The 235001-nt window shown below is 42.9% G+C and overlaps 7 protein-coding genes and 2 long non-coding RNA genes across 28 annotated transcripts; 5 read left to right on the top strand and 4 right to left on the bottom strand.

Moving 5' to 3' along the window:
* Positions 1-1313: 1313 nt before the first annotated feature.
* Positions 1314-37055, top strand: cdk5rap2 (CDK5 regulatory subunit associated protein 2). 11 transcript variants are annotated; one of them, XM_035390267.1, is made up of 52 exons: positions 1314-1555; positions 4991-5061; positions 5899-5963; positions 7221-7331; positions 8368-8444; positions 8755-8878; positions 9400-9566; positions 9867-10023; positions 10165-10218; positions 12333-12467; positions 12572-12691; positions 12791-12883; positions 13276-13494; positions 14604-14774; positions 14999-15109; positions 15214-15351; positions 15441-15620; positions 15717-15911; positions 16152-16343; positions 16751-16883; positions 16981-17120; positions 17214-17330; positions 17743-17865; positions 18132-18244; positions 18605-18744; positions 20364-20516; positions 20613-20719; positions 20834-20971; positions 21234-21326; positions 21430-21671; positions 21979-22420; positions 22536-23300; positions 23340-24357; positions 25296-25409; positions 25799-26378; positions 26778-27010; positions 27422-27473; positions 28416-28580; positions 29040-29233; positions 31065-31361; positions 31798-31923; positions 32012-32128; positions 32671-32860; positions 33106-33227; positions 34019-34252; positions 34344-34442; positions 34814-35079; positions 35270-35416; positions 35565-35703; positions 35828-35874; positions 36155-36206; positions 36453-37055. In XM_035390267.1, exons 1-52 carry the CDS (start codon positions 1503-1505, stop codon positions 36584-36586), a joined length of 9465 nt encoding a protein of 3154 aa, XP_035246158.1. In that variant the 5' UTR covers positions 1314-1502; the 3' UTR covers positions 36587-37055. The 11 variants fall into 11 exon arrangements, with proteins under 11 accessions (XP_035246158.1, XP_035246157.1, XP_035246156.1 ...); XM_035390266.1 differs by having other exon boundaries at positions 22536-24357; positions 32015-32128; XM_035390265.1 differs by having other exon boundaries at positions 22536-24357.
* A 473-nt stretch (positions 37056-37528) lies between these two features.
* On the bottom strand, positions 37529-55844 carry nup188 (nucleoporin 188). The gene is made up of 44 exons (XM_035390277.1): positions 55745-55844; positions 54862-54916; positions 54463-54536; positions 54254-54338; positions 54101-54181; positions 53409-53453; positions 52765-52857; positions 52430-52549; positions 51982-52193; positions 51730-51844; positions 51005-51205; positions 50667-50756; positions 50475-50540; positions 49945-50064; positions 49740-49866; positions 49373-49528; positions 48994-49120; positions 48757-48844; positions 48589-48665; positions 48264-48378; positions 47937-48057; positions 47646-47712; positions 47409-47534; positions 47032-47165; positions 46331-46437; positions 45984-46190; positions 45637-45806; positions 45325-45394; positions 45099-45166; positions 44736-44931; positions 44468-44545; positions 44123-44208; positions 43835-43980; positions 43529-43710; positions 43023-43223; positions 42455-42547; positions 42206-42364; positions 41412-41549; positions 41074-41148; positions 40358-40579; positions 40126-40257; positions 39855-39928; positions 39644-39773; positions 37529-39247 (listed from the first exon to the last, which is right to left on the bottom strand). The coding sequence occupies exons 1-44, from the start codon at positions 55813-55815 to the stop codon at positions 39068-39070; spliced, it is 5280 nt and encodes a 1759-aa protein (XP_035246168.1). The 5' UTR covers positions 55816-55844; the 3' UTR covers positions 37529-39067.
* Positions 55845-55913: 69 nt separating this feature from the next.
* On the top strand, positions 55914-61647 carry dolk (dolichol kinase). Of its 3 annotated transcripts, none has more exons than XM_035390280.1 (2): positions 55914-56142; positions 56855-61647. In XM_035390280.1, the coding sequence occupies exon 2, from the start codon at positions 56996-56998 to the stop codon at positions 58565-58567; it is 1572 nt and encodes a 523-aa protein (XP_035246171.1). In that variant the 5' UTR covers positions 55914-56142; positions 56855-56995; the 3' UTR covers positions 58568-61647. The 3 variants fall into 3 exon arrangements, with proteins under 3 accessions (XP_035246171.1, XP_035246174.1, XP_035246173.1); XM_035390283.1 differs by lacking the exon at positions 55914-56142 and adding an exon at positions 56183-56509; XM_035390282.1 differs by lacking the exon at positions 55914-56142 and adding an exon at positions 56183-56531.
* A 1286-nt stretch (positions 61648-62933) lies between these two features.
* On the bottom strand, positions 62934-68851 carry phyhd1 (phytanoyl-CoA dioxygenase domain containing 1). Of its 2 annotated transcripts, XM_035390284.1 has the most exons (12): positions 68695-68851; positions 67822-67980; positions 67650-67655; positions 67338-67413; positions 67189-67236; positions 66996-67051; positions 66547-66609; positions 66279-66300; positions 65691-65819; positions 65171-65287; positions 64687-64813; positions 62934-63477 (listed from the first exon to the last, which is right to left on the bottom strand). In XM_035390284.1, the coding sequence occupies exons 1-12, from the start codon at positions 68734-68736 to the stop codon at positions 63432-63434; spliced, it is 891 nt and encodes a 296-aa protein (XP_035246175.1). In that variant the 5' UTR covers positions 68737-68851; the 3' UTR covers positions 62934-63431. The 2 variants fall into 2 exon arrangements, with proteins under 2 accessions (XP_035246175.1, XP_035246176.1); XM_035390285.1 differs by lacking the exon at positions 67650-67655.
* Positions 68852-69258: 407 nt separating this feature from the next.
* Positions 69259-94787, bottom strand: lrrc8aa (leucine rich repeat containing 8 VRAC subunit Aa). Of its 2 annotated transcripts, XM_035390278.1 has the most exons (4): positions 94402-94787; positions 93249-93376; positions 78383-80522; positions 69259-74991 (listed from the first exon to the last, which is right to left on the bottom strand). In XM_035390278.1, the coding sequence occupies exons 3-4, from the start codon at positions 80513-80515 to the stop codon at positions 74716-74718; spliced, it is 2409 nt and encodes an 802-aa protein (XP_035246169.1). In that variant the 5' UTR covers positions 80516-80522; positions 93249-93376; positions 94402-94787; the 3' UTR covers positions 69259-74715. The 2 variants fall into 2 exon arrangements, with proteins under 2 accessions (XP_035246169.1, XP_035246170.1); XM_035390279.1 differs by lacking the exons at positions 93249-93376; positions 94402-94787 and adding an exon at positions 87824-88116.
* LOC118212426 lies at positions 91710-93000 on the top strand. The gene is made up of 2 exons (XR_004762217.1): positions 91710-91949; positions 92188-93000. It is a non-coding gene; the product is annotated as an uncharacterized LOC118212426 (long non-coding RNA).
* A 758-nt stretch (positions 94788-95545) lies between the features above and the next one.
* LOC118212425 lies at positions 95546-98086 on the top strand. The gene is made up of 3 exons (XR_004762216.1): positions 95546-96039; positions 96379-96518; positions 97754-98086. It is a non-coding gene; the product is annotated as an uncharacterized LOC118212425 (long non-coding RNA).
* A 3259-nt stretch (positions 98087-101345) lies between these two features.
* On the top strand, positions 101346-106868 carry uck1 (uridine-cytidine kinase 1). Its single transcript, XM_035389660.1, has 7 exons — positions 101346-101543; positions 102324-102483; positions 103190-103286; positions 103590-103732; positions 103884-103978; positions 104462-104510; positions 105125-106868. The coding sequence occupies exons 1-7, from the start codon at positions 101385-101387 to the stop codon at positions 105316-105318; spliced, it is 897 nt and encodes a 298-aa protein (XP_035245551.1). The 5' UTR covers positions 101346-101384; the 3' UTR covers positions 105319-106868.
* Positions 106869-107429: 561 nt separating this feature from the next.
* rapgef1b (Rap guanine nucleotide exchange factor (GEF) 1b) lies at positions 107430-163037 on the bottom strand. Of its 6 annotated transcripts, none has more exons than XM_035389656.1 (26): positions 162762-163037; positions 135206-135351; positions 134567-134745; positions 132683-132839; positions 131990-132078; positions 131713-131865; positions 129773-129893; positions 129446-129626; positions 126076-126576; positions 123597-123799; positions 121343-121504; positions 117489-117635; positions 115482-115574; positions 114049-114137; positions 113784-113889; positions 112656-112731; positions 112053-112137; positions 111530-111622; positions 110761-110946; positions 110344-110428; positions 110163-110257; positions 109899-109977; positions 109581-109682; positions 109275-109372; positions 108874-109002; positions 107430-108750 (listed from the first exon to the last, which is right to left on the bottom strand). In XM_035389656.1, exons 1-26 carry the CDS (start codon positions 162787-162789, stop codon positions 108600-108602), a joined length of 3534 nt encoding a protein of 1177 aa, XP_035245547.1. In that variant the 5' UTR covers positions 162790-163037; the 3' UTR covers positions 107430-108599. The 6 variants fall into 6 exon arrangements, with proteins under 6 accessions (XP_035245547.1, XP_035245548.1, XP_035245546.1 ...); XM_035389657.1 differs by lacking the exon at positions 162762-163037 and adding an exon at positions 161340-161729; XM_035389655.1 differs by lacking the exon at positions 162762-163037 and adding an exon at positions 153943-154272.
* Between the last annotated feature and the right edge of the window lie 71964 nt (positions 163038-235001).

Genomic DNA, 235001 nt, shown 5'->3' with positions numbered 1-235001 from the left:
TTGTCCCAGTCATAGCCTTTGCACAGTTTCACCTAAATATATGAAACAAATGTCTTAGTCCTCCTCACTCACAAAAAAAGTATCTTAATGACCCATAAAGTCCACCATACTGGATTTGGTGCAATGGAGTCTTCCATCTTGAACTTGCCACTTCTTTAAAATAAATGTTACTACAATGTTTCTTTATAAACTGATTGACATCAGAGCAGAATTTGGTGTGTATAATCCTTTTGTGAATCTACATAACTTGGGTGTCATAAGCTTAACATGCAGTATTGCTCTGCTTAAACAATCGTAATACTTTCACCTACAGAAATTTGATAAGCATGTATATCTACGCTTATAGAAAAAAACATGTACAAAGTTCCATCAATTAGTCTATGGGATACTATAAAAGGTATGTTTTCATAATAACTTTAAAAACAATAGATACTATTCCCCCAAACTTTCTTGGCTGTTCAAAGAGGATGTCCAACATAAACACAACCAATTTGGTAATTTGTATTCACTGGCCTCATGCTTGGCTGACTGGCCCTGCTGACAGCTATATTTTCCAACTAGTTTTTTCCTAATTAGATTTTTCTCATGAATACTCACTTTCTGATAATCTACTATTTTCAAACAATGTTAATCACACAATGCTGTCAACTATATATGTTTTTAATTAATACTATAATATGGGAGATATTATTAAGAAGATCACTGTCAGAAGATACATTAACAAAGTTGCCAAGTTTGTCCTGAGGTGCAAGAGACAAGTTTGGCATTTGAATCATCTTTGGCTTAAAGAGGACACGTTCTTGTAATAATAAACATCTGAGGTGCCAATCTTAGTAACATCTGGGGATGGTGCTATTAAAATAATTATGTTTAGGCACCTCTTTAAATGATTGTGAACACTGAGCCATTACAAATGAAAGGACTACGAATGTTCTACTTTGAGGAGATAGGATCTTCCCCTTTCCTCAGGTTGTGTACGCTACCACAACATAATGCAGTATGATGAAAAATTGAAAGTAATAAAATGAAGCGATACCTCTCAATATCCAAGTTACTCGGTCTTTCAGAAAGCACAGTCACTAGGCTCTAGAACAACGATAACACATAATGAGGTTATGCATATACTTACAAAATATTTTGCAATCAAAACGTGAGTAGCAACAATAAGAAAAAAATCGTAATGCAACCAGCTGTCATCGACGCAACTTCGTTTCAACTTCACGCACCAATCGCGAGAAAGACGAGTGGTTTGTTTTGTCCAATCATGGAACTGTGTGTTGAAATCTTCGCGCTTGTCAGCTGGGCAGCACCCCAGGCTTCCAACGTTGCACCGACAATGACGTCACTGGTACTAAAATGGCGGTAGTAACGTTAGCTTTGAAATTTCAAATTTCTAGTTTCTTTTTGTATGGCTTCTGAAAGTAACCTTGCCGAAATGGGGTGTTGAATCCCCTCACATATATATTTAAAATTTACATAGCTGTAATTCCCACATATCAATAATGGACTCGGTCGTGGGGGAAGACCAGACTCTACCTCTAGACTTTAATGGGAGGTAAGCAACATAGAATAGCTAGCTAGGCAGGGCACTGTTAGCACCTCTATTGCACAATTTTAAAAGTTGGCATGCTTTCTGAATAGAATATGGTTGATAACAACGGTCCTCCCCGCCCGTGAGAGGTGCAGGTGTAGTCTAACCGCAGAAACTGTGTGTTGGCAAGCTTTATACTCGGCTACAGTTAAGTTAGCTACTTGTGTGTGTTGTCCGCTTATGTTTAGCTATAATGATCGATGTGGATAACGTTAAGTCGATGGAGAGCTAATGTTAGCTAGGTAGTATTAACAGAATTGTTGATTAATGACTGTTTACATGTTGTTTAGGACAGAGCCCCCTGCTTGTTTAACTAACATCGCCATAGCTAGCTGCAGTTGGCTAACGTCTACCATTATTTTTATGCATTAACTATCAATAACATTAAGGTTACTAACGTTGGGTTACAATAGCTGTCCTAATTGCTAGCTTTTAGTAATGCTAGTAATCTAGCTAAATTAAATATTGATCTCTGATTTGGTAGTTAGACTACAGTTGAAAATGATAATGTGAAATGATAAACAGGCGATCTTTGAAATGTCATCTCTAAATATAGCAGGCTAACATTAGTACTTGCTGAACACTCGCGTTACCTTCATTTCAGCACTGATGTGAAGCTGAGAATAGCAAGCTAATGCTAGCTAATGTTAACTACTGAACAGTTTGACAGCCAGTTAGCTAACCTAACCTTAACTATTTAGCGAGCTTACCATACTCGCTAGCTATGAGGTTATCCAGCTCTTGTCTTGAATCCCACATTAACTTTCACTAGACTTATTCACATTCGTTCAAATATGCTAGTCTACATAGACTAGATGTGCCTACCTATTAAATCACAATTCAGCATGCGATGGGATGGGAAGTTCTGTCAGTATTTGCGCTAACATAGTCTAACTGAGTCGAAAGCGGAAATGGCAAAGTCTCTTTGCTGGGCTCGGTAACCTAACATAGTCGTCCGTTATTTGTTATTCGCTAGTCTAGATGAGTAACGTTAGCGAAGTTAAGTTAATTAAGTAGCTGCCTTGAGCAATTGTTATTTTATAGGTAGACTAAATTGATGCCTCACTCTGGATTAATGTATGTTGGTATGTAGTGCAACGTTGTAACATTACTTGTATTTGTTTATCTTGTTTAACGTTACAATTATTAATGTATCTTTACCTTGAGCTATTTGAGCTAGCTAACCTTATGTCAAGTCATTTTGGTAATAATGCGTTCGTGCATGTGTTGATTATGTCAGCCAGCTGGCTGGCTTGCAATTCCCGTAATTCAAGACGCAAATGACTGTAGCAAGAGGTGTGCGTTACTTTGTTCTGAAACCTGACTCGCTTTTCTTGTCAATTAAATTGTAGCTGCGATGGATGCTCTGGAGGTCTTATGAACAGATTATCGGGCAGTTAAATACGCTCACTGTACAAATTGGTTAAGATGAGTTGAATTTTTCTAATTTTTGTATTTATGTCGATGAAGCTTCTGAAGAGGAAGTTACTAGTCCGTATTGTCGTATGTGATGGCTGCTCGGGCAGAGTTAGGCACTTCAACATTCTTGTAACTACCATCGGATGTTGTGATCGCTGGTTATTTTTCTAAATACATTCCGAAAATGTTATTGGCCCATATTCTAAATGGCACTATGTTTTAGAATGTAGATATTTTGTGATATAGGCTACACTGTATGAACACAGGTATCTGGACACCCCTTGGTCTGTGGCAGTTTTTCATGGTTTGGGCTAGGCCCCTTAGTTAAAGTGCAAAGGCAAATCTACAGCATACAATCACATTCTAGAAGAAGCTGCGCTTCCCCAACAGTTTTGGGAAGGCCCTTTCCTGTTTGAGCATGACAATGCCCCCAGGCACACAGCAAGATCCATATAAAAATGGTTTTGTCGAGAACAGTGTGGAAGAACTTGACTGGCTTGCACAGAGTCCTGACCTCAACCCCATTCAACACATTTGGGATCAATTTGAAAGCCAACTGCAGGTCAGGCTTAATCGCCCAATCTGTGCCCAACCTCACTATTGGTCCTCTGGCTGAACGGGAACAAATCCCTGCAGCAGTGCTCAAATATCTAGTATAAAGCTTTCCCAGAAGAATGGAGGGTGTCATAGCAGCAAAGGGTGGGCCAACTCTATATTAATGCCCATAATTTTGGATGAGATGTTGGATGTCAGGTGTACTTTTGACCATGTTGTGCATATACCACTAAATCATTTGTTGTATGAGATAAACAACAGTTAATCTACATTTGGTGTGCTGTGCATGGAAGACGATCACATTGATATTGTATTTGGACATATGACTGGCATTTCTGTCAGACTTATTGTCTTCATTCACATGTTGAGTCTGTTATTCTCTTTGAGCTGTTTTGTTTAACTTTGTGTAATTGTAATAGTTTTTAGACGGGTAGCATTGTGAGGAGACGGCTGGCTGTGGCGCCTCCCGCGCGTGCGTCTGCGTTAGGTTTGGCTACTCAGCCTGAAACTGTCAGACGTGCGTGTTTGTTTGTTTGTGTGAGAGTGACAGACGGATGCATCCATGCCATCTCTAGACCTTTCACTGTACAGGGTTCTGCTGCAGCTCTTGCAGGTGCCCGTTTATCTGCAGCAGGGTAGGCCAGGGGAAGAAGCCAGACTGAAACTGAGGCGTAACGGTGCTGGATCATTCTGCTTAGAGAGGAAGGAAGTAGTTGAGTGCTATCATGTTATTGGAGCCAAAAGCCACAGCAGTAAGGGAAAAGATGAATATACAGTGCTATTTGTCTGTTCTGCATTGTGTCCCTTTGTGTGGAAAGGGCTACTCATGTCCAGTATTCTTTTGCATAATTTTTTTTTTTTTTTGATGTTGTTTAATTCAGTCTGAAGCTTTTGATCCCATGGCTTTATTTTGCTGGTATCATTGTGTTGTGTGTGCTGTCACATGGTTGCATAACTTCACTTGGCCGTGTGAACTGTCCTTGGCTGACTAAGGCTGGGGACATCAGGGCCACAGTTTGTTGTTTGTTGAATAGTAAGGCTCTTCTTTCCTTGCAAGAGCTCTCCAGCCAGTGACTGGTACATAGTGAACTGGGCCTTTGTGGAGGGCGGATAGTAGGCAAAAAATTAGCCCGTTATGCAGTGACATTCAGGTCTTTTCTGAGTATAGTAAACGGAGAGGGACTCATTGGCTTAATTTTAAACATGTCTATCAAAGGGGAGATCCTATTTACAGGTAGGCTACAACTTTTAAATTAGATTTTGTTGTATTTCACATTGGAAAACTGGCATGACAGTCTTGACTGTGATTTATGCCAATGGCAGTTTGTTGTAATCCTGTATGATAAACTAGTAATTTGTTTGCATTGTAAAAATCGGATGGCCTCCCTCTGTGTGTATTATTCTGAGTAAATTTTATGATTTCAGCACCAACATGTCAAGGCTTCCTGACTCAGAGACGGCTGGTGGCAGAGGTTTTGCGATGGAAACTGTGACAGGTACAGATGTTTTGCTTTTGTAAGAGATGCTGTCATTGTTATTATCATTATTAATAACAATTATATATATATATATATATATATATATATATATATATATACATAGTTCTTATTTTTTTTACAATTGTTTAAAGTTATATAAGGTGTTATGGCATTCATTGTAAGTTATAGATCTAGTTAGCTGTATCTAATTGTTACAAATTAATGCAGTTTTTATATGCTTGTCTTCTGTTCAATATGACTGTTGCTGGAATAATCCCTAGTTGTTTTAGCTTCTTCCAATTCTGTTGGTTCAAACGCAGTTACAGTGGCTCAGACATATGTACACACAGCACTGCCCACCTCAGTAAGCAGCGGTGCAGCAGTTGTTGAGGAAAGATTTGCCTTTTGTTGTGCTAAAGTGTAATTGACTTGAACTGTTTAAAAAGAGCTTGTTTTTAAGTGACTTACAGGCCATTCAAAGTGCACATGTAAGCCTAAAGGTAAATATACGGGCGAATAACAAAATAAACACTTGCACTGTACAGCTCTGTTACTGTAACTGTAAAATGCCATGTTCATATATTTAAAGTGTTATGGAAGGCATGGAGACACCGGTGTCTGTTTATTTTGGGTTCTTCCTGAGAGAAGCTATTTGAGGCAGAACCATTTATAGATGTATGGTCATTGCAATGGCTGTGTAAATCACCGCTTGGATATATATCATAATTTTGCAGCGGTAGAAGACTATGGAATTATCAGAACTAAAATAAAAATGGGTTTTTAAAAATGGTTTATTGACACAAGAGTTTTCCTTTCACTGATCTGAAGTCCTGTGGCTCCTCTTTTCATTTCTAGCATCCATGTATCCTGGACGGAAAATGTCACCAGTCAAACCTCTCACCATGAAAGACTATGAAAACGTAAGTGGCGAATGACATTACGACCTTTAACCTCTCAACAGTGCTTTCATTGAAAAACAGCGATCTTAAGTTCATATGACGTGTTTATGTATTGAAGTAGACTTGCACAGAGATTGCTCTTACACCCTGAAAGGGGAGAACTCATTTTAGGAATGAGTCCAAGTTAGCCTCAAATTGAGCTCATGTTTGCCAAAGAAAAGTGCTGCTTCTGTGACAAGCATGTCTAGATTCTGCTGGTTTCCCCCTCTGTTTTTCTCATTTCAATTATATTGGACCATATGGCCTGAGCCTGCAATTAAATGAGAGCTGCATATTTCCATGGGTTCATTAGGGACTGCAGTCCCTGGCACTCTAATCCAGTCTGAAAGCATTGTTGAGTGTGTGTGACAGAATGGAATGTGTTAAGGTGTGACTTTTGTTCAAGATCCCTGATTGACATTAATCTAAGCTTAAAGTACCTCATTTTCTCCTGAAACCAGATCAGCAGTGTAGTCTGATACTTAATTGGACAGAATATGGCATCCTTTTTTAGGGCTCATTTGCATTATTAATAGTTAAGCTTTCCTGGAAAATCTGTAATGGAAAATATAACATGGCGGAGAATGGCACGGATGACGAATTGCAGTCATTCAGAACTGAGGGAGCAGTTTCCATAGTGTTAGATGGCATTGGGCCATACACTGATCTTATATATATATGTATATATAGGGCTAATAACCCTTTTCAATTTAAATGAACAATGGCTGTTATATGTTCAGATTTTCCCTGCCCCCCCCCAAGCACACGCACGCACACTCTTCCTCTTGATGGATGATGTTAGACTGACTAACTGTCAGTGCAGAGTGGTGCAGACTCACATCCCCCCAGATGTGGAGAGTTAAACGCCCCGGAGCACAATGATGCACAGTGCTGAGTCCCCCCTCCCCCCCTCCCCCTCCTCACCGCATCCTCTGGGGCCTTTGGCACACGGGTGCTTTCAGGGATACACGCACAGATCCATGTCACATTACTGAGGTTTATCCTTAGGATGCAATGTTCCATGAAGCACATGCAGAATTTACTTGTTTAAACTTGTCTTATGTGACTCATCTTTATGTATGAATGCACTCATGAATCAAGGACCCATTTGTGATGCTTAAAAAATGCAAGGCAAAGAACCGCTTACCTCAAAAGGATAATTAATCTCCCCCAACAGTACTGTCTCGTTCTCCCGTAAAGTCGTCTGTAATAGTTTTCTTTTTGTTGTTTTTTCTCCAGCAAATCACGGGACTGAAGAAAGAAAATTTCAACCTCAAGCTGCGCATTTACTTCATGGAAGAGCGCATGCAGCAGAAATTTGACGATTCCACAGAGGATATATTCAAGACGGTGACTGGAATGAGATTGTTTTTACAGAAATATTCTCTGGACATTCATCCATTTCATGTTCCACACGTCTCCCAGCTCGGTGCTGAAGGGGCCATTACAGCTAAAAGTAGAACAAGTGCTCAAGTATAGCACCTCATTGATGGAAATATTCTGATTTCCTAGCTCAGCAAATAGTTTTATTTTAACTAATTAAATAAACTTTCTCACCTCAAAACAGGCATTTTATGAGGATTAACTTCACAAGAGGAAGCACATTATAACTGCCCAATTCTTTTACAAGTTCTCTGTTGCGATCAAATTTTGGTTCATCTGGCCTGCAACCAGAAACACCTTTATTTTTGGAATCATTTGAGTGGCTTCATTGTGCGGTGTGACCAAATTTTAATATTAAATCCACAGAAACTCTAGCAAAATGCTATATTACTACTCAGGTGTACCGCAAGTACAACAGCTTGATGTGACACCAAATATTATTTGAATGTAGGCAGAAGCATGTGAGGCTTTCATTCCTTTGGGCATGGCCATGTCTGATATCATTGCAATCCATGACCACTCACCTTGATTATTAACTCCTTATGCACATTGAAATATTTGTGAAGATATGCTTCCACTGTGTTTAAAGATTCTGAGATGTCATACAATTTGTCCTCATTCCATCAAAATTACTTTGGTAGAGTGACTATCTCTTGGATGTTTGTGTGCAGAAGGGCTTTTCTCAGAGGTTAGTTGATATTTTTTGTACCCTTCTCATAGGACTAAAACATGGTCCACAAATTGCATTCAGCTATGTTGATTTGGTTTTAATTTAGCTAAGAACATCAACTCATTTTAATAACCTCTGTTGTGCTGCATTCATTTTAAAATGCCTTTGGGTACATTTTGTTTCTGGGTATAGTTTTAACTTTGCCTTTACATTTATTCGGTGTCATTATATGAACCGTTATATGGCTTTTCTTTGAAATGTAGGATACTGTCGGATACTTTTGCCTTTTTTGTTTTTAAATATCTTCATTAAGCTCTCGTTTCATTTCCTCAGAATATTGAGCTGAAAGTAGAGGTGGAGTCCATGAAGAGAGATCTGGCGGAGAAGCAGGAGCTGCTGGTCGCTGCCTCGTAAGTGCACACTGGTCACGAAAATCATGGCATCTTTTCAGCTAAAGGTTTGGGGTCTGCAGGCCCCCTTTCACCTATTTCCAGTGAAAGAGAGCAAAATGAATAGCTGTGAATGTGTCAGAACTGCAATATCCCTTCTTTTTTATTTTTAAATGGTCACATGTGTAAATGATCCATACGCGAGTACATAAATTCTGTATTTTGAAAGCTCTTAAGTCAAAATGTGACGTCTGCATGTTTTTCTCCAGCGTAGGATTCCTGCAAAGTGTGAACAAATGGTCTGTGGTTTGTGTGATTGTGTTTTTCTTAGGGAAGCTCTGGAGAGCTTGGCTGGAAAAGAATCAGCAGAGGCCTCTCGTGCGAAGCAGCAGGCCCAGAGGGAGATAGACCAGCTCAAAGACTTCTTCAACAACAGAATCCAGCAATTAGAGGAGGTAGCCACTTATCATTAGCTTTAGGCTGGATACCCAGGAAAATGAATAGGGAAGCAGTACTTTAGTAGACTTGTTCTTTGAGGATCTCAGCAGTTGGTAAAGAAAATGAAGTACAGCTGAGCGGTAGGGCTGCTAAAGAATCAGGATATTGCATTTTTCCTTTGACTAAGTTGCTAGGTCTGATTGGATTTTCGGTTAAGGTAAAACAGCGTTACCAATAAACTATAGTAAATGTTTTTGTTTGACCGGTTGTCCAAACAGTGAATAGGAGTATAGTGTTTCAAAACACTCAGCTGGGGTTGTTCATCCTGAAAGTCAAAGGTTGAATGTGAAGGTTTCAGGGGCTTGTGATACATTTCTATAATAAAGGTGTGCAATATATTCTGTGGCATATTTCACATGAAGGCTGATCCCTGATAATCTTACAGTCCTGAGCTTCTTGGATGCCCACCCCCCAGCGTTGTTCTGTACCGTTTGACTGGCTTTTCCTGGTTAACCGCCCGCCCCGTTTCACTTTCCAGAATCTGAAGACAGCTGAAGATGAGGTTGAGAAGATGGCGTCCATCGCGGAGCAGGAGAAGGTGCGCAGCATTGACATGGAGAAGCAGCTGCTGGCGATCGGCCTCTCCGGCACCTTCAAACCCTCTCCCACTCAGGACCTACACCATGCCCTGCAGGAGAAGAACAGGTCTGCACCAGCTCATGCTTTTACCTTTTACCATCCAAGCTGGATTCAGTGACATCACACCCAAATGAAGTCACCTCAGTCACACATGGCAGCAATTATGCCAGCTTGACACTCTGTCCTCAGGCACAGATTTGGTTAAGGCTCTACTGTGGCTTCCTGATGTCCTGTCCTTCTGCTCCACATTATTAGAATTAGTGTGGTAGGACCTCAGAACCTGGTCATAGTAAATGCGAATGTAATTAGTTTTTGAATTTGGAGATGGCTGCTAAATTGAGCACTCTCTTTTTTATTTTGCAATAGCATCATTGAGCAGCTGAAACTTTCATTGAAGAACCAGGAGTCGGTGATTGAGCAATTGAGGAAGACCTCTAATGACCCGGGTACTGGGGATACACAGGCTTCTGAGCACATCTCACAGCTTTCTGCTCTCATTAGCCAGAAGGATGGGGAGCTTCAGGTAGGGGTGTTTCTCTGCTCTCATTGGTGTTATTCTCTGGGAGGTTAATGTTGAAATCTTGAGGTGTCGTCTTATAGCAACCATAATATGCTAGAATGAAAGATGTCTTACTATCATAAATGCTGTACGTTTTCTTCACAGGCTCTGAGAGAGGGACTTGAGCATGAGAAGGCCCGGAATGAAAGAGAAATGCAGGTTGGGTTTTGTTTTTTCTTGTTTAATGGAAAATACTAAAAATGATGTGTGCTTGGAGCAAAGGGAGTGTGTGTTACCTCAACATTGGGCCTTTAAAGGGAACACTAATCTTGAACAGGGGACAGGATCCATTTTGTTTCTTTACTGCGTGTCTGTAGTGATGTGGCAGGAACAAGCCCTAAGGTCAGGACTCTGTTCATTTTCTTGCAATACTGTGTTTTGTCACATAACCTTCTGTGCTCCCTGACTCATTTTATCCTTGCCAGAGAATGGATATGTCCTGTGATCCTGAAAGGCTTGTGTGTGGCAGCATCTATGAAGGAAATGCATTTTGTCATGTATTGATTTTTGCCACATTTTTTGAAGGAGTGCCAGAGGCACACTCTTTTGTGTAATGTAGGACAACACTAGGTTTCCATCCTGCATGGCTGCCACTGGGAAGGAAAGAAAGCAGGTTGTGTCTAGAGCGGGAGTTAAGACTCAGACAAAATAAAATACCACCAAACATGACATCAGTGCAGAAAAGGAGCTGTGGTATTCAAATGGGTATCACGTGAAATGGTGGGTTGCACTGAATCTGCATTTCATAATTGTGCACTCCCGTGTCCCTTTGAATCCAAATGGACCATGACACGATGTGAGAAATGTGTAGTGTAACCCCTCTGGGAGGATAATTTAATTCCTGCCGGATATTGTATCCAGGAAGTGTAAAGGTCGTGTTGTGGAGCAGGTCATATTGTTGAATTATGGAGTGTTCTGCCTCAGTTAGAATTGTGATTGCCGCTGTGGTGACCCAGACGCTTTCCTATGTGAGCCTGTTAGTGTTGGAGAGGCTGGCTGTAACCTGAGGCAGTTGTGGCCATAACGTCATTTGTTCAGGCGCAGATGATTTGGTGCTGGCCTCTTTCAGAAGACCGCTGATGGCATTTGCACATTGTTGACCTCAGTGAACACTGCTCGACAGGGTGCAGTACACGGGCACGCAGTCTGTATAAGAGTGCTGTGTTCTGAGAAGCAGCTTTTCCATCGGAGAGTTCAGGCCCAGTGTCCTCTCTGCCTGGGTCCTCACTCAGTATGGACAGCTGGTGACAGTGAAGGCAGGCAAGACCGTGTCTCTAATCTTGCAATTTTTTTTTTTGCAGTGGTACACAAAAATTTCGGTTTGGGATGTACCTCTGTTTTAATTTTGTGGTACTGGAGGGGAAAAAATGAAATGCCAAATGTCAAATTGCTTTTGATTTATTATGAAAATGTGGGTACACGGTGGCAAACCTGATATATATTCTTGCTGGACAAAAGGCACATTAACATTTTTTTTTTTCTTCTTAAATATTCATGTAACACAGTAATACAAAAACAGTATGTTAATATTGTTCCAGTTGTAGTTTGCTTAAAGCATTGGCAGGCTTGTATAATGCTTAAACCCCCATTCTATCCAACTGAGTATGATCGCAGATCCACTGTGATAAAAACCCCACTGGCGGTGGTTATTGCTGTAGCCAGGTCTGTGCAGCGAGAGGCTGCTTGAATGAAGGGCCTGAACTCCAGCCTGCTGTTTTATCGCTGCAGTAATGGGCATATTCAGGTGTTGCCATCGCAAATGAATTGGCAAGTTTGACATGTAGCCAGCGACATACCCGATTTCAGAAACATGCTGGTGTCAATGATACGGCAGGGTCCTCAAGCCCTGACTTCTCATTCTAGTTTGCTGTAATGATGAAGCTGGACTGAGCTAACATCTGGCCCCTTTTTCAGATATTAAGTCATCGGTGGGAACCCAGAGTTTTGAATTTATTTCAAGTCGAGCCATGGAAAGATCGGCATGTGTGTTAAAACAAGACTGTGTGGTTCACTGTGTGTAGCGAAAGGTTCGGTACAAGTACCTAGTGGCCAATGAGACTTGAACCAGGCTGAGAATGAGCCATGGGCTTTACGCCACAGTTATATAGCATTCCCACGTGCCTCACGAGTGGTGAAAACGGAAGACTTGGCTGCGATTAGCATGTACATGTGTGACGAGTTGTGTTTCTTTCTTTCAGGCGCTAAGAAAATAGTTATAGAGAGAAGTGCTTATAAACGATTACTCATCATTGAAAACCTGAATGTCGTTTCAGAGCTTTGCTGATCGGCAGAATGAGGTGCCCCGGCTGGAAGCTGCCTCGAGACAGCTGGACGAGGAGCTGCGGGGCGCCAGGGGTGCAGTCCAAAATCTAACCAAGACCCTGGAGGACACAGCAGGCCAGAACAAGGTTACCACCTGAACTTTTACTGCTACTGCAGCAAGTAAAAATATGAGACTCTCACCGAACAGCATCCCATTGCACGAGTGTCTGATCTCTGGATTTCTCTTCAGGTCCTGAGCGGTAAACTGGAGGAAATGGAGCGGGAGATGGCCTCAGAGAAAAAGAACGCTCTGAAGCGAGACAAAACCATCCAAGGCCTGACGCTGGTACTGAAAGAGAAGGAAAAGGAGGTAAGGTTACTCTTCCTCACCAAAGCCACAAGAGTGAGCAGGCTTTGGACTGTTTCATGTGTATTAACACCCCCCCCCCCCCCTTGTCTGTTTAAAAAGATAGAGGAGCTCTGCCACGAGATTGAGGACAGAGACGAGGCTTTAGCCAAGGCCAGGGAGGCTGCCCACAAGGCACAGATCCAGAAGTACCAGGCAAGTCTCTCTTTTTAGGTTTGGGTGAAACTGGCACCGAGCTGTGCAAAACAAAAACGTTTATAGGTGTTAATATAATTAATTAATAAATGGCTATTTCATCATGTTAACGCATGTATCATGTAATTGCTTAGCTGACACCCTTGTCCTTGGAGGCCTAGTTTACCTGTGCATTTATGCGACTGCTAATGTGCTGAAACCATTCAGGTACACTATAAAGGTACCTTCCTCAAGGGGCAGAACCCAACTGCTGTAGCAAACCTGCACCCTTGCGTTACTAGAATAAATCCATGAACCACTGCACCCCAGTGTTTATTTCCCTTGCAGGTGAGAGCCGTGCAGGAGAAGGCAGTCCCCCTCCCTTTCTCAGTGTGCTGTCATGTGATCCCCAGGGAGCGGAGGAGCACCAGAGCCTCCTGATGGAGAAGCAGGCGGAGCTGGCCAGCCTGCAGCTGGAGCACCACACCAAGGCTCTGGAGGCCCAGAAGCTGCAGCGCTCACTGGGGCGCCGCGAGCAGGAGCTGGGGGACCTGCAGCAGGCCAAGGAGCAGCTGGAGCTGGAGCTGGAGGACCTGCAGCAGCTGAAGAAGAAGGGAGACAAAACTATCAATGTGAGTGTGTGAGGCTCCCTCTCTACAGAACTAACAGGGACAAAACTATCAATGTGAGTGTGTGGGGCTCCCTCTCTACAGAACTAACAGGGACAAAACTATCAATGTGAGTGTGTGGCACTCCCTCTCTACAGAACTAACAGGGACAAAACTGTCAATGTGAGTGTGTGAGGCTCCCTCTCTACAGAACTAACAGGGACAAAACTATAATGTGAGTGTGTGAGGCTCCCTCTCTACAGAACTAACAGGGAGGGACAAAACTATCAATGTGAGTGTGTGGGGCCCTCTCTCTACAGAACTAACAGGGACAAAACTATAATGTGAGTGTGTGAGGCTCCCTCTCTACAGAACTAACAGGGAGGGACAAAACTATCAATGTGAGTGTGTGGGGCTCCCTCTCTACAGAACTAACAGGGTCAAAACTATCAATGTGAGTGTGTGGGGCCCTCTCTCTACAGAACTAACAGGGACAAAACTATAATGTGAGTGTGTGAGGCTCCCTCTCTACAGAACTAACAGGGAGGGACAAAACTATCAATGTGAGTGTGTGGGGCCCTCTCTCTACAGAACTAACAGGGACAAAACTATAATGTGAGTGTGTGAGGCTCCCTCTCTACAGAACTAACAGGGAGGGACAAAACTATCAATGTGAGTGTGTGGGGCCCTCTCTCTACAGAACTAACAGGGACAAAACTATAATGTGAGTGTGTGAGGCTCCCTCTCTACAGAACTAACAGGGAGGGACAAAACTATCAATGCGAGTGTGTGGGGCTCCCTCTCTCTACAGATCTAACAGGGAGGGATGAAACTATCAATATGAGAACAAAAAGAAACCAGAATATTAGTGTGTGTGTGTCACAGTCTCTTCTGAACAAGTAGAGGGACAGTGGAGGGTATCACACTTTCATTGAGTTTAGGAATTTACCCAGGCAACCCAGGAATTTCCCATCTCAGACCGGCAGTCTCATACACATACTTTCATTTGCATTCGCTGACGTTGAGGACAGCGCCTCTGCTGGTCCAGTGAGATTCATTCCTGTATGGCGAGATGACTGTGAATGTAAAGCTGTAAAAATGAAGGGTTTCCCCCATGCACACCCCCCCTACAGGACCTGAACAACCAGCTGAAGAAACTGAATGGAGAGATCGGGGAGAGAGAGAAAGCCCTGGAGCAGCAGTACCAGGCCCTCCTGGACGAAAGCAAACGGAAGCTCCAGGGTCACGAGGTCACCATCCAGCGCCTCACCTGCACCCTCAGCGAGAAGGAGCTCCAGCTGCAGGTACGCAGCCCCGACGGCCTGTCAATCAAAGGGGCACGGGTTCATCTGTCTGTGTCCCACTGATTTTTTTTAAAGTTTTTTTTTTAATATTACTTTTTTTGTTTCCACTTAGTTCTTGTTGCCTCTTTATATATGTCCTGTATATATCTACAAATTAACTGAATACTGTTCAAACAAGATGCCTGTTTGAACTGCCTGTGTTGGACCCTCTGGCTCCTCTCCAGGAATACATGAAGATGCTGAATGAGCAGCAGCACAGCAGCAGCCCTGGAGGCGGGGAGAGCGTGCTGGCTAAACTGCGCCAGCGGCTGAAAGACAAGGAGAAGGCGCTGGAGGTGGGGTCCCTAACCCCCGCCCAGTTTGGTATCCTTATCCTGCAAAAATGAGTGTTCGGTATTCACGCATCTAACACTGCTCACGTTGTTTCACCCTGCTGCAGCAAGCCATGGATGAGAAGTTCGCCGCCATCGAGGAGAAGGACGACGAAATCCGCCAACTCCGTCTGTCGCTAAGGGAAAAGGACCGAGAACTGGAAAGGCTGAACAGCCTTCTCTCTCACAACACAGAGACGATAAACGTGCGTGTGGCTGTCGGGTCCGGGGCTGTGGTACGTGGCTGGCTCTTTACCGCGTGCTCTCTGTGAAAAGCCGCTGTGTTGTGCCGCAGGGTTTGGACGCACTGGTTAAGGAGAAGGACGCGGCGCTCCAGCACCAGGCCAGCGTGTTCGGTAACCTGCAGAGGGCCAAACAGGAGCTGGAGGAGAACCTGGCCCGCTCACTGCGAGAGAAAGACTCCATCATCGCTCAGCTGCAGCAGTCCCTCCACGCCAAGACCCAGGACCTGGAGGTAAGTCCCGTCCTGCGTCCTGCCCTACGGAGGCCCGCGGCTCTGGGGTACGGCGGGAGACCGAGCCCCTGTGTTTGACGGTCACTCCCGCTCCAGGACATGTCCAGCGCCATGCTCAGCCGGATGCAGAGCGGCACCAGGGACCTGGCGGAGCAGCTGAGCCAGCGGCTGAAGGTGGCAGAGGCCATGCTGGCCGAGGCCCTGCGGGACAAGGAGAGGCTGGTGGCCGACAACGAGAGCGCCGTGGACGGGCTCCTGGCAACCATCGGCAGCAAAGACCAGCTCTACAAGGTAGTAATAATAGTAAGCTCATTTAAGCGTGTGCTGTACTAACACAGCGCAACGGCAAATGCAGCTGACAAACTGTTAAGGAGAGAGTAAAATTACACTCCTCCCCTGTTCGAGGTTTTGTTCGCATTGGCAGCCATGTTTCACCTAGAATAGCTTCCCAAAAGTACGATGCCTGAAATAGCATTAATGTGCGGGTGAGTGTGATTCATGCGTTATCTGTTGGGGCCGTTTGCGCTGCAGGAGTCTGCTGAGCGCTATAACCGCGCGCTGAGCGAGCGCTCGCAGGAGATTCAGGACCTGAGGAGGCAGCTCTCTGAGAGGCAGCAGCAGCTGGCCAGCGCTGAGAAGCAGAGCTCAGTGGCCACACAGGAGAAGCTCCTGGAAACAGCACAGCTCAAGGTCCAACTGAGTGAAAAGGACGCACTGATAAACGTGGGTACTATGTTGGATAACTGCACTCTTTACACTTGCACCTGACTTATTTGATGCTTTGCAGATATTTTAGTTTTGATGAACTGCAGAGATAAGCTGGAATATATATATATTTATATATGGATTTCAGTCAGTTTGAGGTGACAACAAGACTTTACAGCTTGTCTTTAATATTTGAACAGCACTCATTGATACAACCCTGTTGTGTGCTTAGGTGAGGTTTCATTCTAAGAACAGTGTTCTCTTCTCATATGGCAAGTCTTTCAGTTGTGAGGATTGAGCTTTTGGAGGCAGAGGTCCTCTTTTGTGTGGGTCTCCTTCCCTGCAGTTCCACCCTTCCTGCATGTGTAGCACTGGAGCGTTACCTCTGTGACTCCTGCCATTTTGGTTTCCTTTCCGTGCTTCAGAAACTGGTGGAGAGAGGACAGGAGAGGGACCAGTTCCTGGCAGAGCTACGGCTGGCGGGGGCTCCAGCGCCCCAGGTGGTGGAGCTCAGACAGACCATTCAGGTGCTGCAGGAGCGTCTGGAGGAGAAGGAGGGTGAGCGTTAAACAAATAAAATAAAAAAGTAGCTCCTTTCAGGTGACCCTTCACGGCCGTCTGGGCTAACACCGCTCCCTTTCGTCTTGTTGGGCAGCCGAGCTCTCAAAGAAGAGCGACGAAGGGAACGTCAGCAAAATGGCGGTTACCAAGAAGACGGGTTTGATGCTGAAGAAGGAGCTAGAGCAGAAGACTGAAGCGTTTAACAAAGCGCTGAAGAAGGAGAATGAACTGAGGGTGAGTTTAGCACAGTGCAGTTGTAATAAACAGCGCTGCAGCCTTTCAGGATGACTTGGGGTATGTGACGGCACGCTGAATTTCCCCCTCCAGATTGACCTGGCGGATCTGCGGTCCTTGCTGACAGACCTGGAGAACCGCAACGAGGCCCAGGCCGCGAACATCGAGTCCCTGACCACCACCCTGGAGACCAAGGATGACATCATTTGGGTAAATGAATGCAGAGACTTTGGTACTCAGCACTTTAGAGAAGAGTTAACAGGGAATAAAAATTGTCAAGTTGGATGTTCATTCCCTTCCTGGTGTGACTAAACTCCTGTGCACCAGCCTGAATTAAGCCCGGTGTTAACTATGTCAAGAGTATTCAATGTGCATTTCCGTAAATATATGATAAAATTAACAAAGGATTTAAAGTGCTGGTATTTTACATTGTGATTTCAGTATGCCAGTTAGTTGCACATGTGAATTTTAACCCTGTGTAGTGCTCTATATGGATCTACTGCACTAAAATGACCAGCTGATTTAGTTGGGGTTTACACTGTTTAAGTCTGCAGTGAGAACATTGGTTCAGGGTGGGTTCCATGCCTGATATTTACCCATGGACATGTGTGTTCTCTGACAGGAACTCCAGGAACGCCTTGGCAGGCGGGATAACAGTGCTCAGTGTGGCTCCATAGAGGAGAGACCCCGCCCTGGCCTCCCACAGAGAGAGAGAACCATCATCGGAGGCAACAGCCAGCAGGAGGTACAAAAACACGCTCATTCACGCTGAGCTGACACGACTGGATCAGCCTCCACCTTATAAAAAAATAATGGCTTTGCCACATACTGTGTCAGTGCTGCAGGAAATAACAGTCCTTATCTGAAAAGTCCATAAAATAACAGGTTTGTAAAGGGTGAAGTGTGGTGTAGAGCAGATTTGTGTGGAGTGAACTGTGGTATGAAGCAGGTTTGTAAAGAGTAAAGTGTGGTTGGTATAAAGCAGGTTTGTAAACGCAGGCCTCTCCACAGACCCAGCCCTCGCTGGCAGCCCTGGCCGCAGAGCACGAGGGCCTGAACCGCGCCCTGAAGGCAGAGCAGCAGCTCTACTCCAGCCTGGTCAGGGCTGTCAAAGAGCAGGACAGGTAAGGAGCTCCTGACACCACACTGTCTGACTGAGCTGCAGGTGAAAGTCTGCAGTATAGCAGTAGGCAATTTAATGGATTTCTCAATACCATTGTATGGAATAACTAAGGTTTTATTTAGTGGAAAAAATAAATCTGAAATGAACATCTACCATGCAGCCCAAATCTATAAAGCCCACATTTTAAAATGAATGCGAATGAAAGACATTCTGTTTATATGAAGGCTATATGAAGGACAGTTTAATTCGAGGCTCGTACTACGGGTGGCTAGCCAGGGTTACGTTGGTAAACCCAGCCTCGTGCGGCTTCTGCATGGTATCCGCACGGTTGGGTTAATGGCCTGTGTTGTCATGGCTGCAGTGCCCAGCGCCTGCACGCCCTGCAGATGGAGCTGGCAGCCGTGCAGCTCCTCCGTCAGAGGCTGGAGGAGGGCGTCCGTACCAACGAGGACCTGCGGCAGGACCTGGAGCGGGAGATCCAGCGCGCCAAGCAGAGAGAAGGTGCAGTACACCTCAGGCCCCTGATGGAGCCCCTGATTGGATAGACTAGACAGCCAGTCAGCATGTCAGTCCTGTCTGCAGCCCAAATCTAGCACACCGTATAATGCAGAATGATTCCAGTATTTATGGGGGCGCGGCAAGATGCATCTTTTAACCTACATTCATTCATAGCATCAGCCTGTCCGCCTGTATGCTTGCTTGGTATGCTTTTTCCCTATTTCTCCTCTTCATTTCCATTTGTAATTTTGATATGGGTCCAAGACTTAACATATATTTATTGAAGAAATGAACTGCTCATCTTGTCATTTATTTGATATTTCCTATTGCCATCACATTTTCTTGGCCTTCTTTCTCCTGTGAATTGAACTTTCCTGAAGATAAAACCCTGCTGAATGAAACATGCTGTGTATGTGTGTGGCTGTTCTGCAGCTGAGCTACCCTGTGCTTCGCTCATCCTCTGAAACCTTTGTCTGTCACATCACTTCCCTTGTGGAAGGACAGTCTGCATGTACTGAATACAACATCTCTCAGTCTGACTGCTGACAGCCACAGAGGCTGCCCAGTCTACTGGAAGACATTATCTCTTCAGTGTAATAATAAGCATGCCAAGCAGGTCATTGCTTTCATTTATGCAAAGAATTAAGCAGATGTTGCTTTGTTAACTTGACCTATTTTCGTAAAATACGTATATAACATAATTTTTTATGTAAATACAGAGGTATAAAAACCCTGTGAGATATGCATATTCAGCATAAGAAACCTCGTGATTTGTTGGATTCCATTGCATCATGATTTCATTAGAAAATGGTAAGATTAATTATTCTGTGTTTATGACAAACTCCCAGTGGCAGTGCTCAACGAGGTCAGCCTGTGCATCAGTTAATCCTGAGCCCATCTGCTGAGTCACAGCCTATTTACTGTTGAGTTTGTTTGGGAATTTCCAAGAACAAGGGCTGTTTCCACTTGAGTTTCTCTGCATCCTCCCCCGATAACTCTGCATTCTGTTCCTCATCAGCCATCCCTCACTGTGATGCATCCATTACATTGCGTTGCATTCAGATGCTCTACTCAGTCGTTATTACCGCCTGATAAGTACAGTGCGGCTGGCCAGAGTAAACGGATACTAAAAATTTTATCTGGACTTACAACATGGAAAACTGCACTGTTATTAATAAAAACAGTTTACTGTTGTATTCCGATTCTAAAAGTGGGATAAGAGTTTTGAGTCTGTACAGTAGGTGAAACAAAATATTCTCTGGAATCATTGGCTAAAAGCCATTTTGGCTCTCATTAGGTGGTTAACATCATAAAATATGTACATACTTCCGAAATCTCCCCCATACTGTATTTGGTTCTAAAGGAATTTAACTGTGGATGTTTTTGTTTTCTGTATTCAGCCAAACATAAAATGTGATGTGTATTGTCACATTCACCATAATTATTTTTAGGTGTAACTGCAAATGTACGTAACAGACAATATATTATATAGCAGAAATATAATTGTCCTCTGAAATGGAAGTATAGGACAAAATTAGTTTTTCCTACGGCTTGCATGAGTAAGTTGGATTGGTACTGTTGCATTCTCCTGCGTGTTTTTAACTTCCTGTGTGCTCTCCTAGGGGGCGAGGCTCAGACGGAAGCGGTTGACGGAAAGGAGCTGGAGAGCATGCGGCACCAGCTGGAGGACGCGCAGCGGTGGAACGCGTCCCTGCAGGCCCGCCTCGGGGCCATCCAGAGTCGAGGAGGCGGAGTAGGGGGAACCAACGACACGGGTGAGGACCAGCGCCGCACGTCTGGGTCGCTGCTCAGTTATCTCCCTGAGTTATTCATGCTAATTTATTCTCTGTCTCTCTTCTTTCACACTGAAGCGGACACATTCAGCTTCATTGCCGATCAGACCTCTTACATGAGTATCTGCGTGGGAGACGGGCTGGATGAACTGAGCCTCTTATCTGCAGTGGAGCTCAGACAGAAGGTGTGTTGCCAGAGGAAAGCTAATTCTGGACCAGCAGAATGCTAACGGGATGCTAACGACAGTACTGTTTGCGTTCTCAGATATCTTTTAAAATATGATTTATATTTCCATCAGGTGGTAGAACTCCAGGACTACATTAACAAACTCCAGGCGCTGAATGCCGAGCTCCAGAAAAGTGCCTCGTTGTCGGAGAGCTCTGCCAAAGATCCTGTGGAGGAGGAAAAAGATGTGAGGAAGCTTGCATCTGAGAAGGTGCGATTACGAAACATCTTGTTAAACACTGGCCATCAATCTCTCCTTCTGTCTTGTCTTTAACAAGTGACTGACATCTTTACCCCGTGTGACACGTGTGAACTAATCCTTCTTCTCTTATCTTCTCTGTCCCATTGAACAGTTTTATTATCCATATTACATTATGGACATGTCATTCTGTGCAGCATATTTGGATTGCACTCCATCTTTGCATTTTCTTTTACGAAGTCATGTGTGTCACCCCTCCATTACATTACTGTAGCATTGTGAGAGGAAGCTGGGGGAAGCTGTACCTGCTAACAGGACCCACCACTCACTGAATGATAGGGAGAGCCAATCCGCTGCTCCAGAGCAGGTAGGAGACAGGGATGTCAGTCATGCACAGGAGAGATGTAGTTATGTGTACTGTGCACTGAAAGGACAGGGGTGTGGGTGAAATAGCTCCTTTCCCTGTGCAGGTGAAGTGTCGGCGGGTGGATGGGAGCAGCCCGCTGTCTGACAGTGAAAGGAGTGAGGGAGCTCTGCTGGATGTGAGCTCCAGTAGCGCCACGTCCGCCTCCCATTCCCCTCGAGGTGGAGGCCGAATCGGACGCAGCAGAAAGGTCGAGCGTGAATGGAGTCCGGAGGAGCAGGGCAGGGAGCTGGCGCTGCTCCGGTCACTCCTGCTGGACAGCGGGGTGTCCTCAGTCTCTCAGCTGAGGTGAGCGATAGAAGCGTAATGGCTGATTGAAGATTTTATCCTCTCTTAATCCGCTTCTGTTCCATACCAAAGTTTGTCTTTCTGTTTGGTGAAATAAATTCAGTTAAATGAACTATTAAATGAAATATTGAAAGGCGGCTGCCAGTTTTCATCATTGTTTATATTGCTATCAATCCAAGTTCTACATTGAGAAACAGAATTCACTTATTTGAGTTTTAGGATGCTCATTGATTTTGACACGCATATGGTAAGCCTTCTTGTTTGTAGTCTTTGGTGTGTGTAATGGAGTGAATATTGTTTATTTCAGAGAGGAGGTGCAGAGATTGCACTCTGAGAACATTGACTTGAAGGGTCTCCTGAAGGAGGAGAAATCCACAGAGTCCAAGGAGAGCGCAGACAGCTCCGGAGACAGCGACGGGAACAAAGACCTCCAGAAAGTGGTGGAGAAGCTGAGGTCTGAGGCCAAAGGCTACCGCAAGGTCATCAAGCTCCTCAAGGAGCAGCTGGAGCTCAACTCCTCCTCCGGGGGCGAGGCTGGCTTCAACCCGGAGCTGATCGTGAGCATGGCGAGGGAGATCGAGCGGCTGAAGGCCGAGCAGGAGGCCTGCAGGAGGAGGGCTGAGAGCCTGGAGCGCAGGCTGCAGGAGGCGGAGGCCCAGCCGCCGCTAACCGAGCAGCCTCACGGGAGCAGCTGCGGGACGGACGCCTCGCCCAGAAAGAACCAACATCCAGACCTTATTAAACATTCGGCAAGTAGCACCGCTTCCCTGCTGCCTGTAATATTAACAGGTCTTAAAGGAGATGTTTGAATCGGTCCAGATTGTGAATGTATCAGTAATGGTTTTTCCTTTTTTTGTTTTATAGATGAGTTCGAGATCCCGCCTCCCGATTCCCGTAAGGCCCAGTAAGTTGGTTGGAAGCAGCACAAAGGCTGGCGGTCAGGCCTATGAGAGAGAGTCACAGTCACTGAGAGAGGAGAGTCATCTGATGGAGAAAGACCAGCTTCAGAGGCACGGTCTGCCAAGTCTGCTAGACTTGGATCAGCAGGGCCAGGTGGGTCTGATCCAGCAGAGTTCACTGTGGCCAGACACGGAACAGCCCACCGATGAGCACACAGGCAGCGCTGTGATTGGCCAGAGCACAGACGTGGAGCTCCGCAGTCAACTGGAGCTGCTGCACAGCGAGTGTCAGGATAAAGAGCAGGTGATCGCCCGGCTGCAGGACAGGGTCGCAGAGGCCGAGGAGCTGCGGGAGCAGCTGCACGAGAAGGAGAGGCTCAGCCGAGAGCTGGTGGAGGCCTTACAGGCGGCCGAGTCCACCATCGCGTATCTCACCGCCTGTAACCTGGGCAGCCAAGGCGGGGGCCACCAGGCCCACGACACTGAGCTCCAGGCCCAGTTCAGCAAGCTTCAGAAAGCGCTCCAGGAAAAGGAGGAGCTGAACCAGCAGCTGGCGGAGTGTCTGCGTGTGGCCGAGTCCGCGCTGGCCTCCCTCGGGGCCTTCGCTCCCAGTGACGCTGCTGAGGACGGGGCCCTGGTCTGCACCGACCCACAGGAGCTAGCGCACAAGCTTGAGCGCGCTCTGCAGCAGGCCAGCAGGCCGTCTGCGCAGTCACCCAGCAGAGAGCAGGGCAGCGGGCCGTCTGCGCAGTCACCCAGCAGAGAGCAGGGCAGCGGGCCGTCTGCGCAGTCACCCAGCAGAGAGCAGGGCAGCGGGCCGTCTGCGCAGTCACCCAGCAGAGAGCAGGGCAGCGGGCCGTCTGCGCAGTCACCCAGCAGAGAGCAGGGCAGCGGGCCGTCTGCGCAGTCACCCAGCAGAGAGCAGGCCGAGGCAGGAGACGCGCAGGTCGGAGACCTGGATGTGCACCGGCAGATCGACCAGCTGCAGGAGGCCCTGTGGGAGCAGAGCAGGCTGAATGCCGAGCTGCAGGAGAGGCTTCATGCTGCAGAGCAGAGCACCCGCAGGGACAGCACTCAGAATCAGAACGCCAGCCTCTGCAGACAAGGGGAAGAGCCCCGGAAAGGCCCGGAAGTACAGAACAAGGAGGCGAAGGATCGATATGAAACGGCTGGAAATAAGAGAAAAAGCACGAAGAGCACAAAACTGCAACAGCAGCCTGGAGAGCCACACAGGGACCCACACACGCACGACCAGTTAATCCAATGGCTTGTAGCGTATCTCCAGGCAGCGGAGCGCTGCGTAGCCTCCCTCAGCGCGCTCTGTGCCGAGGGTAGCGCCCGGGACGGGCAGAGGGGACTGGCGGATCTTCAGCAGCAGCTGGAAAAGCTTCAGAAGGCCGGCCAAGAGAAGGATCGGCTGCACGGGCACTACTCAGCCGAGCCGCCCCAGCCCAGCACCAAGCCTGCCGGCCGTCAGGACACAACCAAGGCCCTGCAGGACAACATAGGCCACATTCAGAAAGCCTTCACAGAAAGCAGGCTGGTAATCTCTGAACTGCAGGAAGCCCTCGAGGAGCAGAAGCAGCTTGTCAGGAGCTATGAGGACCGGCTGAGGGCCGCTAGTTCAGCGCGGGGGGCTAATGTCCAGGAGCAGCTGGACTCCCTGCAGAAGGCTCTGAAGGAGAAGAAGCGCACATGCAAAGTGCTGGAGGAGAAGCTGGCTGCAGCTCAGGCCATCATCGCTCTCCAGAGCTCTCCACAGAAGACCCGCAGTGCATCCCAGCAAAGTAAGCACATGACAGCTGTTAAACCTTTAAGGGCCCGGGGTCTTCCATGTAACAGAATTAAGGTCAACAGAAATTTAAAGTTAATATCCAGCAGCAGACTTAATATGGAAATGAATTTCAAATTTCATTCCTCTCTTGTGTTTTTTGGCAAGAATCATGAAACAGGATATTAGTGAATGAGCACAAAAGCGTAGTGGAAAATTATATTGTAGGCTTTATTACTGCATATGGTATCCAGTTTCAGAATGTGTGAAGACTTCTGGAGCCAGCGGCAGTAAAAATATCTCTTGAAGTTCATAACCAAGTCTCAGACATGAACTCCCCATTTTATTTTTCAAAGTGTGCCGTGACTCTGTTTCATACATGTGCTCGTGTTCAGCAGCAGTTAGGGCTTATTTAAAATTCCACCTCCAGCCAAATTTCAGGTAGGTCCTAAATTTGACTTTGGAGATAAATAGTAGTTTGTCTTCATCCCACGCCTTCTTCAAGGAGCATTTTTGGAAGGAGCAGCAACATCTATGACATGCTGCTGGTGTCAGCACAGTCATGTGACAAAATGGCCCCAGTGTGCCAGCATTTCCTGTAAAGCTACTGCATGTGTAGTTCATGTGTGCTGAGCATGATGGCCAGATGAATTGAGAAGCAGCTTAATGAAGGTGATCTGGATAATGTGCTTTCCAGACAAGCTGCCTCAGCTTTTTAAATCCTTTTTAAAATATTACTCCCAACTGGCCCCTGCTGAACATTACATGAATTGGAATGCCACTGAATGGTGCTTCACACCGCTAACAAATGGGCTTGTAGTGCCGTCGCTGAGATTGAGCGTGAAGCAGAATGAGTCTGAAGCATGTCACCACCGCCGGTAGTGTGAGATCCAGGGCTGTGAGATGTGTCCTGCGGTCAGAAGGGCTCCATTAACCTCACCGTGTCGCCCGTAGCGACCTCTCTGCAACAGGATGACAAAGAGGTGCAGGTGGATTTGCAGGACCTGGGTTACGAAACGAGTGGAAAGAGTGAAAACGAAGTGGATAGGGAGGAGAACAGTAGCACAGGTAGCCAGCATGCCTGATGGGTGTTTGACTAATCGTGGTTTGAACCCCTGCATGAGGATCTGCATTGCTGATGATTAACTCTGGTGTGCGGTTCTGATTTTCAACCCCCCCACCCCCCCCCCAGCCTGAGCTTTTGAATCATGTCTTTAACTTGTGGAACTGTCACAATGATGCAGCGAGTGTTGTCATTGTCCAGTTCTCCTGCCCTGCATGTTTGCATCCCGTTCTCTGGAATGGCTTCCCCCGTCTCCTTTGTCCTATAAATCATAACTTTCAGGTCATAAAGGTCATGTCCGTTACAATCCGTCATTTTCTATAACATCATTATATGTTATCATTATTAATATAATAATATGTTTATATTCTGTTCTCTTGTTGCTGTACCACAGACAACGATCTGGGCTTGCAGCTGCACGCCAGCGAGTCGAACATCTCTTCCCTGCTGAAGCAGGTCCGCGGCGCCTTCTCCTCCGTGGAGAACCTGGACTCCAATTCCAGCGTCTCGTACCCGAGCTCGCCCACCCTCAGCTCCCCGAAGGCCAGCCTGAAGGGCCTGCAGGCGTTCGAAGACTACGGGCAGACCGACAGCGTGGACCAGCTCAAGCAGCAGGTGTGCGAGCTGAAGGGGCAGTTGGAGGCCCACCAGAGGGCTGTCCGCCACCTGCAGAGCCTCCTGCGCCGGAACTCCCTGTCCAGCGACCTGCTGACCGTGGCCTCGGACCCGGGGCACTCCGCCGCGGGGAAGCACGACTCGGGGCTCGGGGAGGGGCAGGAGCACGCCTCCGGGGCTCTGGGCAAAGGGCTGAGCCACAGCCTGTCTCTGGGCCCGGAGGAGGAGGAGCTGCAGGTCCTGAAGGACCAGCTCACCGCCCTCAGCATGGAGCTGGAGAAAGAGAGGAGCTCCAACAGGAACCTGACGGAACAGCTGCAGCAGATTCAGCTGCGCAGCCGATCTGCGTCGCCAGCCAGGTGACTGGAGACTGTTTGTGGCAGGCATTAGCAGCTTTAGCTTGATCTTGACTCTGTGTAGCTTTGTTCTGGATTGCTTAGCCGTATGACAATGTAATTAAATGCATTACCAGAGTTCCAAGCCCAGTTCATTTCCCAGTTGGAATGAGACCATAAGAACAATTGCATTATATCATTATGTCAGTTTATAACTGCCAAAACCTATTTGAGGTGATTGATTTCTCCTGATCTATGAAATATTATTTTCTTGCTGTATTTAATATTGTGGATTGAACGTTTGATTGGTTTTATACTGAACATAAGTCAGTGAGAAGCAGACGTGGTGTGGAGTTTTCCTGCTGGTCTGTGCTGTCCTGTGATGGCTTGGCTGTAGTTGTCAGCGCTGCGTGTGCTCCGCAGGATCGACTCTCTGGTGCAGTCTCAGGCGCGGGAGCTGTCCCAGCTCCGGCAGCAGATCAAAGAGAGCCGGGGCCTGGGCACCCTGCAGCGCCAGCAGCTGGAGGACCTCCACAAGGCCTTCGAGGAGCTGCTGCAGGCCAGCGACGTCGACTACTACATGGGAGAGGTGTTCCGCGAACAGCTGGACAAGAGCCTGACTCTGCTGGAGAGACTGGAGGACCGGCTCGAGAACGGTACAGCATCACACACGACTCGCACGCACATTCACACATATATATATATATATACACACACACACACTCACACATACACACACACACGCATACACACTCACACACATGCCTAGACACAGAACCAGACTTTCATCACTTGAGTTTTACTTGTTTTACTAGTTATATTGTAAATATGCCCAGACATCTATAATGGTTGTCAGACATGGTACAAATGGCAGACAGATCTAATGCCCATTTGTTCCATGGAAACAGTGCTTTGGCTCAATCAACTGTGTGTAACCACGATTAACAATACATTCTAATGATTGCCACACTATTTACACTATATAGGTCAAGAGGCTGATTGGCCTGTGACTGATTCAGAGACAGAGAACCTTTATCCCAAATTTTCTTTTGTCAAATGTCTTGCAGGTGATGCGCATTCAGATAATGAGGATAGCGCTATGCTGGAGCTGGCTCAAAGGTAGGTCTGACAGCTGGAAAACAGCTGCGATCCAAAGACTTTCTCGTAAGTTGCTTCATAAACACGCAGTATTAAATTCGAACAGGTTCCGACGGTAATGATTTTGTGTGTTTAATTTGGGCCAAAAGCAAATGGGTTTACTGCGGGTTTATGTCATCAGGACAGATGTCCATGATATAATGTAGATTTCTCAAAGCAAGATGTGGAAGAGCATGTGCGTGTCAGAACAGCATGTATCAGGAGGTATGGCCTGCAGTGCAGTGAAATAATGGAACTGCTCAGCATGCATAGATGTGCGCAACAGTGCAGAGCTGCCAGACTGACTGAGCCTGTGTCCAAATCAACACCTGGGAGGGACATCATGTTCAAGGCACGAGCCACTTTACTGTGTAATCTGGACGTCATACAGTTTTATTTCTTTGTTTCATTTTGACTTGTTTAATTTAATAAGAAACACAAATCTGGGACAGGTTATGTTTTTAATGTGAAAGTAAAACAGTAAATGGTAATTAGTGTCTCCAGGTGAGTGTAAGGTTACATCATTGCTTATCAAAAATCCTGCTTCTTAGGATTCAGATTTTCCATTGGCTAACACTTTCTAAATTTAAAGGCATGTTAAAAAGTATAGAATGTAAATAACGGAAAATAATAAATATTGCTGAAGATACCCACTGTAGCTGGTTAATATAAATTCTTGCTGATTTGTGAGCTATTAGTGATGTCTACTGTAGCCAAAGAAGAGCATCAGTGACTAAAGTAGAAATGCCAGCTGCATTCTGGGTCATTTTCTTCACCCCAGAACTCAAGTTTCACTAATCAGGGTAAAAGATTTCTGGGTAATTTGGGGAATGAGGAATACAATAATTTGTCTGCTTGTGTTGTGTTCTTATTGAGTGTTGCTGTATTGTGCTGTACTATCGGAAGCATTCTCTCAACCTGCAGAGAATCTCTCTGCCTGTCACTGGATAGTCCAAGTAGCCACCATCCCCCGATAGGCTACCTGCATTCACAGCTAAAGGGCGAGAGAGAGCAGCTGCAGCAGCAGCTGAGATATCTTGTACAGCAGAACCAGAACTTAGCAGAAGCTACTAAGGAACAGCTAGACCTGTGAGTGACTTGGGAGTGACACAAGTGTTTGCTGTGTGGTGCCTCTACTTCAACTACCTACTTTTTACCATAAGGTTTGCTTTCCATTGATTAGTGCACATGGATCCGTGTTTCCTCATGGAAATATATGGTAATGTTGAGTGTGACAAAACAAAAAAAATAAGAAAAATTGATGATGGTTATGCCTGCCTAATATTGGGAGGTATATAGTGATTACCACATCTGCTGTTTTCCTTTATCAAACACTATAGTTTTCTATAAGTGCTTTGATCAATCATCAATGGAGAAGACAGTTTATATGCATGTGTGTGTTAGGGTGCAACAGTGTTTTCACATATAGAGTTTTCAAAGGACTGGTGTAAGTTCATTTAATAGTGACCCCTAGATTTTAAGAAGTATTCACATTGCAGGACTCTGTGTTGTTTAATTATATTTCTCAAACTCTGTTCTGCGTTGCAGGCTCTCCAAGGAGCTGCAGGACAAGAACCGTCTGGTCCAGAGTCTGCAGAAGCAGCTCCGTGGTCAGTCTGCCAGCAACCTCTCCAGCTCTGACTCTGAGATGTCCGACAGGACGCCGCACAGTGGCCAGGTCTCCACCTACACCACGAGCCCCACCTCCGGTCATATGCTCAGCTACAACCACATCTTTCAAGGTGATGAGTTCTGAGTGGTACTGTACCCCCAGATCCTTAACTTCCTAGTTCTGTGTCTGGACTGAAAGATCACATTCAATGACAATATGCCAGATAACATTTACTATACTATGACAGTCTGAATGGGGCTCAGAGTCTCTTTATTGTACAAGTGCTCTTGTTAAATATGAATAATTTCCCCTTCGTTCCGATTGTGTCAATCAATGTAGCTGCTCTTTGTAATGGCATTAGTAATGGTACTTCTTTTCCACTAATGGTCATTGTTCTGAAGTCAAGCGTTACGAAGCACAAAGGAGCAGGAGGAAGGACAGGGCAGGTGTACGGTTTCCTGCAGCACTTAAAGATGCATTATTCATAGGCGGTGTCCTGTTTAGTCTCCAAAATTGTGCTCAAGCAGAGACAAAGGCTGCTGTGATGCGAATGGGTTGTACACATCACGTGAGAGGATACTGTGAGCTTTCTGGCCCAAAGCTCATTTGCTGATTGCTAGAGTGCGGAGGGGCTACCCGTCACAGTATGGAAGCCATAGAAGGGGAAACGGTGCAAAATATTGATTCTCGTGGACTGTGGAAGAAAGTTCTGAGAGCTGTGAAAGCTGGTGGCGAAGGTATTTGGAATAGTACTGAAGGAATATATGCTTACGTTGTGATCCAGTGTCTGTTATTTTGGTTTTTATGTGTGTTCTTATGGTGTATAAAAAGTTGTAATAGCTTTTATTCTTTCAGATTATTTGGTTATGAGATGTTTGTCTGTATTTAGGCATATTTAAATGCAGATAATTCATTCAAATCCTAAATTAAGAAGTACTGTCAGAAAAAATTTGAAACGTACCTTTTAGAGTCATTTTGAATATATTTAAAGTGATGTAAAAACTGTAAGAATCCATTGCTCAGTAAGTTACATTATGATATTAATGTTGTAGTTACAGTTGACATTGAAGTAGTAATTTAATTCAGTATAAAACCTGCTCAGTGATGCCTTCTCTGGGGTATCAGTACATATTGTATTACAGTAGAATAGGCTTCCATAAAAGCTCTGCTGATGTATTTCAGCACCTGTTGATAGGCTCAGTTCATTAGCATCTCATTATAGACCTTTTACTATTAGCACATGGGTTGTATGTCAGGGAGCTAATTTCTCTCTTGGTTTATAAACCACTGATCATTTAGGTCGGGGAGGGGGGTGGGTATGTGTAGAATTCCAGACCCCACCTGAAATGGCCCAGCTGCCCCACAAGTTGTGCCTGTCTGCAGCGTTCTGGCCCCAAGGGCCTCTCTCTGAAAATGTTCTCTGACATTTTTGTGTTTATTATTGGGGGGCTTTGTGAGTATGGACAAGTGGGAAAACTCTTGGTGTGTGGGCAAACCCCTGCTTCCCTGCTTTCTGGTCCTTTGATGCAGGGGTCAGAGGGATTAATGGTTTAGCTGTAGACCCTGCCACAGGTGCTGCTCCAGGTACAGAACAGCCAGGCTTATGCAGAAGCTAGTGGTTCTAAATGAATGAGATGCACTTGTAGTGAATAATAGCAATGGTGCTCAACTGCAGTGCATAAGTGCTATATTCCAGGAGCTCTAGGTCTATCCTATCAAGAGCGCACATGGGTACTTAATTCAGTTTTTGTCAGCTCAATGGGGATGGAAGCCCCCCATTTACAGTTACAGTACTTGTTTTAGCTGTACTCTACCTGCAGAGTGTTGTAATAGGAATTTGAGAGCTTTTCAGCATCTCTCTGTTAAAGACTTTGTGGCAGCTCACACAGGAATGGTGATGTTCTTTAACGTGACTGTGCTGAAGTGACATGCTCAGTCAGCTGTGTGGTCATGTGCCTCAGGGAGCGGAAGAGAGGGCGGAGTTCCGTGCCAGGCGGGGGATGCTGGGACAGAGCAGCGGCTGCAGGGCTTGCAGAAGGAGAACAGCCGGCTCCTGGAGCAGCTGAAGAGCAGCGAGCAGCTGAACGAGACGCTGCGCAGCGAGCTGGACCTGCACTGCTCCATCCTGAGCCCGAGGGAGCAGGAAGCGGCGGGGTCTCCGCCTCCGCGCCGGGATCCTGAGGCGGGGCGAGACGTGCCAGACTGCGCCGGCCCCCGACAGAGCGCCCGAGTGGCCCCCGCCGGGGCACTGAACCCAGGTACGGCCCCCGGCTGACAGGCTTCACTAGGGCTGTGACTGTAAGAAATACTGACCAATCCATGAATCAGGACAAAAATATCAATACATATCAATATTTTTATTATGGTTTTAATTGAAAATAGTTTAGTCAACAGTTATATGATTGTTACTGACTCAAGGAGGGACCAGCTTCATTTCTGCTGGAAGTGTTTCATGGCTATCATAGAAACAACTGAAATTACATTCTGTCTAAGCAGTGGTTCGGATAAGTGATCAGGGTTTTTGGAACGTTTATTTATGCACACAAAAAGAAAAAAATCAAGTTGTTTTACTTATTGATTACACAGCATTATACTGTATATAAATCGTAAGTGGCCCCAGCCCGAGTCTCCATACTGTGTGTGTGCATGCGCATCTGCGGGGCTGTGAATGTGACCTGTGCTGCCCACCCACAGAGCTGCTGGCTGAGCACCTGCAGGAGATCCGCAGCCTGCGGCAGCGCCTGGAGGAGACCATCCGCACCAACGAGCGGCTGCGGGAGCAGCTGGAGCGCAGGCTGGCCGAGGTGGAGAAGGACCCAGGTCAGACCCGCCGCCCCGTGAAACGAGTTCCCATCCGCCCCTGCACTCTGCTGGGCCGCTCGTTTAACGCTCCTGTTAATGTGCTCAGCAGCCACAAATATCTTCATCCACGGGACCGAGGAGCAGGGCCAGCTGGCCAACGAGCTGCGCTTCCTGTGGGGCCAGAACCAGGCCCTGAAGGAGCAGCTGAGCCTGGGGTCGCGAGGTTAGCATTTCAGCTATGTCAGTGACAGTGGCCCCCGAGGGCCACAGGGCTTACCCTCAGCACCTTGCTGTTCATCTATAACCCTCAGACATTTCAGCTTATTGCCTTCATCACAGGAGTGATGTTAAGTGCTAATGACATTCTTATAGCTAACTCTGAAGCATCTGTGTACAAGCTAATTAGAGAACTATTAATCAGAACATCTGTTTTCATGTAAGCTATTAAGGAGTACTTAAGTCCAAAAATTAATACACATTTAATTAAAATGGCTTGTGCTCTTATTTACATTCATTTATATTAATTACTGTGGTGCATAGATCAAAGGAAATTCCCAGTTACCAAGGCAACAGGCAGGTTTGTACGCAGTGAAGTAACAACAGCATTCTGTTTCAAGGTGTCTTGTCTTTGTCATAGAGCACCATGTGCTCTCACATTCAGGTGGTTTTTTTTGTTGATTAATTCTATTGTACAAAACGCTAGGAAAAGTGGTATATTAAAATAATTTGACAAAAGGGGACACACTGACTTTGTTGTGAAAGCAGATAAGCAGAAAGAGAATGAGAAGCTGAGGGAATCGCTGGCCAGGAGGACGGCCAAGCTGGAATACCTGAGGAATGAGTTTGAGGCGCTGAAGAAGGAGAACGGCCGATTGCAGAGCCGCCTGACCGCCACGGTGGAGGACAACAAGCACCTGCAGGACTCCCTGCACTACAGCCGGGATGAGATCCACAGGTAGGCCGTGTGTGAGAACAGCCCTGCCCTGATGAGATCCACAGGTAGGCCGTGTGAGAGAACAGCCCTGCCCTGATGAGATCCACAGGTAGGCCGTGTGAGAGAACAGCCATGCCCTGATGAGATCCACAGGTAGGCCGCGTGCCAGAGTGTCCTAGCCCTGATGATACCGTAGCGCCCATCACCTGTGTCAGTGTTGTGAAACATGCAGCAGCCTCCTGATGCAGGTGTGATGCTCATTTCAGGCTGCAGTGCGAGATAAACGTCCAGAGGCAGCAGCTCATGGACAACCACCAGCTCCTGCAGTCTCTGAGAGTGGAGCTGCAGGTGTACGAGCAGATTAAGGTCGATGTGGACAAGCAGCCTGGTATGTGTGCTGCTTTTCACCTCTGTTTGTTTTATTCTATTCTATATTGTATTATATTATATTATATATTGGCCAGTCCTTATGTTCTGACATTCATTAAAAGCTACTAAAATAAATCCATAATGATTGGGAAACCGTTACTACAACTTGGAACCGATTAGACTTTGTGACTGCGTGGCCCAGTTCGGTGTTCCTGGAGCTCTCCTGAGGGCTTACAGCCTTAATTATTCGTTGTGAGGTCATCAGTGATGGTTCAGTGAGCAGTTTTGAGTCAGTGCTACAGTCTCAGTGTGCATGAATGAACACTGTCAGAACCTACTGCAAACGCGGTGGTCTGGAACACACTGAGCAAACAGACAGCACAGCTATAAATAATAGCACGGTTTTATAGAGGAAAAATATAAATTTAAATGAAAAGTAATATAAATGTGTCTCCCAAAAAATACACATCTTGGTTTTGGCTCACGACAAGCCTTAAATAAAATGTTTCCACTCAGATTTCTCTGCAATGGCCTCTGCAGTATATTGCCATGTATCACATCTTTCTTGTGGAGCTCCCACTCACTCCTTCAAAGTTACATTTTGTCAGATTTACTGTATACGCCTATACAGGATAGTATGTATTATTAACCAACAAACACTTAATGCTGTGGAAGGTTCACTTTGATCCGAAGTAAAATTACAACCCAGCCATGCCAAGGTATATAAGTGAAGACCTCGTGCAGTGAAAGCAGAGCTGGAGAAGTGGCTTTGTAGGCCGAGCCGGTGATGATGTTTGCTCTGCTGTGCAGTCCCAGCTCCGGCCCAGAGCTCGCCAGACCCGGTTTCCGGGCCCATGGACCTGAGCGAGCTCCTGTCGGAGATCCGCCACCTGAGGCTGCAGCTGGAGAGGAGCATCCACACCAACAACGCGCTGCGGCAGAAGCTGGAGGAGCAGCTCCAGAGGGGCCCCAGCAAGCGCGAGGGCTCCCCCTCCATCCTCATCAACTACCTGCTGTCCGGAGAGGCCAGGGCCCCTGCCGCAGGTACCGGGAAGCCCCCGCCACGCCCGTCTCACTGCGGGGCTGGTTCAGAGCTGTCTCCGGCAGAGCTGAACATCCTGTCTGTGTGTTTCAGACGACGGCACTAGACCTCCCATGCGTGAGGGCTGTGATCCATACCATCCCACCCCCCAGGGCTCCCCGGGCCACAGGGACACCTCCGCTGCCCTGCATGGTGGGTCTCAGGCCTCAGCCCTGCACAGGGGTGTAACTATGTGTGCTTTTCTGCTCTTCAGCTTCATTGTGCTCAGTTCTCCAAAATCATGGTCTCAAGAAGGGGTGTAATATATTTTATAACTGATAAGTAATCGACATGAAAAGGAAAATTTGTTATTGAAGTGGCTTTCAATATGGACCATATTGAATGATGAAACTAGTTTTTAATGGCTTACCCATCGGAATGTGTCCCACTGCCCAGTAAGCACATTTCAGCCAAAAGCACATCCATAAGCTGTATTTCTGGGTGAAATATGGTGGCTTTGCAGTGTTGCTGATGTGTGGTGATTACTCCATGGGGTGTGAGGGTAATGTAGAATGTCCCTGCAGAGGTGAAGAGGCAGGCGAGCGTGGATCTGGACCGCTTGTCCCAGTGCAGCGGGAGCTCAGCGGACAGCGCCACCCCAGCCCCCTCGCGACTGGTCCCCGGCCACCGCCTGTGGGCCAACAAGAACGGGCGCCACATCCTGGGGCTCATCGAGGACTACAACGCCCTCCGCAAGCAGATCTCCGAAGGGAGGAAGCTGACGTACGGGATGGACAAACATCTGCAGGAGTGCTTCCGCACCCTGTCCCAGCAGGACGCTGAGTCCCAGGTGAACGGAGTTGTGCTTCTTCGCCGGCTAGGATCACATAACACCACTGTGAACACACGATTATTCGGGTGTGAGAAGTCAGCTGCTTCTGTTGTGGAGTCCTCTTTCCGCAGTTCCTTGTGTAGCATGTTCTGCTTTAGCCAGGTGGTGGTGCGCTAGATTCATGGAGGCTCTTGTTGTTTTTCCTCAGGTGTTGGACCAGCAGCTTCTCAAAGGCTTCTCTACAAACATCAACACGATGCAGCAGGTGCTGGAGGAGGCCGGCCGCTTGCTGAAGCTTGTGTGGAGGGTCTCCCTCCCCTCCAGCTTCTCTATGGAAGGCTCACAGAGCCATCAGGTATGCACTGCTCCCGTACAGACCACTGCTGCTTCTCTCTCAGGCATTATGAAGGAAACAGCATTTTAATGTAGACAGCCATCACCTTGCCAACGGACGTTTCCCTCTGACATTATTTAACCGCTGTCCATTCATGCCCTGAACTCAGGATGAGCTGCTAAAGAATGAGATCATCAGATTGAAGAGCAGGTTGTCCCAGCAAGAGAAGATGCTAATGGGGGCAGTGAACCGCCTGCGCTCCACCAATCAGCTGAAGGAAGGCATGGAGAAGGTCATCATTGATCAGTGTAAGAGCTGCTACTGTGTTCAGTGCCTTGATACGATTGTTTCCTGTGCTGGAATTACCTATTGAGTTGGACTGAGTGCCCATGTTCATGAATCACATCAAAATGAATGCATTTTTCTCTACAGTATCATTAACCCATGGTGTGCTCAGGAAAGCCAGGGGAAACTTAGAGGTGAGTAATGGATATCTGGACTTATTGACATGATCTGTTTTGATAAAACAGTATGATGTACCAAATGAGGTTATGTTAATTGTATTTGAATTTTATTCACCTGTAAACATATGGATCTGTGTGGTGTTGACTACAAATCTGGAGTCCCATCAGTGGTAGCTACAGTTCTCTGGCTTACTCTCTGGACACAGACAAGCTCTTCCACTGTAATAATTTTCTCTTTTGTGCTCTCTTCCTCCTGTTTCTTCACATCCTTTCACCTTTATCTGAGTAATTGCAGACAAATTATTTTTCACGGTTTGGCCTTAAAGGCTTACCAGGAACAACTGAAGGTCAGTTTGTTTGCCTGGAGGTTCTTTTCATGCATGAAATCGTAAACAAAGTCTTGTTATTAAATTAGAATGGTGGATTCTTGCATTTTCAGTTGACATTTTCGTCTCCTGACTAAATGCATGCAGATCATACTGGAGCATTAGTCAAGTGTGCAAATTTTTACCATTTCAGGTGTGGAGTTTTGTAGCGCCTATAAAGATTTTGAAAAATTTAAATAACTTTGTGCTGATATTTTGTACCTAAAGATCCCAGCCAATGGGCAGTGACCCCTGTAGAAGAGGGAACCATCATCAGGCGTACGTCCACCAGGAGTTCAGCGACACACTCGCAGTCTTCAGAGGGACAGCACAGCGACACCTTCGTCCCCCTCACCTTGTAACTACTAAACCCTCCCCGGTGCCTTCATGTCTCCCCGTTTTTATTACTGTTCAAGGTACGCACTCTGCAAATTTAACTTTGGGAAGGGAACTAGACTTGCACATTTACCTATATATTTTAGCCTATTTTAATAATGGAGTTGTAAAACATTTCATCAGCAATAATGTAAAGGTTTTACTTGTGTAAATATTGAGTCCATTTTTAAGATTTGTACTTAAGTTTTATTTTTTACATACCAGACCTGTTATTTTCACTACCTTGTTTACCTTGAAATACATGTGTTTGACACATTGTTTAAACCTTTCTTTACCATGAAAAGCCTTCCCTCTTGATTGTTAATGTTCATTGACCCAAGGATTTTTACTGGGGGAAAAAAAACTGTTGAAATTGTAAGGAAAGTGTGTATAAACATTAAATGACAGCTTTGCTTGAAACATCATTTACCAGCTAGTCTGTATTTGGCATATTGATTTAAAAAAAATTAACTATGGAAAATGTACCATTGAAAAACATTTCAAAAATAAATAGGGGTTGAAAGTGATAATTCAATATTGAATTAACCTTAAACTTATGTAAAACTGCATTCTTCAGGTCATGACTTGCCACCCAAAATGTTTGTGCAGACTGAGCAAATCTGCAGATTTATCTGTAAGAAATATCTGGATAACAACTGTGCATAAGAGTTCAATAAATCCACTTTCCTGCCAGCCAGTGCTTCTACTTCACTGTGGAAATACTGCAGCCATGATACAGTACATTGAGCTGTTACTCAACTGGCACACGCATTTGGTTTAAATTTATTAGGCAGTCACTCAAATCTTTAACTGACTTCAGCCGTATGCACAAGGGTTTTGCTAGGCAAATAAACATGGCGAGATGATTAAATTCATGCAGTCAAATTCTGAAATACTTATCCTGTGTAAAACCTGAGAACTCTTCTAAAGTGGGTTCCTTAGGTCAAATTTAAGTGACACGTTAAAACAAGCATCTACAAAACAGTTCTTCTACAAAAAAAATGTTTTATTGTATAAACAAGACAAAAATAGGTTTAACGTACAAATCTTGGCTTTTCTTTTTAAGTTCCATATTGTATTTTTCTGACAGGACATTTACAAGAGCATATAGGCAGACAAGCAAGGCCTGGCATATCAGAGTAGATAAGACTCACTGCACAAAGCTTAAAGTATGGTTAAAAATGAAATGAGCAGAGCAGAAACAACCCTTGGGGCCAAAGCACTACAAATGTCATATTTTATAGAAGGGCAAAAGAAAGTATAATATAGAAAATAGAAGTACTCTCTAAGCAAACTTAAGTGTGATGAACATGCACTTTTACATCCAACTACTTGTCTTCGTAACCTATCTATGGATATATCATAAATACCTTGTCAGACAGGTCTTCTCATTGGCACCATTGTGTTATGAAGTCATGGCATTGCCAGAGCACAACTAAGACTGTGTGTTTGACATGCATTGAGGACTGACAAAGTGAGGGTGAAAGCACTAAGTTAGGCACATATTTCTAATATACCGTTGTTCCCTTCTTAAACATTTCCTTCAAGAATAATCAAATACAAAACCTATAGTGTCAGAAACCCTGAGATTGAAAGTCTTTAATGATATTCAGATCCACTCTTCCCAATATACTTAGTCTAAAATAGCTTTTTCATATTTTTTAAAAATATATACTTCTGCCAGTAAACCTGGGGGAGCTGAGTTTGCCCAGGTTGTAAATCTGAAGCAGAAATACTTTTTTCAATGTGTATTTTGAGAAAAGTATAGTGCTTTAAATGCCAGCACTTTTGCACCCCAAGTCTGCAACCGATACCAGACACCATAGATGCATTTGGTTTGAACATTAGTCCCCATCTTAAATGTCAGTCAACAAAAAACCCCAATATAAAGAAAACATTTTCATTTAAACTAAAGGTTCCACATCCTTACAGGCCACCAAGTTACTTCAAGTAAGGTAGGTATAATAAACCAAGCGCGATCTCATTCTTAGTTAAAGGAAGGATGGGATGAGTAACTAATCCTGCATACCATTGCACATTCAGTTGGGTTTCTATTTGTTTGGCTGCTGAGGGCAAAATCAGTACCAGATTTGAAATAAAATAATACCAGTGGCACTAGAAGAGAATGTTCAAGTCAAATTGGGTGCCACCCAAAAACCGTATCTAGCCACATTCAAACAGTATGGTTATTGTCTGTAGCAGGTCTTTTGACTGTGCCATTAAAGGTCTGGATTCTCGGTCTTGCCTGTGTTGCTGCGGTGATGAGGTTTGGAATCCTGGCGCCTGCTCGTGCTGGCAGGAATTTCTCCATGGTGTCATCATCCCAGGCCGCTGAAAGTGCGTCACAGGGCCTTCTGACAGTACAGTTTGTAGGTTTCCCTGTGAGACCGCCCAGAATGCCTTGGTTCCTGAGCAGAAAGGAAGGAGGAGCGCACTGCAGGAGGTGCAGTGCCCAGCCGAGGGAGCTCCTATCTCTGGACGTGCCGGACGAAGGCCTGCACCAGCTGGATGAAGGGCTCCTGGCCCTCGGGACCCCCTTTAGAGCCTGGGGTAGACGGCTTGCTCTGGGGGGAGGGGAGCAGCCCACTGGCTGGAGATGAGGGAGACCCACGGCGGAAGTAACGGGACAGACTGGACAGGAGCGTGCTCTGAGGTGTGAAGAGAGATTCATCACTCAAGGAATTCCAAAGCAACTATCCAACCATGGTCTACTTCAGGGCTGCCCAACCCTGTTCCAGGAGATCTGCCACCCTGTATGATTTCACTCTCGAGCTACACTGCATACCTCATTCTACAGCTAGAAATCTTGTCAAGTTGCTAATTACAGTCGGGTGTGCCACATTAGGGATGAAATGAAAACCTACAGGGCGGTACATCTGCTGGAACAGGGTTGGGCAGCCCTGGTCTACAGGTTATACATGCTTCAAGACTCAACAGTAATCTCAAATATTCAAACACCCATCAGAAGTCTTGTAAGACACTTAAAACAGGCTTTAAAACAGACAAATGGAGACAGAGAAACGGGTATACAGGTGATGACGCACCAGCTCTGAGCTGAGTTCCTGCTTCATCCTCTGTTTGTCTCTCAGGTGCACTGTGGGGTCCTTCAGGTATCGCACCGCCTGAGAGATCAACACGTAGAAGCAGTTCTCCATGGTAAAAACCAGCAGTGATCTGTGGGGAGTGAGATGCCAGTTAACTGACTGAGAACCACCACTGCATCCAGAAAAATGTAGCCTTTTGCCATCATCTTACTTCAGAGCTTGAGTTTCTTCAGATGAGGCCAAAGACCCAACACTTAGGGACGCTGGCTCTTTCTTCTTCTCAATCTGCAAGAAAAAGCAGGAAGACGTACACAAGCAACTCAGTTAAGCATGTACCCAAGCAGGCTTTGCCATTATTCACCAACAATACAAAGCAAAGCTCACATCACAGAAGTACACAGGGCAGTACTGCGTATCACCTATTAAGATCAAACAGGAAGATCATTAAAATAATAAGTGAATAACAATTCATGGCGTCTCACCTCTCCCAGCATGCTCAGGGCCACATTGATGGTGGCCAGGAGAGTTCCAAACGAAGGGGCAACGTCTGATTCAAAGGCCGGCGTGGTGAAGCTCAGCACAAACAGGGTGCGGTATTCCGCCAGGTCCAGAGACTGCACAGGAGACACGAGGCGAGAGCACTGTATCCAGAAGTATCCAGCGACGCCTGTTACTAAAACGCGAGCTTCTCATACTCAGCGCCCAGCGCGTTACCTGGTCCAGCAGGATCTGGCAGCAGTCGGGGGTGAAGTGCTGCAGGGTGGCCAGCGTCTTGCTGAGGATCTTCAGGAGGCTGCACTGCACGGCCAACAGGGCCTTCTGCTCCGCCTCGTCGCGCTCCCCAACCCCCGCCCCCGCCGGCTGCTTGGAGGGGGTCTGGGACCCCCGCTGGGCCCGGGACAGGGGTCCGGGGGGTAATGAGTCACCGTTCTTCGTCTAGACGAAAGGAAGGGCTTTCTGTGGTTTTTCTATTTATTTTACAATTGAATAAATATTGCCTCAACTAATGTATTAAAATGTAATCTTTAGGAAGAATACAGCAGGTCATTAAGATTTTCAGATCCGTACAGACTTGTTTTAAACATTATCATCACAGACAGAATTAAGATTTTTAGACTATAGCTGTGTTTAGACTGTACAGATGGGGAAACTTTTCAAAGTAAAAAAGGAGCACAAAGCGTGTCAATTTAATGATGACCGATGCCTACTCATAATGAGTTTCTCATGGTAATGAATGAAAACCTTGATGGTGAGGTCATTTTGGAACATTACAAAATATTGATTCGGATCAGATTGGGATTCCAATTGAATTCTCAAGATTTGGGTATATATTTTACATGCCAGAATTTATTAACTTTGTACTACTCACTGATCGCTTATCCATCATGAGATTACTACTTGCTTACACACAAAAAGCCGTCACCCCTTACCTGGAGATAGTGATGCAGCATCTTCTTGCTGTGCAGAAGGTATGTACAGGTCTGGCACAGGTAACACAGATTCACCTGCCACAAACGGCAAACACATTTTTACTCCTATTACCAACCCAAGATGACGGAGAATGTGCTAGGGTGTGGTGCTGATGCAGCTGGTGATATGCAGTCAGTGATGACCAGGGGAGTCACGATTAGACCCGGTGGGTATGGGCATTTAGCCAGATATCAGGGAAATAAATGTATACACACTTAACTAAAGTACAGTAGTGCTAACTGTAAATGAACTATAAACATTATTCAAGAGAAAAAGTGGTCTAGCAGCAGTGCCTCACCTGAACATCTTGCAGGAGCTGCGGTAAGTGGAACTGCCACTCCTTACAGAAGCTGGACAGCTGCAGCAGGAAGCCCACGGTGTGGTCCGCTTCATCCAGACAGGCCAGGCTCTGCACGGTCCGCACCGCATTCAAACACTGAGGCAGAGGAGCCAGAGAGTCACGCCCAGCCACACCCATCTGACTGCCCGCCGTACCGTCCTGACTGTGCCCACTGTACTGTCCTGACTGTGCCCACTGTACTGTCCTGACTGTGCCCACCATGCCGTCCTGACTATGCCCACTGTACCGTCCTGACTGTGCCCACCATGCCGTCCTGACTATGCCCACTGTACCGTCCTGACTGTGCCCACTGTACTGTCCTGACTGTGCCCACCATGCCGTCCTGACTATGCCCACTGTACCGTCCTGACTGTGCCCACTGTACTGTCCTGACTGTGCCCACCATGCCGTCCTGACTATGCCCACTGTACCGTCCTGACTGTGCCCACTGTACTGTCCTGACTGTGCCCACCATGCCGTCCTGACTATGCCCACTGTACCGTCCTGACTGTGCCCACTGTACTGTCCTGACTGTGCCCACCATGCCGTCCTGACTATGCCCACTGTACCGTCCTGACTGTGCCCACTGTACTGTCCTGACTGTGCCCACCATGCCGTCCTGACTATGCCCACTGTACTGTCCTGACTGTTCAGACACTTAGTGAATCAGGGTCACGCTCATGCGCTCACCCTCCTGAGAGTGCCCTCACACACTGACACACACACACACTGAAAGAGTGCACACAGCGGACCTGCAGGATGCGCTCCTGATGGACGCCCACAAAGTCCAGCGCCTCGTTCACAAAGTTGTAGCGCAGCGTCTTGAGCAGGCTCTCCATCAGGGACATGCAGAGCCGGTACACCCCGGGCCAGGAGGGCGTGTCCTGGGACTTCCGGGAGAAGCCGGAGCTCTGCAGGAGGAGGAGGAGGAGGCGTGAGATAAGGAGGCACAGGGCCCGACGGGGGGTGAAGGCCCAGGACAGCGTACCCACAGCGCTTACCTGCGAGGCTCCGTTGCCGGTGATCTCGTACACGCTCAGCAGGGGCAGGCAGATGCTCTGAATCACACCAGCACCCGCCACCGCCACTGCGCCCTGAGGAAGAACACACAGGCTGTAGTGCACTAAACACACAGGCTGTAGTGCACTAAACACACAGGCTGTAGTGCAGGAAACACACAGGCTGTAGTGCAGTAAACACACAGGCTGTAGTGCACTAAACACACAGGCTGCAGTGCAGTAAACACACAGGCTGTAGTGCAGGAAACACACAGGCTGTAGTGCAGTAAACACAGGCTGTAGTGCAGTAAACACACAGGCTGTAGTGTAGGAAACACACAGGCTGTAGTGCAGTAAACACAGGCTGTAGTGCACTAAACACAGGCTGTAGTGCAGTAAACACACAGGCTGTAGTTCAGGAAGCACAGGTCAAACTCCATTGGTATGCTAAAGCTGTCTAAATACAGGGCGCTGCTAAACACAACAGAAACACTTAGAGGATTCCATGCACTGACTGTGTTAATGTCCTGTATCACTGTGAGCATGTCTGAGTGTGCGGTGTGGTGCTCACCTGTGCGGTACGTGCGAGCGTGAGCAGCAGGTGCAGCGCAGCCTCAGTGAAGTACAGGTTCTGTTTGAGCCGCAGGCTCAGCTCCAGGGCGCTCAGCACCGAGGGCAGGACCGGCAGCTTGCGCAGCACCAGCGGCCAGTGCTCCCCGTCCTCATCCACCCTGCACAGCTCCTTCGCCAGGTGCAGCGCCAGCACACACACCTGCAGGAGAAACACACGGTCACTAAGCATGCACACACACCTTCAGGAGACACGCACCATCAGTACACACGCGCACACACACCTTCATGCATTTATTTCTCTTAAAGAAATAAGCAAGTCTCGTAACAAACACCTATAAACCTACACCTGGGAGAGAAAGTATCGAAACCCAAACCCAGACCTGGGGGAGTGATCACATGTCCCAGAGCAGCGTTCCTAGAGCCTTTAAGCCCAGACAGATCCAATAAAACCACTCAGAATTACACTCCAACAGCCCACTACACAGTGAGTGAAAGGCCTCTCACCCCGTCTCTCTGGTCCTGATGCAGGCTCCGCGGAGCCACGTCCGTCTCCATGCTGTCTTTGTCCTCAGGGACGTCCCCCGCCAGAGCCACGTGACGCGTGCTGTCCATCAAGGCCAGGGCCTCGTCCTGCACCGTCTCGCACACGCACAGCAGGAGCTGGGGCAGCTGGGAAATCTCGCCACCTGATCCATCATCAACAGCACGGGTTAAGAACACGCGGCACAGGCTCAGATCATGCAGCACAGGCTCAGAACACAGGCCACGCTGGGCACCAGGCCGTCTACGTCAGAGCAGAAACACACTGACCGCTGAGGCCCTGGATCTGCAGGACGGAGATGAGAGCGGAGAACACTTTGGCCTTGGTCCTCTCCATCTGCTGCTGGTCCTCCTGCACAATGCTCTCCAGGATCAGAGAGAGCGGCAGCAGCACATCAGGGGCCGACGCCACCACGCTGAGGGGAGGGGGGGAGGGTGTGTAAAGAGAAAAACCCACAGTGGGTTAATTTTGCATTCAGCAAGTCATGAGTATTGCAATGGCAACAATGCCACTCTAGATGGCGCTTCAGCATTTTTTGTGTGTGTGAAAATTCCAACCTCTTCCAGTGTTTGAGCAGGATAAGCAGCAGTGTGGCCATCATGGAGCCCAGGCGCAGGCAGTGCACTGACATGGGCACCAGCAGCTGTGGACAGCAGAAGACTAGGGGTGAGGAAGCGTAAAGCACTAGCGCATTTCACTCTGTACTGGTGAGAACCAGGGGTGTTACAGTCACTGGAACTGTATTCTTATTAGACCATACAATTTCTTGCACAAGCTACGCATAACAGCCATATTTGAGGGACAAAGGTTGTAAGGCAGTCCAAATGTGGGAAACACCCCCATTTCGTATAAAACGTAATCATTTATAATCCACTGATGTTTAAATGTTTCAAAACGCTCACAGCAGATTTGGTGCCGTCCAACACGTCCATGAAGAGCTTTAGCCGGGTGGAGTCGTCTGTCAGCAGCATCACATCCGACTGGGCAGAAAACACAAGCACAGCAACCAATCAGAACGAAGCTCCGCATGGTTACCAAGTCCTCTCAGCCAATAATACCAGGGATACCATTCCAAAGGTAAGGCTGCAGGAGCTACCAGGAGGCAGTGACCATACAGCAGTCAGGGTGCAAACAGGAAGTTACATCACGACGGCTCAGGAAGTCACTCACGTGGCTGGTGGAGAGGATGAGCAGCATTCTCCAAGCGGAAATGAGCATCTGGCACTCGGAGAAGGAGCGGACCTCATCCTCCTCGGTCTCCGCCATGTGGCACACCAGGCATTTGACGTACTGGGACCAGTACTCATAACGCTTCCCCACAGAGAACCTCTTCAGCGTGTCCTTCAGAGACTGCTCCAGGGAGCCACTGAGAAACACACAGGCCACAATGCAGAGGGATGTGTACGCTGTGTAAAAACCTTTACCACATAACTCAATTATAAGGACATTTCATTTAAAAAGAAGCTGAATGCGTACACACCCTCTTATGCAAGTTTAATTGTGGACTGCATTTCCTCAGTAAAATTAACTTACCTGACCACGTAGTAGATTTCCAGGCCAATGATTTTCATGACAAAGGCACATGTTTCAAGAATGCAAGGCTGGAAAAGCAGATAAATTATCAGCGTAAGAATGTAGTAGGCATTTTTCTTACACATCATACCAACACTCTTTCAATGTCATATTCATCATTCATAGACAACTAAAATAATAACGCATTAATTTATTAAAGAAGCAGAACTGTTCAGAAAAGTCATACCTCTGTTGTGTCTGAAGGGGGAGGAAGAGTTCCAAAAAGAGTCGTCGTCAGATTTTCCCAAAACTTCTCTCTGGCAGGAAATAGTCATGTGTTCATTTTAAAATGTCAGTCAGCAGCCAATTTAAAGTAAACTTCTGAGTATATGGAACCTTGAGCCAATCAATGACTTAAATACTTAATTGCAGGAACATGCAGAATACAAGTAGACATAATGGCCCTCCCAGATTTGAGTGGGAGACCCCTGATGTACAGGAAGTCTTAGTGCTAATAAGTGTGAGTGTGGGTGAGGGTGGGAGAGGGCGTGGCGCTCACTTGGTCCGCAGCACTGAGATGGCGCTCTCTCGCCGGTCCTGCCACAGGGCGTGGAGGAAGGCCACTGCAGCCCGGTGCAGCAGCGGGGGGCACCAGTACTTCCCCTGCTGCCTGGAGTCGATCAGGTCCAGCACCACCTGCAGACAGCTCCACTCCCCCAGCAGGAACTCCTGAACACAAGCGGTTAGACTGTCACTATACAGCACAAACACCGCACAGTCACACCAGCACACTCATGAGCATCTCATTATTCCGTTCGCAAACATCCAACAGCAATGATGTGAAAACACACTCCACTTCTTAATATAGACTTCACCTACGGAACCACAAGTCATTGAGACTCTCACCTTTGACCCCTCAGGCCCGTCTTTTACTTCCAGGTTGAGGAAAAGCTCAATTAGGCCAGGCTGCGTTTCCACAGCAACAGTCAAAAACTCCAGGGTCATGACCTTGATGCGCACATCCTCGGTCTTGCTCTGCAGCCTGATCAGGAAAGCGTCTCGGATCGCTGCCGCGTCACTGCCCAGGCACGCGTACACTGACATGGGGGCCACCTGCCAATCAAATCAAACCAAAGCCTCAGCCTAACTGGACAATCCCAACCTGAAGCACAAAGCATTTTACACCTTAAACTGGATGTTCTATATAACACTGCTGAGATGAGGCCTGCAGATGGGCAGGTGAGGTAGGTTACCGTGGCGAGTCTCTTCAGCAGCTGTATGGCGAGCCGCGGCAGAGCTGGGTCGTGTTTATGGTAGATGTACTTCGCCAGGACTGCAATCAGGTTGTTGCCATGGCCACCTGAAATTCAGAATTTGATCAGGTGTAGGTCAACATAATATTGAAGAGATACAAAGGTGACATGGCATTAAATATTTTAGATTAACGTATAAGATCCATGAGCACACACATTAAACAAAAATTCTTATTTAACTTAGGTTCACTCAGGTAGCCTCCCTTTACAGTTTGCCCTTTCAGGGAGACAAACTAAATTTGCTGTACCTTACTTTACATTACATTACATTCATTTGGCAGACGCTTTTATCCAAAGCGACGTACAAAAAAGTGCATTTTCATGATTGTAGACAACTGCTGAACATGGGTTCAGTAAGGTACAATTACTTATTTTGTACAGCTATTTCTAGCCGAGAACAATGAACACTATTCTGGTCTAACATCTGCAAAGCCAACTAGGCTTACTTGCAGTAATGCTAAAACTATCCGGACCTACCACATGCTAAAAATAAATGCTTGTGAATGCATCATAAACCAGAGGCTCTATTTAAGAAAACAATGATATGATGAATACGCCAGGGTAAAGAATTTCCTCCGGAAATGTGCCAAGTATTTTGAGAAAAGCCAAAGGGCTCGGCCACCAGGGGGCAGTGGTCGCACCGTGCTGTGTCAGAGCCTGCTCCAGCGGCGACACCACGTCAGACGGAGGCTTCAGCCGGATCACGTTGTTGGTGACGGAGAAGGCCAGTTTCACCGTCTGGATGAGGATCTGGCCTGGACCCTCAGACCCACCGCTGCAAACAGGGAGGGAGTGACAGGAAGTACTCAAACACAGTGAACACCACACCACACCACACTACACTGCAATACAGACCCCACTCCACACACACACCACCCACACCCACACCCACACAAAAATACACTACACCACACTACACCCCACAGACCCCACTCCACACACGCCACACAACAATATACCACACACACACACCCCACAGACTCCACACCCCATACCCCACACAGCCTGAGGAGTTCACCTGCTGGGCTGGGCTGCCAGCACCACATCGATGGTGTCCACCCCGATTCCCATGATGTTCACCACTGCCTGGCCTGCGTCAGTGTTGGCCAGGCTGTAGATACAGAGGGACTGCAGACTGGGGGTGCTGCAGGAACAGGAACAGGGATCAGCAGTTAGACTTACATAACTTACACAACCTAACGGTGACAGCACGGGAGAATGCAAAAACGCAGCGAGTAGACCCGCCCTTCCGTACCTTCCCTGCGACTCTCCTTCAGGACTCAGGTTAAGAATGGCATGGATGAGCTCCAGGATCAGGTAGCCTGGGGACAGGGAGCAAAGTGACGGGTGAATAGCATGGCCGAGGGGGGTTAGAACACAGAAACAAGGCTTCCCTTCCCCAGGGCTCCACAGGCACCACACAACAAGCTAAACCTCATTTACAAACATAAAAAGAATAAAATCACTAAATAAGACCTAGTGTAAGAAGTTCCGCTGCGAACTCCAGGACGAATCACCCATAAATAAATGCCTTGCCTCCTCATACCTATCCTCTCTCTCACTCCATAGGTGTTGTAGCGCCACTTGTGGTAGGTGGGCAGCATCTCCTTCAGCACCAGCAGCACACAGGGGACCAGGCCTTTGTTCTGGGTGCTTCCCAGCTGGCCCTGAAGGGGAAAAAAATGCACGCAAATTCATTTACAGCCATTTTCATTATCGTGTCATTTAAAGCTTTGTGAACAGAGAGGGCCGGTCTTCTGAAGATAAGCATTACAGTTTAATTAAGTGATGAATCAGTGTCTGTCCATCACGCAAGGGGCTCAGCCAGCAGAGGCCCAGACCTCTGAATGAGGAGGAGGAGCCATTTCATTACCTTGACGAGGGTGGTGACGAGGCGCAGGAAAGCAATGGTCACCGCGTACTCGCCCCGAGGCTGCTCGATCAGCACCAGCAGGTTGCCATAGTTACCGGCCTTCATGCCCTCAGCACTGAAAGCGGACACCACAGGGGAAAGACGGAGGGATGCATCACATGTTCATATAGAATGCCACACGAACGTGTATCATTTCTCATTCCCAAATGCTTATTGTTATTCCGATTCCCAGTAGAACTTGAGAAGGCTCACTTTCCACCCCCTTGTTGAATGAAATGTGCGAGGTCCACTGGAGGGGGGGGGGGGGGGGGGGGGGGGGACTCACCTGATGGACTGCGCCATGTTGGTGAGGGGGGTGGAGGCGAATGGAAGGAAGCCAGTGTGGTGTAAGCTGGACCAAACCTAAGCAGAAGACAAGGGATTTTAGTAGGAAGTGTTGGCGTCTCTCAGGGAGTCAAAGACACAAACCCAGAACCCGTTCTGCTCCTCATACCTTCCCAGGCATCCGTGCAGCCAGCACAATCAGGCAGCTCACACAGGAGGCTATCACATCCACAGGGGGGTTTATCACCGAGGTCAGTCTGAACAAGAAATGCACACAGTCAATAGAGATCATTCTCCTAAGCCCCAGGCCTGACTGCACAAGTGCATAACTCAATGGCACAGGAAAGGGAGGCAGCGCTCTGGTTGTGATCTGAACCCAGGACCGCCTGCACACAGGAGCGCTCACCTCTGCAGCAGCATGTAGATGCGGGAGGTGATGGGCAGGAGGCAGTCAGACACGGTCCAGTCGGTGCTGATCACCTTGTGCACCAGGTCCAGGATGGGCTTCACCCTCTCGCAGTGCATGATCACGTCTGGGGGGGAAGCAGAGGGGCGGGGCGAGGTCATGGCGCTGTCGTTGGCAGGGGGCAGGGCGGGCAGAGGGGGCGGGGCGGCGCATGGGGGGACGGGGCAGACGGCAGGGTGGGCAGAGGGGGGGTCGTGGTGGCTGGCAGGGCAGGTGGAGGGGGGGTGGGGCAGCATGCACGACGGGTAGAGGGAGGGGCGGGCAGAGGGAGCGGCGGGGCCACGTGCGGGGCAGGCAGAGGGGAGGCGGACAGGCTCACCCGCAGTGGAGACCACGTGCAGCAGCATTTCGATCTCGCAGGTGAACAGCGTCCAGGAGCTGTAGGAGTAATCCCAGCGCACCATGTAGCCCTGCTCCCCAGGGACCACCTGACCCAGGGAGCCCTGAGGCATGCGCAGATTGGTCTGGCCCAGACCTACGGGAGGACCACCATTTTAATAACTCACACAGTTCCCTACAGCGACACAATTTAACATACAAATCTATGCACAACCAGGAAGCCAATTTAAAAACAAAACTGTCCTACAAAAGAGGCAAGCGAGTGCACATTCACATCATGAATGGCTGATTAAACGTGTCCACATTAAAAACTCGGCCCTGCCGGTCTGTGCAGTAACGCCTCGTACCGAGCGGGTAGAGGAGCTTGGGGGTCTGCCTGCGCCACAGGGTCTCGTCCTCCCGGGACATGATGTCACTGGGCTTGTGTTTGTACACCTCCGTGTAGAAGATCATCTTGTCCAGAAAGCTGTAGACCTGTAAGACACACAGTAACCGTTAGCAGCATGGCCCTGCCTGTGAAGAGCAGAGCCTGCTCCCGGGGCTGTGCTGTACCTTCTTGGCGGTGGGCTTGTCAGACAGCAGTGCGGTCAGCAGCTGCAGAAGCGGGCCGATCTTGTGAGGGAACATCCCCACAGCGCTGTCCAGGATCATCCCCAGTCCCGCCGTCGGCTTCTGCACAAACAAAATCAGCATCAGAATTCACCCCAAGAAACCAAAGCCCAGCCCAGGCCTGGCTTCAACAAACCTGAAGCACGAAGCATTCTCAGCAAAACTGCATGTGAAATTTCAGCGTGTTTGAATTACAAATGCTGACAAATTTATAAACAGACCGGTGATTTATTACTGAAAACATCCTACCACCTTTTTTTCTTTTAAACAGCACAATCTGTTTTTCAAGAATATCATCTGTCCCAGAATTTTCTCTTATATGAGGTCTATTCATAGAAGTGGAGTGCACAAAGATGAATGGGGGAAGCATTATCTAAATAAAATAATAATGTTCACTTATACTCTGAAACAACCCAGTAACCCAGAGATCAATAACTGTGCCATTTCAAAATCCTTTAATCCCCTCAACTCACAGTCTCCCAGAAGAGCTCAGCCAGGTTAGGAGCAGCGAGGACTTCACACGCCACGTTTATCAGGTGCTGGAAAAAAAGACCGTGTTACAGCCTGGTGGGAGCCAAATATTTCCAACCATCCACAGCGAGCCAAAGAGCTCCTGTCTGCTCTTCACCTTGTATCCTCCTTCACTGTTCAAGTCACACTCTTACCTGCTGGCTTCCAAGGGTTTCCTCTTCAAAGGAGGTGATGACGAAGGAGATGAGTCCGTAAACACACATGCGCGCCGTACTGGCCGTGCACTGAAAGACAAGCGAAGAGTGAGCAGCGGGCACAAGGGATATCTGGGTTCACTTTCTGCATTAATACTGATGGACAGACAAGACGGGCCTCATAAAACCTACGACCAGAAATACAAGTGTGGGCAGATACATGCAGACAAAAGTCAAATAAAACAAAGATATTGAGGCAGTAAGTCAGAAAAAAATGTATGTACGCTGCTGTACTGAGCATGTGTAGGGATGACCGAAGTCGCCAGTTTATCACTTACATTGGTGGCACTGCTACCCAGCGCCTGGAGCATGGTGGTCAGGTACTGGAACACAGCGAGCTGCAGGGAAGTGTTGCCGATCCGACGCACAACAGCACTGGATTCATCTGGGCTGAGGGTGTGCCGCAGCAGAACCCAAGCCAACAGAACCGGGGCGTGGTGCGGGATGTCTCCGAAAGTCAGCAGAATCTGGTCCATCTCCTGAAGAGGTTCAGAAGTGAAGAACAGGGTGGTGTTACAAATCTTTACAATAAGACCACCTAACATGCTCCGAGCTAGAGAGCAGAACTTCAGAGTTAAAAACTGACCAGTCAACAGAACTGGAAATAAAACCTGAAGCAGCCCACAAAATGAAGCACTTTATTATCACCTATGCAACTGACAAAACTGATCATTTCCACTGATAAAATAAACTAAAAGAATTGATTACATCCCCAAAATAATATAGCAGGAGGGGGACTACCTGAAAGACATGCTTTTTATGTTTGTTTTCTTTTGCATATATACATATAAACCTGTATCACATGCACCAGGCTCCATCTTCAGCCTTCAGGTTTCTAGCTGAAGTATTTAGGTTTAACTTCTATACAGAAGCCAGTCAGGTAGGAGGCAGGCCAGGTACTCTCAAAAGACTGGCTCAAGTAACTCATCCTTGCTCATCTTCCAACACAAAACATTAATGGCCAGTATACAATGTACAGCACAGACTAGTAATGTGATCTTACTTTGCAGATGTCAGGACAATTTGAAAACTGGTGCTGCTCTGTGCGATCCTCAAGAGCACACTTGTGCAGGAAATCAATGTCCATCCCCTCCACCAGGATCAGAGAACTTAGGTACCTGCAAAACAGTGCAGGGGAAAAGCAAATAAAAATGTTAAACATTCAGCAAGAATCACCACCACACAAACAAGGCATAAGAACATCAAGAATGGCAAGACAAATATAAATCAGAAGCAGGGATCTGCTGATTCTCACCCAATCCGATCAACCAGCACATCCATACTCTTGTCTACCAGATGTCTGTTTGTCTGCCTTTGTCCAAAACCTTGTTCCTTGAAGATCTTGGTAAGGGAGAGCAGGTCTGCTGGTGCCATCTCGAAGTAGGCATAGTACACAAAGAGGATTTCCAAAAGGAGGGACTGCTCCCGAAGACACTGCAGGAACCAGCGAGACGCCTGCCTCTCCGTCTCCACAGAGCAAAGAGACACAGTGCTAAATGTCCATTACACGGCCACAGCAGCACAGACACCAGGCACCACAGTGCTAAAGACCAGAGTACACTAAGCCACATCACATTCACATAAACAGGATTGAAATAATGTAAGAATAGACTGGCTTTGTGTACATGCAGTGCAATTCTGGGAAATTAACTGAACAACCAAGACATTAAAAATAAATACATAATAATATTTTTTAAATGTACCATGAGGTTTCCATGGGTCTCCCATGTTGGTGCCTCAGCTTTGAACAGGGTCTCAAACTGCTGTTGGTACTTGATCACAAGGTCCTTCTCCAACTTGCTCACACAGTTGGAGTACTCCGTCTGAGTGATGAATTAACAGCGTCACCACTGGAGACAAGCAAGGGCTGGAATGCTCAACTCTTATTGTGAAATTTCATATTCTACACGTTAGGCCTCTGCCTTGCTCAGTCACATATTACAGTTCAATTCCGCCCAGTCAAACAGGGTTCTCTAAGACACTCAGCCTCTGCAGGCAGCTACACTACATTTCCCCCACACTGATATGAGCACCACACCCTGAATGGATGCCTCTCATCCTGGAAGAAGGTCAGGAGGAGCAGCACACAGCGCAACAGACAGATCCGCTCCTCATAGTAATAGTCAGCAATCTACACAGAGAGACAGGAAGCAGTCAGGGACAGTGGCAATGCTACACATAAACACACAAGTCAACATGTTCATAGAGATGACAAGTGAGGATGAATACAGGTGCATTTATGCAGCACGTGAATGCAATAACAAAGAGCTTCTACACTAAATTATACCTGGATTAAATCATTTAAAATGATGAAAAATACCCAATGTTACACTCGCGTTCTAAATGTCACATATGTCCTAAAATGTCCTATTACTCGGTGGAATCCATGACACCATTGATACAAACATGAGCCCTGGGACCACTGGCAGCAAAGCAGCACAAAATCGTGTATGATCCTCCATCACATATGACATGAGATATGAGGTGCTTTTCCTTGTATGCAGCATTTTTGTTGACAGTGTTCAACTCCAATGAACAAAGAGAATGGAAGAATTTATAAGATGGTCTTCAATTTTAAATCTTCAGGATTTATAACAGGGTTTGCCCATTCATTACATAATTATCCCAAATACTACATGAAGATAAGGTAACACAAATAGTGGCTGATTTAGCAATACACACCTTCAACAGCAGGGTTTGACTCTGCCTTTCATCCTGTAGGACAGACTGACAACATAAAAGGTACAATTATTACAATGTCTTAAACCCCCTGATAAGAGATTCTCTGAAGGGTTTATACAAGATATACACAAGCCGTCAACAGCACAGTATTTGTATTGATTTACACTCACATCAGTCATCACAGTGGTTCACAAAATATTAAACGTCATCTGTATCATACGGTAAGTTACATTACCCTAACATACCAAATCAGAATCTAGAGAATTTTTCACTTGCTCCTTCACTGTCCTCCCTACCACATTATCTATTTATATTCATTTAACACACCACTGAAGTCAACTTCCTTTGCCTAGTGCACAAAAAAATCTTCCAAGACAATTATACAAATTAAACAGTTATGCACATGTAGAATTGCACATATTCAAAGGGTTTATACCTTTCTTGAAATTATGTTGACTTATTTCTGTATTCAGTCAGTCAAAATGTGAATATATACACTCTCTGGTCATGCTAGTGTCACAGACACAAGTGCTTAATGACATTATATTTCTATCAATGATGACCTTGCACAGTCTATGACATATGATGATGATTTTGAAAGTGTTAGGCTGGACATATGTAGGATCCTTCTCAGAAAGTGTTACCCATTTATCCTCCAACTACTGTGTCTTTGCATTGTAGGGACTCTGTACCTTCATGGTATTGCGAGTCCCTCTGTAATCCTCCTGCAAGTAACATTCCAATATCTGTACACTCTGCTGTTCATCCAGACCCTGAAAGAAATTGAAATATATCAGGCTTACTTCTAAAATTCAAAGCCAACCCCCATACCCACAGATACTTACCAGGAGTTTACTGATTCTCAAGCCAAAGTCTTTCATTGGTTGGGTAACATTCTTATCAGCCTTCAACTTGTCAGCTGACAATGTACTATAAGAGGGAATACAAATTTCAGAACAAACACTTTATCATAATTTATTATATTTTGGCATGAATAACCAAGCCAAGGTAATAGGACACATACCTCAGCAGAACATGCTAAACCATAACATACCTGGGTGTTTTGTAGTAACACAATCCCAAGTGCAAGCGCTCCCAATTTCGGTCCAGTTCTGCTTCGATTTGGGCCTTGGTGCATAAAGAAAAAAAATAGACTGACAATACTGGACTGTATCACATTCTCCCTCAGTCAACTAAAGACGGTATACTAAGTTTGTGAAACTTAGTGAAGTATAGACTATGTGTTACATGAACTATGGCTAGAACAACACTGTAATACCAAAATATCACTTTTTCCACATACGTCTAAGTCTAGAATCAAATATTCACAAGTTTCAAATTATATTCGAAACATAGCAACTAATTCTCCACTTAGCAGGATGCAAAAAGTAGCATCTACATTGTACTAGCTATGTTCATCAGCAGCACATAAACGCATACTGTTAAATCGTACCGGTTCTCTCAATGCTGATCTTCCCAGCAGGATGGTCCATAGCTCTCGACTGCTCCTGCAAAAACAGACGCTCGTTACAAAATCAGGTTTCATACCTGCCTGCCATTCCACTCAGTCCACTCTTTTTACACGATCGTATCAAACGGCAAGTATTAGCCAAACCTGCTTTTTCATCTAGCTAACGTTAGCTGTCAATTTGGCTAAGACAAAGGCGACAAATGAATTAAGTAATGTAGTGTGATTAGCGTGGACTGCCAGTCATATGGAATTTTACGTAATACGTAGGTAACCTAAATAAAAGCTTGCTCGTCCAAATAACTCGTCCGTGAGTTACATATTTAAAATGAATAACTAGCTAGCCAACGTTCCTTGGCAAATTATTTATGATAGGAGACACTATTAATTAGTTACAAACTTAGCGTGATAACAAGTTAGGTATATTAGCAATGTGTCGGTTTGGCTTTCAATACATTTAGCTTTCGTTTCACAGCCAAAGTTGTCAGCCAGACTTGCTAGGTAAAGATAGCTAGCACTAGAAGTACTTTTCATGTATAAAACAACGACTGTCAAGAACGAAACGTGCTGAATTTCAACATCTCTCTTAAAACATACGTTTGCGGGGCGTGCTTTTAAAACTAACGTGCGCTAAATGTTCCAAGTGCACACGCGTTCCCTCTCGAATAAAACTGGCTCTAGCTTGTTAGCCTGCTAGCTGGTGACATACAGGAAGATTTAATCAGCTAATTACGCGCTCACAAATTTTTCGACGTTGCTACATTTATTTTACAGCAATAGTCTCCAGTGTAAAGGTCATTCGACAAAATACGACGTATGCAAAATAATTTATTTAAAAAAATAACCCTTTATTTTTTTCTTTCAATACCTTCCACACATCTTCGAGGCCGCCATCTTCCCCCCCTCCACGTGACCCGTCAATGCGCGCACCTTCGTCATCTGACCAATCAGTGTTTAGGGAGTTTGACCTCCGAGGAAGTACGTAATCGTGAATAATAAATAAAATTAAAATAATGTTATTTCACTGAATTTGAGAGCAGTCCGTCCACACATTATCTAGCTGTCTGGAGATGTTTTGCAATTAAGATTAGCGATGGATCGTCAGAATTGCAATTTTGTGACATGTGCCTAATAGAGCACGTGATTTTGTGTCAATATGGCTACCGGGGTCCTCTTTCCAGCTGTGACTGAGAAAAAAAATCAATCGAACATCACAGAGAGATAGCCGGTTTAACATTTTTTTAAATTCACACTTACATCTGAAGCGTAAGTCAATACACATCTCTATTCAATTGTATCTAACTAACAAACTGTGCCATGTCGTGATCTGTCCCATGCCTTAGTCGTTATCTTAAGGCACTGCTAAATGTCATTCATTGCTTGATTACTAGTTAGTTAGCTAATAATCAGCTTTTTATACTAGTTAGCTAGATAGCATTACCCTTTTGTGCGAGCGTAATATTATCGGTAACGTTATAAGACAACAGGGGAACTTTGTCTGTAATGAACCATTCATTCCATGGAAGAAGGTGGAATCGGTTGACTTTCCTTTTCCTGAAGTAGCACGGGGCCCTATCAAGTAACGGAAAATCGAAGTAACATTGCTTACATGTGTGTCGGAACCAAACGTAACGTTAGTATTTCGCAGTACATTGGTCAGTACTCGTGGCAGATACCTTTCTCTTGTCTTTTTCTCGAGAGCGATATATCATAGAAGCCTGTCTGGGAACTAACTGATCACAGTGTATAAAGAATTAACCACCTAGTGAAATATCCCATGTTGTTTTTGCATATGGGAACGACCTGTTTTGTGTACGTTTCATAATTGAATTTGATTTTTAAAAATCTTCCGAAGAGCATATTACTTAATGTTAGAATATAATACATATAAATATTTTCTGAGGAGGGAATGTTAGTGGTTTACTATGTTTGTGCTACTCATTTGGATGTCTTATCTGTTTATTGTTCTGTGTTTTAGGTGACATGAATTGGCCCAGGGAATGTACAGACGATGTTAAAGTATGAAAAAGAAATAAACTGACTGCTCTGGAGGGCTGATTTTTGTTTTGGAGGATATCTGTCTGTAAGTGCAGCATCTGGAGTCTGGAACCCTGCAGTCATGCTGAGTAATCCGGTGATTGTGGAGTCACTTGTGGTGTTTTCCATTGTTCTTTGTGTCCACTTTGTGGTGTGGAACCAGCTGTCTTGGTGCTCCATTGCCTTAGCCATTCAGGCCTTCTATGTGCAGCACAAATGGGACCGTTTGCTGAAGTCTGGTGGAGCAGTATTTCAGTTTCGGCCATCGGCAAACAGCGGTATAGTGCCTGCATCCATGGTGATGCCCCTCTTGGGCCTAGCCTTGCGGGAACGCTGCGAGGCCTCTGGGAATGTGTACTTTGAGCGCTTCTCTATGGTGATCACAGTCACTGGCATGATGCTGGCACTGTTCCTCTCCCTGATTGCCTTGGGTATTACTCGACCTGTGCCCACTAACACCTGCGTGGTTGCTGGCCTCGCCAGTAGTGCTGTCATGTACACCACCAAGCAAACCCTGACCGTGTCAGAGGTCATTGAAGTCCTTGAAGTGCTCCTCATCTTTGTCTACCTCAGCCTAATTGTGCTGTACCTACTGCCTCGTTGCTTCACCCCAGGCGAGGCCCTCCTCATAGTGGGCGGAATCAGCTTCATTATCAACCAGCTCATTAAACGCTCACTCAACCTAACAGAGGTTAAAGGGGACCCCGTGAACTACTTCCTGCCTGTGGTGGTGGTAGGGTCCCTGCTATTGGGCATCTTCTTCACTCTGCTGTTCTGCTTCATGGAGTCTGAGACCTGGGTGTCCTCGCTCTTCTTCCACATGATGACTGCTGTGCTGGCCTTGGGGATCATCATGCCCTGGCTTTCATTGCTCATCCGCAGGCACCCCCTCACGTGGCTGCTGGACTTTGTCACGCTAAACCAGAAGCGGCTCTACCTGCTGGCCTACTGGGTCCTACTGGCTGCCCTGGCATCCATGGTGGTCCTGCACCAGAACTACAGGAGGGCCTCCGGTTCCAAGAAGCACCAGGCCTCCACAGTGGTTCGGAAGTACTTCCACTTCATAGTGGTGGCCACCTACGTGCCAGGACTGGTGTTTGACCGGCAGCTGCTCCATGTGGCCTCGGTAGCCTGCCTCGCTGCGTTCCTCCTCCTGGAGTACGTGCGCTACTTCAGGATCCGTCCCCTTGGGCAGCTCTTGCGGCAGCTGCTCACGCTCTTTCTGGACGAGCGGGACTCTGGGCCCCTCATCCTCACCCACATCTATCTGCTGCTGGGCATGTCCCTGCCCATCTGGCTGTTCCCAGGCCCCTGCGCCCCCAAGGGCAGCTTGCCCGGGGCAGGGGGCCTCGTGCCCTACGCTGGGGTGTTGTCTGTGGGGGTTGGGGATACCATGGCTTCAGTTTTTGGCAGCAGCATGGGGGAGATCCGGTGGCCTGGAACGAAGAAGACCATGGAGGGCACAGCAACATCCATCTTCGCTCAGATTATTGCTGTAGCGATATTCCTCATCTTCGATGGGGCCATCAACCTGAACACCAGCTACACATGGATCGTGGGATCCATTGCCCTGGTGTCACTGTTGGAGGCCTACACCGTTCAGATAGACAACCTTCTCCTCCCCCTCTACCTCTTCATCCTCTTCATGCTCTGAACTTTGCCTCAGACCCTACAGCACTGCAGTGGATTGTGAAGGTCACTTCATGATTGTATGAGTCGATCTGAAGGCTTGGCTGTAGGTGGTAGACATTTGCTGGCTTTATTTCTTAGAGTTCGAGAAAAGCCCAAAGTCATTACAGGGTAAACCATAGAAGGGATTCATGTGCTGTGGCAAAGAAGGCTAACCCAGCTGGAAAGGCCATGCAAAGAAGCCTGGCTAACCCAGCAGTGACAGCCATGCAGATGTTAACCCAGCAGTAACAACCACACAAGGAAGGATAACCCAATAAGACCTGTTTTTGTATTACACTGAGAATTGTGTGCACAGGGAAAATATCAAATGTATGTGAGATTAGTGTTTCATGGGGTAAAATTTTTGTACAAGAAATATACTACTACAAACTGGCAAATGAATTGGCATTTAGTGAATACAGCAATTAATAATAATGTATTTAAAATTATCTTTTGGCCCTTTGGGTGAGAAAAATCTTGTTGCTTTTGTAGCATTACAGAGGACAGCATGTGCCCAATTATTTTACATGGTACTGTCTTTAAAATAGCTGTCACACTAAGAATGCAGTGGTTATTGAGCTGTAACAGTTTCATTTGATCACTATACATGGAATGCATTACACTTTGTACACAAATTTGAGTATAGTCTTATGCAATTGCTAACCAGACACTTTTACTTTCACCAGTCATTCGCAGTGCTTATGGGCATCCATTTATACAGCTGGATTTTTACTGGAGCAGTTAAGCTGCAGTGCACTACTCTAGGGTACACCAGTTTTAAACCCCATGTTGAATAGCACAGTCTGTTGCTGTGGCTGACCACCAATATTCTGTACTGCCCTATGCTTCTGTAGGGCACCTTTGTGTCATTACTATGGATCTGCCCTTTTTACTTTCTTTGGGAAGATGTACACACCTTAAAGCGCACAGAACCTGTGAATTGTTAAATGGGAGGTTGAAATTCCCTGTTGGGGATTTCAGTTTCACAAGAGCCACAGAAACATTTACACACAGCTTCAGGATTTGAAGCTGATATAGAAATTGGAGTAAACTACCTTTTTTCATTGATGGTCAATATATTGTCAATTTTGTTGCAGAATTCAATGCATTTCATTATGTGTCGGCCTTCAGGAACAATCCAGATATTTACCAACATTTTAAGTATCTGTTGTAAATTTTAAATTATTTCTTTAAATTAATTTTCAGGTTTATTAGTCTTCAACATCAAGGACTGATTGGTAGCCATATTTGTCTGTTTTGGCTGTTTCTCTTTGAGTGGAAGCTGGTAGTGTAATTTTGAAGACCCAAACTTTTGGAGATGCCTGCTTTATGAAAAACTGGTACATGAGCAAATCCATAAGTTATTAAATCCAGTTATATAGGCTATATACAGTGTAGTGTCTGTACTTATTAGTAGACACAGCTTGCAGTGTGGGTACATTTGAAAGGTTCCTTACTGCAATTTGTTGGAGTACATATTCTTTACAATGTACACATTCCTGATCACTGAGGTCAGTGGGCAGGGCACAGTTGACTGCATTGGTATTTATGAGTACCACAGTGATCCTGATCGTGTATCTGTCTTTCCACATCACCCCTTGCTTCGCAACCCCCCAAACAATGACTGAAAGCTTCACAATGCCAAAAACCTCCATCACTATTGGGCTGCCCCCCCCCCCCTCCCCCGTAATGGGATACCATATCACATTATGGAGCTTAACACTGGAATCACTAGAGTTTGTTCATTTGTTGTGTTGTGTATTCACATCCATACTGCTGATTTAATGACCAATTGTCAAGTGTAATGCTGTGAATGCAGTTTTCTTTTAATGATGGACAGTAAGCTGAGTTGGATATTGGCCTGTTTATTCATATAATTGATTTGCATTTCTATTTTAGTTGCTTTGAAATTAATATATTCTTTTTTTTTTGCCGAAACATGGTGCACACATTATTTGGCTGCTGTAGAGTGTGATGGCTCTTGAGTATGTTTATGTTGTACAGGAGCATAGTTGGTTTAGAATATGCATGTTAACATTTCTTAGGTGGTTTGAATCTAGAATAATAATGCTGTTAATCTATTCCAGAAGGTATAAACAAATTAAGTATAGTGCAGGACTTTCAGTGTCCCTGGGAAACCAACACATTTCTCCATCCCCTTGTGTACCATATACTGGACTCATTGTATGTGACATTAATAACCATATTTTAATTAAAAGCATGAAGTGTCTTAATATCATTTAAAAGCTAGTAATCTCAAAACTAAGGAAAGAGATACAAGCTACCAGGCTACATGAGTCCATGGTATTTCTTGCACTGCGATGGTCCTATTCTAATGATGCAATTAAATGATGACTAATCTTAGTGTCACTAAGGAGCATGTACTGGCCACACAGTGTAGTAGGCTATATATCTGTGTAATAGCCTTGGTAAATGAGTAACATTTGTTAACGGTTGGGATCTGTATGGCACTTTTAAACATGGAACTCTTAAAATGTTGTCACAATGCGGAGGAGTATGTGTTAATGAAAAAGTTCCGAAACTTTAACACAATGCCTCCTTTTTTCATACAACAGGTGACACGAGTAGCTGTGGTCATTGCTCAAAACTGTGATTGATTTAGGGAATGGTCATTCAGGTGATGTTTTGGTAATTGTATTCTTCTGATTGCAGTTTTATGTCTTATTCATTTCTGGAAAAGTGTGACTCTACATAGGCTATTTGAGGATAGTAATTACCATGCATAATTCTACCACTGATTCCCATCATGCATTGCATTTTATCTATATATGAAACTGCTCTGCATCGACAAGGAAAAAGACAAATTACAAATTAAATTACTTAATACCCAGTAGAATGTTTGCATGATCAGCTCAGTCTGTCATTTGTTTACTATGTTATATGTCCAATGTTTATTAAGAAATTGGTTAAAACCACACTACCTGTACCTGTGGAATGGGATTGTGAGAGTTTACCATGAATTAAAGGTCCTCTTAATTTTAATGAATTGGTTTTTTTGCAAGAGATGATGTAAATGACCATGAAATATTTCAGGTTGTGCATTGTGCCTTGGCTTCTTGGTCGTTGCTTTGCATCAGTAGGGCAGCAGAGGTCAAACACTTGTACAGTGCTGTATGGCAGATTGTTTCATGTTGAGGAACCCGCAGTATTCAGATCCACAACGTTAAATTAAGATTAAAGAACAATCATCCAGAGGAATTAAAACCCATAAACCCGTCACTCAAATCACAGCCCTCAAGGGCAAAGAACTGCTGATCTCCCACCCTCCCTGTGCCTGGGAGGCAGGTGTGATGACAATCTGGCCAATCAGTGGCACTAATCATTCAGATAATTTCCTGGGGGACAAGAAAACCAGGGCTGGATTTGCATCTGAGGTCCAGATTTGAGTATCCATACTATAGAGCAGTGCAGTAATCTAAGTCCAATCAGACAAATACAGAATAAGGTATTACAATTCAATAAATAGATAGTTTCCATAACTCTTTTGGGGAAGACCAGAAGGATAGTCAAATACAAACAGCAGAACAGGATAACTTCTGTTTGTAACAGATTGACCAGTAGCAGAATGAGATGGGGTGTACATAGGCAGTGGGCCACCAGGCTTCACATATATCTTAAGCAGCTGTGTGGATCAGTCATTCACATTCATGGTGTGCATTATAATATCCTCTTAACATTACCAATGGATCCTGAGCCTGAAACGGTAGAATGCTTAATGTAGGTTCATCTTGGCCTTATCCATTCCAATTAAAATCATCCAGCTGTATGAATGAGATATAAAGTGCAAACATTCTAATTGACCTGTGTGCGAGGTTTTCTGGCAGGGATTAGATGCATATCATACATTGTGGGAGAGCAAAAAAAAAAACGATGAAAAAGGGGGAATAAAGATGTCACCAAAGAACATGTCAGCTGTATGTCTTCACCCTATTACTGTAATTGCACTATGAAGACAAAAGCCATAATTTACCCCTTTAAAGTTGCTACATGACCATTCAGTTTAATGTACCTGTGCATGCATTTTAGTATCAAAGCCAGCTTCGAGCATGATCCAATCTGCCATAATCAGAAAATATATTCAGATGTTGTAGTATCAAGTAATGAAACCGTTAGCCTCTGATACTGTTTATTCAGTGTTCTGTTTACTTGACTGAACATAAGAGTGATTTTAGCAGTGTTTCTGTATATTTATAGTATAGAATTTGCTTTATAAATAGCATGTACTCCTTTTGTATACTAGTAACATCTATCTCTGATCGGACAATGTTGGGTTTAAAGGGAATGGATGACAGAACAGGACATCAATAAATTTGGATTTATACAACCAGGTTGCTGTGGGCAGATTTCCATGCTTTTATTAACTACACAGTACTTCTCTTTTCCTGTGCCACATATTTATTCTAACAGGATCGTCTGGTGGGCCTCAAGGTATACTTAAATATTGGGCTCAGTTTAAAAAAAAATAGGTCATCAATTAATGAAATAACAGACTCAACATAAACAGTGGTTCCTATTGTGTCAGCTCTTACTGTTTTTATTAATATTGTTTCATGATTTTGCGATTATGTTAATAAACATGCACAAGAAAATTAATGTTTAGATTTTTTAATGGCATCATTCTGTTATTTTCATTTCAGTTGGCTGTTCTTTGCAGGTTGTTATCTGGCCTCAGTGCAGCAATTCTATTAGCTTAAAATTCAAGTGTAATTAGTAAGTAGTGCTGTCAGTACTTCACAGGAAAGTCTCAGTGTAGCTCCCACGAGAACACAGTGCGAGAAAGCTGCCATTTGCATTCTCGCTGATGTGGTGGAACATGGCTGCTGGTTTTAGGTGTAGAGAGGAGGGAAGGGCAGATCCTGGCTGGGTTGCAACCTGAAAACAGCAGAGGTCCTGTACACATCACACATTTTCCAAAGACAGATCTGCAGCATTCTGCATCTAAACATATCTACCATATATGATAGCTCTAGTCAGCACACCAGTGAGGGATCAAAGGCTAAGCATTACTCTAAACCAGGAGTGGCTAATCCAAGTTCTGGAGAGCTGCAGGGTCTGCTGGTTGTTGTTACTTGGCACTTCATTGATCAATTAAAGCAGTCCATTACATAGTTGATTCAGTTTTGCCTGACTTCTTGTTTCTAAAGTGGTTGTTGGATCAAAGGTGGAAACAAATATCAGCAGGCCCGATTGTTTTCCAGGACCTGGGTTGGACACCTCTGCTATAAACCTACATTTCTTTCCTATGAAGCACTAGTACTAAGGGGTGAGTCAATGCACAATCTTCATGCATAGTTTTACAATGCCACCTATGGGAAATCCATTGTGACATTGTGCTTTGGACGCATTCCTCCTATAAGCACGTCAAAGGTATCATATCCCCAGATATCATGATGCTCAGTGCTCATTGTTTTCCCCATGCTTCTGAAGAGTGGAAAATATCTTTATTATGACTACAAGTATGTACTTCATTAAATTCTCAGGCATCCACGGGTGCCTCTGGCTCCAGGCACCAAACTTCCAAAGGAGCACGAGAAGTTAGGAAATATTGTGTGTACCTATGTCTCTTTCTTATACTTTCTAGGAGTCCAGATGGATGAACTTGGCCCTCCCTTAATGCTACCCCTTGCCATACCAGGGAGGAACCGTGTATGACAGCAGGTTCCCTTGGACTCTCAGAACATACGTTAGATAAAGACTAAAAGCTGGCTCCTGATTTAGAGCATCTTTATGTAGAACTAGGGAATGTGGTTGAGGTTAGAGGTTGTGTGCTTATTTATTATTCATAATATATGTTAGACATAGCCAATCCTTTACATTGATAAGTTTCACTATATGCTTATGTATTAACCATTTGTCAATCAGATTTAGAATTATGCATGTTATTAGTAAAACCAATCATGTACTTGTACATTTCAATTATAAGAAGCAGTGACTGCCCCTGCTTTTCAGTTCTGGCTTACCCACTTTTTCTGTGTGTAAGTTCCGGACTCTTTCTGCAGAAATAATATACCTTGATTTGCCTGGTTGTGATTAGGAGAGAACTCTTTCTGCCCATCATGTCCCACAATGCTGTATACTCACCAGTTCTCAGGGCTCCATTTTGTGTCCTTAGACTCCATGATGTGGAAGGTGTAAACATGACGCGAGTGGTTGGAGACGTTTTGAGCACTACGGTGTACCACCTCCCCATGGATCAGAACCAGTCCTCCTGCACAAAAACAGCATGTCAAAGCCCATTCCAGAGATTTCCTAAATTCATCTCAGGCCTGCCCTCTGCACACACTGACCCCAGGTAAGCTGCGCATTCACCTAACCTCACCCCGACATGCTCTGTACACAATGAGCCCAGATCAATCTCTCTGGAGATACTGACCCCGCTTGCATACAACATGTTCAACTTTATGACTAATCAGCACTCAAAGTGCACTGGACATGATTACGCAACCATGACGTGGCTCATTTCATTACCTTTTGAAGCATTTCCACTGCTTTTTCATTATACAATAGAACTGAGAATTTTTTTGAGAATTTCTTTTCTCCTTCCCCAAGACAAGGGTGTCCCTACCTTTCTTGACTGGTGCAGGGACAAAAAGCTTGTCGTCATAGTTCTGCTCTGTTCCAACAAAGTCTGTCAAAGGGAAGGAACCTTTTGGGGTTCTGACCATTCGCCTTGTGATCCCATCTGAGGTTGAGAATGAAAACAAACTTAGCGAGCTTCATATTTCAAGATATATAAAGTTTGATTTTACTCCCCAATTTGGACTGTCCAAACAATTTATAACAGCTCAGACAAGCATGTGTCCCCCTCTGAAGCATTTTGTGACAGCTGCTGCTTGTATCACACCAGAGTTCATAAGTCCGGCTCCCATAGACAGAGGAAGACATTTCATATGCAGCCGAACACAACTAACATGCAGCCTACATTTATTGCTATCTAAGCAGCAAGCAAAGGCTTTAAAAAGTGTCTGTACAACATTTAAGGAGATTGTATAGGATTCAGTTTGGTGTTTTTAAAAGGCACTCTGACTGGATAAAGCCTGAGATGAAGCATGACAGGTCTGGGGGATTCCGAGAGTATTTCTTACTCTTGTGTGACCCAGGAATGAACCACAGACAGCCATTTTGCAAGGTGGCATCCTCTAGTGCAATCCAAAGCCCCATCACTCTGCCCAGTGGCTCTGTGTACAGGAAGGTGGCATCCTGATGTGGAGTCACTACAGGACAGACACAAGAGTTCAGTCTTCAGTTTTCTTTATTATTATGAAAATGTCCCAGGAATAAATGTGTTAATTTTCTCAGTTTCACAACTATTATGTTTAACTGAAAATTGTTTATAGTGGAAATTGTATTTTCTATAACCACATTCAAATGCAGTCATTATCTGGTGCTTTAAGAAAGCAGAACTGACGAGACAAATTCCAGTATTGACCATTGACGACATTATGTCAAGTGAAAGGTGGATTTAATTTAATTATTAAATGCTACCTGTCTGTTTTACTTGACAAGAAATCAAGAATGTTTGCCTTGAGGCCTCACTTAATGAAGATGTTTCAGGCTGAAGTTAAAGTGAAATGAGCCAGACAATTAGTTTGAGTAGGTCCATATATCTCTGTTTTGCAGTGGTACCATGATACCACTTCAAAAGGATGTGCATGTATGAAAATGTTCCTTACCTTCTCCTCCAATCCCAGGTTGCTAAAAAACAAAGTATGATGTGAGAATGGACAATACTAGGGTTTGCACATGGCAGACAATTCTAATGTACTTTAATTCCTGTTATTATAAATGGAAATGTTCAAAGTGAAATCCCTGGTCATTCAGGAGATATAGGACTGTCTGCAGAAGCAATGATGGTGATCTTCATTTTCTTCTGGTGTAGGTGCAGCATGCATTTACCCTGACTCAAAAACCCAATAGGACAAAGACAGGGCATTACTGTACCTTGAATATGTACATACTCTGCAAAATCACAGGACAACTTAAACCCAGCTTCTTAACCACATTCTGGGGGAACAACAAAAAGCAAATTATTTTTCATTTCAGCCATACTCAAAACTAAAGGTGCAGTATATTAAGTTTTTTATTCATAACATTTTTGTTTATATATGGTCAAATTTCCTTCGCATTCTGCCAGATATCAATAAATTATCTCTAAGAACAAAATATGGTCTCCCTGACTGCTCCAGGCTCTGAAATCAGCCACTCTAAATTTCACCATGCCTGAATCTTACCAACCAATCAGGTAGAGGCCAATCAGGACAGACTTTTCAGCAATGGCTAGAGCTCAGGAACTTGAAGGGCTTTAAAAGCGATGCTGAGATTTCAGTATTTCTGCAGGACAGGTAATTATCTTGAAAACCTAAGGCTACCTTTACATAGCCATGTCTTACCTGAACCTTTTGGGAATGGGTTACATTTTTATACAGAGGTTCATAAGCATGTAAGGCTGTAGAATGAGAAAACATAAGTATGTCAGCAGAAACCAGTAAAGATTCCACAAATACATACATAGTATCTGAAATCTGGCAATATTCCATTTTTAATAGTTAAAATAAAAGTCAGACAGAAAATGCCACCACTCACCATGTCCAATTTTGTTCAGAGAGCATTCTCTGGCCACACTGAAGTCTCCTAAATAATCAGAAAGGTAATTGATGCCATATTTTCAAATCCATCTCAAGTATTTAATTTGACTTTAAAGGCAAATTCCAACTGTAATGTGTATCATTTACCTTTCTCATCAAAAACACCTTTTTCAAAGAAGAACCGAATCTTATCCCCACTGGTGATAAAATAATCAGCGTTTCCCTGGAGGAGCAAATATCAGGTCATCTGCTCCTGTTTTATTTTTTAATACAAGTGACTTCTCAATGTAAAGGTTCAATGATTTTCAAACAGAAATTTGATTTCTTAATTAGATGGTCTTGTCACAGCTTCCAAAGTCAAGGAAAATGTGTTCTAAAAATATCTGCATTCTATTTCTATCACGAATTGTTTATTCTAGAGGGAAACAGTGATATGGCCTCAGCATCAGATAAACTTACCTGCATCTTTAAGATACAGTAAATGGCCAGATGCATGTAAAACAAAGTACAGAGCACGTTCATACATGAATTAAATACAATCCTGATGTGATTTTTTGTATAATTCAGAGTATTCAGGTTTAAGTCTTCTTAATGGTTAATCTTTTATTTATTTATTTAAAATCAGGGGTACCTGGGTCTTCAGTTGCTCATCGTGAACAGTTGAGAACTGGATCCTGCAATGTTGTGGGACATCCATCCTCTCCACAATCTCACTCATTCTCTCCCTTAGCACATCGCACTCCTCTGGGTCCAGAAACCCCTCCAAGACGAGGTACCCATCCTCCTGGTACTAACATACAAACCAATGCATCCTCGATTCCCAGCTATAACCATAGATCACCATTGTCACAATTTATAACATACTCATTAGGGCTGGCTGGTCATCTTTCTCACTTCACTGTAATCCCACTATTGTCTAACAATCAACTTTAAAATAATCTACGACTATTTATGGATCACCATGCAGTCGGCTACTTATCTGTGATTTACATTTTGCTAATAAATACGTGCGTCAAAGTATCGGAGAGTTAATTCTCCATATACATTTCAAATGTATTTTGCGCATTGTATTCAAATGGCAATATTGTAAGTAGGCAATTCGTGTTATTGTTCAATTAACGATGTATATGCAATTCGTGTTATTGTTCAATTAATGACGTATATCCGATTGAACATGCGACGAAATACCAAAAAAAGCCCTTATTTAAAACCTGCCAAGTGAAGTTACGTAACGAGCCAGTGGGACACTTAGGCTAGCGGTTGCACTATGTAGCTACTAGCCTGTAGGTTATGGATCATTTTTTGAAAGATTCATCAGCGAATTTTAAAGCATGTAATCATGTAATTCACCACAAAACTGGAACAGATACGCAGATATTAAGCTACTATTTGCTCTCTTACAAGAGGCGACGCTGTTAGTAACAACAGTTAATTTGAAAGTAATGTTAGCAATTCGTTATATGAAAGAATGTATCCGTTTGATAAAACATGCACGCACACCAACCTTTCCAACGTCCTCCGCTGTTATCACGCCCATGCTCTCCATTTTTAAAAAATTCTATTTTCCCGTATTTCCCTGGTCTAAACTCTCCCGAAGCGGCCACGTGATTTGGAGTCACGTCAAACAAGCTTAAACTGTAACTTTCATAAGCATATAGGCCTAATCGGCTTTCAGACTTTAACCCATTGCTGAATCCGAGGTCAACGGTTTGTCTGCCATTCATTTACCATTCACAGTCTACTTCCTAACATCCTATGCACCTTAGTAAACATTTCAAATGAAAAACTGTTGATTAGAACAGATAAAGTTAAGTGTCACCTGTAATTTAAATGAATAAATTGAGTGTGCCACCCCGTGACAGAAAACCATACACACCTCTCTCAGCAGCTCTATAGGACAAGGTGTCCAGTCCAAAAAAAACCAAAAAAAACATGATTAACTGTCTATTAATCCATTCCACAAATCATCAAATAATAATCATCACAGATTATCAAACTTTTCAATATCATCCCAGACCCTGTGTAAGGGAACAGTGATTAGAGAGGTGGGAAATGAAACACTCTAGCCTTTATACATATTTAGTTTATTGTACTTTAATGTCAGAGTTGTGTAGAAAAGTAACAGAAATGAACAATAAAGCTTTGAAGACTTCATCCAAAGTGATGATATTGAAGATTGTTATAAGGGTACTTATAGTTCACACAACAAAGCCTTTCCAGTTACTATCAATACTATCAGTTTAACAATTTTGGCAACTTAGAAGAAAATGAGTTGTGATTTAATATTTGAAGAGAGAAATTCACATGGGAAGTATACACCTCCTTTATGAATTGTCAGTTCAAATTTTTTAAGTCACCACTGGCCAAGTCTGAAATGTACAAGCACAGTATATAAATAATATTTGCATTTTCAAGCAAATAATATACACAAATATAATGCAAGTCTAAGAAGTTACAGTAGAAGTTAGAACTTGATGACAACTATATACTAACAAATAAAATAGAAATATGAATATGCATGGAGGAACAGTCTAGAATATTGTTTCTCAGCTCTGGTCATTAAGGATAACTCATTCACACCGCATAAACAGGTTTTATTAGCCAAAACACATCCTAATGTCACAAAGAATGTAATCCTGATAACAGTCCAACAAATGGCAAATCCAAATCAATAAACTCAATGAAAATGCATTTAACTGAAGTCAGATTTAATGATATCCTGCATTCATATGACATCAATAACCAGGGTTCAGAAACTAGAATCAATAGCAGTGCTCCAAGCACAAACCACAGAAGCCAGTAAATATACCCTCTGTGTCACCATCTGTATTAGATGCAGGCTCATTGTATAGTTTGCCATTACCAGCTGAACTGTTTTGGAAATATCTATGATCACACTTGCGTATCACACACTTGTATCACAATGTGTGGTGCAGCCACTACAAAACTGGACATGTGTGCTTTGCATCGTTTTATCTGCTCCCAAATTCTTTCGCCCATAATCGAGTGAATTCATTTAGTGGAATAACTCTGCCTTTAAGGCCTGTGCTGAACAAAGAAGTTTAAATTTAATCTTTAGGATGTTGCAAGTGAATACTGTTAAGTGAAAAGCATAACAGAAAAAAGATGCTGACCAACTGATTATCAGTAATCTACCTGACTAACAGACAGATAATAAGAGATTAGTTGCTATAAAAAATTGGTCCAGTTTGCCATCTTTATGGATTAAAACAAAGGAAGCACAAATGACAGGTGAGTGTGCAGTTAATACTGACATGACGGTTCACTCTCACCTGTGAAGCTCATTTATACACACACTGCACACAGCACCAGGGTAGGAGTTTTTATATCCTTATAAAAGATAAGAAAACTCCTCTGAAAAGAGAACTCATTTTGTCACTTATCGGTATAATGTATCTACAGTGCATTCTCCTGATGTAAATCTCTTTCTTTAGCAGATGATGAGCTTCAGTGGCATGCACAAACTTATCTAGCATATCACAGAACCATCGATTAAGTTACTGTAGCCCAGTGGATTGCAGATGTACATTTCCTCCTCCACACTAATCACACAGACATAGGAAAAGCTTCTTTTAAACTGACAAACCAATGTGGACTGAATGCAGGATGAATGATGGTGAACATAACATGGTAGAAATATATGACTGGCACTATCCTTTCACCTTCACTCCAGCAACCGCAAATCAAGAGTCAACAAAGCAGAGTGATGCCATAAAATACATGCAGAGAAAAATCAGATGCTGGAAATTATGAAAAGAAGTGCAAATAAACCCTTGGCAGTGACAGAAAACACTGCCAGGATTACAGCTGGAATTCCGTTTCCTGAGAAAGGCTTTGTGCACTGTTGGCTGTCAATGGCTAAATAAAAGGCAACTCTGATCACATTTTAAAAAGGAAGATTTTCCCTCATCCTTTTAAAAATCCACCTTCAGCAATCTAGAGTTCAGGACAGAAGTAAAACTATTAAAAACCTGTGCACTATGGCAATAACAATAGCCAAATGCTTTTATTTTAAAATAGGCAAATAAAACAGCTAAAAATGCCTAAAAATAAAAAAGACAATCTGACAATAGCTACTAATGATTGAAAAATAATTTGATTATTCAATCACAAACATAATGAAATATTTTGCAGATACTACACTCCCCACATCAAACACTGCATAACTGGAACATTGTCAGCAGCAAACTTTCAAACTAGTAAATTTCCACACAAGGGGGCACTATACACACACAAGGGAAAATGCTTAAATTTTACACACAACTGGAGTGCATTGCTGTACAGTTCCATATAAACTAAAATAGTATCCGGAAATAAAATGTGCAAATGTAATATCCCTTTTTTGTTGTCTTGCTTGGCAACTTAAGTCCCTCTAACCAAATAGTTTTCTGAAAATGCATTTAATAAACATCAATAAATGATTAGGGGAAGACTTGCTCATTTACTTGTAGTGTTCAGGAGCCAACGGGCCATGCAAAGCTAGAAACTGGCATAACATTGCAATTTCTGTCTAAATGCAATTGTGTGTAGCTCAGTGTACGCCCAGAATAGCACAGCACAGCCAAGTTGGTGACATGGGTATTACACTGAGAATGCAGTTAACAATGTCACAGGGGTATTATTAGTAGAGGAATGGGTCAGCTTTTAACAAGAGAGAATGTGTTATGAATGCATTACTGATTCAGTATCATACACAGTATGTGCATACTGTTACTTCTCTCTTTCTTATTTTACAATGCAGTAATGAACATGTTATTTGTCTTCATTGCCTCTCTCCGTTTTGTTTTCCCATGTCACTGAAACATGTGACATGGATCAATTCAGAACTTTTCAGAAAGCAGTCCTCTCTTTGGTGTCCTGTGATGCAAGAGAGAGCCTGTCATATAGGCGTTAACATAAGCACAAAGATCAATACGATCAGGCCATCATTTTTGAAAAATAAACAAAAATAAAAACACAAACCCACTCTCAAACAATGCGTGTATACACACAAACACACACTCGCACTCACTCACACACGAGAGGAAGTGGGGATGTGGTAGTGAACAACAGAAAATCAATGAAGTTTTTAATGATTATAATATAGGATAACTATGAGCTAAATATTTCCAACAAAAAGCGACACGATGCCCCTGTTTTCACACAAACTGAAATTCCCAACAGCTGCTGTGTACTTCTGGACCGTATCAGAAATGAGCAGGTATTTAAAATTGCTTGAGACCAAGCAGTTCCAGTGAAGAGAGTGATGAGAAGAGAAGAGCCACAGACTGCAGGTCCATCAGTCCGTAGTCTGTAATCTGCTGCCCTGTACATTGAAAGAATTGGACACCCTGAAATTACAGCTCTCCCAGCTCGGGGAGGTAACGGAAACAAGGTTAAACAAAGGGAGAACTTGCAGACAGGCATTTAAGAGTCAGAGTTCTTTGAGACCAAGGCTGTTTGTGACACAACGGTCTGATCTGAATATGGCCTCAGGCAAGCCCTTGGGCCCCAGCACAAGTCAAAGTTGATCATGAGGCATCATGTTCCCCGCCTGACTGCTACCCACGCCTGGACCAGTTTGGGGGCTATTGTTCCTCGGCTCTGTGATCGTGGCCCACGCCTAACCCAGAAGGGGGAGCCTTGTTCAGCGCATGCTGGTTGAAATGTCTCAGACTCCGTACTGGCCTCGATCCCTTCCCACTGAAGATGTGGGCCTGAATGAAGTCTTTTGAGCATTTCCTTTTTCTGAAAATTGAAATGCCCATGAAGTAGGGGGTTTTTCCAGCCCTCCAGCAGAAGGGCCCCTCTGGTGCTCGAACAGTGAGGTAAATAAACAAAACTGTAAATACAATTAAATGTTGTAAAATGAATAGCTAATAAAATCTGTTATTACACAAATAAAGACATTAAACACAGGTACTAGCTATGTGTTTGCCAGAGGGAATAACCAATGTGTATGGGTGGGGCTGACCTCATATCAACCTTGCACAGAAAGGCATTTGACACAACTTTTGTTCTAAGGCTGAAACAATTAGTATTTTAGATGCAGGGAAATTGCTGTGAGTACTGACTTTAAATATGTGCATTTAGAATATAATGATTTTTAAATCAACATATACCTTACCAAACCAAACCATAACATAAAGCAAATGCAAGTTAAGGCCAATTTTAGTATCAAAGACTGTTAGCCAGTCTTCAAAATCACCTGTACAAATTGCCTTTCATACTCAAGGTAAAGTTACTCAACCACAGTCACTCCTAGTAGAGCTCTTTCATCAATTAAGTGAATATCATGTAAAAACATTCAAGCATTTGTAGAAAACATTTCTGTGAGTTAGCTTTGCTATTTTAGTTACAGAATCCTGCCAGGTTGATGAGCACTAGAAGTAACATTTTTAACATACATAAATAACAACAGGCTCTTTAGTTATCCTATGGTGGGTATGCACTGTCTTTGCCTCCCAAACATCAACAAAGTCATGTTTTCCTCTAATCTGGAACAATATTTGCACAACATGCTGGTAACAAGATATTTCCCACATGTAGTGCTGGGAACCAATTCGATACACATATTGCTTCTTGTTGTACATGTCTCTCCCTACAGATCTCAGGTTGTAAATCCAGTCCTTTCGTGGGATTTCAAAGACAAGGTCTGATATACTACAGGTATTGGTAGATGGCATTACTTGGCAAAAGGTGAAGAACTGGCACAAAGTCTGATACTGAATGCTGCAATGCAGTCTCTCCTGTGACACTGCAAGGCCTGCTGATAGACCCTGTTCTCCACTGTCAGCCTAGCAACAGCTACAGAGCCACTGCTCTGTGACATGATTATAAACAGGATCATCCTGTACCCACCCTTCCACCGCAACAGTGCCAACAATACAGAACGGGATATCTGAGGCCCCGGTCCAGTAAGTTCTGCTTCGTGTCTCCTTTGCTTTTCCACTCAAAGCTAGCTGTAGAACTGTGGCGCAGAAGTTCAACCCCACGCCTGAGTGGAGCAGGCGTGGCCACCTCACCACACCTCTCAGCATTTCCGTTTCACCCGTTTCAGTCTCGCTTTTCTTAAGGATTTCAAAAAAACTACAAAGTGCTTTTTCGATGTCAATTCTCTATTTTTCTTCAGTTCATCTCCAGTGCACTTAATTTATTTTATTTTAATGTTTATTTGATAGGGACAGATACATTTAAACATAGATTATTGTAAAACAATATCCAATGCAATGTATCACAGCATTTATAGTATATGCTTATTCCCGATGCTTGTCCCTAGATGGGCTTTCCAAACAGTTAATTCTGTTGAGGATGACCTTACCTTGGCTTCCATTTTGAAAGACATAAATTATTAACAGAGAGAAGCAAAACTCTCTGGTAAGTTTTGTTCCAAATGGCTGACCACTGACCCCTTCCCTTAATCAAAACGGAAGTCTCCCTGCGGGCTCACCCCTCTCTACAGGGCTCGTTCCACGTGTGCGTACTGTTGCGGGCCCAGCACATCCTGGGCATGGGGCCGGCCGCTTCACGCCTGCTCTTTGTCGGCCCTCCACAGCTGCTCCTTGATCTCGGAGGGCAGGGTGTTGAAGAGGTCCTCCTCCACGATGACCCCGCTCCTCTTCAGGAGCCGGCACTCGCCCAGCTCCACGGGGAGGCACTCCAGCCTGTTCCCCCTCAGCTCCAGCTGCGTCAGGCCCGTCAGCTCCCCGAAGCGAGACGGCAGCGACTGCAGGCAGTTGTTCCCCAGGTTGAGCGTGCGCAGTTTCTTACACTGGAACAGCTCTGGAGGAAGGGTCTCAATCTGGGCAAGAGACAGCAAAAAGAGAAAAAAAGAATAACAGAATTTTTTTTTTTTAAATGTCACGTTTTACAGTTTTTCTAGCAAAAAAAAACTGACTGGCTGTACAGATTAATCCAAGGAGAGAAAACACTTCAAATGTCTTTAAACATGCTTTCATAAATACAGGAGGAAGAGAAAAATGGGAATGTCATCGCATTAAGATTTGTTTTTACTGGAACCAAGGGGCCTAGCCCAAACTATGAAAACCAGCCCTAGACCAAGAGGTGTCCAGATACTTTCGGGTCACATTGGGTGTATATATATAGATCACTGTATACATTATTATGTAAACAAAGTATATGTGGTTAAAGTGCAGATTCTCTGCTTTATATATATATATATACACATACATACATACTTGACATTTGTACTAATTAAGGAAAACAGGAAGGAGAGGAAAAAATGTGAGAAGACAGAAATGACACAAGTGGGATGATGAATGGACAAAATGAAAGCCAGAGGGAAAGTGAGTTCACTCATTTTCTTCTATTTTTGCAGAGATTACCTCATATCCAGTCATCACTGAGTCATAGTGATGAGTTCATTAGTCAGCTAGGCCACAGGACAGTTAAGAAGCTCCCTCAGTGAAGACATGAGGGACAAACCATTTAAATAAAAAAACAGACATCTAATTAACTGAATCAGACCATCCTCAAATTAAACTGGCAGTGAAGGACTGTCTTTTAATTACCATTCTGGCTATTGTATAATTCTGCTGTGCTTCAGAAGACACACGTCTAAATGAGGATATACAGCGAACGGCCTTCAGGACATTCCTCAGAACAGAGCCTGAACTGGCAGTGAGTCAGGCAGAAGCTGGCCTCTCTGGATATCCTCCAGGAAACACATTTATAATAGAACCACAAATGCCTCACTCACTGCACAAATGCATACACTCCAAACGATTACCCCCAGCCTAGCTGTAAACATCTAAAACCATGACCGATGGTAGATCGTACTATCACAATATCCTTCCCCCACTCTGTCTCTCTCTCGCTCTGTCTCTCTCTCTCTCTCCGTTATAATAAACATTGTTAATGAGCACCAGAATTTTAAATCATGTGTGATCAACATTCAATGATTCCCTACAGTAGGTGAAAAATGCAAAAATGCAAGCTTTCATATAATTACAGTCATTGATGAAAATACTAATTCCCTGAGGAGTGCAGTGAATTTTGTACCAAGCATACACAGATGAATAGCTAATTTTGCTCTGTTAAACAACTAGTCTCAACCTTGGGCAGGGCTCTTATTGTACTGGCAAGCCGCCAGGTTTTGAAAATGCTGTAGAAAAGCAGCATGTTGTTCCTATGAAATATGGGACAGCTAACCACATTTCTGACATATCCTCCCTTGAATAACTAGATACTGGTGTTAAGGAAACATTAGTAGTGATTACAAAAGGCGAATATGCATGGAATTCACATTGTGGCTGACAACGAGACTGTAAAATTTAATTTCAAATATTGATTACTAATTTCCTTCTACTGTAAAAATAGACAATTACAGTGAAATGGTACAAGCTGTTACTCATTTAGGAAGTCCGAGAATGATCCCTTCGACCCTGCTCCTAGAATCTTCAGCGTTGTGAGAACTAGTTTCCAGGGCTGCAGTTGATCATATCTTCAGTGGCTCGAGTAAGGCAGCCCCAAGACCAGCACCCAACTCTTGAAGGGTTGATACACAATTATATATTAATTAAAACAAACCACGATATGGCGACAAGAACACAATCAGCTCCCTGGACTGCAATGTTCAAGTCTCATGGCATAAGTATTTCATCAGCAAGCCTCACAAATGTATTACTTATGGAAGTAATTTCCATAAGTTTCTATTTCAGAAAACTTTAAAAACTACCTCATAACCACACTGCAGAGGACAAAAATATCTGCAGCGTTCTGCAGATTGTGTGAGCCCAGAGCACTTCACCCTCCTCACCGCCTCCTGTGGGGCGGGGCAAAGGATCTAGCCCCACAAATGGGGGAGGGGCAGGTGAAAAATGTGGCCACAAGGTGATACAGGCCTGAGCGCTAGCATGAAGACATAAAATGCCTGCAGGCAGCTGCCTAGAACACTTTGCACCGAACAAAGAACACACCCGAAAGGAGAACAAAGGTAGAGATAGACAAAGTTGCAACTCCCAATGTCATGGTAACGGGCTCCCTACCACCAGAGTCTGCCTCGAGCGCCATCAAGAAATGTCGTGCCTCAATAGTGCCCTGCCAGTTACCTAAATGTCAGGGTCCATTTTACCTGACAGCAGTGTTTCTTACAACAAAAGGCACTCTGCTGAAGGAACTCTGCATAACAAATCTTCTTTTGTGAGAACTCTGACTGGGTAGAAAGTAACATGAAGGAAACGGAGTAAGCAGCCCATTAATACCACATGACTCTTATGCAGATCATTAGACCAATGCCGAGTCGAGTCCTCTGAGAAAATGTGGCTGGATCCAGGAAAAAGGACCATAAATTATTGCCAGCTTTAATGGCACTACTAAGCATATCTATGGTCTTCAAGGATTTCTGGGTTTACCTACAACTTCAACACTAAAAATAAATTGGCTCTCTCAACAAATAGTCACTCAGAAAACTAGGAAATCCTTAGAAAACTAGGTCATTCTATCTTTTACAGCACAATTAAGCAGGTCTCACATTGCTGGCTTTTTGTTACATGCGGCTCTGAACATTTGTCTGATTAGGTCTCATGCAAGTTAAGGGATTTGGCAGGTTTATGGCTGTTAGAGTCCAACTCCACTGTGCACCCATGCTGAATAATAAATAATATATTAACCGCTCATTATGACCCTGGCATGTGGTTCTGGAACAGTGAAAAGAGATGTGGATCACAGAACAAGCCTATTAATCATTTTCAAGATGTGGGTCTTTTAAGAAGACATTCCAAAATGTACCATCATGTTTTAAACTTTAGGTGGGTCAAAGAGGAATTACTCTGCTGTCAAGATAAAGCACACAGTAAAATGTTCAGAGTTAAATCAACTCTCACAGAGTACAGCTGGACTCATATGTACTGTGTTAGAGTTGAATTAACACTAGGCCTTTTGCTGTGTAGCATAATCCCTTTATAAGAGGACATTTGCAAATGAAATCATAAGATATACATTTTTTCCATAGCAAGTTCATACAAGTATTCAATATAATGCTAGAAATAATTTGCGTGCTTGTACAAACCAACACAATTGGTATTTTGGTATAAGGCCAGCTAAGCCTAAACAGATGCCCTTCTGGGTATTTTCCAGTGCGATCTTTATCACATGCTCCATTAGAAAACTTCAAGAGAGAAAAAATTTGGCCATTCCAGGATGAAAGGTATGAAATAAACACGAGAGCTCACCCTATTGGCAGTGACAGCAAAGTACTGCAGGTTCTGGAGGAAGCCGATATCAGCCGGTATGTAGGTGAGATTGTTGTGACTCAGATCCAGAAAACGTAGTTTGCGACAGAAGAAGAGCTGGCTTGGGATTTTCTCAATCTTGTTACGGTTCAGATAGAGCCTCTCCAGGTTGGTGAGTGTTCCAATCTGGATGGGAATGTAGGCGATTTGGTTGTACCAGAGCTTGAGGCAGACAAGCCGGTGCAGATGCTGGAAGCTGATTATTTCTTCGATAGTCTTCAGGTTGTTGTCCTTCAGGTCAATCTCCTGCAGGTTATGCAGGCTGAAGATGGAGTGTGGGATGCGTTCCAGGTCGCAGCGAATGAGTTCCAGCTCTGTAAGGTTCACCATCTTCTTCAGGCTGTTGAGCACCATCAGTTTGGTGCCCTCGTTGTTGATAGACAGTTTCTGCAGGTGTACGCCCACGTCAGTGACCACCTGGGGCAGCTTTGTCAGATTGCTTTTGAGCCGCAGCACTTTGAGGCGCTTGAGCTCCCGCAGCCCATCGATCACAATGTAGCGATTGTTCTCCGCACTCAGGTTCCCTGTCAGATGCAGCTCGCTCAGGTTCTTCAGGCTGTAGATCCAAAGAGGGATTTCCTTGATGTCTGTGAACTTGATGTGAAGGGACTTCAGGTTCTCCCGTAGGAAGGCCAAAGCTGGGGCCTCGATTTTGGCAGGTGTGTGGTAAAGCCACATTTCCTTTAGGCTAGAGAGCTGAGCGATGATTGGGGGGATGGTGACATCTGGGATGAGCTCCAGCTTCAGGACTTCCAGCTCCAGCAGGTCAAACACAGTGTCTGGGATGCCACTCAGCATGAATAGGTGCAGCTCCAGTTTCTCCTGGGAGTTCTTTGTGATCCGTTGCCTCAGCTTCTCCAGTGTCCACTCGTTGTTCAGATTGAGCTGACGGAGTTTGTTCTCGCTCACCTCTGACAGGAAGACGGCAAAACGTTTGGAGTAGAGAGGGTCGTACTGGTCAATCATGTGCAACATGAAGGCAAAGTCATTCTTCACGTCAGGGATGTCACTGTAGCTGCTTTCCTCTCGGATTGACTCAAAGGAGTACTTCTTCAGGGAGCGGCTCAGCATCCAGCAGAGGGTGTACATGCAGATCAAGCCGTAGACCACCACCAGACTGATATAGAAGCACGCCAGGATCTTAAATAGAGTGGCTAGTGGATGGGCACAACGGTACATGCGGTAGCCTGTGAGATTCTCAATATCAACTGTACAGTCTACTCTGAACTTAATATTGCCCACGTAGTATCCTGTGTAGCAGATGATCAGAATGAACTTTATGACTTTGATGATGGTCTGTCGAATGTAGAGCCGGTAGACGATATCACCCTCTTCCACATGTATGCGGAATTTCTTCACCTTCTCAAACAGTGCCTTTGCCTGCTCACCTTCCTTCTTGTCCAGGACACCAGTCTCTGAGCGGTCAACAATACCCTGCTCGATGCGGGATTTGGTTCTCTGGAGCATAGGTATGCTAGCCTCCACATCCTCGCTAACAGAGGATGCCTTCTTGTCCATGGACCCATTCATTTTACCTGGAGGCTTTGGGTCGCTCTCCTCCACCACTGTCTCTGATAGGGCCCGTGTTGTCCAGGGGGAGTCAAAGCACTTTAGCAGGATCGACACAAAGTGTTCCAGTTTGGAGCTGGTGCGGGGAAACTTGAACCAGAAGTTGCTGCAGGCTAAGAAGATAAGTGTGTGGAGAAGCACTAAGTATGGGAAGTACTTGGCAAACCAGTGGAGCTTGTTTTCGTAGCACACAGCATCCACATAGTTGTACTGGTGTCGGTCGAGGTCATACTGAATTCCCCTGGGCTCAAAGACAAGTGGTGGCGAGGAGAGGGTTTCATTTATGTATTTCTTAGCTGAGTAGGTGTCACAGGTCTTGTTGACTACCCACTTGCAGGGCAGACATATCATCTTGTCTTGGGTGACCTGTAGGGTTCCCCCAAACACTGCGATCATCAGCATGATGATGGATATGTAGTCCGTGAACACATCCCACCATGGCTTCAGGATGCGGTACGCTGGTTGGGTGTCAGCAAAGTAGCGTAGCTCAGTGATGGGAATCATGGTTTATCTGAGAGAGAGAAACAAAACTGTCAGCACACTCAATTCAAATGAGACATTTCATGTACATCTCCTCACCAGTACATGAGTCAGTTACTATTTTTGTGGCTGACATCTGTGACCAGACTTACTTTCTACGTTAAAAATTCAAATACTTCTTTTGAAATGTTAAAGCTGAATAACAGAATGCTCAGAAACTACAATATATCACCAAAAGTATCACCCTTTAGTCTGGCGCTTCTTTTCATGGTTTGGACTAGGCCCCTTAGTTCCAGTGAAGCCAGTCATAGCCAGATCTCTTGTTACAGCATATAATCACATTCTAGACGATTCTAGACGGGCACAAAGCGAAGTCAATATAGAAATGGTTTTGTTGAAAACAGTGAGGAAGTACTTGACTGGCCTGCAAAGAGTCCTGACCTCAACCCCATCCAACACCTTTGGGATAAATTGGAAAGCCAACTGCGAGCCAGGCCTAATCGCCTGATCAGTGGCCAACTTCACTGATGCTCCTCTGAATGGAAGAAAATCCCTGCCGCAATGCTCCAACATTCAGTATAAAGCCTTCGCAGAAGAGTGGAGTTTTTTATAGCAGCAAAAGGCAGACTAACTCCATATTATTGCCCATAATTTTGAATGAGATGTTGGATGTCAGGTGTCCACATACTTTTGGCCATGTAGTGTATACTTTGATTGTATAATAAAATATACACTTTATTCTCTATGAAGTTCAACCGAACATATTTTACTTTACATAATAAACATTGATAAACATAAAATGAGCCTGAAAATGTGATACAATTGCATACTAACAGAACAAAAAGTTTAAACAGAACTTGATGGTATCACAAGGCATTTTTAATATAGGTATATTTGGGCAACTCAGGATGAAGGATCCCTTCAATACTAAAAGAAGAATAAACCCCAAGGGAAACCATTGGTGGGGATAAACCCTATCCTCTGGGCCTGCAGCTTATCCAGGTTTTTTTCAGCTCTCCACTGCGATTAGCTGAACATTGCCTTGTGGTGGGTCCATACTGACCCGTATTATCCCTCTTGATTGGTGTTTAAAGTCCCCTTGTGTGGAACTGTGGTAAACCACGACTGTCCTGACTGGTGTTAAGAGATGCCTTGTATGTTTCTGCAGTAAGTTGCCTGTGCAAGTTGGTGAATAGTTTAACATGGGATCCCACTGGCATCCGAGAGGTATTGGGAAGGACAACAGAGAGCGGGGCTCATGCAGCAACTGTTTGATAATACGGGCACATGACACTATTTCTAGGCTCTGTATTTCAGTCCCACACAAGTGGGAATCTCAACAGCATAATAGCAGCAATGCAGTGGTTAAATACAGTGCACAACAAGTTGGATAGGGGTTATTCGACATAAGGAAGGGAACGCATTTTAGTCTGGATTCTATACTGAAACCACTTCTGATTCACATACATTGTATGCAAATCGTTTAACAATTCCAAAACCATTCCACCATCATTTTATGAATATTAGGGAGTATATAGTAGCCAGCTGTCTCAGATTATTAAGGTCTAATAGGATTAGACAGTACAAAGAGCTTACTTGGGTATTCACATATGATGGAGAAAGCTAAATTCAGTGCAGCACAGCTCAGCACAGAAATGAACATGAGACAACTGTACAAGGTGTCATAAACCAAGTATATGACTGAGTCTCTATAAGCTGGAGACCTAAGACTTTAGGTCATGAAGTAAACCATTCCTTCAGAGCATGAGAATTTTTCAACTTATCAATTCTAGACCAACCACTGGCTGAATGTAGGCTAAATGAAATTACACACTGGACATACTTATGCATTAAATATGATCACAGGTTGCTTGGCAGGATTTAAGTCAATCTTTTTCATCAGAGAACTCTGACTCAAAATTAAACCTCAAATCTTAACAATTTGACACAAATGGTTTTGAAAAGGTGCTCAGGCTGGCCAGCTACCACACTACACTACACCACACTAGTCTCTAGGTTTTAATACAGGACAGAATTAAAAGTTAGAGGCCACAGAATGATAATAAATACACTGTCACAGAAGAAAATGAGGTGACTTCACCAAATGATTCCTTTAAAGTAGCCACTAACATAAAAATACACCCAAATGTTTTCCCGTTGATATAAAATGTAGATATAAAATACACATTAAAATTGAATTACATAATTTTCATTGGCCCTGCTGACATTCTGTTCTGTTAGAATCTTATCAGGTATCTTGATATTTATCTGAAAAAATCATTATGACAGGGTTCAGAAACTGCTGGGGATGTGATTAAACCAGATACATATTGATACATATAAATCAACCCTCACTAACAAATATTTAATGAAAAATGTTAATGAACAGTATTTTTTAAATGGTAGAAACTGTTCTGAGGACAAATTCACTCTAAGCACGTGCAGCCTCTTGCTTCATCCATCTGAAATGTAAGCAAATTTCTAAAGACTCGCCACACATGCTGAAATTACTAGTTTAGTCCTGCTTTCCCCTTTCACTTCCTGAAGCTGAAGTGCATGTGCAAACTATTTCTCTGTTCTGCATGCCTGAGGGGAACATGAGGGACAGTAAGAGAAGATTACCTCCGTCTACTCCCCAGCATTCTCTGCTTGAGGTTTCTGTGGTCCAATTACAATGTCTGGCCAGGGGCTTGTACTAAAGTGAACCTCTCCTCATTTCACAGTGGACATGTCATACTGGCCTGGCCATCCAATTAATGCTTTACGGCTCAAGAAAAAAATAATCAGGCAGGAATAAACATAATCAGCTATCTAAACAATTTCTGCCTGTCATTTCACTTAGGATAACGGACACGACTAATAAGAAACTGTGGTTTTGAAAAGGAATTAAAGGAAGTGCGGATAGGGTAGAGATCAATACTGACTCGTTGTTCTGAGAAATGTTCAAATGGATTCTTATTAGTTCGTCCTGAGGTTATGTCAAACAGTTCAAAGATTGAGTGTTGAAATTCATTCTAATTTTCATAACCAAAAAAAATAATTATGCAAAACTGAGCTGCCACCTTTACAAAGACAAATGTTCAAGTCCATCGGATGTCTAATTATATCAAATCAAGACAATGACTGGCACAACTCCACCTTAACCATCCCGGACATTTTTAGATCACTTGCACTCCCGATAACCTAACTGCATTCCTTTTGAAGCGGTTAGCTTTGCTCTTCACGACTACATATAAACAATACATCAGTAAATCTTTACTAGCCATTGTCCTTCACAGATTAAAATATCTGACAGCTTACTCCACCTCTGAATTTTTTTCACATGTGCCTTGAGCTTTTGAAGGGTGAACTGGCCACAATATCAAATATTTTTCAACTAAAAGCATTTGGAGAGAGAAATTATTTTACAGCCATTAAGCAAGAGCACTAAAGCCCAACTCAGAGGACAGAATCAGGCGATTGAGAATCACTCATCTGGAACCTCTGGCCTCCTGACCTGGTTGGCTGTAGGGAAGGGGGACCAGACAGTTATAAGAGGGAATGTCTCTCAATGGCTCATTTCCAAGCACAGGGGACCATGTGTCAGAACTGAACAATCTGCTACCTTGATTCGTGCGTTTTCTTCAAAGTGTGTGTCACTGGCAAAGTCTGGGTCTGTGCCTTGATGCAATATCAACTGTTTAGATGGAAATTATAAGCAATCCTGTTGTGAATATACTGTAAAGGTCTGTTTGTTCAATATTGTCTTCATATTTACTAACTATCAGCCCTGATAGTTTCCCTCAATACAAACCTTGTTATTATTAAATGGCCATTTATGTACTTAATTTATTGTCCAGTGGCAGGCAAAGATGCAGTGCTATTCTTACATTGACATTTGTAATTTTAAGACACATTGCTTAGAGAGAAGTGCCCAATAAACACAATAAATGAGCTAGGACTGTAATAGTAGTCTCTAACCTCTGTAGCGTAATATCCTGTAATATGAATCATACATAAACAGTCTTGCCCGGCAGTTTAATATATTCAATTAATTCCTCTTTTTCCATTTAGTTCTGACTACTGACTGCACTTAATGCATCTCAGTGTATAGTCACATATTCTTATTAGGATCATGTAATACATCAATCTATATCATTAATAAGGTATAACTCACTTATGGTATTAAGCGTACCTAAGTTCAATTATGTGTAGTCATTTATGGCTAAACAAAGGTATATTAATTATATACTGATTCCTTGTCAATAATTGAGATGCTATTTATGCAAGTGGTGTATAATTAGACATAGAACAATATTTATGTTTGATCTCTTTTTTTTTTTTTTTACATTCATAGGAATTCCATTCCGATTCCAGATATACCACCACTCTATGCTGCAACATTTTTTAAGAATCCTTCATTTTCTGCTAAAAACCAGACACACTCCGTTACATACACACTCATGCCTATAGGCGTTCACACTGATGAGACAGACCTGTTGCCACTACTGCATGTTGGTAATAAACCTGTGAATATGTGCCCTGGCACACACCCTACTGCGATGACAGCTTTTCCAGAGCTGTGCCAGATAGATTCAGATTGTGCCAGAGGTTGAGGTGTTACCACAATCATCCATTCCTAGTGTTATCAGCCAAACTACAACCTATCACTTTCAACACTCACTTATAGATAATATGCACTTCATCACAGGAAACAATATTTCTCTCTCTCTACAGGCTTTGATGCCACGTTTATCTTAAAGGAAGAGATAATTATACTTACAAAACAAAGAAATAGTGTAACTAACAATCACAATATTCACCTTTGAGACGCACTTTTCAATTATGATCAGCCACTCTCATTCCGCAATAAAGATAATTGTGGAACAAGAGAGCAGCATTGACACTATCGTTATTCACTAAATGAAAGGGCTCAGCTCATCATGTTATGTATAACTCAAGTGTACAACTAACCCTTCAACAAAAATTTCTAATGAGATAACTGTAGGTACAAAAGGGTAATACGCATCTATGGGAATGGTAGTCTAAAATACAAAGAACTGTTATATATGAGTGATTGCCTTAACAAAACTTATCCACAGAAAACCTGATCTGTGATACCACTAGTGTGAAACATTTACAGTTCACTTCAGTTATATTTAGCAGGCTTGTTGTGACAGCTATCTGCAGTGCAGAGGAAGTATGTTTGCTAGAAGAATGGAATGTGTTTGTGCCTGTGCCATCAACCAATCTTAAAAAAAAAAATAAGAAAATTTTCCACCAATGTTTTTCTCCAGTTTTTTTAAATCCCAGTATGGAAAGCCCAATCATGCTCATATCAGTGCCAGCACTGCAGTGTCAATGCCATCAACACAAATACTCCCTGATATTCATAAAATGATGTTGTTATGTAAAGACAAGCATTCACTCCCCTCTGAAGTACACAGCCCCAACCACAACAGCTGGTCACTTTGCCGCCTAACCAGCTGAGCAACAGCTTCTACATCAGAAGATGACACTTCATGTACAGTTTGTGCCGGTAACCTGCATGTGCCTAATCAACCTGAGGGCTCACTAGTGTGCCATGCAATGAACACAATGCTGTAAAAATTCCTTGGAACATGGGTGAACCATCCCCCAGGGCTGCCAGCAGCAGCCAGCACTAACATGGTCTGGGTTCAGTTCCAGTGTGGAAAGCATGACAACAGAATGCACAAAAGGTATCAATAAATCAATACGTTTTCATATCATAAAGTATTTTGTATTAGATCCCTATAAATAAATAAGTACGAAAATAGAATGTGAATACGTTGCCATATTATGCAAAGTAAAGTAAAAGTACAGAAGCTCTACAAATACAAAACAGAAAATGGTGAAATGTCTCCAGAATAAGTGATTAATCAGCAGGCAATGGAGATGCGACCAGCTCTAGCACGCAGTCACAGAGCTAAAGTGTGAGGGAAGAGTCCCGTCTCCTTTTCTCCCCAAACACTGAAAAAGGACATTATTATTGCCCCTTCATCTCCCTCCTCTCTTTTCCCCACCACCTTGCCACCCTTGCTCTTCACTCAGAGCTGCTTCCAATAATAGCATTTCCTGTGGCCAGGCAGAGTGACTCCCTGACCTTCAGTATTAGATCCTGTTTATCGTCGGGAGGACGGACCCTGTTTGCTTAGTCAGGCCGGCAGACGCTTTTCCTGTGGAGGCGGCGTGGCAGGCGGCTCCCGATGCCGTGTGACAGTGTCACGCTCCCAGTACGGCCGTGTAACGTTCCATGTGGAACAGAAACTGCACATCCAAAGGCTCAGCACTTTGTCTTTCAGAAGTGTGGAACACACAGCCTTCAGAATCCTCAAAGTCAATGTCTCGCAACAAGTAAGTAATAGTTTCAGTGAGAAAAGAATCTCACTGTCCTAGTTTATGAGAACAATATACATGACATACCATTAAGACAAGCACAGCCACGCGTGTTTATGCAGTGCCCTTACTGGGCTATACCGCCCAGGGCAGGTCTACAGGCTCTGTGAAGAGTGACAGTTGGGCTGGCTGGGGTCTGCTGCCTTCTATGTGTAACCGTAAATTATCCTGACAGCTTCACCATTAACTATTATTACATGTTACTTTGGCATGAACACCAGTGGCTAAATGTCAGCTACAGTCATCGCATTAACGAGGGCAATATAAGTGGTATGGCAATCAAAGGCATGGTTATTCCAAAGGTGGAATAACATACAAAACACCAGTGGACAATTATTGGCAGCTACCATTCTCTCATAACTGCCCTATATGCCCCATATAAAGACCTTGTTTCTATATGGGATGAATAGCAATGTTCAAATAAATTACACCTTCAACACCAAGCAAAGGAAAATACCAAGCAAAAGAAAAAATTCCCAAGAAGAAAATTATTTTGGTCGGTTTCATGGTATAATAAAAACACCATGCTCCATTTCTGAAATATATTTCCATTATTAAGAGACACGGCTAATCCTGGCTCTCTGAGACTACTTCATCCTTCCTCCCCACAATACAAAAGTCAAGATGAATGCCATGTCACATGCTGGTCCCCACTACATGGAACATTCACAAGAATATACACAACATATCCACAGCTGCTTAACACACAACAGAGAGTAAGCAGTATGGTTACTGCTATGGAGGACGTATAAAACTCCATCCCCGCTGACCCACCTTTCCCAGACACTCCCACATGAAACCACAGTTTACATTCGCCAGAGGAAAAAGGATCACTGTTAACATTTCTGAAAGAACATGGTTCTTCTCCTCCCTCTCATGCTAGCTAAAATCGGAAAAGGCGTCTGGCTGGCGGTCTGTCACTAAGGAGCTGCCTACCTCGAGGAAAATGACTTCTTTGTGGGTGAAAATGGTTAAGGATCTCCCAGAGCTTGTAAAAATGTTTTGTTTTTTTCTCTTTTCCTCTTCTCTATCTCAGTACAGCCAGGCCCCCTCCCCCTAACAACAGGAAGAGGAAAAGGGACTCACTTACAGAACAAATCCGGTCCAAACCAGTACTTTAGGCTCATTGTCTGCCCATCTCTGTTCCTCCCTCTGGATCAGCGGCCTCCCAAAAACACTCGCAGCAGAATCTGATACGAGTCAGTGTGTCGGTGTGAGCAGAACACTTTCTGCACCACTGCTCTCTGTAACACGTCTCTCCCACCCCTCAGACTGCCAGCTCCAAACACAGCCATTAAGGAACTACGGGCGTAATTCTCTTCCCACATTTTGTGTCAGATTTTGAGAGTACTTCAGCACTGAGGATGCTCTTAAACTAAACAACAATGACCGAGAATGCAGTCTTTCATTTATTATTATTTTTTATTTAAATTCCGTGGCATCATTTTCAAAGGTAACATTCTTCATGACACATTTTTATTTCACATGCTAGTTTTTGAATTACACAATGCAAATTGTGTAAGAAGCTTGGTTTGGTTAATTGATGTCTAAGACAGAACAGTATTGAAACATGTATGATAAGAGTCTTTGGGCTATATTTTAACGATATAAGCGTACGGTCTAAAGCGCATGGCACAAGTGCATTTAGGGCAGGTCCAAATCCACTTTTGCTAGTTTAACGGCGGATAATCTGAGCGCAAAGTAAGGCGCATGGTTCAAAGGGGTTGTACTTAGTCTCTTAATTAATCATAGGTTTGTTTTGGGCGTAACATGAAATAAACCAATCAGAGTGTCATCTCCCATTCCCTTTAAAAGCCAGGTGCGCTTGCACCTTGGCGGATTGCTAGTATAATGGTGGATTTGCCTAGTAGTAGGAAAGAACGTTTCTCTGCAGAGGAAATGGACCAATATGCCATGTATTTTTAAAAAAATATTGCGCGTTGTGCACCCGCCTATGTAGGCACATATTATTAAAATACTGCACCATTGATTTAAGACCAGGTTTTTGTTGGTCAATCGCGCAATCGCTTTCCACTGCCTCAAGATAGCAATGCCCCTGACCACACCTCATTTTAAGACAAACACGCCCATGGGCGCTCAGATGGGCGCAAGTGTATTTGCTATTTAAACAACGTGGGCACTGGACAGGAAAATGACAACTGCGTCGGTCTAAAACTAGCAAAAACACTTGCGTTGCGCTTGACGTCGCTTTGCGCCGGGTGTAAGACAGAGCCCTTTATGTTTATTACAAACAGACATTAACCATATTATAATATTAGCATATTATGTCTGTAATTATCAGCACAATCTTTCTAATGTTTTTTTCACCTCTTATCTGTCCATTTGTCAGCTTTTGTCTTCTTATCATGTTTTGAACATGCTGGTGAAGCATATTCAAGTCATACAAAGTGAACTCTGTAGCATGGTTTAGTTATTCGCAATACTCTGCTGCGTCAGCCTAGTCCTGATGTGTCAAGTTTACGGAATCAGATTACATCATCTGCTTATTTTTCTAAAAAGCCAAAACATTTTCCTGAAGTGAGATCACCTATAGTTTGTTCCCCTCACTCACAATAATTTCCAAGATGAAAAAAGGAATTAAATGTGGAATTTGGTCTCCTCACAGATGCATGCAGACCCAGCAATGACTCTTTAACAGCTCACCTTCTGCAACTCCTAATCCACAGCCCATCCAACAGGCCTAGAAGACCAATGATTCTACAAAGAGATTAGGGCCCTGTTGTACATCTAATGAGCAATGAGAGTAAGAGTAGCCAACTAGCCCAATTCACCCAGGTAAATCACCATGTTCTCTGATAACCACAAAGAATCCATTGTACCAATGAGCTTTTGTCAGCAGTCCCAACTCACAGGCTGTTGATAAGTGCCCACCCCTGAAAGCCTCCCTGTCTATTCTACATTCCCAGGGCCAAGGGCAAGTCAGCCCCAGCAAGGGCAGTCTTTCTTTACCTGGAACATGGGGGAGACCAGTCAGAACCCTTTCTGAGTTACACTGAATAATCACATACAGTAATTATATACAGAAATGACATACAGACTACATGGAAGAAAATAAGTCAAAATGATTGTGATTGCCATCACAACAACTGAAAAAACATTCTTGATAAAGCACAATCATCAATTTTGCAGATAATACTTCAGATTTTTAATTTTTCACTAAAAAATAATCAGGTAGCAAAAGTCATACATTCCAAAATTCCTGCCATTTTCAAGACATCACAGGTCTAAATGTGACAAGCAGATCCTTACTAGTACTAAAGTACATTCCAAAGGTAGTTAATTTAAAGTAGAGATTTAATTATGCATCAGCATGTATGATGTACTGTATGTCTGTAAAAGCAACACAAGACATGCCAGCTGAGAAATGAATCACCCATACATGAACATTTTAGGTGCCCTTAACAGCTGTTTCATGATAGGGTGGTCTCACAGACCCAGATAAATAGCACTGGAGATGCAGAGTAAGTAGAAGGGCGAGCCTGGGTCTAAATGTACAATGTGTTTAACTGAAATTGCTTGAAGTGCACTTGCATGTAATGCAAACCAATAACTTAAATACTGAAGATGAGTAAAGCATCCTGTCCAATTCCAAAAGTAAGTACCTTACGTTCAAAAAGAACTGGCCCATATTGAGTACCACTACTGAAGATTATTATTTTAAAAAATAGTTTCCATAACATTGCGTGAAATGCAATCTGGAGTGCTAACCACCCTCCCATGGATGTCCTTCCATAGCAAATCATTCAAATACAATGCATGTACAAAACATCTTCATACCACCAGTGAACAAAAGCAAAAAAACGCTAGCAGAAAACACATAAGCCAAACCAAAACTTGTAACATCAATAAGAGATTCTAGTGAGAAATAAGGGGCTTAACACAGATGGTCCTGATCATAAGAAGCAGTGCTCCCAATGCATTCTGATTTAGATCAAGTCTTGTTTATCCTATATGCTTCTCTACCATTGTCCAAAGAACAGTTCTTATCTAGGCTTATCTAGCATCAGCGCAACACTTGTAAAATGTCACTTTTCCTTGCTCTTTTAACAACAGAACATAGTCTGCAGCTGATAGGCTTTGTCGCACATTTAAAAAACGTCATCGCCTGGTAATTCTAATCAGGTCTATTTGTCTAGTACCAAAAGTTGACAGGGGGCAAAATCAGGAGAGGCCAGCACAGCACAAATATTTATCTGTGACACACAGAGTAATGCAATGACAAATAAACTGAATATGTTCCTTTTCTTTTTTGACCCTAGTGATTCACCCTAGTGATTACCATAGGAATGCAGTAACTTCAACAACAGTCACTGGCCAAACATACAGGTACAACAAGTATGACAGCAGATTCTGTACCATTCTCTTCAGAAGTTGAAAATCACAATTTGGAGCACCTGAAGAATTTTCTGGAGCTATTCAGTAGTTATTGGGTGGCATTTTTGTTCCGTTTTCACAAAATGTAAACAGGATGCAGATCATCAGTTTTTCTAGAGACCTCTGACAAGATACAAGTGCAAGCTGACTGTCATGCTAACCTTGGGCCAACATGCAAGCATTTACTTGGAACTGGATATTTCATTTTACTTCCTCCAAAAGCAATGAAAGTGAGAACATGGCATGTTTACATTTGGGAGTAGGATACAATGTGATACTCTTGACAATAAAACTGCCTTTCATAATACAAATTCATTCTGCTGAACACATTGTAAGTCAATAATATGCAAGCAAAAAACTACTAAGAATTTTAAAAATCCACTCATGCGACAGAAAGGGATAGTCTTTGTTTCAGAAGAATTTGAAGCATTCTTTTCCAGATGGTTAAATCAGGTTGTTCAGGCTACTTGGAGGGCTTAGTTACAGCATACTCTGCCATTTTGACTACCCTTGTTTCTGATGATCAGTCAGTTAGTCTTCCACTACTGTACGTTATACCTCTGAAACTCCAACAGACCTCTAAACATGTGCATGCATCATTTGTAAAATGCTCAGATATCACCATCCGCTATCCACACATGGATTTCTCCAGTAAACCTGCCAACAAGTAAGTGACTGATTTCCACACGACAGCCCACACAGAACACTACAGGCAATCTAGTGGCAATAGTGCTATCTCAAACTATCAAGTCTAGAAAGTCAGTCAGCCTGTAGACCAAGTATTTTCATGACATTTACCATGGACTTTCCTGTTAAATATAAGCAAAAGCATGCCTATGTTTCAGCAGCTCTATCCAAACAATATCACTTTCAGGCTAATCTGTATTTCTGCTGTGTCATTTCAGGTTCATGGTGAACCACAGCAGAGCTTGGCAACCGTCACACCCATTATTCTGGTAGAGCACTGCACTGTGAATCCATGGATCGCTTGCTGCTTAGTACCAGTGGTGGTTTTTTCCAACTATATGAACTGACATCAGGAGGATTCCCAGAGGTCTGGTTCCACTTACTTACACAGCCCTGTCTTTAGGGTGGAATTTGAACCAAACAATGTGGAACTGTGCCATTTCAGTAGCACTATGAGGCTGGCTCATTAATATGAACCAGGAGCCATGGGAGGAGGTCATACCAGTTGCCATGCAAAGCCAGTCATGTGAGAGGAAGCATTATAATTTTTTTCCCAATGCTGGCAGGCATTTTACTCGTAAGTCAGTCAAGCAAATAGTGGTTTTGGGAGATAACCATTTTTAGCCTATTATAAGAAAAAGTTGACTGTTGATTGCCTATAACACCACCAGTCACTTCTTGGGAAAGAAGAGACTAAATGCAAGCATTAAATACTAATCTCCCTAAGATGAATACCAAATATTATCTAAATAACTACATTTATTTTTCTAAATTTTGTGTTGATAGCTATTGACCTTGTTAATGAATTTTGATGCCTCTACATCATCCATGATTGGTTGTGTCTGATACTGGGTGGGAGCACATGGAAGGCCCTTTATAAAAGGAATGGATAATAATCATGGAAACTGAAATCATGTCAGTGTGTTGGTTCATAGTTTGTTTTCCTAATTCCTAACACTAGAAAATCTGCATTTTTATTCATGGAAATGTATTATTTCAATTTTATTGATGACTTGTATAAAATTGAACTACAGAAATCCATCTTGAATGTATGCCCCTAACTTTCTGGGTATATACCTAAGACTCTCAGGGGCTGTCCTGAAGAGGCACCATCACGGACAAATCCACTGGTGCAGATACACTTCCCGCAATTCATCCCCAGAACAGGATGACAATTAAATGCACCAAATGGGAAATAAGCAATTAGTTATCATTCTGTAAATGGAATGCTGTTGTTCTCACATGCAGATGTTGGAGAATGAAAGAAGAAAGAGCTTACCCCAGTGGTGATGTTATCTGTACTCCAAGGCCCGCTGTTGCGTATGGGTAACATCCCAATGTGTGTAAACTAAGATATCGCCAGGCACCCAGGTCTCCCTTAGCGCCATGGGGACTCGTATACCTGCTCTGGACGCAAACATGACGTATTAGTTTACTTTCTTTTCCAAAAGTAGAGGCCACAGTGCTGAAAAACAGTCTAGCCTACCTATGTTCCAAAACCGAGTGCATTGTGATTCGCAAATGAAATGCGAAAATGTTTGTCTTATTGAAACAACATGGGCCAAAACGAATAAAAATTCGTGGATATCATGTAGCAATGAATTCGCGCAGCAATTTGATTAGGACAATTTTTATCGTAGCCCAAGTGATTGTACTAACCTACTGTCCGTAACCTACTTATACGCTAGTTACATCAAGCGTGTTATCGCCGAATTTCAATAACATTCTGAAAATTGAAGAAAACTCAGAGGAACCCAAGGAAGCTAATTCAGTCCAATCCCTTATCGATAGCTCTCTATGGTATGAGCAAATGCGATACGATATACAGCATTAGTCACAATATAGATCGCTTACTTCTGAATTTTAGATGTAGCCTACTATTTACGGCAGCCGATTCTCTGTGAATCCAGCACCGCCTATTACCATCTTACCAAATGTGCAAGATGTTGCACTATGACACCTTCAAATCGTGGCGGACCAGAAAACTGGTAGCCTAGGGTATTAACATTTGAACAGACTTGTGAAATCAGTATTCTTTCAAATACATGTTTGACTCTTGAAGTTAATAAGCCTGACATCCAATTGTTAAGAGCATTTTAAACAAGAACGTTGCAATCAGGTAACCATACAATAAACGATATCATAAGCCAACAACACATACTAATCCATGTTAGAATTCAACAGATTGGCCTAATTTGATCATTTGGAAAATAACCATATACATGCCATTAGAATGAAGACAAAAATAGCATCAGCTAACACTGCAATTTGCAGTGGCTAGTTGTTATTGCGGGAATCCAGCACCACCCTTTAGACTTTAATGACTGAATAAATTGCCATGCGATAAAAAAAAAAGGTAGCCTAGTTACACTAATTTTCAACGTTATATCCTAGTTACATCACGAAAATAAACATAACTAATTTTAACTTACCCGGTCTGTTGCGACTCCCGTAGCTATTCCTTGGACAGCTAGCAGGTTAGATACATTTCTTTTTGTTACACTCTTGCAACGGAGTGTTCAGCCGTCAGTGTTGCTCTTTTCTCCACCCCGGAAGTGAGTCACATGAACGTTTGAGAAAATAGCCCAATGCCTTGACTCGGTGTTTCTTCGTGCAGCGCTATTTTGATTCGTGAAGCAACTAAGGGAACATATCACTTAATTACATAAAAATGGAAATACAAGGGAAAGAGGCTCGACAGTAATATCTTTTTTAAATTATTTAAATAAGGACCCGTGTCTGGGCCACAACATGATTGTGGGCGCAGACATATTGCTTAAGGGATTTATGATGAACGCTTCGGACGTACGTGTCCTCTATCACCATCTTTCTTTGTGGCACGTAGTTGACGCTCAGTCCTTAACGTTAACTGATCTATCAGGAAAATAAACACTAAACACAAAGCCTAAGTGTTGACAGCAGTGTAATTATGTATTTATTTTTGTAGCAAAAGTCACATATCTGTAGAATGGACTCATACATCTGTAAATGGGTCTCAAAATATGTAGAATGGATTAAAAAAATCTGTAAACGGCTTCCCAAATCTGCGGAATGGATAAATATGTAAATTAACGTGATAATAGCCTACACGCAATAACAGTTTCAAACTTGTACAGTTATTAGGCTACAACCTCTCAAATCAACTAGAGCAAAGACAACTCGGTAATTGCAACCTCTCATATCAACTAGTGCAAAGACAACTCAGTAGCCTAATTACAACCTCTAAAATCAACTTCTTTCACCTATTTTACAATTTATGTATTTTGGTGTGATATATGATGCACTACTTATGCAACTGTCAAAGTCACTGTACGGTTATCCTGATCATAATGTACCCTACCATCATTCTCTCTCTCTCTCTCTCTCTATATATATATATATATATATATATATATATATATAAAACCACGTATCTCCTCAATATTTCAGGTACAACAACGAATTGCCCGTGTCAAACGAATTGACACGGGCTAGCGGGGGCTCAGACATCGCGCTTCCAATGAACCAATCATTTCCTTTGGTCCTCACAGGTTGCAACCGCGGAAGTGATGGAAAGCAGAAGCTGATTTGCTGGCTGTGACCATGCTCTAAGCATGTGACCAAGGCTGTGGCACGGAAGAAGTTCATGCATTGCCTGTTTAAATTGTGGTTCACTGTATCGATATATTTTCACAGTAAAAAAGTAATTATAACTAGTGAGTTCCTAAAAACAATAACGTGTATGTGAAACGGAGAAAATGTGTTCCGCACTGTGTTATTCCAGGACCTTACAAAACCCGATTCTGTTCACTATATTAGCTCAGCTCCGGTTGCATAGAAGGCAACAGTGTTATCTTTCATTTGGACACTTGTCTATAAATGTCAACAGTAAACACAAAGGGAGAAGCCTTGCTTCTTGTCTTCATTCAACTCAACAGTCCGTCTGTGGTGGCACAGCGGTGTCATGGTTGACCAAACTGAAACGAATCAAAGTTGGATTGTGTATGGAGTTTTCAACCTCAGGCCATAGCAGAAGCGAAGCAATCGGAAATATACAGTCGAGCCATTATCATTTGGTGTACACCTGCAAGGTAATCGGTGAGATTCTATAATGACTGAAATTGCGAACTGTGCAGATGACTTTCAAATTACGTTAGCGTTGGTGGGTGGGTAATTCTAGTGCAAAACGTGGAAAAGGAGTTTAAACAAGCATTACATTTATTCTGGGCTGAGTATTTTATTTTTAAAACGGAACTGTTGTGAGGACATTTTCTCAAACATACGAACAAAAGAATCATGTTTTATTTCTGAATGTGAGTTGGTGACGAAGACAGTGTACATTTTCTGCCATGTAAAATATAAGTCATCAAATGTTTTTGTATATGGCTTACTTTGACATTACTGGTGTAGTGACTTGTCTCTACTTACAGGTCTGCTCCACCAGATCAATGAAAAAGATATCCAAAACAGCCTATCATAAGGGTGTTGTCATAGTAACTTGTCCAGGCTGCAAAAATCACCACATCATTGCTGACAACCTAGGATGGTTTTCAGACCTGGAAGGAAAGCGGTATGTTCCCGTGTATTGTTCACACTTCTGTGCTTGCATCCTTACAGATGAAACAGATTCCATGTTCGCAAGACCTCGCCTGGACTGTTGATTAGCTGGAATTGTGTTCAGCATGCCCCATCAATGGCTAAAGTAATGCAGAATGTGAAATTCACAGCATATGCATAGATGCAGATGCAGTCATTTACAGCTCTCTGCCCAAAAATTGCATTACGTTACAGGCATTTAGCAGATGCTCTAATCCAGAGTGACTTACACAACAACTTTTTACGTAGCATTTACATTGCATCCATTTATACAGCTGGATATATACTGAAACAATGCAGGTTAAGTACCTTGCCCAAGGGTACAACGGCCTACCTGGGAATTGAACCTGTGACCTTTAGGTTACAAGACAAGTTCCTTACCCATTATACTACACTGTCACAAAAATGTGAGAGAGACATTATTTTCTATAGAGCTGCTAATTATCTGTTTGCTGTCATTATTTATAAGCATTTCTATTTTAATTTTCTAATTTAATCATATTAAAATGTACCTTAGGAGTACTGTCATACTGGACTCTATAAAGTATTGTGGATGTAAATTGTCTTAATTTCCACATTGTGGAATTGACATAAATATATGTAGACTTACTGTATCAAAACTATCAGAGAAGTACTGTGCCAGAGAGCTTTGAGCAGTATGGAAACTATCTGCTTGGTGCATCTTTTGCAAGCACTGGGACAAAATTGTTATACCTGGATGTTTGGTCATAGTGACAAACCATGGGGAACACAGTTGAATATTTTAGTCTTGAATACACTTTGTAGTTCAATGGAGAATTCACAACATTCAACTCCAAAGAGGATAATGACTGAAAAAGATCAGACAATAAGAATATAGATGAAAGGGGGGGGGGGGGGGGGCACTGTAAATACTGTAAGTGTAATTGACATGCTCAGAAACAGGAGACATACTGAAGTCAATATAACACCAAATTAGTATTACCAAATTGGCAGGCTTGTGCAGTTTAATTTCATTTCCATTAATCTTTTTTTAAGATTTGGGGTGTTTTACAATAGATGTTAGAGGATATACCTTTGATTTTCAGCCTGGGAGGCTGGATATTTTATGAAGCTGTGAGGTATATTAATTTATATTTATATTCAGTTAAACAATATGTTTGGATGCAGATTGTAATGTAACAAACATGGAACTGAATTTAGAGTCTCCTTGGCTGTCATCCTCTGCAGGAACATAGAGGAGATTTTGGCATCAAAGGGGGAGAAAGTGAAAAGGATTAAGGGTGATGAAGCCATACAGATTGTCACGGAAGAATCCATGACAGAGGACTCGCAAAACTCTCCAAATGGACAAAAGAAGTTGCCAAAGGGTGGAAGCTCAGAGGAAACATGAATAATGAGGTTTACTGTCACTGAGCAAAAATCGATTTAATATATTTTTTTATTTTATTGAATAAAAGCACAGCTTCTTAATGGCATGCTTTCGATGTTCATTGTACCAATATAATATATCAGTGTAATAAAATGTTTATGCTTATGTTCCTGTTTGCCTGAATATGAAAATCAGTTTCCTTGTGGTTTTGTCATGACACTTGCACAATAATAATATAATAATAATAATAATAATAATAATATACTTTATATATCACATTTTAACTCAAAAAAGTACCATTCAATGTGCTTTACAGAAACAATGACAGAAGTAAAAATAGACAGTAAAAAGGACAACAATAAAGCAGTGGAACATATATTAAATAATATTAAATTAAATTACTTAATACTGAGGACAATAAAGTGGAAGGAAATATTAAAGAATTAAAATTAAAAAGATAAAATATGTAAAATAGTTTAAGGAAAAGCACATTTATAGTGGTAGTTCTAGATTTATGAGAGATATCTTAAAAATATCCACAGATTCCACAGATTCAGATGCCTCCAAAGGAAGCTTGTTCCACAATCTGGGGGCATATGAACTAAAAGCTACCAGCCCATAAGTTTTAGTCTTAGACTGTGAGATGGACAATACGAGGGAATCCAAGGATCTGAGAGCTCTGACAGGAACATGTTTTCCTATGAGTCACAGTTTATTAATTGCTTTGCGTGGAAGGCCAGTGATAAAGCATTACAATAATCCAGACAACTTTTTTCAAATGCATACATCAGTTTTTCAGAATCTCCTTTGGAAAGTTATAGTTACATTATTGATATCTGCACTGAAATCAAGGTTACTGTGAAATAAAATGTTTTACCTGAGAAGAGATATATAAAGCTCTAGTATTAAGGTGAGAAAATTATTTCCATCATGATCTAATCACCAATTAACATGACGACCACTTTATCTTGGTTCAGTTTTTGAAAGTTTTGAGCCATCCACGTATTTATGTCTATGATACAATTTAAAAGAGTGTCAATAGGACAAAGATCATAACATGACTGATATATTTAACTCATCTGCATAACAGTGGAAATTTATGTTGTGTTTGTGGATAAGCATTTCTAAACAGGATAGGTCTTAGGATTGAGCCCTGGGGCACACCACATGTAATGCTGACCCTCTTTGGGGAAAAATCATCACAAGAGACATGACCCAGCAGATAGCTTCTGAACCAAGTTAAAAATTGCACCTGAAAGTCCCACCTATTTTTCTAGCCTGGAAATAAGAATTTCATGGTCCACTGTCTCAAAGGCAGCGCTAAGGTCTATAAATACCAAGACAGAAATATTTCTGTTACCTAAATGTACTCTATTGTCATTCACAACTTTAATCAGAGCACTCGCAGTGCTGCACTGCAAAAACCAGATTTGAATTTTTCGTAATCTGTAATCTGACAACTGCAGGAAGACCAGTTTTTCAAGGATTTTACTCAATAAAGATAAATACTTTGGCTCCCTCTTATGTTCGAATAACATATATGTATAGTACCAGTCAACGCTGCCTTGTGTAATTATCTTTAGAAAAGATTTGAACTTGAACTATTCTCAGAGGTTTTGGAAAGGCACCCAGTGATTTCCCCACAGATATATTAATAAAAACTCAATTTCTGTTTGTAGCAAACAACCAGCCAGACTTTTAAAAAGCACCAGGGTAACTTGTAAATTAGTAAAAAATATATACAATAAAATTATTTGTGAATGTAATTGTGGGTTTGTTTGCATTACTCTGCACCTCTCATGGTACAAAAGCCAGGGAAATCATGTACTGTGAAAAAATTCTACAAATTCCTGAAGGTAGAAAAAAAATGAGGGCACTTGGAAAGTGAGGCCAGGAATGTTAATGTCCAGGGTTAGCAGACACTTCAGTGTGTAATGCATAGTAATACTGTGCTTGCAGTTTTACCTCTACTTCTAACATACTAAAATGAGTGTATTTGATTCAGACATTTCTGGGATCCAAACATATCTCAACATAACTGTGGCTGGTTCAACTGACCAGTTGACCTGTGTTCAGCACATTTCATTGGGTACTAGCAGTAAATTGAAGGCGCATGAGATACAGATCGTCTTATGTATGTCCTCATTTCATAATTAGATTTAATGTTTCCATTTTGGAAAAAAGAGTTTGGAATTAATTACAGTTTTGTCTCAATCTATTATCATTTTATTCAATTCCATAATCAAATTATTATTATTATTATTATTATTATTATTATTATTATTATTATTATTATTATTGTTGTTGTTGTTGTTACTTTCACAATGATAGGACAATTTATTTCAGAGAATAGAGTGAATTAACAAGAGAGAATTACTAAGTACTACTGAAGACTGCTGCTGTCAGGATAACTGTTATGGCAAATCATTCATTAAGATAATTTTAAATAATGACTACAATGACAAATTAAAAATTGTCTTTCAATGCATGTCAATTGTTCTTTGTACATATGGTACCTGGCTAAATTCCCAACCTGGCTGTCTCAACCCACTACCTAATCATCCCCCTATTTAATTGGCTAGAAATCATTCTCTTCCACTTCTTCACAGCTGATGTGGGGAGAGCATCTGGCGCAAAATGGCTGCCATGCATTATCCAGGGGGGTGCTACACATTGGCGGTGGTTGAGGCGGGTTTTCCCATCATCACTTTAAAGTGCTTTGAGTCACTGGCCTGTGAGAAAGGCACAGTATAAATGAAAGCAATTATTTTTTTATTAATACCTTGCTAAGGGATTTACTCCAACTCAAAGCAAAATGAAGGCAGTATAACCCCTTTCACTGGCACATTACATCCTCTCTTGGAGTAATCTTTGCTTATTCACTATTGGGAAAGGAAAAGGAAAGAGCTCAAATAAATTATTTATTTGCTGAGCATTGGTACATTAGTGAATCAGATGAGATATCAACCACAAGTGTACCAAATGGAATTTTATATCCAAAACCTTTCGCATATGACAGTGTGTACTGTCATATGCAAAATTGCAGGGTCTACAGTTCTAGGCTTATGTACCTGCTAGTTCACTAAAGACCTAGATGCTAGATATCTAGATACTATTTATACAAACTTGCTGATGCTGCAAAGCTTCTTCTATCTCTTAAAATCCTAATTTTATGTCCCTTAATGCTCTAATGACATTACAAATAAATACTTGGCATTTTAATTTGGAAAGCAGCGGAATGGCAAATACAAGATTATTACTAACAAATGATGAAGTGTATCAGGCTCACGTTAGTTTTAATGGTACCGCACAGCATCACGTCTGGGTGGCTCTCGTTATTCTCAAGGCATATATATTTCACTTCAAAGACCAAGATTCATTTCGACAGCTTGCCAAGTAATGTAATTGGATGAGGATGTCAAAGATTTCTGGGAATTGTGGTCCATTTGTTCATGTCGCAAAGGCAAGACAGTGGAAACATTCTACGTTATGTCGCTAAGGCCTTTCTTTCCGGGAAGTTGTAAGGTTTCATTTCACATTAAATGTGACAGCACAACAATGGCTTCTGCTGGGCAGCTTTCAGAAAACGAGCGGCCGCGACACCGGCCTTTCTTAATAGGAGTGAGCGGGGGAACCGCAAGTGGAAAGGTGAGACACGGATAAGAAAATCATAAACAATTAACCAGTTTTCTAGTTATGTCATCCCAAATGTGTCGAGATACTTCCAAGAGAGATCGTTATCTGTTTTGCACTTGCATATTGGGAACAGTACGATCATCGTACCTTTGACAGGAGTTGTCACAATGTCTGTATATTGCTTGTCGTTGGATGATCTGTTAGATGATGTTACACATTGTTGGTTTATGCGTAGCAGCCGTTTCCAGTCACCGAACTTTGGCTTAGCTAACAATGATAGCTAACGTTAGCTAAATGACATGTGTCAAAATCAAGTTCAGCGCTATATCACATGATCCAAAGTCTACATAGCTAGCTAGCTAGTTAAGGTTGTCTTACAGTTGTTCGTTGCACTATGACTATTCTGATCATACGTCACATAAAAATAATAAAAATAACCCTAAAAATACTGTTGAAATCAACTTCAAATTAATACTATAAGCACTGCTGATTGGATTATGAAGCTTATCATCACGTGAGATTTCCGCCATTCATATTGGCTCCATTTGAATTTCTTTTCATTTAGCAATGAACATTTTGTATAGCTAGTTAGACCATCAGTAGTCCCCTGTACTAAGCTGAAAAATAGTATTTCTGCCAAGGTAGGAGGTGACCAAGGTCTGGTCTGGTATATCACAAATATCTATGATGTTCAGCTACATGTTATGACAGTCAGACATTACCTTACCTAGCTCTATACATTCAGGTTTTGTTGTAATGGGTTTGTTCTGTGATTTTCTCTGTCCTTACCAGTCCACTGTGTGTGCAAAAATTATGGAGCTGCTGGGGCAGAACAAAGTGGACCATCGACAGAGGAAAGTCGTCATTGTTAGTCAGGACAGCTTCTACAGGGTCCTGACTTCTGACCAGAAGGCCAAGGCACTCAAGGGCCAGTACAACTTTGACCATCCAGGTATCAGGAATCTCACTTACAACCAATGTTTACTAGACATGAAAGCAGTGAGGTGTCATAGCATTTAAAAAAACACACAAAAAAGACATATGGTATGTAAATTTCAATGAGCTGTATCTCAGTCTCAATCTCTAATCCATGGTCTGTTTTTCCAAGCGCATTCAAAATGTCCATGACACAGAGTATGAAATATTTATTAGAATTTCAGATTCTATAGAATATGTGCTGACTGTGGTAGGACAGAAGCACATTTTTCTCATCAATGTGAATACGCCACTAAAGTAATGCACTTAATTAGCTCAATCAATAAGTTAATTGGTTGAATCAATTGATTTTGGAGTACTGGTCTTCCTTTTGGATCTGCTGTTCTCTTAATACATTCAGTGGCCACTTTATTAAGCACACCTGCAAGGTTAACGCTGATAACCTTCTCCTCCAAATAGAGAATAATGTGGCTGCTATTCAATTTATAAAGCATGCAGACATGGTGAAAGAGATTTAGTTTTTGTTCAACCAAACATTATAATGGGCAAGACGCGTGATCTAAGTGACTTTGCGGTAATTATTGACAGACGTACCAAGCAAAAAAAAACAAAAAAAACATCCTTTTTGTTTGTCAGCACGCTATTATGTGTATTCGACTTAAATGTGGGCACTGCATTGTGCCATGTTACTAATTCTCACATTCCTCGTAAATGCTTTTCAGATGCTTTTGACAATGAGTTGATGTACCAAACTCTGAAGGACATTGTGGAAGGGAAGGTGGTAGAGGTTCCCACCTATGATTTTGTCACTCATTCCAGGTGAGGCAACTGGCAGAAAAAACAGGCAGGAAAAAAACACAGGAGAAAAAAGGGAGAGGGAGTACACCTGAAGTATTGAGGTCATTCCTTGACAGTATATCATTTTGGCCTAAAACATTTGAACTAAATACAAACCTTGCACAATGAATATTCTTTTATAAATTGCTCTTGGTAGTGGGGTTTTTAGTAAGTGAATAAATATTCACATTTAATCTGTCCATTTGTTTATATTGAATCTGGTATTCACAGGCCTGTCCCTATATTGAGTGACTAACTGTGTTGTGTGTGCGCGTCTATGGTCAGACTGCAGGAGCGGATCACAGTATACCCTGCTGATGTGGTGCTTTTTGAGGGCATCCTGGTCTTCTACACCCAGAATGTCAGAGACATGTTCCACATGAAATTGTTCGTAGACACCGACTCTGATGTGAGGCTCTCACGTAGAGGTAATAGCTTCATTTTCACCAATGATAACACGTGAAAGTTGATTGCTTTCATAAAGGCTGTGTGTACTGTTTATTACTTTCCAAATGTCTGTCTCAGTCTGTCTGTGTGTTCCAGGCCTGACTCTGCTCTTTCTGATATTGTCATTTGCAGTTCTGCGGGACATGAAGAGAGGCCGAGACCTGGAACAGATCCTCTCTCAGTACACCACGTTTGTCAAGCCTGCTTTTGAGGAATTCTGTTTGCCGGTAATTAGAACTAAACTTCCTCTGGATACAGTACCTGCTTATTGTGTATTTTTTAGCCCTTTGATGGACGTCAAGCCTTATGGTAGTCAAACCAAGTACATTTAAATTAAATGGGCCAAAATGTCATGCAATTATTGTTATCAGTTACTTTTCCACATATGTTGGGTAGATATTAGTATCCAAATGGTCCACTATTGCCATTTACTTAGCATATTAGCGTATGTGCACATTTTGGTTTACATACACAACTTACATAATTACTCAAATAATTCAGGCATATATATATATGTATATACACACACACACTTATGTCACTGAACGGTACCACCCAGGACCTTCAGCTTTCTTACAAGTCATGAGCCCTGTACACTACTGTAGAATGCAACTGAAGTTAAATAATCAGGGCTATCCCTCGCATGACAGTAAATAGCAGAAGACACAAGTGTTGTCAAAATCAGTAAAGCATGTTTCTTTCATTTGAAGACCAAGAAATATGCAGATGTTATTATACCTCGAGGGGTTGACAACATGGGTAAGTAATTCTAGAATGAAAGTACAATTACAATGAAAGAAAGAAAATACCATAAAAACTTGAACAACTGTTTTCTTGGATAGTGAGGCATTTCCAAAATGTGCTTTTTTAAGTCAAGTCTGAATTCCTAAATGGTGATGACACGGGTGGACTTTTTTGTCCACCAAAAAGTGTAACTTGCTAGAGAAGTCCTGACTTGTAGTTTTTGTAACATTTAGTGTTCAATGAATATTCAGATATTCATGAGAACAGTAATACTGTACATACGTTCAGTGTCTGACATATTCCATTATATCTGATAGGGAGGGCAGCATACACATTAACTGTCTGTGAAACCACATAAACTGAAAACAACAGGAACTTCCCTAAATTTGATCATGAGATTGGTTTCTATTTTCTGTGTCTGTTGGAGCCATGGGTCTCCAATACACAAGTCAGATATTAAATTTATATTTGAAGATTGAAATATTGTAATCATAAATAAAGTGTAACTAGTACTGATAAAATTTTAATAAAAAGTAAGTGATTCAATGAATACAAACACTGTTGCTGTTATTAGAGCGTTAAGACTCTGTCTCTTGCCTCCTGTGTATTCCTCCTCCTCATGCATTCAGTGGCCATCAACCTGATAGTGCAGCACATCCAGGACATCCTGAATGGGGACATCTGCAAATGGCAGCGTGCCTCGGTCACTGGGCACGGCCGCGGGGTGAAGAGGGCCATCTCCGAGCAAGGCGATATCCCCAACGGGGCCACCAACCCCGCAGGGAAGCGGGTCCTTATGGAGCCCAGCAGCCGGCCCCACTGAAGCGCCTCGCTGGGGGACTCCTCGACCCTGACCCCTCCCACTGATCGAGTCCTGGGCTGTATCAAATGCAGGGAAGGGGCACTGTGCTGGGAGAAATGGGGGTGTGGAGAAAGCTGAAAGTATAGCATTCAAATTGGTGAAAACAGTAGTTCCAAATCTTCCAATCTTATAGCCTCTTCAGAAGGAATCTCTGCATGGCCTTGACACCAGCCAACAGCAAGTGTGTGACAGAAAAAAAACATTAATTGAACAATCTGATTTGAAGAGCCACCATATTTATAGCTGCAGTTACTGTACGGGAAAAAAAGACTACAGCGGGGGATGTCAACAGATAATCAGACACCATGATGGAAATGGAAAAACACGTAGTAAACAATTGACATGCACTATATCACCCTGAGACCCTCACCTCTGTCTCACTTCCATCCTGTTCTTCCTGTCCTGTGCAGAGGTGACTGTAACTATGGGTGTTCTGTGTTTGATAATGCATCTTCATGGATGCGTGAGACTGCAAATTGGAAGACTTGGCTTTAACAAAGACATAGAAGGAATGTTCAGTGTTAATTGCAGTGAGCTGAGTATCACAGATAGTACTACACTTGACAAATATGCAGCTCACTGCAAACATGCGTAACAGTGAAAATTCCACTTCAGTTACTATTGAAGCTAAACCTGACCATCAGCTCTGCCAAGAGTTGAAACGCACCAGGCTGTATATCTATCCGTTTAGTAAATAAAGCATTGAGACTTTGTTTTCCACCTGCCTCTTCAGAAGATGGTGGTGAACACCTTCACATTGAATGTTCTGCTGTACAGCAGTTTTAACTGTTTTCAAAAAAGTTTAACGCGATAGTGTTTTTTAAAAACTAGTAAAATTAATCTTATGAATACATTCAAATGTTAAGGCATGTTATATTGGTCTTTGCAAACATTTTCCTGGCATGGCTGTTAAGGAAAACATTGAAAAGACCTCTAGAGCTGTTTTTTTTTTCCACCAGTTGAATAACATGGTCCTGAACAGAACTAGGTGTAATCCAAACCAGACAAGTTATAAAGTCATATAGCAGTACTGTGGCCACGGCCTGAGGTTCAGAAAAACTGTTCATGAAACATGATTTTGTGCAGAGCAGAACAGGCGACACATGCTCTGCGCCTGGTGAGAAATTCACTGCCTGTCTCAAGTTTTTGAGAACCTCAGATTTCCCAAAAATACACGAAGCCTCATACGTAACACGAGTTATAAATCCATTTCACATTGCGCCCATCCGAAGCCAAGAATTAGATTTTCTGTTCTATTTCCAATATTCTGCCTCAACTGAAAATGTGCTGAATCAGTCTTGCTTTCCTATGTAACATCTCTAAAATGTATATTTGAATTTTCCATGTGTATTAAGCTTGCTCACAGTAAGGTATATATATATGAATGTTTGTAACTGCATTTAACTTTTGTGATTTTTCTCGTTTGGGTATGTAATTAAATGAATTTGTCTCATGGGCTGAATTCATCACCTTGACTATTGTATTAATTTTCATTAAACTCTTATAATGGTCCCATGACTTATGTATCTCTATATGTACAGTATGAACACAAATCTACACAAATAATTGACCAAATCATACAGACTGTAATAAAGGAAGACATTTAGATTAATTTCAAGTGCAATGAACATTAACAGATACTTTACATAACAGAAACATGTTAATGGGGACAAAAATGTATTTAGTACTGGAAAAGGATTTAAATTAACATGGCACTAACAAAATTCTTCTATCCCAGATATATCTTCAAGCTGCCTGAACCAGAGTGCCCAGTTTATGTTTTATGTTCATTTTTCTCCTTTTGCCTTTTCCACAAGAGCCTTCATTTATGTAAATGCCCAACACAAAATTCCACAAGTGCATTGCTGACAGATTTCTGTTGGTTTTGTGAGATCTTCCTGGGGTTCTGAAAGGTTTTGCCCATTATTATAGGTGCCAAATAAGCTTTTTGTTTAAGCCTCCAATGACAAATACAAATACAGGTCCAATACCAGTTTCAAAGCTGCAGGTGGAAGAGGACACTGTGGCTCCCAGGTCAGGAATGAAATCAGTTCACACGCGCGACTCAAAGATGTAGAAATATTGCAGAGCATTTTATTGGATTGCACAGGGTGATGTGTGTACTGGTAGAGCTCAATTCCAGAGGAGTAACAGGAAATGGATGCAAGTTACTGTATGCTACTCAAAATGGCTCTCTGTTTTGGAATCTTTGAGCCCTGTGAATGCCTGGCCCCACGTTCATGAGGCATGGCAGAGTAAGAGAAGAAAAATACAGTCACTCCCCTCTCACTCAGGGCCAAGGTGTACAGGCCTGGAACATGCTTCCAACTACCTTACCATACACTACTGTCAACAGCTCTCCCAAACCAGACTCTTGAAGTGAAGTCAGGTTTGACATTGATCACAGCATTTATTAATTTTTTTTAATTTCTATCTTTTTTGCTTTGCTTTTTAAGTGCGCCTTTGTATCACACTTAAGACAAGATAAGATCTTCTGTTAACACCCTTTTAAAGAACAAAAGGAAAAACTGTACTATACATTAACCGTACATAATCGATACATAAAATGCTCCAAAACAAAACCTTTTTTTTTCTTCCAAAAATCATCTCACATGATTATTCTAGGATATTGTCCCCACTCCCCACTCATTTCACTCAATTCCACACTTCTGTTCGTTTCACTCTGTGGCAGTGCCACCAATGGAAGTCGTCCTCTGACCGGCGTCATGACGTCACAGTCTGCGGCAGCTCAGTCTGTTTCTGAACACTGAAATGAGTGGAGGGGGGGGGTGGGGGCAGGGATTCTCCCAGGATGGCACATACAGAGGGTTAAGGTTCATCATGGGAAAGAAAGCACCTTGTGTCATGAGCAAGTCCACAAAGTCCAAGTACTCCTTGAAATGCACAGACCAGACGCACACTGAAATGGACAGGATGGGATGGCAACACAAATCTGCGAGGGTCTCTTCTGAAAGCTTTTTTTTGTGCTCTGCACCGCACCTCCTCCTCCTCCTCCTCCTCCACCTCCTGTCCGTGATCCGAACCCAGGCCGGGACCTGGAGCGATCCCAAACGAATAAGGTTTAAAAAAATAATAATAAAATAAGAGTTCCTGTAAACTGTAACAGACAAAGGTTCCTCAGTCTCTTAGCTGCCGTCACAGTTTTTAGATTCCTTTGATTGTGTCTGTCTCTTGAAATGAAAGTCCAGTCCTTGTCTTTGAGGATGGCAGAAGCTCTGCTCTTAGGTCTTCTCCTCCCGCTCTGTTTTGCGCCGTGTGATGTTCCGCGGTTTGATTTTCAGGGACAGTTCCCACAGTGCTTCCTCTGCGAGGTGGTCACTGAAGTCGTTGAAGAAGGAGACGATGTCGTCGTTGCGTTTCAGCTCGTAATGCCTGGACGAAAGGAAACAGAAGGACACAAGCATCACCACGAGCACAGGCTCAATCTCACGCAAGGCAAACTTCATGCGTACTGCAAGAGCACCCTCATCTCACGGGCCCTGTCTGCACACGTACACTTGCTGGAAGCGCCTCATGCTGTCCAGGATGTTGAACTGCTGCCACCGTTTGGAGAAGTTGACCTTTCCATCGATGAGGTCAGGATTTCCAAGATGGACAAATGTCAAGTCCTGCAGGATGAGACCTCTGTAGACAGAGAGAAGCAGGAATAGAGAGATTCATGACCATCTGAAACTTCTCAAAACAATATATCTGAACCACATTTGAACCCTTCCCATTTGTCTCAACGTAATGAAAACCACACAAAGTCTTGGTAACTATAAGCAAATTCTTGGTATTTATGAACTTGGCCTGATCATCACTGATCCAGCAGTGCCTGTTGTAAGCTCTTCATCTACATCGGACAGAGAAGGTGTTACAGTGGACACAGGAGCTGGTGAAAGAGCATGCTCACTCACAGATAAGGTATACATGGAGGCTCAACATCTGCCAGTGCTGCCCGGTATGCCCGGAAAGAGGAGGAACTGTCAATCAATGTACAGTACTCCTCCAATCCCTGGAACAAAAGCGCAAGAAACAAAATAGAGCATCGGTCAAAACGTATCAAAAATGAAACACCGTGTAATAGTACAGATCCCTTATTGTTACACCACAGTGTTATCATTCAGCAAGCCTAATGTCTGTGGAAGACTCAGGGACCGAGTCAAGCTTTCCAATGGCAATGCAGTGTTCATATCAGTCACTGTGTAAGCAGTCCAGCTTACCTCTGAGGTTTGTTTTTGCCATTCCAGTCTTCGAATTGGGGCAGAATCCAACGCGGACAATATTGCCAAGTAGGAGTTAAAATTATTCAGCTTTCTTAAGTGCTGGAAACACAGGGAGGGAACAGTAGGTAAAAATATTCAGAAAAAGTCCTACTACCTGAATCAATGTGGGTGTAGCCCATGCAAAATGAACAGTTCATCTAAAGGATTTCATTTCCATACTGCAGTTTCAGATCCATCGTAAAGCACAAGAACAAGCGCGTAGCAGTGCTGGTACAGATTCACACTCATTTTAACATCTACCATGAGGCAAATTACCTTCATAATCTTAATGAATTTGAGGAGCAGCTTCTCCCGATCCTGGGCTTTCTCCTGCTGGATTATTATTGAGCGCACCCTGAAGACAACAAGAAAAGAAAGGATTCTGTGTACAGTAGTGCGTACAGTAGAGCATAGGCCTGCTGGGTAGTGTGTACAGTAGTGCACAATCATGCTGGGTAGTGTGTACAGCAGTGCATAAGCATGCTGGGTAGTGTGCACAGTAGTGACTATGTGCAGCGGAGGATGGAGTGTGCTGCTCACCAGTAGGACATGTTGTTAAAGTGCTCTGTGAACTGCGTCAGATTTGGGCTCTTCTCCTCATTCTGCTCCTTTGCCCAGAGCAAGACCTCAGGGATCTGCAAAGACAGAGGTTTCAGAACCCCATTCCCTCACAGGAAGAGCAAAGGAAAGCAGAACAGGCAGGGAGGATTCGGTCCCTTACCTCAATTTTGTAGAAAAGTTCTGCATCCAGGAGCGTGAGCTGATCAGCGACCTCATGGCTGCGGAAGTCGTGCAGCGTGCCGGGCCTGGAGACACACGCAATCAGCACAAGCGCAATTCAGGCTGCAGGGGCAGTACTCCACACAGCTAAGAGCTTACAAACACATTTAGTGTTATTGTGTATAATATGTCCCACAGTGCGTTGTTGCTTGATTTTGACAAACACCCAAACCACTGCCCTTGATCTCAAAGTGGTTTCAAAACTGTTCCAACTAGACCCCACCCAGCTTCCAACCAGACCCCGCGCAGACTCGACCAATTTTCCAACTAGACCACACCCAGGCTAAAGTCACACCTCAGCCAGACCCCGCCTAGGCTCCACCCCCCTGATCCAGGCCCAAGCGGACCCCGGGCTCACCTGGCAGCCACCCCGCGAGCGGCCAGAGGTTTGAGGGAGTTGGTGTAGCGCAGCAGCTTCTTCTGCTCCACCTTGTCCAGGATGTTCTTGCGCAGCACCCGGGCCAGGCTCAGCTCGCCGTTACACACCAGCCGGAACACCAGGTCCATCAGCTGCTTCAGGATGTCATCCGTCAGCTCCACCAAGCTGCGGGGCAGGAGGAGGAGGAGGAGGAGGACAGGGTTACGGCTCCTAATGCTCCAACAGGGCCCGCATCAGCAGGGTCACCGGTCTGCTCAGATGACTGCAGTAACTCTTACTCAGGAACACCTGTCAAGCGCTCACACCTGACCTGCAAGCCTTTTTTTATTCCTCTGGATTTTACAGAGGTTCAGTTAAGGTGCCCTCTGCTCCGGTTTCAGAGCCCTAAACCCTGTCTGTTTATAGACAGCAGAGACATGTTCTACCCTCCATCTACAGCAGCATTTGCAGGAAGTGCAGTTTAAATATTCGGTTTCTGTATGTGAAAATGTGACTGAACACAAATGGACAACTGACAATAATAAATAACACACTCCACTGCTGAAGGTGCTGTACAATAATACTTCAGTGGGATGAGGCATGACGTTGTTTCTCTGGACAGACTTTGTCATTTGGAGTAATTCCAAACCAGGAATGGGACCAAGACTTGCCACACCCCCCACAATACAAGAACAATAAAACACATAAGACTTTGAGATGCTATCGAGAGCCACCTCTCTGAAACAGCAGGGGGGAGAAGTGCACTCACCACAGCTCGTCCACCACGCGCACCAGCACAAAGAAGGTGTTTTTACTGACTCGCTTCTTGAACACGTCTGGACTGTGGCAAAACCTGGTGTATGTGCGCTGGTGTTAAGGGGCAAAAACATCAAGCCTCCCACATCTCGCAAATTATCCTCCGTTACAAAGACTATGCCTGGGAGGGCACCAGAGATCAGACATGCATATTTACTGCAACGGAACACAACCGCTTTGACATCTGTAAAAATGCAAGGCTGTTAAAAAAAGGTGGAGATGACTTTGCAAATTAGATTAGAGCCCTCCAGAGATTCAGTCAAACAGCTTTTCACAATGTTCACATCACAGCATTGAAAACGTGCTTTGAGTCAGACTAGAGCCCGGAGGCTGTCCAGGGCCTGTTTAACTTATTTAAATTCTTACGTGTGCAGCTGCTCACCCAACTTTATTACCTGTGACAAAGATTAATCAAGTACAAACAAGCAAGCAGTGAAAGTGCACTGCAGGATGTGGTTCTGCTTTGTTAAGGATATCTATAGTGAAGCTTTTTTATGAGATCTTCAGGGGTTATAAACGTCCTGTAGGTTGTCAGGAAGGCCTCGCAGTATAAGACAAGATCTGTAAGACAACAAAAACAAACAAATAACCTATTAGAACCAAAATATATACTGACTGATTTGTGGCATGCTACATCATTTGAAACAGCAAAATCCATATTTAAAGGTATTACCGGCAATACCTTCAGTCAGGTAAAATAAATGTACATGCTTTGTATAAAGTATAAAGTTACTTCATTGCTCTAAAAATAACATGAGGAAAGAAATCTTAGTTGACAGCACAGGTTCCAGACAGAATTGATCTGCAATAGTACAATGGCAGAAATTACCCAGCTTTTTTATTTCTGTGCATCTGACATCCACCCAGACAGAGAAGAAAAAGTACCATGCGGAAGCAGAACCACATTCTGTTATAATGGCACATTTAGAAATGCAACCCTGCCCCTCCTGCTGTGACTGGAGACAAAATTAAACCCACAGACACACATTAGTGAGAGTACAGGTCCACACACACACACACACACACTTTACTGTGGAAGGAGAACAGAGACCATAAATAAATGAATGCAATATAAATACCTTTGCGGTCTGTCTCTGTGGCGTGGACTAATAAAATATCTCCTGAACCAGCTCGGACATCTGGACCATCGTCATTCTGAGAAAGGAAAGGACAGAGAGAGGGGGCAGAGAAAGGGGGGAGGAGGAGAATAAGAAAGAAGAAGGGGGAAAGAGAAAGAATGCCAGAGGATGGCAGAGAAAGAGGGGGAGGGAAAGAAAAGGCAGTGAGTTCAGATCAACAGCACTCTGTCCGCATTAGCCCTCAGCTAAAGCACCTCAGACGGGGTCCCCCAGCCTTCCCCAGCCCCTCTCTCACGCTCCTCCCCCTGCACCACCTGCATACATTACTGGAGCCCCACACAGCCGGACTGGCATCTGCCACTGCAGGGAGTGTGCTGCTCAGGCAGGCAGAAACCCCAGCCCTTTCACACAGAGACCCTCCGTCCCTTAACTGCCTTTGTTCCTGCACGTGTGCGCGTTCCTCACTGCGCACATAAACGCTCGGCACCGCCTCAGCCGAGCACGCCACTCAAGCTGCTTTTGACCTTGATACGCGTGGGCCAGCGCTACACACATAATCACTCAAGCCCGTCTGTCAGACTGCACCAAACAGGAGAGAGAGAGAGAAAAAAATTATGAAAATATGAGGAGGATGCAGTTACAGAGGACTGCAGACAGAGGGCAGCAGAAGATCTGCAGTGGAGGTGAGCAGGGGCGAGGAAGCTTGGGTGTAGCCTCCCGAAGCAGCACCCTCCATTGTTTCAGGCGGTTACCACAGAGGCTCCCTCTAGGGAGTCTGACATGCCGTGTGCTCAAGTGCACCTCTCAGCAAGGAACAACTGTTTATTTGCTGTTAGCTGTCAATTAAATGCAAATGTTTGGCAGACTCAAAGCAAAGGACTTGAGATTGCAATAAAACAGGTGACGACACACTTATTGCCAAAGCTGTTTACATTGTTTTAATCATCTTTCAACAACTATGGTAAATGCAGGCAACGCGACAGAGTGACAAACTGGGCCCCTCCCACGCCTGGGCACAGTGCCATGGAAACCAACTCTTCAGCGTTCATCCCCAGGTGCTCAGACAGGCACAGCCGCACCAGACCTCATCCCCAGGTGCTCAGACAGGCAGAGCTGTACCAGACCTACCTCCTGCTTTAGTGTTAGGCGGGACATGATCTCCTTGTGGTCGATGAGGGAGAGCTCGTCCACCTCCTCGTCACTCTGGCCCGAATCGGTAGACTTCTGCCTCCTGCTGCAAGTTTACAGGACAGAACAGAGTTCAGCACATTCATTGGTACAATGCTTGTCGCTGCTGTTTCTGTTGAATGTAGGCTCTGCATTTTGCTTACATGATGTGATATGTAATTTACAGCATGAAGGACGTGGGTACATTGTTATTGAGGTCTCTTACGTTTCCACGTCTGACGTCTCTTTGCTATTGGACGAGGCATTCTGAGGGCCTGGGTCCTGGATGACGTCGTCGTTGGCAGTCGTGAGGTCCTGATGGTAAAGAGTGGCATGCTAAGGACGGAGTGCGACGCTAACACAGAGCCCACACCTACAGGTCACCAGGTCAACGGTTCAGAACTCAGAAAGCACGTGGGTTTAGGTCAGACAGCAGGGGGATAGCAGAACAAAGACACAGGTTCACAAGAGCGGACAGCAAGAAGTCATTCACCCAGTCAGGCAGCCAGTGACAGAACAGGCAGTGCTAGCTCACGTAGCATACTCAACGAGTATGTACGCAGGGAGACTGTGAGGAACCAAACACAAGACGCTCACCGTTGGGGTTACGCGAGAGAATGTGAATGAAAGACACCACACAACCCCATTCACATCCGAAAGGGCACCAACAGGACACCGTACCTGAAACCAGCTCTGGGCTTTATCGCTACGCGTCGGAAATTAACTTCCCCGACGCAGAGCGGTCTGCTGAATAACCTTTGTACACCTCTTCCTATTACAAGAGTGTAAAGCCTAAAATCCCCAGAATTCCAATGGTATTAGGACTTCTTAAGAGGATCAAGATTAAAATATGATTATTAAACCTGGGGATTTCACTTGGTAGTGATCATAAAAACTGATATGAGATGTTCAATAAAATCATGATATAAAGCCACACACAGCTTTTGTGCTACCCAATTTAAAAAGACGAATGAGTTTGGTGCTGTGGAGACACAACCCTTCAGCCTACTCAGGTCTCAGTACTGGATGCCCTCCATTTCTCACTGCAGCCTGCTGAGATCTAAGTACCCTGTTATTTACCATTTATTCTATTCCTCAGAAACCTTCAGTGACCTGTTCCTGAATGAATATTCCATTCTTCAATTTACACAGCAGAATTGTGCCATTTAACCTTCTTTGCGCCACGTTTCTAGTCCATGACCAAATCAGATAAGTTTAGAGTACCCTGGCTCTGAGTATCGTGTTCCCCCCAGCACCCTGCCACCAGCTACTTCCTGTACCCCACAGCGAAGTACAGAGTATACTGATCCTCATCGAATCAGCAAAAATTATTGTCATGTAATGTCATATTGTTGCAGACATGTGGGTGCTCTGTTGGCAGTGGTAATTACACATCATTATTTGTTATAATCCTCTGAGTGGAGGACCTTTGCCTTCTCAACATGCAGCTCTTGATGTGTATCGAGTGTGTCGCTTTGGAGAGGAAGGAAATCCACAGGTGAACCAAAACATCAACGGCACAAGCACAAGGTAGCATGCCAAGTAGCGCAAGAAGCACACGGAAGCCCCGATAAGCCGCCGCACGCCGTCGCCGTGGGCGAGGCGGCACCGCATGCTCCCAGCAGCCTCTGCTCCTGCGTGGCATGCCCTCTTACTTACTCCGTGGGAGCGCAGCAGCTCCCCGTTGGCCTGGCTGGAGGAATAGAGATTGACGTATTCCCCCTCCCCGCCCTCCTCGTTAGCGCTCTCGCTCTACGGGAAGAGAAGGGGGACAGCAGAGGACATGACGGGCGTTCGTGGAAGCGGCGGCGGCGGTGGCGGCGGCGTCACACGTGCATGCGCTCCGCAGCTGTGCGCCGCTGAGGGCTTCTCAGTGAGAGGCTGAGCAATTAAAAGGCCGTTTCGCAGACAGCGGCACAGCTGGCTGGCTTACTCTAGCAGAAGCCTCGAAGGAAAGAGCATTACAGCTTTAACAGCCCCAATAACGGTCACCTGTTCGCATTGGCCTGCATGTGTACACGCTGGTGACCAGTTTACATGAAACACTCATAAATGCCAAATGCTGGACAAGCAGTAAACGACCCCAATCTTTCAGGGCCTCAGTCCACAGACTTTTGCATGTTAATTCACACTTTCTCCAACCACAGGTGCAGAGGACTAGCGGAAATTACATAACGAATAACTGAAATGTAACGAAGACCACACAGCCTTATAGCACAGCCACTCTAGATGCTCACAAGCCAGCCCTGGTGCCCACAGGTTTCTGTTCCACCCCCAATCCCAGTAACCCAGTTTAGCAAACCATCCAGAATGAACAGCACCTCCCAGGCCAGGCTGATATGACTGTGACTTCAGTAGGTTACAATTTCAGTAGTGAATTTGTCATGACACAATTCTATCCCTGTAGATATGAAGTCCAATCAACCTCTAATATCTAAAGGTGATGGAATAATAGACTTTATTCCTCAGACATATGAATCCCGACCAGAAATAAACCATAATTCTAAGAAATGGAATTATTAAGGACTTGAAATGACAGGCACCCACAGATTAAACTATTCAAGATAAATGCTTCCCTAATGAATGGAGAATGCTTTGTTAGCTTTGAGTCATCTATTGTTCATGAGGAAATTACATTGAATCATTACTGCTTTGTGAAGCTGTGATTTGCCCATTTTTGATTTAAAAAAAGACTAAGGATCTCCGACAACAAAAGTCCTGCCAATATTGTGACACATGTATCTTGCCATTTCATTATTTCTTCAGACCGTCTGTCCATGAAACATTTTATAACCAAGTCAAGGTTCCCCCCCCCCCCCCCCCCCCCAAATCATGAGCACATTTTATATTATCTGGATTCCATGAGAAGTAGAGTACAGTACAACACACTGAAGGAAAAAGACTTCCACTGTACACACAATTATACTATTTGTATAAACTACATTTATACTAAAAATGCCCTTAGCAGTCTATATGTTTGTTTTCAGTCAATTCTTCATATTATGCTCTCACACTGTATATTGGTCCGATACTGTATTAATAGTCTTTTATTACCTCAAACAGAAAGCCACTGCAGAATGCACACTTCACCAGACAGATCCCTCTACCATACCCTAGGTCACATACACCCACCCCCCCCCCCCCCTTTGGCCATATACACACACCCCTTTAAAGATTAGCCTCTATCTTTGGCTGTATACACACTTCCCTTTAAAGAGCAGCCTCTACCTTTGGCCACATACACACATCCCTTTAAAGATGGGTCTCTACCTTTTGCCATACACACACTCCACCTTAAAGATGAGTCTCTACCTTTTGCTGTATACACACTCACCTTTAAAGAGGATCCTCTACCTTTGGCCACATACAGGCCCCCCTCTAAAGAAGAGTGCATACCTTTGGCCACATACACACTCATCTCTATGAAGAACCATATACCTTTGGCCACATACACACACTGCTCTAAAGAGAATCCTCTACCTTTGCCCCAGGCGACATACACTCTTTAACTTAAGCAGCGCCTCCTTGTCCTCATTACTTGTGTAACACAAAATTTGCCAGGGAAAAGAACATCGACCGAATGACCTAAAATAATTTATATTCTATAACACTCCAAGGCCCTTCAACATCGCCCCCTATCTGTCACTGCACACAATTGGAGCTCACCACAGAGGGTTGAAGAGAGTCAGTGAGAGAAGATTCAGAAGGAAGGCAGACAGCAAAAGAGCCACCAGAGCTTTCCAGGGAACCGTTGGCCACGCCCCCAGGATCTGCTAATTGGCTTGCGTTGGCTGGCACCACTAGGTCCGAGCTCTGCGATTGGTGGACAGTGGGAAAGTGGGAAGAGACACATGAGAGGAAATGAGGAATGGGACCCTGGCTGTGAGACGGAAAGTCCTGGGAATAGGACCTGCAAATTGTCTTGTACTGGAAGAGTAAGGGCAGGGGGGAGAGGAGAGAGATAACAAGAGAGAAACAAAGAGAAAGAGGAAGTGAAAAAGGTCTGCAAAGGAAAAGCAGCATTAGATTGAGGACAAGATCCACCTCATCACTGGGACAGACAGCTCCCAATGAGCCTTTACAATCCTCAGACAAATGTTTTCTGTCCATCTATATTTCAGATGTGCCACCGACACAACATCACTGCAGGGATCCACAAAAATTCAGTGGTTTTCACCATTAATTCATCACTTACTCAAAGCACAGGTATTGTAAGAGGTCCCACATAGCAGTGGGGTAAAACACAGTAGCCTTTAAGATGAATGAGTATAAGGTTGCAGAGGGCTGCCCTATTCCCTAGCTGCACACAGAACGTCAGTTCAGCCTGGCCTCTCAGCAATCATGCAGACCCTTCCCCTGGACCCTGAATCCCCAGCCAAAATAGCAGCCTAACCCTCAGACTCCTGCCTCAGGCTCCCCATAAAACCCAAAGACGCTCTCTAAGCTCTGTGCATTGCTCTACCGGCAACCTCTCTCAGATCTCTGCAAGACACAACATGTAGAACAAAGGAGAGCCCACCATGATGCAGGAACAAGATTACCTCAAAGTATCTGCAAGCATACAGTAAATACACACACAAATACACACACATGCGCATGCACAGACACGCGCACACACACACACACACACACTGAATCAAACAGCATAAGGATCAATACACAAGCACTATTTCTTTTTCACAGTGATGTTAGTGTGGAAGCAGGCCAGGGCAGTGAAAGCCGGAACCCGTGGGTGCGTGATGGGGCATGATGGAGGGCTGGGACTGGAGGTGATGAGGTCAGCCCCCTCACCCGATGCGCTCATTCCTGGCGGCGGAGCGTGAGGCGCAGGTGACCTGCTTCTGCAAGCCCCGACACTCCCGCTTTCTCTGTAACAGGCCAGCGACGGCAGGAAAACAGCACCGAGCTCGCTCCCCTAAAACACAGCCACCGCCGTGTGCAAACACAAGCATAAACGAACAACACCAGCCACCGATTACGATGTTAAATCAGACGCATTTCTTTGAAAATTAGCAACGTCTTCCTGAACATCCCCCTCCCCCCTTCACAGCACCTTCGAAATATCATGCCCCGAGGGCTTAAAGAATGTGAAAATTCCTCTGGCATTCCAGGGGGTGAGAGTCAAGCATGAAATGCACTGAAAAAAGAGAAGTGAAGAAATCTGTTCTGCATTATGTCCATATGGCCTGCATTCCATACGATCCGTGGAGGAGCACGGATTAAGGCCCTCGACTGAGAACAGCGGGGCGGTTACCTCTGTCCCCTACAACCCTATCCAATGAAGGACGAGACTATGAGCACTCTGCGCTTTCACTAATCCTAATGGTGCCTATTTCCTCTCTTCATACTGCACTGAACTTCAGGATATCACATTTCAATAGACCGGAAAAATAAGCCATTTGGTCATAAAGCTCCCTGCAGCTGGTGAGCCCAAACTTGCTGCCGTATGTGACATCTGCAACACACAACATCTGAGACTTGCAGCTCCGATTGTGCAAGTATTCAGAGATGGGGTGTTACAGCAATTGAGAATGTGAACTGTTTAGGCCTGCATACCAGAAGATAGCACGGTCACTTTGTATGGATATGTGGCATTGTTGCATTTTCCCACATAGGTTTCGGTCAAAAGGATGTCTGGGTAGAACATCGTGTTCCAGGTCTCTAAATATCTGTACTGCATAGGGCTTTAGTTCCACTGGAGGTCTTTAACTGCTGGCTGTAACTGCAGTGAGGCATTGGCTCCGTGCTGTACCGCTGGGTCTCGTTTTGACACAGACAGAGGGGTTCGTCTCGGACTCCATTCTCCACAGAGCTGTTTCTCTGTGGCATTTGTGTTGACCAAAAAAAAAAGGTGTCCTCTTCTCAGGCCGGGAACACAGTCAACTGGCCCTGTCCCTTTGGCAGCCAGCGACCCGATGCTGGCTGTTGGGCTGCAGTAGCTTGAGGCCGCTAGGCTAGACAGTCAAAAAGCCCCTGGGGACAATGAACAGCTTTGACTGTATTCCTCAGACAGAATTACTGGCACCTCTGGACCAAGTGGATAAACCTCCATGCATACAGCCCTCCCCCTTTCTTTCGGTACTCAATATACCATGTTGTCTAAACTAGGACTTGGTCAAAGGCTAGCAGCAGTCAATGCTATGCAAGCAAATGGTAACAGAACTAGAAGCAACAACTGTACTCTCCACGGTCAGCCTCAGTAATCAATCTTAAAGCATAACATCTTTCCTGTAGCAACACAACCAAGTAAACCCTTCCGTAAACAAGAAGCAAACGAAGCCATGAGTACGATAGCTGACAGGTACACGATCTGACAGCTCAGGGGTCACAAGTGCCCACTTAAGCCGCATTTATGATTGGGCAACTCCTGCGCTCAAAAACAACTGCAGGCGTTTTTATATTTCATGGAGCTTTCAGCAGAAAGATGCAGAAGCACGCGGCAACGGAAATCGCCTTAAATGCGTGACCCAGAAAGAACGAGCGGAACATCTCCGGCTGACCTGCGTCAGGCACAAGCATTTCCCCGTTTATAGCTCTAAGGTATGAAAAACACTCCACACCTTTATGGCTACGGGCGGGAGAAGCACACCCAGAGACCTGCCTGCCAGAAAGTGAGGAGTGGCAGATGAGGGGGGAGGAGCCCTAAGGAATCTAAAGCAGGATATGCTATAAAAACCTGGCTGGCTTTGAAGGGAATGGGTCAGCCACCCATTGGCTGAGGAGGGTGAAGCCAAATAAAGGCATGCTGAACCCTTGGGTTGCCATGTCAAAGGAGAGAAGGGGTAGAGGGAAGAGAAGGGAGACTGATTTGGGGGGGGGGGGGGGGGGGGGGCATTGAAACTAGATACAAAATGACAGACACATCATGTTCCCTAAAAAGACATAAATAAAATTGTATTTAATCTCTTCAATGAAAAGTATTTCCAAAAAAGTACAATACATTTAGAGACCTGACAATGAAACAACAGCACTGTCAGACAACTATTTCTGAGGCTAGCTGGTACTGTAGGATAGAAAACAGAGTGTAGTGAGTTCATTTTGTGAGTCATAAACGTTAGACAGCACTAAGACAAGCATGAACTTGTAGACTTCTGACTGCACATCACATCAACACCAGAACACAACAAAAACAGTCACTAGTCTGAGTCAGCCCAGAGACTCACCTACCTTGCTTTGACATATACTTCTAAGGTTCTCTGGAGTCTATTACAGTTAACTATGCCTCACAACACACTCACACACATATTTGAGACTAAATTCAGAGCAGGCAACATGAGGCACACAATGGCACACATGCCCAACCCTGGCTGACAGCGCAGTGCTCTTTATTTCATTAGCCACACAAAACTGGGTTGGCTGTGTGTTTTAAGACCTGGACTGGGGGAAGAAGAGGAGCACAGAGGACCACACGTGTACCGGCAGACAGGACCGCAACCAGAACGCAGGCGGGACCGTGACTGGGGGCAGGCGGGATCAGGCAAACCGGGCCGACCCCACGGGCCGGAGAGGCCGAGACTCACCGTGGGCGTGGCCAAGGAGGCGTGGCCGCTGAGGAAGGAATTAGAGACGGACAGGCTGAGGCTGAGCGCGGCGCTGGCCTCCTCAGCCCCCACCGCAGAGTGCTGGAGGTGGCAGGAGAGGGAGGAGGACGAGGAGGAGGAGGGGGAAGCAGAGTGCGAGGCCTGCAAGGGGAGCAGAAGAGAGAAAGGAAGAGGACAGGAGAAAGGGGGACAGAGAGAAAGAGCGAGATAGGGAGAAACACCAGGAGGGGTGAGAGAGAAAGAGAGAGAAAGAAGAGAGCAAGGAAGAGTTTAACTAAGCAGGAGGCCCAAGCAGAGTCATGGGAGATGTAAGTAGTAGAATCCAAAGAGGAAAACAGTGAGGAAGTGTTAACTAGGCAGTTTTAGTCAGATCGCAGACGCAGGTCCAGTGATTTATAACGTTACTGTATTAACCCTCATACAGCCCACTTTATGACAGGCAAGTGCTTTTGCCACCTCTCTACAATTCCCTGTAGACTAAGTTAGCAATGAGGGTTTAGCAAACCCAAAAATGACAGTAAACCGATACTTGCCCTTTTGTGGCAGAAAGAAAGTGGAGCTCAAACCAATATTAGCAGTATATAGCCTATTTACTGAAAACAGAATTCAGCTTTGCTATCAGTTTCACTGCAATTGTCACGAGTGGTGAAATTGAAAACTAAAAACTCCCAAATTATAAATCTGTCAAAATAATCAGAGGTCATGAAGTGGCACCAAGTGTCATACAGCAATTCTATACATTGCTACTCATTGAGATGCAATATACACGGTGCAGGTTTAGAACTCCACTACATTCAGCAATGCATCTGTTCACAACACATTCCTTAAAGTCTGTCATTTTCTACAATTGAATACACTGAGTCCTTTAACTTATGGCCAATTCAGAAGTCCATCTCGTTTTGAGCTTGAGGTTCTGGCTATAAAATTTCATAAGATGTGAGACCTAAAAACATCAGATATGGACCATTCTTGCTATATATTTTTTCATGAGCCTGGCAGATTAAATTACTTCCCTAAAGCATGTAAGGCTGTAAATCTCCTAAATCCTATTACAGGCTTATGGCTTGTGTTTCTGAGGGGCAATGCAGACACCATCCTCTTCAAAAACACCTGGATTAAACCTCATCAAATGAAGAACTTAAACATCTGGACAAAGATGTAGCCTAGATATTAATCCTGAAGTGGTGCACATGGGTGGAGCATGTCAGTTAAATGATATTAACTGAATTCAGTTCTCTGCAACTCTGTTAACCCACCCAATAGCAGTTTTAAAGTCATTCATATCTAAAGTTGCTTTTAAAGACCAAAAGCAAAACATCAATTCAGTTCTAATTCATGCATTCATTTTTTAAACTGTCGTTAAAAAAAAAATCCTCATTCACACACACATGGATTACACTCAAGTTTGGCCAGAGCTATGTGGACGACGAGTAATTTCATAATTAACAAAGCACCCTTGGTGGTCCACATAAACGTTTTTAAACCAGGCAACCACCGTGGCCTACATAATGTGTAGAAAAATGACGCTCTAAAAAACCTGTTCAGCGTGAAGTTTTAGTTAAGACTTTGCTGAACATGCTGAGATTTAACCCATATGAACACTTTTGAGGCAAATATAGTCAATTCTATAAATGTTCTCACATGCTGGGAGTGAGCATCCAAATTATGCACATAGTTTAAGTGATATGCAGAGTTTAAAGGTGTTATTCAGACACCCACACTCGGCTCAACTGAACAGCGCAAACAACGGAGCTTTGAACCTGAGAGGCTAGTGAAGGTGAAACACAGCTAGCTAACGCACTACTCTGAAGACAAGGGAACAAAGCAGCCAAGCTTGCTATGCCTTCTCTCTCTCTTTGCACTGGGCCGATGCTATTTAAAGGAGCACCCCGATTCTGACTCAAACATCCACAACGCATCAAAGAACCGCTATATTCATAAACATTGGGCAAAGTTTACAGCTGGGGACTTTTTCTAAAGTTTGTCGCAATGCCTCTGCACCGCCGAGCGCTGGTTTCGTTCTGGCTGCATCTGCTCGTCATCAATGGAAACTCTTTGAGCTCTGCGAGTCACGGAAAAAGTTAAGGCGTGAACTAAAAACATCAGAGCGCACCGAGGAGTCGGGATGGCGGTGTAGGTGGGGAATGTGACCCTGCTGCTGATGTGGATCCACCGCGGGCCGTGGTGGACGGTTGCGCGCAGCGGCCCCCGGGGGGCGCTGTGGCTCACTCACCAGCTGTCTCTGCTTGGGCGGCAGGGCGGGGGGCGGCAGCGGCTCGTGCACAGAGTCGGTGCTGCTGAAAGAGTCGTTGAAGCCGTACACTTCCTGGAAGCGCTTGTTGCGCTGCTCGTAGATGCTCTCGCTCTGAGGCGTCTGGTAGAAGACCGAGGGCTGGGGCTCCGAGTAGTCCTCCACAAACTGCATGTACTGCAGGACTGAGGGAGACACGGCACAGTCAGGACGCGCTCCCACAGACACAGCACAGCCAGCACAGGATCCAGCACTACACAGTGAGGAGGACATCAGCACAGGATCCAGCACTACACAGTGAGAAGGACACAGGATCCCACTGTGGGCCAGAGACACAGGTCAACACCGTGAAAAACACAACGCAGCCGAAACTCACAGGCATAACACAGCAGCGGCGCTTCACAGGGTCCATTTGTGCGAAACCTGCTCGTACACGTGCTTCCAAACCCCGATTAGCACAGACCCTCGCTCACAGACATCAGGGAGGCTTATGTTGGGATTTCAGAATTTGCAAGATGGCTTTCCGCCACATTATTTGGTGAAATGACAACTGAATTGCAACACCAAGCGTGTAATTATTAGATTTAAAAGGCGTCTATCTGTTGTCTCCCTATTGTTTCCTGTCACCTCGGCAGCCTAAACAGAAAGCGTGACTCGCTTCTCATACACAAAGTTTTGTAAGACCGTTTTACCCCATCAGACAGCAGAGCCAGCTTTGACCCAGTTGACAATAATCTGGCTAATGTTCAGACCACATCGTGACTGTAATGCTGAATTAAGGAGATTATGATTCAAAATAAATGCTGGGCAAAGTAATAGTAAAAAAACATTCATGCATTCGGGGCCGTAAAAAGATGAATGTGAAGTGGAGAGTTTCTATCCATGTCAGTGGCTTAGTGCACCCCAGTGCATGCAGAGCATGTGGAGCACTGGGCCCACCAACTTTGCTGAGAAAAGCAACACTGATCTTATCAAATAAACGGCTAACCTTCTGCCGCATAACAGGGGTACTAACAGAAAGACTTGAGCATGAATACTTCAAATGCAATTCATTCACCCAGCAACTAAAGAATCATTTCTTAGAACTGAATGATGGAAACCAGCCTTGTGTAATCAGTTTGTGCTTACTGCTGTTCACCAAGTAGAAAGAAAGCAGTTTTGTGCTGAACTAAATTGCAAAGTACAATGCTAAATGAAACTGTAAAACATAGCCTAGAAACCTGTCCAACGCAAAGTTTATATGATTCTTATTTTATCAACATTTTTTCAGAGTTTCAACAAAGCCAGCTGCTACTCTTTGCGTCATAAGTGCCTTGATGAACAGCTGTAAGGTTGTTTAGACTAGCTGGCTAGTGATAACATGTTGTTACGACGAGTACAAAGCTCAGCTAGAACTCTCCACATCTTCATGCATCAGTCCCGTCTGACTTTTAGCAAGATAGCAATCTCGCGATTGAGCAAGTCTGTGAGCACCTGTGAGTGACTGTACCAAAATGACATTCCATTCTATAAGCATCTTCACTACACACATGCATATCAACTTTAGATGTTAAAGGTATCGTGTAAGTAAAATTTAAATCACCAGGGGCAATGCATATAGTATTGTGGGCAAAAATGAGTGGAGTGGTTTTGAGTGACTCAGTCTGATTTATGTGATGTAGGGTGGAAAACCTGAGGCAGGCAGGTCTGCAGAGCCAGAATGGCGAGCAGCGCCAAACAAGCCTGAGCATTTATCCCTCCCTGCTGAATTTCTCTGAAGGCAGTAAGTTTGACAACACATGACATCATCAGTGCCCCTCCCCTCAGCTGCATCGCCCTGCACTCTGCGAACTTCATTTCCTGTGGGCTGAGAGAGCCTACTGCTCTCCTCACCCAGAGATCTCCCATACTGCACACGCTAAAGCACAATTCCACATGACTTAATCCCGCCCCCCCCTCCCCCCCTGCTGTTACAGCAGAAGAGCCAGCTGTGGATCTGGATCAGGATACTCTCTGTTCCCTTCCACACCCCACTGCCAAAGCCTAACTCAGTCCATAACTTCAGTCCCCACCAGTTTGGACACCAATGCCTCCACCCACCTCAACTCAAACTCACAGAATCTCCCAGGGCCTTTATACCAAGCGCCTCCCCGTCTCTCCCTCACTCAAAGCCACTTCCCCTTCCAATCCCCATCACTCAAAGCCACTTCCCCTTCCCTATCTCCCCAGCTCAAAGCCACTCTTCCATCCCCATAACACAAAGCCACGCCCCCTTCCCTATTTACCTTGCTCGAAGCCACGCCCCCTTCTCCATCCCCATCACTCAAAGCCACTCCCCCTTTCCTGTCTCCCTTGCTCAAAGCCACTCCCCCTTCCCATCCCCATCACACAAAGCCACGCCCCCCTCCCTATCTCCCCAGCTCAAAGCCACTTCCTTTCCCTAGCGCGGGCCCCAAAGCTGGGCAGCTGGTGCTCCACTCACTGTGGCGGCTCTTCTTCTCCGGGAGGGGCGGGGGGCTCTCTGGTAAGTCGGCGCTGTCGCTGGCGAGGAACTCGGCGGCGAAGGCCCCGCCGTTGCTCTGGGGCAGGGGGGTGAAGAGGGGGAAGGGGGGCTCGGCCTGCAGGTCCTCCTCGCTGATGTTGTCGTAGTGGGAGGGCAGGCGCTCGTAGAAGACGGGGAAGAGGGCGGGCTGCGAGGCCGTGCTGCGGCGCTTCTTCTGCGGCAGCGCCGGGGGCGCGCTGATGCGCGACGGCTTCGAGGGCAGCGCGAGGCCCGCCGCCGTCCAGTACTCGGGGGGCTGCTGGGGGCAGGGCGCGCTGAAGCGGGGGTGCGGGACCTGCTGCCCGGGGCAGGGGGACGACGACTCGCTGTGGGACTCCGGCAGGGGGCTCAGGCACCCCCCCTGCACGGGGGGCATGTGCTCCATGCTGGACAGGTCCTGGTGCAGGAAGTCGTAGTCGGGATCGTAGCTCTCTGTGTTGTCTGCAAAGGGAGGGAGAGGTGCGATCATTAGCTCAAACCTGAAGCTGCCCTGCAGCATGCTGTACACAAACACATGAGAATCAGCATTGCCTGCTTCAAACGGCACACTTAAAACAATCACAGGCACTGTGCCTGACAAAGAACACTCTGATCCTCCATAACAGGGATTAATAAGAGAAGCTCCAACGCAAACCCCAAACATCCTGCTCCATCGAAGACAGAACGAAGGTGAAGCAGTGTGTGCATATAATGACAAAGCCCAGCACCGTCCGGGAAACGCTCCAGAGAGGAACAGACTTCAGACCCCAGCTCAACTGGAATTATACAAAAATCTACCCGGGGCTTTTAAACAGCATGACACCAACTCTACCAGCAAGACCCAACAGAGAACAAATACTGCCCTTAATAATTATGCCTCTGCAGCTCACATGGTTTATTTCTTTTAACCAACAATCAAGTAACTCCAGTAATGAAATTGTAGCTTTCACAGACCCTGAGAAACCATTTTAAAAGAGGCAGACTCATGTACGCAGTTTTTCCCTGCTTCTCGATCGCACACAGAAACTCATTCAGCCCCCCTGAGAGGGAAGACACAGCGTTCCATCCTCCTTTCAGGCTCACTGAATGATTTCTGCACAGGCTCAGTTTCCGTGACAACCGCTCACTCCCACTTTAACCCCCCCCCCCCCCCCCCCCAAACTGCGGCCTCTGGCCGATGTATGAACTGTCCCCCCATTTCAGAGCCTTTCCCCCGACCCAGGACTGAAGGAAGCAGCCATTATTTTTCTCTTTCAGGGCTTGTTGGCTAGAAAGCTACCAATGGAAGCCTGTAGCTGGAGGAGCAGGAAGCCCATCTACACTCTGTATCTACTCACTCAGCAGTGCTGGGGAACAGGCACGCCTTTGTGAGACTTGCAGAGGTCTGAAAAAGCCCAGAGGGCCTACAAAGACCGAGCTCTTCACCTGCTGCTCCACAAGGGACATGACTGCACGGCTGGACAGATGAAGGCCACCAGAGCAGTGTATGCAGTGTGTGTGTGTGTGTGCTCGTGAGATAATACAACCGCTACAGGTATACTTTAACAAACCAACGCTCGTCAGTCCTGTAGCTGTCTGGTAAGAAGACGGACTTTGACCTTGTTAAAGTTTTTCCTCATTGTTCTCAACTACAGCTGCTAGGTGCTCCAAGTACATGGGAAGATAACAACTCACCTGAAGTAAGAATTTAAAAAAAGCAGCTCTTCAGGTGGCTTCATTTGGGGTGTAAAACAAAAGCCAAAGCCAAAAATACTAATTGAAAAACTAGTGATACAAATAAGTTTAATAATAAAAGATTTTGTTCATTGAGAGACCTGTTTGGCGAACACCTGTCATCAGTACCTCACCAGGTATGCTGGGCACTCCTCCCACTTTCACTGTGGCAGGAGATATCTTTCCCATGGTGCATCAGGGATACAGAGACCCTCACGCTTACTCGTATCAAACAAGTGCTTTCATTAAAGACTGTGCTGTTCAGAGACAATGGAAATCCTAATAATATCAGACTAATGGAGGTACCCAATGCCATGCATGTTTTTTATACTGCATACATGCTGTATACAAAAGACTACTAATAAAACAACAGTACAAAAAATATATATCAGACAAATGGAAGCATGTTTTAAAGAAACCTGATTGGGTTTTTGTAAGTAATTAAAAACTGCATTGGACAGGAGGATGATTGGCCAACTACCCTTCAAGGCAGGGCTGATATTCATTATGCAGCATGGCTGAATGTAATGTCCATAAATCATTTTCATTTCATTGCACCGTCCACTAAAATAAACATCGAAGACATAAAAAAAATTGTAAGCAGCCGACCGTAATAAAAAAAAATGTGACGTTTAATGTGCCGTTAAGCCTCCTCAACTCCATGACCTGCCATTCTAAGTGGGCTGCCCTGTGTCAATTACTGGAGCGATGAGAATGAAAAAGGCCATTCGCTTCAAAACAACTTAGTGTTAAAAATAAATACAATTCTGCTTGAATGCTAGCGAAGAGGAGAAATGGAATTCCCTTGGCTTATTAACCAAATACCTACCTAAATTGTGGACGGATACATGCAATTGTCTATTAAGGTTTTGTATTTAAAATGGTTGTGCCACAGTCATCGGAGCCCATGAGGATATACATCATGAATATTGGCATGGGTAGGGGTGTTCTTCAGCCCTAACACCCCCCTAGCCGTGCCAATTTTAACGACAAAATGAGTTCCTGTTCCAGATCGCTTTATCAAATTCTGCCGTTATTAAAGAAAAGCCCTTTAAGTAAAATCTGTCACAGTGGGTCCCTGTAATCGGACCAGGCTGTCTGGCATGCGTGCCCAGCGCTGGGGAGTGAAGGGCCAGGGAAGAGGCCAGAGCGGCAGGCTCCTCCTGCAGAGCAGCGGACGGGGTGAGTATCCGCTCTCTCACACACAAAGGCCCATTGTGACTGCGGCTGGGTCTGATTTCAGCCTGCTGCAGTGCGGACGCCCGTCTCCCCCACACGCCGGCCGCGCGGCTCTGCAGAGCTGCAGCAAGGACAAGCAGGGCCCCGGGGAACACGAGCACGCAAACCCCAGACCAGAGGCGTGCGGGCGGGCGGGGGAAGGCGGACGCTGCGGAACGAGGGCTCTGTGCGCATGTGCTGCAGCAGGTGAGTCTGACTAAGAGGAAACGGGAAGTAAACCCACACGCACTAGCGCAGACACTGTGGACATGCATGATAGGTGCGAGACCGAGCGAGAGCACGTATGAGGAAGAGAGCGAGACTGTCTGCGTAAGGACACAGCTGAGCGCTGGTGCAGGTGTGAGGGGCGTGAGGGGAGGGAGGGAGGCCGCCTTCTCACCCAGGGTCTCGCAGCTGGTGTTGCGGGAGCACTGCCCGCTGTCCTGCTCCAGAGAGGAGAGCTGCTCGTCAGACTTGCTCAGCTTGCCCATGCTGTTGCAGGGGGACAGGCGGGGGGACTCCCCTCCGTACGAGTGGCTCCCACCAGAGAAGCGCCGCTGCGGGAACTCCGTCTCGCAGTCCTGGGGTCACGTCGCCAAGGAAACGAGGGCAATGAGTGACATATCGGTCAGGGCAGATGTGGCCAGATTAATCAGAAACACAATAAGCATTCATCCAGACAGCTGGCTCACTACTTCAGGCCAATCCCAGCCCTGAGAGCTCCTACCTGCTTGTTAATGCCGATGGGGAGACTCATTCCGCTGGTGGTCCGGCTCATCGGGGCGACCACCGCCACCCGGGTCGGGGAAGGGGCCGACTGGCGCTTTTTCGGGGGCAGGGCGGGCGGGCTGGAGACAGACAGAAGAGAGCAGAGCTCGGTCAGAACAGCCCCAAGTCCTGACGCTCAGCCCTGACGTCATCCCCAGGCACACACACACACACGAGGGCAGAAGTAAACAGGCAGGACTCATTCCTCCTCATATAAGGGCAGGGAGCCGCGCGGCGTCAGCGCTCCTGCGGCCCGGAGCCTGGAGCAGCATGCAGCAATCCTAGCATTCCTGGGCCAGGAGCGCAGCGCTGCGTCGCCGACGCTTCCCCCGCTCCTGACCGCGCGGCCCGCCAGCAGGTACTCCTGAGCCTGCGTCCTCACACGCCGCACCGCAGCACAAACAGGCGCCAGGAGGAGGGAGGGGGCGTGGGCAGGGAGTGGTCACAGGGGTCAGAGGTCAAACATGCACGCCTTTCAGCGCCGGCTGTGTTCCGCAGGGCGTCACCCGCAGACGGGCCACTCAGGGAAGCACATGCACGCGCGCCATTGCTCTCCTCCAATCAGGGAGCTCAAGTAGCAGAGGGGAGGGGTTGAGTGATGTCACGATGCACACCGATGACCCGCAGGGGCGACAGCAGCGGGCATCGTGGGAAACGTACTTCTCCCGCTGCGGCGCCTCCCTCTGCGGCTGCAGTCTGCTGGCGAGCCCCGGGGCAATCCCACAATCCCACACAGCATGGAAGGAAAGAGAGCAGGACAGCAGCTTTAAGACCGGGCCCAGGTGACAGGGCCCAGGCACTGCGCTGCAGCGCTCTCCTCCCGCCCCCCCACCCCTGACGGACAGCTCCCTCTGCGAGGCTCGTTTCTAACAAACGCCCACGGGCCAGGGCAGGAAGAGGAAGTCAGGCTCATTTCGTGACGCCGTGCTCAAAACTGCGCCTTCAAAGGCTCACTCGCTGAAGAACCGCGCTATTAATATCGCTGGACATTTTTGGTGCTCTGTTGAAGAGCTCTCGCAAAACGGTGATGTCAGACACCTTGAGCAACGCTAAACTCACTCGAGTGGCTTAGGTCATATTATTTATTTCGCAACAAAGCCCTGAAGAAAGACAGAACTGCACACTCAATGAACTCACTAGGAACAAGAAGAAGTGGACATTTTGTACGGGTGTCAAAGCATTATATACTGGTCTCTTGTGGCTGAATACTTGGAATATGCGTCAGATGACAGAGATGAATATGAAGTACGAAGCGTCACCTTGATGGTAATGGCAGGCACAATAAACTAAGTTACTGAGTTCTCTCTCCCATGATGGTCAGCAGTGTCTCAATACACATCCTTAAGTCTGCCGTTTTGTTTAGTTTCCTTTCCCGATCCTCTTGGGGGGGAGAAAAAAAAAAGACGGAACCACATATTGTCGTACTCTGTCAGCAACTTCTCACGGAACTTTCTGAGAAGAGAGCTTCGGAAGCCAAAGCACACCTGACCAGTGAATTGCACTTCTGCATTTTGTCAAGAACTGAAGTGTGACAGAGCATGGCTGCATTAAATCAGGAGGCGCCACTACGCTACTGAAGGAAAAGAAATCATAGGCAGCCCACTGCAATCTGGTCATTTATAGCCAGTAACAGCAACATTTACAAGTACATCTCAGGTACTGGAAGATAAATATCCATACAATCTTCTATAAGCAGGAATAAATGGCGATTAATGGTTTTAACAGTTGAATTTTTTCCATGTTTAGCCTTTACATGAAAGCAGTCTTTTCACTGTTCCCAAGGCCACAGGAAGGAGTGCTTCTCCCGCAGGAAGCCCACAGCTGTGACATCACTCGTGTGTGGTAGCGGGGGACGGCTGAAAGGGAGGGAGAACATGGCGCTTCATCCTCCGCCCTCACCTGAACTCTGGTATCTTCACCCCGGGCAGCGGGGGCTTGGGCGGGGCCACGTCCTCGTCCGCCGCGTCCGGGTGGGCCTCCGCGGACTGGGCCTTGGGCGTGGTCTTGCTGAGGATCTCCTTCTCCCTCTCGCTGAGCGGCAGGTCTGCAGTGCTGAGGAGGGGAAAGACAGAAGCGCGCCTGGCTCAAACGGCCTGTCTGAGCTACAACTCGCTCCTCTCCAGTCCGCTGACTGAGACCTTTCCATTTTAAAACTGCCCCGGTCCCAGCGGCTCACCTCTCCGGCTTGGCCACTGGAGGCACAGGCTTCGCAGGGGACGTGGGCGAGGGATGGTCCTGTTTCTCTATGGTGAGCTTCACCAGCTCCTGCAAGCGCAAGACGAGCACATCTCAAACAGCGCTTTACACCCGTTTCAAGAGCAGAGCGAAAGGATTCGAAGCAGCGAATGTGTGCCATTCCTAAGTCTGCTCCACAAAGACCAGCCAACACAAGATATAAATAAATAACAGTACATCAACAATATAGAGGCAAAGTGGTACGAAAATTATTTTTTCCAAATGTTATTTTAAGTAAAGCACTAACTTCATTTGTTTAAAAAAAAACAGAGGGTAAGCATGATTATTCCAGTGGAGGATGGGCTCCCCTCTAGCCGGGTTCCTCCAGAGATTTTGTCCCCGTGGGGAGTTCCTCACCACTGTTTGGGTGTTTTTCTCCCCAATGGGGAGTTTTTACCTCACTTGTCTGCTTTTGGGAGTTCAGGACTGGCTTCTGCCTAACTCTCCTCCTGCTCTCTGTAAAGCATGTTTGTGACAGTTCTCTGTAGAAAGCGCAATATAAAAATAAACTGATTTGATTCCAGCCCAGTAGGTATTCTAAGCCCAGGGCAGTGGCTAATGTGTTGCTTTTTGAACAAAGTAACAGAGACCAATGTGACAAACAGACGAAAGGTGAGGAAGTGTTTGTCACTACCTTTACGCCGTCCAGCACTGCTTTTATGACCGTTGTGACCATTGAGATGGTCTCCTTGTCCTCCAGGTTGACGCCCTCCAGCATCACCTGGTCAGACCAGCGGATGAGGTTGGCCAGGCTCTGATACACACGGTTGTGGCAGGAGGACACTGCAGAGCTGGAAGACAGAGGAAGAGGGTTCTCAGAGTCAGCCTCAGTGGGACAGAGATCACTGTCATGAGCCTTCAGTCCACAAGGGAGCAGATTTAAAAGCCAGACGTGCACCGAGCTTCAGAGAAGCACTGTAGAACAACAGGTAGTACCAATAAAGTGTCTGTGTGTGTGTGTGTGTGTGTGTGTGTGTGTGTGTGTTTGTGTGTGTTTTTAGGCATTTTTTTTCCCGTGAGTATGTTAGAGATATTCACAGAAGATTGATTTCAGCCCTTTTAAAACAAAAACACACATACACATGTTCCAGTGAAATGGTATATAAATTACAAGTTGAATGCATAAGTATGGTTATACAAAGATGTTTCTTTTAGTGGGGACACAAATGTAGCCACCTAGTAATTATGTAAAACATCACTAGGTTAAGCACTAGGTTAGGTTATAATTAGTACAGGATTCACATAAAATATTTACAATGATTTATGAACAAAATCCGCTAAATGCAGGGTAATTAGCTGTTGTTTTTACTGAACTTACTCCAGAATGATAACACGACAAAAACTGACTTGGTCGATATCCCAACCAGTTAGAGGAAACAGGTTATTCTATTTACATATTCTCAAAACAGTAAAATAGAAGACTTGCTGTTCAGGCATTTTAATAGAAGAACCAGCTTGCCATTTAGGCAAATTTGGGGGAACACTGTGTTTAAACTGGGTAGTGGTGGCTACAAAGAGAAAACAGCCATCTTCCATTGCCTCTCACCCATCAAACAATCATCACTCCTTTTTTAGGAGAAAGGAAAGAAGCATTCAGCCCGCATAAGAGGGCAGAAAGAATGTGTGCCTCTATGCACGGAGCCCGCAGCTTTCCGGCAGCGGACGGCCCGTGCGCAGGGATTCGGGAAACCACCGCGAGACGCAGGCGGGGTCCCGGCCTGTACGGGCACGCAGCAGCTGATTCAGGGCCCTGGAATATCCGCGCGGGCTTCCAGCTTTGTTCCGCACCGGGGCAAACCCCCACTGAAGAGCAGCATCCTGCTCATTCCCAAAACAGGACCCCACCAACCATTTACATCAGGGAGGGCTGCTCTGGCTAAATGTCAGAAGGGAACATGTAGCGCCTGTCGTTTTCAGTCGACTCCTGTGCTACAGGTGTGAGAGCCACGTTGTGTGACGGCAGGAGATGAATACTGACAGGTTAAGCACGTTCAGTTTTCTGCCCTGTGAATGCCCCCATCGCCTCTGCATGCATAAAACCCAACAAATCAAGTTAATCTTCCAACAGACCAAAGCCCTGCTTAACTTTATACAAAGGACTTCATTGTATGCATGGCATTGTTGTGGGTTACCACACACAAAGAAAACTTAAGGTTTGTTGGGGGGTCCTCAAATTTTTGAGTAGCCAGGCAGGTGAGAATAGTATCCAGCTAGGGGATTGTTTGGTTGAATTAAGTTTTGAATTAAATGGAGGTCTGTAGTCCTCCATTTAGCTGGTGCTTGGGTAACTCCTTGATTTGTGTGTATATCCATTCAGAACCACGTAATTGATACATTTACATGGTTCAGAATGGATATACAATATGTCTGATACATATTGTAATGGTAAACTTACACTTAATTAATTGATTGATTAAGTATGAATATGAAACAATATCGCAGAAGCTGACAGCCGAGTCACACAATCGGATACAACCTTTGCCTCCCCCCCTTCTCCACCGGGCCATACTGCACCTACCTGTGCTGTATCCGTGGCTCCACCTGTACCAGTGGCAGGATGGCCTCCAGCACCTTGCTGGCGGAGCCTGGCAGCATCTCCAGAACCTTTTTGTCCACCACCATTTTGTCCACGATGGTTTTGAAGTAACGTAAGGCGCTGACAACTTCCTTCTCATGTTCCTCCAGCCGGCTCACCTTCTGCACTCAAGCACCAGTTAGGGGTTAGAACATTCTGGAACCTCACATTGAACACTGTAGAACTCCTCCAAAGATAAGCATCTACTACACTAGTGTCTATGACTCAGTCAAGTGTCTATAACAATTCCCATTTCATTCAGCTTTCTTCAATTAAGTTCTAACGCACTTCTAAGGCATAATTCCTCAAAAGCCATGGTCTGAGTTAAACTCAGGAAACTAGGGTACTCCCAGTAGAGTTCTCCCATTCATGGCCTGATTATTCCTTGGTGGGAGCTCTGTCAGTGCACCTGTACTGCAGCCAGCACAGTGAGTAGAGGGATCATGGGAAACACACTTTCAGACAATGGTCAAAAAAAAAACAAAGCAGGGAAGGAAAAAAATGAACAAAAACAAAAATAAGCAAACAGGGCAGCGGGACAGCCTGGGCGATAGGAAACTCAGTTTCCCACGATGCACACACCTTATTGACAGGTTTCTCTGTGGTTTTGACCGCCGGCTCTGGCTGCAGCTGCTTCCCTTTCTTGGAGGGCGTCCGCTTGATTTTGGGGGAGTGGAACTTGTCCATTAGCTTCATGGTGAAGGAGGAAAGGTGGGAGCGCTGGGAGTCTGTGAGTGTGAGAGAGAGAGAGAGAGAGAGGCGTAAGAAATACATCATACTAAGAGCAGATGAAATTAAATTATTTAACAATAAATTTAAAAAATCATCCTTATAACAGCACACAGCTGGAAATCCCAGTGTAGTTTCTAGGAGTGTAAACCTCTAGCTTCACTCTGATAGAACACGATTTTGATTCGTGGCAACAGTTCGATATCACAAATTTTGCTACAATTCAAAACAATCTGATATAATAAGAAACAATTAATACATAAGAACCAGGCTAGACAATCAATGTTACAACGTACATATACAACCAAAATGAGCTTGAGAGAGTAAAACCTTGACTGAAGAAAAATGGCACTAGCAGAGTGATGCGGTCGAGTTGGAAACATAAAAAAAGATGTTGGCAGTGTTGCTAAAGGGCAAACTGGCGTAAGATTATGGACAATTAAATAGTTGTTTTGCTATGATTCATAGCGACACGGATCGATTTTTGCGTATTGTATCGAGCGGATCGGATCTTTCCCCTTTGAACTGATACACTGTTCCAGATTGATGTATCGTTACACCGCAAGTAGTTTCACAGCAGATTAATTTATCTCCTCTTTGCTGCCATCTCAGAATGGGCTGTAGAGATTTAGAGATGCACGAGAGCAGCTCTGCCAGTCCGCCCCCTGGAGAATCTCACCCCACAATCACCGGACAGGAACAAGACAGAACAATGTGAGGATAAACAGAAAACAACACCTGAGTCAGGAATGACAATTTTACAGTGGAATTTTATCCATCTGTAGGGCAAGCTCTCATCCATGTAAGCCACTGGATAAGGTATTCTCTACAAAAAAGAGAAACAAAACACATTCTCTTTCTGACTCTCTCCCTCTGTGTGCCTCTCTCTCTCTTTGAGCTGTAGCTGGGAGAGGCATTAAAATCAAGCTTAGCTGGCACATGCCTGGCATCCACTGACCCCATCCCCTGAGTAAAGCTTGTTAACTGTCAGAAAATCAATGAGTGAGCAGAGTCGAATCGTGTTTACCGAGAACAGTCCCAGTATTACAGCCCCTGTAGTCTGCAAGCAGCAGTCACATTCGTTTACCGATGACTCGGTTCATACAGAAACGTGTGCGTTCTAATTAGTGAGGGCCACTGCTCACAAGAGCCAGAGCGAGCATTCACACACGTCTATCTGGATAACTGCAGGTAACATACACACCCATTTCGTAAACATAGTATGATACTGTGCATCTTTATGTGTATAAATAGCAAGATGTGTGCCTGTTCAAGACTGTGTAAGTCGTGCATGGTGGATCTCTCCATAATGTGTGTGTCAATGTATTTGAGCCTGAACATGCTTATGTTCATGTGTGTCTGAGCCAGAGTGTATCTCTACATGTGCATCTGTTTCAGACTCTGCAAGTATGTGTGTTTGAGGTGCATGAATCTGTGTCTCTGGCCAAACAGAGTGCTCCTGCATGCTCTAAACCGCATCTCCAGCCCAGGCCAAACAAGGTCCAGAGGCAGCAGTGTCCAAGCCAGGCCTCACTCCACAAAGAGCAGTGTTCTTTCACTACCCAGTCTACAGAAAATACCTGAGACACTTTCAGAAGATCAATGAAGTGGGCTTTCTGAATGTTTGGGGGAGGTTACGAATCATCACATTTCTCTAGCTGCATGTTCCCCAGACCAGATGTCATTTCCACTCCAGCTTTGCCACTCTGTCATTTGTAATGCGACTCAGAAAGCCCCTTGTGGAAACCACAGAGCAGGAGGTGAGAAACGGGGTTATTTTCTATGTAAAAGAAATTCTCAGCAATGTCTTAATCATGTCTTCCTGCCCACAGCTACTCTTAAAGCATCATCACACATTTATTCTTATCTATTAGGCTATCTGCAGCCAGTAACATTGCAGATTTGACTATTGTTGTTCCTCTGTCGGCACAACTTCCTGTGTAACATCTGAATCATACCTTAATACCACGTACAACTGTTCTCATGGCAACTGAGAGACTGCCTTTCCCAATGTGGCCGTATAGCAGACAGAGACGTATTTACAACACAAGGGCCGGGACACAAAGAGGTGCAGTTCCTGTAAATGTGTGGGCGTGTGCTGGCTTGCAGTGGGGCAGCTCCCTGGGAGAGGGTGTGTGAGCAATGATGCAATGCCAAGCGAAGGCCTTGTGTTCGCTCCAGGCTGTCTCCTGTGGGAGGGCTGCTGAACCCCGCCCTCCACCACCACTCCCCTCAACCCCCCCTCCACCCCACTAACGAGCTGCCTCAAAGCCCAGTGTCCCATAGCAACCACAGCCATTTACTCTACCAGATGCCTCTACGCTACTGTAGCGCTCTGCTCTCAAACTTGAGTCCCTTTCAGAGACAGATCAACCGCGTGTATCTTTTTAAGTATTCACCAGCTCTGCCCAAACTGCATAAATAAGCTCCAGAGCCGAGGCTTTCCTTTTATTGCACAAGCTTGTCATCACATCACTTGGGGATACGGGAACAGCACAGCGGAGGTGCTGGTTCAGACATTCAGAAACTGTCTGCCTCAAGTCAAACATGCCCTCCTTTGCAGCTCACAGGATCACAGAGACTGCCTCCAGGCTAGACTTGCAGTAGGACCAACCCCTCTGCTAAGAGTGAAGTCATTTCTGACTACAGGCTAAATTAGTCACAGTGGGGCTTAGCACACATGCATCAGTGGAACGAATTGAGCTCACACGACTGCCTAAAACAGGTTCAAAAGAAACAGAAAAAGAACTGTACCTTCGTGTGGAAGAGCGAGACGGGTGCTGAGTATGTATTGTCAGTAGACATCCGTTTAATTTAGTGGAAAACATAATGGTGCTGTCGCTCACTTAAAGTGACACTATTAAACTACATATATACCAGCAATAAAGAGTTTCTACGATAGATATTACCCTGTTTCTGAGAACAGGCCAATCTGACAAGCTACAGAACACTGACAAAGATGAAAAAAAAGCAGAGAAAGAAGTAAGCGCATGGGATTTCTATAAGGAGCAGAAAATGAAACGACTTGAAAAGGCCAAAAATACTCAACACAGCAGTCCACACATGGAAAGCTTAAGCCAGTACACCAGTATCTGCCATACAGAGAAAGCTACTAGATTTGGAGACATACTTTCAGAATACTTCCAAAATATGAAGACCTAGGCCTATTTATTTTCAAAATGGGTAAGATTACAATGGTTTAATTTGCGGTGGTTGGACAGAGCAAAGGAAGCAGGGAAACAAGCCTGACTGTCCTTCCTGTTTCCATTGGAATCAATGACCTTTGTGTCAAAGGCCTCTCCACTCACATAACTGATAGGAGGAACAGCGCAAAGACAAATGTGCATGTGTGGCAATGAATGCAGTCTAAAAATATCCACTGAGGCGTATAAAAAAAACCCCAACAAAGTGGGTGTGCTCAAGCAGGTTTGGCTGAGCAGTACGCCGTTTCACTGTTTTGCTTAGTTTTTAAACCAGTCTCAAATCTCCAGGGCAAGACTTCTAGATTCAACAATGATGATCTCATACTCCAAATTTGCCGCAATCGCAATATTTCAGTGTCACGTCTTACGCAAATTATTGAGACACTTTGTTTTATTAATGAGCCATGGTGCGGTAGACCGCTCTGTGAGAACGCCAGGAGTGCCATTTTGTTTGTTTTGTTCATTTTAAAAGGAGGCACAGACGTGAACCACTAATTCTAGCTTCTAGGAGGTGAAACACCCAACAACCACATAGACAAGCACACAAACGCATGCTGAAATTATCCCTACGGTGTACTGACTGATAAAGCTCCATCCACAGCTGGGATTTGGAGAAAACAGCCAGGGGTTTGGAGGGGGACTGTTAGACTTCACATCTTTGGGTGAAATGTCAGGGCCAAAGGGGTCCAGTCAGAGCTGATTTGGCAGGACTGTGGTTTGCCAGATTTCTTCCTTACGGCACCCAAGAGAGAGAAGTCGCATCGGCGGCGCCACAGTAAACTACACAGTTTGCTGAGAAAACCCACGCGTTGCTTCACTGGGCTGGGGCAGACTTCCAGCAAGACAGGCCCAGACTTAATGTCAGAGGCTCATTATCCAATTAGGAGCATAGTTTCTATAGGGAAATTATTGCTCAATTAGCAGTAAGTGGGTGGGGGCTGGGGGGGTGGGGGGGGTAGTATTTTATTTATTTTTTAGTGTGAAAAAAAGTGTGAAAATGCTGAGCACGGTTCTGAGAAGAGCCCACGGCCCTGAGGTCTGTGGTGTGAAACACACTCGGCATTCGCAGAACACAGCCTCCTCCGCACTAGCCTTACGCCGTGTCACGGTTTGATGCTCGCAGAGCTGTATTCTGAAACCACAAGACTGTTTCTCCTCAGCAAGGACTCACAGGTCTGCAACAGAGCCCCAGACTCACCCTTCAAACAAGGGCTTCTAGGGCAAAACAACAACCTCACAGCCTGCAGGAGACACAACCTGGCACGTTTTCAGAGCTTCACAAATGTGGATGCCCATAGTTCTCCATTTCAATCACACAAAAACAGACATTATTCCCATACGCTTTTCCATCTCCAGGTCTGTGGAGTTGCTGCTTCCTGTCCAGAGTGTCAGGAGGACGTGGAGGCCTGAGTAAAGCCAGGGGCTCAAGTTGTCTGTCATGCGCTGTTCACCCCCCAGGAACAGCCTGTTTATGTGGTGCCTGAGTGAGCACTCTGATGCTGAACAGGTCTGAAGATGATGGGTGGCACCGTCTTCTCTGCCAAATCCAACAGGGAGGCCCCTCGAGGGCTGTACCTGGAAAAACGGGCCTGATTAAATGCGCTGTCTCTCGTTTGTTACGACCTTAAATGAGCGTGCTCTAAATGAGCGTGTGCTTATTCCCTCTGGTTCACATTCACTGTGAGCCCATGTGCGGCATGCCTGCCGTTCACAGCTCATAAGCCAGCCTGTGCTATACAGCAGAGGAAATATGATAATGAGATGTGGCCAGCCTGGACACGGAAGTCATGATGACTCAGCCTCAAGAGAGCCAGGACACCCTTACACACACTTACACACGCGCGCACACACACACACAGCACATACATATATTAACACAGAAACACAGCACCAGACATAAACGGACACACCCAAACAGTACAGCACAAAGCATGTTTTCTTTGAACAGTTCAATTTGAACGGCTTTTTACGAACATTCCAAATTGTTTGCATTAAACATAAACAGACATTGCGACGAGAGTGTTTGTACTCACAGCCGCTTCTGTGATCATCGATGATAAAAAACAATAGCTAGCTAGCGAACAATAATAACATTGGCTAGCGTTAGCAATAACATTATTGAAAAAACTGATCACACTTAACGGCATCTTCAATTGAAATACCCATCTGGGAACATTTCCCTCAGTCCAGCGTCCATTTTTGTTTGCCGCAAACTAACTTTTCAGACCATTCGCTTATGTTTGCAAACGTTCGCGGCGAACACAAAGCTAACAGAAAAAAGTTTGAAATAGTCTGCAAACGTTCGCCTTGTTCGCTGAACTTGAACGCACCTCTGCAATGGTATTACCAGTAACACACACAGATCTGAAGTCTTTGAGCTAAGATGATACCTATAACTGAATTGTTGACAGACTAGATGTGAAACTCATATGACTCCAAGGCCGACGCGTGGATTCTAAAATGCAATGTGATGTAAGATGTGACAGGAGTCAACTGAGGTCAGTCCTTCAGCAGAACTGGGACCTACTTCTCCTTAAGCCTGACCAGGCTAATGCAACAGTAGTGATGGTTTGCCTCAGTGGTGCAGCAAGAGTGATTACACAGCACTGCCAAGAGCTTACAGCAGCCAGTTCCATGCAATGGCCATTTAAGCAGTCTTTCTGAAGGAAAGATGACGCTGAATGTAGAATATAGTCAGTGTGTGAAAGTACTGCAGAGTGCCTCGCAATCTTTAGCCCACATTTATTTCATTTAGTAATACACTGCATAAGACCCCATTATCAGTCTCCCTGCCTTCCTCTCCACCTCTCTCTCCCTCCTGATTAACTCCACTCTCAGCGGGCTGTTGTCGCCCGCTGTCATGGAGACGCAGTGATGTCAGCACCGCTGCTTCAGGTCGGAGGGTGCGGGCGAACGGGGAGAAGCTGTGTAAAGTCTGACAGTGGGCACAGCAGCCTAGCAGCGGCCTCCAGTGCTGTGTGCTCTTATGGAAGTTACTGTGCAAAGCTACTCAGCTGCTGGTCAGCTGAGCCTCGAGTGGATCCGCTTTGGAAAATGGGCTAACCCAAAATGCGCAAGGCCCGCATCCCCTGCTCTGCAAATGCGCTGCATTTCATTATTTAGGGAGCTTTGGGTCAATAGGACAGGCTGTATTGACCCTGCTGCTTAATACTGTGATTGCTGAACTCAAGACGAGGTAGACAGCCATCTGAGGTGTCCTTCAAATATTACACTACAAAGTTAATATCCTTCAGAATGCATTATTAACAATAAGGCTGAGTAAACTTGGCCTTCTGCTTACACCAGAATGCAGACTACATAAAGGGCCACTGGGGTTGATAATAGCAAGTTTAGCAACTCAGGAAGAAACTGAATCTGTAGATTGGTTTGAAAAGAGACAGAAGTAACTAGAAGCAGGTAAAGTATGCAACAGGTTTCACTGTTATTTTTAACATTATAATATTCTTTTTTTACACCAAAATACACTTTTCAATTCAATTCAACAGAAATTACAGAGACCAATTCAAGTCTTTCAAAAAATATGCTGCAAATTAAGCACCAGAGTTTTGACTTCTGGGCAGCCACTTTATTTGATTTATAAGATATAACACTCAAGTGGGTTTTTAAATGGAAACACTGTCTGACTAAGTTTCCCTCAGTGGATTGAAATGGCAGGCTGTGCATAGAACTGTATAAAAGACCTGATCTCACATAAAGCACAAGGGAAAGACTAGCACATTTTAAACCAGAAAAAAGCTCATTCCTCACAACCATTTTTGAATGAGTGAGATTTTATTAAAGTTATACTGCAGACGCTGTTGTTCAGTGGCACTCATTTTCCATAAAACTGGCAAGAGCGTCTGAAATGGGCACTTGTGCAGGCACAAGGTTTAAAAGAGTGTACGTGAAAACCTGAGGTAGGTGAGCTTCATGCCAAGGGAACAGGCGACTGCAGCTCACTCTGCACACTCCTGGGGCACTCTCCTCGGGGCCCCCTCTTCACCACTGTTGCCATGCACAAGGGCAAAACCATGACAACAGAAGTTTCACTGCTGCTAATGTCATCTGCTGAGTAACTAAAGGCTGTGGTCTGAAATGAGATGAGGTGTCAAAACTCCAAAGCACTTACAGCACCGTGAGAACGTGCCGATGCTTGCAGCTAAAATGGCAAAGGCTAAGCTTATCCTCCATTTCTCCTGATGGGTTAGGCTGGGGCCTTCCTAGGGACGGTGACAAACTGAACGTGGTGGCACAGACACTGAAAAAGGACAGGAAAAAGACGAAGCAGCTCAAAACTGCTCTCTAAACAGAGGCTCTAATCGCACAGGCACCACCAAAGCCGGACAAAGCAGCAGGAAGTAAGGCGGCTGTTGTCATCACACCTCCTGATATACCATACGCAGAATGCAAGCAAAGAGTGGCTATAAATACTTGCTGTGCACCAGAGTGTCAAAGGGGAAAGATTCAGTTACACAACTGCTACGTCTCAATCTGAGCTTATGCAAAAGCACACATACCTGCAGACGTATTCTCAGGGAAACAGCTGCTAACCTGCCGAGCTGACCTGTATGCAGGTCCACATCAATGTCAACAAAAAATTATTTTCCATTAGAACAAATTACAAAAACCTACAAGCAAATTTAGATGTTGTGCATTTCGACACAGTCACAGACTGCTTGAATATCGAGCTCACAGGCAGCACAGAAATAGTGGGAAAATGCTCTCCCATCTCGGCCTCTGTAGCAATCTGGAAAGACGCAAACAGATCAGAGGACAAATGGACTGTTCTGCCTCTTTAGATGACCTCTGACCTTGGAGAAGACGGAATGCAGGCAAGGGACATGGATTAAGGGTTGTGCAATAAAACAACAGGAAATTGTTTTACCTCGTGCAAATTATCTGCACTACTGTTGTAATTTTTCCCAAATTAACAAAAATAATAGCGAAACCCTTCCACACAGTTCCCCCTTTTCAGCGTTGAAAGTGCGAGAAAGCAATAAGCTACAGTGGGACACAGAGGTGTAGAGGAAGTGATATTGTGTTGGTGGATACAAATCGAGCGGCACGCCCTGCACCGCCCCCACGACATCCTGAGTGAGTCTTCCTCTGCTGAGGCTTTGTACTGTCCCGCCCACACTGCCCCCAAACACATCACCCCGCCCCACACGTGCGTACACAAGCCACCTCCCAGTTCACAAATAAGAAAAGAATGTGTTGGCATAAACGTGGGGTTCTGTGCATCCGTTCCAGTAGGCAGCGAAGGAAATGTCAATTAGATGATGGTGTTACTCAAGCGAACAGAATCTAGTGACTCACTGGAGGTGACCAAATGGTAAAAATAACCGCAGATAAATCAATTATCCACATCACACAGATTGCACTTAGTGCCCGGAGTAGCAGTGCCATCTGAAAAGCAGTGCATGTCTATTTCTAGGTCTGGCGGTAGGGACTGGCGTGGAATTTTTAGTATGAAATTACTACATTCCCAATCAGTCAAAGCTTTCATCTCTGAACTGTGTGTGGGCTGAGGCAGCATTTTAAAATGGCTAGATTAATAAAAAGGCACAGGCTTACACACAATACTAAAACATGGGGAATGCAACACCTGCCATTTGATACAGGTCCATCAAATAACAAAAATAGGGTAAAGGTGTTTTGTAGAACTGGGGAACTCCAACAGGAGATGATAACAAGCTGATAACCAAGGTAAGAAAGTCCAGAGAACAAATCCAGTAAATCATGCAATTTGATAAAAAAAATGTTTGTTGAAAAAAAAAACTCCAAACCATTAAACAAGCAAACCAGCTCTCAATTAAGGAAACCGATTAATGTGGCCCTCCATCTTAAACTAAGATTGCACCTTGCCCTAGGGAAGTGAAGTAGATTCAAGATGAATAACACCAAGGACATAGCATCAAATAAATTTAACAAAAAAATGGAAAACGTCCCTGAGTTGAGATGATAAATGAATTAATAATAACTTGAACAGTGAAGAGTTGAGATGCATTTGACAAACATTCCTCTAGGCTGAGCAGGAAGGATGATATGCCCATTTACTCCAACTTCACCTATCGCCTTGTGGATTAAAATAAAACATTCACAAGGTTCGGTCTGCGTTACTATAAAAGGTCCTGGAGTGGTCAGAGACCATTCCAGAACAAAAGAGTCATTCCAAATCGTATTGGCCGCAGACATTTTGAAAAGGAAACATTCGACATTCTTGTCCCGAGCAAATACGTGTAAACTCTACAGTATATACAGCCAATGGACGTTCTACTTCATCCAGAATTACATGAAATGATCAAACAAGAAGCAAATTCAGAAGCTTGCATTTCCTTCTGGGAACCCGCTATCATTCACCAAAGCTAACAAATCTGACACAGGGCAAAGTTAAAAGGATTAGGTGGGATCATGCTGGAGAGAGATGCTGCAAGGGAATCATATTTGAGGTATTTTGGAAAGAAGTGACAGCACAAGAGCAGAATGCAGACATAAAAGGTAGGCCCACTGAAGGACAACAACGTAAAAGAAAAGAGACGAGGGGGAGAAGGTTCAACAGACCCAACATCTGAGACAGCATCGGTTCTAGGTGACCATGCTCACAATCACACTGAATAATACATGTAAGTATGAAAACTGAGAGAAAAACAGACATTTAAACCCAAAGTCAGCCTGCACCTTTGTGGGAATCACTGAAGGCACACACTGTGCCATCACAAAAAGATCCAGAGCGCGCTAAATCAATATGTGTTCTGCAGTGGAAAGTACAAACTAACAGGCCACCAACTGCCAGAGGCAGTGATGCTTCCCTCTAATGGCGTGTTGATTATCTGGGAGAGGGGAAAAGCAAAGCAGCACACTGAGCGCCTGGAGTCATGGTGCCACGTGCAAAGCAGCGTATGTCTACTGCATTTAAGGGCGTGGCGCACGTAAGCCATGGCATACCGTACTGAGGGCCAAAGGGAAAAACAACTGAAAAGGCATGCCAAATCTATTCAAACAGAAAAGAGCTCCCGTGCAACATCAAAGTGGACAGGTAGCCCCCCATTAAAGCGGTGCTCTTCACACTACTTGTTTTCATACACCTCTGTGTCAAATTATGATGACATCCAACAGGTTAAACGTATATTCAAATTGATTCTTTTCCACATGCTCTCCTTGTTTTTTTTCGGCTCCATGTTTCAGTGAAAATGGCACCAGGTCCCTTTACTCGTCTTTCATTTGAATGAGGAAAGCAAAACAGGACTGGCGGGCAGGCATCCTTTTAAAAATCTACTGCCATTTTATAACCATTGCCTAGCATATCTGAGTTGACAATGCAAGAATGAATGCATTTGTATAGCACTTTCCCAGACGCAATGCAGATGTGGATCTGCCGTGGCTTTCATCCCCCAATAGCAGTTCCCTGTAACAGAAGAGCAATGGCAACAGACGGCAACACGCTGCGCTGCTTAATCCAAGACCTTAATTAAGACAGACCAAATTTTGTATGTCAGTCACACAACTTTTGAGGCAATCACACATTTATCGAGCAATCCGAGAGGATTTTCTGCAAGAAATCATTCTGCGCTGTCCAAACCACCAAGCGAGAAATTCTTCTTGTTGCGAAAGGGCACCGGAAACGGTGTTCCCCCGGGGTCCAGAGAAATACGGCTGGTGTTATGGGAACACAGCTCAAAAACTGCTGTTACTTCTCCTCCGGCAGAATCAAGAGTGACTTCCTTCTTGCACCTCAATCACCACAAGTGCTTGGGTGTAGTTTTTCCAAGACTTGTCATTCACCCTCTCTGCACTCCTGCATGCTGGCATCAACCCCTGGATTGCCCTACAGCCTTTTCCCATTCTAAACCCTGAATGCAAAACTAGTCTAGTCCCCTGAATGCAAAACTCTATTGGGCCAGAGGGGAGAGAGGTGTGACACGAACAAACATAAAAGTGCAAACTTATGATGTGCTGAGTACAGACACAGTGAGAGCAGTGAGATGAGGCCTTCAGAGTATACATGTGAGGAACGTCAGTTTGCATTTTCAGGAATGACTTCGGTACTTAAAACGCTTTATGACTTATACACGGGGTTGAAGCACTTAAAATGCACATTCTATGATGTAAAGCCTTGTCAGACAGTGGGTGGTTTGTGTAAAGCAGTTGCCTCAGGGAAAGGCCACAGATTCATCTCTGGGTGTATTATGGCCATGCCCAAAGCATGCCGAATTTCACCCACCTTCTAGGGTCCCAGGGCACTTATCTGCACTGACACACATTTATTCACACACTCACAATCAGCCGAAATACAATGGTCTCCCTCGTTCGGCCCGGGCCGCCAAACAAACATCTCAAGCCCTCCGCACTGCCAAAGGGGTTATTAAAAGACATTACGATAACAGCCTGAACAAAAAGGGCTTCAACTCAATTTCATGGCACATGCACCCATTCAAGGGATTGATGTTGTGACCCAAATCGCAAGATGCACACATCTTGTGGTTGCACACTGCCAGGCCTTCAGATGCTTTATGCTGCTTCACCTGCTGAACCACTGGGGTCAAAGCCAAGCTGTGATTTAACAGGAATACAACTAGTCTTAGATGATCGGGACTGTGCCATCTAAACACAGAGAACAAACCAGGGAGCAAGAACATGCAATTTGAAGATCTGAGGCAATAGCTGGTTTAGACAGTTTTAAGGGTGGTGAGACCCTTTATGCAGATTCAACCACTGTACTATATTTGCATATTTAAAGAAATGTGATGCTTATCTAATATGGCTTTCAATAGCAAAGCTTCAAAGTTAAACCCTGCACAGAAACTTTCTTATAACAAATCAGTAGTTTCAATTTGTAGCCATGACATATAAGCACACTCATACAGTGGGGCAGGAGTAATTAATGTGGAACCAGCCTTGTTCTGCTGAAACTCTGGGGGTTCAGAGCAAACAGGGAACAGCAGCGAGGGGCCATCCTCCCTGCTGAGATGTGATGATGCGCCAGGAGAAGCCAGCGCTACAGGGGCTGATGCCTCAACCGCTGCCATGGCAGGGCAGCAACAGTCATTATCAGGCTGGGTGAGCTCTGTCTAATGCCTCTTGTTGTTACTGTAGTTATTTTCACAGGGCAGAGTTCCCCCAGTGTAGATCAAATGTAAAAGCCTGGGAGGCGTTCACCGACTCCCCAGCAGGGAACTCCAAGATCCGCTCTGCAGTGGACCCCATTCTGGAGCGGGCTGCCTAGCATGTGCTGGCCCAGATGAGTGCAGTCCCCGCCATCTCCACACTGGGTGACAGCAGAGAGAGCAGGGCAGCTGTGAAGCCGGCAGGATGGGTCTAACAGAATGGAAGAGGAGTTCAATTTAAAACCCAGAGCCAAAATGGGGACCTGGGGCAGCGGGCTGCAATTCAACTCTCTGAATCAGCCTCAATTATGAGAGTGGGCAGCAGAGGAATGTGCTGATTTAACTGTCATTTAACACCCCAGAGATTCACAGACTGTTCTTAATATGACGTCGTACACATCTTTGGCAGCCTCTGTAATGCCTAGCGTGTTGAATACAGATGGTGAGGCAGTAGGATGGACTAAAAACCGAAGCTTCATCAAACTGCAGAGTAAGCTCAGTGACATCCTCTTTCCATACCAATACATTACTGCCAGTCAAAGCGAAACTAAAACTCATCAGCGGTCATCCACCACAGATACTCATATGAAAAGATAAGATCCCCATGGCAATAGGGCTTCCATACCAATGGCTAATTTTCACTGGATTTAACACTTCATAACAGACAGTAAGTGCCAGTTTCCACATCATTCCCAGCCAGCTCACAGTGGAGGCTTCTGATTTAATTTCCATCACATTACCTCACAACATATGACCTACCACCAATTCACAGATCTATGTGCTCAATATCTTTTGCTGCTACATTCAAAGTGAAGACAGGATCGTAAACATAGCTTTATTGGAGGTGCTTGGTATGGGAGCTGCTTTAAGACATTTGCTATTTTGCGCCTGCTGGACTTCTGCCAGAGTTCCCTTTCACACAGCCCTCTCTCCTGCCATGGCTGAGAACAGTGGCAGCCAGTACTGCAGTGCCACGGTCTGCTCTCAACAAAGCTGGGCCCAAACTACAGTTAGAGCCAGAGCGCCACACACTTCCTGCTAACTCACTCTCCTCCAGTCACTTCTACCACCTTTTGGCACACCAAGGTGTGGTCTGTTCATGCCCCACGCACACGAATCCCCCTGGTAAGCTCTGCTAATGTTTCTTCAGTGATGGCCATGTCTCTCCATAAAGGCCCCTCTCAAAGGCCCTGTGGTACACACTGGCAGAGGAGACACAGAAAGAGCAGTTCACCACGTGAAAAGCTGGTCAGGGGAGCTTCTCTCACAGTCGCATTGTAACTAGTCCACCACTTTCTCCTCCCAGAACACCATGGCTGATCTAGAGATCTCAAGTAATGTCTCAATATCCTTCTTCCATGCGCAGCATGCAGTGCCCTTGTGTCCATCAGGATGCTCATAAGCCGTGTGTTACTGCTGCGATTATCAGTCATGTGATCATTCAAGACGAGAACACTGGATAATAATGAGCTCTGCTACAATGCAAAATTAGATGCACGCTATGGACAGATAGGGAGGGTGCATGGCTGTACACAAGTTCTAATCTTAATAACTGATCTGACAGAGCCTGCAGACCCCACAGTCTGCCTTTAATTAACTACAGATGAATTTAAACTGGGTTTTGAGTAGGCTACTCCCTCCAGTAGTTAGTTATATATGTAGTCACATAGTTACATTAGTTACACATGACTTCTATAAATATATACCAGGCAAAATATTACAGGACATGTTATTATTGTAATTAATATAACCTTTTTTAAAATTACAATACTCTGCTGCTATATCATGGTGCTACCATGCTTATTTTTTCAGTTCAATGACAGCCGTTTTAAAATTATGGAGGAGAAATCAAAACACACGGCTGTGGTGCAGCTCCCAGTATGCCTATATAACACTGGCCTAGCTATGGAAGTCTGACATCATTGCAGCCTCCATGGGCTTGGTCACTCTCACAGGTCCCAGGAAAGATTAATCAGCACCGAAGAATGACTGGAAGTGGGAAGCTAAATTATTTACTCTGCGAGGGCTTGGAGCCAGACTGCACTGCTGGAGTGAGATTATGTGGGTGGGACTGGGAGGGCTCACTGGGAGGGACAGCGGTATGTTCAAAATTCTCCCACCAACTGTGCAGCTTGCTGGAACCCCAAAACAATGACCTCAAGGTCTGAGAGTCAGCAGGAAAGGCAGAAATTTATATGCCTTGCATCTTTATGGGTGAATTCAAAGGCTCCATCCATTCTTCTGTAACTAAGGAATGTTCTCTCCATCATGAATATCCTATGTACTGTATGCTGTTATCCTGCAACCTCTACACAATGCAGTTTGTCTGCTGCTGCATTTTTAGCCTGAACTTCCGCAGAAAAGGGATTTAACATCTTAAATCATTAATACATATTAAATAACTGCAAAGTAGCAGTTGGTAGACTGTTGCGATACACAGCAATGGAACTGGTGGCATTTTATGAGTGAACACAGGTACATGACAGCCATGAGAATACAGATTAGCGTATTTTTATTTAAACCAAACTGAACTGAAAGTGAGTACGGAGACCATTAGCGCATGGTTTGACATGGGGGTCGAGTGGGGGAGGGTCACTATGCCTTGAGCAGGTGATAATTACACCCTTTACTGAGTGATACAAACACACACGCAGTCATCACCTGTGCGCGGTCCTTTGGAGCTGTCCAGTTGTTCAATAAAACAGGGCTGCTATCCCAGGCATTGGGTCAGCAGCACATTCAGTCAGTGTGTCCTAGGGGAATTGCAAAGTTCTACTTCCTTATTCTATTTGAAGACTGCTTATTCCAGGGTCGGTGGTTCGGGTTTCGCGTCTAATGAACTCTGAGGACTGCTGGCGCATCAGTAAACTGTTCAGGGCACTGGAGCGCTTTCATACCCTCCAGACACACTAGCGTTTACTGCAGGAGCCCCTTTGAGTAAGGAGAGTTACAGGGACCTCCATTCCCCAGGGATCCCAGCCACCACGCTGACGTCCTTTCCTTGAAGCTGCCCCTTCAGCTGTTGCCATGTCGTATTTCCAGGCTCTCCCGCCTGACTGGGGTGGCGGTGTGGAGCCGTGACCCCTCCGCCCTTCCTTCGGTGGGCCCCCTCCGCCTGCGCGCCGCGCCCCTCCCGTTCCTTCCCCCTAACAGCGAGAGGTCAGTGCCACTGCTTCCTGTTCCCTCCTGTCCCTCCCATCCTCTACCCAGACCTGAGGCAGGCAGAGAGGGGGGAAGGGGGCCCGGCTGGGCCTCCCCAGCTCCGCCAGGTGGGACTCTGGCTTTTTCTGCTCCTGGCTTGATGACAAGCAAAGCTGGGCAGTGGGTTGAAGGGGGGATGGGGGAGTAAAACAACATCTCACCTTTAACTGACCTCTGGCGGCATGCACCAGTTACAACTGGAAATAAGATTAAACATAAATCTTCAAAGCATAATTGGGTAACATACACACATACAACCTCTGGAGGCTAAACTGCGCAAGCTGCTTTGGAGTAAGGCCTACTTTCAGTGCATTTTCTTGCTTCAGACCACAAACCCCCTGATGCCCAAATAACAGCCACGGTAAATCAAGCAGGTCATCAGAGATTTCTGTAAATACCCAAAATACTCTTTGTGTACTCACAAACCACCTAAACCATCCATAACATACACAAAAACTGAAATTGAGCAGTTGCAATCCAAAGATGTGAATTCACTGTGGGGCAAGAAGGATTCCAAACAGGTTGACTCTACTAGGGAGGAGGACTTCAAAATGCAAAAGTCACTCTTCAGTTACTCTTATGGAAGCTATCTGACATTTCATGTTCATGTAACAAAGAAGGTCATGTCAAATATTGACAAACATCCTGAACGCAAAAATTGCATTTGCCTTTTCTCTACCTGTCATAGACATGGATGGGCATGCTTAGAACATGGCAGTCTGTGTGGAAGCAGAGCTCACCAAACTGCATTCTGAGACCGGCTTTGTGAAAAGACCTATAATGCATCACTGTGCATAATGTTACTATCCACCCCAAATGGAGCCCTCTCTCCATAGAAAACCCCCCTGAGCCAGCTGGGGGCATTCAGCAAGCGGGCTACAGTGAACCCCTGTGCTGCGATGGAGGGGAATGGACAAAGGGGTGGCCATGGGGAGCAATCCCTTCACATGGCAGGTAGACAGGCAGCAGAATCTTCAAACGAGGGCCCCGTCATTATTTTCCAGCTCCCAATGGAGAAATCAGCCTTGCGGTGCTTGTGCAGTCAAGAGTGCAGCCCCAGAAGTAGGTCACACGAGATGATGCATCGAGACTCTGGCCCTTCCTGCTCCCCGACCGAGAGGCATCTGACTGCTGAGGCTGAAAGCGGAAGAAGGGGGGCGTGACAGCCGTGGCGAAATCTGTCGCGCTCACCACCAGGACAGAACGACGCCCAAGTGATTTCACGCACTGACGGAAGGCACGGCCGCCATGACAAAGGGAAAAAAAGAACCATGCTTAAGATACACTGAAGGCACACCTGATTTAAGCAGATCGGGTTGCGTTTGCCTTTGTAAACTTCCTGCTCCTTGACACGATGCATGCAACCGCTACATGTAGGCTAATCTGTCTGCATCACTGTGCAGACACAAAACACTGAGGGATGCATTTCCAATGCCTTAAAAAAGCAGCGTGCTCAGGAAGTCTACGGTTCCAAATTGTGCTGTTTTGACAGTTCTGTACTTCTAGCCAGTCTATTTGTGAACTTCTTCTTTCGGTGGACGGTCTGCACACTGTGCATAGCATGGTTCAGATGGACAGATGGAAAAACTACAGCAGAACTAGTGCTGTGGTAAGGCGGTCAGAGTGCCTGTGGGCATGCATTTCCAAACAAACCATATTCTCAGTTTCCTAGTCTGAGGCACAGCTGTACATGCAGTTAACATATAAAATTAAACTAGTTAGGAGTCACCCAGCATTAGCCTGTGCTGAGTGAATAATGGATTTCCTGAATAATACAATCGCACAGGCGGTCTAAATCACTGCTAAACCTCACACCCTGGTATGTGCTATACTGACGCGAAATGTTAGAAATTCTGACAAAGAACTTTGTTCCTAAATGGTCTTTAACCAGAGAGGTTATGCACTCAGAAATTCATTGGCTCCCTTTGGGTTCTTGTTTTGAAAAAAGAAAAAAAGAATTACCACACCATAATTAGCAATTACGCAATTACAGAGTCAGCACTGTAATTAAGGAGCTACACTCTGTAACTGTTACAAACACAACACAACTAAAGCTGATGAAAAACCCTCCCTGGGCTAAGTGGAGATTCAAAAAATGGGGGGGGGGGAAATCGCTTTTTTTGTATTGCCTCTATTGTTCATATTGTTCTATACTATGTTTTCCTGTCGAACTATTGAACAAAATAGCTCCCATTCAATTAAACTGTGAGACAATAATACACTGGAGGAATTGACCAATGTATGAGGCAAGAGTTGTGATGCTGTGAAGTGCTGGGAACAAAATATTGAATTTCTAAACGAGTTTCACCATTCCAAAAAAAGTCTGCACACTGATTTGTTCCCGTCAGGGGTAGCCTATTTTTTATTTTTTTTGGAAGGGCGGCCGGCTCTTTTCTCCAAAGTGACATAAACTCAAAACCCCAAAAACATCTCAGAATAAGCCTCCCAGTTGACAGAAGATTCTTCTTGAGGCAAACGTGTGCTTGACAGACTGTATATCATCCAAGCACTAGCACCAGATGGGGATTCTGAAGGACAACAAAGTAAACAAAGTGTGCAATCCCTGCCACAATGCGCAGATCTACAGAATCCAACTCCAATCTCACGGATAACAGCATGGTCGACAGACTTCATAAGAAAATCTATGGACCTCTCTGAAAGAAAGCTTTAGTTGCCTCATAAAGTTCAACACAGCGGCTTTCTGTGAAGGATACTGGCCAACTGCCACTTCACTTCCTCCACTAGCTGGTTCCACCCTGGGCTACAACATGAAAAAATGAGCACTTTCATAAAAGCCACATTACAAAGTCTTATTTTGTCATTTTGGTTTTCTTTAACTTGAAATAAAATGAGAACTTCTTTGAGGAGTGTTTCTCTTCGAACAGAGAAAGAACTTTTGTTTCTCACCATGTGCAGCAATGTAACTCAATGCTCTGAATATGAGTTTTTTGTGGTTTAACACCATAAACCAACACTGCAGTGGTAAAAAGTGTAAGAGAGTACTCTAGCAGAGCAAACCGCAGATGGATAGATCTCTCTACGATCTACATGTACGCCTATTCCTGGCCTTGGGTGACCTTACCTGCATCCTCCTCTGGCTCTCCCTGTAATGAGAGGTCTGTTTCCCCACATGCCTGCTGGCTCCTCCAGGTTATATTTCCCATTCAGACCTTGTCCAACAAAAGTTATACCCAGTCAAAACTCTGCTTCTCCCCTCCTAGTGTCATGGTCATCTGTCACAAGCGCAGGGTCAGGGCTACTGAACGGCAGCTTCAGTCCGGTTACTCACCCAGTGCCCCATGATCCCCTGTCATTCAGTCTGACTCACAACAATACTAAAGGGAAGATACTAAAAAAGGAATGTATGAAATAGTCCAGGAAAAGAGAAGATTTACAGCTCTTGAGATTGGCAGTTTTCTCAGGAGTTCTGGCAAGCTCTGCGCATTGTGCAAAAGCCACTGAGAATTCCCAACCAGCCACAACAATTACTCAGTTATCTTGTCAATAGTAGGCCTTTCGAATGACGTCCAGAGAAATATCGATCAGGCAGCAGTGTCTAGGCAAACGGCAGGTCCAATAAGAAGCAGGGCTCTCCGTATCCAAAGCATTCTCAAGAGCACATTGTTGCTGGCATTCGCCATGTCCTCAGACAGACAAAGAAATGAAGAACCCTACAAAAAACAGGAGGATCAGGCAGGCAGCTGTAATTAGTGGTAGTCTTCCCTGTAGAGTGAGTCAGAGGCGTGGCTGGCCATGCCTGCTGCTACCTGGAAAAGCCACCCGCTCGCCACAGTCTCCCTCTCAGCTCCATCTGCAAGGCTCTGGGAGTCAGACGGTCGGAGCTCAAACTGTCCCTTCGGTTGGTTTTCTTGTATGGGCAAAACCTTCCCAGAACTCTCCAGCTTCTTGCGTGTCCCCGCCTACATCCAGCGTTTAAGAAAATTTTAATTACAGCACCTTTCAAAATGTCTTAGCGAGCAAAACATGTTTCGCATTCCAGCGAAAGCTACTTGCTCATTTCCACTAAACCTCAAATTACAGCGCAGCGGAGCATCCAGGCTTTCATTGGGAGCGTGACGGCCAGCGATGGATTGGCACTGGCGGTTCTCTGCTAGTGCGCACACACCCACCAATCACCGAAGACCAGCAGATGCTGAGCGCATAAAAACTGCGGCGGCGTCATCATTTAGGGTGTGGGGGAGAGAGACTCAAAGCCTAGCGATGGTGCAGATACCTACTTTTCCACATGTAGCGGTGCGCTTTTCCATCCTCCGCCCTGCGCCGCTTGCCAATGCATAACCAAAAGTCATCGGCTACGCTACATTAGCTTCAAAATTTGATCATTTCTGCACTGCGTGTGCCTTTAATGCCTAACACAGAGAACAGCTGTGTTTCATTCTGTCAGCTGCTGCTAGCTTTTTTTTCCCTTTAAAATTATTTGGATACAGAAGACCTGTCCTCTGGTTCCAGATGCACCTCTCAACCTATTCAGATTTTCACTGTACGTGTAGCCCAATGTTCCCAGGTCATAATTAAGATTGTCCTGACAGCTTTTTTTTATTATTTTAGTTTTACTTTATTTCAAAACTTTTCCTTTGTTACCTGGAAAGACATAAAAAGGACCAGTCAGATCTCCTTCCCCCACCCCCCTCCCAATTTTGATGCATAAAAATATAACTACTCATTATCTCCTCTTACAAACTAGGCCCTATGAAAGTGAACTATGATTGATGGATGTAGACATTCCCTATTATCCTGAAAGCAGTCTTTAAAATTTTTAAAAAAAAACTTGTGACCCTGTCTGCCCTTGAGTCTTACTGTCAGGTATCTGAGCATATTTTAATGCAGAATGGCACTGTAGCTGAGAAACCCAATCCCCCAGCCCCAGTACGACTGTCTGGTCTGTGCTTAATGAAGGATTAAGAAACACAAAAAAAGATTCATTATTTTTTTCTACTTGTTGCAGCATCCCTGACTGCTGGCGTTATGCTGGGGGAACGGCCTCCAGCCAGTGGCGTCTTCCGACTGCTGCGCTTCATTTCAAAACGCAGCCCGCTAGCAGCACGGCTTTAAACGGAAAGGAAAAGGAGAGAATGAAAAAATGGCTGGAGTGCGCTCTGGATACTTTAAGTGTGAGGTAATGCTCCACTGGAAGAGAGCTCCCAGGTCACCATGGAACACAATGAGTATTCTACACATTATTTCCCGTCTGCACAGAACTTCACAAAGCGTGGCCCCGTCTTGCATCACACATTAAAAAACCAAAAAAAAAAAAATGAAGAGCTGTAAGAAAGGAAATGTGTAGACTGGATAAAAGGTCAGACGTGGGATGAAGACTCTGCGTCACGTCGAGTGTGTTTGTATGGCACACACCTCTGCTTTTCTCATACCCAGAGTGCACAGGGCAAACTTCCCCCTGCACAGCTGAGAACCGGGCGCTAAAATAAGCAACAGATGGCATCGCTTCACTCAGGCCGCTGCACGGAATGACTCCAGACAGAGGGGGGGAAACGGGCACTAAATATAGCTCCTTTGCACCAGCACTGGGATCCTACGATGGATTTAGCATTGTGAAGCAATGGGGAAATGGATTTACATGTTCATTAGGACTGCTTGAGCAACCTTTCAAATCTATTTACACAACAGAAAATGCGGCTTACGTAGACGTGCATGCGCAGGATTGTTGTAGGCATGGCAGGTATCCCAGCAACAAAACAAAGCCCTGATTCTTCGGAGGTTATTTTCCACTATTCCTAATTTTCAGCAGATTAGGCTACATCATCTGAAATTAAAGAGATGTGATGACTCTACATGTGAGGTAGTAACAGCAATGCTACATTTACACCAGTTTACCTTGAGTATCTGTACTTTTTTGTGTTTGGAGAATGTAAAAAAAAAAACCCTAGGGTCTGACACCAGAAACTTTTCCATTTCCATTCTTTTACAACTACAGAAAGTGAAAAACAGAAAGCAATGCAGATATAGCACTGACAACTTCCCCTGGTCTATGCATCACTACTACAAGAGGGAACTAATGACACTGGTGGCTGGAACACATTTATAATTAAAGTTAATATCCAAACAGGCCTCACCTGTTTACCAACCAACCAGCTCCTGCCCAGTGCACAGATCACAGATCTTCTGGCAGAGATTTACACACTACGTGTCATATCCAAGTATTTACCATATGTAGGCTTCATCTAGACTTCACAATCAAAAGAGTATACAAGGAAAAAGAGAACAAAAATAAAATAACACAAAAAAAGAACAGGAAAGGAAAGGACAAAAGGACTGGAGGTCTGATAAATCATATAGCCTACCTCCTGAGACACTTGGAGAAGGGCTACCGTATTCCTTCAGTTTGATTCCTGCATATTTATTGAGCGGCTCCAGTTCTGCAGTACGGTCTTTTCAGAGAGACAAGGTCAGGCATTAAATTCAACTGCTGTGGTACAGAACTCACCTCCTCTACAGTTACACAGCCACAATAATGATCCTCATTTTTCCTCCTTTTGTTTCAAACAGCATCAAAGGTGTTGATTCAAATAAACGTTTCTGGAACACCAAAGTGAGCAATGAATAAGTATTGCCCTTTCTTGGCATACCATCTTGCGCTTTGCATACGCTGATATGGTATTTGTATTGTACTCTATTCCAGCTATTAGTCACTGGAAAAGCAGAAATGTCACAAGATGACTCACCCACTGATTTCAGAAACCTTATAACATGATGCTTCAGTGTCATTTATTTAACTGGCTTTGGCCCATATTTTCAATTATTACTATCTTTAAATCTCAATGGAAAATTAGGTAATAATGAACACTTTTTCAATGTCAAATGTGCTTAAAGTAGAAGCATCGGCTTTTCAATGTGTACATAAGTCAACTCAGTTCACTCCACAGCTTCTTTCTGTGCCTCTCCCATCACATCCTCCTCTCTGCACAGCCTCAGAGCAGATTCACGGACTTACTGTCTCCCATTTCCGCCCCCCACATCTGCATTAGGTCTCTCAGCATCTCAGCTTCTGACTCGTCTCTCCCGTCTCTCTCTACTGACTCTGAGCAGACAGCTTTTACATACACTGCGCTCAGGTACCCGCTGGCTTCCTTGTGAATCCAGCCCTTTTTTCTGGGTCCTCCAGTGATGGGCCTGGCAGGCCTTTTCCACTTCTACAGTCAATATTCCCACTGTACAGGGGAAGCCTTGGGAAGTTGGCTTCACTTCCTGGTTTTGTTCCTTTTCGGGTGACACCAAAAGACTTGCGTGTATTCCTGCTGAACCACTCCCAATGCATCCCATGTGGGCCACTTTAGCAGAAAGAGACTTAGGTGGTGGGGGGGGGGTGGGGGGTGGGTCCACACTGGCACATTCCCCACCGGAAAGAGGGAACAACTCGTTCAAATTTCAGACAGGTGACAAAGCTTCCTCTGCGGTACATGCTGATGACAAGTTTCCCTGTCTAAGCCCGCAGTGACAACAGAACACAGTGCCTACCCCGATAAGAGACTTGTTAACCAGTGAGTGACGTCAATGTAAACATGAGCGGTGGTGCACTTAGACACAAGGGCTCGCTCCACTGCACGCTCAGTCCGGACCCCAGGATTAGCGCTGTCCACCACGCAGCAAACTGAGCGCCAGGTCAGAGGGAAGGGCCAGCATCTGCAGCCCGCCTCTGTCAATCAAACCTAAATCTGACATTTTTAAACGTCCCCTGTGCATACTCCAGCAGGCACTAATGTTATCAACTGAGACTCCATTATTTTTTCCAAGCACTGAATGATAAGAAACATTTTTCATTTCAAACCCAGTGAAATAAGGGTCATCCAGTTAATCTCAAACAACAAACATTGAGTTTGCTACTTCAGACCTATTTCACATCATCTTGCCTTGGTGAATTTAGCAACGGTTCTTCTTTAGTAGCTGCATAACTGAAAATACATGCCTCTGCAAACTCACAAGGTGAATGCACATAGGAATGAGCCCCTCATGCAAGTAATAACCCTCCCCCAAAAACATATCTAAATTCATCAATATATTCAACAATACTGACAATTCAACAGTATAATACTGTTCATGATTTTAGGGTATGGAGAAGCAGAACCACTGAGTCACACCGATACAAGTCAACACAGTACAGGCCATTGAAGGTTAACCAACTATCAAGATATTCAGCAACAGCCTTGCTCTTTCACATTTTAGCAATGTGACACATATTGAAACAAACTGTTCATATATTTGCTTAGCTCTGAAAGGCAAATTAAATCATCCCTTTTTGCAACTACATTCACTGAATGAATGAATATCATTAAACTGCTTGTCAGGCATTAACACGAACATCTTCCTCTCTCTCGCTGTGCAGTGAGATTCCTCACTGAAGCTGAACAAGTTCTCCTAAACAGCCCCTCATGTCTGGACACATCTAGTCTGGGGGGGGGGGGGGGGGGTGTTCTCAAGGAATGCTCAACAGTGACATTTCTCAAGGGGCCACCTGCCACGCATTTGTGACCGGCCTTCCAAGTGAAAAAAGTGCCGATGACTTCAGCGCTGAAGACGCTCTCGTGGAGGGCTGCTTCAGGAAGAGGTCAGGCACGAGGTGTTCCCGCGCCGCCGCGCTGACACTCATCTGTTCTGCCTTGTTACTGAGGCCGCACATAAAAACCAGGGCTGCTCAGCCGGCCTCTTGTTCCAGCTCATTTTGCACAGTTCAGACTGACAATAGAAAACACGCCCGGAGGCGTCTGTTCCAGGATCAATGCGTGCATGTGGCAGCAGGCAGTGACAACAAGCTGACAGGTGACCCGGCACGCGCACGAGCCTCGGTAACTGGCCCCGCTCAATGCTAAGCACAGCGCAATTTACGACTGTCTTCGGGGGTCCTCACCAACAGGGTCACAGCGATCCAGTCTTATTGAAAACAACAGTTTTATATTCATTCAATATAACTGTAGCAGAGACAGTAGGAAGTGCCAGGAATGAATTTCCGCATTGCTGGACGCCGATGAGGTCTAAAAACTTCTGCTTTTGGGAACAGCAGAGCCGCATAAAGCTGCTGGACGTGACCTGGACAATGGCGACTAATCCCACATTGCCCACTCCCAGACAATGCGGGCTCTGTCAAAGTGACACACGCTGCACTTTACCATTCAGCCCATCAACAGCCCTGTGTCCAGACTGTCACTTATGCTGAGGGGAAAAAGAACTGCGGTGGGAGCAATGACCCTGGAGTCAACCCTCCTAAACTGGTAAATAAAGCAAACACTTGCAGGGAGTAGGCGATACGTCCAAATAAATCACGAGCAGGCCTGGGCTCTGGAACTTCATTAACCCAAAATATTTGACAAAATGGGCAATTAGGCAGATTGAAAAGAATGATAATTTCTGCAGAAAGACATAAACGGTACTGATCTACAGAGCTTGGTACAGCACATTCAACTAAAGCAAATGTCGATTTATCACATAATAAAGACCTAGACTTCAACTAACAGATTGGTCTCATTGAACCTCAGAGACCATCAGAAAAAAAGACAAAGTGAACATGTCCAACAGAATTGCTATTTCCACAGTGAGTAAATTCTCTGTGCCATCAGATGCTTTAAAATTGGAATCAGATGCTTTAAACAGGGATAAGGTTGATGTGAAGAGAAGCATTCATGTGCATGTTCTCCAATTCTGTGTCAATCCCAAAAGACCATTAAGCTGTGAGGCAAAAAAGGAAACAAGAAGCAGGAAGGCCAAAACCAAACACAACCACCACTGGGATCAGAGATGGTAAAAAGGACAAGGAGCACCGCAGGCATGATTCCTGCTTAATGCACTGGTGCGGTCTGAGACTCTCAGTGCAAGGAGAATGGAGAGACAGCTGGGACGTGAAGTGCTGGAGCAACTCAGGTTTCCTTAAGACAGCAAAGGGCCACATTCAGTTTTTTTCCTGAGAAGTCTTAGTCAGTTCACAGGGGCCATACATTTCATTTGCACACTTAAATGCAAGATGTCCATCTCCTTCTCCAGAAAAGGTTTATGATTTGCAGAAGACTGTAGAGAGAAGCATTGTTTCTACTGGCCTGTTCCATTCTTAAAAGAATAACAACTTAGTGTGCAAAGCAAAAACCAACAAAAATGAAAAAATGAAAAAATAAAATGTACAGACAAATATGAAACCAACACTGACAACATTCTGCTAGGAAAAATGACCTGTTCTAAAACACATCATTGTTGTAGCACATGCAGTGTCCATTATTTTATGAATAAAAACTAAAGAAGCCTCAAAGGTACGGAGCACACAAAATTTTATCGAACCCACCAAACGAAGACAGTGAGGAAATGCCATTTCACTCAGAATTCTCTCTTGTCACTCATATAGCCAGCTGTGTATTTTCTTTAAAAAAATACTTAAGGTAATGTTATCCTTCATTTAAATTTTAAAAAAAAACCACACACACACATTTAAAATCGTGCTGATGTGCTCGGCTATAGGCTTACCACATACTACTGAAACTCGCCACATTCCGTTTCATTGGCACCCCTCTGACCTAATGTTAGACCATCTGCAATTCTGCAGGAATATTCCATAATTGCAGCATTTTTTTCTCTTTTCAGCGGATTTTACGTAACGTCATTAATGTACTCAAAACTCAACCAAAAATGAGTGAGTCCTGTAAAGCCATTTCACTTAACCAGCACGGTAACGTTGTGTGCACACACAACTAGGAATCTGTTCGTTCACCAAGTCCGCGTGCTAGCGACTACCTAACTAACTGTAGATGTAAACGTCTACGCATCTCAAATTATTCAGTGAGTGTAAATATTATTCTATCCACAGCCAGGGCTAAGTAACGTCTCGGGCCAGCTAGTCTAGTGTATTTCGGTAAATATCTGCAGACGATATTCAACAACGTTAGATAACTAACAGTTAGCTACGCTAGTCAAGTAACTTAACGTAAACTTGTCTCACGGATGTACAGTTCGCCGTTAACTTCTAGTCAAGAATATGAACCATAACAACTAGAATACCATTAAACTAACAGGGCAAACAGATGAGTGTTTCAAAATAACCTTAGGTGGTCAGCATTATAATTAGAAATGCAGACAGCGAATTGCAGAGGGATATTTCGAGAATGGTTAGTTCATGTTTACTGGCCAAAATAACGCAAGCAATTTTATCAAGCTAGACTAATGTTAACCACCTTGATTCTGTCTTAAGAAAATCTTACTCGGTAGACTTACAGTATAGTAACCAATCAACCTCTCAGTTAGCTGAAAACGCGTAGTAGCCATCGTTAAACTAGGTAGCGATTCAATTTCTGGTTAGCTAGACACAATACACTAGTACCAATAACGGCAGTTGCCTAACATTAGAAAAAAGAATACTGCCCAACTACCTATCTAACGGTAAACATGAATTAGCTAACTAACTAAACATCAAGAAACAAGGACCAGTGCAATAACCAACTTCAACAACCTAGACCAGAGAAAACGGTTGTCTTAGTCTAACTGGCTAGCTAGCTACCAAGCATTCATTAACCTGGCAACATAGCTAGACTACCTTCCGTGAGATGAATAGCAAGCATTCTTGCAAAATACAAGTATCAACTCGTTAGCAAATAGACTAACGTTATTCTAGATATCCAGCTAGCTAGACTATTTGACTAACGTGAGAGAGAACACTCCACGGGCCCGTGTTATATATTAGTAAAATTCCTAGCCAACTACATTTCGATCTTGTGACTTCAAGAGGGCAATTTAAATAGGTAACGTTAGCTAATATCGATCGATAGCAAAACGGCACTGCTACAGCAACTGAACTAGACCGCTAGCTACACACAAAACGGGGCCTACGAAATCCCCAGACTGGCCTGTCAACGCCACCGACACATTATGCCTGTAGTTGCCGGCTGTACTTACCTTGCTTGCTTTCAATTTTCCCCGACATTTCGTTCACAGAGACGGACTGGTAAAACAAGAAAACCCCCAATATACGCTGTTTTTCCGATACTGATACTTCTTCTTTTACTCCCGCATTATCATGCAACACAGGTGGAAAGCAGTAAATTCGACAAATATATAAAATCCGTTTATTCTCTCATACACATTGGCTAGCTACAGTTAGCTAGCTAGCTATCGGTAATTCAGCTTCCAAGTCCCAGTGTTCAATGAGGCCACAACAGCACTCCTGACCTGTGTGTGAACGTTAACGCAGAATACCACCCCCTTGTGTTTGGAATGAAACCTGTCAAGGGAAGGGTTCGGCAAGGTTTTTTTTTTTTTTTTTTTTTTTTAACTTTCTTTTAAAATGCCTTCCGGCGACATATTTCATCAAAGGCGATTTCCAGGGCCCTGAACAGTCTCTCAAATATAAGTCAAATTCTATTTAAAAAAATGAAATCAAGACATACTAAATTACAACTTTAACGCTGAAGTTAGTTTAAGTTGGTATTTAATTATTTGTGATGGGGAACAAAGTACAAAGCCAAATGAAACAAAATTCAAATGATGATGATGTTCCGTAGGGGGCCAAACAGCGGGTACATAGGTACCCGATTGTTGTTATTACAGTTCCAAGCACACTGTGCTTGAACCCTATTGTTTTTTTCCCGGAATTCTTTCTTTCCTTCTTTTTTGCTCATGAAAGAAACCCTAAATCCTAGAACAACCATATTCAGCAGGTGGGCTGCTATGGTCCCCTACTTCTCAGTGAATGTATCACACATATATTGGCCAGACAGTGGTGTTACAACACAAAAATTAATGTATTGGTCCATAACTTTCATAGCACAAGTCAAACTGATACCAAATTTAATAAACACATTTGAGTGTTTGAGATCTACAACTTTGCCTTTGGGACTATCCATGTCTGTCATCATGATTTACCACCATTTTGTTTTATATGCAAAACAGTTTTTTAGCTAAGGATTTTTTATTATTGGTCAAATTTGCATCAAAGTTTGTATACAGCTACAGGAGACTGAGATACAACAACATGCTATAAACCAACTGAATCACACAAACCATTAGGTTACGATTAATAAATTCTTTTTTTCTTTTCTTTTTTTATTATGGCAAACTACATAATTGTCAGAATTATTCCTTGGCGGTTATTTTGATTATCATGAAAAGTGGTAGATATGTTAATATGCATGGTTTAACTTACATGTCATAATTTCATTTAAAAGAGTAAAGAATAATAATCTCATAAGACCATGATTGGTCAAAAGTTGATGCTATAATCAAATCACCTTCCAAAATCAAAATATAAAAGGATAAAATGCGTAACAATCTTCAGGACGTTGGCTTACGTGAGACAAATATTTCATACGCTGGCACCTACCACTGATTCTGAAGCTCACCCACTCTGGATATAGCAAAACTGTTTGTGATCCCACTGTCCTCCTAAACCATAGGTCACAGATAAAAACCAACCTGATTTTTGAAATTCTCACATGTTCATTAGCACACAAGCAAAAAAGTTTAGTGATATATTGAAACCTGGGCATACATTAAGCCAAAGTGTCCAGCTGCAGTTAATCAGCCGAATTGACAATGAGAAACTTTCAATACACTTTAATCAATTTTCTTCAAACTAAATACCTTATGTCTGGACTCTGAAGATGATGCACGACAAGCCATTGTTAAATTGATTGATAGAAGGGACTAATATATGTAATATTCTTTCTGAAGCTTTCAACATAACTTGGACTGTCATGACACTCCTCCCCATACAACCCCCTCCACCTTCCTTCACATACAACTGGGGAGAGGCCTAGTGGATAATAATTTGCCCTTTGAAACACAAGGCTGTTCACTATCCCCAAGCTGCAATCTCCAAGAAATGAGCAGTTAGCTAACAAAAGGCTGCCAGTACAATCAGGATGGTTTTTATGATCCCACACATGGAAATCCAGTCACACTATGATCCTACCGCTTAACTTGCCAACTGCCTGTCCAATCCTCATAAAACCTTTGCCTATTTGTCTGTCTGCCTTGTCTGTGTTCCATAATGTTCTCTCTGTTTTGCAATTTGCACTTGGAACCCTATAATTGCTCCTTGCACCTATTATTATTATTATTATTATTATTATTATTATTATTATTATTATTATTATTATTATTATCCACCTGTAGCAGCTAGGTAGTATATTGAAAACTCATGAAACTCTGGATCAGATTTTAAATGAAACAACATGGGCTACAAAATCATCTTCATAATTTCTTTCAGATTAAAATCAATTTTGTGGTATTGTTTGAATTTGAGTTATATTAAATTATATTCATATAAAATGACATGCTTTATTGCGATGGTGTAATTATTTGAGTTATGGTTGGCTTGCAGCCATTGCCGGAGGACATTATGTGTCAAAAAAAATGACTTCATCACTCGGCAAACACTGTAGACTCCACCACAGCTTCTGGGTGTTGGTGACACAGAGACAGAGGCTGACATGCAAAGTTAAACATGTGATTCCCCAGTGCAAACAACCACAGTTATTTCAAAGGAGTACAGCACGACATATGCATCTGGTGCAAACAGACAGCAGTGGCCTGCCTGAGGAGTCACTACCGCGCAATCAAGGAGTATTTTGTTGACTATACCCTCTCTTCCAGGGTGACATTGTGGCCAACATTATGATTATGATTCCATATAAGAATCCAGACCACTGTCAGAACTGGCATGGTTAGGATATGGGGGAAATGCAAGCACAACTTTTAATGTCATTTAGTACAAACGAGCCAAAGTTTTCACAGCAAGTATAGATCCATCTTAAGAGTAACTTTTTGTAGCTTGGTCTGCCATCTGGGTGTCACTAGTTATCATTTTTTATGATAAATTGTAGTTACAAGCAGTAGCAATGGCTTCTAGTACCAATACAGTTTAAGATTCAATTTAAAATTCTACTGGGAATTAACGCGTTGCATGGCCAGACACCAAGTCATACTCTGGACCAATTAAATCCCTTATAGTAGTCCAATACAGTGAGGGGTACTACTTTGACAACTTATGCACCATAGCTAGTGAATGATTTTCATAATAATATCAGAGACAGTTACAGGGACTGTTGCAGGTTTTAAAAGTAATAAGACACATGCTTCCTGTATGGCATTATTCTTGTAAAAATCATAATTTATTACAGTTTGTAGCTTGCTTGTATGTTTGTGCTCTGCATAAATTGATATTTTTGATGTTGTCTTATGTGCATGTATAGTGCTTGGCACAAAGATGTACTATTCACAATGATGTACAATTCATAAAAATAAAGCAACTAATTAGCATAAAGATGATAATTATAACTTATAATAATAATAATATTTACTAGATTATGAAGACTGTTACGCCCATATGTGCATCCCTCCATCCTGCTACCTTTTACATTACATTACAGGCATTTAGCAGACACCCTTGTCCGGAGCAACTTACACAACTTTTTACATAGCATTTACATGTATCCAATTAAACAGCTGGATATATACTGAAGCAATGCAGATTAAGGTCATCTGGTCGTTCTCGAAAATAAGAATTTTTTCTTAAGTGACCTGCCTGGTTAAATAAAAAGAAAAGAAAAGCCTACACTCATTTTATAACATTTCAAGACAGTTTTGGTTGATCTGTTGTGACCATTTAAGAATACCATCTTCCAATATGTTATTTGGAGCTAATGTTCATTCTGGCTTATTTTTCATGGAATAAAATTACTGTCATACATAATAAATATCAGTCCCATATTCACAAAGAGCGCAAAACATCAAAATAAGAAATAGCAATTATGATAAAAATCTAATAAGACCAGTATTAACTGCAGTAATACTGAGCATCATTTAAATCATTCTACAGATCGCGACTCTATGTCCACTGTAAATCTACTATGATATTGTTCTGAAGGATGGTCAGGCACTTTATTGTTATCTGTGTGTTTAGTTTGAACCTGTTTTAACATTTTTAAAACCTGTTCACTGTAAATCTGGCCCACTGGCTTGTTATTAATGTCCTTGTTGTGGTTGAAATGCTGTTTTAATGTATCATGCCATTTTACTCTGTTAACCATTCTGGAACAGTGCAGAAATATTCACAAAATAAATAAAATATAATATTTGTTTATTATTTATAAGCACAATGTGTTACAACACAAGGTGAAAAAACCTGTCACTAACTGCTCAGTGCCTGGGAGGCAGGGACTCCACCCATACAACCACACACCCTAAAATGTCAGAACTGTAAGAGCTGCTTCGTAAAAAAAAAAACTGGTTTAGCGCCTCCGACTTCGGAATGTGTCTTGGGGCTATGGATAAATTACAGAGAGCTACATCCCAAGAAACAATGAGATCTGCGGCAGTGTGCATGTTGCAGCAGGAAAAAACATCATCAATACGTGCAGTTGAGGTAATTTCCGGTGCACACTTTACATGCATTACAACAAATCATCTACTGTCTGAGGAACCTCAATAAAGATTTCTAGTTTGATAATTCAGGTTCATCATAATTATGTACTGAATTCTTGCATACATTTCAGAACAGGTGTGAATAAATGTTACTTATCTTCAAAATGGATATATAGAGATTGGTATGTTTAATAGTAAGGAGGTGCTGTTATAGTGAGAATTGCACTTGGTTTCTGGTAAAGGAAATTTTTCACATTTAGGATCTCTCATGGGTATGTTGGTTAAAAGGGCTGGATTTGTGTCACAGAGGATTTAGCAGTACTTAAAGATGCATGCTTTCCTATTGGATTTGATCCTATTTTCTGAACCTCTCCTTTTCCCTATTGGTATAAATAACATTGGTATGACATAGCAGTGTGTTTTGAATTTAATGAGATCAGCATTCTGTTCGCTAAAGCATTCATGAATATTGGCAATAGTGATCATTTTTAATAAAAAATGTTTTTTTTTTAAACTCACAGATAACGTAAGCGAGTTATAATGTCATACACTTGCAAAAGTTGTACTGTAAGAATCCTGGAGAATCGTTGACATGGCTTCAAATGTAACAAATGTTAGACATGTGCATCTAAGGCAGTATGTCATTAGTGCCATCCAGTGGTTTGCACTCGGAAAGACAGGGACATTAATTGTAGAACGCTAGGACATGAATAGTTTACAGCAGAGCAAACTGAATTAAAATGCATTTCAAATGAAACTTAAAACTAGAGAAGAATGGTCTTCCAGCTCTATCTTCTTAACACTGCCACAAGGAGTGTTTGTCTGAACAGCATTACTGTATATTTTAGGTAATATTTTACTGTGGACCAGAGAGTATAACCAAATTCACAACCATCCAGGCACACAAACATGCACACACACACACACACACACACACACACACACACACTGTATATAGACAGTGTATATAGTTAAATTTGTTCGAATAGTGTACTTTAAAAGCTAAAAGATACGAGACAAAATATTATACAGCATATGTTAAACAAAGTCATTAAAGGCATTTAATGGCATTCTGAATTCTGCCTCATAACCATATGAAATACAAATGCGAGTAGAGGAAAAACAACCAATACCTTTGCTTTCAACTGTGTATATATACTCATAATTAATTATTACTTCTAATTAATTATATAATTTCTTCTGAAGCATATATTTTCAAATGAATAATAAAATGTTTAACATCTTTAATTTCCTCAGCATTTCTCAATCATGCATGTATTTTTATTGCTACATGTGGAATATGACAATGTTTTTGATGCATAGAAATGTTTTTCTATATTTTAATGTGTTCTTGAATGTCTAACAGATGGTGCAAAATGCCCCAGGAAACATGCATTAATGATGATGCCACAAAAATGTCATGACTGCCACAAGAGGTCATTAGGATGCTCAGGATAGGACCAGTGTAGCCAAACACATTGCTGTGCACCGGCTGACAAAATCATGGTGTTGGCAAAACATTACTATGGAGTCAACTCATGTCAGACAACAGCCTAGCCGTCACGCATCGCTACCTACAATGAATTGCACATGCAATACTAATGGCTTAACAAAAAAGCCGCCATTTCCATTAAAAAGCAGAGAAAAGCCAACTGGGATTCTGAGGCCCAACGCTTCTGTTTCAAAGAAACCAAGAGCACTACATTACATTACATTTATTTAGCAGACGCTTTTATCTGAAATATATTAGATATTAGATGCACTAGATGGGGTGCTGAAAAGTATGTGGAAAATATTTTTCTAAAATTTGAGGTGTTTAGGTGCAACTTCCACCACTGGAGGGATTGAGCAGCAAATAAAACTGAAGCCTTGATTTTACATCCCAAACAAACTAAGGGGGAGGAGGAGTAATCATCTGACCTTACTTTAAGTATTGATGGTTGTATATTTGGCTGTAAAAGACCTTGGTGTTACTCTTTACCCTGATTTTACTTTTGATGTATAAAGTGAAAGCGTGGCCTTCTTTCACTTATGGAACATCAGGCACTTCCTATCATTAGGGATGCAGAGAAATTGATCCATGCTTTTTTCACATCAAGGCCAGACAACTGCAATACCCTTTTATCTGGCTGCTCCATACCCCAAAGAACCTCTCGTTTGCTCAGAATGCAGCTCATCTATCTGGATTAAAACAAAGATGTATGAGCATTTTTAGCAAGTGCTAGCTTCACTTCACTGGTTGCCCGTTAAGTATAGGGTTGATTAAAAGATTTTGCTCCTGACATTGTAAACTGTGCTTGAACTTGCAGTAATGCATTTGACAAACTTGTTTCTCTCTTACGAGCCTAAAACATTGCTTCATTCTCAAGACACAGGCCTTCTCGTAGTTCAGAGAATAACCAAGAACTTAACAGGTAGTAGACCCTTCTCCTACTGAACTTCACTTCTGTAGAGCGACCTATTGAAATATTCAAGGGAAACAACAACAAAAAAAAGCTCTTTATAGTCAGGCTTATAATGACTGATAGTATAGACATAGGGCAGTAGAAGATTGTCGTAATAAAGTAATGTGGGGCAGTACCCTCTAATCGATGTCACCTCTCAACAGCTGTTACCCTGCTTTTTGCAGGCAGGCTCTTGATATGTGGATTTGCTTCTTGCCCTTCTCATGACTGTGTACATTATATATCTCTGTCCTAGTTGTTGCGCTGCCACAGAAACTCTTGGCAGTGTTACCTGTTCCCTAATCTCTCCATGCAGCTCCACACTGTGCTTCCCTAATTGCCTGTTCTGGGTTTTGTCTCCCTCTCTTGCTGGGGAAAGAGCATGCTGCTCCCCCTGACGATGCTGTGCTCCCCACTGATCAGTTTAATGGAAACATTTCTGCCTCCTCCATTTTCAGCTCACTTGCCAATTCTATTATTTATCATTACAAATTAATGTTTGGAGGTCAGATGAAAGAGTGTGGTTAAGGTAGCAATATCCAAGAGGCAATGTCTTGAAATGACATGCAGACTTTGACTGCCCATTGCAAGGTAGAGAGGACAGAGTCCTATGGAAGGGCAGGGAAAGAAAAACACAAGAAGCAGTTCTCTGAGTAAATTGGAGGGGCATGGAAGGCCTTTTAGTGAAATCTCTATGGAGATTAAATTAAAAAAAAAAAAAAATCTATTCCGGGGTCTTTCCAAGTCCCTTACCAGCTGGTGGGGTGTAGCTCCATGACCCTTGAAAACTCATAGCCAGTTCAGCGCACACAGGCTGTCTCTAAATATTGTGGTCTATCCCAGTATTCAAGCAAAAAGGATTCAAAGAAATAAAACATTAAATGGAATTCCCGTAAAATAAATAATTACATTGCTGTCCATAGTGTCTTTGCCCCTTTCCTCTTTTTCATCAGGTGTTCCCATATTGTAGAAAATTGGTACACAGTCGTTTTGAATCCATAGCAGTTGGCATTTTAAGTTTTGTGTTTTGTAAACCATGTATTTCTCTGCCTCAATTAAATGGCATCTGAGTTAGCCAAAACCTGGGATAATTATGCCATTCATCGCAGCAGGCTTGTTTGTTTCCTCTCCAGTCTGGAAGTAATGGGGACATCAGATGCAAACTGCCGTTTCATGTGCAGGTTTGAAGACTTGTGGTGACTTCAAACAAGCCTCGCCGTGCCTTGTGCAGGCAGACTTTGAAAAACACACCGTAATGAGCTGGATCAATCGCCGCAGAGCCCTGTGATCGGCTGGAATCCGAGGCTGTCTCTCAGCCAGCTGTTCATTCTCTAAACTTAGCTAATCATCCCCACTGAGCTTTTAGCAGCTTTGTTCAACTGTCACACCCCTCATTTGTTGCAATGTAATGGGCTTGGATGACTGCAGAATCATCGTGTCTAAGGGGTCTGTCTATGTCTATGTTGAAGATATATTTTGTCCACTGTGAATTAGCTGGAATGAAATCTCTGGTCTAGGTCCACAAGTCACCACCTTCACTGAAACTTTTAAAAATGAATTCTGTTCTCCTACTGTTTTATTTCCATACATAATTTGGCAGGATTTAAAAAAAATGATTAATTGGGCATGCAAATAAACAAATTAAAATTGGTGGTCTCTCATAAAACACAATTTCAAAAATTGACCGTGAATACAAGTATAAAATCAAAATATACATAGTACCAAGCCTCCGATAGTCTGTGAAAAACAACATTTGCATTTTAGGTGATTCCATCACACTTGCAGACAGTGACTTTCAATGCATGTCCACTAGATGGAGATCAAGAGCTTTCCGCTTAGGTGCTCTATGGCATTAAACAAGTTTTAAAAAAACCGTGCCCATTGATGACCCATATCATATGAGCAAACACAGAACTTACTCAAAAAATGGTCATTACATATGCAATCAATCACTAACTGACCTCATTCAATTAGAGTTTTGCATCAACATTCATAATACTTGTTCATGAGAGAAAAATTACCACTGCAATTCTAGAACTGATTGATGAAAAACGTTATGAAAAACTATCAACTTTCATACTTACAGCTGCTGCTGATAAATATGATGCCTACTACATGAACCATTTTCTGGTACCTGGCCAACAACGGGCTCAAGTTTTTATATTCTAAATATGTCACAGCAATATGCCAAAGTGGCTTTTGGGTACAGGAGTACAGATTCAGATCCACGTGGAACACATCTATTGCAATGGGGGCCCATCAGTAAAATTTAAAATGTAATTCTATAATTCAATAATGGAGAGGCTTTATATTTCACCCAGGAGGTTGGCAAAAAGTAAAGCAAAGCATGCCTTATAACAACAATGGCAAAAGTAACACCACCAACAACAACAATAATAATAATAATAATAATAATAACAACAACAACAACAACAACAATAATAATAATAATAATAATAATAATAATAATAATAATACTTATTATTATTATTATTATTAATAATACATTAATATTAATATTTTTGAGCATAAGGATATGACCTTTCAATTGTATTTACAGTTGTACTGGTTCTATCAGGTAATTTTGCTTCCAGGAAGATGTTTTGAAGCCCTTTTCTTATCAAAATTCAAGCTATTCCATTGAATATCTCAGGAAAATGTCCTCAAACAATTGTTAGCACTAACCAATAATAATCTCAAAATCAAAATGATTTAATTTCAATGACTGTGCTTGTTAATGCCTTGCCATGAAATATATTATCCAATTTAGACCTATTTGCAAAATTATATGTAATCATTGTAAATGCCTTGGTAATTTGTGGCCTTTTTTGAATACAGCAATTAGCTTAATAAATTATTTTAATAAACAATAATTAGGGGTTTCAATGCGTTTACACATACAGGAACATATATTATGTGTCAGCAGGAAACCCTGCCGGAAGCCCTGATTTTCAAGTTGAAGTTATAAAAATAAGCAAGAAAACAGTCGAATGTGTGCCCAAGTGAGTACCAAATTTATAACAAATTTCCCTAATGCTCATCTGAATTTTGTTCACAAATAGACACAAATTAATTGGCCTGTAATGTGATCAAGGTTTTTCTCTGCAAACTATTGCTTGTTTTTCAAATTGTTTTGTGCACATTGGACCAGAAAATTATTTTGTAAAATATCATAAATGTATCCATCATCATATTAAAATTCAGAAAACCTAAAGATTTCTCTTTTTTTTAAATTTCATTTTAGCTCAGTCAGATTTCAGAAAACCATAACCGTGGGCTGCTTATGAACACACAAAACTGTAGTCTTATTAGGATGATAAATTTTACATCAGATTTCATCATCAATCACAACAGCACTTTTCCAAAGGCATGGTGTGTGGTACCAGACTAAAGGAGATCATAATTTTCCCAGCCATTTAAAGTGTTGTGCTGTTGCATTAGTGTGGATGTGGTCTGACATGTGAATGTGAAATGGACATACTACCTTATAATCTGGTCCAGAAATTGCTGTGATACTTTACATCAGCATAGAGGAATTAAGAAGCTGGTCACAACGCACCATTTGAAGAGGCAAGACACACTTTTTCCTCAGATTTTAATCCTACTTTAATCCTAATTTCAATTTTAATCCTCTGATTATTGCAAATGGCAACTTCTGAATTCTGCACAGGATGATATACAAATAAAACAAAACAGACTTTACAAAATGATGTACAGCAGTAGAACTGAAAGTCTTATACAGTTAAAGGTCTAATATAAGACAGCAAATTACTCAAAACACTGGTGACAAATAGAATATAAAACTAAAGACAATTCTGTAAATTTCTCACAAATATATGTGCTAGTTTTGAAGGACTTACATTTAAATTTTAACAAATAAAAGTTGTGACTATGAATTCAGCTATGAACTCACCTAATTTTCTCTCACTAAAAGACGGCAACAAAAATGTATTTTTTTTTTAGTGCTTGTGCTACAGTCGGAATGTAGAACACACAGAGACAATAGTGCTTTCACGAAAAGCTAATGAAGTCATGCCTGATTCCAGGCTGATTTTATCCCACTAGTCATGACTGTGGCAAAGCGAGAACTGCCTTTGTCCAAATCTTAATCAGAGGTTTTTGCATATTTCAATGAAATTTCCCTATAGCCGATATTTTGAAGGTGCCATTGAACAGATGGATTTTAGATAGTGAGAATAGTCAGAAGTTAGTTAGATTAAATATATTTGTGGTAACACTTTCAGAGTAGGACATGGCACATGTACATGTTTAAACCCCTAAATGCAGTTGACACTTGATGCGATTATGTTTGTTGATTTTCAGTTTGTAGTGCATTAACAACAACACTCCGCCCAGAGCACCCTTCCAGCCACCACACCCACCCACCGAACACCCCATCTAAACAGCTCCTCACAACAGCCCAAACCTCGCCAGCCCAACCCCATAGCATCCTCCACTCTCCTGACAGACAAAGAATGGCAAGACTTGTTTTGAGAATTTCACTCAAGGATAAGAAACCTTAAGAGAAAGATTCAAAAACTGAATAATTCCCTTGAACTGCTGAGGTCTTGTCGTTTGTGAAATAAGAAATTATAATTCTATTGCTTTCAGGTTAACTGAGTTAAAAATTATGGAAACTAAATTAGAGCTCCCCAACTGACTGCTACTGTGGTGATATGACAATAATAAGTATGAGATGCATCCTTGCATACTGAGAAGAACCCTTGATTATTAATCTCTGCATAAAATTTCATGTAAATATTTTTTTAAATAATTATTTTTTTCCAATTATTCTTAAATTTGGACTGCATAATTGCAATGGCGGACCCCTGCAGCATCCTGTCAATTCAGCAGGAAAAGTACATACACCCTCAAAAATGCAATGTCAGCTGACCACTGCTTTTGCACTCTGCAATCCACCAGCTAAGCCATTAAAGCAACTGTGCTGGAGGACTGCACAACTGACACAGGCAGATTGCAGGTGCCTGATTGACTAGAATAGTCACTAATGTATAATGAGTTTGGGGTTATTGTGCTGACTAATACCCCAGGGGAGTCCTAGCCTCTGCAGAAGCAGACACCGTCTGGGTTCCATCCGGGGAATAAGACATTACGACACTGCGCACAAGTGCTTTAATCAGTTGAGCCACTCTGGAAAACTATATAATTAGCCTTAAAAACCTACAATAACAGGAAGTACCTTTGGAGATGATTAGGTTTTACTCTTTATGGGGTGGGGGGTGGGGTGGGGGGGTCATCTGCAGGACACTCTTGAGGAAGAACATCACTGTGAAGTTGATGACAACCATGGAGATGTCTGTGTGATTGTTAACTAACAAAAATATGAAAACAATGTTAAGCCACCACACTGCAGTGCAAAGATGTGCCTCACAGTCTCAGATTGAACCCGATCTGTGCCAGTTCTAACTGTGGCTGGTAGCACCACAGGGCAACGAAAAATTGCAGATTCCTGATTGCCGACAGCTCAGTCAGTAAGGGGTCTGTGTTTCATTGCTCTCTAACAAGCCCCACTGGCCACTCACATGCCAATGGACTGTTTGGCAAAGCCGCATATGGAAGGTCTTCATCTCCGTTCTATGCGAGCTAATCTGTAGTCTACAGGGTGACAAGAAGCAAACTGGCGACACCATGTGTTTTGGAGCAGAACCATGGATATCTACACTCTCCCAAATCAGCAGAAGGGTTTGTGTATAAGCCTGGCTGCAGCTGCAGATAGTTGGCCATTCAGAATTAGAATGTATTCCCATATGTAGTCATTCATACCAACATAATTTAGCAGTCTTACTAAACTTACTGGTGAAAATTTTATAATCAGTTTGAACATGTATTGCTTTGTCCAATATTTTTCTACGTAAAATGATAATACTCATGCAAAGGAAAAAAAAACTATTTTTACTTTATTTCAAATGACTATGGTCACAGTGTCAGTACCACGTATGGTCAAGAAGATATTTTTCCTAGGGAAGAACTGGCAGAATTGTAACAATTCTCAGAATTATGTATAAAAAATGCAGTCATAAGCTGTGAAATTTCACTACAGAGAGTGTATACTTGTCTGCTACAATAAGTCATATTAAGTTTGTGGTAATCACAAATGGTTCATGTACAATTTACACATACGTTAACGTAGTCCGATGTTACAGCTGTGAAGTATGTGTGAGACAGTTGTGACAGAGGTGTGATACAACTGTAACAACAACAAAAAAAACTGGATAAATAGTTAATACCTGCAATATTTACAGGACAAAAAATGCTGTTCGTTCAAAAGAACATACTGTGCATGGATGTTTAAATCAGCAACCAATTAAGAAGGTCATGTTTTTTTATTTATTGCCAAACACAGGACGTGTGCAGGATTGGATGAGTTGTGGTTTTGTCATATTTTAAATACACTTATTTTGTCTATGTAGTCATGTCAATAGGGAAGAGTAAAGAAACCTTTTCCAGCCAATCCTGATTTTCTGTAGGCTTTACGTAATTTGTTGGCCACTAATCATGTGTGAGGTGGAAACCAGATTTTACCTTTTAATCTATACCCTTCTATATGTATGTTCTTTTTACATTGTATATGTGGATGTTACAACCATGCTGCATGGGGATAGATTTGCTGTCTCGTTTCAGTGCTTAGCAATGTCTATGAATAAGCAATACAAGTTGAAGCTATACTGATTTGGAACCAGGACATAAATGACCAAATAATAGTATTTACAACATGATGAAACCACAATTCATCCAGCCCCCCTCAGTTCAGTAAAGCCATGCCATTTTTGTCAATTAATGATGGACTTTTGTGTAATAATTTTTCTTTCTTCCGTTTCAAGAACACTGAGTCATTTGCTATGCTATGATCTACTATGAACGAAATCACTGGCATTGTATGATCTTCCCTGGTTTTGTTTGTTACATAAAACTTTAAGATATTGTTGTCATTATTTGTTACTTATAGCATAGCACGTTTAAATTATTTAGCTACAGGACTAATGGGAAATTAAAACTGGTCCAAAATAAACTTTTAGGAAATGTTTTATTTTAATTCTGATAGAAGAAAATTCTAACAAATTTGAAGAATTGTTCATATTTATGAGATTCATTTAAACTCAATTTTTGAAAAAAAAAAAGTGACAGCCCAACTCTGCACCCACTGGAAAAGAACATCTTGTGAGAAACATCTTATTAATATATCATTATCCTCCCATTCCATTGCAGCAGTAGACTATTGAAATTGGCAGTACGCAATGTGCATGGCTCTTAAAGAGAATTAAAAGAGGTAATTTGAATGGCTATTAATGAATCCAGCTGGACCACACCCACTGATAATGTATTCTATATAATCCAGCCCATTTTCCAGGTGCACCACATGCTTTTATCTGTGGGTATGGTCATGAAAAAGCCAACATTCACTAGCCACACCCACTGCGCCCGCATGTTGTGTTATTGACTGTGCCGTGGCGTGCAACATTGATTCCACAAAATAGAGCCCCAAATGTTAATTCAATGTCATCAGACTAAAGAAGGTTTCAATCTTAAAATTTGTTTATAGAGGGAACTTAACTGGCAAGCTAAGTAAAATGCATATATTCAAATATTTACATACAATAATGCAACTAATGTTTTTTTAATGGTATTTTGGTGATCACGATGATTGAAGGCAAATCGCATAACATTTCAATCAAACCTGTGTTTCACTGAGCCTTATATTTCCATAATGCAAATCAGCTAGTTAACTGTAGGTTAAGTATAAGCACTCTCCTAAAGATCATTCTAACCACCCAACTTATGAAAGTTCCTTATTCTAAAACAATATTGTTCATATTAATAAGGTTTGGAAAGATTGGCGACAAACCCACAGATTATTATACTGTTATCTGCTTAGGTACTGCTGCACTCTGGATAAATTGGACAGTCCATTCATATTTCCCAAAAAAACATGCCTTTCTGTGTCTCTTGAGTGTTGCTTCACACTCAATCTACTTTTATCTACAGACCTTCAGGTGCACATGGTGAGTGCTACCTTGTTTTTATTTTGTAGGAGCTACAAGGCTTGTGTAATGGACATAGGAGACATGCACACAGGAAAAGTAAAGACTATGACAGCACACAGGTGGCAACAGTCTTACACCTTGACCTTTATGAGGAGTCCTTTGAATGAATGGAAGCATGCGAAGGGAATATATGAGAGATTTTTGGGGGGTTATGATTTCTGCTAGAGTGTTAGAGTAAAGAAATTTAAATAGAAAGGAGGTATGGAAGTGAGCAGATTTGTACAGGAAGGAGGTGAGGAAGTGAGCAGGTTTGTACAGGAAGGAGGTGTGGAAGTGAGCAGGTTTGTACAGGAAGGAGGTGTGGAAGTGAGTAGGTTCATACAACAGGGAGGAGTGAAAGTAAGCAGGTTAGTACAGGAGGGAGGTGTGGAAGTTAGCAGATTTTCAGGAGACAGATCAAACAGAGCACAGGGAATCCTTTGATCTCCTTGAGTGTAGGAGTGCAGCAGAAAGCTCAAACACAGTTTAAGATGGCAATAACCTTGGAATGGATTCAGGACTCTTTGTCCATTGCTGATCTGAGAAAGAAGAGAGGGATGGATCACAGGAGCTTAAACGATTGAATAAATGCAAAAAAAATGACATTGGGAGGGGAGCCTTCTGTCTTACGCCCTCTGCGATGGCATGCATTGACTGAGTTTCAACTGCATTTTTTAACTGTGGAATTAAGACAGACGGCACAGAGATTACCCAAGAGGTTCAACCTAAGTCAGAGCATTCTGAGGACAAAACAAGGGGGCAGGGAGGACAAGGGGTTACAGTGGACCCTTGTCAATATTGTATGAAAATGTAAAAGCACAATGCAACCTATCAATGCATGCAATGTGGATGTGGTCAAAAGGAAAAGAAATTGATGAAGAGTACATACACTTACATACAAACATCAAAACTCACAAATACTCTCTCTCTCTCTCTCTCTCTGTCTCTCTCTCTCTCACACACACGCACACACACACACACACACACACACACTTTATTATTTTTATTTAATTTTATTTTTGCTGTATTGTGCCTAACCTGAAAGGTAGGGATTGTTGTGCTGGATTAAGGGGCTCTACAGGAAGTCTGCCCTGACTTTTGGGGACCTGCTTTTGAGGAGGCCTACCCCTGCAGCCTTCACAATGGGACTCGCTTTCTCCTCTTAGCTTTCAAAAGCAAGGGATAATTTCACCTTTCCAGGGGCAGCAAAGCCAAGTTTAAATTAAGATCCGTATGACATTTTCCTGGAGGTTTGCCACACAGTGCATACTGGAGGGGCCAGCGCATGAATTGAAGGTGAATACAGGTGGGCAGGATTTCCAGTCAGGCACTCTGTCTCACTCTTTCCCCCCTCACTGTGCTATTGAAGCCACAGGCCCTCCATACTGTCAATAGGTGAATAGATCAGCCGGGAGGTGGAGCAGGGCTCACTCTCTTTTCTTTTACAATGAAAATGTCACCCATTCATTCCAGCTCTTTATTCAGTGCCTGCCTCTGAAAGCCAGCTGAAAGCTCCTCAGGACATTCCTGGAGTGGCACACACATGCCGTTCTTACCAGAGCCTTCCACTTTGTTAATCATTGTATTCCTTCGTTCATTTATAGCCTATTGATTGCCATTTTCAAACCACAATATGTGTGTGTGTGTGTGTGTGTGTGTGTGTTTGAGTGTGCATACAGCAATCTGTGTTCTGCGAATACCTCAGTGAGCTGTTGAATAAAGAGGGTCAGATATTCCAGTCAGGCCTGCCTGTGTTTTTGGTTTCCGAGCTTGAGGCTAATTAAAATCTCACTTGCTCATTAGTAGATCAGCTTAAGCCCATGGCAATGGTTTGCGGAGGTCTACTCATGTCATGGAACCAGGATAAATATTCTATAATCACAGAGACCATCTGTTTTAATTATAAGCAGCACTACAAAAAACCGCCTTCTAGTGACCCTTTATTATATGTAACAATTGATTTTGAAAACCTCATAAGCTCTCCTGCAGTGATTATATGAATCCTTCAAAGAACAGCTTTTAAAATTATAAAACCAAGTAACAAACATTATTAAAAATATCAGGTTACTGTGGGCTTCAAATGGAACTATATAGCATTGCTTGGACTGCAGCAATATAATTGGATACCTGAAATCAGGTAATTTGGATAACTATTTGTCATTGTTCTACTTTTCACACATACGTTTTATCAGAATGCTGCTTAGTCAATTGATGTTTGCATTAAAATTGTTATTCCAGCAAGATATTTGGAATTTCACTGATAAATAAACATATCCTCATAGATTCTTTGACTCAGTACGACAGATTTGGAGTAAGGTAGAACAGCGGATAGTAGTCAACAGTTTTAACCTGTGTTTTCAGCCTGGGAGAAAATAAGAGATCATATTTGAATGTAAGTGGGTTATTTGATCACATGAGTGACATCCCTGTGAGATACTAAAAATGCAGGGCATGAATTTCACTGACGTCTGGCTGAAAACTACTTTTCAGTAAATACTGAAACTCACAAATTTAAATGATGAAAGTGACAGTCGAAAGAAATCCATGTAACAACCATAGAGATTATATTTATTTTCTTTCTGGGAGAAGTCAAATAAGTGCCAGAGTTTAAAAACCAATAGGCATAGTGTACAAAAGGGGCATACACACACACACACACACACACACAAACATGCACAGACACACGGTACAATTTAAAGGCACCAGTTAACCAAGTGCGTATACAGTACCCAGAGAAAACCTGGTCACAAGAAGCAAATCACTGTGCAGCACAGCATCCCTTTGGGAAAATCCTGCACTGAAAATGTGAAAGTGACGAAGTGTTGACCTTAGCAGGAGGTGCTATACTTGGTAAAATGGCAGAACAAACAAGCAAACAAAGCATGAAAAACCTCTAACCAACAGGAAAGTTATTTATTCTTCTTCCTTGTTCCGTTTTGATTGACTCATTAACTATCTCTAGGCTTAGCTAATGGGGATACTTGCCCTAGAGACAATAAGTCTATTTTTCTGTTCTGTATTTGAGAAGTTAAAATTTATGCATACATACACCCTATGTTAACATTATTTAATGAACCTAAGCTAGAGGTATTATTCCTTCAGCAAGAAAGACAGAAATAGCAAGGAGAGAGAGAGAGAGAGAGAGAGAAAGAGAGAGCTTTGCCTTTATGAATTCATGAAGAATCTCAGAGATATAAGTGCAAGCACTGCTTTTTTCTTTAGTTCATTTCATGTGTAGGGCAAACTGTCACATGCAGAGCAAGCTGGGCCTAATCACTGTGACTGCTGGTAGAAAATGCAGGCTGACAGGCCATTACCAGTGCAAACCTGGCCTACCTGTAAAATGTGCTGCGTTCCTTCGCCTGCTCTAACAGGACTTAGGGGAAACCTGCACACCCAGAGTGCAAAACCAAGTCATCTTTATTGTCTCTCCTGCAGTGGAGTAGTGACAAAAATATAAAAACACAACAGGCGGAAACACGCTAATGCTGCCCAAAAGACCTGACTTGACAAAGTTACCATTTCTGACTTAAAGAACAGTTTTTGTAGTTAAAAACTACTAATGGCAAGAGCCAGTCTAAGTGCCCTTTATTGTGCTCTTTTAATACAGTTTCCCTTCCAGTTATATAAATGGACCAAACATTGCTTAAGATTTCTGTGATAAGAGCTCATTGTGAATTCAAACCTATGACCTTCTGGTAATGAGTTCAGATCTTTTGGTATTCTGGGTTTTTTTTGTTCTTGGTATTGATTTTATTGAAAAGACAAGTAACACAGAAAGATGCCCTGAATTTAAGGCTAGAGGAGACAAAATAAATCCTGTGTGTGAACTTGTTGACTAAAGTGAAAACATTCTTTGAAAATGAAGAGGACTGGTCACATGGTTACCGATCATCAGTGACTTCATTCCCCCCTCCATCATTGTGCCATTGAAAAGGAGACTGCCTAAAACTGCTTTAAATCATCATTAAGCTCTGGGATCCCCACTGCACACCCCAGAGGTCACCTCCCCACACCACAGTGGGACTGTGTCTGTCACAGCTGTCCCAAACTGCTCATCCATCAACAGCCGCCACGTCCACTTTGCCACCCCGATAACAGGGGAATTAGAAACAAGCCCAGAGATCAATACATTATTTAAGAGCCAGCGTGCGGATTGGTGATGAAAATTAATGAGCGACGTTCCGTGTCCATGTGCGCCGCTATTGCTGACAAATTCTCTGGAAAATGCAAAAACAGCCCGCAGGCGTGTGCCTGCCGGAGAGATGCTCTCCCATCTATTATTGATGTGGGCCTTGACAAGCGCACCGCAAAAAAAGCGGAGCGTTAAAAAAAAAAATGTGCCGATGAAAAAGGAGCATCTCATTTCACGGCCCCCGTTCTGCGGGGTTGCACTGTTTCCTTCCAGGTGACAAGGCCTGTGATGAAATAAATACTTCTAAACTGGGGGCTGTCCCCGTGCACGCTCCCTCCAGCGGCACTCAGCGCGTGTCTCCCTGCTTTAAAGCACAGGCCAGTTCACCAGGCTGGCTTTCACCCTCCCCTGCCTGCGGCGCACTCCTTAACCCCCCACTCAGTCTACACCACCAGTTGGTAAGCATTATGAGCAGAGCCCCAACCTACATCTCAGGTAAACATGAATGTACCAAGGGGGAAATATAAACAAGATAAATAATATAGATAATCAAACATAGTACATTATGTAAGACAAACTAAAAAATGGATTTGGGGGCTAGAAGTGTGCTGAAGTCTATTGCTAACCCACTCAGCTTTCCCCTGTCTGCCTAAACTAAAACAAACACATAAGGACACAGAAGGAAAGCAGACTGTCTGCTCTCCTTTTAATGACAAAAAATGAATAGGGAATTAGAATTACTGGAGGAAGTGTCACTGTGCAGCACCAACATAGTTGCACACTGCCCCCACTGCATCATGGAATTGATTTTAACAAGGACACACAGAAAAATATTTCTCAGCCATTAACAAGTGAAGTGCTGTTCTATGATGGATAGACACCGTCATATAATTCTGTGTGAAATTTTAACAGGGCTGATTTGTAATGTACTTAAAGAGCTCCAAGTGACACAAATCACCTGTGCAGTGATGGTGACACTATGCTTAAGGGGAAACTGCCATTGAAACATTGAGATGGTTGTGGAGGTCTGGCTCAATTGTAAATTCAAAATTAAGAGCAGTGCTAATTATCTTTCTCTCTCAATTTGGCTATACAGTGATTCCACAACATCTGAAAACCATTCCCCAGAACTGGAAACTGGTGGAACATGCAAACTGTGTCCTGTCTCAAATCTCAAACACATATATAAAACAATGGTAGGCATCCTAATGTAGGTAGGCTAAATGTTTCAAGTCTTCTCTAGGACTAGGAACCGTTGGAACCAGAACCGGAGGAACCCATTCTAAAATTGCAAGAACCGACCGGATTGAAACATGCTTCCCTTATTGATTCCCCATTTTTGCATCGCTATTTTAGAATTAAGTTAATCCAAAAAATCATTATCTCACTTTTGTATTCTTCCTGTGTTTGCATCTGTTGTGGGTGCATGTAATCGTGTGGTAGGGAGAGGATGCGTGTATGCACAACGGAGAACAACTATGTCAAGCAGACCAAAGCAATCAAAAGGGTGGATACAGTTTGATAATGGTGTAAGTGGAGAACATGCCCGATGCTTGGAAATTTCAGCAAAATAACTTGTAAAGATGGCAACATGTTAAATACAGTTGAGCATTTGCTGATACATGGCATTAATTTGGGGTAGTGTACCATCTTTGATGTGTGAAAAATCATTTTCTGAATCAGGAGCAAGAAACATAGCAAGATGAAGGCACAGGGTCATCGAGTCAGGCAGTTTATAAAGAAAAGGAAAGCCAAAACCCAGCTTAGTAAATGGCAAATGGACTGCATTTATTTAGCGCTTTTATCCAAAGTGCTTTACAATTGATGCCTCTCATTCACCCATTCACACACACACACTCACGGTGAAAGGCTGCCATGCAAGGTACCAATCAGCTCCTTGGGAGCAATTAGGGATCTTGCTCAGGGACACTTCGACACGCCCAGGGCGGGGGATCAAACCGGCAACCCTCCGACTGCCAAACAACCACTCTTACCTCTTGAGCTATGTCGCCCCTAGTAATACAACTATTTAACTAACATACAAATGCAGTACAACGTGCTGGTCAATAACCAACACTGCTGATTTGTATTAATTAAAACAAGCTAAATAATGTTCTCAGTTAACATAGAGAATGTTTTGAGCAACGTTAACATTCAAACTGTATTATTGTATGGCATTGTTAAATGATCGATTCTGATTGGTCACTCAGGCATTCTATGGTCAAATATTTCTGAACAATGACCACTGCTATGCGTAAGAGATCGCTTAACTTAGAAAGCTTTTCATATCACTCTGCATATCACTCTGAGTGGTTAATTTTCAAATTAAAAGAAGTTACTCCACTGTTAACACTGTTAGCTTTGTATCTTGCACCAATACTCTCATTACCCAACACTCCTGTGTAGGCCTATATTATATGAGATGACAATGAAATACTTGTTTAATAATAATTTCAATTTATTTGGACTAATGAAATTACTTTTAATATTATATTATATATGTTTATCCTTTCTATGCTCTTTTACTACAAGAACTAAGAGTAATCTTGCACTAATAAATATATAAGTTAAAGGCATGATATTTTGCCATGCTACTGGCCATTGATCCAGAAATAGATGGTAGTGGGTGAAATATGCAGGCCTACGTTTGCTCACACATAACACAACATGAGCTACATAAAGCATATATTTACTGGCGCATACAGAAGCCGAATAAACATAATGAGACTAATCGCAATTATAAAATAGTGTACTTTGTGACTGAAAACATAAATACAAATGAAATTATATAACATAGTAACACAACTAAAAGTAACATGTAAACTACTAATATAAACAATCATGATCTTCGTATGCTGCTGCTTCTACTGAGTCGAAGCTCTCCAAAGTGACGGTCGTTATCACTGTCGCTACTGTCACTCTCTAATTCCTTCAGTAAGTCTCTCTTACGCTTGCTTGCCATGATTTGGTTTTTGCAAGCATACGCCAATGAACAAATCCCTTATAAACAATAGATGGTGCACATGCAAAACCATCCTCCTGCAAGTTCCTGGTTGCACAATAAAATATCTCAGTGATTATTTTAGCTAGAAGGAAGCTGTAAATTAATTTTAAAGCTGTGAAAATGAGAATATCAGGTGACTGCAACATATAACAGGGTTTCCAGCAAAGAATCGAGTCAGGATCGGTAGATCATAGAGAGAGTCAATTTTCCCAGGTAGTAGCTTACTTTCAGGGGATTTACTCAGAACTGGAATGTCTGATTGAGATTTTTATTCACTTTTTTAAGGTAAGACGTTGCTTATTTAGAAAGACATCACTTTTTGCATTTGAAATTGTATTTACGTATATTGAAATGCACGTTTTCAAGTGCTCCTGAAAAGGCATTCAGCTCAATGGGAAATAATGCATTGACTTTTTCTAGCCTATGTATTGCACAATGAGTGGATTTATTTGTTTTTGCTCCTGGGTTAAGTTGTTTATATAAATCCCAGGACAACAGGATTAGCAGCAGTTTGTCTTGTTGCAGACATTTTTTTTAGATTATTATATATCATAATCATCAACCTGGGATATCTATTTTAGCCCACCATTTAGACGGGGGGACTGCCTTGTTATTTATTTTGTTATCTATAATCGTTTTACTGCTCAAGACTGGGTTTTTTGCATAAAAGTACAAAGCATTTAAGCTTTACAACAGTATACAGGTTATAGTGCTTTGAATCAATGACCTATAAAAGCAATAATTAAAGCAGACACCAGTTGTTAGACAGCAGTGCCTAATTTAATGCCCATTGGGTTTTAAGGGTTTAACAGCAACAAAAACCAGCAAGGGTTTGACAGGAACAGTGAAAGAGAAAATTTGTGGGGTGCCTTCATTCAAAGAAGCCTGCAAAGGAAACACAGAGGCATGGTGTTCACAGGTGCCTCTTCCACTATCTGGCTCTTGATAAATTGAGGGTAATGAAGACCATGGAGAGGGATGCACATGGATTCATTAGTCTTCACCCATGTTGAAAAGGGAAGGTATCTGCTTGTTGTTACACTTTTCACTTAGCAATAGCAATAGCAATAGGGAGTATGCAGTTAGCATAAAGCATCTCTGCTTTGCTACCCCAGGATATGCCTGGCCATGGGACCAGGAATAATGAATTACAGGAGTCGGCTGAAGGAGGGGTTTGCTCTGGATAGGAATTTTGCTAGGATCACTGAGGAGATTAGATTGAAAGATAAGAAGGAAAAGCATGTTTCATATTTCTTTTTTTGGCATCCAATATGGGGCTGCACATATCCAATTCCAACCCTAATTTGGAATGACAAATTTTCTGCAACTGTAGCTGCGTTCATGCGTGAGTTCCACTGTCAATTTGGGAGTGTAAACATTTTGGTTCTCCTTTGAAACACGTGGTGTCTCCTTCTGCTTTACACATTGCAGACTACAGCTAAGCATGTATAGAGTGGAGTCAGAGGAAGACCTTTCATATGCGACTTTAACATGCAGCCACGGGCATCCAATCAACCATTGGAGGCCATGCCCTGGGCAATGCAATTGGCAATTGTGCATTGCCCTATGAAGCTACCAGGCACAGATGGGACTGGCACAGTCCGGATTCCATTTAGCAGCCCCATGTATCATGTTTCTAATGTAAGGAATATTCTTTATTAAGAGTGGGAAAAGGTAGTAGAAACAAGAAACTCAGAGGTCATATAGCCCCAAAGACTTAGCATATAGTCAGCATATATATTTCCCCCATATATTTTACAGTTAGAAAATTTGGTGGAAATCAAGAGTATAACATAATTTATATAGTTTCACATGATAACATTACAACACACACAACATGTTTAAAATGAACAATTTAAATACAATGTTAAAGCTTCCCATAAGTGGCACTGAGATTTATTACATCTATATTATATATTATGGTTTGGGCATATATGGCTGCCACAGGTACTGAATCACTTGTCTTCACTGATGATGCAACTGCTGATAGCAGCAGCAGAATTAATTCCGAAGTGTACAGAAGAATCTTATCTGCTTCAAGTTCAACAAAATGCCTCCAAACTCATTGGACAGTGCTTCATCCAACAGAAAGACAATGATTGGTGATTTCTATGGGACACAGACCTTAGCGCAAGCAAAGAATTGCAAGAAATGACTAAACATGTCTACTTTCCTTTATAGAACATTAATATGTCCCAAACATTATGGTGCTTTGAAATGTGAAGCTCTAATAACTACTGTAATTTCAACATGTTGAACCCTATGTGTATAAAAATACCCTTAAATAAAAGCTGAGAAAGTGCATTTTAACTACATGAAAAATTGTGGAGTATAGAGCCAAATAAAGAAAAAAATATTATTGCCCCAAGCATTATGCAACTCACTGTAAGTACTGTATTACAGTTTTATCCATCAGGATGAAGAATAAAATAGTGCATTTGAGAGCAAAGTTTTACTGTTAAAACACAAATTATTTCACTTATGTTTTCCAAACCTTAGATACATTTCCTGCTGAAACCCTATTACAGACTAGCTGGTGCATGCTGCCCAACAACAAATTCCTTTACCCAAAGTACTTTCAGTTGAACACAGAAAAGCAAAGCAAAGCAAAGACAGAAAACAAAACAGTGCATGTTCCCTAGCAGGAAACCCAACAAAAGACCCAATAGATGCATTAATTAACAAAGCAAACTAGTTAAAATAAGCCACTGTACTGTGTGTGTGTGTGTGTGTGCGCGCGCGTGAGAGTGTGTATGTGTGCGAAAGAGAGAGAGATTAGATATGTGTCACCCAAATTATTTGGTCCAATGATACTCTGCGACATGATGTAGTATTGAATGGTATTATTGGAAAACTGGTGTTGCTGTCAGTAGCCAACCAAGCATGAATGAGAGATCTGGATGCAAATCGCCCACAGTGTCCAGTTCAGTTGTGCTTTCATCTCTAGCTCTAATGAGCTTACAAGCAGTGTAAAAGATGAAAAGGTTGGGGTTCAAACACCTTTTTGATTTTTTACAGCATTATTTTGGAAAGACCTGGGGGGTCATATGACACAAGAAATGTAAAGATCCAGTGCTCTAAGACAAAGAGGGCAAGCCCATCTGCAAGGTTAGATTAATCATTATATTAAAATAATTACTGTGGAGAACAGTCTAAAATGCTTTAAAATATTTTCCTCCTCTCAAAAAAATGTGTTCCTCATCACTGAATATTACTTCCACCTCCCAATCAATTAGTCTGCATGGAATGCCTTACAGTATTGAAACAGAGTACCTGTAGGGCGAGTTCTTGTTAGATAAATATTCACAAAATCAAGTATGTGTGTAGATTGCTTTAAATAAAGAATATATCTCATAACATATTCAGCTAGATTTTCTATCAAAAGGAATTTTTAATGTACATCTTCATTTGAATGCATCATGTAACACACTAGAATTCCTTTTCACTTATATATTTACTATTGACAGGGAGGGCTATGTTACTCCAGTAATGAGGAATCAGGAAATGAACGCATGAATATTTAAACAAGTAACTATGATGCAGCATTTTTACCAAGATGAATCTGTTCCTGTTTATGCTTTTAGCCAAATAAGGAGGCATTGCTAAACTGGTGTGGTCACGTTAATAACAGTAAAACCATTTATCTCGGCAGCTGATGGGACATTTAAACAAACTTTGTCTTGATGGTGATGAAAATTGGTGAGAATTTGTCCTCATCTCTGCAGTGATTCTCATTGAAAGTGCCTAATGATATACAAAACCCCTTGAAGACTATTGAAGCTTTGGGACTTCAAAGCTCATCTGACAGACAGACTCTGCATTGCAAGATAAACCGACTCCTCTTTGCATGAGAAAAAAAATCTAACCATTCCCCAAACTGGTATGTGCTCCATGGTCTGTTGCAAATATTCAACTTCAGGGTGTGTATTTTCTCCCTCCATGTACGGAGGCTTCAAACAGCACAGACACAGCTAATCACATTTAAGCATCATTAGGGAGCAGCCCCTGGTGTGAGGGGCTTGTGAAGAGATGTCCTTCATTAATGAAGGTTAGAGTTTCATTCATATGAAAGTCAAGTTCATTCGAAAGGCTTAAGTTCAGATCTTACCAAGGATGTGCCCTTATCAGACATAAAGATAAGCTCAAAATTCAACATAGCACTGCTACGTGAGACATTGATATTACATCCATACAAAATTTCCACTGACGTTTCATATCACACAAGCAGAATGTGTGTACCGTACATATGATTTCACCAAGGGGTTTGGCCTTGCAGTGATGAGTGTGACCTGGAAATAATCTCAAGCATGTGACCGTCTGGGCTGTCAAGCTAAATTTCAGCAGTTATCCTCCAGGTGTGCCTGGGAGCTCTCCGAGTTTAGCAGTTGTTTTGAAAGAGGCACAGACAAATGACTAATTATACAATTAGGTGTTCATTACGAGGTGGTCAGAACAAGAAAAGGAAGCTGTTATAGGTTATTGTGGATGAAGGGAAACATGGATGCACAAAGAAGGTAAAGATATATTTGAGTTAATGTAAAGGTAAACCAGTATTCTACGGATACATAGTACTGCAAAAACACATAATTCTTATATTGAGACTGCACATCAGAAATTACAATAGACTGCCACTTAAAGACACAAAAACACACAAAAGTGCAACTTGAGACAGACATGGGTGAGGGGGAGACAGCTGTCGAAAAGGAGGAAGAGAGCAGAGCTCTTTTTTTCTCATAAAGTGCCCATAGGTAGTGGGAAAAAAAGGTGGAAACACTTGGATAAATGAGGGACACAAAGCATATTGAAAGCAGGTGATTTCACACAGGTGTGGTTCCTGAGTTAATTAAGCAATTAACATTCTAGCATGCTCAGGTCCATGTGGAAAAAAAAACGTGGATTGACTTGGATGCCTATAATAATGGCTAGCATGGTTTGAAGATGCACTTGCTTGCTTTCTCAGCAATGATCCGTAGAGAACTCTCAGCTGGTTGTAATAGTTGACAAGCTACTCATTATACCTAGTATTGCTGTACATGCCAGGGCCTCCTCAGTCACTATGATCTGAACCTTATGGGGCATTTATGGGAGATTCTTGAACCATGTCTGACACAGTGTTTTCCACCTCCATTCAAGAAGGGATGTCTGACTTTCTTTTGGAAGAATGACATCGCATTCCTCTTTTGGATTATTTTTGCATAATAAGTTTATAGGTTATATTCTGATATATTCCAATATGATCAATGCAGCAGTATACTTGCTATATTAAAAATATATATATATATTTTAATGCATCATTCAATATATTTCTCAGTAAAATTGCAAAATGTATTACATTTCAAATAATAGTTTCTTATTTCACAAATAAGTCAGTGTAATGTCCTGATATTATTTTATGTTATTGTTTAAAGTAATAATCTCGAAGATTTTCATTAAAATAAATGTCTGTTAAGTCACTATCTATCGCTGAATTAGGTAACACAATGGTGACTGAGCCTATTATTATATTCATTTATATTATTATTATTATAAAAATTTATGATTAAAGAACTGGGTGTCTGTGGCGACATTCCCGGGAAAAATTCACAAGCGGCGCATAGTTAGTGACGCGTTTTCCATCACCCATCAGTGGTTGTTCCGCCAGAGAGGGTAGGCGGAACAGGCTCGCTCTTCAACTCACTTGTGTGGGAGCGGCGTACTGTTTTTTATGGTGTCTGCTAGCGTTACAATAACAGAGAAGGGGCGGGGGGGGGGGGGGGGGTTTATGGAGCCCTAAAAAGTTTTTGTGTAACATGAGAGGTCATATTATTTGTTGATGTAGATTTCGTATTACATTTGATGACAATGTAACGTTACTAAATTACATAGCTATTTGCACAGCTAACGCTAGCTACCGGACCATGTCAAGAAAGGCAACATTAGTTTAGACAACGTTGTGCTCAGTATCCATCTCTCATATCAGGTACTGTTGCGTTAGCTAGCTAGCTAATGTAATTAACACAATCTAATGTCAGCTAACAATTAGAAAAAACGCTAGCTAACGCTACCGACCGGTACCAACCTCGCAAACCGTCTCTTGAATGCAATGCTACCTTGTTGCAACGTTGCAATGTAGCTAACTAAAGGCCAGTTCAGATCAATGATTCGCAACGAGACTGGATGCAACTTGCAAAATTCCAAGACGTCTGATTGTAAACGTTCTAAAACTGCACTTGGCGATTTGACAAGGTGGGTCTTTTGAGACCCCAGGCAACGGCTTCAGACGCTCTGCAACTAACTAGTTCACACCGCTGCAATTTTCTCTGCAACACTCTAAAACCATTTTGTCTCGTTGCGAATCATTGATCTGAACTGGTCTTAACGTTACCGTTATTTACATTGCCATCAAGTTCATCAAGATATTGATCGGAGTAAAGCCGGGGTATAGGTGGAGCACAGCCAGGTCTGATTTCTGTGTAAAGATGTCAAGTCGGAGAAAACTAAATAAAAGAATATGGCAGTATGGATTAGCGTTGTTATTATTTTATTACGCTTCCTCATATGTTCCTTCAGCCTTGATGCCCTTTTTTGATGAAATTTCCTTTGTTTTTGTTTTATTCTTCTTGTTCTGATTGCTAATTTAACACCCAGCTCAGCTTTATTCTCGAACAGTTTAGCTAGCAAAACCAGAAACACCAGGGGTAACATTTTGCAAGGCAGTTGTTTCAAAAATAACACACAACAATCATTCACGAAAAACACTGTTTATCGTGCACGAGATGCTAATTGCACGAGCCACAGCGAATCCTGCGAATTCTTCTCTGCAGTGTAAAGATGTTCATACCGGGCAAAAGGTGGACGAAGAACGTTTGTGGAAATTGATCATCTCTAATTTTACCCCAGGTCTGCTATAGCATTTTAACCCGGCTCGGCAGTGTAAAGACAGCTTAAGTTAGCCTAATGTTAGACAATGAATGAGTATGTACATGACGTTACTTTTATAACAACCATTTTTTATTCAGTAAGTGTTACAGTTGGCATGGCCCAGGTGCCAACTGACTGACGTCACACAGGCGACACTGGTTGGATCCGGTTGGATCTATGGGAAGTGAGGTCCAAAAACACACCTGCAATTACCGCTACTCGCCATTGGCACCGCCAAAGAGAACGAAGCGGAAATCTTTGAGATTGTAACTTTAACTAGTTTATGTATTATTAAAACTGAAAAAGACCAATATATTAGATCCTATATGGAGAAATGTATTTTTGTTGTAATAGGTTTAGTCTGTTCTTGAACACGTTGTCAGTCACTATATAGCAGCAGCCATACCTCCATGCACTCTGCTCCTGCCGAATGGCTGAAGCTAAGCAGGTGTGGCCTTGGTTAGTACTTGGATGGGAGACCACCAGGGAATTGGTGTTGGTGGGTCAAATAAACTCCAATGCCCCAGTGCAGTGACGGGGACACTGTGCTGTAGGAGATGCCATCTTTCGGATAAGACGTTAAGCCGAGGTCCTGACTGTCCTGACTCACTGTGGTCATTAAAGATCCCATGACACTTATCGCTAAGAGCAGGGGGTTCCCCGGTGTCCTGGCTAAATCCCAGATCTGGCTCTCGCAAACTTGCCACCAAAACCATCCCCAGATTGAATTGGTTAAATAAATGTTTTCTCCCTCTCCACCTTCGCTAATGTGTGGTGAGCTTTCTGGCGCAAAATGGCTGCCGTGCATCACCCAGGTGGGTGCTACACATCGGTGGTGGGTGAAGTGAGTTCCCCTTCACTCTAAAGCACTTTGAGCATTCGGAAAAGTGCTATATAAATGTAAGGATATTCTATTCTATATATAACAACACTGGGTATTTATGATTATTTTAAAATCAAAAACTTGTTGCTTGTTACCTATACTTCTCTCTGCTGATCACAACTGTCTTTACATTTACTTTACATTCAATTTACTTTTTACATTGACATTACATTACTATATCACTTATCAGACTTATCCAGACCAATGAGACTTACAAAAGTAGAGAACATCAGTGTTCGTCTCAGGAATACAAAATTGCAACTTCACCATGAAGAAGACCCATTTATAATCAATATGTGAAAGTTGACTGGACAAACAAACAATTAACATCCATCCATCCATTATCTATACCTGCTTATCCTGAGCAGGGTCACAGGGGATGCTGGAGCCTATTTCAGCGTGCTCTAGCGAGCAGCAGGAGTACACCCTGGACAGACCGCCAATCTATTGTAGACAATTAGCAAGCAAAGGTAAATACCACTCTACAGTCAATCTTTACAGAGATAGATAAACCTGTAGATGTATCCCAAAATTAAATCCAAAAAGAAAAAAGAGGATAGCTAAAGAGGATGTTTTGTCATATTCAGCTATCATATCCAGCAACCACTTGGTCCAGAAGGACAGTAGCCCAAACGTTACCTCACCATGCTGCTCACCCACTGATCGTATGACCCTTGCGGGGCGATATCTTTGACTCGACCCCGATGCTGCAGACAGCTGCCAGCTGTGGGTTCTCTGTGCTGCTGCTCGCTCCAGTACAGCTCCTCCCTCTCAGCCTAACTGTCAGCCTTTATATTGTGTCTGAACACGCTCCATTGGAACGCTCCGGAGGAAAGTCTCCACACGCAAGGCCACCACACCTCTTGATTCATCTCCAGCATGGCTTGATCCTCTCGAGCTGATTGTGAATGAAAGGCAGCAGATTGCCCTTTGCTTTGCAGGAAGAGAGACATGCACGACAGTAGACACACAAATTCTGCAATTGCTGTGTTCATTTCAGTGTAAGCAGCAGCAGATTGTGTTTGTATGTGTGCGCATGGACGTGTTTACATGCGTGATGCATGCAAATACATGTCTCATAACCTGATGTGTTTGGAATCGCTCATAACACGAGTGTACTATGCTCTTACCCATTTGGTGAGAAATTGATCTACAAAATAGTTCAGAAAAATCATTACAACATAGCAGTATATCTTTCATTTTGAGCAAAGTGTACGACATTGAAATATTTATTTAAAAACTTTGAGAAACATGATTATAAACACAATGTGTAAGAGCTTAAAAAGTGCAAAAAAAAGTAGGCTAGTTCTGGCAGAAGCGCTGGGAATAAAGATGAGCCCATCTTTCCTCTCACAAGAACACAAAAGAAACTAAATTAAAGTAGATCACACAGATGGGGGAATGAACACCTTGACTGGGGACTGCGTGTTTACCTTTTATAAGCAGGATGTTAACACATGATTTTATTCATTTCTTTTGCTATGAATCCGAATCAGCAAATATTTACAGCGGCTCATAAATACAGCCTCCCGTGGCTCTGACAGACACAGACGGTTTCAGCGAGACAGATTAGTCAGTAATATGAACTGAGCGCCGCTCTCTCCCACTCTGACTGAGCTGTGATTGAACCCAGCAGCCCTGCGCAGTTTCATTTTGAAATAGAGGTGCGCCCAGTACAGTCACCCAGCAGCAAGCTGCCGTCCCTCCATCGTTTTTATTCCGGATTTTTCTCTAAGATTAATTCTTTGCTTCCCTTCTCCTGCCTGTCAATTCAGGGATTGGAGTCATTTTTTAAAAAAGCGCTCCTGGGGAACGGTGGCTGGGTGGAAAACAGATTGAGTTCCGCCATTTTTCTGAGAGGTTAAAGAACAGGATTAATGTATAACCCCGAAACTATCAACGCGTGCCTGTGAGTACTGAGTGGAGAAAATTGGTACACTCCAAATCCCTATGGGGCAAACAGCAAAATAATAAAAGTTAATGAACAAAAACCAATTATATTGGGTCAGTAGTCAGAAAGCTTTGCAAACATCTACAGTAGAAAGATCTCTGTGGACAGGGACACATGTTTCCACGAAATCCCAGAATCTCTGATTGAGTATGTCCAAATAGTTGAAAGTCTCACTCAAAGCTTAATGAATTTCCAGTCACGCAATGTACCGCACAGACAATGTTGACCTGATGGCTACCCACAGAATGCGAATGCTAATATTCTCTTAAAGTATAGGTATCCCCTTAAAGTAAAACAGGGAATATAATTAGGTTGAAAAATCAAGAAAAATCGAGAATGACTCCAATGACAAGCATGATACTGCCCTTGTAAGAAAAGTAGAACACTGCAACATGGTGGCAGCACATGAAAGGATATGCAGGACCCAGGTCAGGAGCCGTAGAGGGGGTCACTGCCTCTTTTCACAGGGTGCTGCTGGCATTGTCCGTTAGCTGTTAAATAAAAGAGCATATTCCCAAAGGAGAAGAAAAAATAAACAAGAGCAAATAAAATGGGAAGAAACAAAGAGGCTGGGAGTGTGAACCGTAGGCCAAGTCTGCAGTTTCTCACGGCACTGTTACCTCTCCAGGCCCCGGCCGCTTGCCAGCTGCAGTGCACATTGAATGGCTGATTAAGCACAAATTGATTAGCGGGCGCTCATTAGCATCCCGTTAGCGATGACCTATACCTCCTGAGCCCCACCGTGCTCCGACTCAAATGGATTAACAAGCACGATATTTCTGCCAGGGACAGAAAATCAGTGAACACTTGTCAGAAAGCCCGAAATCGATGGAATTCACATCATTGACCCCCCACGGACCCACGGCAGCACTTTCTTGTCGAAGGACCAATACCCACAACAGATTTCATATTTGCATTTTATTTACATTTACAATCAGCCCTTTCCTTGCTTTGACTTGCTCAGATGTCCTTGTCCCACACTGCCTCCAAGTCCTCAAGGTGCATTCTTGGCCAGTGAGGAAAGCCACAGCCCCCCCCCCCCCTCCCCACCTCTCCCAGCTTTTAATCTACCACCCAGAGTATCGATAGCAGCTTTTCCTCCAAGGGCCTCTCCTTCCCAGATGAGAGAGGAAAACACAGCCCTCATCAATGCCAGCATTCTTCTGGGTGGTTGAAATGCCACAGAGCTCTGGGGTTAAATTAATACATTACACTCTGCAACCACTCGACAATGAGCTAAATACACCTTTCAGTCTTAGGCAGAACTCACAATACATGTGTTTGTATACAAGATATTCTTGCTATACATGTTGAAAAAAAGATGTTTTTATGTCTCTGTTGCCATTGTTCTTACTTGCATCTGTGTGGTTTTATGTGTTATACAGGAAATATTCCCTTCTTCACAATTTTCAGAGAAAAGAGAAAAGAATCTCTTTTGTTTAGAATTTTAATATTACCCTGAAAATACTATAAATGGATGAATTTATCTTATAATCCTTAGAAAAAGCTTTTGCCAGAAGGCAAAAGCTAAATAAATAAATAAATAAGTATAATGTGTCGCTCATGTTTCTCTGAGCCATCTGTTGCATATCAGAAAATTGTACCAATGCCTAAACTGCAGATGAAAAAATAAATAATGGATGGGAAACGAACACTAAGAAAATTTTGAGTTGGTGTCTGTGTCTGCATGTGTGTGTCTGTACATGTCTGTGCGTGTTAAACAAATCATCATCAAATCACATAAACTTCACTTAAAAGCCAAGCTTTCCACTCTCTAAATAAGAAATGACCTAATCATTCTACATAAATTTCCACATTTGTGCTTCTGATGTAGCATTATCATTGGAATAACTCAGTCATCCGTGTTAATAGGAAATGCTGCCATTAAACTGGACTAACGTAATACAGAGAATCAGCATGCAGAAACAGGTACTCTGGAATATAATTTTAGATGATTTGCATAGATTTAATGAAAGTAAAGCAGTGAAGAAGCAGTGCATTGTGGATGACATTTGCTTCATGTCATAAATATTTTAATAATGTATGGTCCAGAAGGTCATCATCTTTTATTGTTTATTTTATTGCAAAGAGTTAATCCTTAATAATGAAAATATTGTCATGAAAGGAAGTCACTGACTGCTCAAGCAGATTAACAATGCGCTTTGATTACCTGTTTATGGCGATTAAATACAATTTACTATATATAAAATTTATATAATATTTTAGTAAAACCACAAATCTGTGCAAATGTATTAGATCTGAAAGTGTACAATAAAATATAGCAGATCTATTTACACATTTAAGTACTTTAATTGAAATACAAACTACCTGAGACAGAGGTTAAAAGTTTTAATATCAATATGAATTTGAACTAAACTCAAACTCATAGGATTTATGAATCTATCTGGCCAAGCCTAGGACATCTAGACGTTCCCCTCTCCACCCTATCACTGATGGGGCGTCAATAAAATGGGACATTATTTCATTAGAAAGAAAGGTCTGCTGGTGTTCCTGTAGAAGGGCAAGAACTGTGGAAGGCCCATCATTTCCATCTGTGACATCACCGTTGACATGGCAACAAAAAACCTCCCCCCACATATTGGGATGTAGAGAGTTAACACAACACAGAGCCTTGCAAGTTTCTGGAGTGTGAAAAAATTCCACCAGGACCTGTAAAGTACAGCTCAGTGAGCATTCCAACAATGCCATATTAAACCATTAATATTTAAACTTTAATGTTTCTTTAACTCGCATTTAGACAGCCGGGAAAAGACCGTTTTAAAAACATGTTAGAGTCAAAGATTGGAACTTGCAAAATTGTAACTGACAAGAAGCCTGGGGATAAAACTGGCCACAAAGGTGAAAGTATAGCCCTTAATATGGCAGAACATGTAATACATGTACATAATTACAGTGTATCAGGTTAAGTTCTGCCTAGCAAATCATTACTGCACAGGTAGTGCTGAAAGAAATGTAGAGCTTTTGTATAACATCATTCATAAAATGAGACTTTTTGGTATTCTCTACACAAGATGTTTATTTTGTCACTTTCTGTTTTCTTGTGAAAAGTTTCACCATCTGTGATGGAGATGGGTTTGTGCTCTATTTCTGTCCAAAAGCCTGCTGAGTATGTGAATCAGAATATTGTTGAGACAGCCACGTCACCAGTCCTGGTGAATGTCCATTTACTCGAACTAAGGGTCATCTGAGTCATCTCTAGAGAGAATTGCAAGGTCACCACCCTATCGTGAAATTCACTGTATGCAGGTTGTATAAAGTGTGGTAATGGCAACAAATAAATGGTCAACACATAAATAATAAATAGCATAATTAGCTGGGGTCATGGGGTAGAGCTACCATAATTATAGAGACAAGATTTTAGTTTAAGACCTTAGTCTTAGGGTAAAACCTGTAGGAAATTTACACCGCAAAAATTAAGACTGAAGTCAATGCAATATTCTCAAAGAACAGGAAAGCTAGTTTTTAATGACACAGAGGGAGGCTTGCGGAAACCAGTTTTAAATGCACAGGGCTCTCTGCTCCCCTCTCCCTACCCCATCTAGAGACGCGCACAGTCTGGGTTTGAAAAGAAGGCTAAGCTGGCTCCGGGTGATGTCTGGGCGGCAGAGCTCAGAAATCCACTACTGAGACTGAGGACAAGTCTTGTTAGGGATTTGGTAGAGGAGCTGTGAACAGATGGGACGTGGATATAGTCTCCTCTACTGAAGACGGTACCGATGTAAGCACCTCCCACATACGCCCTGGGCCGTGTTGGATGGAGCCGGTCCAGACTGTTCCTGGCATGACATGGAACTCATCACCATCTGTCTCCCAGGACAGCAACCTCCCTACACAGCCAATCCTGCGCCCCCTCCTATTCCTGCAGGAAAGGATGAAGGCTTATATACTTCTGATTAAACAAACACCTGCTTTTACATAGGAACACAGAAACCATTGAAATCCAGCCTTTTCAACTGTAACACTGCACTGTACATTTTCATCTTCTGCTGAATGCAATATTAGAATCTTCATGTCAGTCAAGAAAATCTACGATATTTTAGAAACATTAATTGCATTATTTATGAGAAAAATTATGTATTGTGATGACCTGTATGTTCTGGTTTTTGATGAGAAATAGGGGAAGTGATTAAGGCACCTTCCTGACATGACACGTAGAATTAAGAATTACTCTCCTGTGACACTTCCAATAACATTCTTCTTTGACACTTCCAGGAAAATTCTGACTCAGGGTTCATTAAAAGATATTTCAGAGACTCTGAAACAATTTTTTTAAAACCAGAATATTCAGTTGGCACTGAAGAAGCACCTTGAAATGTGTATGAAATTACACCTCCTGCCCACAAAGGTGAGCTACAAACACTTGGAGAGTACATTGTATATATATATATATATATATTTGAGTGTGTGTGTGTGTGTGTGTATACAGTAATCTTTTTGAATGCCCATTCTTGACAATTGGTGAATGTGTTTAGTGTGCTATTAAGTCAAACACATTTTTAGCATATTTCATTAGCAAAAATAGACTCATAACTCACACAGAAAAATACTAAGAAAATGACAAAAGTATGACTCCACAAAGTGAAAAACTGAATAGTTTTTTGCTGGTTATAAACGGCAATGCTTAAATATGTTCGATAACTAAGCAGAAAAAAATAGTTTTCCATGAGGCATCTCTCTGGCAGCTATTGTACTAATTTAAGTTCTTAATTACTCATCTCAAATTATACACATGCTGTACATATTTGGCATGTTTTCAATTTTAAACTCATTCAATGAACGGAATTTTTTACCTCATTAAAATAATTGAGGGGCTGAGAACTGACGTATTTTCCCCATGCAGAGAAAATTATGCGGTTCCCATGCACACAAAGCATTTGGTTACCAAACAAAACTGAGGGTGTAGTAGGACCCAGTCCATAGGCAGTAGAATAGGTGTGCAGTAAAATGCAGCAGGTGGTTACATTAGTAACTTGCAATCTATGTGGCTAAGTTGTGACTTAATTAAAATGTACCCCTAAATAGGTTCTTCTTGTCACAACAGACGGTAGAGAATGTGCTACTAGAATCCATTGCCATACATTTGTTTTTACATAAAAGTACCTGTCACAATGCTTCAAGAGATTACACAAACATCTTACCCCAGAGAAATATCCAGAATCCAACTGTTTTTTGAGTGCCAGTGTGCACCCCTTTACAAGACTAAGTATGACTCAGATGATGGAACCCTTAGTCTTCCAGCTGGGCTCAATTGACAAAAAATGTGTCACAGCTGACAATGCCATGTGCTAACATCTGCCATTCAGACAAACCGGAATGGTATATTAAATTTTTTTTACAAAACAGTACTACTATTTTTTCATTATTATTATTATTATTATTATCATTATTATCATTATTATTATTGCTACAGTTGTTGTTGCATTTTAGGGATTGATTGCCTTGAATGAATGCTTTGATTCTCATGTAGTTTACTGCTCCGTGGAACAGCACAGCACACAGTGGCCCTTATTCCACGCCGCAGACTGGCCTCTATACCCATACGATTCCCTCATACACCTCCAAGCTCAAGTTTTCGTGTCAGCGATCTCGCATCAATACCGCGACAGGCAGCCCGAGGACCGGGGGTTTATCACCTGATGTGTTTATTTCCGAGCCTGTCACCCAGTGGTCTGTCCGCTGGAACAAAGGGAGCGCTTCCCAGGTCCCCAATATCCACCATTAGCGGTGGTCGGGAGCAATAATGAGGCATTCAGATGAGAACGTGTATGAGTTGGGGTGGGCAAGGGTGATGGGGGAGGGCGTGGGGCTGGTGGATAATGAGGCCCAAATGCTGAGAGGGGTGAAAGGGGCACAGCGGGGAGGTTCACACACAGAGAGATGAGAGCAGGGGAAGAGGAAGACAGCGCAACAGAACAAAGGGAAACAACAAAAATAAGAGAACTCAAAGCAACCTGAGTATGGAGAAAAAGCAGAAGTGGAAAAAAAATCAATAAGCTGTGATACAGAGTTGAGGGATAATGAGACAATTAAAAGCAGGGCAGTCAATATTAATGCATTAACATGAGTGCTAAATTAAAAAGATAAGTAACATTCATTTTTTGGTTGTAATCAATCATAGATGACTTCCCTGTTTAAAATGCAGGTTAAATGCAATATGGTTAATTTCTGCTGGGATGAATTGATTTTGTTAGGTAAGTTTTGCAATTGATAGTGAAATGCTTATGAATGTTCATATCCAGCATGTTCTCATGGGATGTCTGCTACAGCAGTGCCTTTGAATATCTTCTCACTCTCTGTGAACCGGACATTATATAGAAAAGGTTAGCAACACTGTACGCTGAAAGTGCCTCATTGTTTCTGTGCAATGCCTAAGAAACAGAAAAACAAGGTTCAGTTGGTGTCAGAATCATATATATTTGTCAAACTGTGTGTGTGTGCATGCATGCATGCATGCATGTGCCTGTGATTCAACATGAAAGAAGAATTTGGTGAAGGGACAAAATTTCCCTTCAGCTGGCTTTGCACACAGGTTAATTAAGTCCAGGGACAGTTTGCATTTAAATTCTACATATTTTATTATTCGTGCCTCATCTTCTCTTAATTCTAAGCAAATTTTCAGGACCCCTTGAAAATGAAACTATACATCTCAAGGGGGTGTATCCTGAAAAAAAAGTTCTAGTGATAATTAGCTGTTCTAATAAGAAAATGTGACTCTCTGTTTTTATCTATGTGTATTAGGAGTAAAATAACTATTAAATAACTATTACATAAGCATTATCAAATATTAAAAGAACAGATGCTTATTAAGGAGTATTTGATGTCTTACACACCTTCATTCTGAGCTTGTGGTTTTCTAGTCACATATTTGGCAACCTGAACAACAGTTATGTGATATCTTTTTTTTCTTTTTTTCCAATTGTTAGGTATTGCAATTTCTATTTTCAGGTACATATCAATGCTGCAACACCCTCAGATGACCTGTAAGTTCATTCTCCTTCAAGGATTATGCTACCAGCCACTGCTTCTTTTCTCTCTGCAGTCACTATTTTGGCTGTCAGAAGGTAAAATATTAATTGCTTTAATATGGCGTCCCATTGCTGAGAGTATCTATTTTATTTGAGCCAATTTAAAAATTTTGTATGGCCAATTCAGGTTGTTATCTGACTAAAAGAATACATTTTGAACAATTTACAATCATCACTGAAGATACTTTTTTTACCTTATTCATCAAAAAGTACCATTTAAGAAAATGCCATCCATAATGTTTGTATCCCCCCTTATGTCTATTTGATGATTCCACCACTGAATATTGATTCATACAATTGTAAAATCATATATTTTTATTACAGCATTTTACATTTTTTTTATCTCTTAAAACATGAGAAAATAATACACAGAAGCCATATATTGCATTAAATGTATTTAGGTTTTGTGAATTAAAATGGTGACACCTTTAATTATATAGAAAACATCTCTAAATTCAATGATTTACTATTAATGGAACCGTTAAATGATAAATGGTACTGTGAACTGTCAACATTTGCAAGAATGCAACAGTTTCAAAATCAAATGGAACAGAATTTTTAAAATGTACATCTTCCTTACACACTCAAATTATACAAATTTTTCTTTCTTTTTAAAAAATAAAATCAATTTGGCACCCAACAAGGGGCCTAGCATATTCAATTCCCACCCCAATTTAGCATGGTTAATTATCTGACTCATAGAGCAGCAGCATAGGAAGACCTTGAGCACCTTTGACTGCAATCTACAGGTGCTCTATAAACCAACGGGGTCTGTTCTATTGTGGAACTATTTGTTTGAACCTTCCCATTCCCTGGGCAATACACTAAAATTAGTTAATATGTCACATTACTTTGCACTCAATGTACTGTATTTCATTTTCACTAGCTCTATAATTATTTTTAAAAAGAAAGTTAGGTGCATTCTGAATGTGTTGGAGAGCCCCTCACTTTGTTAGTGTCACAAAATCTGATCTAATACCTAATATCAAATCTAATATCATTGGGCTCTCCAGTGGCTCATTTGGTAACGGGACTCATCCCAATTCCAGTAGGGCCCTATATTTGCAGGTCTGAGCCTTGAGCAGGGCCATATTATCAGCTGGGTATGAGTAAGAGTCCACGGCTGTGGGATATAACTGGCTATGCTATGGCCTGTCAAGGATAGGATAGAATGAATTTTTTGACCAGTATTTACTGGCTTGCCACTACATTGGTTCTTCCCGGTGACGCACTAGGCATATACAGGCCGTATCAGGAGTCATCAGTTAGAAATATGTCTCTTGGGTGCTAGTTCTCTCCTGAAGTACTGCCTGTCCTTTTGAGAGCAAAACAGTCACAGGCTCGCAAGAGGGTGAACTAGAGAAGAGCATGTGCTTCAGTTTGCAGTGCTTCTGGTGTGTGGGTACAGGTGGTATAGCAGCAGTTTGAGTCACAGTTGGCAGTACAAAATTTGGGAGAAAAACAAGAAAAAATGTGTTTAAGTAAATGATTATGGATGCGTGTGTTCTTGTATACATAGATACAAGCAGGTGACAAATAAAAGAAAAAACCAACATGAAGTGTCTTAGTGTTGGGCCACCACGATTTGCCAGAACAGCTTCAATGCTCCTTGGCATAGATTTTGCAAGTCTCTGGACCTCTACTGGAGGGATGGAACATCATTCTTCCAAAAGATATTCCCTCATTGGGTGTTTTGATGATGGTGAGGGAGAGCATTTAATAACACGTTGGTCCAAAATCTGCCATAAGTGTTCAACTGGTTTGAGATCGTTTTCATACTCATCAAACCATTCAGTGACCCCTCATGGCCTGTGGATGGGGACCTTGTCATCCTGGTAGAGATGAGTCCCATGAGGATAGAAATGTTTCATCATAGGATAAAAGTGATCACTCGGAATAACTTTGTATTAATTTGCAGTGACCCTTTCCTCTAAGGGGACAAGTGGACCCAAACCATGCTAAGAAAATTTGCCTCACAGCATGAAAGAGCCACCGGACCCCCTCACTGCTGAGGTTGAGCATTCAACCCTCTTTAAAGTCACTTACTGTAGACCTTTTCCTCATGCTCTCCAGATTTTCAGTGGGTGGGGTTAGCTGGGTACAATGTAGATCACTAAAACACTAAGACCAGTGAAATCCTTTCTACTTGTAATATGTGAATGATGCTCTAACTACTTTTGTGCGGGCAAGCTAAGTAAGCATTGCCTAAGCATTGCACCTTCTCTGGATGCAGCAAAACACTTTCTTTTCCAAAAAATGAAGTGACTCGCAAGAAATGGGTTTCATTACTGGAGGCCCATGGGCACTGCAATATTACAATAAACCCAACAGTTAATATTTGTAGTGCCCATTTTCGTGAGGAGGACTTCACCAACGATCTACAAAAACAATGTGGCTTTGATAAAACGTTAGTGCTGGTGCATGGTGCAGTGCCTTCATTCCCTTCACCTCCCTCCCAACTGCTGCTGCTAGCACTCTCAGTTGTCGCAGAACAGCTGCGTGATGGATCGGTAAGCAGGCTAACCGTTAGCTAGTGATAAGATAATTAAATAGCTTTAAAGCTTAGATATATAGAATCAAAGCCTTTTTTTCTTCTGGTGCAATGTCAGTTTGAGACTGCTGTTGAGTCTAATGTTAGTTTACAGTAGCTTAGTGTTACAACATTGAATGAACTGCAGGTTTAACCATATGATGGTAAAGCCTAGCTTATGTTGCTTTCTTGAAAGAATGGAATCGTCACTTTGTGGGAATATAGCCACAATTTGAATCAAGTCATTCAAAAATGTAATCTAATTCATCAGAATTCTAGAATGTACGTCCAAATTGAATATGCTCATAATTTCACAGACACGCTTAAGGCCGTTTTATGGTTATGCAAAAACAACATGGAGGAGGGCTGCACAGGGTTGCGTCACTGTTTCAGAGGAGATTTCACAAGGTACTGAAACCTCTCTGGATTTATGACTGCGTAACTGGCCACGAAGGTGTCATGCCAGCAATGATTGGTTGATTAGTGAACAGAGGTGGGACTTCCTGTAAAATGACTACTGTCAACGCAGCATCACCGCCTTGTGGAAAGAAGTGAAATGACATTTACGTGCAATCAGTGCAGAAGCATAATTTTCCAAGCGAGTTTGACAGTGTTGCACAGTGTTGCACCCACAGGAGCCACATTGTTTTCACATAACCATAAAACAGCCTTCAGGCTGTGTGAATGTCGCACAAACACACAAAAGCCACACTTTTTTAGTGATTGAGATGGTAACCCTTGTATCAGTACTGGTTCAATCCCAACCCTTTGTGTCTTACAGCCCACTCCGGCTCCTGTTCTGTCACTGTTGTTCTTAAACTATAGTGAAAATAAACTTCTCACTTTTATGACTCTAAAAAGAATGCAACTCTTGCATGCAGGTTCTAGCCTACTTTATCTAAAATCTGCCTTTCCAAATACATAAAGATTGAAAACATTCACATATTGCATTTTCACATATTAAAAAGAAGCACCTCTTGGGCTCTTAAAATCTTCAAAATACAACATAGCCATTATTATTCAATAAATAAGTTTAACAGAATATAAACAAACCTAACCTCTCAGTTGTATGTATATATCTGTGAATAATCTCCCATGGGGGACATGGGGCTGTTTATGTGACTGCCTGCTTCTTCCATCTCTCTATGCCTGGCTTTTGGAGAAACGTGAATTAAAAAACAGCCCGTCTGCTCTTGGGGTAAATAAGAGAAGTTCAGCCTGAAACTCTGCGCTGGAATGTGGGAGCAGGACGGGAGGAAGTCCCTTTGGGTCCATGCGTTACAGCAGGATGCGGATAAACCCTTGAAGTCGAGGCAAGTCTGTTTGTTTTACATGGATCACCCGCAGCAGACTCTTGTGGAGCGCAGGCTACACAAGCTACTGCAAGGAAGACAGCAAGTGCCTTATTTTCTAACTCTACAATAATCTCCATATATCAAAGAATGGATTCTCAAACATTTCACATAGAGAATGTTAAAAAGAAATTCAGGATCACCACCAGGACATTTCCTGACACAGTCCTGAAAAAAACAGAAAACAGTTAGATTGTTAGGGTGGCAACTCAATGTTTGTCTATGTGCGTCCTGCAAACAAGACTTATTGCTTGTTATAGCAGATCTTTTTGGATCACAAAGAGGATACTTAAATGAGGGAACACTGATGCGAATTGTGTCTTGGGAGGGCAATGGGGGTTGGAGGTCCAGCCCACTGCTGCCTACGTTCAACATGCCTGACTATTTTTCCTTTGCTCAATGCCCACCCCCATCCCCACCTGAGCACATTTGTTCCATGTCTGCCACCATTATTTTGACCCCTGTGGAATCCAAGTCATTTTGCAGGGTTCTAGTTCAAAGGGAACGCAACTCGGTATGGACTAGAAATAAATAAAAAAAACAAGCAAACATTGAAAAAACCCCTGGTGGTCTTACAATGTAACATGAGGGAAAGGAACCGAAGACCAGATGGTTCCTGAGGAAAGAAAACTTTTCACATGAAGGAAATATTGTCCACCAATACTCGCTGCTGAAAAAGGACGGAACTGCATAAATATTTTACCATGCCTTCAAATCAGTTTTTCAGCATGAATTCATCTGAGAGATCAGAGGCTAACAGAACAAGATGCTGAATGTCATCTAGTCAAGCAAAATGTTTTGAAAAATGAAAACGCATGGGAAAAATGTTTTATATATAAAGATATCTGAATAGCTTTTGTATATATATATATATATATATATATATATATACTAAAGTATGTGGACACCCCTTGGTTTGGGGCTGTTTTTCATGGTTTGGGCTAGGCCCCTTAGTTCCAATGAAGGACAATCTTAATGCTAAAGCATACAATTACATTCTATACACATGTGCTTCCTCAACAGTTTGGGGAAGGCCCTTGCCTGTTTCAGCATGACAATGCCCCTGGGCGCACAGTGACATCCAGGTAGAAATGGTTTTGTCAAGAACAGTGAGGAAGAACTTGACTGGACTACTCAGAGCCCTGACCTCAACCCCATCCGACACCTTTGGGATGAATTGGAAAGCCAACTGCAAGCCTGGCTTACTAGCTCAATCAGTGCCCGACCTCACTGATGCCCTTCTGGTTGAATGGAGGCAAATTTCAGCAGCAGCAATGCAACGTCTAGTTTTAAGCCTTCCTAGAAAAGTGGCCTGAATACTTGACCCCAACAGTGAGGTGGTTCTGTTATGCTGTGGGGGGCATTTTCTTGGCATGGTTTGGATCCACTTGTTTAGGAGGGATGGATCATTGCAAATCAATACAAAGTTAAAAGAGTGATCACCTTTATTTTAAGATGAAACATGTCCATCCTGATGGGAAAGGTCACTTCCAGGATGACAATTCCCTCATCCACAGGGCATGAATGGTTTGATCATTGGCCTGGTGTATCAGCCAGCATTACGGCCAGTATGCTGCTGCATGCCTTGGCTTTATCCTATCCAAATTCCTGCATGTCCTGCCACTTAACACCCTAAGCAGCTGCCTGCATCCAATTCAAATCTCTTATACTGGCATACTAAGCTGTGAGAGGGACTGCTGCCTCCTACCTTTGGACACAGATCGCACCATAAACTCCAACAAGATCTTTCCACTCAGCCTTCTAGGGCCAGCTGGCTTTGGGCACCCAGCAGCCACTTCTTGTGGCTCCAGCTCTTCTGTACCCTTGTTCCCTGGAGGTGGTACAACCTTCCCACTCAGTCAGGAAGGCAGAATCACTGGCTATTTTCCACAACAGACTGAAAGCCCACCTTAACAGAAAACTGTGCAATTAATGTTTTGTTAAAAAGATCAAAACCTAACCTTTCTTCATTATATGCTATCCTAATATCTGAGCCAACAGGATAAGAGATTGCAGAGGGAAAAACATCTCAGTTTCTCCCCCTACCCCAACTGACATTTTGTACCCTGCTTGGTGCGGGGGGAATGAAGCTTTGCAGACATTACCATGAGCGGTTTTGAATGCCGCAGTGCATCTGTGCTTACTGTACCTCCTAGATCCGGTAGGGTGTTCCAAGGTTCTCTGGCGCCACCTGTGTTTGGATTGACCTGATGAGAGCAACCCAGCTGGGGAGAGCCCCAATAAGTTAGCCTTAAACTGGAAACACATACTCCAGGACAGGAAGGGCACAGCCACCTGTCTCTTGCACTTCTGTTCCCTCAACAAGGTCATTGCACAACCTGCTCCTTGTTTCATAGCCTGTCTTCTTAAGAAGTCTTTGTGGCAGTTGAGTGATGAAACCTTCAGGACAATGTTTTTGGGCTCTGTTTGTAAAAGTAACAAAGCTCAAAGTGAGGTACAGGACAGAATAGATAGAAACATACCCTGTTTCACACAGTAAACAGTAAAGCCACACTAATCCCCCAGACCCTCAAGGGAATGTATTGATCTGCCATCAATCGGGTTTGTCAGGGGTGATTATCCAAGGCCCAATGCAATTCAGGCATAATGAAAGAAGTTTGTTCACCATAAAAAAACACTGGAGAAGAAACAAGGAATATGAAAGGCTGAAAAAATAGCCTGGGCTATTATTAATACATTAAAATCTCAATTACATGCCTGTACTATAATTAAAACAGCATGGCCAAAGTTCAATAATAATTGCCACAACCTTCATATTTGTAGTTGTTTAAATGGATTAGATTAATAATCAGCACCAGAACTGGTTCAGAAATGTTAATGGGGAGATAAAGCTGTGGGGCCTCACAATCACACCTGCATATCTTTACAAAAAAAGCATATTACATTGTGGCAACTGTAATTATGTGTGGCACAGTTCATTGGAGAAATCAAGCATTTCTCTAGCAGCCTTCATCCTTTTTACCATTAATCATCCCTAAATGCAGAGTCTTGTCTTGGCCTTTCTTTGCTGGAGCTCAGGTGAAGGTAATTAACGATGAGACAAAGACGTCTGCGGGTGCCCTGATTCACACCCCTGTGGGATGCCTGCTCTTACTCAAGGTTAACTGAATGTGTCCGAGTTCAGCCAACACAGGCCTAAAGCCCACAGCAATGTGCAGGCTTCTGCAGCTCAGGCTCCACTTCTCCATCACAGTCACATGACTGCATGTGACGTAAACAAAATGAAATGGCCAGAGGTGGGGAAAGGAAGTGTGTTGCATTGGCAAGGATGTGGAGAGAAGGGTGTTTCTGTTGTGATCGAGTGCTGTTATCCAGGTGGGAGCCCAGGTTAGCGTTCTGCTAATATTCAGGAATACCACAATTTGAGATAAAGCCCCACATGCTGATCCCTGTCTGTTTGAGGAGCGGGGGCCAACTTCGTCCCTGCCCATCCACCCTCTATCCACCCTATCTGTTGCCCCCTTCTTCTCTGCTTGGAAGCTGAGGTGTGAAAGGACAGTGGTGGGGTCTGGAAACCCTCCTCAGGCTGGCCCTGTATTACAGCCCAGGCCATTCTCACCTCTAGTGCCTCTGAGCCGTTAATAGAGCCACTTATTCATGCGCTGGTGACCCGTACCGAGTGTGTCGTGACACCGCAGAAATCAGCTAGCATTCTCTGCTGAAAGTGGCAAGGTCGGATGACTTTGAAAAACTGTGCAAATTTGATAATGGTCATTTGATCTCCAAGCACAGGCACCGGCCTTTAAAAACATTTTAGTGTCAATAAATGTTAAAATATGAACTGCAAAATGTAAGGAATACTTTCAAGCTGAAGCTTAGCAAGCTACATATTATAAATATACACCAATCACTGCAATTTAGGCTACATTACTAAAGCATATGATTAAAAATTACACTTCCAAATTATGCGTTTTTAAGTTGCAATAATATATTTTCCAATTGCTAGAATATTTATCAAGTGTCATAAGAGCTTTATATATCACATATTTCTATTTCAATAAAGGATCATCTGCTCTCAACATAAGTAAGTCATTTGGTGACACTGCAGTTAAACCAATATTTGCTCAGTAGAATGAATAGTATGAAGGGAAATGCAACTGGGAAAGCAGTGACTCTTGTTAACTGATTTGAACACTGGTGCACTGGTGTGCGTGACAGCGACAACAGCAGCAGGTAATGAGGCTGTCACTGGCTCTGGCTCCTTTGGCTGTATGGCTAGGTAACCATGGCAGGGCAGGGAGACTGCTGTAGAAGGGGATGGGGGTGATCCAAATATCCTGTGGTATAAAATTACCAAAACAAAACATCCAAAGTTAAGGGATAACAATCATTTAATTACACCTGATTAACCATGATGATTTTCAATGTTTCAAATTATTCCTGTATGTGCTCATTTAAATTGTTATGTGGCACAGTCATCCCATTAGCACTATTTGCCATATTGATGCCATAAAGAAATTCAGTTACCCCTCTTAATGTCGGCTATTTTAAGAAACTACAATAAAGATTCCAACTTTCAATTGTTCTAAGCACAGTTAAGCGTAGGGCATTTCCCCAAAATCCCAAAAGGAGTGGGATCCCCTCAGTGTAGTTCACTATTTATGCCAAACCCTAGCTGACATCTTTACATGAATAAAAATTCGGAAAAAGACATATCTGGGGATGTCCCAGTTCGGGCTTTCAGACAGCAGTGAAACTCTCCTCCCCCACCCCACTGACCTCTACAGCCTGGAGCCCAACCTCAACCACAATGTAAGGAGAAAAAAAACATTACAGTCCGTGGTTTTCGCTATGAAACATTCATACATGACCCTGATAAAAGCAAAAGAGTGAAACTTTAAAACAATAAGAGTGAAATGTTAATGTGAAAAAAAAGAAAACGTTTTAAAATATTAAACTCTTTATGGCAGTTTGATGGCTTAATCACGCAATCAATAGCATTGTGCGGCCGGGGGTAGTGGGAGACCAGAGCGGCTGATGAAAAATACATGAGGGCTGAGCTGCACTGGGGTCCAGAAAATTAAAACCTGCTCGGCTGCATTTGTTCAGTAGCCACAGGAAAAGCAAGCAAGTCTCTTTTTCTTCTCTCTGTGGAGGGCAGCAATGGAAAAAAAAAGTCTTTGAAGGGCAAACCGAAGGGGGAGCGAAGAAAATACATAACAGGACCTTAAATACAGTATTCCCAGTCCTCTATGTTCAAATAAGTGGGAGGAGAGGTAATAATGCGTAAAACATTTAAAGCAAACAACAGGAGCAGCAAAGAATTATAATAGAAAAAATATGAGAGATATCAGGTGAGAGTCACATTGTTAATTTTGGATGAAGGAAGCATGCAAATTTAAGGGAAAGGCAAGATCAGCAAGGGTAAACTGCGGCTGAAAGTGCACACTCCATGACTGTGATGTCCATGCATTGGTTTGCGATGCAAGGCAAAAAAAAAGACAAGCAACGCTGATGCTACAAATATCAACTTAGGTCATGAGCTGGCAGTTTCATTAAAAACATTCCATGTAGTTCTTCACAGAGAGAAACACTATGGTTGATGTTTCCTTTATTTTGGCAGTTGCTGGTACATATACCAGTTTAGTTCGTATAATATGTATTGCATATCATATGCATGATGTGTCTTTAGGACACAGTCATAGCACCACAGAAACAACATGTATGTGTGTGTGTGTGTGTGTGTGCATGTGTGTCTGTGGTTTTTGATGACAAGTTGTACTGCCTGTGTCTTGTGGATGGCTGTCTTTATTGCATATAGCTGAACAATGTTGTTAAAGATCACAGATTTTCCCCTTTCCACATGATAGTGGTTGTTTATTGATCTCCAGAGGTGTTCAGCACATAGTGCTGAGGCCAGGGGGAAATGTAGGTCTAGAATCAGACCTAAAACATTGCACCAAAATTGCATTTAATGATTGTCCATTAAGTGTTATGTGTTTTATAGTCTAGACTGAGGTAATTCAATGTTCATGTTAAACATTCAGCAGGTATCAAACAAGCCATTAGGGGAGATGGTTATGGAGGACATTCCTAGTCTCAACATAATAATAAATGTTTTACGGCTTTATATGCTGCTGAACTGCTCTCAGCCCTCATCTAATTTGCAGTTTATCAAAACAATTAATCTAAACAGACCCTATGTTAAACAACAATTAAACATAGCAAAAAAAAAAAAAAAAAATTAAAATCCATATATATCTTTACTACACATGTTGTATCTTTATCACTAAATAACTGTCACTTAAAGGATAGCCATGACATGCACATGGTATGCATATATAACAAGTCAAAATATGTTTTTGGTAGTTAAGCAAAGTAAAAAGAGTCAGTTTTCTTGTAGTACAGTTTTTTGCATGCTGTTAGGAGGACAGCGGACAAATGTGCATCACATTAAATTACATTACAACCACTGAACGGACGTTCTTATCCAGAGCAACTTACAAAAGTGGAAAGCTCCAGTGTTAGTCTCAGGAATACAATACTACAATATCACCATGAAGGCACTGAAGGCCCATTTACACTCAGTAAGTGTAAAGTTACCTGAACATGCACAAGAATAAATGTAAAAGACAACTGGAGGGTGCAAACCTGCCCCTTAATAAGACAAAAAGAGGAGGCACAGTCTTCTGTGGATATAATTATCACCACATTGTAGAAGCAAGATGGAAAAAGCCTTGTCAGAGAGTAAGGGTTTAAACAGAGCTCTCTTTCCCTTCAGCGAGAGAAAATGCTCTAGAGCTCTGACATGTTGAACTGAGCCAGTCAGAGCCCCTAGGATTAGTACAATAAGGCGTTCTCTATGGGGCTGCAATGAGTGCTTTCTGTTCACATCATGTATTAGGTGTCAAGCCAGGACATAACAAATAAAGAGTGCAGAAAAGCAAATTATCAAAATTTCATCCAGGTTCTCACCTAAGGCTATTAAAAAGTGTGAATTCAATTTAAACTTTAAGTACAGTACGGATCGTATGTGCCCCAGCAGAGAGACCCTGAACTTAAAAGCATTGAGTTCCTTGGGGGTCTTTGTGTAGCCTTTGACTGCATTTTGGTTTCTTGTGGAGAGGCTAATGCAATTGCGTGTGTGTGTGTGTGTGTGTGTGTGTGTGTGTGTGTGTGTGTGTGCATGTTCGTGTGACCTTTGATAAGAACTTGTACTGCCTATATTTTTAAAAATTATGTGTGTGAAACTGCAATATGACATGGCAGGTACCAACAGGGTAGTTAGAAATAGAGAATGAGAGATACTTGTATATCCTACAACTGGTGCAATTGCTCTCCTGTATTACTGTGTGGCCTGTAGAGAGTAAAATACCTGATAGAAGAACAGAATTTGATTTTTTTTAAACTACCCAACCTCGGCATCTAGCTACATAAGGTAACTAGCTAAAAGTAATGTTACTTACAGGTCCAACAGAAAACAGGCCAAACTCCACATCACTTTTCATCCCCTTGATGAATTTCAGCTGACGCCACCAGAGAAAAGTAATTCCAAGGTTGACTATAGTTTTTGAAGGAGCCTGCCAGCTTGTCTTTTTGCTTTGCTGTATCTAGGCTTCTTAGGGTCTGCCATCGCAGCAGACTAGCAACAAACACTTAATTGGAATCTGATCCCAAACCACAGGCTCTGTAGCCACACCTCCACCCCCCACCCCCCCACCCCACCCCCCACACCACCACACAGAAAAGAGCACCACGCCCAGAAAAATCCCAAACACATTTTACAGTAATAAATACAGGTAAAAGGTGCACGAATTCAGAAAAACAAAGTAAAGACATATATTGTCAGTGCATCATAGATCTGCCTTAGCATGGTCATTTCATAATATTTTCAAGTAAAAAATCCTGCCTTTAAAATTATTTTTGACATTACAGACAGATTTTGCAATTTACATATTTTTGGTTTGTTTACAGGACACAGGGGTTCAAGTAAGCCCCAGACTGGTGAGAACACAGTATTAACGACCTGGTGAGGTGATTTTGCCAGTGATGGAGCTGTGTGAGAAAAACAGCGGACTTCATTGAGGCGGCATTTCGTGTGAGATGAATCACTCTTCTCCTTAGCCTCTGGTTATTGCACCATTCGTCTCCACACCTCATTACTCCCTGTCCATCAGTCACACGTCCCGCGTACGGATTAGTGCAGGGGACCGCTGCAATGGCCTGCAAGCGGAGCGGAAAGGCTAGGAACAAGGCGCCCATGTGCACCTTCACCTAAATTATGGGACACTCACACCTGACACGGTTTTTCTTCACGGAGTCATCCATTGTGCAGGATATTGCATGTGAGGGGTATGTCAGCTCAGCTGATGCATGGTGTGTTTTGTCTTTTGTTCTGCCCCAGTGGACAGACCCCTCACCTAAAATGATCCATTTCAAATCCAATCAGGCTGAACACATTGCAATACAACCTAACGGACCCTTTTCATTTTAAAAGAGTTTCATTTGAAAGAACTCTCATCAAGTCAGGCAAAAGGTTGTCCCATTAACCTAAAAAAAACCATCTCAGTTTTTTTTTTTTTTTTGGAAATGTGGAAAAAGAAAAATCAATACCATTTTTTAATGTTGCCATATGTAGTGGTAACAGTAATTCTGGATTTATTTATTGAGATCTGGGATTACTCCACAGCTGATCTGATGAGCATCGTATTTTGGCAATGATTCATTTAACACAATCACCATAATGGTTCAGATTACAGTAGAGCCAAAGAGAGGGAGAGAGTCCCAACTCCAGCATGAACAGTCTAAGAACCTTAATATCTTTGGTCTATTTATACATTTTCTCTTAATTCTTCACTTGCAAAAAAGAAAAAAATTCTTGGGTCATGAAAAATTGAAAACTCTTTCCAGCACAGAGGAACTAAACAAATCACAGTATGCTTAAAATATGTTTGGTACATAAATCTGTAGGTTGCACATTGCTGGTGCATTAAGTGGAAAGTACTTTGTATTCGGAAAGTATGTTAATGAATATGAGGAAGCAATCTGTATTAAAGGTATCTCCTTCTGTACTACCTGGTTCTCTGCATTGTATATGCCCACTTGATACCACACCTTAACTAAGACTAATAATTTGATAAGGCTTCAGGCACCCTTAATTTTCCCCAATATAAAAACAGGTTTTTCCACAAATTGGAGATGTATTGAGAGTCAGGACCCAGTACCCGGTCGAAATGCACCTTCCATTCCATGTAGGATTTGTGGTGTAGTGATTCCCCTAGATTTGGTTGGAATGGTGTCTTATGGTCATGCATAAAACACTTCCAGATTGGTTGAAATAGAACCTCAACCAAATTTGGAAACTGTTGAACGTTTAACACTCTATCCCAAATGGATATGTGGATAGTGGGACTAAGGAAAGACCAACCAAGTATCTGTTTATAAACCTCACAGTTCACTTTGCATATGCATAATGTCCATGGTTATCATATTTTCACGACAGGGAAATGCTACTGCTATTATGTCATGATGTTGGCATTATAGATGAGTGGGGACATGATTCATAATGTTATATTGCTTGAACCTATAGCAGTTTTTACCTATAGTGTCCACAGCGTCTGTAAGCAGTCCACCTCCCATGGAAATAGCACAAGGCATGGGTATCACCCTGGCTGTGTGAGCTTAAATATCACTGGCGAGAGAGTCATCATATCGACACATCAGGTCAGCACCCAGTGTGGAGCTGGCAGGTATGCACAGTTGTTCAGCAGACATTGATTGGACACACGGGCAGATTTGAGGCGTGTTTCTCCTCTCTGTAATCACATGATGCTACCTGCTGCCGTGCCACACTGGGAGGCTATAATCACGCCTGTCTGAACGCATTTTCTGGCTGATGGGTTCATTATCCACCTACAGGCATTAACCTCATTTTACACTTCATCAGTTTGCTTGGCACAATGTGCAAATACCTAGCTTGTGACCTACTGTAATTGCGTAACGGAGAAATGCCACTAAATAACAACAAAAGTTTTTTTTTATTTTTACGATTGCTTAATATTCTTTCATCCTGCTATGTTCAATCAGTCCCAAGGCAGACATTTTGGGTGCCAAAGGATAGTCCATAATGATGACATTGAGTAATATGCAGATTCATATGTACAACAAAAGAAAGCAGTGTATGATGCACATGTACAGTTTCATATTACATCACCCTTTGTTATCAGCCCTTTCTATAGTACATTTATAACACCATTAGAAAGTGAAACAGCCCTCGTGATTTACGTGCACCTTTTGTGGTGATATAGCCAGTTTAACCTGAGAGAATAAATACACACAGAAAAGGCAGATCTGACAGAGACACTCTGGAGCAAGCTGGCCTTGAAGCAGAGCGGTTCATCTGCCAGGTTTAAATCGGGCTGTGCCCTCGCATTCAGGCATGATCAAAATAGCTTCCCATTGATCTTAAATGCAATGTTAATCAATCTCTCTCTCCTCAGCACCGGGAACAGAGTCCGGCTGAAGAATGAGGCTATTTAAAGACAAAGCTGGTGGAACCCTGGCCATGACATGAGATATAAATACATAACCCCACACAATACTTCAGAGGGAGGTGCAGAAGAGATTTGTACACATTCACAATGCTGATGCCTACTATTAACTTTTAATATATATTCATTTAACCTGAAGCTTTTAACTGCAATAAGACATACTTCAACTTTAGACAAAATGCCATCTAACAAATTTCCCAAAGACTGCTTCCAAGAGGACTGGGGTGATATATTCACTCAAAGCACCAACTATTTATGCAGTGATTTGCCCACAGATCTTAAATGTGTCAGTGTAGTAGTGTTGTATAGCCTTAGGCCTGTAGGTATTACCCAGGGAGGGAGGTTTTCAATTGGCAGTATACTGTTCATCTCAATGCACCCTGGAGTGGGCCACTGGATTTGACCCTTCTATTCAAAAATTAGTTTTTATATGGTAAAACTCTGAGCTTAGTGGCCAAGTTGTCTATACTCAGTAATATGCTAGCACATCTGAGGAATATAACCACACAGCTTGACTTTGATGGGACAGCTAGTTTAAATGTGTCCCAGTTAACACTCAACCAAACTCTCTGAAAATCTCTTGGATCCCTAAAATAGTCAACATAGAGCAATAACAAAACCAAGTTAGGGCAATTACTTAGGATACAATACCCTATTAAGTCACTTTACATTTTTTATTCTTCACATGTCATACACTGGAAAACTGCATATTCAAAAACAAATTTAACACGCGTGCAATTTTCAAATCTCTACACCTTAACCTCTGTATTTTCAACAGGAGTCCACCCTGAATGGTCTATTGCATCCTATGAGGCTCTTCCCCAATATACAATTTAGTTTTAGACCGCTAACCAAAATGATCAGGTGCTGTGGAGTTTTCACATGACCTGCTGGCCACTAGTGCAAAGGACTGGGATGCCACATAACCAAAAAGGATCACTAAAAATATCAAATCAGGGGTGATCAGGCATCATGGGACTTGCATGAAAGTTCATCCATTTAGGTCTTCCAGGTGTGAATATGCTTCTGGTGCATTTTTAGTCTGCAGAGTTGCAGCTGCTCAAGAATCAGCTTACTGGCATACTAGACTCTTACTATTGAATTTTTACACTTAGTGACTACTGCTTTCATTTCTTAATGTGGTTTGAAAAATATCCAGCTGCATAAATTAATAACAAAGTCACAGAGTACAACGACAGTGTCAGGGAGGGGAAGTGTGAAGACCAGACGCGACCAAACAGGGGATCTACAAGTTACCGAAGGGCACTCCAGTAACCACCAAGTCTCGTGAGACGAAATAAGGGGGTGCTATACTCCCAAGGGACGTATCCCAAATAAAGAATAATAAACCCCTAAACGGGTAACTGAGGAAGAAGGAGTATATAAAAAAATAAAGGAACAGGGAAACGAGAAATAAAGAACAATAAACGACTTCAAACCGAAGCTAAGAAAGAAAATGTCCTTTCACAAACAAACATATGTTCTGAGGCCAATTAAAACCAGGGGGAAAGCTGGTTAGTAAGGGGCGGAAAGATTTGTGCCCCGAAGGTAACCCCTAAAAACCGCCAACCTCAGAATCTGGACAAATACCGTCCTAATACCTTTTTCCCAAAAAACAAACTGAAGTCAGAATTCGTTGGAGTTCCTTGGTTCCTGAAATACTTACACCTTGCTCAAAAAAGCGACAGCGAACTGGCTAGAGCGAAACACGTTACACTCAAGCACCATTCCACTGCCAACTGAGGCTTTAAATACCCAGCCACAGGTGTGGCTGGTAATCAACGGAAGCTGTGAGCAACCAACAGGTGAAACAAATCAGTGGTAATCCTGCTGGAATGCAAGGAATGTTAGAGCGGGAACAATCATCCCACAGGAACCAAAAATAACGATTAGCCGAGTGGCTAATCTGCAAGCTCGAAACTAATCGTCCCCAAACAATCTGAATCTGAATGCTAACCACTGAGCCGGTGCAGGCACGGAAAAATGATCTACCCTGCACAGAAACCGTGACAGACAGTGTACATCCTAGAAAGTGAACCTGCAACCTCTAAGTTGCACTGCCACCCTCCCCACTCATAAGTTCCACTGATGGCATCCCTCTATCACCCAATTCATATGCAGGTTGTTGTACAGCCATTCTTTCCAGAGGGGTCTGGCGCTATAATGGAATCAGTGGGCATACATCCAAGGCTTACATATCCTTCACTACCTTCAGCACTCTGTGTCTCAGCATTCTGATTAACATCACTGAGTTAATGCTTAACCCCAAACTGATTAAACAACTGAGCCACCCACTGCTGCCCAGTGGTACCTAACCGGGTAGTTTCTAAATAAATTAATTGAAGAGTTGTCCATATTCATCAGGAAGGCTGTGCCCAACAAGGAAAACATATCATTTGCAGCCTATAATTTACATTTAAAATCTGAGTTTAAATTACTATAATTATGAAAATTACACTCCTGTGCCTGTAAGTGTAGGCTATGACTAGTATTGCTGATCACCTCCCCTTTCACCTCCAAGCCCTCCATGGTGGTTTAAATGCATAGGCCACTCTTAGTGCTCGCAGTAAGACCTGACTTGGAGTTACAGAATACCCAATACATCCATTAATCCATGTTTCTGGAACGTAGCATTACAGAGACAGTAGCACTACAGGGCCTGAATGACGTTTGTTATAAGCTTAAACATATAAAAGCTAAAGGCTGTTAAAAGCAGTCTTTGATCAGTGCCTGGAATTGACAGCAACTTCCAGACATGCAGCTGTTAGATCTAAGGTCAAGTACTAGGCAGCTTACTTGAGTCGAACAATAGACATAAATCCTGGCGAGGAGTAGGGGTCTTAAAACTGTGGTGGTTGCTGCAGAACTGCAATATTGTTTTTTTTTTTTTTTGGAACGTGAGCCTGGCACTCTTCAGTAATGCAGATGTCCAATATCTCCCACAGAAGGACCTGCTGCTCTGGGAAAGGTGGAGTGGAAGCTGAGAAAAATGTATTTTGTGAATATTTACAGCACAAGATCAGTCCCCTCAAGTGCTACACATTGGGCCTCATTCACAAAACATTTCTTTAAATATTCTTACTTTTATTCTTAAAAATGTTCCCACGAAAAAAAAGAGATTCATGACACACGTGCAGACCTTTGTTTTTGTGCATATCCCAAGTGTATCAGATGATGAATGATAGCTGTTTGTAAATTTTATGAGCAATCATGTTCATGTGATTTACACAAGGATACAGCCATGTACAAATACAGATAAGAAAAAAAAATGATGAGTGGCGAAATGTTCTTGGAAAAGTTCTTACATGCAGTTTACATTCAAATGTGATCATACACGTGTTTCGTGAATGAGGCCCATTGCATCCTGTTACTAAGGTCATAGAGTCCTGCTGCAGTACATTGGCTGTCTGTGCCCCAGTGGTAAGAACCTGAGAGAGTGAGGTTCATGCAGGACCACCCTGCATCTCCACTGGACCTATAGAGGATTGATACAAAAAGCAGCTGAGGGAGTCTGGGAGCTTGACCAAGTATCGGTTGAGGTTAAGGCAAGTTAGTGTCAAATACCCCCTTCATCCTGAGCAATTCCTGAACTCACTGCCAAGAGGTGTTTCTCCCAAGACCCTCTACTAATTCAGTATAATCTCCCCTGTTCCCCCACCCCGCTGCCCACCCACATACTTTAGCCCACAAGAGGATTATCCTAGGAAAGATAAAAGTCTGGGACAGATTGTGACAGTGAGCATGTAGTGATCATAGCTGGTTCTGGTCCTCTAACACAGCCCTTGCACATCATGAATGAAACTATAATGTGCCTGATCACAACAGGCAAGATTTAACCCACAATCCAGGCATTAAGACAACTAAAGAGAACAGAATCTGAGAAAATATGATTAATGTGGAAATCCAGCTAGTGACTCACTTTAAGAATGTACTGTTGGTGAATATGGGTAAAACACATCAGGTACTACAGCATCAAACATGGGGCAGTGGACAGTGCACACAGTTTCACAGACACACCTCTCACAAAGGTATCAAACAAGCTTTTTCATTATGGTCACTTTTAATGAAAGTGAAGTAATATATCTTTGCTGCATTGTCAAACTTGTCAAACCCCCCCTCTTTGATTGCTAATTAACTGTTAAGTATAATCAGTATGTCTAAGAATTATGGAAGTTTATAAACTATTAACATGTACCACTATCCACTTCGAGTTCACTTGAAAGACAGAGACAAACTATTCAGTCAAAATTTTGGTTACAACTGTTTTTAGATCAATTAAAGTAATTGAAGGCATGTGTTAAGGTTCTGCAGGTTTGGCTAGTTTGCCAGGTTTTGCTTTGTCTTTGAACTTTTCATTTTGCACAACTGGTTTGATTTCAGTGAACAGGTGTCCACGCTTTCAGAAATCAGAAACCCAACTGATTTCACCTGCTAGCCCTTAATTGAATGTGGCAAAAATTTATGTTAAAATAAATGTATTTTTACCTCACATTTTTATGTCCATGAAGAAAAAAATAACTGCAGATGAGCAGGGGAAAAAAAGTGGAGGAACAAAACAAGGAAAAATGAGGAAACTATGTCAGGAGTAAAAAGGTCAATCTGCAGTGTGTGAGACATAAACATGAACAGCAACGCAAGGGGCAAGGGAGTGACTGGGGTGGCTGAGAGGGGACCCAATGTAAGTCTAGTGTCCTTCTACGAGTGTTGGAAGGTGTGAAATAAAGAATAAACACATTGTCCTTTGATCTTCTGAGGTAGATGCGAAAAGACACTTGAAAAGCAATCTTTTCCTTTTTAAAAACACAGCAGGAATGGTAGGTTGAAGCACCCCTGAGCTCCTACTGTTGTATTGCAATTCTAATGAGATTTGGGAAGGTGGTAGTGATGAAAAGGCCACAGCACATTTTGGAGCTAAAGAAAGGTAGACATAGTGATAACAAATTAGCAGTATTAAAGTTGTGTGGGATGGGAAGATTAATTTTAGAAACTATTCTGCCATTTGGGAAATAACAGCTTGAGAGATGTGTTTCATTGTCCTATATAACGGACCTTGGCAAAGACAATATTTGACTCAAGAGTAGTGACTCTACATGTAGGTGCTCAAGCATACTAAATTTCTTGCAAAGGAATTGCAGGAAATTGTGATTCAGTTGGATTTAATCATGGTCCTGAATCTACAATCAGCTGACAGTTAATAGTTAAAACAGATGTCAAATTGCAGAACAAGACTGGGTATTTCTTCAGTTTTTAGAGATGCATGCTAAAAAGTATTTTACATTTTCAATTTATGCACTCAACCATTTTCATTTAATTTCTTGATGGTTGTGATCTCACTCTCAATTGAAGTTAATGTCATTACTGAATGCAATGGACCTTCCTGCAAACCATGAATTGCTATTATAATTCAGTAACCCAAACACAACATACAATTTAACAGGTTAATTGGTAATTGCTGAACTCATCAAACTGTACGGATGATTCCTCATTGCTATGAGAGGAAAAACACAATAGAATTAAAAGCAAGCAATGATTGCTTTTATATCTAATTCAGTTAAGGGCAAACAAAGAAGGAGGTTTGACTTATCCAGATATAAACCAGTATTTCTTCATTCCCTGATGCTTGCCCTGGTAAACAGCACATAATATACAAGAATTATTTTAACAGCTGTCTCGCAATATCCGTTAATATGTGATCAATTTTGCTATGAAGGAATGCATAGGAAAACATTCCTCAACAATGCTGTCTGTTCAAAATGTTACAGTTGTGATATTTATAGTTTTGTGATATTTAAAAAATGGGATGGACTTAATTTAAACAAATGTTGGTCACATTTATACTATTAGAACAGACTGTGAATGCATTGACGCTGAAAGTCTGAATTTTGTGTGACTGAGTTTGTAAACAAGTTTCACGTATTTTTCAAATGCAAGTTTAGATTTGTTTTCCAAATTAATTTCAGGTCTTAAAATTTATATTTACTGGCAAAAGTTCTATACCACCAGCTTTTCTAGATATTTACTACAGTCATATTATGTATAAACGAATGGTTGCAAATACATTACTCTTAGTAAGTCCTACCAATTTCATGAATTGCTTTAGTGGTTTTGACATGCTTATTAACATGAAAAATCATAGACCTTTTAGTGGAGGGAGCAATCAAAGATAAGGTCTTTCAGGAATTTGGCGTAGGAAAAGCGACCATAATTTCCATAAAATTCTTGGCAGACAAGATAGGAAATTTGGTCCTGAGTGCAGAACACTAAAAGGTAGGCTAAGCTGTAGACTCCTGAAATACTGTACTGCTGTCATGAGTGAAAGTAAAATGTAGACAGTTAATTATGAAACTGCATTTTCTGTGTATTTTCATTGTATTCCAACAGGCCCAGATGTACCAGATTTTACTCTGTGTGTGATTTCATTCGCCATTAGTACTAAGGAACATTAATTTCATATTTGAGCAGGCCACAGTAGCCATTTAAATTACAGGAATGTCAGTAATATTAAAGCTTGTGACCATAATGTGGTTCAGATTAATACAATAAGCAGTGGGAAAAGCAGGAGAAGCACTAACAGGCTAAACAATGTAGAGCGACTCAATCTGCACTGACCTTGGACCACCTCAGGTACATGTGGCTGAATGAAGAGTCAGACATGATTCCCTTCCCTACACAGGGATCTCACTCTGCTGGTCAATGCTTTTCCAGGCTGGCCTTGCTTCAGTTGCCATGGGGTGTGTCTGCTTCCACCTCATAGAAACAGCAGGGGAGGTTTATTTATTTATTTATTTATTTTTAATGACATTTACAAAAGCACACACCAACATTCACAGTACCTCTGGCTCAGTACATGAAGTAATGCAAGTCTTTGAGGAGAACTGGAGGGGCTATTTGCTTGTGATCAGTTTCCAGTGCATTCTTTCTTTAAAAAAATTGAAAATATATAAAGAGAAGCAGCTGATGTGTGCATGGTGTAACCAGGACAGTGAACTTTCAGTTATAATGATGGAAAAAATATGTAATGTCATAGGGGTAAGAAATGCTGAAAATAAAGATTAGGCAATGTCCTTCTTCAAATTAAACTGACATGTCTTACTATGCTTTTTATGTTTTGTTTTTTGTTTATTTCTGAGCTCCAGCTTCTTATACTGGTTCTTTTCTCCTTGCTCCTTGCGTTCCCGCATTGGGGAGAGGTAATCAGGCAGCTGCATGAAGGACGTCCGAACAGTTTCAAAGGCGATAACAAATCAAAATGTTCCCTGAATCTAATATCAAACAGGCCTGGTGTCAGCATTTATTAGAGAAATCAGATTCAACCCCCCTCTGCCCCCCCCCCCCCCCCCCCCCCCACACTCTGACACACAGCGGCCCTTTGAAGTCTGAAGAATGCAGGATCGCAAATTACCCAAGAGACGCTTCTGATAGTCTTTGAAGCCTTCCTTTGATAGTGCTGTTTTCTCTTCCCTCTCTCTCCCTCTCTCTCTCTCTCCATACGCTTGGAGGCTCTGTTTCTTGCACTTGCGCACACTGCCCATAGTAATCAGTTGAGAAATTGCATAAACATGAGCTTGGAGTCCAGTACTCCCGTGAGGTAGAACTCCTGAATCGGTCTGTGACATGGTGTTAAATTCATACTAGGCCAGGCTTCAGGGGATTCTGATCTTGGTCCACTACATGGGGTTCAGAGAAAGAGGGAGATGTGTTCACTCCACATCGGACAGCTTGCCATAAGCTACACATCTTGTATTGAAATAACGTTCTCTTCTACCTTCTCCGTCTCCCCCGTTCCGTTCTTATTTTTTTCTCTAAGCTATCCTTGCTCCCTCCTCATCAGCTCATGTTTTTTATTCATCATATCAATTCAACCCCCCCCCCCCCCCCCCACCACCCTCCCCACCCCACTCCAGCTCCATCTACATTTACATCTTGCACTTGACTGGTCTTTCTGTTTCTTGCTCTGTGATTTAGTAGGCATTGCCTGATACGTTTTTTTTTTTACATTTTCACCAAAGGATCCTGGGAGATTCCTGGAAACGCAAGTCATCTTCTCTTTCAAACCCTGCCAGGCTGTTAAAAGAGAGTCATTTAATGAAGTTGAGCAGAAAGGATGCGTTGAGTAGGAAACTTGCTAGCCAAGCAGTACCTGCTCTGGTAACATGCAATTGTACTCTCTTTTTATGGAAGAAAGAAAAGTTGAGGGCTTTGTGAGTCTGCCACAAATATGTTTATCAAAGATCTACAATATAACCCTCACACATTAAAATAATACTTTTAAATGATTGTGCTGAAGCTAATCTTTAATTCACTGGAACGGGCCTCCAACTACTTGTAAAGATCACAAATGCATACAGTATGTAATCATGTGAGCAACTGACATCTCATCTTCTACAGCTTCCCATCCTGATATTTCACCATGTGCTCAAGTCCTCCCTGACAAAAATATGAATTTTCATGGTTGGTAATTTTCATGTCTGTCATGCATGTGCTCATTTATATGAACATGCTCTTAGATGTAAAAATGTCCTTTCTTTACATTGCAGCTGGGTGATAACGTATAACTCCAAGAAATGTGATGACTAAATAAACAATGGAACAGAGTAAGAAGTGGCAATCACCCTTGGCAGGTTTTGTTTACTAAAGGCAAGGCACATTTCTGTATCTCCCTGAGGCTGTAGTTTCAGGCCCTGGACTGGATGGTTGTAGGTTCAAATCACATGGGTTTCCTTGTATCTTCCTCTTTAAGAAATCATAATGTCTGCATTTCTTTGATGAAAACAATTCCAGAAGTAAAATAGACCATTGGGTCAAAGCCTGGATAAAAGTAACTATTTGCACAGTAAACAATACAAAAATAAAATAATTCATTTAAATCATCATGCCAAAACAATGGCAACTGATATTCAGAAGGGCACAGGCATACAAAGGTCATACAATTCCACATCATTCCAGCACAATTGTTATTTCACACATAAACTCATGGTTGTGAACATCAGTGGCATTGTTCTGGCAGGAGGTTTAGAGGTTTCTCAACCATTGACATAATTAACAATGATCAGCGGTCCCACTGGCTTTGACGACTTCCACATATTAATGTCTGTTCAAAGCATTCAGCCCCATTGGGCTAATTGTATAGGAAAGTCATGCATGGATTGATATTCATATTGAATGAGGAAAAAACTGCAAATATGACATGGTGAAAATTGTGGGGGAAAGATCAAGCGTGCCTCCAATCCCTTGAACATTTGTCTGATGATGAGAGAGGATGCAAACCCTTTATTTCAGCCTAATACCTCTCTCATTCTTCAGCACATATATCATCAGATGTTGGCCCAGACACAGAATAACCACAATGGGTTTGGCCTTAACTTTGGGTAACAAATTTAAGAAAGCGTTATTTGCTTCTACTTTTTTACTCCATGGCATGGGTCTGACAGACCCAAAAGTGACTGCAAAAATATTGCATAGGAGATTAACAGCGTTCAGAATCACTTCAGCCTTTGCTCAGTCCACAGTACACAACTCCTTGCAGCTATATTGAATCTGGGGTGATTATCAGACAAATGCTTTTAAGCAAGCGGTGAAATGCAGGCAGAGAACTGCTCTGAACTCCAAGATTGGACTCCTGGTTTGAATTGCTCCTGGTCATGCCTATCTTTATGAAGAGATAATGTGTAACAATTTAAAGGGAGCATCCACTGAAAAAAAAAACATGAATGCAAAATGCAGAGAAGGGTGAATAAAGAACACCTCTCATTTGGCTCCCGGTCCATAATTGCTGACGTTTTTGTTTTTTGTAAAGCAGAGGCTCTGGCATGGGAGACCGCAGTGGGATCACTTCCTTTAAAGTCTCCCTTTTTGAAGGGACATTGATTGCTTTCTGTATGTAGGGCAGTGGTGTTAACTATAGCTCTTATACGTTATTGCTTACATAAATCCAGTGAATGTCCCTACGTTCTTCTAAAATGTACGTTGCCCTGGTTAAGAGCTTCTGCAAAATGAATGTAATCTAATGTAATGTTGATGGATGCTGATTTGTATTAATGCATTCACATTCATTACATTCACATTGTGAATCAAGCAACGGGGGTTTAAAGGTAATATCCTGTCTGCACAATGTAGTAGATCTAAAGGGGGGAAAAGAAGAGTAGCTCTTGAATGCCTAGAATAGAATCAATGGGGCTTATTCACAAAAGATGTGTACAGTCAGATCTGATTGTTAACTGTGCTTATGAACATTTCCTCAAACATTTTGTCATTTTTTCTTACATGAAACTACTTATGTTTAGAAACATGCATATGCATTAGAAATAGGCATATATGCAGATGTTCCTATTTAGAAAAATATTAAGCTTTCAATTTTAATTTCTGTTTACTTTTAGCTCATTTCAAGAGTGGGTTTGCCAGTTTTAGTTTAGTTTTCATTTTTTAAACTTTATACTTTCACTTAAGTTCATAATAATGTGTTTTCCCACCTAGTTTTCATCTGAATTTTAGTTTCCAATAATAACTGTGTTGGGAATGCAAGCAATTAATTTTGTTTATTCATAAAAGGGATTGATGATGATGATGATGATGATTGACAAAGATATCTAAACATCCACAAGCGTACAGTCAAACCCAACACAGCAATGGCGTATTTTGTGCTTTTGGATTACTTGGCTAATTGTGCCTTGGAGAGAGAGTGGGTCTTTAGGGACCATGCAGATACACTTGCAGAGCGCAATAAATGGCTGATGTTTACACACAAACCTGAAGTCAGCATGCCATTTATGGGATTGCTAGGGTGTTTCCTCATGCTAATCTGGATGAAAATACACATTTTAGGCATTATCTGTTCATGGCATAGCCATAGTAATTTTAGAAAAGCCTACCTGGTTGAAATGTTTGCTTAATAGCACAGTTAAGGTACTCACTTATCACTATTTGTGATGGTTTTATGATGATGACCCAAGGTTTGGAAAGTTAAAAAAGCCTTTATTACACTGACAACATGCCAGCCTGTAAGGCGCATTCATCTCCTCATTCAAGATATCAGTTGGTTATAACCAGATGGCTTGCTAGTTGGTAAGTTTCAGCTTACCAGTTAAGTAGTAGCCGACAGCTCCAGTAGGCCTGCATTACTATCTTTTGCAATAAGGATGTCCGCTGGTATGACACTGGCAGCTGAAGCTGGGTACTAGGCCATATCTTTGTCAATCAGTTATTTGTCTAGATCAGTGGCGTTTGTTGGCTAACTAACAAGAAAGCTACTAGCTACATAGTGTTAGTTTGTTATGACAGCATCAAGTTATTTAGCTGGACATGAACATGATTTTCTCATTTTAGAAACATTTTAAAACGAGAGAACACTTGACTATTCATTTGTGCTGTAAGAATATCTTTTTAAGTCTTTCCGATCTGTATTACAGAATTAGAGTACATGCCATGACTATGAACAAACCAATTGTGCCATGACAACGGACAAATCTGTCCAAAAATCTTGGCTTCCTTCTTCTTTTAATGATACAGCTATGAAACAAAGTCCTTCAACTGCTGAACTGAAAACCCACAATTCTATCCTGTATTCATGAGCTGCTTCTCACTTCAGTCAGATTTAGTAGTGAAGGACACTGTCTTACACGCTGTCCTTACTTGATACAAAGGCAAATGCAAACACATTAATGCAAATCCGCGATCATTAACACCACAGTTCTAGACACAGAGAACACTTAATGCCCCTTCTGAAAGGAAGATCCAGAGAGAGATGGCAATCTTAAATTGCTTTCTTGTGTTTGTAAATAACAAAAAATATTTTTCCCAGTGGAGGATTTCTTGAAATTGCTAAGCGCTGTTGTAAACAATGATCATATAATTAGCTGAATGTTAGTAATAGTTATATTAAAGACAGCAGTGGGAGTAATACTGGTTGTAACTGATATTAACAGGCTACACGCCCATGCCCAGTCCTTTTCTACAGTGCCTGCACCCCAGTGAAATCCTACCTTTTCTTCCCCAGTGTACATCATTTCTGTTGAATGCCCTCACCACCCTACGGTCAATAAACAGGTTTCTGAAACGCCACAGTGGCTTTTAGCACTTTCACTTGTGTCAACTGGGAAGCTGTGCACCAGAAGAGAAGGATAAGGAGAAGAGAGGAAAAGGCAGAGTTTGGCACAAATGTCTTTAAAACCCACTGGCCACTGTAGCCTGGTGAACCATCGTCCTTAAACAGCCTTACAGAAATTAGTTCTTCATCTAAGACAAAAGGGTATGAGGTAATCTCTCTGTCTCTCCCTACCCTTCTTTCTCTTTTTAAACATTGATCTTTTTAAAGCCCTTATGCCGGGAATGCATTGTGCTTCTGTGTATTTTTAGTCATGCTACAGTAAGTCAAGATGACTTTACAACCAGTCATAAGTGTGTGCAGATGGTTGGAATAATGCAATAGGCAAACGTGATTTGGATTTACTGTAAGTAGAGCGAGGCAGAATTTACAGTGTTGTTCAAACTGGCTTGCTGCAACACTCAGCTCACATATTACATTGACCCTCAAAAGAGTGCAAAGCATAAAAACCCTGTTTGTATACTCTGCAACCGATCCACACTTGCAACAATTCAAAGCACGGCATTTCTTAATATGCAAAATTCTCTGGCACCCAGCAACAGATTTGGCAGAAATGTGAGTTCATAAAACTGCCACTGCATGTTCCTAAGAGAAGACAGACAGACGCAACTGGGAAGACAGAGAAAAGAAAAGAATTCTGAATTCTTCCTTTAATTGTCAAAGCTCTTCACAGATCAGTGTGTTCCCGGAAGAAAACAACAGTGTTTATCCTCCACATAGGTGTGTGAATAATTCATGTGTTGGCTCGGTGATGTGGGCTGGCTCAGTGAGGTTTGATAGTGCCCCGTGTTCACGGAACATTCAGCTCCCCCATGTCACTGCACAGCTGGGCACCTGCAGGAGCAGACTTTAACACGGAACATGGCGGCCTGAAGGGACCACACAGATGCAACTGGAAGCAAACCGTTGAGTGTGAGTGTGTGTGTATGGGGGGCGGGGAGGCACTGCAGCCCTCCAGGAAAGTCATATTCAGACCTTTTTTTTTGCCCTCACTAGGGTACAATATGGCATTTGGCTCAGTATGCCTGTTTGTCTGTTGGCATGTTTTCTGGGCCATATTTTTCCCATGTTGTCCTTGTCTGTATTCCCAGATTAAGAAAATCAGAGTCTAATATTCCAGCAGTAGTAAATCTACTGCTGGAATACACAAAGCTGACGATCGCCCGACAGCAGCAGGGACTGAGCATCGGGGTATATAGTCTGCCTGCCGTGTGGATGTCTTCGGCTGTGGTCGACCCTTACCGGAGGTATCTGGACCCTCTCGGTCTCCCCATTCAGAAAATGAATTGGGACCCAGTCGGTTGGCCCTTCAAGCAAATCAGTGTGCAGTACAGTTTTGACTTCAGCGAGGGATTCACTGTGGCTCCTGGGCTCAGTGAACCCCCTCTGGACCCTGCAGTAGAAAGAGAGAGTGAGAAAAACAGAGCGATAGGGAGACAGGGTGAGAAGGTAGGGCACGTAAACGAAAGAGAACAGGTGTCATGGGCAGGAAGGTGCCTTATAGGGAAAAAGTGGAAGGGGAGTTTTTGAGGCGTGGCCCCTCTCCTGAACCACAGCTATTCTGGCTCAATATAGTATTTCTTAGTGTGTTTGCAATCATTGTATGTTTTATATGAAATACAATTAAAAGTATGAAAGAATGAATGGAAAGATGGATGAGTGAAGTGAATAAATAGCAGCATTTACATTAATGCCTTGTTTCTGGAGAGATAAGCTACAAAAACATCATTAAACAGTTAAGCTCAATACCCAAATGACTCATTTCAGAGTAATAACACTGTTCTAAATTGGCAAATCTGACAAATTGGCCGTGAGATTGTTTATCTTTTATCTTTGGTCCCTGTTCACTACACTCCGGGAAGAAAGCTTCTAAGTCAGACTATAGCTGTACTTAAACTGTCATTTTATGAAAAGTATATTTTTTAAATCAAATATGTATGAATGACGTCTCAGATGTGCTTATAGACTTGAATCTGATATGTCTGGATCACTTAAAAATGCAAGGGTACTAACATTCATAATATTAATTACAAGCATTGCTCCAGATTGGTTATTGAGATATATGGTTAGTCATATCCCTTCCCTTCCCTATTTTCTTTCTTGATTTAGCTCTGTGCTCCACAATTTTAGATTTGCAATCAAATATGTGGTTAAAATGCATAATCTCAGCTTTTATTTAAGAGTATTTTATACCCTTTTTGTACACTTTCACCACATGGAAATCACAGCACTTTTTATACATAGTTCACCATTTCAGAGCACCACAATGTTTGGGACATATTAATGTTATGTAAATTAAAAAGTTTAGTATTTTGTCGCATATCCTTTGCATGCAATGATTGCTTGATTGCTTTGTCTGTGACCCATAGACATCACCAGGGTATCTTCTCTGATGATGCTCTGTCAGGCCAGTACTGCAGCCACCTGCAGTTCCCACTTTTCAAGAGCTAGTTGCCTTAAGTTTTCTATTCAGCATATTTTTATTAGGTACTTCTTAGCAAACTGTAACCTGGCCATCCTGTTCCTGCAGCTAACTACTGGTGTGCATCTTTGCAGTAGCCTCTGTAGTTCTGCTTGTGAAGTCCTCTGCAGACACTAGTCATTGCACACCCACATCTGCCTCCTGAAGAGTGTTTCTGATCTGTCAGACAGGTATTTTGGGGTTTTTCTTCATTATGGTGAGAATTCCTCGGTCATCAACTGTAGAGGTCTTTCTCGGCCTACCAGGCTCTTTGAGCTCACAAGTACTCGATTTCTTCTTAATGAGGTTCCAAACAGTTGATTTCTATATGGTTTTGAACATCATTAATAACATCCAAAGGCAATCAAAAGCCTAGACTCAAGACTAGATGCTGAAGGCTCTCTTATACCTGTACTAAGGAAGCAAATAAAAGCACATGACTGCATTTGTCAGGGTTTCGGGGGGGGGGAGGTAAAACCAGACGCAAAAAGGTAAATTCAAATAAAGACTGTACTTTCAAAAACAAAACAGAACAAACAAAAGGCCACGATGGGCAATTCCAAAAAAACACAAAATTACAAACAAGCATACAAACTCACAACACTAGAAATACAGGGAACTCGAAAACTCTAAACACTTAGCGAGGGCAAAAAACAGCCAGGGCAGAACACAGGATGGGCAGAACACAGTCGGGTCAGAATACAGGCAGGCGGAACACAGGCAAGCAGAACACAAGCAGAACACATGCAGGCGGAACACAAGCAGGCACCAGCACCCGAGTTAGGGAAACAAAGAACTTAAATAGACAGGACGATAACCAGAAACAGGTGAACTCAAAGCACGATCACACCAGAGAGGGAAGAGATAACGAGACAGAGACAAGAAACAATGATTGAATAATTGAGCACAATAAAACAATTAAACACAGGGGAAAGCAATGAGGGAAACGAACAGAGAAACAAAAACTGAGAAGCGCCGCCATCTGGCAGCCCCGAAAAGGAAAAACAGAAACAAAAGAGCAGAATCCTGACAGAATTACATTTAGACCTGCCTTCACTTTGTTGATGTGATTGGTTAGAAAATTTTGTTTGTGTCACAATATATCATGCACTGTTTTGACAGGCTTACAGGAGAGATGTACAAGCCTGGCATGCCAGACCACTGTTCAGGTGACATAAGCATGAAATACAGCCACATAAAATCCAGAACTCCAATGATTTTTAACTTGCCTTTTAACAGTACAGCTGCAAGTTTGTTACAGTGCAAGAGTTTTAGGATCAATGATTTGTCAGCAGCAGCAGCAGCAATGCAAACCTCAACAGAAATAATATTTTATTTAAACAAATTAATGATTATTGGTCTCCAAATTTACTTCATTTTAGTAAAAAGAGTTTTCTGCCTTCATTTAATCACCCACTAAATCACTCCCGCTGCTTGTTACAAGGACGAGTTAGTTGAATTAAATTGGAAGGAATATTATCTCAAAAGGATTTTTTCCCCACAAGTATGTGTGCGTAAACCTGAGGTTGCCAGACACTGTTTTGATACAATAAAGATAATTATGTTTATAATGTATAGATACTTTATTGATAGTATTTTATTGATGCTGTACAGATATTTTTTTGTATAGTGAAAAGATACTGCAATGCAACTAATCAGCCCTTGCTCTGGTACATGTGTGACCACAGAAGATTTCATTTGGGCAGTGAGCTTGTCTGGCCTGGAATGATGATCAATGAAATGTACATGTACCTCAAAAAATGGTACCAGTCTCACCTTGATTCCCCATTTTATAATGGATTGATTCACATCTCATAATGATTTGATTTTGAGAGATTCAAGGCCTGTCTCACAGCTGTTCTCACTATGTCTTCAAAGGTCACACAAAGCTTACTTTCATGGCCTTCTCCATTACCAGCTATTTCATGTTTTAGTGCCGCCCCTTCACTTTCATCTGACCTTTACTTTAACCTTCTTCTATTGATTTGTAATTGCCTTGGTAGTTTTATGCAGATTTATGGGCATTTTATTCAAACTTCATGTAAAATAATATAACTTTGCAAGCAAGCTAGCTATCCCAAATTGTTAGTATACAGTCAGCTTAGTGGCAGGGAAATTAAGTCCCTAAAATTACTCTTGACAGCCTGATAATAGTCTTACAACATTAAGAGAAAATAAATATTTTGTTCCAAGTAAAATCAACACATTAAATTCTTGATAGGACATATTTATTGTTCATATTCATTTTGAAATAACGTTTTCTTGAGATGACAATTCTAAAGATGGAATATTCTTGATGTTTTTGTTTACAGATGTTTATTGTTTTTTGTCCATTTATTTGTTTTAGTTATTTGTCCAATACAACAATGAATTTCCACATTGAATGGACAATGAAGTTTATTTTCTATTGTATTCTAGAACAAGCTGCTGCAACGATAATTTCATTTTTATAATGCAAAAACATGAATGAAGAATCAAGTGCATGTCATAGTAGATGCCTGTAATGGATTTTAACATAAATCAGTGTGGTTGCATTTCTGTTTGGTGCCTATAGGAGTTGCTAGGAGACCTTTAGTCAAAGCTTTTGCTTGGTAAACACATCTAAATGAGTTTTTTTTGTTTTATATTATAGAAGATGTCCAATTGATTTTAGCTGTATACCATTGGATTCTTGTTTTCTGTTTAATTGTTGAAAAAGCTTGCAATAAAGGGTTTGCAAAAAACAACAAATATAATGAAAACAAAATTTTAACTATTTTTAATTCTAATACTTCAGACTGACATTTATCATAAGGTAGACTGTATTCACTGGGATGAAGACTGACAATGGTCTCCTGCAACATTAAACATTGTGTTATAGACAAACAGTATTTTGAATGGGGAATTTTGTTTTATGAGGGATCCAACTGACATCAGCAGAACAGTCCAAGATTGCAACAGGAGATCATTAGCTGTTCTGCCATATTCAAAGAGAGAAAGCGAGCAGACAAGTGAAGTCCAGAAATGTAACAGATCTAATGATCCCTCTTGCATAAATGAATAAATGCATAAATAGAAAAATAATTGAATAGAAAATGATTTGGTTCGCTGCTGGAAATTGCCTGTTATTTAGACAAAATGCCTCTTGAAAGGCATGTCATTTCCAAAATGCCTAGAAGCACAATAATTGGAAAGGCGATCACTAAACACATTTTAAAGAGAACATGCACAGAGCTGACTGGCATAAGATTCAGAAAAATGTACAACTCGTTCTCCAAGAGGCATTCGACTCCAGCAAGTAGGGCCAATATGAAACTGTGACTCATTCCCAATGCGTGGGCTACTATGGCTTGTGTTCAAAGCACCAGAACCCCAGTTTGAGCTCATTAACTCCAGTTTAAAACTTTGGAATCTCAACTGATCATCTTCACAGCATTTTGTGTCCATAAGAACCCCTTATGTAATGGTAACAGAATCTACGTCTTGTGTGTGTGCGCACATGTGTGCATGTGTGTGTGTACATGCGTGTGTGTGGGCATGCCTTTGTGCATGCATACTTGCATGTATGTGTGTGAAGGGGGGTACAATCTCTCATCAGTCTGAAGTTTAAATATTTGTTCTGAATGCATCAAGCAGAAGCTCTACATGTGAAGCAATTAGAGTAAAGAAAAATAATCACTGGCATGGCAAAGACATAATTTCTCCCAGAAACAATAAAGTGCCACATACATGATGACTGGCATCGAAAACTAGCGTAACAGTCTTAACTGACAGAGCTCCTCAATCTTGCTACAAATTGAGTTCAATTTTCGAGAACCACTAAGAAAAAGCAGCTGACTGTTGAAAATTTATTTTCCATGGTATTGCCCTTCAGATTACAACATAGTGCCACCCGCTCGGAAATCTAAATTAAATTGTCAATTGTTGTTTGAACCATGTATTATTTGAGAGGAGAGGACAGGGAAAAGTAATAACCTCTTTAAATATTGTTCCACCTAAAACATTAAGCGCTCCTTCTTATTCATCACTGACAAAAAGTTATTAATCTTCCTTAACATATTTCCTTGGATTTTATTATTACCAAACACCCAGAGAAAGTACATCTACAAGGCATATAGACACAGACACACACATACATACATGCATATGTCTGTGTGTGTGTGTGTTTTCTAAAAACTGCAGGATGGTATTTTACGAACTCTCTGAGGCACATGGATTAGAAGCTCTGAAACATTATTAAGCATGTCAAGAAAATGTAGAAACAGTCATTCATATTTCATGAGTGAGGCCCCACACACATTTTTCGCCTTTAACATTTGCTTATTAAATTCACAGCTGTCAACCCTGCTCTAAGCCCACCATACATCTGCAGCATTGCAACGTTAGCCGCTGAGACAGGTGCTCAGAGTTAAAATCCATTACCGTAGACAGGCTT

This window comes from Anguilla anguilla, chromosome 14, assembly GCF_013347855.1.
Source record: "Anguilla anguilla isolate fAngAng1 chromosome 14, fAngAng1.pri, whole genome shotgun sequence".
Lineage (NCBI taxonomy): Eukaryota > Metazoa > Chordata > Actinopteri > Anguilliformes > Anguillidae > Anguilla > Anguilla anguilla.
Note: the sequence above shows the minus strand (reverse complement) of the source record. Positions and strands in the feature narration are given on the sequence as shown.

Coding starts and splice junctions, on each gene's coding strand:
- cdk5rap2 (XM_035390265.1), top strand. CDS start 1,503: ATGGACTCGGTCGTGGGGGAAGACCAGACTCTACCTCTAGACTTTAAT. Junction 24,358..25,295: donor CCGCAGTGCATCCCAGCAAA/GTAAGCACATGA, acceptor TGTCGCCCGTAG/CGACCTCTCTGCAACAGGAT. Junction 29,234..31,064: donor CTACAACCACATCTTTCAAG/GTGATGAGTTCT, acceptor CATGTGCCTCAG/GGAGCGGAAGAGAGGGCGGA.
- nup188 (XM_035390277.1), bottom strand. CDS start 55,815: ATGACGAAGGTGCGCGCATTGACGGGTCACGTGGAGGGGGGGAAGATG. Junction 54,339..54,462: donor TGTTACTACAAAACACCCAG/GTATGTTATGGT, acceptor TCCCTCTTATAG/TACATTGTCAGCTGACAAGT. Junction 52,550..52,764: donor ATGAGAGGCATCCATTCAGG/GTGTGGTGCTCA, acceptor TTCATCACTCAG/ACGGAGTACTCCAACTGTGT.
- dolk (XM_035390280.1), top strand. CDS start 56,996: ATGCTGAGTAATCCGGTGATTGTGGAGTCACTTGTGGTGTTTTCCATT.
- phyhd1 (XM_035390284.1), bottom strand. CDS start 68,736: ATGGAGAGCATGGGCGTGATAACAGCGGAGGACGTTGGAAAG. Junction 65,820..66,278: donor ACCTGGGATTGGAGGAGAAG/GTAAGGAACATT, acceptor TCTGTCCTGTAG/TGACTCCACATCAGGATGCC. Junction 63,478..64,686: donor AAATGGAGCCCTGAGAACTG/GTGAGTATACAG, acceptor TGCTGTTTTCAG/GTTGCAACCCAGCCAGGATC.
- lrrc8aa (XM_035390278.1), bottom strand. CDS start 80,515: ATGATTCCCATCACTGAGCTACGCTACTTTGCTGACACCCAACCAGCG. Junction 74,992..78,382: donor TTGCTGTCACTGCCAATAGG/GTGAGCTCTCGT, acceptor TCTCTTGCCCAG/ATTGAGACCCTTCCTCCAGA.
- uck1 (XM_035389660.1), top strand. CDS start 101,385: ATGTCGCTAAGGCCTTTCTTTCCGGGAAGTTGTAAGGTTTCATTTCAC. Junction 102,484..103,189: donor GTACAACTTTGACCATCCAG/GTATCAGGAATC, acceptor AATGCTTTTCAG/ATGCTTTTGACAATGAGTTG. Junction 103,287..103,589: donor GATTTTGTCACTCATTCCAG/GTGAGGCAACTG, acceptor GTCTATGGTCAG/ACTGCAGGAGCGGATCACAG.
- rapgef1b (XM_035389654.1), bottom strand. CDS start 139,995: ATGACAGACAACTTGAGCCCCTGGCTTTACTCAGGCCTCCACGTCCTC. Junction 132,840..134,566: donor GAGCCACGGATACAGCACAG/GTAGGTGCAGTA, acceptor TCTGTCTTCCAG/CTCTGCAGTGTCCTCCTGCC. Junction 111,623..112,052: donor ATAAAAAAGCTTCACTATAG/ATATCCTTAACA, acceptor ACACCAGCGCAC/ATACACCAGGTTTTGCCACA.